General features: G+C 46.5%; 1 protein-coding gene across 1 annotated transcript; it reads right to left on the reverse strand.

The window, feature by feature from the left end:
- Nucleotides 1-13,669: 13,669 nt before the first annotated feature.
- On the reverse strand, nucleotides 13,670-239,978 carry LOC147750922 (uncharacterized). The gene is made up of 5 exons (XM_086937336.1): nucleotides 239,843-239,978; nucleotides 151,640-151,838; nucleotides 137,621-137,886; nucleotides 62,035-62,180; nucleotides 13,670-16,034 (listed from the first exon to the last, which is right to left on the reverse strand). Exons 1-5 carry the CDS (start codon nucleotides 239,910-239,912, stop codon nucleotides 14,439-14,441), a joined length of 2,277 nt encoding a protein of 758 aa, XP_086793462.1. The 5' UTR covers nucleotides 239,913-239,978; the 3' UTR covers nucleotides 13,670-14,438.
- Between the last annotated feature and the right edge of the window lie 3,815 nt (nucleotides 239,979-243,793).

Consider the following 243,793-nt stretch of genomic DNA (forward strand, 5'->3'; position numbering starts at 1 on the left):
GCTTGTGTACATCGTCCCTCATTTTGGGCCAGAAGAAGTGGGTCACCAGGCGGCTGTAGGTTTTATCTTGACCCAGGTGGCCAGCCAGGGGGACATCGTGGGCCAGGTTTAGCAGAAAGTCTCTGAAACGGAGGGGTACCACTAGCACTCGGCTGGCCCCCAACTCCGCGATTCTTTGTTCACTGTATAGCAAATCATTGTCCCAGTAGATCCAATGAGTTCCGGAGGTATCCCCTGCGCTTTGGGCGAGGGCTTGTTGGCGGAGTCCCTCGAGGGAGGGACAGGTCTTCTGTTCTTGGCGAAACTGTTCTTGCGTGGGCCCCCCCTCTTGAGGCCACTGGTCGAGGTTAGCGAGGTCTGGAGGTTGAGCTGGTTCTGGGGGGACGTCACGGTCGGTGGTTTCGGCTGGGGCGACCGGAGGCGGAGGCGCCGGCCATTCGGGTTCCTCGGGTTGGGGTTTGGCACGGGCGGCCATGGACCGGGTGGTGACGCATGCCCAGTCCGGGATGCCTAACATCCCCAGGTGTTCTCGTCGTTCTACGGCTGCCCACGGAGAGCTTTCAAGGTCATTCCCCAGGAGACAGTCTACGGGGGCATCGTCTCGGACCGTTACTTTCAACATGCCGGAGACCCCTCCCCATTCGAAAGGGACGCAGGCCATCCGACACAGACTCTCCGAGTTATCGGCTGAACGGACAGGGCGGAGAATGTTTGGTAGGAACTGTTCTGGGGTCACCAGGTGACAGCGGACGGCTGTTACACTGGCCCCGGTGTCACGGAGGGCTTCGGCCCGGCGTCCATTGATGCTCACCCATTGGCTGTACTTCTGGGTGTTAGCGGGTAGGGGGACCCGCGGGACCATGTCTTTCCCCCCTAAGCATGCTAGAGCCATGGCGGCTGGCTCCCATTCTTGATGCTCTTGCTCATATTCTTCTTGTTCCTCTGAGATCTGTTCCTCCCCCAGAGCAGCAGCGGCTACTTGGCGGGGTCTTGGGCTCTGATACTGGGGGCAGTTTGGGTCGTTTGCATAGTGGCCGACTCGTTGGCATCGATGGCACGTAACATTGGCTCGATATCCCGGTCGCGCCGGGGTGCTGCCCCGGTTGGCCGGGGGGGTGGTGCTGGTAGCGGGGGTGACCGGAGGGTTGTCTCTTCCGCGTCCTTGGCCTCCTCCTCCTCCTCGGGGACGGTGCTGACCGTTGTTGTTTCGGCTCTGTTCATAGGACCCATTTCGGCCCACTCTGGTGATTTCCCACCGGTCAGCTTCGGCTGCGAGCTGCCGGGGATCGGTCAATTTGCTGTCGAGGAGGTGCTGGCGGAGCTCAATGAAGCAATTGTTTGATAGATGCTCCCATACCATGAGATTGAAGAGTTGTTCGTAAGTTGTGACCTTGCTTCCTTTGATCCAGCCCTCGAAGGCTCGGCTAAAATAGTTTACATAGTCCACCCAAGTTGTACCCGGGATGCGGGTGCAGTCTCGGAACCTCTGACGGTACATCTCGGGTGTGAGGCCATAACGGGTGAGGAGTGCAGCTTTCATATGGTCATAGGAGGTCATCTGGTGGTCCGGGAGCTGTAGCAGGGCGTCACGGCCCTCATTGAGGAATCTCCCCCATAGACCGGCTCCCCAGTCGCTTCTATCGATCCGGTGGGCGGTCATAGCGATTTCGTAGGCCTTAAACCATTGCTGGATGTCGTCCTCTCGGAAGTATTCTCGAACGACATCCTTGGGGATGTGTACCTTTTTCTCTGTTGCCCCTGGGGTGTGGGATTGCTCGGGCACCCCTACTTCTTTATTCTGCTTGCGTAGGTCGATTTCAGCTAATTTTCGCTCGTGTTCATATGCCAATTTCTTCTCCTCGAGCTCCCTTTGTCTCTGTTTTTCCTCTCTTTCTTCTCGGAGACGCAGGTGCTCTAAGTTTATTTTTTGTTCGGCCAACTTAAGTTCAACATCCATTTTGAGGCGGGCCATTTCCAGCTCGTGTAGTCGGGTTTTTTCTCGTTCCTGGATCTCGTCTTGCGAGAGACCCGTTCTTCGCTCCTCAGGGGCTGTGGTGTTTTTTTCTATTGCGGCGATGGTTTGATCGGGGGTTCCGGCAGCCCCGGTTTCTGCCCAAGACTCTAGGGCATGCTTGAAATCGTCCTTGGTACTTAGACCGGTGGTAGCGATACCTAGTTCGATGCAGAATTGTTTTAATTCACGATGGCTGTACTCGTCCAATTTCTCCATCTGAAATTTCTCGGTGGATCCGCTTTCTTTGTTTGACATCGTGATTTCGTCGTGGGGTGAGCTACTCTCTGTACGATAATGCGGTGATTCGGATCGCGCCGCTGGCCACCAATGTTAGACGGACCGGGAGGGTCGGCCGAGGATAAGGGGAGAGGTCTCCGGGGAGAGCCGTCTCGGACGATCGTACAGACAAGTAACTTCCCCCCCACAGACGGACACCACACAAGGGTAAAGTTCAACGATACTTTATAGGCAAATCTTTAAGTACGATGGATGGTACAAGGAGGTCTGGACTCAGGGGTCCCCTCGATTCTAGTCTCTGGTTTGGGAAAAGGGTAGCGGGACAGTCTTGTTACCAAAAGATAGGAATAGCTCTCAATCCTCGAGCTCGGCGTTCTAGATGATCGGGCCGCGGCGGAGCCAGCAGGTCCCGAGATGGACGAAGGAAGCGACGGTCCGCGGCGGAGCCAGCAGGTCCCGATGAAGATGGTGGTTACAAACGGTCCGCGGCCACGCCAGCAGGTCCCGACGACGATGAAGGTTTACGAAGGTTACGAAGGTTGCGGCAGCGCCAGCAGGCAGGACGATGATGCGCAAGGCAGAACTACGGCAGCGCCAGTAGTCCGTCAAGGATGAGTTCTTCTCTGCGTCTCTCGACTCCAGGATACAACTGCCTTCCTGCTCTGGAGCTGCCCCAGTTATAGGGCTGGTGCCCTTTGATGTCCGGACCCTCGCACTTGGAGGTCGGGAGGTCCGGGATGAGGGAGTCCAGACACCCAGCAGGGGGGTGGAGCCAGCGCCCGGGGAGGCGATGGGCGAGCGGCACTTGGCGGGGGAGAGCCATCGACGCCTCTTTCTCCTATTGACTTGCCAAGTAGCCCGCTCACCTCCTGGGTGGATGGTGGTGCCGGGATGTCTGAGGCCTGGCTAGGCCCAGGGTTGAGGTCGGCCGGGGGCCAGGCGGCCTCGTGGTGGAGTGTCCAAGATGGCGCCCAGGCTGGGTGCGCGGGCCAGCAGTGGGTCGGGCCCACGAGGTCGATATGTTCAGGGGCCGGGGTCCCGGAGGGGACGGAAGACGAGCAGTGGGGGTGTGTGGCCCTTGTGTGTCCGGGCTCGGGCCTGGTCGGGCCGAGGGGGGAGCGGCCCTTGATGTGGCCTGTCCAACATTGATGATGAGTCAATATTGAAGAAGTGATGAGACCTTTTAATACATGAGGTACTATCAATATTTTTTTTAAGTAGATGTATACATGTGTACTACGAAATTGCAGTTACTCAAAGTGTAGTATCACCTTATTGAAGTAGGATGACTCATTGTTCTATAGTATGTGCTCTGGTGAGAGATAGCATCACCCGAGTAACATCTGAGCAACCCAATGGAAAAGATGAATAACTAAAACCCCCTATATTCATGCATTTTTAATATCTTTTTTGGGGGGGAAATGAGGTGAGCAGGACAACTAAAGAGTTACAGCTGACATACAACAACTGGAATCTTTGAAGCAAATGAGAGAAATGGCAAAAAAAGATAGAGAGGACTGGCTGGCCAGTAAAGGGAGCACGAAGAGATAAATGGAAGCATTCCAGACGGTATAGCATATGAAGAGAGACGGAAAACAATTAAATTAACTGGGGAGATGGCAATAAGATGGGGAGGGTGGTGAAGGGAAGAAGAATAATAGTAGGAAACAGCGCTGTCGCAGCTCACACATGTAAGTGTAATGGGGCGGTGAGGCAGGGGTGGGGGGTAGAAGCCGACATACAACTGGATAGTAAAAAGTAAGCGGTTTTATTTATTTACATTTCAGTCAGTCAGTCAAAAATACTTTATTTCGGCTGTACAGCCATAAAAGCACAATACATTTTACAATCAATAAAATAAAATAGAATGCTATACTGAAGAGGGAGATTAGGGCTAAATATTAAAAACAGCCATTCCTTGATAGACAGAGAAAGGTTACATCTTTACCGAAACTTTAACGGTCATTAGATGACTACCCAACCCCCGAGATAATGGCATGCAAGTTGTCAGTAAAACCCAGGTCTCTGACTTAAAAGTTGTGAAACTATTAAAAAGCAATATCTATACGATTTCAGAGTTGATTAGACTTCTTATTAAAAAAATAAGTTAAAAAGAAAAACATTAAAAGTTACATTCCTACATAAACAAAGTAAACACAATTAATAACATCACATTCTCTGGACGATACTATATAGAAGCAAAGGGCAGTAGAAATATCATGTAGAGGTCAGGATCAACTGTTGCCCATCTCTTTCCCCTTTAGAATTCCTCTACGTGTGCACCACATTGCAAAGAGGAATTTCAAGGTAGGGACTGCAAATAATGGTAATGTTTCGCATTTAAGTAGCCTGAAAACCTCGATATGGTTTCTGAGCCCTAGGTTTCTACATAATTGGAGAACCCACTTCAATCTAGACCTGTGGTATGCAGGACAGAAAAGCATTACATGGAGTTCTGCTTCTTTCGAAGCGGACACTCTAGTTTGGTTGCACCCTTCCATTTGTTTGTAAATGTACGTAACGGGAGTGTGCCATGCCTAAATTGTAAGAACAATTTTTTTGCCATGAATGGTTGAATATTGTCCAAGGTCATTTCCAGTTTATACTGCTGCTTGACATCCAAAAACCTTGATGTCAAGGAGCATGAGATCTTACTTCGAATTAATTGGGCAAGTTTAAATTCCTTCAGGGCTAGAACTAGGATTTTTGTGGAAGTACTGGAACAGGTCTCCTTCAGATTTAGCCACAAGTTACCACACCCCAATGAAAAACAGACACTCCTAACATAGGACAGCCATGGTAGGTTAATAGCCCCCAGTTTACACATAACATCCCTCAATTCCTCCATATAATTAATTAACTCTGGCGTACTCCAGATGCGGCGCCAGAAAAGGAGAGGTGGAGAGCAAATAAATCTGAAATGGAGCAATACCCAAATCCATCCTAAGCGGAGTTAAGGGCGTACTTTTTGGGAGACCCAACAGTTGCCTAATAAATGTGTTCTCCGTCATCAATAGGGAGTGGGATGGGTAGTGGCCTGAAAGTTCGGCACCATAAAGGGATGCTCCCCTTGCTTGGATTTCGTAGATATCAGCCGGGGGACCAATCACTTTTTGGGAACAGTTTTTATGGACTTTAAAGATACCTCCCATTGACTGCGTTAACTTCAATTTAGCCTTCATTATTTGTGCCCTCCAGTCCATTTTATCATTCAATGTGATGCCCAAATAATCGAAGATGGGCACTCTCTCTAGGGGCCTACCATCCATTTGGGGATGTGGGCAGTTGGTAGTTTTGGCATGGAAAACCATATATTTGTTTTTTTTAAACATTTGTCACCAAATTCTTTTTCCTACAGAATGCGCTAAACTCATCCAAAACACGCTGCATCCCCATAGATGATTTAGACAAAAGCAGCGTGTTGTCAGCCAACATTAAAGCTGGTATTTTCCTATTTGCTAGCCTTGGTGAGTCTATGTTCTTCACAGCTAAAAGCATATCAATTAAGCCCTTCAGGAAGAGAGAAAAGAGGGTTGGCGCTAACACACATCCCTGCCTCACCCCTTTCTCCACAGGAAAAGGGACAGTCAATTCTCCATTTTTGCCAAATCTTACTCTTGCATTAGTGCCTTCATTAAGGTGCTCTAGTAGCTAGCAAAGGTAAACAGGCATCTCCAGGTCGTGTAGGAGTTCCCATAGCTGTTCACGATGGACCATATCAAAGACGGACTTAAGGTCCACAAAAGTCAGATAAAGACTACCCGCTTCCAAGGTTACTGTTTTCCAGTAAATTAATTGAAATCTAAAGATTTGGTCTATGGTCGAAATTTTGGACCTAAATCCTGCTTGTAAAGGGGTTAGGACATTTGACTCATTCGTCCATGATTGCAGTCACCCCAAAAGAACACGAGCAAATATCTTTTGAGTGACATCAATAAGACTAATAGGCCGATAATCTAATGGGGAGCCTTTTTTAAAGATTGCAATATTCTTCGCACCATGATCGCTTTCACATTTGATTGGACAGTGAAATCCCTGATTTCAGACCCTTCTCAACATCAACCAAAATATAATCAATTATGGAGGTCTGTCCTATTTTGTTGAAAGTTGGGTTTCCCTGGCTATCTGAAGGGAATCGACCATTACAGGCCCTAAGTGAATAAGTAAGTGTGAGTGAGGTCAGCTGAAGAACAAAGGGGGGCCACCCCCTAGTTGGGTATTACAATCAGAAATTGACCAAACAGAGTCTTCTTCGATTGTGATATTGGAACTTATACCATTAAGAGGTTCGAAATGGCAATTAAAGTTCCCCCAACAACTAAGTGAGCAGAGTCAGGTAGAGTAAGTAGAAAAGAAGACGAAGAGTCTAGGGTCTGTAAGGTTTGCCCCGGTTTCACTGGGCGGGAATATACATTTATGATAGCCAAATTAGCTTGGTCCTTAAATGAGAGGAGAATACAAAGTAAATCCAATGATCCAGTATCAAGGACTTTAATTGAACACCACAGATTGTAAGCAACCCAGATACATAGACGCCCTAAGGGTCGCCCCTAAGGCCCTGCAGGGCTTGGATTGAATAAGCTGCATATCCTACCCTATATAAATGAACAGCAGACCATGTCTCTTGAAAGAGACATAGCTCATGCATGTCAATATAAGCTCCCCAGTCAGGGTGGTCCTAGCGCATGCTGATGGCGTGGATGACTGGCGCCACAGAAGGGATGCTTGGACTTAGAGTCCTTAGTCCTGCGCTGGTGGTGGCGAGGCAGCGGGAGCAGCAGGGAACCGGGGGTGAGCACAGCGGTCTCCCCGGACCGATAGGAAAATGTAAATGACAGCGTCCTGGTGTTAGCGGTGCCCAAGGAGCTCAAGCCCCACTCCCCTTATCAAGCGCCTCTTGGAGCTTGCTGATGGCGTGGATGACAGGCGCCACAGAAGGGTTGCCGGGACTTGGAGTCCTTCGTCCTGCGCTGGTGGTGGTGAGGCAGCGGGAGCAGCAGGGAACCAGAGGTGAGAGTTGCGGTCTCCCAGGACCGATAGGAAAATGTAAATGACAGCATCCTGGTGTTAACGTTACATTTCACTATCCTGTCATATGTTAACATTCCACCATCCCCCACCCTGTCCCGCCCTGCCTCAACATCCACCACACTTACCTATGCAAGCTGCCACTGGTTATGAGACTCTTTGCAAAAATGTACTGACTTTGGAAATGGTAGATTATAAATACAGGAATTTTATACTAAATGCTGCCAGCATCACCTTCTTTATTTTCAGTAGACACTGTAGTCGGTAATTGCAATTACTCCCTGATTCAGAAAAATCATTCCTGTACATATTAATGCTGGTACAATATGTCAACAAGCATTGGTAAATGCATTAGGTTTCACATATGTAATTAATAATAAGCAGCTTTTTTGTTGTAAGTTGTAGCTTGATGAGTGGTTGTACATTGTCAGTTACACAAAGTCTGTTAAAGTGTTATGAGTTGTTTATGTACAAAAAAGGCAATATATTGTGCAGTTACTAGTGGTATAGTTGCGGATAAGCAATAGCAAAATTTTAAAAATTTAAATGAGAGGGAATTAATTGAATTCATTGATGTAATAGCAATATTATGTGTTTAGAGGAGTTCTCAAAGTTTTTGGGCCCGGTATCACCAGCGGCACCATTCAAATCCAGCCCATAGTACCTGCATTTGTGACTTCCTGTTTACTAGTAAAATACAGCAATATTTGGTGCCTAGAGGACTTATGACAACTTTTGGCCTCTGTGCCACGACATCTGCTCCACCTTTCAAATCATGACCCTATTGTCTGTAAGGTAACTGCACTTGTGACTGCTTTTTTAGTAGTTGAATATAGCAATATTTGGTGTTTATAGGAGGTCTGACAACTTTTGGCCTGGGTGCAACTGCACCTGCAGAACCATTGAAATAATGGCCCTAGTGCCTGCCAGATCACTGCTATTGTGACTGCCTGTTTAGTAGTAACATTTAGCAATATTCTGGGTTTAGTGACATCTCTAAAGCTTTTGGGCTTGATGCCACTGCACTTGATGCACCATTCAAATCAAACCCCTCCTAAATGCAAGATAACTGCAATTGTGTCTGTCTGTTTAATAGTAGAATATAGCAATGTTAGGTGTTTAGAGGAGTCTGCCAACTTTTTGGGCCCGGTGTCAGCGCACCTGCTGCACCATTCGAATCATGAACCTATTGTCTGCAAGGTAACTGCACTTGTAACTGACTGTTTAGAAGTAAAATATAGCAATATTATCTGTTTTCTGGGGTGCCTGGTCCTGGTGCTACTACACCTGCTGCACCACTCAAATCACAGCCCTACTGCCTGCTGGATAACTGCACTTCTGATTGTCTTGTTTAGTTGTAAAATAAAGCAATAATCCGGGTTTAGTGGGGTGCCTAGAGCTTTTGGCCCCAGTAGTCAAATATTGCAATATTATGTATTTAGAGGAGTTCTGACAACTTTTGGGCGCCAATGCCAACTGCGCAGTTTGGCCGATATTGTCTTGAGAAGGGGTTTATAGTTCAAAGTTACAATATCATCAAACTGGCTACTAAGACATAACCAGAGATAAGTTGCTGTTTGTGTGACCCCTTATGCTAAAGGCAAGGCTTCCGATTGAAAGTTGACAATTGTCTGAGTTTTGGCTAGATTCAGCTTGTAGCCCAAAAAGGAGACGAATAACTCAGCCTCTTGCGTGATGTGTGTGATAGCTTCTCCAGTGTTGGCAGAAAAGACAGCGATATCATCAGCATATCCAGTAACCTTAAGGTCCATATTATTAAGACATACAGGGGAAATCCCTCCATTGAGCAACAAATGCCTTATAAATGGCTCAATATAGAGGGCAAACAGCAGAGGGGACAAAGGGCATCCCTGCCGTGTCCCCCGTTGAACATCAAAAATGGCAGATGTCATGCCATTCAATTTAATTCTAGCGACCAACTTCTTATACAGCTCTGTACAGAAGAGATTAACCAGGGGCACAGACAAAATTTCGTCATGGTAAGCCATAAGGCCTCCCAGGCCACTCTATCAAACGTCTTTTCTCCGTCGAGCATAACCAAGTCAATCTGTTTGTTACGTTTTCAAGCGACGTCAAAGGCAGCTATCGCAGTAGTAATATGGGCCGTTGTGTCTCTGCCAGGAACAAAGCCATGCTGTTGCTCTGATACTAGTTTACGGATGAGAGGAGTGAACGAGAAGCCAGAATCTTAGAGTAGATTTTGGCATCTGCAGTGATTAAAGATATAGGACGCAAAGAGCTTCTATCGTCAATCGGCTTCCCCTTTTTAGGAAATATCACAATATTGGTTACACTCCATGAGGGGGGAGCGTCATCCCCATTAGTAATATGAGTACTCAATTCCATATATACTGGTGCCATTAAATCAATAAAAGCATTATAAAAATTAAATTAAAGCAAGATAGCATCCTCATCAGCAGCTTTTCCAGAAGGTAGGGACTTAATAGGATCTTCAACTTCAATTAGCTCTATATCTTTCTGTAATTCATCGGCATCCAAAGAGTCAAGTCGAGGCAGACGACTCTCATGCAGATACTCATGACAGGTATGCTGACTAAATGGAGAGGCAGCAGAATATAAATTCACATAAAACAATCTAAACTGCTCCACTTTATCATATGGTTGAGTGAAAGACAGGCCGTCCTCCGCTTTAATGCTTTTAATGTTAGACCTGGCCTTTTGGTCAGCGATCAGAACAGCCAGCACCTGCCCCACTCTCTCTCCATATTCATATTGCAGGGTTTTATGCCTATGATAATTAGTAGCGGTTTTATCCAATAGCCCTCTATTGATTTTAGATTGAGCTTTTAACAGCCGAAGATTTATTGAATGAGCCCCTATATCCCTGACTGCGATTGCCCCAGTGTGTTAGCACTCTAAGTTTAAGTATTTACGCCGGTCCTGTTCTGCCACTTCTGCTGCCTGCCGATTTTGTGCTAAAATAAACTGCAGAGTCTCCCCCTAAGAAATGCTTTCATTTAGTCCCATACATTTGCAATATTAGCTGTGACAAGATTGTTATTCAGGTACACCTTTAGTTCCTCTAATATATACCTGGTATTCAGGATTGCTAAATAAGTGTCTGGGAGATGAAAAAGCCTGGGGCGCTTTTCTAACTCCAAATTGTTTCTGCAGAGTCAGCATAACTGGATTGTGGTCAGATGTAATTTTAGGGCAGACCTCCACCCGAGTATTTTCTAGCAGTGATCTCTTAATAAAGAGCATCTTGATACGGGAACTGTGTTTATGGGGGTACGAATATAATGTGTATCCTGGTAGTGTTGGACACAGTATAGTTTATTCATTTTTAAGTGCACCAAACACCAAAGTCGAGTCTGGGCATACTTTACATGTTAAAAGCAGTTCTGCAACACAGGGCTGCTTTTAAACTGACTTCAGCCCTCCGCAGTGCACACATGTAAGTGCATAAAGGGCTGCTGCCCTCTATGCTGCCATGCCTAGTATTCTAGGGACATAAAGGAAGTTTAGATCTTGCCAAACCTCCTAGTGTACCCTAGTGTATGTAGGTGTTTTCACTGTATTCTAAGTGTGTTTTTAGCATGGCACTGGCCCTGGACCTGGTTAAGCAGAGCCCAGGGAAAGTCAGAGTCATTTACCACCAGTACCAGTCAGCAACATATGTGGGTGCTCAGGGCACGAGGATGATTTTGCAACAACCAGGTCGTCCATTGGTTCCCAATTCCTACAGTTCCTCTTGGCTTTTGTTGTAACCCCTATCCGTGCAGGGACTCCTTGCACCTCTACTCCCTCCCTGTTTATCATTGCTTATCATTGGGTTAGACATTTCACCCCACTCAGCCCCAGCTTGACTGTTGTTCGTTCGGTCATTTGAGTTCTATTTGTATTTTTTCCACTTTCACACTCCGCTTCTTTCCCCAAATGTGCTTTGCTCTTTCATTTTTTGTATTAATTACCATTCCATGATTGCCATCTGCTGTCTTGGAATGGCCCGAATAAAAAACAAAAACAAAATGGCCACCGTGTCACTATGTATGTGTGTGCATTCGCTATGACAAACATGCACGCACACATCTTCACATAGGGGCAGCCATAGCATTGTGGCGCCTATATGCACATAACTGTTAATGCATGCAAACACTATACATCACGGCGATCTGGCTTTTTTTACCACCAATAATGCAAAGCATTGACTATAACCATTTTCTGCATCAGGAAAAAACTGCCAGAGCTAAAACGTGCAACCTATTGGCTTGCCATTGCTTGTTCAAAATACCTTTCAGCCTCAAGAGTGCCCCCTTGTTATCTTCATGTTTCTGGCTTCAGGTTCTGTAGGGTGCCACATCAGGATGCCGTTTAGTGCTGCTAAAGCAAAGATACAGATGATGTTTCTGAATTTGCTTTAGCAGAAATTGTGCTGCCTACAGCCCAGCCATCAACTAGGAAAATCTATATATTGGCTACAGAGAACACATCTCGGAAACACATTGCCTCTGTGAGCTTCGAGGTTAGCGGTCTACAGCTCATGCATTAACTTTCCTGAAATAATGTACGCATTGTAGATAGTGCAATTTTGAGAAAAACAAACATGCAGGGGGTCCTATCTACGTCTGCACATAATGATATGAGCCCGTGTCGTTTTATATAGTTGAGGAGGTAGGGGAGCCCACTAAGAGAATTTGAAATAAGGCCAATCTACTCTGGTCTTACAATCTCCCACACTTGAATGGGATTCGGAGTTGCCAAACTTAACAAATTCCTTTGTGGGTTTTAGAGAAAGATATGTGGTTATTGTTAAAAGCCTCAAAGTTACAGTAAACAATAGGTTAAAACGTCACATCAGTTTTTGCCTCGTGTTATTTAGAATAAACACTGTTACTTTCATGGTATCTTGTCACATGGTTAGGAAAGGTCTAGGAAGAAACACCACCATTCTACTTGTCCATCTTTCTTAAATTGCCGTCTTTCTTACACTGGGACTTTTGACATACATTTGCTTGGTGTTTGTGCAGGATAATATTCTTTGAAACTGCATTGCTTACATTTCCACTTCGTAGGCACACTATCACGACACCTGAAACATTCAGTTCATGGACAAAATTCCTTTATGCAAATGTTACTGTTAGTTGGTGTCCCCTAGGCGACAACAATATCACACTAGGATAAAAGATTGCAGCCTATCTGAGACTCTGACATGGCCACATATGTGCAGTTTATAATTTATATAGTATCACTTCCTTGTTTAGGTTAGAGGAGCACTCCACTGACACTGCGAGGTCGGTCCATGCTGGAATTCCAGATCAGAAAATTCCTGTTACCTCATAGGACAGATGCTGTCGAACTCTACACAAAGTCGGGCAGCATGCTGACACTTACCCACAGGTAAAGGGGAAATAGATTCCCTGACAGGGGTTTGGCAGATCATCCACCTTAGGCAAAACTAGGTAGACAGGGCTGGGTAGGAGAACACTATTCCACAGTACTTATATGCCCATGTATATACACAGCTCTAGCACAATGGTGGAACTGTTTATCTTTATCACTGTTCGCAAAAGGCTAATTACGCTATTCTGTGTCCTTCTATTGATTATCGCAGTGCATGTATTTTATGCAAGAATTACAATGTTGCAATGAATATTGAAATGCCTTGCTGAGTGTTTCTTGTGTACTTCTTTGGTGATGCATAAGTGACTGAGTGAAAGGGTTCTAGATCTGTTACCATGATTTTCTCAGGGGATCAGGTTTATCATGTTCTGAGGTAGCATAACCCATCTGTTAACTGATTAGGTTTAGGGGTGCACATGGTGCACTGTGAGCTAGCAGGACAACATACCAATATATCCTGAGGGTGCGCACGGAATCAATGCACAGCTTTACCGGGAAGGTACAAGACGTTTGACAGTCTGTTAAGTTAAATTGAAGAAATGTCAAACTTTATTTTCAGCTTATATGCACAAACCTGCAAAAAAGAATCCTGTAGTTAACTTAGTTGGATGAAAACCGGCTGCAAAAATCTGCATGTCATCAGACAGTAACTGGATGAACTCTTTGTTGGAAGTGCTCACTTTTAACTTGAGAATGAATGCCCCTAGATCTGAACCTGTGGCCTGCAGGTTACACACAGACCTCTGCAAGCAGTGAGTTTCCAACTGAACATCATAATGGGATTACAACTTGTAACCTACTGTGTCGATTACAGAAATGAATTTAGGAGCGCCTCTAATAGTATGTATTAATTACTGTAATTCAAGATAAACTCATATGTGTCCTGAACAAAATGACTCTTTATGCACAGTGTCTACTTTTTATTATTTGTTTTATTGTTGCTCAATATTCAGCTCTAGACTCCAACTTCCTCTATTGAATACTGATTATATCCACAACCAACTGTTCGACATTATTTGTATTATGCAATTATTATATTACATCTTATATTAAAGTAAAATCTGGAACCAATCCATTAGCCTTTACATGTCAACACCTGTTTCGTGATACATGTTGCTTTTTCAAGGCATCCAATTAATATATTTGCACACCTTCCGGAAATCAGAACTATGCTTTAAGTAAAATGTTCACAGCACATTTGATGGGTACTTTCAGATGAAATTATAACGTCTCTTTCCATTGGAAGTGAATACACATCTCTGCAGTAGTCACTCAACCTTCTGAGTTATCTTACTGAGCCACTACAGCTCGTGACTCAACCCACCGAGGTACCTTAAACAGAATTCAATTTGCCAACTCCAGGCTAAAATGTGGTTCAGGTCTGTCTCTTGCATGCCACTAATAACATATTTGTTTCTGATTAATCGAGGTTCGGGTCATATATAGGCAGGGCACGTTTTCCTGATTCAATTTATTGGCGAGCCTATTTTTCCATTTAATAGTTTTTTTTAATGAAATCATCGAAAGTAAAAATGTAAAAAGAAGCATAATACAGATGAGCAATCCTTTCATCAGTGCCAACACCATCAGCACATTACACCCAAAGGGACATCGTATAGTATAAAAAACTGCAGGACAGCCCTGATGTAGTTATTGTTCTCATAGCTACTTTGTCTGCACAGATGTACTCCAGAGACATACCAAGAGTAGCCTATCATCTTTGCAAAGTTTTGAGATTGAGGGCTTAGGGTGGACGCAGGCGGCTCTGGATTCATCATATGAGGAGGTATCGACGTTTAAAAGACATTCCTAAACGCTTGGCCGGTATGAAGTCAGGGCTGGTCGGGGGGAAAATAACCTGTTGGTCAAACAACATTGAACCTGGAGAAGGAATGTTCAAAGTAGGTGGCAGTAGATTGAGACCCAGTGGACTGTGTTGTAAAGGTTGGTATGGCCTAAAAACAAGCCCCATGTTTAATGAACTTGTGGGCTCATTCAGAAAGCCCTGCTGTGCTGTTGGAGGAAATCTGGTAGGTGGTATTGATGTAAAGGACAGCTCTGGTGGGTAGATGCTGTCCTGGGTTTGAGGCAGAAAAGGGGGCAGCATGGTCTGCTCGCTCATGAATAGTAAAGGCCCAACTCCACTGGGCTTCTGTGGGCGAGGTGGTACACTGATGATGTAGTTCAGCTTTAGGGCTGGAGAGATTTGTATTGGTGCATTTTGTCTAGCAGGAGAGGGAGGCTGAAAGGGAAAAATATGCTGTGTTATCCTGGAAGGTTTTGTTGTTTTGAATAGCTGCAGTAACACAGAGGGTATGTGAGTGGTTTGTACTGGGGGATAGTTCACTGTGAACCCCAGATTAATGGACTTGGTAGGCTTGGTCAACTTTAACAACTGTATTAAACTGAAGCCTGTAACAGCGGTTTGCTTATGAGAAGTGATCAGTGTAACATCCTCATCGGTAGAAATTATGGTTGTGGGTGGATTATTAGCAAGAAAAACCAGCTGCATTGCCTGGGAAGGCAGGTTTGATTTAGTAACTTCCACAATAGCATAGTATGTAGAGGAGAATTCCTCTTTTACTGGGGGGTGATCCTTATGTGAGTCTTCCGTGGTAGAGGAAGTAGGAGGCGTTTTGCTAGTCGACTTAGGCTTTGGGGGGGATTCCGGGGTATAAAACAATATGCCATTGGTTTCAGTAGTTTCAGGTTGCATAGTTTTTCGAAGGCTCTTGTTAATAGGAAGGTGAGTTGCGTTGTCTGTAGCAGGCATCAGGAAATCGTATTTGCTCTCGTTCCCGCCAGGCGAGATATTTGTGGCAGCCGTGCCCTCTAGTGAAGAATTAGAAGAGTTCAGAGAATAAATTGGGACAGGCTTGGGATGCTTGTGGGCGGGGGTTAGGGGCATTTCAATGACTTGGGAGGCGGTAGTGCCTACTTCCGGGACTGTTTGTCTGGTAAGGCCAGGGATTAGCAGAATTCCCTTTTGCGTGTTCTTGATAGGATACGGCTTTGGCTCTGGGGCAAGGCGCTTGGCTGGAGACAAGGTGTCTGCATCCACATATGGGATGGAGGGTTCTGGGATGGGGGGTGGTGCAAGGCGCTTGGCTGGAGACATGGTGTCTGAAAGCACATCTGGGATGGAGGGTTCTGGGAGGGGGGGTTCTGGGAGGGGGGGTTCTGTGGTTCGGGGTGCGGTGCTGTTTTCCCTCGAGATAATATTTACAATCCAGTCTTTAAAGTCCTTAGTAGAGCTGTAGACTCCCGGTTTCCATGGCTTAGTGCAACCTTTTCCCCAGCTGGTGACTCCAATCACAAAAAAGAGGCGAGTTTCCGAATCTAGGCACATGAGTGGGCCTCCGCCGTCGCCCTGCAAAGCACAAGAAGACATTTAGCAACATAAATTCCATGTGCTAGACAAGGTAGAAGGCTCAACTCCAGAGTACAAAAGCATCTTTGCAAATAGTGAGATTTACCGACAATCTGGACCCTTTAAAAGTGTGGTAGGCTTGGGTTTGGGCCAACAGCAGAGAAGCACATGCACGCCTGGCGCATGACAGACAGCCTAGCAGTATTATCACTTCATATGTAACCTCCCCTCTAGACATTCTTCCAATTCGCCATGAGGCTAATAAAACCCCGAACATGAAAAGTTACTAAGCAGGATCAGTCAGGTAGAAGTTCAGAGGCCCCACCGGAACAGATTGGCAATTTAGGAGGAGGCGGCCTTGAGCCCAGTCCGGGCCATACATGGGCAGGTGATGTCTGAAGCAAAGACCTCTAGGAGCCCCGAGACCTCTTTCTTCATAGGTTTCATGCGCCCCACGGTAACAAAGCCTCATCCAGTCTGCTTTCACACGCGCCCTCTAATGTATGCCGATAGGTAAATATATACATTTTTGGACGTGAAAGTTTTTGTGGTGAGGCTTTGGCAGGCTCCTTCCTTCCAGGGTCTCCCACTAGCCTGTCCAAGAATCCCCAAGCTGTAAATAATGTGTAACTCCCGAACAAAACCTTCATTAACTCTACTGATGCGCCTACCTGTCCCTCGCCTTTATCTCCCGCCCCCTCCCTCCTCTTAGCTCTATGGTTGAATTCCTCCCTACAAGCCGGGCATTCGGCTAAAGCTGGCTGCCCACAGTGCACTGCTGCTGTTCGATGAGATTCTATCACTCTGGAAAGACAATTTTATACACAACGCTCGTTCTAATTCCCTCATAACGGATCCTTCATTTTTTATTTCCTAGTTTCTATACTTCATCTCTCCTATTCTACCAGAGTGCTTTGAGTTGACCTAAGAAGGGCAAAACACGCTATACAAATATATAGCATACCCTATTCAGCCTCTATGTATTAAGAAGCACATTGAAGCATAGAACTAATGCCGTGCTAGACTGTTCAAATTGTTTTGTTTTAGATTCATGCACTTTTTAGTTTAAATTGCAACGTGATAGTTTCTGTTTGACTACATCCATATTTTGAATGATATTAGTTTTTCCTTTAGCGTTTCCAGAATGTACAAATTCGTCGCATTGTTCGTTAGAAATTACTCAAAATGGTTTTACAAAATTGCTAGTCCCCGGATTTATGCTACATTGAATGCTTTTTTAAGTTTGAGTTCTGTAATTCATTTATTTTGACTTCAAGAGCTTTTCATCACCTGAATCTTGGCTGATTGCCCACATTGCCTGGGGCATCCTAAGCATTTTAGGGTTCCTGGCCCAAACATATTTTGAAGGCCTTTGTTCGGAACAGCTATGAATTTATGTTCCAATTTCAGCTGAGTCATGCGCTCTTTGGCCAAGTCACTGACAGTGCACAGGCACACTCGTCCAAATTCTAATTGTGCAAACGTCTAATATTCAGGGATAGTGAGGTATGTTTTTAATATTGTAACAGCAGCAGCTCACTAATTTTACTTCAAATAATCCATGTGACACCCTTCCATTTCTTATATATGAGGTCCTTTTTTATCTTAAAGAAACTTTTTTATGGCTGTTGCATGACACATGAACACATTTCTCTGTAAAATGTCAGTAATAGACTCTCACACATCACCCACATCAAAAATAAAATAAAGGAAAACAGTATTTAAAACAATCTTTTAAGAATTATTCAAAAACGCCAGGGCAAGATTCTTTTCAAAACAGAGTTGGCTCTATCAGGGGGCCCCCTGAAAGGCTGGGGCCCGGGCCATAGTCCACTTTGCCGATGCCTTAAAACGTCTCTGCACATTGTCCAAAAAGACCCATATACCCGTAGTTTTACTTAGGCTTTTCGTAATAGCTATTCCTGGACTCCCGCTTTTACTTAGCACTCTTCCCTGCTAACCTCTCTGCGTTTCTTGTCCCTCCTTTCAGCAACAGGTTGCAGGTATTTTGCGTATGAGACAGACAGACAGACAGACAGACAGACAGACAGACAGACAGACAGATAGATAGATAGATAGATAGATAGATAGATAGATAGATAGATAGATAGATAGATAGATAGATAGATAGATAGATAGATAGATAGATAGATAGATACTTGTAATAAGGCAGATGGTATATCCGTTACGTTTGTGACAAAGTAACCCATTCACCAAACTCTAAATCAGGCCCTAAAGTCATTTTGCTTCAGAATGTGAACCGAATTTGGTGCTTACTTTGTGTCAAGTGCTATTTTGCACCTAAAAGTGATTTTTCTCTTAAATGTGTTTTCGTGCTCATAAAGGTTTCCCACACTTTTGCTGAAGGTGTAGGCAGGGTGGTTTTGCACCTCTGTGGGCTGACAATCAAATGTGATTTCATACTGATGCACAACTTATACCTGATTTGACATCTTACTAATGCACTTTTGGTTTGTGCTGAGTGAGTTTTCATCACACTAGTTCTGACGTTGGACCATTGGTAATTTTCCACCTAAATGTGATTTTGCTCCTTGAATTGTTTCCATAATTACACCTAAATGTGATTTTGAATGTTAAGTTGTTTCCATAAATCTGAGGATGATCCATTAAAAGGAATTGTGCGTTTAAATGTATTTTCTCTCTTAAAGATATTTACATAATCCCGATGATACTCCGAGCGGATAGTGCTCATCCAGTGTCAGTGATTTGGGGGATCCCTTATGGAGAAATGATAAGAAATAGGAGGAATTGTAGCAAGGATGAGGTCTTCAACATTGAACTAGATCAACTACAAAACAGGTTACAGCAGAGGGGTTACAGTCAGCAGGACTTATTGAAAGCAAGAGGAAGGGTAATGAATGTTAAAAGACAGTCTACCCTAGAACAAAAACAGAAAGATCATTCGAGGGAACGACTAGCATTTGTTACCACATATAGTGCACAGGAAGATAACATTTTTAAAGCTTTGGGAAAAAAATGGAATTTGTGAAAAGGGGTACCAGGTTTGATGCACCTCATAAAGGACAAACCTGAGGTAACCTTCAGGAGAAGTCCAACAATCAAGCAGATGGTCACGAGAAACTATTTGGACCTATTGCTATTAGGGATTCAAACTGGCTTCCGAAACCAACAAATGGATTTTATGTGTGTGGATCATGCAATATATGCATTGTAAGATTGAATAAGATTAAGGTTTTTTCTTATAACACGAAACACACATACATGATTATGGAGTTTATCAACTGTAATAGCATAGGTGTAGTTTACACTATCTTATGTGAATGCAACAAAGTGTACATTGGCAGCACGAAACTGATGCTTAACCTGAAGATACTGGAACACAAAAGAACTATCACTAATCGAGATAATAGATCACTGTTCTATCAGCATATTAGAGATAATCATAATATGCTGAACAAGATCAAGTTTCATGGTATTCAGAAGATTATCCCTAGAAAACGAGGAGGAGATTGGGAACTGAATATCAGGCAGCAGGAGGCCAGATGAATCAGCAGGTGTAGGACTGTGATGGCAGGATTGAATAGTGATACTGAGCTTCATTATTTTCTTTAATTCAAGGACTTTTATGTAATAAGGGTTTGGTGATTGTATACATATCTAACTGTAGCTGATGTTAGGTTTCAATAATCTTGATCACTAGGTGCTAGGCTTCTGAATGACATCACAATTTTTGGATGTGACACTAGCATTGGCCCAATTTGATTTTGATTTGGTGAATTTAGCCATGACTTCTGAGAATTGGAGAGTGTTTCATAGTTGTAGAATCGTTTTCTCACCTGTCATGAAGGTGAACTTGTAATACTTGCTTAAACTCCATATTATAAGATTATCTACATGCTTAATAGTGGTTTAATATATTCAAAGGAGATGATGATATGCATACCACGTGATGGTTAATGGTTACAGAAATATTTTGCTATTTGCGTCGTATAATAATGATGGAGTGCATGTCTTATTTTCCGACATGTATTTTCTTGATTCAAACATTTTTTAATACTGTGTCGAGGTCTGCACTAATATCCCTATTCCGTCCAATATTCCTCATGGCGAATGAATTACAATGCCAAGTGGAGTAATTTAACTAATGATGCTTAGATTATTTAGGAGATTAACAACATAGTTTCTACGTGGCGATTAAACAGGCGTTTATATTTGTGGTGTTATGATAGATTCAGCCCGTCAGGATATTGAGTTAAATGTAGACCGCATTACGGGCGAGAATGATATTTTGTTACATTGCCAAGGTACACACTTAGGCCCAGATGCATCAAGCTAAAATACGCTCGCAAAGGGGCAGATTCTGAGAATCTGCCCCTTTGCGACCGGTATTTTTGCATTTGGGATGCATCATCCGAAATGCAAAAATCGCAAATTAGGAAATTGCAAAATTGCGATTCCTTGCATTTGAGGAATCTCAAATTGAGAGTCCTTAAATGCAATGCATTAAAGTTTAAAAATAGGGATTTCGCTAATAGGGCTCGCAAATTACCATGAAGTTGAACTTCATGGTAATTTGCAAAAACTTTGAAAAATGCACTAAAGTGCATTTTTCAAAGTTTCATGTTGCGCACACACATGCCCTAAGGGCATGTGTGGGTGCAACATATGTGCACAGATACATTTCAGGGGTGCAACAGGGTGTCCTTTGGACACCCTTGTACCCTTGAAATAGCATTCTCAATTTGCAATTCGCTAATTGCGATTCGCAAATTGAGAATGTCTTCCCATTCATTCCTATGGGCCTCTAGGCCCATTGGAATGAATGGGGAGGTATTCTTTAATTGCGAGTCGCAATTTGCGAGTCGCAATTAAGCAATTTTAAGAAATCACTATTTTTTTTGTGATTTCTTCATGCATTGCATTTTGCTATTCCTTAATAGTGAATCGTTATTTTTCGCTATTAAGGAATAGCAAATTAGGTTCTTGATGCATCTGGGGGTTACGCTCTTTTTTCCTCTTTGTTGAAGATAATATATGGAGGAGATATTTCTTAATAACATCGGGTTCACGGAACTCGTATAGGTCTAACGCACACGAGTAGGAATCACGGCAGCGGGACAACTATTTGCACAGTTATAAACAATGATGCGGCTGGTTAATCTCTATCTAATTCTTACGGGCTTTCGGACTTTGCTACCAGCTGATTGGTCTAACAAACTATTTCTGGTTAGGAAGGAAACAGTCATTGTTGGATAGCGGACCAGAGAGGAGACTGTAGATGTGAAAATTTGAAAGCATGGTGATTGGCTAATTCAACTTGGCAGGAAGCGGAGCCTTTTACATTTGCCTGATAGGTTGAGGGCGTAGCGGACCATAAAGGGCACAACCTGGGACAGTAATTAGGCAGTAATTAGCTGAATCGTGATTGGCGGATGGGAGAATTTAATGCGACTGCGGTGAAGGCAGCGGTGCATAGTGGATTTATCATGACCTACAGTCGCCAGTCCTGGATTTTCGACTTAATACAACACGCTTGACAAGGTGAGACTTTGAGATAGGGATTGAGGTTGAAATTATTTTTGTAATCAGACACTAGGCACTTAGTTGGCTATTTTCTATATTGCAGAATTTTGAGTTTTTTGTGAAGATATCGCTATGGTACTGAAAGATAATTAGTAACAGGACGTTTTTCTGATTGGTGAGATTTTTCACTTTTTCATAAGTCTTATCATGCTGTTACTGAATCCATGTTATTCTTGGCATTAAGGTTCAGCATAGGTCCACAGAATGAGAGTGGTGGGTAAGGACTGGTATATTCCCACTGTGATATACAGGACTTCATGCAATTGAAGCAAGGAATTGCAGATTTTGATAGGGAAGGGTTCACACCCTTCTAATAACACCCCATCATTATTTGAGACCACATTTTTTACATTATTCATATTTTTCAATTTTACTTTGATAGGTGGTTTGAATAGAAAGATCCCGGTATATGGGGAGTGCGGTGATGAATAGACATCCTTTGAATTCAAGTAGGATTCAGTCAGCAGCAGATATGAGCTGTACATTTTGATGAGGTATGTTCTCATACTTATACTTTTTATTTACATGCAATCACGAAGTAGGTTCTGTGTAGGAATACGGAATGTCATGTAGAGGGTGGTGGATTCGATCTTATTTATAATTTTTAATGAACTCTTCTGTTTTTCTATTGTACATGTTAGAATGGAATATAGGCAGGATAATTGTGAGCTTGTGGCAATTTGTGCAATTAAATTTAATTGCCACTGTGGATTGTTTCAATGTATTTAAAACTTGTATATGTGTTTATCAGATTTTGTATAATCATTACTGAATTATGATTTTTTGTTGTTTTATTATTTCACAGCCCTGATGATGTCTTAGAAGGACGAAACACGTAGGCTGTTTTGAGTTGTGATTTTTCGCGGACAAGGAAGCATAGATTTGCATGGAATATTTCTTCAAATTTACTTTGGATTGGACACTTTCTCTGTTGGAAATTCTTTGAGTTTGAAAAAGATTTTGAATAAAAAAAAATCATGGACTACAGTACTGGACTGAGGAGTTTATGGTGAATTTGGCGCTCCTTCCACCCATCTTTGGGCTAGATGTAGGTGGCTAAATACCGGACGGTAAAGCCGAAATTCGGTAAAATTCGGCTTTACCGACTGGTATTTAGCCCTGTGCGATGTATGTATTACAGAATACCATTGGTAATAACAAATCGGTAAATCCAAGGGAAATAGTTACCGATTCCTTATTTACCGATCGGTGAACACCGAAACAAAAAATACTGAATCGGTAAATAAGGAATCGGTAAAAAAAAATCAGAATTACGATGTACAAAATTCGGTAATACGGAACTTTGTCCAAAATCGATATTAACGAATCGTTAGTTACCACTGATCCAGAGCAGGTGGTAATCAGGTGCAGTGCATAAAAACAGCCCCAAAATGCAACAGTATGAATACAATGGCAGCCCTCTACGTCATAGCAAGGCGACTACGTTTTGAGAGCAGCAGGAGTGAGGTTTTGGAGACGGGAAGAGTGTGTGTACAGACTGCTTGTCACACTGTTCCAAATGACTGAGCCAGAAATCCATGACAGGTACAGGCTACACCCACACACCATCCTTGACCTGATACGGGAACTGGAACCATATCTTGAGCATCAGACACCATGGGCGCATGCAATACCCACCCATGTACAGGTGCTCTGTTGTCTGCACCTCCTGGCATCAGGAAGTTACCAGGGTGTGATAGCCGCAGCAGGTGGTGTGTCACAGAGCTGCCTATCCCGTTTTTTCAACACCTTCCTGGACGCCATGATGGACATAATGCATCATTACATAAGCTTCCCCAGCTCACAGGCGGAGCTGCAGAAGACAAAGCTGGATTTCTACCAAAAGGCACAGTTCCCACACGTAATAGGCTGCATCGATGGGACCCACATACCAATCTGCCCACCAGCAGCTACAGAATACATTTACAGCAACAGCAAATCCACTCACCCCATCAACGTGCAGGTGATATGTGATGCAAACTTCATCATCACTGACATTGTTGCTAAATTCCCAGGGAGTACCCACGACTCCTACATATTCAGGAACAGTGGTATTTATACACGTCTGGCTGCTGGTGAATTCGGAGAAGGATACCTACTAGGTAAATCAATGTGATACCTTAAATTCACCAATTGGTGACACAAAATAATGGCACTTTCTTTTACATTTAGGTGACAGCGCATATGCCCTCCAGTCTTTCCTACTAACCCATCCACCCCAAGGGAGAGGAGATACAATGTGGCACATAAGAGCACACGCAACGTTGTGGAGCGCACCTTTGGACTGCTAAAAAGCAGGTTCCGTTGCCTCCACAAAAGTGGAGGTGCACGTCAGTACCCCCCATCATCTGCTGCAAAATAATAGCAGCATGTGCAATGCTACATAACCTTGCCACAAAGAAAGGAACAGCAGTGGAACTAACTGACTCTGAGGACGAGGGCGAAGACAATCCACAGCCAGAGCCCAGCACAGCTGGTGTGGAAGCATCACCGGATGGGAGACACAGACGGGCTGAGATAACTTGCAACTATTTCTGAGTGAGTAAGGAGACATAGCCAGTTACTGTATTTGTGTGATGGTGTTTAATAAGCATACCATCAAGATCAAAACCAGTGTCCATACAGACATGGGTTACATCACCCATCACGTGAGTCCCGAATCCTAGTTGGCTCTATTTCCTGCTCCCACGTGCTGCACTGCCACGTTCCTTGGCCCCACTGTCTGAACTGCCAGTATGTCCCTGGGCAGTGCTGTGGCGTTCACTGGGCCTCCTGCTCTCGGTGGGAGAGAGCGTAATGCTAATACAGCTAGTAGGCTCCTCACTGTCCCCCCCTCTGTCGTACTGGCCACCTTCTTGGTCTGCAGCAGTTCCAGTGCTGAGGTCATTGTCACCATCCCCCTAGCCACATCCATACTACAATGTGCCATCTCCTCCTGCATGGCTATTGACCGTCTGCACATGAGGGAGGTAGCAGTGGACAGCCGGTTCACTGCCTTGGAATATATGCATCAAGTCTCTGCCTCTCCCTGCAGAGCTGCCTCACAGCCGACGCCACGTCACTCATGCATTTGCGCGTTCATGTGTGATATCTCCCTATGCATTGACCGCATCACCCTCCATTGCAGGCGCTGGACCGTCAGTATGTTGCCTTCCAGCCCAGCAAACACACTGTCACCTTGCTCCGAGATTTGAGGACTGGTTGGTTTTACCCTGCGGCATCTGGAGGATGTGTGGGCGTGCTCTGAAGGTGTCTCAGACCTTTCCATGTTGCCGTCCTCAGCCACTGGTGACTGTTGGCCTTCTGTGCCCTCCTCCTCCGACACCTTCATCTGCTGGAGGGTGGCCACGGCATGCCTCCTGCCTGACTGTGGTGGTGGTGGTGTTGATTGTGGCAGTGGGGATGGAGTTGGTGGTGATGGCGGTATTGTCTGGAGCTGAGGTGATGGTGGGGATGGAGAAGTTATTGGTGGTGGTGCGGTGGTAGTGTGCCCTGCAGGCGACTGCTCCTCCTCCTGTTGTCTTCCCTCTGGCTTGGGTGCCTTCCCTCTGCTCCCCTCTGGTGCACTGCGAGATGTCTCGCCTGTAATGACAGAATGTAGATATACTCACTTATCTGGCAGCATTTTCATTGCATTAAACATTATGCCTGCCAATCACACTGACTGTCCTCTGCTTGCTAATTGCTGTCACATGCTTTTGGGTTTGCTAGACTGACTGTTCTGAACATGTGTTTCCTGAGACTTCATCTCCCACGATGCATTGCAGGGTATGTGTAAAACATGGACTGGAGTAGGAGTCCCTATGCCTCTCTGGGGATTGGGGTTGGGGAGGGGGAAGCACAGTATGCTGGGCATGCATCTTACCTTGTTTTCTGACAGCTCTGCCAAAGCTGTCAGCGTCTCCTAAGCCGCTCACAATCTCCGGCTGGAGGGTGGACTCTACCATGAGTTCCAGTGCTGTTGGTGCAGGTGCTCTGCTCCTCCCTCCACCAGTTTTGCTGGCCTGTCTCTGCCTCTCCGCCATCCTTGCCTTCGCTATCTTCCTCCGGTCATACCACCTTTTCTTAATGTCCTCAATGGAGTGCTGGGTGGCACCAATGGCATTTATTTTGCTCTGGATCCCAAGCCAGATCTGTCTCTTCTGCGACTCTGGCACACGGAGGGACTGCTTGCCAAAAAGCTTTTCATGGTCCTTGCTGACGTCTTCGATGAGGACCTCCAGCTCCTATTCACTAAACGTCATCTTCCTTTTTCTTTCTGCTCCCTCCTTCTCTCTCTCCTGGTTTGCCATTTTCCAAAGTTGGTTGTTTTTTTTTGGTGAAAATGAGAGGCTGTTTGCTCCTGGCTCCTCGGCTCAGCTACCTGTGTCACAGTCAGCTCCAGGTTCAGTGCAGCTGCCTGGGTGTGGCCACGTTCTGTTTGAGAGGTAATTGGGATGCACAGGATTGGATGATTCATCAAATTCCGAATTTTAGAATTACCAATTCGGTATTTACCGATTCGGTATTGAATTCGGTATTTACGAATCGGTATTGGGGTTTCAGATTTTTTTAAATTTACCGATACCTTCCGATTCTGTATTTTTTACCGATTATTACCGTTTTGGTAATTTTTACCGAATCTTTACGTGCATCGGAGATACCGATTCCTTAATACCGTTTACCTACATCTGGACTTTTATGCTTAGCACTCTTCCCTGCTAACTTCTCTACGTGTCTTGCCCCTTCTTTCAGCAACAGGTTGCAGGGATTTTGCGTATGAGACAGACAGATAACTGGATAGATAGATAGATAGATAGATAGATAGATAGATAGATAGATAGATAGATAGATAGATAGATAGATAGATAGATAGATAGATAGATAGATAGATAGATAGATAGATAGATAGATAGATAGATAGATAGATAGATAGACACTTGATGGTATATCCTTTACGTTTGTGACGAAGCAACGCATTCACCAAACTCTAAATCAGGCCCTAAAGTCATTTTGCTTCAGAATGTGAACCGACTTTGGTGCTTACTTTGTGTCAAGTGCTATTTAGCACCTAAAGTGATTTTTCTCTTAAATGTGTTTTCGTGCTCATAAAGGTTTCCCACACTTTTGCTGAAGGTGTAGGCAGGGTGGTTTTGCACCACTGTGGGCTGACAATCAAATGTGATTTCATACTGATGTACAACTTATATCTGATTTGACATCTTACTAATGCACTTTTGATTTGTATTTGAGTGAGTTTTAATCACACTAGTTCTGACTTTGGACCATTGGTAATTTTCCACCTAAATGTGATTTTGCTTCTTGAGTTGTTTCCATAATTACACCTAAATGTGATTTTGCTCGTTATGTTGTTTCCATAAATCTTAGGATGTTCCTTTATAAGGAATTGTGCGTCTAAATGTATTTTCTCTCTTAAAGATATTTACATAATCCCGATAATATTGCATCAAAGGTCCAACCAACTCTTCTACAGATACATAAAAACATCTGAGTCAAAAAAGTATTCAAGAAAAAAAAACTATCAAAGTAAAAAATATTTCCAAATCGACAACAACAATATTTAATTCAGCTTTTGTAAAAATAAAAATAAAAGTCTAATCTACAAAGTATCTTCTTAGACGCCATATCTGTAGAACATCTGCTGTAAGATACACTGTTTCAATAAAATAAACATAATAAAAAATGAAAATAAATAGAAGGTAAAAAGGGAACACCAAAATAACATCACGTCCATCCCTGATCTACCCTTAACAATTAATCACAACTGTATCTATGCCTAACTGCGGACTTAAAAAGACTTAGAACATGGAATACAGTAGTCTCTGAAAGCATTGATAAAAAATTTAAGCGGAACGCACTAGTCTAAAATATGCCTTTTTTAAAATAGGGATAATGTAGGTCTTCCTCTGTAGTTCATAAAAACCACAAAATATTAAAAAGTGGAGCATATTCTGTGGAGACTTGTCGCAGTCACAGAGCAACAGATGCTGACCTTCACTCTGCCCATGTGGGTAGGTGAAAAGGAGATGGAACAGGTCAAAGCGGAACCTGGGCAATATAAAACGATCTTAGGAGCTGGAAAGCCCTAAAATATATGGTTCCGTAGATTGAGCTGTTTCAATATGATAAATCTATGTATACTGGACTTTCTTAGCTCACGATCCTCCTTGTCTGCCAATTGCTGTTTTAATATGGCCTCCTTTACCCAGACCAATTTCTTCCTGCTGAATGATTCCGGGTTGCAAAACAGATCTGCTCTTCCTAGACTCCTAAAACCCTCATGAATGTAATTGAGCCAGGGAATATAATGAGCAAGGCCGAGAGCCATACAGTCCTTTAAAATCTCTATATTTAGAGAAGTCCCTTCCCTAGACACATTTTAATCCATAAGGATAAGGGGCAGAAGGACAACAGGTCAGAAAGATAGGCCATGCCCAGCTTATCCGATACAATGAAGGTGGAAGTGCCCTGGGGTGCGCTTAAGAGCTGTCTCAAAAAGTTGTTTTCAGTTATTTGCAGCTCTATGTGAGTGATGTAACCACAGATTTCACTACCATACGCCACCAATCCAATACACTTGGCCTTATAAATTTGCAAGAGTGTCCCTATCGGTCTTCTGCCCAAACGGGAGGCAAAGTTAAAAATAGCAGTATTTGCCAGTAAAAGTTCCCTTGCGTTCTGCTCTTTAATGGCCCCAAGTTCAAATTAGCATCCAAGCTAACCCCCAGATAGGGAAAAAACACCAATCTTTGGGACTGGAATGGTCCCAACCTTAAAGGTAAAGGACTTCCTAGGGCTATGTCCCACCTGCATCACATATGAGTTAGAGTTCTTAACCAACAGGTCTCGATCTTCTATAAATTGCACGTTTGCAGCACCCTCGCAGTCCGGGCCATGAGGACGGAGTCATCAGCTTACAGTAAATCTGCCAGATCGGGCCATCCCACCTGTGGGAAATCCACCCTTTTGTCCACTAGTACCTTCTCCAAGTTGTTAATATATAAGTTGAATTAAAAAAGTGGCCAATATACAGCACTGCCAGACCCCTCTCTGGATTGAAAACTACAGAGTGACCTTAAGATCTTTGGTTTAACGTACCTCCACTTTAGTGTCCATATGAAGATCTTGTAAAACGAGGATAATATCTTTGTCCATCCCCAAGGTTGACAAAGTCTCCCAAAGCTTACTTCTGTTCACTCGATTGAATGCAGAGGACAGGTCCATAAAGGCCAGATAAATGGTACCAGAGCCGGACACTGTGTACTTGTTAAGGATCATGAACAGATTCAAGCATTGATCCACTGTTGACCTCCCCGGGTGGGAACCATATCGGACATCTGCAAGGATGTTATTTTCATCTGCACAATTGGTCAGCCTGTCCAGTAAAATGCATCCAACCACCTTAACCACTGAATCCAGCATGGATATTGGCCTGCAACATTGGGTGCTATCTCTGTTACCTTTTTAAAGACTGGGACAATGGTGGTCCACAGGAACACCCTCAGAGTCTCAACCAGCACCCACAACACCTGCACTTCCAGATTCACACCGACCCCAACACCACCCTCAGAGAAACCCTCGTCTACAGACCCCCCGGACCCCGACCACAGTTCAGCGACTCCATCACTGACTTTGTCAGCACACACGCCCTCACCTCCACAGATTACATCCTCCTCGGGGACCTGAACTTCCACCTCGAGAACAACGACGACACCAACTCCACCACCCTGATCAACAACCTAGCCAACCTCGGACTCAGACAACTCGTCACTACACCCACCCACTCCGCCGGCCACGCGCTCGACCCCATCTTCTCCGCAAGCCCCCACGTCTCCTTCAACCACACCACGAACTCCACTGGACCGACCATTGCTGCATCCACTTCACCTTCCTAAAACCCACCTCACACCACCGCTCCCAACAGATACCTCGCCGCTGCTGGAGCAAAGTTACCGAAGACCAGCTAACCACCTTCCTCGCCCACCCTGTAGTGTAGTTCCAATATTCCCAATAGGCTCTACGCATTGGAATAATATCTCCTATAGATTTGACGTAGGACTTAGGTCAGTAGGTCTCTATCGAATATACTAAACTTAATTGTGAGTGCCAGCTAGCTCAGAGGTCACTCAAACTTTCTCGAATTCTCAAGAAGGGATTAGTTTCTGACAACCACATAAACATAACAACTTTGTTTTCCTAGGACTGGAAAATATCTTCAGAGTCGTAGAAACATCAGTCAATCGTGCATGCTTCGTTTCTACAGAGTTGCAGAGAAATAGTGAGTCGGCCGTTTTCAATAAAAAGGTTTATTGAACAGTCTTCTTTCTCATGCAAGAGAGATGAACTGCTACAATCGTTAGACAGAATGCAAAGTATAATGCGTACAGCGAGAATAATATTATAAAATAATACTGTAATAGCATTGTATGGTTTCTAAGCCATATAAAAATACATACATAAATAACACAGGCTGAAATACTCAACTGGTGCTTCTAAAATATGCCTACCCCAAATGTGCCTAACCTAGGTCTAGTACGAGGAAAGAAGTAAGGTCTTTAGCATAGGTTTCGTTTTTGCCAAGAATCTACCAATGGTTTCTCTAGGTTCTAATCAGCTCCATACCTTAGAATGAAGGAAGTCTGATATCTCTGTCTCGGGACTTGATTTCCCAATACCCCGCAAGGGGAGTCAGAAACACTGGAGCTGGATTTCTCAGCAGAGGAGGGCAGCTTCCTGATCAGTGTGTCAGCTGGAGAGTCGGCTTCCTTCGGCACATGCTGTAGCGAGCTGCGTCAGGCAAGTAGGTCATCGAACTGCTCCGAACCACCATGCTTTGCCATAGCAAGTGAATTATATTTATACCTTGAAGGTGTTTAGGAATGCCATGTTTGAGGTAAAGTTGGGCATATGAACGTCATGAATGAACTCCTGAGGAATAGTTGTTCATTGTAAAACTAACTGAGTTCTTGGAGGAAACAATATTCAAGCAAGGGGAAGTCCCTAAAGGCTTAAGCTGGTTTTCCATGAAATCGTTGTGATGTTTAGAGAACGGATGGAAGTAGCCATGCCTGTATTTGGGTTGCATGGGCTATGCCTAAATAAGGGCTTGATTTCTATGCTAATACAAGGGTAACGTGAATTGTACCTATATAAGGGCATAAATCTGGAAAATCCATTCGGAATCTAAAATGCCATACAACACCCACTCCACTTTCTTATGTACGACATTACTAAGTTCTAAACACGTTAAACTTATCTAAACATAATGTGTTAAAACACACCCAAAATACATAAAAATGCAATGGTACTGGTTGTACTCAAAAGTGCATTGGTGCTAAACGCATTCAAAGCAATGTTTCATTCTGAACATATATGTTGACATTTGTAAATGCTGTCTGAATGAATCATGAAAATACATTTATGAAATAGCTTGTAAATACAGAAGAAAAAGGTGCCGAAACCATTTCATGTCATATTACATACTAGCAGCCCTTCCCGACGTTGTCCGGGTATGAATTGCTGCCGGCCAGTAGTATATTGTTTTGTAGGATTTCGTTTTGATAGCATTTCTTATCTGTGACAGGCCTGTGAAATGCTCAGATTCACAGTGCAGTGCTAATGCACTTAGGAAAGCGCGGTCAGTAGTGTGTGAACTCGAGTTTCCCTACTTTATTTTTCCTTGCAATATTATATAGCGCGAACTCGACAACATGGCATGAGCACAATTTACATTACAGAAGAACACATTCATTTGTGGTAGACACGGGGAGACCAAGAGATTTTCCTTTGAATCTCAGGATGTTGAGCTGATGCCGAAATTCGAACGTAGCTCCCCAGCTCTAAAGTTCTCAATTCTAGAACTTCTGGCGGGAGGTGTGTCTAAAAGTGTATGTTGGTGCTGGCCATCAATGAGAGAGACCTGTGCATTTTTCCAATCGGTGGTGAAAAAATATGAGTATGTTGCTGGAGATGTGGGCCGCCGTGCCACCAATGTACTTACCGGGGGAGGGTAAACATCCATTATTCTGCAACTTTCTTTGCGCATACCATCACTCCGCATACTTTCATTACGAAAGTACCATGACTCCGCAATGCCATTATAACGCATGGCACTACATTTTATATGCTTTTACCACGCATACATTTACAACATAATTTGTTGTAAATGCATGAATGGTAAAAGCATGTTTTTTTTAATGTTTAGATAAGGTAAGTATGGGTATAGGGGTATAAGTTTTGGGGTACTGAGGTATATGCTTTGGGGTGTTTGGGTATTTTAAGGGTTCAGATATAGTTTTGGGTTATGGGGTATGGGGTTGTTTTGGGGTTTAGGGATAGGTATGGGTTTTGGGGTACAGGGGTATTTTTAGGGTTCAGGGCTAGGTTTGGGTTTTGGGGTATAGGGGTATTTTTAGGGTTCAGGGGTAGGTTTGGGTTTCGGGGTACAGGGGTATTTTAAGGGTTCAGGGCTATGTTTGGGTTTTGGGGTACATGGGTATTAGGGTTCAGGGGTAGGTTTGGGTTTTGGGGTACATGGTTATTTTTATGGTTCAGGGCTAGGTTTGGGTTTTGTGGTACAGGGGTATTTTTAGGGTTCAGGGGTAGGTTTGGGTTTTGGGGTGCAGGGGAATTTTAAGGGTTCAGGGCTAGATTTGGGTTTTGGGGTACAGGGGCATTTTAGGCTTCAGGGGTAGGTTTGAGTTTTGGGGTACAGGGGTATTTTTCGGGTTCAGGGCTAGGTTTGGGTTTTGGGGTACAGGGGTATTTTTAGGGTTCAAGGGTAGGTTTGGGTTTTGAGGTACAGGGGTATTTATAGGGTGCAGGGCTAGGTTTGGGTTTGGGGTTTGGGGTATTTTTAGGGATTGGTTTGGGTTTTGGGGTACAGGGTATATTTATAGGGTGAATATGGATTAGTGTTTAAGGGTGTTGGAGTATTTTAAGGAGTAAGGGTGGGTTATGATTATGGGGTGCAGGGGTATTGAAAGGGAGCAGGCTGGACACCCGGAGCTGGAATGTACAGAACCTGGGAAGAAAAAACAATGAAATATTGGGCACTATGCTCGCTTTTTTTTCCGTAATCCCGCGCCCCGCACACGTCCATGCCCACAGCACACGATATGAGACATGGCATGAAGGGCAGAACGTACCACACGCCCCCAGCGTTTGTCACGCCCCCAGCACAACGCTGACACGCCCACAAGGGACTACTTTGCTGGCACGGTTCTTTTACCTTTTAAATGTAAATGGTGGGCGTCTGCATAGCCTATGTCCTTCTGCTGCAACTTCCCTTTCCAACGCTGTATTGGGTGTTGTGATTGGTGCTGTGGTTCCTGAGATTACCCGCCTCAAAGGTTTGGTCTCTCTCTTTATTATATTAGTATAGATAATATCTTTGTATTACTATTTTGCTTATCCTCAATAAACGTACTTTTTTTTACTTAAAAAAAAGTTAAACAGAGATCCAGCACATATTACCAGTGTGCATCTGAGCATGCGTTTATTTGCAAGTGGTAGCTCATTAACGTAATATTAAGTGGCTCTGCTATTTGGAGGGAGGAGGGACTGCCGCTTTGATTCTCCTCGATCTCTCTGCCGCATTTGACACTGTCGATCATACTCTCCTGCATCACCGATTAAAAACCTTGGGTATGGATGGCATGGCACTGGCATTGCTAGCTTCCTTTTGCAGGAGAGGAGATCGACAGTGTCTCTCGATGGGTTCAATTTGGCTCCCTATCTGCTGCCATGCGGAGTTCCGCAGAGCAGCTCGCTGAGTCCCTCGTTATTCAATGTCTATGTCTCCAAACTTGCTCGTTGGTCAGTAACTTTGGTTTTATTTTAACATCTTATGCAGATGACTCGCAGATTGTGGTAGCAGCATACACAAACCAGGTCTCTCCTACTTTGCAGTTTCAAAACTGCATGGCTGCGATCAACAATTGGATGAGTAGGCATTGTCTTAAAATAAATTCAGACAAGACGGAAGTCTTGATTTTCGGGAACTTACAGCCCTCTTGGAGTAATCTTTGGTGGCCAGCGGAAATGGGTGCCCTGCCTACCCCAACGGTTAAAACTAAAAACTTGGGTGTGTTGATTGATAACAGACTGCCGTTTGCTCAACAAACGAATGCCGTTATGTCTGCTTCCCACTTCCTTATAAAGAAAATTAGGAAGGTACTACCCTATATTCTAGCGCAGACCAAGAAAGTGGTGATTACCTCCCTTATACAGTCGAAGCTGGATTACTGCAATGGGCTTTATTTGAATGCCCAGAAGCAGTGTCTGAGGAAACTCCAGGTAGTGCAGAATTTGGCGGCTCGCCTCTTGTTGGATCTGCCGCGGTATAAGTCTGTTTCAGAGGAAATTCAGAAGCTGCACTGGCTGCCAGTGGAGCAAAGAATTAAATTTAAGGCTCTGTGTGTGGCCCATAAAGCCCTGATGCACAATGGTCTGTCTTTTTTTCAGAAGCTCTTTGTGAGGTATCAGCCAACTAGACAGCTCCGCTCTACCGGGAAAAATCTGTTGGCGGTGCCTAAGATCCGGACCTTGCACTGGGGCGGGCGGAGCTTCCAGTACAGTACATCCAGATTGTGGAACTCTCTTCCACTTGAGATCAGGAAGGCTAGTTCCCTCCTGAGTTTTAGAACAAGCCTGAAAACTTGGTTGTTTCAGTGAGTGGTGTTTTGTGGGGTTACTTGCTGTCCTTAGCGCTGAGACACCATTTTGGTATTTGTGCGCTTTATAAATAGCATTATCATTATCGGATCATCATTATTTCTTGTTTTGTTATAAAATGGTGTTACTTCTCAGTTATTCATTCTTTTTTCCCATTACTTTGAATGTGTTGCTTTCCCCCATGTTATTTTCAGATATTCCCTGTATCGTCTGTCTATTTTTTATTGTTTTTTTTCAATTCTTTTTCTATCACTATTTTCTGACGTATCTGTTTTGATTAAATGGTTTACTGTGCTTCTTTTTCTTATGTTATACTTGTGTGTTTATTTCTTATGTTTGCTTTTCATTATGGGTGATATCCCTGGTGCCACCTCTTTTTCTTCCCATTTCTTTCTTTCATGGGTCCCCTTCTGGGCAGTGTGTTCTTAGCTGCAAAGTGACCCTTTTTTTCTATCACTCTTTTATTTTCACTTTTATAACCTTTTCAAAAAACAACTTCAAGAAAGCAATTTTTATCTTCAGTAATGTCACTTTTCAATTATTACATTTTTTAAGGGAAATTGTTGCAGTGTTGGGATAATACATCACCAGCAAACAACTTTGGCCCAGATTTACTACACTTATTGTGTAGTTGCACCACCTTTTTGGCACAGCCATTACGCAAAATGCTAGCCCAAATATACAAACCTTTGCAAGGGCCAAATTGTGTAACTTTGCGTGGCTTTACATAAAAAAATTAATAATAATAAAGCAACGCAGCACCGAGAGCGGAGTTGTGTTACACTGAGTCTATTATGCGTTACATGGGTGGAGCATGGGTGTTCCCATGCATACACCCATGTATTCTGATGCAAAACCAGATTTACTAAAGGCAGTAAACCAGGGTATGCGCCAAAATGGTGAGTCTAGCCGAGGCTAGCGTAATGATAAGAAATATCTTAATTAATCCTCGTTTTTTCCCTCTTTTCATGTGTGCCGAAGAAAGAGGAATATGCTTCTGAGGATTGTTTTTGTGCAGGACGGTACACCATCCTGCACAAAAAACAATTCTTCCAGTAATGGAGATACCTTTGTACGTGGAGCATGGGTGCTGACATTGGCTGTAGGCTGCTTCAAGTGTGCTTGCACTATGGAGAAAAACTGCAGGGCACAACTCAGTACATTGAGATACCTATATGGTATGGTATCAGATCTCATCATGGCCTGAATATCATCAGATTGTGGCCTCAATATTTTTTACAAAAATATTACCCCTCTGGAGTTAATAATAGTACATCTACACCCAATGGATTGATATTTGTATGTGTTGTCTGACAATATTTTTATTATGGATAGTTTGATCAAAATAAAAATATGAATTATTGTGCTCAATTTTTTTAGGGGGAAACTTCAAACCAGTATATGCCTTGAACAAACTGGATACATGCAACATTTTAAAGGGATAGACAACCATAAGGCTATCCCATGGTTGAATTATATAAAGTCTGCATTCTTAGCCTTGGGTCGTCCCAACCCTTTTACGCACCCAGAAGAGATCACTAAAGAGGACTACCAGTGGGTTGAACAAAATCTTCAAATGCAGCTATCGGCTAACTGTGAGGATATAGAGTCTCAGAAACCGTTGGTTCGGGCGTATTGCCTTATCCAGAGAGTTAGCTCTCGGGAGCCTTACCGAACATGGGTGAACAATATTTATCACCAACATCTTGCATCCAGGTTTAGGATGAATGTGTTTCTCCCACTGGTTAGTTTTCCTAAAGGATGGATGCAGGAGCGGGCCTTGCAGGTGAGAGGGGTGAGGCGGGAGATTCGACAGACGACGAGGGTAAATAAAATTTAAAAAAAGAAAAACACCTACCAGGCAAGTGGTTTTCTTTTTTTCTTTTCTTTTCTTTTTTCATCTTTTCTTTTCCCCCGTAGTTGTCTGCCAACTCCCGCCCACCCTGCCCCACCGCTCTTACCTGCACTGGCCTCTCCTGGATGAGTGGCAGGTGGCCGTTAGGCCCCTAGGGGTGTGATGGTTTCTCAGGGCAGTTGTTGGTGCATGTCGTTATGTTTTGCAGTTATTACACTTTACCACGAAAAAAGTATTTGATTGCAGTTCTGAAGGAGACTAAATTTATTCAAGTGAGACCAGCCATGCTCTTCTTTTCCATGTTGGGGAATGTTCACATATCTGAAATGTATGGGTCTCATTTTGAGCAGAGTGGTAACAATTTGAGGTGTCTGACCATAATGCTTCTGGTGTTCCTAAAGAATGTTTTTTTTTAAATGTTAATGGAATGATTACCTCATCGTCCCTCCCTCGTTTCTATTCATTATATACATGAGGCATTCCTGCCTCACCAGACATCCATACCACTTGATTCTCAATCACCGAATATAAATCCCCCTCCCACTCGATCCTCCATCTTCCTGTTTTTTCACTGTCTTACCTTATTGTAGGACAGGTGTACTACGCGCCGGCCATGTGTGGTGCTGTGGACGGTATATATTTCTTTTTTGGATTTTGGTCAATTTTGGTATGCTGGTCGAACACGGCGGGGCTGGCCCGATCGGCATGATGCCCTTTTGGCTCCGTGCCTGGGATTCGCGGTCTGCTTCTTGGCAGCCCGTCTGCTTAGTTGACAGAGTTACTGGCTTGCGTAGGCTGTGGCTGTGCTTCCGGGTCAGTGGCCAGCAAGGGAGGCTGTGGCGAATAGGGGATGTCGGGGCTGCTCTCCTGTCAGTTCCTCGCCAATATAGTAAGGGCCTCAGGTGAGGCCGTTTTTTATCCTTTTTTCATTCGCTTGTGTACCTGGAGAATTGGTTTTTTTTTGTTACCACCTTCCTTATTGGGACTGTGACATATTTCATTTGTGTCTCTAATAGTGATTGGTCCCTTGAGGTTTTGTTTTGCCTGTTTTGCCGAATGACAGTGCTAAGCCCAGGCGCAGGGCTCACGTTCGGCCAGGGGTCCAGTGGACTCCCCCTCTGGGGACTAATCAGCTTCAGAGACTGACCTGCCTTCCACCTCTAATGGGAAGTTTGTGCGTAGAAAGGAGACCCAGGACATTCTGCAGCATATCCGGAAGAATTTGGGGTTTGCGCCTTTCTCATCCTATGAGCAGCGAAAGGCATGCTCCCAGAGTATGTTTAGCCTCCAGTTTTTGCTGTGCCATTTCATGGCCAAGTCAAGACTTGATAACTGCTGAATGGCGTGACCTGGAATGCTCTTTAGTTCCACAATTTCTACAAAAGCTGTGTTCACTAAAGGAGGGGGAAGACTCTCTACCACACTCAGTTAAAGTGGACGCCATTTTGCCCACTCTGATTGGTCACACAGCGATTAATACTGAGGATTGTTCTCCTTCTGATGCTACAGACAAGAAAATTGAGGGGGCGCTTAAGAAGGCTTTCTCCATGGAGAAACTGACTTTAAAGGCTGGTATTTATTCAGCATTTACGGCTCAGTCTCCTGTTTCAGACTTTGAGAAGTTGGCCACAGCAATTCAGGAGGAGACTGATTGTTCTGAGTTGCTGGTTCAAATGAAGCAGCAGGCCAAATTGCTGGCGGACATGTCTTCGAATGTCTTGAAGTCTTTTGCCATGGCGACTGGTTCCATGGTGTTAGCTCGGTGGAATTTGTGGCTGTGTGATTGGAAGATGGACTTTGAGAAGTCTTCTCTCTCCTGAAGGTCCCGTTTGAGGGTAAATTCCTGTTTGGGGATCAATAGGGCAGCATGATTAGCAAGGCTTTCAAGGATCGTAAGCTGCTCTACCGTACAAATGGAAGGCGTTTTCTTCTTCTCATCACTTTTGGGATCCGCCTCCCTCCTCTTCTTCATTTCGTTCCTCCCGAAAGCCCTCCAAGCCATTTTCAGAGCATCGGAGGAAGTTACAGCCGAGAAAGTTGTCGTCCTTGGTGGGCGCCAAGGATCAGCTTCATTCCTTCAAGAGGAAGTCCTGACAACTATTGCAGGGATGCGTTGATTCATGTGGGTGGACGGCTTTTGTTTTTTCTGGACACCTTGAGTCGGGATGTGAGAGATCGTTGGGTTTTGAACATTGTCAGGAACGGCTATCGTATCATCTTTGTCACTCTGCCTCCCGGCTGGGGCACTATCCGTACTCCTACCCCAAGGGAAGGGTGGGCTCCTCTGGAAGATGGTCTGCCTCTTCTAGAGAAGAAGACAATTGTTCCGGGTCCTGTGGAGGAACAGGGACTGGGTTGCTCTTCGATTCTTTTTCTGGTTCAGAAGGCATCAGGTGGTTTCAGGCCAGTTCTCGGGTACCTAAAGAGAGTGAATGAGTGGGTCAGGACCATTCATTTCAAGATGATGACCTTGCAGTCCATAATTCCCTTGGTCAGTGTCGGGGTCTTTATGACATCCATAGACCATCAAGACGCTTACATCTATGTTCCCATGGCTCTAGCTCATCAGAGGTTTATGAGGTTTGCGATAGTGGACTGCCACTTTCAGTTCGATGTATTGCCATTCGATCTACATGAAGCTGCTGGCTCCGTTGGTGGTAGTGGTCCACCGTCAGGGGATCTTTCTTCATTCTTACCTTGACGATTGGTTGGTTCACGCTCCCTCAGGCCTGTTGTCTCACAGACACACAGGTGGTACTGGACGTTTTGCAGTGGCACAGTTTTCTTATTAACCCAGAAAATCCTGCTTTGTTCTGGCCCAGGACCGTCTCTTTATTGGGGCAAGGTTTTGTACCGATTTTGAAGAAGTCACATCACCCGAGGTGTGGATGTGACTTCTTGGGTCTTTTGTCCTGGCCCATCTAGGTGGTGGCTCATTGGCTCCAGGTTCAGGGGGGTCTGTCTGCAGCTGTGTGTCTGGTTCCCTGGGCTCACTTTCGTTTGCAAAAACTGATGGCTCACATCCTGGAGCATTGGTCTCCTCATTGTCTTCTCCCTTCTTCTCTGATTCCTGTCTTCCCATAGATCTGGGTGGACCAGGGTTGGTGGCTGGCAGGGATCATGTTTTAAGGGGGTGTAGGTGCGTCAGGTCAAGGGCTCTTGGTGCCAGTCTCAGAGCAGGAGGCCTTAGAATTGGAGGGAGTTGGAGACGCAAGCTTGGTTCTGAGGGCCTGCTCTCGGTTTCTGAAAGGTGCTGGTTCTTGTCAGGACAGACAACGTGACGATGGTGGCTTATGTGAACAGGTGGGGGGGGGGGCAGGTCTCCTTCTCTGGTGACGGAGGGATTGTTTAGTTGGATGGAGTCTCATCTGTTGGCAGTGTCTGCGATCCATATTCAGGGGGTCTCCGATACTCTGGTGGATGATCTCAGCAGGGCCATTCCGTAGTCAGTGAAGTTTTGCCTCTGTCAGTAGCTGTTTGTGGAGCTTATAGAGCAGTGGGTGTCCCGGTGATAGACTTTTTTGAGAGTCTTCTCAATGCCAAGGTGCCTCTGTTTGGCTCTCAGAACCTGGAGGGGCGAGCTTGGGCTGTGGACGCTCTTTCCTGTCAATGGCCACAGGGGCTTCTCTATGATTTTCCTCCCTTTCCGCTGCTTCTCAGGCTCCTTACTAAGGGTCCAGAGGTTGGGAGCGCCGGTCATTCTTGTTATCCCGGCTTGAACCCAGGTCTCTTGGTTTCCTCTTCTTGTGGCGGTGAGGAGGGAGGTGGATTGGTTGTTGCCCCTGACACCCTCTCCCTTGGTGTTCAATGTCTTACAGCGGGATATTCTATCCAGAATGTGCATGGTGGCCTGGAGTTTGGCCTTGACTCTGCAGGCTGCTAGGTGCTCCTCTACCAATAAGTCTTCCTTGTGTTACTGCCGTTCTTTCAGTAGGTAGCATCGGGGTAAGGGTTTGGACCCTACTACTTCTATCTTGTTTGATGTGATGCTGGTTCTGCAGGAGGGGTTTCTTTGGATTGAAGGTTGACTCCCTTAAACTTCAGTGGACTGCCATTAAGGCTTTTCGGAGTTCTTGGAACAATCTGTCTGATCCCAACGGTTTGATGGGGTGTCTTTTCAAGGGATTGCGTAATGTTCTTCCTTCTCCTCTGAAGCACTTCCCTTCGTGGGATCTTTCTTTAGTTTTGGGGCATTTATGGCTCCTCCATTTAAGCCCCGGGACTCCCAGGATTTGCGTTTGTTGTCCCTTAAGACTTTCTTTTTATTGGCTATTTCCTCCGCTCAACGTTTGTGTGAACTGGGCACTTTGTCTTTTAAGCATCCTTATTGTAGGGTTTTTCAAGACAGAATAATTTTGAAGCCTGCCCTTTACTTTCATCCTAAGGTTGATTCCCAATTCCATCTGGACCAGGAGTTGATTTTGCTCTCCTTTTTCGAGTCTCCTTTTGAGGATGAAATAAGGCTGCATGTTTGGATGTCAGTCGGGCTCTCCTGACCTCCTGACCCCAACACCACCCTCAGAGAAACCCTCGTCTACAGACCCCCCGGACCCCGACCACAGTTCAGCGACTCCATCACTGACTTTGTCAGCACACACGCCCTCACCTCCACAGATTACGTCCTCCTCGGGGACCTGAACTTCCACCTCGAGAACAACAACGACACCAACTCCACCACCCTGATCAACAACCTAGCCAACCTCGGACTCAGACAACTCGTCACTACACCCACCCACTCCGCCGGCCACGCGCTCGACCCCATCTTCTCCGCAAGCCCCCACGTCTCCTTCAACCACACCACAAACTCCACTGGACCGACCATTGCTGCATCCACTTCACCTTCCTAAAACCCACCTCACACCACCGCTCCCAACAGATACCTCGCCGCTGCTGGAGCAAAGTTACCGAAGACCAGCTAACCACCATCCTCGCCCACCCTGTAGTGTAGTTCCAATATTCCCAATAGGCTCTACGCATTGGAATAATATCTCCTATAGATTTGACGTAGGACTTAGGTCAGTAGGTCTCTATCGAATATACTAAACTTAATTGTGAGTGCCAGCTAGCTCAGAGGTCACTCAAACTTTCTCGAATTCTCAAGAAGGGATTAGTTTCTGACAACCACATAAACATAACAACTTTGTTTTCCTAGGACTGGAAAATATCTTCAGAGTCGTAGAAACATCAGTCAATCGTGCATGCTTCGTTTCTACAGAGTTGCAGAGAAATAGTGAGTCGGCCGTTTTCAATAAAAAGGTTTATTGAACAGTCTTCTTTGTCATGCAAGAGAGATGAACTGCTACAATCGTTAGACAGAATGCAAAGTATAATGCGTACAGCGAGAATAATATTATAAAATAATACTGTAATAGCATTGTATGGTTTCTAAGCCATATAAAAATACATACATAAATAACACAGGCTGAAATACTCAACTGGTGCTTCTAAAATATGCCTACCCCAAATGTGCCTAACCTAGGTCTAGTACGAGGAAAGAAGTAAGGTCTTTAGCATAGGTTTAGTTTTTGCCAAGAATCTACCAATGGTTTCTCTAGGTTCTAATCAGCTCCATACCTTAGAATGAAGGAAGTCTGATATCTCTGTCTCGGGACTTGATTTCCCAATACCCCGCAAGGGGAGTCAGAAACACTGGAGCTGGATTTCTCAGCAGAGGAGGGCAGCTTCCTGATCAGTGTGTCAGCTGGAGAGTCGGCTTCCTTCGGCACTTGCTGTAGCGAGCTGCGTCAGGCAAGTAGGTCATCGAACTGCTCCGAACCACCATGCTTTGCCATAGCAAGTGAATTATATTTATACCTTGAAGGTGTTTAGGAATGCCATGTTTGAGGTAAAGTTGGGCATATGAACGTCAAGAATGAACTCCTGAGGAATAGTTGTTCATTGTAAAACTAACTGAGTTCTTGGAGGAAACAATATTCAAGCAAGGGGAAGTCCCTAAAGGCTTAAGCTGGTTTTCCATGAAATCGTTGTGATGTTTAGAGAACGGATGGAAGTAGCCATGCCTGTATTTGGGTTGCATGGGCTATGCCTAAATAAGGGCTTGATTTCTATGCTAATACAAGGGTAACGTGAATTGTACCTATATAAGGGCATAAATCTGGAAAATCCATTCGGAATCTAAAATGCCATACAACACCCACTCCACTTTCTTATGTACGACATTACTAAGTTCTAAACACGTTAAACTTATCTAAACATAATGTGTTAAAACACACCCAAAATACATAAAAATGCAATGGTACTGGTTGTACTCAAAAGTGCATTGGTGCTAAACGCATTCAAAGCAATGTTTCATTCTGAACATATATGTTGACATTTGTAAATGCTGTCTGAATGAATCATGAAAATACATTTATGAAATAGCTTGTAAATACAGAAGAAAAAGGTGCCGAAACCATTTCATGTCATATTACATACTAGCAGCCCTTCCCGACGTTGTCCGGGTATGAATTGCTGCCGGCCAGTAGTATATTGTTTTGTAGGATTTCGTTTTGATAGCATTTCTTATCTGTGACAGGCCTGTGAAATGCTCAGATTCACAGTGCAGTGCTAATGCACTTAGGAAAGCGCGGTCAGTAGTGTGTGAACTCGAGTTTCCCTACTTTATTTTTCCTTGCAATATTATATAGCGCGAACTCGACAACATGGCATGAGCACAATTTACATTACAGAAGAACACATTCATTTGTGGTAGACACGGGGAGACCAAGAGATTTTCCTTTGAATCTCAGGATGTTGAGCTGATGCCGAAATTCGAACGTAGCTCCCCAGCTCTAAAGTTCTCAATTCTAGAACTTCTGGCGGGAGGTGTGTCTAAAAGTGTATGTTGGTGCTGGCCATCAATGAGAGAGACCTGTGCATTTTTCCAATCGGTGGTGAAAAAATATGAGTATGTTGCTGGAGATGTGGGCCGCCGTGCCACCAATGTACTTACCGGGGGAGGGTAAACATCCATTATTCTGCAACTTTCTTTGCGCATACCATCACTCCGCATACTTTCATTACGAAAGTACCATGACTTCGCAATGCCATTATAACGCATGGCACTACATTTTATATGCTTTTACCACGCATACATTTACAACATAATTTGTTGTAAATGCATGAATGGTAAAAGCATGTTTTTTTTAATGTTTAGATAAGGTAAGTATGGGTATAGGGGTATAAGTTTTGGGGTACTGAGGTATATGTTTTGGGGTGTTTGGGTATTTTAAGGGTTCAGATATAGTTTTGGGTTATGGGGTATGGGGTTGTTTTGGGGTTTAGGGATAGGTATGGGTTTTGGGGTACAGGGGTATTTTTAGGGTTCAGGGCTAGGTTTGGGTTTTGGGGTATAGGGGTATTTTTAGGGTTCAGGGGTAGGTTTGGGTTTCGGGGTACAGGGGTATTTTAAGGGTTCAGGGCTATGTTTCGGTTTTGGGGTACAGGGGTATTTTTAGGGTTCAGGGCTAGGTTTGGGTTTTGGGGTACATGGGTATTAGGGTTCAGGGGTAGGTTTGGGTTTTGGGGTACAGGGTTATTTTTATGGTTCAGGGCTAGGTTTGGGTTTTGTGGTACAGGGGTATTTTTAGGGTTCAGGGGTAGGTTTGGGTTTTGGGGTGCAGGGGAATTTTAAGGGTTCAGGGCTAGATTTGGGTTTTGGGGTACAGGGGCATTTTAGGCTTCAGGGGTAGGTTTGAGTTTTGGGGTACAGGGGTACAGGGGTATTTTTCGGGTTCAGGGCTAGGTTTGGGTTTTGGGGTACAGGGGTATTTTTAGGGTTCAAGGGTAGGTTTGGGTTTTGAGGTACAGGGGTATTTATAGGGTGCAGGGCTAGGTTTGGGTTTGGGGTTTGGGGTATTTTTAGGGATTGGTTTGGGTTTTGGGGTACAGGGTATATTTATAGGGTGAATATGGATTAGTGTTTAAGGGTGTTGGAGTATTTTAAGGAGTAAGGGTGGGTTATGATTATGGGGTGCAGGGGTATTGAAAGGGAGCAGGCTGGACACCCGGAGCTGGAATGTACAGAACCTGGGAAGAAAAAACAATGAAATATTGGGCACTATGCTCGCTTTTTTTCCGTAATACCGCGCCCCGCACACGTCCATGCCCACAGCACACGATATGAGACATGGCATGAAGGGCAGAACGTACCACACGCCCCCAGCGTTTGTCACGCCCCCAGCACAACGCTGACACGCCCACAAGGGACTACTTTGCTGGCACGGTTCTTTTACCTTTTAAATGTAAATGGTGGGCGTCTGCATAGCCTATGTCCTTCTGCTGCAACTTCCCTTTCCAACGCTGTATTGGGTGTTGTGATTGGTGCTGTGGTTCCTGAGATTACCCGCCTCAAAGGTTTGGTCTCTCTCTTTATTATATTAGTATAGATAATATCTTTGTATTACTATTTTGCTTATCCTCAATAAACGTACTTTTTTTTACTTAAAAAAAAGTTAAACAGAGATGCAGCACATATTACCAGTGTGCATCTGAGCATGCGTTTATTTGCAAGTGGTAGCTCATTAACGTAATATTAAGTGGCTCTGCTATTTGGAGGGAGGAGGGACTGCCGCTTTGATTCTCCTCGATCTCTCTGCCGCATTTGACACTGTCGATCATACTCTCCTGCATCACCGATTAAAAACCTTGGGTATGGATGGCATGGCACTGGCATTGCTAGCTTCCTTTTGCAGGAGAGGAGATCGACAGTGTCTCTCGATGGGTTCAATTTGGCTCCCTATCTGCTGCCATGCGGAGTTCCGCAGAGCAGCTCGCTGAGTCCCTCGTTATTCAATGTCTATGTCTACAAACTTGCTCGTTGGTCAGTTACTTTGGTTTTATTTTAACATCTTATGCAGATGACTCGCAGATTGTGGTAGCAGCATACACAAACCAGGTCTCTCCTACTTTGCAGTTTCAAAACTGCATGGCTGCGATCAACAATTGGATGAGTAGGCATTGTCTTAAAATAAATTCCGACAAGACGGAAGTCTTGATTTTCGGGAACTTACAGCCCTCTTGGAGTAATCTTTGGTGGCCAGCGGAAATGGGTGCCCTGCCTACCCCAACGGTTAAAACTAAAAACTTGGGTGTGTTGATTGATAACAGACTGCCGTTTGCTCAACAAACGAATGCCGTTATGTCTGCTTCCCACTTCCTTATAAAGAAAATTAGGAAGGTACTACCCTATATTCTAGCGCAGACCAAGAAAGTGGTGATTACCTCCCTTATACAGTCGAAGCTGGATTACTGCAATGGGCTTTATTTGAATGCCCAGAAGCAGTGTCTGAGGAAACTCCAGGTAGTGCAGAATTTGGCGGCTCGCCTCTTGTTGGATCTGCCGCGGTATAAGTCTGTTTCAGAGGAAATTCAGAAGCTGCACTGGCTGCCAGTGGAGCAAAGAATTAAATTTAAGGCTCTGTGTGTGGCCCATAAAGCCCTGATGCACAATGGTCTGTCTTTTTTTCAGAAGCTCTTTGTGAGGTATCAGCCAACTAAACAGCTCCGCTCTACCGGGAAAAATCTGCTGGCGGTGCCTAAGATCCGGACCTTGCACTGGGGCGGCGGAGCTTCCAGTACAGTACATCCAGATTGTGGAACTCTCTTCCACTTGAGATCAGGAAGGCTAGTTCCCTCCTGAGTTTTAGAACAAGCCTGAAAACTTGGTTGTTTCAGTGAGTGGTGTTTTGTGGGGTTACTTGCTGTCCTTAGCGCCGAGACACCATTTTGGTATTTGTGCGCTTTATAAATAGCATTATCATTATCGGATCATCATTATTTCTTGTTTTGTTATAAAATGGTGTTACTTCTCAGTTATTCATTCTTTTTTCCCATTACTTTGAATGTGTTGCTTTCCCCCATGTTATTTTCAGATATTCCCTGTATCGTCTGTCTATTTTTTATTGTTTTTTTTCAATTCTTTTTCTATCACTATTTTCTGACGTATCTGTTTTGATTAAATGGTTTACTGTGCTTCTTTTTCTTATGTTATACTTGTGTGTTTATTTCTTATGTTTGCTTTTCATTATGGGTGATATCCCTGGTGCCACCTCTTTTTCTTCCCATTTCTTTCTTTCATGGGTCCCCTTCTGGGCAGTGTGTTCTTAGCTGCAAAGTGACCCTTTTTTTCTATCACTCTTTTATTTTCACTTTTATAACCTTTTCAAAAAACAACTTCAAGAAAGCAATTTTTATCTTCAGTAATGTCACTTTTCAATTATTACATTTTTTAAGGGAAATTGTTGCAGTGTTGGGATAATACATCACCAGCAAACAACTTTGGCCCAGATTTACTACACTTATTGTGTAGTTGCACCACCTTTTTGGCACAGCCATTACGCAAAATGCTAGCCCAAATATACAAACCTTTGCAAGGGCCAAATTGTGTAACTTTGCGTGGCTTTACATAAAAAAATTAATAATAATAAAGCAACGCAGCACCGAGAGCGGAGTTGTGTTACACTGAGTCTATTATGCGTTACATGGGTGGAGCATGGGTGTTCCCATGCATACACCCATGTATTCTGATGCAAAACCAGATTTACTAAAGGCAGTAAACCAGGGTATGCGCCAAAATGGTGAGTCTAGCCGAGGCTAGCGTAATGATAAGAAATATCTTAATTAATCCTCGTTTTTTCCCTCTTTTCATGTGTGCCGAAGAAAGAGGAATATGCTTCTGAGGATTGTTTTTGTGCAGGACGGTACACCATCCTGCACAAAAAACAATTCTTCCAGTAATGGAGATACCTTTGTACGTGGAGCATGGGTGCTGACATTGGCTGTAGGCTGCTTCAAGTGTGCTTGCACTATGGAGAAAAACTGCAGGGCACAACTCAGTACATTGAGATACCTATATGGTATGGTATCAGATCTCATCATGGCCTGAATATCATCAGATTGTGGCCTCAATATTTTTTACAAAAATATTACCCCTCTGGAGTTAATAATAGTACATCTACACCCAATGGATTGATATTTGTATGTGTTGTCTGACAATATTTTTATTATGGATAGTTTGATCAAAATAAAAATATGAATTATTGTGCTCAATTTTTTTAGGGGGAAACTTCAAACCAGTATATGCCTTGAACAAACTGGATACATGCAACATTTTAAAGGGATAGACAACCATAAGGCTATCCCATGGTTGAATTATATAAAGTCTGCATTCTTAGCCTTGGGTCGTCCCAACCCTTTTACGCACCCAGAAGAGATCACTAAAGAGGACTACCAGTGGGTTGAACAAAATCTTCAAATGCAGCTATCGGCTAACTGTGAGGATATAGAGTCTCAGAAACCGTTGGTTCGGGCGTATTGCCTTATCCAGAGAGTTAGCTCTCGGGAGCCTTACCGAACATGGGTGAACAATATTTATCACCAACATCTTGCATCCAGGTTTAGGATGAATGTGTTTCTCCCACTGGTTAGTTTTCCTAAAGGATGGATGCAGGAGCGGGCCTTGCAGGTGAGAGGGGTGAGGCGGGAGATTCGACAGACGACGAGGGTAAATAAAATTTAAAAAAAGAAAAACACCTACCAGGCAAGTGGTTTTCTTTTTTTCTTTTCTTTTCTTTTTTCATCTTTTCTTTTCCCCCGTAGTTGTCTGCCAACTCCCGCCCACCCTGCCCCACCGCTCTTACCTGCACTGGCCTCTCCTGGATGAGTGGCAGGTGGCTGTTAGGCCCCTAGGGGTGTGATGGTTTCTCAGGGCAGTTGTTGGTGCATGTCATTATGTTTTGCAGTTATTACACTTTACCACGAAAAAAGTATTTGATTACAGTTCTGAAGGAGACTAAATTTATTCAAGTGAGACCAGCCATGCTCTTCTTTTCCATGTTGGGGAATGTTCACATATCTGAAATGTATGGGTCTCATTTTGAGCAGAGTGGTAACAATTTGAGGTGTCTGACCATAATGCTTCTGGTGTTCCTAAAGAATGTTTTTTTTTAAATGTTAATGGAATGATTACCTCATCGTCCCTCCCTCGTTTCTATTCATTATATACATGAGGCATTCCTGCCTCACCAGACATCCATACCACTTGATTCTCAATCACCGAATATAAATCCCCCTCCCACTCGATCCTCCATCTTCCTGTTTTTTCACTGTCTTACCTTATTGTAGGACAGGTGTACTACGTGCCGGCCATGTGTGGTGCTGTGGACGGTATATATTTCTTTTTTGGATTTTGGTCAATTTTGGTATGCTGGTCGAACACGGCGGGGCTGGCCCGATCGGCATGATGCCCTTTTGGCTCCGTGCCTGGGATTCGCGGTCTGCTTCTTGGCAGCCCGTCTGCTTAGTTGACAGAGTTACTGGCTTGCGTAGGCTGTGGCTGTGCTTCCGGGTCAGTGGCCAGCAAGGGAGGCTGTGGCGAATAGGGGATGTCGGGGCTGCTCTCCTGTCAGTTCCTCGCCAATATAGTAAGGGCCTCAGGTGAGGCCGTTTTTTATCCTTTTTTCATTCGCTTGTGTACCTGGAGAATTGGTTTTTTTTTGTTACCACCTTCCTTATTGGGACTGTGACATATTTCATTTGTGTCTCTAATAGTGATTGGTCCCTTGAGGTTTTGTTTTGCCTGTTTTGCCGAATGACAGTGCTAAGCCCAGGCGCAGGGCTCACGTTCGGCCAGGGGTCCAGTGGACTCCCCCTCTGGGGACTAATCAGCTTCAGAGACTGACCTGCCTTCCACCTCTAATGGGAAGTTTGTGCGTAGAAAGGAGACCCAGGACATTCTGCAGCATATCCGGAAGAATTTGGGGTTTGCGCCTTTCTCATCCTATGAGCAGCGAAAGGCATGCTCCCAGAGTATGTTTAGCCTCCAGTTTTTGCTGTGCCATTTCATGGCCAAGTCAAGACTTGATAACTGCTGAATGGCGTGACCTGGAATGCTCTTTGGTTCCACAATTTCTACAAAAGCTGTGTTCACTAAAGGAGGGGGAAGACTCTCTACCACACTCAGTTAAAGTGGACGCCATTTTGCCCACTCTGATTGGTCACACAGCGATTAATACTGAGGATTGTTCTCCTTCTGATGCTACAGACAAGAAAATTGAGGGGGCGCTTAAGAAGGCTTTCTCCATGGAGAAACTGACTTTAAAGGCTGGTATTTATTCAGCATTTACGGCTCAGTCTCCTGTTTCAGACTTTGAGAAGTTGGCCACAGCAATTCAGGAGGAGACTGATTGTTCTGAGTTGCTGGTTCAAATGAAGCAGCAGGCCAAATTGCTGGCGGACATGTCTTCGAATGTCTTGAAGTCTTTTGCCATGGCGACTGGTTCCATGGTGTTAGCTCGGTGGAATTTGTGGCTGTGTGATTGGAAGATGGACTTTTCTGAGAAGTCTTCTCTCTCCTGAAGGTCCCGTTTGAGGGTAAATTCCTGTTTGGGGATCAATAGGGCAGCATGATTAGCAAGGCTTTCAAGGATCGTAAGCTGCTCTACCGTACAAATGGAAGGCGTTTTCTTCTTCTCATCACTTTTGGGATCCGCCTCCCTCCTCTTCTTCATTTCGTTCCTCCCGAAAGCCCTCCAAGCCATTTTCAGAGCATCGGAGGAAGTTACAGCCGAGAAAGTTGTCGTCCTTGGTGGGCGCCAAGGATCAGCTTCATTCCTTCAAGAGGAAGTCCTGACAACTATTGCAGGGATGCGTTGATTCATGGGGGTGGACGGCTTTTGTTTTTTCTGGACACCTTGAGTCGGGATGTGAGAGATCGTTGGGTTTTGAACATTGTCAGGAACGGCTATCGTATCATCTTTGTCACTCTGCCTCCCGGCTGGGGCACTATCCGTACTCCTACCCCAAGGGAAGGGTGGGCTCCTCTGGAAGATGGTCTGCCTCTTCTAGAGAAGAAGACAATTGTTCCGGGTCCTGTGGAGGAACAGGGACTGGGTTGCTCTTCGATTCTTTTTCTGGTTCAGAAGGCATCAGGTGGTTTCAGGCCAGTTCTCGGGTACCTAAAGAGAGTGAATGAGTGGGTCAGGACCATTCATTTCAAGATGATGACCTTGCAGTCCATAATTCCCTTGGTCAGTGTCGGGGTCTTTATGACATCCATAGACCATCAAGACGCTTACATCTATGTTCCCATGGCTCTAGCTCATCAGAGGTTTATGAGGTTTGCGATAGTGGACTGCCACTTTCAGTTCGATGTATTGCCATTCGATCTACATGAAGCTGCTGGCTCCGTTGGTGGTAGTGGTCCACCGTCAGGGGATCTTTCTTCATTCTTACCTTGACGATTGGTTGGTTCACGCTCCCTCAGGCCTGTTGTCTCACAGACACACAGGTGGTACTGGACGTTTTGCAGTGGCACAGTTTTCTTATTAACCCAGAAAATCCTGCTTTGTTCTGGCCCAGGACCGTCTCTTTATTGGGGCAAGGTTTTGTACCGATTTTGAAGAAGTCACATCACCCGAGGTGTGGATGTGACTTCTTGGGTCTTTTGTCCTGGCCCATCTAGGTGGTGGCTCATTGGCTCCAGGTTCAGGGGGGTCTGTCTGCAGCTGTGTGTCTGGTTCCCTGGGCTCACTTTCGTTTGCAAAAACTGATGGCTCACATCCTGGAGCATTGGTCTCCTCATTGTCTTCTCCCTTCTTCTCTGATTCCTGTCTTCCCATAGATCTGGGTGGACCAGGGTTGGTGGCTGGCAGGGATCATGTTTTAAGGGGGTGTAGGTGCGTCAGGTCAAGGGCTCTTGGTGCCAGTCTCAGAGCAGGAGGCCTTAGAATTGGAGGGAGTTGGAGACGCAAGCTTGGTTCTGAGGGCCTGCTCTCGGTTTCTGAAAGGTGCTGGTTCTTGTCAGGACAGACAACGTGACGATGGTGGCTTATGTGAACAGGTGGGGGGGGGGGCAGGTCTCCTTCTCTGGTGACGGAGGGATTGTTTAGTTGGATGGAGTCTCATCTGTTGGCAGTGTCTGCGATCCATATTCAGGGGGTCTCCGATACTCTGGTGGATGATCTCAGCAGGGCCATTCCGTAGTCAGTGAAGTTTTGCCTCTGTCAGTAGCTGTTTGTGGAGCTTATAGAGCAGTGGGTGTCCCGGTGATAGACTTTTTTGAGAGTCTTCTCAATGCCAAGGTGCCTCTGTTTGGCTCTCAGAACCTGGAGGGGCGAGCTTGGGCTGTGGACGCTCTTTCCTGTCAATGGCCACAGGGGCTTCTCTATGATTTTCCTCCCTTTCCGCTGCTTCTCAGGCTCCTTACTAAGGGTCCAGAGGTTGGGAGCGCCGGTCATTCTTGTTATCCCGGCTTGAACCCAGGTCTCTTGGTTTCCTCTTCTTGTGGCGGTGAGGAGGGAGGTGGATTGGTTGTTGCCCCTGACACCCTCTCCCTTGGTGTTCAATGTCTTACAGCGGGATATTCTATCCAGAATGTGCATGGTGGCCTGGAGTTTGGCCTTGACTCTGCAGGCTGCTAGGTGCTCCTCTACCAATAAGTCTTCCTTGTGTTACTGCCGTTCTTTCAGTAGGTAGCATCGGGGTAAGGGTTTGGACCCTACTACTTCTATCTTGTTTGATGTGATGCTGGTTCTGCAGGAGGGGTTTCTTTGGATTGAAGGTTGACTCCCTTAAACTTCAGTGGACTGCCATTAAGGCTTTTCGGAGTTCTTGGAACAATCTGTCTGATCCCAACGGTTTGATGGGGTGTCTTTTCAAGGGATTGCGTAATGTTCTTCCTTCTCCTCTGAAGCACTTCCCTTCGTGGGATCTTTCTTTAGTTTTGGGGCATTTATGGCTCCTCCATTTAAGCCCCGGGACTCCCAGGATTTGCGTTTGTTGTCCCTTAAGACTTTCTTTTTATTGGCTATTTCCTCCGCTCAACGTTTGTGTGAACTGGGCACTTTGTCTTTTAAGCATCCTTATTGTAGGGTTTTTCAAGACAGAATAATTTTGAAGCCTGCCCTTTACTTTCATCCTAAGGTTGATTCCCAATTCCATCTGGACCAGGAGTTGATTTTGCTCTCCTTTTTCGAGTCTCCTTTTGAGGATGAAATAAGGCTGCATGTTTGGATGTCAGTCGGGCTCTCCTGATTATTTTGGATAGGGAGGCTTCCCTTCGGTGTTTCGATTCCCTGATTGTGAATTTTGACTCAGTGAATAAGGGGATGCGTCCTTCCACTTCTTCCTTTAATCGGTGGGTTTGGACTCTGATTTCGCTGGCCTACAAGGCTTCTGGTCAGGTTTCTCCCTTGGGGGGTTCAGGGTCGGTCCACAAGATCTATGGCTACCCATTGTGCAGAGGTCCAGGGGGTTTCCATTGCTGAGATCTGCCGGGGGGTCACCTGGGCTTCCCCTTTGACTTTTGCCTCTCATTACCGGATTGTGCAGGAAGTGGAACAGTCGTAGGTGTTTGGGTCTAAAGTATTATCCGCTATTGTGGCTTACTGGCGGTCCTTTACTTTTTGTCTGTATTATTTAATAAACATGTTTTTGTGCATTACCAATTTTGCTGTCCTGTTTGGCTTTGTACATATCATGTATATAATGAAGGGAAACGTAGGAGGGACGATGAGGTAATGCTTCAATTACTTACCGGTAATTGCATTACTCCGAGTCTTCTTCCCTTGCTTCTATTCATTACATCTCTTCCTCACTGGTAGTCCAGGCCAACCATTAATTGGTGTGGTGTCTGGTTACGTGGTGTTACAGGTGGATGGACGGAAGGGGGATTGTTATTCGGTGATAGAGAATCATGTGGTATGGGTGTCTGGTGAGGCAGGAATGCCTCATGTATATAATGAATAGAAGTGAGGGAAGAGGACTCAGAGCAATGCAATTACTGGTAAGTAATTGAAGCATTATGTGGTACCTGTAGGCAGGATGCCTCATTTCTCATTCATTTTCTATTTTAAAATTATTTTTACTGATAGTTTGATTTCCTTTTTATAACTTCTATATTATGAGTCTTATTTTTATTTTTGTATTGTTTTTATTGGTTTTTAGCATGCTTTATATATTTTATAGTAATTTACACTACTACTTTGTTGTTTGCCGGGTGCGGAGTATCGCCAGAGAACTACGGACAGCGCACCAGACCCACAACTCGCAGCACCCGCTTTGTGGGTGCCGCTTCGTTTAGCAGCGTCAGCAGGAGCGTCACCTCATCTAGGAGTGCAGGAGCCGTGGACTGTGGGGTGCTCTGTACCATCGTGTGGGCTGTGACAGGCGCGAGCAGGGACTCACTATCCCAGGAGTCCCTGCTAGACCCATACTTCCTGGTCCCGCCTTTGCTGCCAGCCCCGCCCACAGGACGCCAAGATGATTAAACCACCTTGCCCCCTCTTCTCAGTGGGACACTACTACTTTGTTGTTTGCCGGCTGCGGAGTATCGCCAGAGAACTACGGACAGCGGACCAGACCCACAACTCGCAGCACCCGCTTTGCGGGTGCCGCTTCGTTTAGCAGGGTCAGCAGGAGCGTCACCTCACCTAGGAGTGCAGGAGCCATGGACTGTGGGGCGCTCTGTACCATTGTGTAGGCTGTGACAGGCGCGAGCAGGGACTTACTATCCCAGGAGTCCCTGCTAGACCCATACTTCCTGGTCCCATCTTTGTTGCCGGCCCCGCCCACAGGACGCCGAGAGCTCTATATCTTGGACCGGGTATTCCGCTGCACGGGAGCGTCCCGGGAGAAGCCCGGGACAAGGGCGGGACCGTCCAAGGCCGTCATAGGCCGGAGGAGGCCAGGCAGGGCCACCCCCCTAACCTCTTGGTATTAATCCTAGGTTATATTTGTACCATATTAACGCCCTAAATTGTACTTTTGCTTTTTGGGGCATTGGCCCATTCTCTACAGCTTTATTCCCATGCCAATGGCAACGAGGTCAGGGAAATTCAGGAGGGTGGGGGGTGGCTGTGTTAGTGGAACGATGGATCAGTTCATCACCCGAGCATTTCCTGTGCTAGAAAAGGAAATTGCTATCACAGAACGCCGTCTTTCACTTAGCCTTCCTAACCACAAGCGTTCCTCCCTAGGGCCATTAGCTCTAGCAGTTTCCCCACCTAACGTGATAGTGCACGCAGACGGGGTATCGCCGAAGCAAACCCAAAATAACATGGGTGCCATCAGAGCAAGCTTGGATAGGCTCAATGGGCTAGTGCCACCCAGACCAGCCTTTTCCCCGCCTCCTGAAATGCCAGTGGCCCCCCCTGAAACCATTGTGCAGCCAGGCAACTTAAACTCACCTAAGGGTCACCCAGGTAATCAGCAGACAGCGGCAGCAGTGGGCTTGAGACTTCCTCCCGTTAAAGGAGAGTCACAAGCTGTAAAAAAGGGGGGGCAAACTCATTTAGCCAAAAAGTTTAAACTTAAGGCTTCCCTGGATATAGGGAATTCCCGGAGGGAGGGGAGAAAGAAAGCAATGATAATGACACCAAACCAAATTGCAGGAAGTGCCCAGCCCACGAACCCGACTCAATTAGAGCATACCAGCACAACACAGGAACGGATTGGTAGTCTCGAGCCTACTCCTGTCTTAGGCTTTCCGCCCTCGAGCCCACTTGTAGCTCAGATTGAGAAATTGGTAAAATCCCTGATTCTCCCAGTGCTGGAAAGGGTGAAGTCTGTGGCTGAGAGGCTGGATAGATTCGAGCAGGCTACTCTGGACAACTTCTTTTCTCTTAAATCCCTAATTAAATTACACGCCAAGAGTTCCCAGGCAGTACATGAGCAGAGTAGAAACCTGGAGACGGGCCAGGACATAGCTATGTTGCGGGCGCCAGTAATCCCTGATGCAACTCTGCCAGCTAAGACAGGGATGCCAGGTGCAGTTTTAGCCGGACCCTCCACCAGCGTACAGGCAGTTATCCCCAAGTTGTCTAATGCGGGAGGGCAACATCCAGCTAGCCCCTCCCATAGTGTAACGAAGAAAACCACTCACCAGAGGACACCAAGGCAGAATAACATCCCTAAACGAGTCGCCGAGGATAGTAATAACTGCATTCCTGTGGTGAATTCCCATCGAACCCTCCCAAAATCTAATGGTGCCTTAAGACTTCCAACGATTGATCTCCCGCCAGCTTGTCGGCCTTATGTTGTGGTGCTAATTGGAGTCCCGCGGCTGAAGGGAGACCAATCGGAATCTCATCAGGAGTTTAAAAACAAAACCGTGCACTGGCTAAGGGAGAATAGACCGCTACCAAGTGGGTTGGATGGTCAGATTCTCCATGTCAGAAGGATGGGGTGGGTGGGCAACAGGTACAAGGACTGTCAGGGGGACTGTATTGTTGTGAATTTTAAAGATGTCAGGGTTGTACAGTTTATCTGCAACTGGCAGGTTGAGGGTGGTCGGCCAGGTATGGGTACAGTTGATGTAAGTTACTTCTATGTCAATCTTGTAGGACAACAGAATGTCTCCTACCAGCCCCGGGGTAGAGAACAGAATACCTTTTTTCCCAGTAGCTAGGTTTCCTATCGGGATTACCCTTTAAGCATAGGCTTTGGAAGCTTTGGGAGGGGCTGTGGCTATTGACGCGGTGCCTATAACCACGACATGTGCATATCCTTGAGCCTATTATCCGCACCCAAGTCTAGTCAGCCGGGTGAGGTTAGTGCACTCTCTGGCCCCTTGCCTAGCCCCTGTAGTGGGTTTAACCCTACACCCCCTAGTTCTGGGCTGAAGATACCTCATGCCATTTGCTCCATGCAAACTGGCAAAGGGATGGTTACAGGTGAGGGAATCCTGGAAGTGTCTCCACAGCGAGCTGGTACCTTGATGGACAAGCTCGTTGTGGAACCAGCTGTGACGGATCCAGTTCTTAGAATTCTCAGCTGGAACATTGCAGGTATTTCCCGGAATCTGGCCTTACCCGACTGGAATACCCAGGTGGAGGCTTACTCTATCTGTATCTTCCAAGAGACCTGGAGCAGGGAGCCTTGTTACAAGGTTGGTTACAGTACGTATTACGTACCAGCAGTTTCCTCAGCCTCTGGGAAAGGTCGCCCCTCAGATGGTCTTCTTATATGGGTTGATATATCGTTGGGCAGAGTGCAACGTATTAAAAATTACTGTCAGGGGGCCACAGAGAGGGCTAACTTTAGACATCTTTAACATCTATGGCAGGGGTACTAAGGGGGGATCTTTGTCCCCCACGGTTTCAATTCTTGAGGGCTTATTCAGACAGTGTCCTACTAGCTCGTATGTCCTTGTTGCGGGGGACTTTAACTGCACCTATGAACCCTTTGCCTTGGACGACATTCTGAACATTGCCAATGAGGACTCTAGAAGAGGAATTACCCCCTTAGCAATCGATCCGATAAGGAGGTGGTCCCAACAGGCTATGCAGTTGAATTCTCTGTCCCTTGAATTCGGGCTGAGGGCGGCAAATGGTAGAACTACTTCGGACACAAAGGGGACCTACACTTTTAACAGGGTGAATCGTACCTCTAGGATAGATTACATCCTACTCGATCTTAAGCTATGGAGATTCATGCATGACATGGAAGTCTTGCCCTCAATAGACAGTGACCATAACCCGTTATCCCTGGCCTTATACCATCTGTGGCCAGGGGTGTCCGGCTTGACCTTGCCCACTAAAACAGTAACCATTAGGGAAGTTCGTCCCTCAAATTGTGGGAGACGGCCAAAATGGTGTAGGGTTGCATTAGACAAGGGGAAACTCCAAGCCATAGGGCCACTCCTGGGGACGGCACAGGCTAGATTGCAATCTCCCTCCTTGACAAAAAACGACGTGACAGCTCTTTTTTGTGAGACTGTCATAAAATTGGGAAATCTATTTGTAGTCCCAACTAGGGATCCTACTGTGGCGGAGAGCAAAAGAAGTAAGAATCCTCCGGGCTGGTTTACCAAAAAAGGCAGGGGGAAGAAATCTGCGCTAATAGCTGCTGTTAAAAGCAAATCCCCGGTCAAGACTAGGGTAGCAAGGAAAGATTATAAACAGACTATCAATGAGGCAAAGAAAGAATGGGAAGACCGGTTTTGGTCTGACCTAAAGGTAGCTAGTGCTGGGAGAGATTCCAGAGGGTTCTGGAATTTAGTGAGGACCAGGGATAGGCCAGATAACACCCTCATTACGTGTAACATCCCGGGTCAACGCTGGTTTAACCACTTTTCTTCCCTATACACTATAACCATGGAAGATAGCCAGGTGCAGCCCTTGTCACATTCTACCTCAATCGACCGACCAGGGGAATTACCAGGGCACCCTTTTACGCTAAAGGAAGTTGAGAACGTTATAAGATCCTTGGTGCCTCTTAAAGCAGCTGGGCCGGATGGGATCCCGGGTGACTTGCTATGCGCAAACCCGATTGAGTGGGGGCGAATAATTGCATCATTACTTAATGCTGTTACCATGATGCGCCAGGGGGGCGGAGCCGGGCCGGCGACCAAGATGGCCGCACGGGGTCCCGGCTCCGCCGATCTTCTCCCCTCACTGCCTGATCTACTTGCCTGTCCCGTGCGAGAACGGAGCTTCCGCGCGTCGGAGGGGACGCCGAGGTGAGGCGTCCGACTCCGGTGAAATTCTGCGCTCCGGGGACGAAGATGTGCTCCTCTGCTCAGGGCGGCCCGCCCGATGCCGGCGACCGGGACCTCGCGTTGCACTGCACCCAGCCGCCAGTTCAATAACAGCGGCCACACGGACCTGTGAGACGCCGGTCTCCCGTCATGGAGCCCAAAATACCCCTCGACACCGCCGGAGCCCTCTACAGGTGCGATGCACAGTCCCTCTGTGCGGATTGCTTCTCCCCCCCCTCACCCCCACCCCAGCGCATCTTGTCGGCAGCCGGACTTTGGGAACTGCTCCCTGTTTACCTGGAGGTACATCGCATGCCTGCATATTGAACTGCTATTTAAGCTCCAGCTCACTGGTGCCAGCGGGGGCACGATGTTAATGTGTCCTTTTTCGGGCTGGGGGGGCCCGTAAGCAATACCCAGTGGTGGGGGAGAATGGCATCCTGTGCTACTTCATTGCTGGGGCACCGGCGATTCGCAATCCTCAATCTGGCGGGGGCCGGAGACTCTTAAGCCTACCTGTACCGCGCCGTGGTGATGCTTCCTGGGACAGTGGCGACTTGATGGATTATAGCTTGTGGCGGCGGCCGGGTGTATTGGATGCTGAGGGATGGCGACTGTATATCCCCAAGGGGCCGAAGAACTACGTTCTGGTAATGGCGGGAGGATGTTCTGACTACCTTTGAACCAACGCTTAATTGTAAGCCGCCACCAGCTTTGCCCGTCACTTTCTGTGAGATAAATGTTACTGCTCTCTGCGGAGGGGCTGCGGCCGGATATGGATGTGGCTTAATGGTGGCGGCATTGCGGACTTGCTCCCTTGGGAGACTCCTTGGTGGCTCGCAGCTGATCGACTACAGGATAATAGACCCCATGGATGACGGTTGGTGGTGGCTGGCGGACCGCTTTGTGTGACTTTGAAGAGGTTTTGGTTTCTCCTGGACTGACTTGGGTGCTCCAGTTTGTGCTTTCTGACCCGGCCCGGCATCCTGGGACGGGTGTGATCTGTACCATTGATCCTGGTGGCCCGTGGGAGTCGAGTGCGCTCAGGGCGCCATTGTTGCTACTGGGGGTGAACTATACCCTCCTGTGGGACTTGAAATGCGTAGCGATCGATAATATCCTGTTTAAGTGGGTGCTCCCAATGTTACGTCTTTACTCTCTGATCAATTGAAACGTTGTGTGAAGGTGGGGGGGAGGTCGGGGTTCCCGTACCGGGAGTCTCCCTCATATTTCCTTCCCTATCGTGGGCTCTTGGTTATTTTTCTTTTCCTCTTCCTTCTTATCTTTGGTGTGTTATTCCCTTTCTCCTTATTTCTCTTATTCTCTTGTCTATATTTCGGGTTCATACTGGGCGACAGGCACGCTGCTAGGGGGGTAGGCCGTAGCCACATGCAGGGGTGCAGGGTGGGGGGATGGGGGAGGGGTGTTGTTGTTTTCCTTTTTCTTCTTTGTCTCTATGGCTTCCTTATTTTTGTTGCTTCTGGCTGACTTTACTTTCTCCCCTTTCTTCCTCTTATTTGGGATCTCTGTGGAGATAGTCCTCCGCACGCTCGTCTTATTTCGACCAATAAGGGGGATTTTGATTGCCTTGCCACCGCGGTCGGGAACTGGTTGGTGGGCGAACTGCTTGCATTTTGAGTATCCTGGTATTGAGTTGGAACATTTACGTCCCACCAACAGTAATCCTGGACTATGATCATCCTGCCTCTCGAATTTCCCTTGACTTGTTTTGTCTTAAGTGTAATGCCACAGATCCTGCCCTTTTTCTTTATTTTTAAAACGAAACCTTCTTTAATCCTGTTACTTTCTGGTAAGATTGCTCTCCTGGGTTACAACCGAGCATTTGCGGAGCGGAGCCTCGCACTGCCATGGACTAATTGCTTTGTCTTGTTTGAACCCGTTCCGATGGCTGATTATGATGTTCTGCATTGTTTTGACTGTAACTGATTTAATTACTAATAAAGGCTTTCCAAAAATTTTAAAAAACAATGATGCGCCAGTCCCAGATTCATGTAAAGGGGCGGAGGTCGTCCCTATCTTTAAGAAGGGGTGTTGGAACGACCCCGCCAACTATCGCCCGATAAGTCTTATTGACTGCTCACAGAAGGTCGCAGGGGAAGTGGTTTTGGGGAGGGTGCTTCAGTGGGTGGATGAAAACAACATCTTATCCGACTACCAAGCCGGATTTAGATCAGGTACAGGGACCATTGAGCAGGCCTTTAGATTGATGCTCCTTTATTGGAAGGTGGTGGTGCTGGGCAAAGGCAGTCTTTATTTAGCATTCATAGACTTAAAGACGGCCTTTGACCTAGTACCCCGGGAGGGGTTGTGGGGGGTACTGACTGAAATGGGGTTGTCCCTGTATATTCTGTCCCTGTTGGTGAGGTTACATTCTGACAATTACACCCAGGTGCGGTGGTGCACGCAGGGGCAAAAAACCGACAGGATTCCAGTGAATAGGGGTGTCCGCCAGGGATGTGTGCTTGCTCCCACTCTATTCTCTCTCTATGTGAATGGGGTGGTTGACCACCTCCTAAAAATTCCATCTGATGCACCTTCCCTGGCGGGCAAGCGTATACCAACTCTCCTATTCGCTGATGACACCCTCCTCATTTCCAAATCCCCTGTGGGCTTGCAGAGTCTCCTGGATAGTTTTCAGGCCTTTTGTACTCAAAGGGGTCTAATAATTAATACAGACAAAACTAAGTTTTTGGTGTTGAACCCATCCAAACGATTAGGTCGCCCTCTGTCATTAAACTCTGTCCCTCTAGAGAGGGTTTCGGAATTTGACTATTTAGGCATTCGCCTCACTGATTCCATGCAGTGGAACGCGCACATTCAAAAAATGCTTATCAGCCACAAGAGAATAGTAGGGACTCTCCTTAAAGAGCAGCGCTCTTCTACAACCAAACCAATCGCCCCGTTTGTTGAAATCTATAAAGCTAGAGGGGTGAGTGCGGCTCTGTACGAGGGCGGAACTCTGGGGCACATGCAATACGGTGCTGTTAGCCAGATCCGAGAATACATTTCCGAAGGATGTTATGGCTCTCCCAATGAGTACTCCTTCCTTACCGTTGCTTTTAGATATAGGGTGTCGCTCGATTAAAGATCAGGCCCAAATTCGCCCATTGCTCCTTTGGGCACAGCTGTGGCGAGTCCCTGAATTGGCCTCTTACAAAGAAGGTCTTTTGGAGGTAATGTCAATGCATGGTTGGCCACAAATTAAGTGGTTAAAAGATGTTACATTTTTACTATGTGAGTTGGGCCTCGGAGACGCTTGGGAATCTAGAACTGCTCCCCCGAAGGCCACTCTTAAGAAATTGTATTGGAATTGGATAACTAGTAGTAATAACTCTAATTCGATGCAAGGTAGAACCACTACTGAGTTCCTGAGGATTAAGGACATGGCCGTCTATGAACCATACCTTGACATCATTGCCAATCCAACTGACCGGGCGCTGTACTTTAAATTTAGAGTTGGAACCCTTCCAGTAAGTGAATTGACTGCGCGTTGGAAGGCTTCGCTTCAGACCTCACCTTACTGTCCAGTTTGCACAACACGAGTTGAGTCTGTTGCCCACCTGATGTTCGAATGCCCGGCATATGAAGTGCCAAGACATTGTTGGTTGAAACCAATCTACTGTGAATTAGGCACTCAACACCATATTGTGGCCCTACGTATTCTGAAGTCGGATACCCGGACTGTTTTTATGTGGTGTATCTAAATTTTTAGGACGGGAATGGTCCGTCCGAACTAAAAGGCTTTTGTTATCTATTTAAATGGCTGTTTTTAAATCGATTTTTAATGTCTGTTTTTACTGAGCATTAATGTTTTAATAGGGTATTGTAAAAAACGTATTTTTAATTGTGTTGTAAATTGTTATAAGATATGTTTTTATCGAATAAAGCCTTCAATCAATCAATCAGTAATTTATTTAACTGAATAAAGAAAAATAAATCGTATTATTATTGATAGTTTAACATGCAACCAATTATTTTGGAGATATCAATTTACTGTGTTTATTGACCTGATTCAAGTGAGCAGCAGCGCACACATACAATATCAGAAAAAGAAAAATAAGAATTATTATGTACAGATTCTTTTTCCAGGAACCTTCACATCAGTGTTTGCCTTGCAAATACTGGATGCATGAAACATTTCGATCTCTGAGTAGACCTCCAATAAGTAAAAAAAACACATTAAAACTAGCATCACCGGCAAGCAAGGCATGCAAGCAAAATATACCCCTGTGAGCCAAGCCAAAATTCCTTTACTCTCCTATATACCCTCTGCTGTCAGCAGTCCTCGTTTAATTCAATGGCTGGCTATGCTCATTCCTGTAGGGCTTACAATGACACCCGCCTCATTTTAACAAAGGACCCCGTAGCTTTAAAATAATGAATTAATCAGGTTAGTGAAGACACCTTACTTGGCAGATAGGAATGTGACCTTTTTCATTGCCAGCGCACATCTGATGTCTCCCGAGGCGGCCATTGTACCAGGTGGCACTGTTGCAGGTATCATATGGGATGAGGTCTACGAGCGCTTCCTCCAAAGCGTCAGGTTTATTGTGCACTGAAATAAGGATCAACATAGAAGAAAGATTAATGTCCAAACATTAAGGAACCCAAACTGGAAATCACTTCCCAAGTAGGACGGGCTGTAAACTAATTGTCACCATGCAAGGCAGCTAATAAGTATTGCAGGTAACCACGTCCTCTGGGCTTGGCCTGGGCAGGGTGCCATCAGATCATATCGAAAGGGATTTCAGCTGTTTGATTGATCTGGGCAAAGGGTGATCCAATCATTACTTATGTAGCAATTACAATTTGTGCTGCATTAATGTAACATTATAATCTGTCATTATCACTGCATAATCGGCATCCTCGTTTAATCATGAAGCGAATAAAAGGAATATGTGATGTTACAACGCCACATATTACCACGCAGTAGGTAACAACGCGGTTGTTACAACGACCGTGTTGTTACCACGCATGGCTTTACAATGCAAGTCGTTTCTACGACTTGCGCTAGATGGAGCGCTGGATTTAGGAATAGTATAAATTACTATTCCAACTGCAGTTAACGCAACAGCAGGGAATGTGTTGAATTTATAATCCAACACATTCCCTGGTGCTGCACGCCACCTAGCACAAGTCGTAGAAATGACTTGCGTTGTAATGCCACGCGTGGTAACAACGTGGTCGTTGTAACGACAGCGTTATTACCTACCTGTGGGGTAACAACAGCGTTGTAAATGCTGTTTCCAGTATAAAAGTGTTCATTATGTGCAAAGCTGACTTTGTGAAGTGAAGGGCTGCATGTAGCACCTACATTTGTGGCGCTGGGGGTGTGGTGTGAAGTAAGATGCCATATGAACCTGGGAGTACCGGGTTGGCGTGTAACGAATGAAAGGCTCAGGGTGAAAATGTGTGGAAAATGGGGATTCTCCAAGCTTAGGGGGTCATTAGGATGATGGGCGGACTTTGTCCGCCCACCATCCTGTCGGTATGCGGGACCGCCCACCATAAGAGTGGGGGTCCCGGGGTGGTATTAGTATGTGCCTGCCACAGTGGCGGGCAGATCCTGCATGTAAAGCATTGTGGCGGGTGGTGCTCTCAGCACCGCCTGCCACAATGCTTAAAAAACACTTTTACATTTGCATAATCAAAGCGGCAGGCACCGCGTGGTGCCTGCCGCTTTGATTATGCAATTGCAGGGGGGGACCACAGGGCCCCCAGAGTGAAGCCTGCCTGCCTTTCCATGGCGGCATTGCCACCACGGAAAGGCATTGCCTAAAGCACATCATAATATGGCTGGCAGCGTCTGATAGACACCGCCACCATATTATTCCTTTTCCACCCCGGCCACAAGGCGACCGGGGCGGAAAAGTGGCGGGCAGTGTTTTACTCCGCTGCGGTCCCCCCGCCATTGTAATATGGCGGGGGGAAGTCAGGGAAGGATGTCGGGCGGATTGCCCCGCCAGGCTGGCGGTGGCTACCGCCAGCCTGGCGGGGCAATCCGCCCGACATCCTAATGGGCACCTTAGTGTAATGAGAATCAAGATTTCATTAAAGACGCAGAGGCTAAAATTATGCATAACATTTTTTATTGTCACTCCTGCAGCACCTTTAAAGACTTCACAACACCAAAACACTAGAACTAGAAACCACAAGTCCATAAATATTCCTTCCACCAAACATTCTTCCTCTTTTAATGCGGTGAACTGGATCTTCTTTTGAATGCTCTTTTTCTAAACATCCTCAAAACAAAACGCCTTCCTTCGTTCTGCAGAGAAACAAAACCAATAAACATCAATCGGATCCTTTATGCTCATCAAAACTTTTTCTTTTTTTTAATATTCAAATAACAACCATTATTAAAACAAAATATTATCATATGTAACTAAACCACAACCTAATCTCTCCACTCCTACCCAAGTTGGGCTGTGGAAGGTGTGATAATGTTAGCCTCCGCGTCTTTAATCAAATCTTTATTCTCATTACACTAAGCTTGGAGAATCGCAATTTTATTACAAGACCGGAGGCTACCACTTTGAATATTCAAAGCCTCTTAACACAACATTTGAAACATGCCTCATGGGTCTTAAATAATGTTTCGCAAAAGAACCTTCATTCGCCCAATCTGCCGCTTTTAATATTTCCTCTACGCGACCACCTGATAAATACATCTTACTCACCATTGCACCATGCAGTTAATGAGACTTGAACCTTTCCTCATCAAGCCCACACTCTCTCATCACATTCTTGACCCATCTAGAAATTGGAGCAGTGCTTACAGCACAAAAGGGTTTTACATATGAAATCAGAAGCTGACTATCTCCATCCCTCCTATTCTCCAATACCGTTCTCAAACTCCTGTACAATTCACTACACATAACTTCTTCTACTCGCCAACAAAAGGATAAAAAACAGATGTGGACTTTGTCCTCGTCCTTTTAAAAATCTCAAAAAATACTCCATTTGGTCCCACTATTTTCTTACTTACCTCCAACGCCTTGACATCCGATACCCTTTCACATGAAAATAGACATAACAAACATGCTAATTTCCCAGATAGTCTTTTAAAGTCCAACTATCTATTTGTTGGCCATTGCAAAAACAGGGATAACATAGAATTTAAATCCCATAACACACTATAATGAGCCTTAGGCGGTCTCCTTATCCTCCTACTATTTAGAACCCTATACACCATTACATTCCTTCCTACGGACCTGCCATCTACCTGTAAATGCCCTGCTGATATCGCAGATCTATAACAATTGAGGGTACAGTATTCCGGGCCTTCATGAAATTTCTCTGTGAAAAAATTAACCACATCCACTACAGGAGCCTCCACTGGATTCAGACTCCTTGCAATGCACCAACTAGACCATATCCTCCAAATTCCTTTGTATCTATTCCTGGTTCTAGGAGCCCATGACTCCTCCAGTAATTCTGCAGCCCCTTCCAAAAGTCCTTTGACTCTGAAAGGTCTCCTGACACTCTCCAAGCAAGAAGGTTCAAAACCCCGCTTGAAACCAAAGGATGCTCTCCCTCCTCTGCATTTCTTAGGAGACCAATTCTGGCAGGCATCAACAAGGGCTCTGCACATGCTAGTTCCATTACCGATGGAAACCAAACCTGAGACACCCAAAATGGTGTCACCAGAACTATCTGGCTCCTCTCCTGTCTCAATTTCAACAATTCCCTCTGAATCGTCACCGAAGGAGAAAAGGCATAGCCCTTCCTCTCTTTCCACACCTGTTGGAAAGCATCCACTGCTGTTGCCATGAGGTCCACTCTCCAACTGAAGTACTCTTCCAATTGAAACGTTAGACGACTTGCAAAGAGGGCCACCTCTAAGCGACCCCAAACACCATTCATCTTGCCAAAACATTTCCTGTCCAACTTCCAGTCACTGAGGTCCTTCTAATTCCTTGAACTTCAATCTGCATTCACATTCAAATCTTCTGGTAAATATTCCGCATTCACCCCTACCTTGTGCTCTAGGCAAAAATTACAAAAATCCTTCGCTAGTTCTGCTAAATTACGGGAATCTGTCCCCCCCAACTTGTTTATATGTCACTGCAGACACATTGTTCATCAGCATCAAAACTGTATGTCCCTTTATTCTCTCCATAAAACTTTGCAAAGCATATAAACCTGCAGTCAATTCCAGGCAATATATACGATCTAGCTTCTCTTCTCTTGTTCAAGCACCACCTGTTTCCAAACTTCCCAAACATGCAGCCCAGCCAGGCAACTTTTACCTGACTCCATCACGAAATCAGGTGTTGCACCAAATAAAGCTCTGCCATTCCATACCTCCATGTTGTCTAATCACCAACAACGGTCCTTCCTTGCCTCAGTATCCCAAGCTACTCTGTCTCCATATCATATTCCCCTTCTTAATTCTTTTCCTTTCAATCTGTGTAATGCATGATAATAGAGCAGTCCTGAAATAATTGCTTGGACTGAAGATGACAACAGATCTATAATCCTTGCCAACTCCCTTAATGTAACCAAGTCTTTTTTCAAAATATGCTGAATTTCCCCTTTTATCATCATCATCTTCCTTCCAGGCAGACTTAAGTGGCAATCCATTGTATCCACTTGAAATCCTAAGAACTCCAAACTGAGTAGGCTCCATACAAGATTTCTCACTGTTCAAAAAGAAACCCAATTTCTCCAGCTTCTGCACTACTTCCTGCATACTGCAAATATCTTTAACTCTCTCTTGCCTTGGTAATTGTAAAGTATGTATCCTTGAGATCCAATTTTACAATCCAATATTTCTCTATCAACAAATCCATTAGACCATGGATTCCCTCCATTTTGAAGTGACAAAACACTAAGAATTTGTTTAGCTCTCTGAGATTCATGACAGGTAGCTACCTTTTGTACCTGTTTTCCACCAAAAAACAAATTGTTTACAAAAAACCTTTCTGATTCCTCCACTTCTACAATTGCATTTTTTCCAATTAGAGAAACAATGTCTTTGTCTACTATAGCCTCTTGTCATAAAGACATCTTTATCTCTCTTTGTTTCCTTTCCTGAAATGGACAACTCACAAACTATATTACATAATCCTGAACCGTATCCAAGACCCAAGGGTCCCCTGTAATTTTCTTCCATTCCTTCTAGACAAATCTCAATTGTCCTCCTACTCCTTTCTGGAACAACCAAAAATAATCCCCATACTCACTTGTCCTCCATTATTGAGTACTCCTGTCCTCTCGAATATCTCCTACTTTGTCTTCCTGCCCTTCCTCTACTGGGATCAAATTCTGTACCTTGCTGATATCCTCTGCCTCTGTATGCCACCCATACTGTGAGTTATATTGTGTTCCATAATGGGACCTCTGCCTTCTACGGTCAGTAAAGGTACAATCCTACAGGCCCTTCCAAAAACTTCAAACACTTTCCTCATGTTTCCCTAAGCCTTATCTAAAGCTGTAAAAGTACTGACATATTTTCCTATCCCTTTCACAAAACCTTCTCCAAACAGCAAACCTTTTGTATCATCACTTGCTTCCTTCTGTGCCATATCCCGGAACTTTGGATTTATTTTCAATAAAATACCCTTCCTCCTCTCCTGCAACAACCCTGCATTTGCATTACCTAAGAGGACTAAAGTCCTTTGACTCCATCCTCTTAACAATTCAAAACCTACACTCTCCTCATTTGCATAAGCATCAACTGCCATGTCTATAATACTTCATAGTGGCCCCAGTGGCCCCATTACATCCAGACGTTTATCCTTGCATATTTTTAAGGATCTTTCTAGACCATTCCTCTGATCTCTCCCCAATCTAAACAAAATAACTTATCAGATCCACGTCCAAATTAGGTGTTGCACACACCTTCTCCACAATCCTAGGTCTTGAGCACTCTGCCCTCATCAGTCTACACATTTCTCTGTCTAATGGCTTATTAATCCATGTCTTTATAAACTTTGCCACATGATCCATAGGCCACCATTCTCTGTTCCTAGGATGCTTAATATTCATTGGACTAAACATATCTCCCAAAACGATCCTCAATGCTCTCATTCGACTCATCTACTTCCAAAATCCTCAAACTCCTCATATCCGTCATCCTCCTGTAATTCTAAATTATACTCATCTATACTTCCAATATTTTTTCCAGACATCGAATTGTGGATTTCATTCTCAAAATCCTCATCCTCTAGTGTGCTGCCAAGGACATCCCTTACTTGTGTGCCACTAAGGACACCTAATCTTTTTGTGCAGCCAAGGACACCTTTCTTCAAGGTTGCCTTACCTCCAACCCTTAAATTATGTGTCATATCAACTTCCTCAATATGTCTGTTTTTCTTTGTTGCTTTTTCCCAACGTTAGTACTCATTCCTTCTCCTTTAGACAATGAGAAGAATGCCTCACCTGTCTCAACTTTTTTCCTCTTTCTATTTTTAATATAATCTTCCGTTGTCTCTCCTTTCTCTTTATTCACCCTACTACGTGTAATCTCTAAATCAGAATTCATATCTCTCTCCATCTTTCTTTTAAACACAAAAATATATTGATTCCTCTAAATTCTCAACAAATCGCTTCTAAAACTCTTCTCTTTTCTCCCCCAAAAAACCTACATTCACTACTTAAATATCTCTTCTTCTTCCTCTAATAGCCTCCTCACATGCAAAATGATGCTCGAATGCTAAGCGCAACCCAAAATGGTCCGCCTTGCTCCCAAGCGAGACTACGCCACGTTAATATGTGCCCCGCGCGACCGCTCAGAGTGACTGCGAGGATGAACAGACACTTTTGCTCTACGAACTTCTCCCTTAAACATTGCGTGCATGAAATACGACATGACATGGCGTCTGCAACAAGACGCTCTCGCTTTATGACATGATGCGTTTGAAAAAACGGCATCCATGAGCACTGCACACACAGGGCAGCCGGAAATTAAACGTTACCGCATTTTTTAAAATGCCCATGTTTACTGGCTCATTTCCCAGTATAGGGTTAGAATACAACGATAAATCTCTCTTCTCGCTTCCGTTTAAATAAAATTACATGCCTCACATTTAAATTACAATTAACTTCCTTTTCTTTTTTTTTAATCTTACATCTAAGAACTCCTTACAACACTCAAACTTGAGCATGCTTCCAAACATTAGAAGCCAGCTCCACACGACAACTCATTCAAATGAACTCTACACTCTTTTCAAAACACTCTCACATAAATTTTAAAATGTATGACTAGTCTGAACAGGAGCAGCATTTAAAAGAGGAAGACTGTTTGGTGGAAGGAATATTTATAGACATGTGTGTTCCAGTTCTAGTGTTTTGGTGTATTGTGAAGTCTTTAAAGGTGTTGCAGGTGTGGCAATAAAAGAAGTTATGCATAATGGTAGCCTCCGGTCTCGTAATGAAATCAGCCACACTAAACCAAGTACAATCGTTGGACGTTTCAATGAATGAATAAATGAATGAATAGTTATCGCTGCAGTGAAGGAACTAAGGCAGATTTCAGGATCAGCAGTGAAGAAGGGTGATTGCAAATAGAGAACCAAAATGAAAGAGTGGGAAACCATCAAATACAAACTGGAACGATTTTAATGAAAACCAGGAACCCAAAGAGACACCAGAATACATTAGTAGCCATAGCACGGCGTGACAATGATGATGTGCAGATAGGAATCATAAAAGACTTGTCAGAGCTAGTCGCTAACAGTGCTGAATGTGTGCCAGTGGTTGCCGATGCTTGGCACCAACACCTATGTATTAACAGTGTACACATTTAGGAGATATTAGGGATGTCAGTCTATTTTTAAAGGAGGGCCTGAGCAGAGTGTTTTACAATAGAATATAAAATTAAAAATAATAATACAAGGGTGCCTGAGGCATTCTTATAGCTTTGAGCAACCTGGCACAGTCAAAATTGTAACATCTGTAGGAGTGTAATGGTCTGGAAGTAGCTCAATTCCGGAATTTGGCAGCGCTGGTTTTAGCGTGCTTTTTTTTTGGTTTCATGCAGCTGGAAGGCAGAGCATATGGATATTGCATGCCGCAGTATCCTCCCGAGAAATATCATGGGTGCTGGCACTTATGTTACACAAGTTAGGCATTGGTCTCTTAATAACATTTTGATGGTATTGATTGAAAGTGGACAAAATGATCTGATGCTACCGATGACCAAAAGCATAAACAGAAAATATTGATGAACATAGATGTGTTTATGTCGAGGGGGGCCTACTACTAAATATTAAGCTCAAGGAGGGGGTGTGGCTTAGCGGGCGATGATGGCGGTCGCAGCTTCCTAGAGCTCCCGCCGGCCCGATCGAAATCCGTTTATTTATCCTGGCCCCAGGACCCATACTGCTGACCAACTGGGTGGCGAGTGTGTTCGACAGTGCCGAGAGCCTTCCGGTGCGGGCGGCCGCGCCCCTGGGCTGTGTGGTGCGGCGGAATTGCCGGTGGCGTCCAGCGGCCTAGTGGAGGACGGTGAAGCCGGGGCCTCGATTTTGGCGCTGCTGACCAGAGGGACCTTTTGTGCGGGTCGGCCGTGCCGCGGCTTCCCCGGGGCCTGTAGTCTCCTGAGACCAGCGGAGCGCCGGGTGAACCCCGGGCTGCAGCACCGACTACAGGGGAGGCGAGTGGAGCACGGAGACCCCCCCTGGGGAGAGCAGCGGCCTACATCGTTGCCGAGCAGCAGGGGCCTCGAGTTTGGCGACGCCGGGCTGGTGCCGGACTCTGACGACTGCGGTCCAACAGTGGGCATTGGGAGGCTGAGATCCGGAGAAGTGGCCCTACCTGAAGGATTGTGCATGATGAACCTACATTTCTTGGTGAGGAGGACAGGTGGGTAACCGAGTGGAATGGCGTGAACTGTGCCTGTGCCTGGCGCGGCCCTGAGGCAGCATACAAACATTTGGTGGTTTTCCTGCGGCCGGTGCTGCCAGTTGTGGAACTGAGGAGTGTGCCCGCAGCACCGGACGAACTGGGGCGGAGTGGCCGGCGGCGGGTGGGCCGCGGGACGGCGGAGCCACGAGGTCGCCGGTGCAGGGACCAGTCTGCTACTGATTTGTGATATCTGCTCCGAGTTTGACCTGGGAACCAGCCCAGTGCTAGCGATAGCAGTGTTGAAGACGTTTGCAACTAGGTGTGGTGGAACCGTTGGGCAGACTTGCACTGGACGTTCTTGGAGGTCCGGGAATTTGCATTGGTGCGTACACCCGCTGCGTAGTAGCCCCCGGGTCAGACCGCAGCCATGACCAGGGGTGGCGGCGGTCCCCCCAAACAAGGACCCATTGATAAATTTACCGGGCCCAGTGGAGGGTCGGGGGCCTCCGGTGGAGGTCCTGGAGCGGGGCCGGACAATGCGGCACTCATGGCGGCGATCACCCAGTCCCGGGACATGCTGGACGACAAGATCGGGGCTGTGGGTGCGGATGTGACTCTGCTACGTCAGGACCTACGGAATGCAGTGGCACGGATTACAGAAACGGAATCTAGGATTTCGGTGGTGGAAGACGACGTCAAGACTCTGAAGCAGAAAATGGCAGCGATGGAGCATTCTCAAAAAGGCCTCGCTGAAGGGCGCGCACGCAGAAATAACCTTCGCTTCGTAGGCTTTCCGGAGAGGTGCAAGAAAGGAAACATGAACAATTTCTGACCCAATGGTTGGAGAGCTGGTTGCCCTCTGGGGTTCTCTCCAATTGCTTTGTAATCAAGCGGGCGCACCGAGCTCTGACACAGAGGCCGCCGGAGGGCAAGCGACCCAGGCCGGTGATCGCTAGACTTTTGAACTACCATGATCGTGACACTCTTCTGCGGGAAGCACGAACCAGGGACTCTATAACATATGAGAATCAAAAGATCATGATATTTCCCGACTACACCAAACTTGTACAGCAACAGCGTCACTCCTTCATAGCAGCTAAGGCCAAACTGCGGGGCCTTAAGATTCAGTATTCCCTACTGTATCCTGCCCGCCTGCGGGTGATTTATCAGTCACAGACACATTTCTTCGACACACCCGAAGACGTCTTTAAATGGACTGACGAAACAGTGAGGATCAGGCCACATGCCCAGCCGGGCCTGGATCCGGGTGGCTCGAGGAGTTCATCGCAGGATCGGAGGGACCCGCCTAGCCGAGGCGGACGGAACCGGAGGTCCAGATCGCGGAAGAGATCTGCATCCACCAGTGAGACATGAGATAGTGGAACTATGGACTCTGATCAATCTGGAACAAACCGATGAAGACCTGGAAAGGACTGCTCTGGTCTGTGGATGCTGTGGACTTCGGCTGACGAGGGGCGCACGGCCGGGCCCCACCGGTCAGATGTACTGACATTGCCTATGCTACCAGTTCCTAATAGTGCCTTATACATGTATGGTATGGTGGACTGGGGTTCGGGAGGCTACTTCTTAGGGGCCACTGACCTCCTGTTAAATGGGGAGTTGTCTGGGGGGGGGGTGATTTCACAGTTTTTGTGGGTGTTGGGATCCATTGGTATGGTTGGCCTTGGGTCCTTGGTTGTGGGCCTGAGGTCACCTATGCCGCGACAGGTACTTCAGAGTTCTATGAGGTATAGGGTTGGGGGGTTTGGGGCGCAGGGGGGGGGGGGAAGGGGGAGTGTTGGGGTTGCATTTGGTTGCGGTAGGTTGGGGAGTTGGGGTTGGCGTGGGGGGGGACTGGAGTTGGAGGGGGGGACTGCACGTGATCTGCTTTGACACTCTAATAACGGTGCTAAGCGTGTGGGTGTGGCGCAGAGGGCCCATTTGGTTGGTTCCACTGGACTATGGCTGATGTTCCTAGAGAGCTCCCTAGTGAGTCCATATGTGTGATAACCTGGAATGTCAGGGGAATGCTCGACAAGATCAAACGGGGGGCAGTTCTACGATGGGGGAAGAGGGAGGCGGCGGATGTACTCTTGCTGCATGAAACACACATGATGGGTTCCAAGGTGCTTAGCTTACAGAGGTTTGGGTACCAGCAAGTCTTCCATGCAGGGTTCTCTAGAGGATCCAGGGGGGTGGCTATTTTGGTGCATCGCAGGTTGGCCTATGTTCATGAGAAGCAGTGGGCAGACACACAGGGTCGCTACATCTTTATCAAAGGAATGGTGGGGGTTGAGCCAGTAGTGTTTGGTAGTGTCTACGCCCCTCCGCCCCTGCAGTGGGCCTCGTTGGAGAAGTTGTTCACGGTATGGGAGGATATCCCGGAGTCTTTGGCAGTAGTTGGGGCGATTGGAATGAGGTGATGGAGGTGTGTATGGATCGCCAAAGACTGCAGGAGACTCAACCTGCTGCCTCTCCGACCCGGTTGAATGCTATGGTGGAAGGGATGGGCTGGGTGGATGTGTGGCGCCATATGCATCCCAAGGTGCGTGGGTGGGTACACGTATGTTTCTGCAGTGCATGGCTCCTTCTCGAGGCTAGATTATGTGTTTGTGCCCAGTGTCCACTTGAGTAGAGTGCGGGAGGCCGAGATCTTACCAAGAGGGCTGTCGGACCACTCTCCAGTGGCAGTCAGGGTCGAGCTACTTAAGCAGCGACAGCCGTTCCGGTGGAGGATGTCCTCGTGGCACCTTCAGCAGCCTAGCTATGTCCAACATTTGAGGGGAGCGATCTCCCAATACTGGCAGGAAAACCTAGGGGATGATATTGACGCTGTTGTGGTGTGGGAGGCGATGAAACCCACTATACGGGGCGTGGACATTGCGTGGTGTGCGGCGGCCGGGCGGCGACGCCGGGAGACAATTGTGGAGGCAGCTGCTCTAGTGGAATCCCTGGAACAACGGGCCGGGAAGGGGATGACGAAATTGCGGTGCGGTTGCTCCTGCAGGCACAACAGTCTTATGCATCTATACTGCTCGATGAGGCTAGACAGGCGTGGCTGGCCACGCGGAGCAGAATATACCAGTGGGGGGACAAGTCCTGTACCATGCTTCCTAGGCTCTGCCAATGTGCGTTCCAACCGGTTGCTCTGCCGGGCCTCACTGCGGAGGATGGGGTAGTGATTACGGACCCAGCTGAGCTGGCGGCGAAATTTGCTAGATACTTCACGGCGCAATATGCTCCGAGAGATTGTCTGTCGGCGGACGAAGTAGCTAAATTTATTGACGACTTGCCCCCGAAAGCGATCTCCGAAGAGACCAGAAAGGCTCTTGACGTTCCCCTTACGGCGGAGGAGCTGGGCGATGCTTTGGTACTGCTCAACACCGGGAAAGCACCTGGGCCAAGTGGCTTCCCGAGCGAATTTTATAAAAAGTTTCAGCTCCAAATTACCGAAGAGCACTAGAGGAGGCGCGAGCGCAGGGTAGATTGCCACCTGACTGGCGTCATGCCGAAGTGGTGGTCTTTCAGAAGCCGGGCAGACCCCCGGAAAGCCCTGCCTCGTACCGCCCAATATCCTTGCTAAATATAGAGGCTAAGATTCTGGCTAAGGCCCTAGCGAACCGACTACTTCCGTACGTGACAGATCTAGTCCACCCAGACCAGGCCGGCTTTATGCCTCGTAGGGCGACGAGGCACAATATCCGGCGAGCAACAGTGGCGGTTGATGCAATGGGGGCTACGGGGGAACAAACGGCTTTGCTGCTAGCAGATATAGATAAAGCGTTTGATTCAGTGAGCTGGTTGTACCTATTTGCGCTCCTGCCTCGTCTAAACCTGGGCCCGGTGTTCCTTTCATACATTAAACTTCTCTATACCGACATTACAGCTTCGGTGCGCGTCGCTGGGGCGGTCTCTGACAAGTTTCTGATTGGTCGGGGGACCCGACAGGGATGCCCACTGTCCCCATACTTATTTGCCCTAGCGATGGAGCCGCTGGCCTCTTGGGTGCGTATAGATGCCCAGATGCGGGGCTTTGTGTGGAGTGGGAACCTCACGGACAGAATTGCATTATATGCAGACGACGTCCTATTCTTTCTGACGGTGTATTCACTCTCTGGGTGTTAGGAGGCGGTGTCGTGGAAGACCTCTGGGCGTCGGGATTGCAGGTTGCGACCGGAGGCTTGAAGTATTTAGGGGTATTTCTCTCGGAGTCAGTGGATATCGCTTGGGAGCGTAATATAGTACCAGTTTGGGAGAGGATCCAAGCGGACGTGAAAACATGGTCTCGGATGCCCCTTACAATCTTTGGTAGGTCCGCAATATTCAAAATGGTTGCGCTCCCACGCCTCCTATACCAACTGCAAAGCTATCCCCACTTGATCAGTCCCCGGTGGTTTCAACAGGTTAACTCGGTCTTGAGCCGATTCTTATGGGCCGGGGGGCGGTCAGGGAGGCGCTGCGGACATGTTTCCTGTCCACATACTGTGGTGGTCTTGCCACATCGGACTTATTGTCCTATTATCAAGCCTCCCAATTATTGGTACTTAATGAGTGGTGGTATGGCGACAGAGGCGACCCGGCGTATGCCCTGGAACGCTCGCTGATGGGGGACAACGCACTACACATGATCCTGTACTCCGCTAAGCTGCGGCGGACACTACCGTGTGTCACAAGAGTTGTTTTTGTGGTGTGGCGACAAGCACTACGTCGCATGGGCTGGTGGGGTAAACTGACGGCAGAGACCCCGCTGTGGAACAACGGGTTGCTCCCCGAATTGGCCTCCCTTGCCGGGTTTGATAGCTGGGACGCAATTGGGATCTCGTCATTGGGTCATGTACTGACCGGGGTCACACTCAAATCGTTCCAGGAGCTCAGCACTGAGTTCCATATGCCACGGACCCAGTTTTTTCGATACCTACAGCTTCAGCATGCGCTCGCGCCCAGCATCGCTGACTTAGAGTCGCTCCCGGAATTTAGCCCAATAGAAGCTAAGGTCTTTATGGGGGACCTTGGTGATAAGAAAGTCTCTCAAATTTATCAGACACTGGTCACTCACTGTTCGTCCACCCTACTTCCCCTCAGGGAGACCTGGGAGGCAGATGTTGGTCCCCTTGATGAGGATGATTGGAGAGAAGCCCTGGAGTCCCTGCGAGGGACTGCTATTGCGATGCGGCTTAGGCTCATTCAATTTAAGTATCTGCACAGAGCCTATTATACCCGCGAGCGGCTGTGGAAGGCGGGATTGATTGGTTCCCCGGAGTGTTTGCGCTGTGGGGCTGCAACGGTTACGCTGCTACACACTGTATGGTCGTGTGCTAGATTGACTGGTTTTTGGAGGGGCGTATGGAGTTGTCTGTCGGAGGTACTGGGCTGGGATCTTCCCCGCACACCTTGGCTAGGGTTGCTTCATGTACTGGAGGATGTCGGTGGGAATATATATAAACGCCACCTATTGTTATTGGGTCTGGTAGTGGCCAAAAGGGACCTAGCCCGTGCATGGAAGGGAGTACGAGCCCCCCCCCTGTGCGCATGGAAGGCTGGATTGGATTACTTCATGGGGTTGAAACGCCCGGTGTTTGAAGCGAGAGGATGCCACCGTAAACACTTTAAGATTTGGAAGCGGTGGGCGGATTATAGGGGGTTGGAACTGGATCCCCCAGTGGAACATGAGGAAGAACTGTAGGAGGAAGATGTCGCATGGGCCTAAGAACTGTGTCATGCCTAACGCACTACGACCAAACTGTGCAATATTTGCTACTCTCATGTGCAGGGGGTTAGGGAGGGATAAGGGGTGGGTAGCGGGGTAGTTTGGGGCGAGGGGGGTCGGGTGGCGGGGGAGGGGAGGGGGATTTTTGTTTGTTTTTATTCTTAGACCTGCTTCTCCTTTCATTGATTGAATCGAACACTGGTGATGTAAATGTGTCATGATGCTTGGTGGTGATCTCCTGACTGTGGGGAGCCACGTGTCTTATGCTGCTTAATCACTTAATAAAATTTGAAGTGAAAATATTAAGCTCAAGAAAATCGCCATAGAAGAACATTATGGACAGAATATCAAAAGGTAAGTGCACACAGGAAAGTATAGATTTACTATCCCTAACCGTGCATTCACGTGCCTCGAAAATATACATATCACAATGGTACATGTATGTGGAGTCAGGTATAGAAACTGTATATTTACTTACCTTTCAACATTTTGGATTCAATATTTTGTCCTCGATATTTGCATGCCTTGATATTCTGGTTTCAATATTCATGGTAAACACTGGTAGAGGGAAACTTGAACTATGATATGGATATTGGTAATATGCAGAAACAAAGAAAACTATAACTACCAAAACGAACATGTTACTTACCTTCGGGAATGATCTAACTGTAAGAGACATATATTAGTTATAGATTCCTTACCTTAGAATTATCCCGAGGCGTCAGACTGTATCTGGAGATTTTTTCTTAAGCAGTACCCCTGATTGTCAGTAGGTGGCGTAAGTCGTCTGCGTCGTTGGCGTTGTGTTCGCCGGAATGACATCGCAGTGTCAAATTAGATGACACCCCATGTGCGCTGACGTCAGTTCTTTACACGACATTCCACTCCGAAAGCGCAGAGCCATGCAAAACACTGAACACTGGTGCACAAAACTAGGGCCCTGAAAGGGAGTCCCTTACTCTAGAAGTCAGTTCGCAGAAACGGGAGGATCGGTGGGGCGGTAAGGAATCTATACCCAATATATGTCACTTACAGATATATCGTTACCGAAGGTAAGTAACTTGTTTATTTGAAAGAGACTGTTAGTTATATATTCCTTACCTTAGAATAGATACCCCAGCAATACCAACCCCGGAGGTGGATCTGTGAACCAAGTTCACATCAGAAAGTCCTGGAGAACTGAACAGCCAAAGAAGCCATCTCTCCGGCCTTGGCTATCCAGGCAGTAGTGTTTTGTGAACGCGTGCAGAGATGCCCACGTGGCTGCCTGGCAGATGTCATTGAGGGGAACTCCACATCCCAAAGCAGTAGTAGCTGCCGTCTACCTTTTGGAATGGGCACGCAGCCCTATCGGAGGCTCCTTTTTGCCAAGAAATAACAGATTTTAATGCAAAGGACAACCCATCGAGAAATGGTCCGTTTTTGCATAGCCCAACCTTTCTTGGCGCCCACATAGCCAACAAAGAGTTGACCATCCACCCAGAATTGTTTTGTACGATCCAGATAAAATGATAATGTACGTTTTGGATCCAGATGCTGGAGTTTCTCTTCCTCCTTGGAAGGATATGGGGGCGGGAAGAAGGTGGGCAAAGTGATGGTATGTCCTATGTAGAAAGAGGTAGCCACTTTGGGAAGAAAAGAAGGTCTAGCTCGAAGGACAACCTTGTACGGATGAACAGCAAGGAACGGGGGCTTAGAAGAAAGAGCCTGAAGCTCACTCACCCTGTGAGCAGATGTGATGGAAACCAAAAAAGCAGTCTTTAAGGTCAAAAGTCTTAAGAGAACAATTATGTAGTGGCTCTAAATGAGCACACATGACCAGATTTTAGCCACGCTGGGGCATTATGAAAGAAATGGGAGGAAAGAAGTGAGTAATGCCCTTAAGAAATCTATTTAAAATAGGGGACTTGAAAAGAGAAGGCTGATCAGGAAGGCAAAGAAACGCCGAAATGGCCGAAAGATAGCCTTTGAGGGTGCCCAGAGCATGGGGCAGCGTGCACGCCGATTAGTAACGAATGAGCGGAACACCCTCACAATATAACGGAGGACCACCCTTAGTATTTTATTGTGCCTTCAAATAAAGTTACACACAAGGGCCTACAACCACAGGGGCCGGCCGCTAGTCAAAGTAGAAGCAATCATTATATACCACAGCTCTTTCGCCGACATCCCTGAGGCCCGGCAGCGATTCAGGATAAGATTAATAGCAACACAGGATAGAATCATAATGAAATATTATTTTGTTTTTTACAAAAGAAAGAGAAATAAAGAAAAGAGAAAAAAAAAGAAAAACAAGTCTCAAGGCATGGAACATTGTACATGGAATTGTGCTCGTACGGGAGGGACCTCCAAGTGCACAGTGGTGTGGACTGATAGTTAGTGGAGGGGGTCAGGGGGGCCAGCGGGGAAGCCAAGAATAGGAACAAAATGTAAACAAGACATAGAATGTCGGATCAGGGGGAGAGGGAGATGTCCAGATTGTCATCAAACGGGGGTGTACATACGTTCCCATGGTAGGCATTCCACTGGCTCCAGACCGTAGTCCTCGCCCCAGGTCTGCCTCTAGCCAAATACATAGTATTTTCTCTAAACATACACCAATCCATGTTTTCCTTCCATACTGACACAGTGGGCGGCCGCCGGGAACCCCACAACTGTGCAATGTCTCTCTTGGCAATCATGTTCCCAAGGGTCGCCCACCGGGTCTGAGCGAAACTATAATCATTCGGTCCCACACATTCAACAGGCATCGCCGGGCTTCAGGTAACAGCGCGACTCCAGTGACACTCTCCATCACTGCATGCACACGATTCCAAAATGCGGCCACCTCCAGGCACTCCCAAATAATATGGAGGAAGGTACCAATCACTCCAAAACCACGCTTACATAGCCCATCAGCAGAATAACCCATAGAAACCAGACGAGGACCGGTGACATACACACGGTGGAGAATTTTAAGTTGGACGAGGCAGAGACGTGCGGGAATAGCCACATCCTTAGGTGAAGATAATGCAGACTGCCAGTCTTCATCGTCCAGTTCCAGCCCATCACCAGTCCAGACTTCTGAGGCGTACAAGGAGATCTGCCCGCTTATTGATCAATTTCTTGTATATTAATGAAATCGTACTATCAGGCATATAACCATCAAGCACACGATCTTCCAGCGGGGAGGACTCAGGGATATTGACACCAGCAGGAAAGACCGAGGTTAAGGCATGGCGAACCTGTGCATATCTGGGAAACTCCCTGTCGCTCAACTCATATTCCTTCTGCAAAGTTTCAAAAGTCTTAACTGCACCCTTGGCCCAGAGGTCGCCCACCCTACTAATACCAATCATATCCCATTTCTCAAAACCTTTCGTTGTCCAGAGGCATCCCAATCTCTCAGACGCATACAAAGGAGTCGCGCGTGTCAGTCGATCCTTCCAACCCAAGGCCACATTCGCATCACACCAGACTCGTACAGCAATCTTAGTGGGACCTGTTAAATTTCTCCCTGCCACCTTAGAGTAGAGCGCCCTGTTATAATTCCCACCAGGCAACTGATGCTTATCCATCTCAAATGCAGCATTTGGGCTGGGTGCATATGTTGCGTGGTTAATCGCACTCAACTGAGAGGCCCAATAATACCGCCTGATGTCTGGGAGCGCCATGCTCCCGTCATACCAGGGGAGGGTTAGCTTAGCGAGGGCGATTCTCGCACGCCCGTCCCAGACAAGCCGCCTCTGCAAGCTCTCCACCTCCCGGAAATAGCCCGCGGGTATAATATCGAATGAATTCTGGAGCGCGTACAGAAAACGTGGCAGGGACATCATTTTAAAGAGTGTGGCGCGACCGAGCGGCGACAATGGTAATCTACGCCAGCGAACGACGTCGAGTTTCAGCCTCTGGAGAGGGGGAAGCAAATTGCGTTCATACCGAACGATGGGGTCTAATGACATAACAATCCCCAAATATTTGAATCCCGTCTGCGAGACTTGGATGGGAAATCTACGAGGCAAGGGGAGAGACCACCCAAAATTACGTAGACACAGGATTTAGTCCAATTAATGACTAGACCTGAGTTCTTGCCAAACGAAGTGAGAACATCGAACAAAACATTAAGCGATTTTCGGGTGGAGGTAAGGTATAACAGGATATCGTCAGCGTAAAGCGAGATCCGATCTTCAAAATCTGGAGTCCACTGTATGCCTTTTGTCGAAGGCTCCCACCGGAGCCAAGCAGCCAGAGACTCTAAGGCAAGCGCAAAAAGTAGGGGGGACAACGGGCAGCCCTGTCTCGTACCCCTGCCAAGAGTAAAAGAATAAGATACTCGGCCATTAACGACCACCTGAGCCAGCGGTTCCTCGTATAGAAGTTTCACCCACCCGATAAACTCGGAACCAAAACCAAATTTCGCAAGGGCGGCCCAGAGATACGGCCATTCTATAGTGTCAAAGGCCATTGTGGCGTCCAAAGAAGCCAAGATGGCCGGTTCATGAATAGACTCCGCCCTCGCGAGGATGCCATGCAAACTCCGCAAGTTGAGTGCAGTGTTACGATGCGGGATAAAACCAGATTGATCTGGGTGGATCAGGTCACCAATCACCGTGATCAGCCGAGTAGCCAACACTTTAGCCAGGATTTTAGGTTTGGCGTTCAACAGTGAGATGGGCCTGTATGAAGCGCAGCGATCCCGAGGTTTCCCCTCCTTAGGAATTACCACAATCGTAGCCAAACGCTGATCACAAGGGAGAGAGCCAAGGTCTCGCGACTCAAGGAACATATCTCAGAGATACGGTGCCACTTTATCAGGGCGCAATTTGTATAGTTCGATGGGCAGACCGTTGGGGCCCATGGCCTTGCCAGAGCGAACGGAGTGAATGGCGATTGCAATCTCATCCGCCGACAGTGGAGCATCCATTAGGTCTTGGTCAGCCTCTGATAGGCGCAGCAGTGCAATATCGTGTAGCAACAAATGAGAGTCTTCCTCAGGTCTATCAGAGACCGGCGAATACACTGTACGAAAATAGTCCACAAAACACCCCACTATCTCACTCGGATCAGTCACACACACTCCATTCAGTTTCTGAATCACGGGGACCACCCGATTCGCCCTTTCCTTCTTATCAAGCCACGCAATCAATTTACCCGCCTTGTCCCCAACATCATACAATCTGCCCTGCTGCTCCCTGTGCATTATTTTGGCAGCATCCGTAACCAGGGATTTGTAGTCCAGTTGTTTCAGACCAAGGGCGTGGAGTTTGGTATGAGTAACGCCTGATTCCAAGTCACTCTCCAGCTCGACTATTTCAGTCTCGAGACGGACAATTTCCTGATTTTTAGTTTTCTAGCAATTAGGGATAGAGCCTGCCCACGAATGACCGTCTTGAAGGCTTCCCATAGTGACACAGATGAGGACACAGACCCTTCGTTTTCAAGAAAATATTGATCCAGGGACTTTACCAAACCAGCACGGGGGTTGGGATTACGTAAATACCAGGGGTTTATGGGAGCGACTCGTCCTGCACCACACTCTCTAGTGTCCATACAGAGCCACAATGAGGAATGGTCTGAAATGCCCCGGGCAAGGTGTCTGATCTCCCTGACAGAAGGGGACTACGACGCCGGCATCAGAACATAATCAAGTCTGGAAAGACTCCCATGGGCCCCAGAATGAAAAGTGTATTGTATCTGGTCTGGATGCATCAACCTCCAGCAGTCCACCAGACCAAAAGTCTCTGAAAACCCACTCAGCCATGATTGAGACTTGGTAAGATCTCTGGGGGGGTGGCGATCTATATTGCCAGAAACAACAGAATTAAAGTCCCCACCCATAACCAGGGTACCATCAGGGAGTCCCAGCACGACTCGCCCAATATCTGAGAAAGTGGAGGTCTGTAGACCCAGTGGAACATACACAGTGATCAGCGAAACATCCTACCCTCCCATCTACCAGTGAGGGCAGCGTAGCGCCCCCTGTCGTCGAGGATTACGTCGTCAATCTCCAAGGGGAGAGAGGACCGAACAAGAATGCCAACGCCCCTAGAACCAGTGGTGAACCCAGAATGTGCAACGAGAGGGTACCTCCACCTGTTCATGGCGTGACACGTGTTCCCCACCAGATGTGTCTCCTGTAAAAGAACGACATCGGGGGACAGGCAACGCAAAAATTATAGCACCACTCCCCGTTTTATTCTATAACCCAACCCGTTGACATTCCAAGATATTAGCCTCAACCCACTACCCCCCATCCCAGCAAGAAATGTGGAACCCACCCCACAAGGAACACAATAACCGGATCATAGAAAAGAACAATACGTTGCCTTGAGAAAAGATAACAAACCCCAAAACACTCCCCCAACTTGAACCCGTTACAACACCCCCCACCCTGCACCACTGCATTAGACTAAAAAGCCACCCCAACTTGCAGTGTGCCTGTCGCCCTAACATTACACTAATCTACAAAAAGAACCCTGGAGGAGGAAAGAGTCTTGCCATCCCCGCCACCCTCGGGTGTACAACAATGAAATATAACAATAGTAGGACAATCAAACCCAGCTGTGAAAAGTCAAGTATTCGGAAAACGGGAACCACATCGTCACTTCTGTTCTGGCTCGCCACCCTCGGCGCCACCAGGGTGCTCAGTTCGATCATTCCGGGAAGGCAGAGAATCCAGCCAGTCACTCACACTCTCTGGACGATCGAAGAAAAACGTTCGGTCCTCGTACTCAACACGGAGTCTGGTAGGAAACAACATAGCATATTTCAGGCCCAAGTCTCGGAGTCTTCGTTTCACACCCTGAAAGCCCATCCTTTGCCTCTGAACAAGCTGAGTGAAGTCCGGGTAAAAGCTTACTGTAGTGTTCTCGAATTTTACTGGGCCGCTCACCCTCGAGGCCCGCAGGATAGCATCCCGGTCTCTGAAATGAAAGAGCTTGGCAATGATTGGCCTCGGAGGGGCGCCCGGCCTCGGTTTTCCACGGGCACACGGTGGGCACGTCCCACGGCAAAGAATTTGCTCAGTCCTGTACGGGCAAGGTGGTTCAGAACGAGGTCCTCCACCAGGAGGTCCATTGAAGGATTTTCAGGGCTTTCAGGGACACCAATGACGCGGATGTTGTTGCGTCTTCCCCTATTATCAAAATCCTCCAGTCGATGAGACATGAGGTCGTTGGATGATTTAAGGTTGCCGAGTTCCGTTTGAAGTTCCGACACATCAGCCGTAAGGCTAGAAGTCTTTAAATCCAGTGATTTCACTTTCTCGTTGGTTTTAGACAAGTCAGCTCTGATCAAGGTGACATTGATGGCAACCGTGTCGATTTTATGAGCTATAGCTTCATATTGCTGGCTGATGGTAGCCTTCATATTGGCAATGGCGCTCAAGACATCTTGGAGAGACAGTTCGGTCGGCACAGCCAGGTCTTCCTTGGCGTCCTCCGGAGTGCGGCTGGCGCAACCGGGGGATCCTTTAGATTGGGTATAACGATCCATATTATTAGTTTGAATCGGTCCCTCGCGGATAGGCGCCTTGGTCTTCCGCTTCTCGTTATCGGCCCTGGTAGCCATACTGGAAAATGCGCCCGGGAGGGGCGCGTGAGACCTGGTGAGAATGACCGCTCGCAGGCAAGTCATCAAAAGTCTACAAGAGTAGGCTCGCGTGGCCGAGGTGACAACACAGTTCGATACAGAAGCGTTGAGAGTCGAAGGCACACAATGATGAGGCAGAGCCAGGCCGGAACTCCGACAGAACGGAACAGTTCTGCGATCTGACAGTACCAGGACCCAAAAGCGAAACTGAAAGTTGATGCAGGACTACTGGAGGAAGACCCCTCAACCGTTGTTGTTCAACTTCATCCCGACGTGCCAGCTTGCCAAGCCCCCGGCCTCATCGAAAGGTGGCCTCAAAAGTTCGGACCAACGTAACTGCGGTTCCCAGAGTCCAAATCAAATTCTTCAAAGAGCAAAGGTATCAGCTGAGGTTCATCTTCAGTAACCCATCTGAAAAATCAGGATAGCGTCAGGATATTTTGCAAAGAGCGGCGAGGGTCCCGGGAGCCCTGTGCTCATGCGGCCATCTCGGTTGCTCGCGTAGCTCCTCCTCCCACCCTTAGTATTTTTGTTGCATGGACTGCGTGATTGAGGCCCATTGGCGCATTTAGTGATGGAAGCCAGTGTGGAACAAGAAACAAGCCAGCACATATTCCCCAGCCCTGTGGCACTAAGTTGGACATGTCCTTCTGCTCTGCACGGACCGCGCCTGTCGAGCGTGCTGCCGGAGGTGAATTGGGTGATCAGTAGCGCTGCCGGACAGTGTCCTGTCCGGGCGCTTTCCCCATCCCACGGTATTGCGTACCTGCCTGCCATGACTACTGAAGAACACTGAGGAGCTACAGGATTGGGAACCGATCTGGAGCGCAGCACCTGCTCCTTCCTCAGCCGTCACTCCTTTGATTGCTGCACACTCAGAGTTACAGCTACACTGCTAGTGGTTGCAATGGGGAAAAAGGCAATAAACAGGCAAAAACAACTTTTGAAAAACACAAGATCAGACAACTGGACAGAGAAATGTCGATACAGACGATTGTACCGGAGACACAGCTAGACCCAGAGCAAGAAGACGACAAAGACCATGCTAAGGTAAATGAAGGTCAGAATGAAGGAGATTGGCTCTAAGTTAGATTTACTTGCGGTGTGAATGGATCAAGTAGCACACAAAGTAGAGAAACACGAGAGCAGGCTTGACACACTGGAGGCCAGGGTATCCGACAATGATGACCGGCAGGTGGAAACTCATGAACATAGTCTTCGAATGGACAAAGTGCTTGATGTAATAAAGGCGCGCAATGAAGATCTAGAAGCTCGTTCTAGAAGGAACAATGTTCGTATCACGGGCGTTCCAGAGTCCACAAATATACCTAATATGTAGAAATAGGTTGAAGGCCTCCTGCAAAACCTATTTGGACCTGACCTGTCAGCCATGTTCTTGGTGGAGCGTGCCCATCGAACTCTTGGGCCCAAGCCCCCTCCAGGCACCTCGCCGCGACCGATCTTGGCTCGGGTATTAAATTACAGAGATAGAGATACGGTTTAACGCCTGGCCCGAGAGCGCGGAGAATTGCAATACCAGAATAACGCCACAGCTCTCTATCCAGGTTTTACCTAGGCGGTTCAAGCAGCACGACGTGAGTTTATCCCTGCCAAGAAATTGTTGCAAAAAAACTGAACTACCTATGCAATGCTCTATCCCACCAAACTTCGTGTGCAGGCTGGAGGTAACCCCCTGGTTTTTACTGAAGCAAGTGCCGCTCTGAAGTTTGCCAAACAACACACAAGGAAACAGTATGACAAGGGCCGCAAGAAGGACACCTCATCACTGGTCAGCTAAGTGAAAATGACTAACTACTACGCGCTCAGTCTAGGTCTAAATGACACTTTGCACCGCGACAGGGGCAGTTTGCCAGAAACCTCACGCCCCCACTGGGATGATTCCCTCGGCCCCATACTATGTGGGCTTCTGTTTAATCAGGGGTGGTCTACTTTGGTAACACAACCCGTTTGGGGGGGTTGGTGTGGGTGGGGGGTGGGTTGGGAACGTTCTTGTTTTGTATTGTTCATTGCAATGCACAACATGTCCTTCGCTGATTAATATCCACATGTGGGGTACAACATAGGATTCAGGTTCTGGCATCACACTCCAGGTGGGTCATTGGGAATGTATGTGGCTTAAACGATCCTCCTAAATCATGACTGGTGCAGTCTTGCCTCAATAGACATACAGCAGATGTGCGGCTCCTACAGGAGACTCATCTGCGAGCACTGCCTGTTCCAGATTAAAATCCAATAGATGGAGTGAAGTGCATACGCCCTGTTATTCTAACTACTCCAGAGGGGTGGTGACACTAATAAGACTGGGAGTTCCCTGACAAACAAGTGTTAGAAAAGGAAGAGAGAGACCCCCTTTTACCAACCAGGGGAGTAGAGTACTATTAGCAAGTAGATATAAAGTTATCCCTCGGCGGAAAATTAGTTTAAATCATGAGATTTAGCTACAGTATGAGATATCACACAATATTAACCCATACAGTGAAAACTTGCCTAATTTAAAATATAATCAGTCCAAGTCTAAATTAAAATATTTCAATAGTATTTGTATTAAAAAAACTGAATGTTGTTGTAGTGTTTGCAGTTAAAAACATATATTATCCTAAGGTGCACAATTCATAACACAATTCTTAATAACGTACAAATATTTCCTACTCAAATGTTCTTATCACAAAATGCATAAAACAAAATTTACATAGCCCGAGTAAGCGAAACACATCGGTCAAAAGTAGAAACTAATAAACACACCTTTTCTTAAACACGAAACAATTGAAACAGAGAGACAGAAAAATACACAATTCAATTTGTCATTCAACGACACATCAGGGTCAGATTATTTTTCAAAATCAATCCTAGTAGCACATTTCCTTAGCTTATCTTAACAAATTGATTAATGCCCCTAAGATTGTGTCAAACAATGGCGTTGACGCGTTTTGATGGCTTCAGCTTATTGTTCCATCTTTTTCAAGACAAGAATGTGTCTCTCTTCTTTGGCACTGGTTGGTTGCCTGCTGATATTACTCCTTACAACAATGTATTGCTGTCTTGGCACTCCGTTTTCATTGGGCATGCTCTTCGTGTTTATTTTTGCAAATCTTATAAAGAAGAAACAGCCTTGGTTTTTATTAATTCTTGTTTCTTGGCTTCTTTTTTCTTAGGATTTTCGTTTAATTTTAGGAACCCCTTCTGGTTTTATCTTAAAAACAATCGTTTTTTGTGCATTTTACAGTGCCTTCATTTCGTTATTCAATACTTTTCCAATAGTCTACTACCTTTGTTATTTCTAATCTTTTCCGAACTCGCTCGTCCCTCGTGTGATGTTTAAAAATATGGGCTTCCTTTGGCTGCTCTGAAATCACAGACTTTTCTCCTCCGTGGTGTTTGATTCCACTGAGTTATCCCTTGGGGTATTAGGAGTGTGCTTGGTCCGGTTCTTCTCAGAGAGGCATGCAGTGCGTCTTCCTCGGGTTCCTACTGAGCCAGAGGAAGCCCATATTTTTTAACAGCACACGAGGGACGAGCGAGTTCAAAATCACGCAGGCTACCGGAAATGCTACTACTCATGGCTAAGAGACAGGTGGCTCTGCACTGGGGGGCTGTCTCACCACTGACAGCGAGAGAGTGGGTCAGGACATACTGCCAGGCACTACTGGCGTGCTACTGGGAACTCTTGCCGATGAGATCTCGACTGAGAGATATATAGGAACCATTTGTAAACTGGCTCAGTTCTGCAGCTGCAGTTGACCCTTGATGCAACTGTTATTAGAATGTATATGCAGATTTATGCTGTGGAAATTATTGCAATCTCACAGTGATGTAATAGTAACGCTTTTATGTTAAGACTTGCATGGCTAGGGATTTAGGGCCACATGCATCAACCTATTTAGGAAGTGCAAACGGTGCGAATCGGTAAATTCGGCCGTTTGCGCTTCCTAAATACGTTTTTGGGATGCATGAAACATTTTTTAAAAAATCGCTTTTTTTGCATTTCCTAAAAATGAGAATGCATTTAAGGAATCGCATTTGTGCGATTCCTTAAATGCAATGCATCATTTTTAAAAAAAATGTGAATTTTGAAATCGGAAGTGCAAATTAACACGAGGTTGACCCTCGTGTTAATTTGCGAAATTGTTTCAAAAAGCACAAAAATGCATTTTGAAAAGTGTCATGTTACAGGCACACATGTCCTTAGGACATGTGTGTGTGAAACATGCACTTTAAAATACATTACAGGGGTGCAGGGGGGGGTCCTTTGGACCCCTCTCTGCACCCTTGCAATGCATCAACAAATTGCGATTTCCTAAAAAAAGAAATGCAAAACGCCATTGATTCCTATGGGCCTCTAGGCCCATAGGAATCAATGTAATGCCATTCCTTAATTGCGATTCGCAATTAAGGAATCGCAAATTCCGAAATTTAAGAAATCCTAAAAAATGTTAGGATTTCTTGATGCATAGGATTTTGCAATTCCTAAATAGCGATTCCTTAATTTTCGCTATTTAGGAAATGCAAAATCCTAGATTGATGCATGTGGCCGTTAGTAGCATTTGTTTAGCACTAATTTGTTCCAGGAGATGTGATGGCATGTTTCGATTATGCTTTCATACATTTGTACCCTGAGCGGGCCTGCTGACCCGCCAGCAAGTATTGCACTGCAATTTATGTCATTGTTGTTCTTTTATGAGAAATGCCAATAAAGAATTAAAAAAGAAAAGGCTGCCCAGAGCAGAGCCCTGCTGGGGCAAAGAAAGAATGAAGAGGGGAACCTCTGAAAAAGTGGCAGAACAGGGATTTACAGCCTTTGCTGTGCTCCATTCCACAAATTTGTTCCATCTACAGGCGCATACCGTTTTAGTGGAGGGCCCCCTGGCTGCCAAGATGACATTACAGACTTCGGGAGATAGGTCGAAAGCTGTCAACTGTCGCCGCTCAATCTCCACGCTAGTAGGTGGAGGCTGGACAGGTTTGGGTGGAGGACCGTCTTCTCTATCTGCGGCAGAAGATCCTCCCGAAGAGGCAGTCTGATAGGAGGTTTGATGGCCATGTTCAAGAGCTCTGGATACCAGACTCTTTGTGCCCAATCTAGAGCCACAAGAATTACTTTGGCCTGGTCGCGCTTGATCTTCTACTGCACTCTAGGGAGAAGTATTATAGGCGAAAAAGGCGTATAGAAGACCGCAATTCCTGTCGCGACGAACAGCGTCGCCGAGCGAGTGCAGCCTTGGAAATTCCAACGCACCGAACTGCTGACATTGCGTGTTCTCTTCGGTGGCAAAGAGATCTAACCCAGGTTATCCCTACTGCTGAAAGAGACCTTGCACCACCTCCGAGTAAAGTCGCCATTCGTGATCCATCATGCTCCAGCAGATGAGTTTGTGTGCCCTGGAGTTCGGTGAACCTGCCAGGTGTTGAACCACCAGGGTCATGCCCTGATGTTCCAGCCATGTCCAGAGATGAAGGGCCTCTTGACATAGGGACCACGACCCTACCCCGTCCTATTTGTTGCAGTACCACATGGCGTTGGTGTTGTCTGTGGAGAGCAACCTTCAGGTTAAGCCTTGGAGGAATGTAAAGCAGCTTGTTTACCAGTCTATAATCTTGGGAATGACCAAATGAAAGGAGAAGCACACCAGTTATATATATAAAATATATGTATTTATTCTAAACACACCCCACTAATCTCTGTATGAGGCTAGAGGCAAAGTACATATGGTATTTATATACCTGGTGTGGTTCTCCTTTCATTGGGTCATTCACGAGATTATAGACTGGTAAAACAAGCAGCTTTACATTCCTCCAAGACTTAGCCTGAAGGCTGCTCTTCATAGCTACCACTAGGATAGCTTTTACTAAAGGTTGTCTTTAAGCTATCATCAATAATCGTCGTATGGACTGGTGCAAGGTGCCCACTAGAATAGTGGACAGCATATGCCAGGACAACTTCTCACATTGGTGTGCAGCGTGTGGGATTCCAGCTTGTTATCGTTTTACCCAGTAATCTCAAGAATTTGACTAACTGAAAACCACTAAAGGTACCCTGAGATACATATAATACAAGCTTAAAATACAGTAAGTTCTACTGTACTTAGAGTTGTATATCAAGGGCTTAGCACACCATTTCTACAACTCAAGACAGTTTAGTAGGCCCCACTAGAGTAGGTAGGTGACACCATAGAATTAAGGGCATTGTGTACTATGAGGAAATTGAAGACAGGCAAAAGTGCCAACAAACAACGCCTCAAGGAGGTACTACTGTTAGATGATCTTAGAAAGGCTTCAGAGCCTGAAAGGTCAGGCAGTGGGGATGGGGCAGTAGAGGAGGCAGAGCCCAGTGGTACAAGCCATCAGGACTCAGACTCCGATGCTGGCCAGGAAGGTGACAATGACCTTGACCTGGATCATGCAGCTCCTACTGGAGATGAGGAGGAAGGCCATGGTGGCCCTATCTTTGTCCCCCAGGAAGGGTTGGAGGTACACCTAGAACGCCCAGATCTCCTTATGTAAAGTATGACCATGCTGGTGTATCTATAGGGACCTCTAACTCTTCTCATATGAGGGAATCCTCCCAGGAGAATAGAGAAAGACAGATGAGGCTTGAAGAAGCCCAGCTGAGAATCAGAAGACAGCAAGTAGCCTTAGAACGGGATTCCCTGGAGATTGAAAAAGCTAGAAAAAAGATGGGACAGAGTCCCATGGTGGCAGCAACTTCCCTAGTGGTAGAGAAAGATCTCATGACCATAGGAATTTTAACAAGATTGTCCCTCCCTATCAGAGTGGGTATGACATCCACAAATGGATAACTGCACTGGAAAGGGTCTCTTAAAGTATAGAAGGTACCCCAGGAGCGGTTGGAAGCTATTGTGTGGCTCTCCTTTGCAGACAAAGGAAGAGGCAACCTCCTCACTGTTAAAGAGGATGTTGATGATTATACAGTCCTGAAGAGTGTTCTGATTGAAGGGTTTGGCCTAACCACTGAGCAATACAGGATAAAGTTCAGAGATACCCAAAAGGCTCAGACTCAGGACTGGGTTGACTTTGATGATTGTGCTACTAAGGCTCTGGAGGGCTGGTTACTTGGCAGTAAGGTGTGTGATTATACAGGATTGTAATTAGTCCTGGTCAGTACGGTCGCTCCTCCTGCCGCGTGGCCACCCCGAGTGTGCCCGTTCTCCTCCCGCTGCCGCCGCCGCCGGTTCTCTCGTGTGCCCTGTAACCTGCTAACTGTAAGCTGTCCCTGACTGTCCCTGTGCCTGCTTGTTGTCCCTGACTGTCCCTGTGCCTGCCTGTTCTCGTGCCTATCTTTCCGCCGTTTTTCCCGCTCTCTAGTGTGTGCCCTGTCCCTTTGCCCTTGCCCATCGCTGTCCCCTGGCCCACCCCGCTCCCGGCCACTGCTCCCCCGCGGCCCCACCCCCGCTCCCTCCAACATCCTCGCACGCTCCCCCCACTCGCCACCCCGCTCCCGCCTCCCAGCTGCTCCTCCCTCCCACAAAGGTACTTAAGGGGAGGCCCACGGGGCAAGGAGCTGTGACCTACCTGACCTGTCCTGGTCAGTACGGTCGCTCCTCTTGCCGCGTGGCCATCCCGAGTGTGCCCGTTCTCCTACCGCTGCCGCCGCCGCCGATTCTCTCGTGTGCCCTATAACGTGCTAACTGTAAGCTGTCCCTGGCTGTCCCTGTGCCTGCTTGTTGTCCCTGACTGTCCCTGTGCCTGCCTGTTCTCGTGCCTATCTTTCCGCCGTTTTTCCCGCTCTCTAGTGTGTGCCCTGTCCCTTCGCCCTTGCCCATCGCTGTCCCCTGGCCCACCCCGCTCCCTGCCGCTGCTCCCCCGCGGCCCCACCCCCGCTCCCTCCAGCATCCTCTCTCGCTCGCCCCCACTCGCCACCCCGGTCCCGCCTCCCGCCTCCCAGCTGCTCCTCCTTTGCCCCGCCCCCCACTACGCCATTTATGGCAGAGTCCACGCGTACGCGCAGCATTGACGCTCAGCGGGCACGCCGATTGTGCGCCGAAGGCGCGCCAAAGGTAAGCCCGTCTGCGCCCGTCCGTGCCTGGACCGCGCCCAGTGCCAGGACCCCTGGCCCCCACCGCTGCAAGACGACACGACAGACCTACGACGCCGCCGCCCTCAATGCACTCAATGCCGGCCGGAACCCCGCCTGCTGCCGGGCCGCCCCGAAACGCATTCACGGACCCTTCACCTGCAGAACCTGCAAGTTCACCTGCCTCCAAAGCTGCACCGCACCCGCCAAGCCAAGCACCAGCAGCAACCTCAAGTGCATCCTGCTCAACACCCGCTCCATCCACAGACACGCCGTGGAACTCTGGAACCTCCTCGACACAACATCACCAGACATCGCCTTCCTCACGGAAACCTGGATGAACGTCTCCTCAGCCCCCGACATCGCCATCGCCATCCCGGACGTGTACAAGATCATCAGGAGGGACCGTGTCAACCAGACCGGAGGAGGCATCGCCATCGTCCACAAGAACACCATCCGCATCACGACCGACTCCAACGACACCTTCGTCGCCGCCGAACACCTCCACTTCCAGATTCACACCGACCCAAAGACGACCCTTAGAGGCACCCTCATCTACAGACCCCCGGGACCACGCACACAATTCAGCGAAGACATCACGGACTTCATCAGCCCACACGCCCTCCCCTCCGCCAACTACATCCTCCTAGGGGACCTCAACTTCCACCTGGAGAACACCAAGGACCGCAACACCGCCGCACTGCTGGACAACCTCGCCAACCTCAGACTCAAGCAACTGGTCAACACCCCCACCCACTACGCCGGCCACACGCTTGATCCAGTCTTCTCATCCAGCAAGCACATCACCTTCAGACACTCCACCGAACTCCACTGGACCGACCACAGCTGCGTCCACTTCAGCTTCAGAAAAACCACAACCCACCACCACCCGCAACAGGTACCTCACAGAAGTTGGAGCAAGATCACTGCCGACCAGCTCACCACCTCCCTCAGCCAGAACCCACCCGCCAGCACAACGGACCCAAACGAAGCAGCCCGCAACTTCACGCAGTGGCTGACCGCCTGCGCCGACGACCTCACACCACTGAAGAACCATCCCAGCAGACCCAGACGCAAGAAGGCCTCCTGGTTCACCGACGAACTCAAGGACTCCAAGAAGACCTGCCGCACCCTCGAGAAAGCCTGGCTCCTTGACCAGACCAATGACAACATGACCGCCCTCAAACACGCCACCCGCAAGCACCACCAGCTCATCCGCACCACCAAGAAGAAATCACTGAAGGAACGACTTGACAACAACGCCCACGACAGCAAGGAACTCTTCACCATCGTCAAGGAGTTCTCCAACCCCAGCACCGGCAACAACGACATCACTCCCTCACAAGATCTCTGCGACTCTCTCGCCTCGTTCTTCCACCTCAAGATTGCCGACATCCACAACAGTTTCGGCGCACCATCCACGCACCCAAACGTTGAACCAACCCCCCCACTGCCACCCTCCGCACCTGGACCACGGTGACCACCGAAGACACAGCCCGCACAATGAACACCATCCACTCCGGATCTCCGACCGACCCCTGCCCCCACCACGTCTTCAACAAGGCTCTCTCCACATTCACACCCCAACTCCGGGACGTCATCAACACCTCCATCAACACCCCCACCTTCCCGGAGAGCTGGAAGCATGCCGAGCTCAGCGCCCTACTGAAGAAACCAACAGCGGACCCCACCGACCTCAAAAACTTCCGCCCCAGCTCGCTCCTCCCTTTTCCTGCCAAAGTCATCGAGAAGATCGTCAACAGACAGCTTGCCGCCTTCCTCGAGACAAACGGATCCCTCGACCCCTCGCAGTCCGGTTTCAGAGCCAACCACAGCACCGAGACCTCCCTCATCGCAGCCACCAACGACATCCGAGCCCTGCTCGACAATAGGGAAACAGCAGCACTCATCCTCCTGGACCTCTCTGCAGCGTTGGACACTGTCTGCCACCGCACCCTAGTTCATCGCCTCAGCAACATCGGCATCCAAGAGAAGGCACTGGAGTGGATCATCTTGTTCCTTGCCGGTAGAACACAGAGTCCGCCTCCCCCCGTTTCAATCCGAGGCCACCAAAGTCATCTGCGGCGTTCCGCAAGGATCATCCCTCAGCCCCACCCTCTTCAACGTCTACATGAGACCTCTTGCTGCCATCGCACGCCAACACAACCTCAACATCATCTCCTACGCCGACGACACCCAGCTGATCCTCTCCCTCACCAGAGACCCCGACACCGCTAGAACCAGCCTGCACGAAGGGATGAAAGACGTCGCCGAGTGGATGAAGAACAGCCGCCTGAAACTGAACTCAGACAAGACGGAAGTCCTCATCCTGGGACCATCGCCCTCCGCCTGGGACGACTCCTGGTGGCCCCCAGCCCTGGGCACCGCTCCCAAGCCAACAGACCACGCACGCAACCTCGGCTTCATCCTGGACTCCTCCCTCTCGATGACCAGACAAGTCAACGCCGTCTCCTCATCATGCTTCCACACCCTACGCATGCTTCGCAAGGTCTTCCGATGGATCCCGACCGAAACCAGGAAGACGGTCACCCAGGCCCTCGTCACCAGCCAACTGGACAACGGAAACACCCTCTACGCCGGAACCACAGCCAAGCTACAGAAAAAACTCCAACGCATCCAGAACGCCTCCGCCCGACTCATCCTGGACATCCCCCGACGCAGCCACATCTCCGGCCACCTGAGGAACCTGCACTGGCTCCCTGTCAACAAGAGGATCACGTTCAGGCTCCTCACCCACGCACTCAAGTCTCTCCACGACCTGGGCCCCAAGAACCTCAACGACCGCCTTACCTTCTACACGCCCACCCGCCAGCTACGGTCCACTAGCCTCGCCTTCGCCGCCATACCACGCATCCGAAGAGCCACCGCTGGAGGCAGATCCTTCTCCTACCTGGCAGCCAAGACATGGAACTCCCTCCCCATCCACCTTCGGCTGACCCAGGAACATCTCACCGCTTCAGGAGACAACTCAAGACCTGGCTGTTCGAGCAGTAGCGGACCCCTTCCCCCAAGCGCCTTGAGACCCTTCCGGGTGAGTAGTGCGCTATACAAGTGTTATGATTGATTGATTGATTGATCCTCAATAATTGTTTAAATCAGCTGTTGCATCAGCACCTGGTAGACTCTGATCTGACCTTTCCTCAAGAATTAGGAAAGAAGGCAGACAAATGGGTCAGAACCAGGGTGAAGCACAAGGTTCAGAATCAAGGTGGTGACCAGCAGAAGCATGATTCTAATAAGGGTGGGGAAAAGGGAAAAGACCAGAAGTCTTCTCAAGGTCCCCAAAAATTTGCATTTGGTGGGGAATCCCAATCATCACAAAAAGAAAGGCCAAAAGAAACCATAAAGTGAAATCTGTAAAAAGAACATACACTGGACTAGTGATTGTACTAGACCTAACTACAGCCACCATTGCCCCTAAGGCAACTGTTCCCCCTAGTTCAGCGCCATGTGGTGGTACTCAGAATAAGGGTGTAGTAGGGTTAACCCTGGGTTCTGAGATGGACTCTGGCCTAATCGGAGTTCCAACTCAGGGTGTACTGATCTGTGATGGAGGCATGGATATGTCCCCCTTTGTGAGTCCCAGTAACTTGGGCAAGTACAGACAGCAGCCTTTAATAAATGCAAAAGAGGCTCTGGCCTACAGGGACTCAGGGACAAGTGTCACAATGGTGATGTCAAGATCAGTGTGAGCTGCGCCTGCCTTACGAGTACGGGACTACAACTCCCATGATGCTTGGAGGGGAGGAAGTACTTCTGGCGAAGTCGTGCTCCAACTGATGTGGTAATTCAGACTGTTGTTTTGCATGCGGCTGGCGAGCAAGGATAGCGTCCGCCGAGTGCTGCCTTCCTGTTCCCGATGTGGACTCTCTTTCAGGGTTTGAGTGTTATCCTCCCGATTCAGTGATGAGATGGATCGGTAAGGTAAAAAACCTTATTCTGTAAAGCAGAGCGCGGTGAACCACGCGTTGCCGTATTCTTCTAGTGTTTTCCCTGATTGAGAGTCTGTGAAGCGGAGCGCGGTGGTGTGAAGAGCCACGCGATGCCATATTCTTCCTGTTCGTTCCTCAAGTTGGGCACTATTGAAGAGGAGCGCGGTGGTGGTGTTCATCAACACGCTTACCGTGCTCTTTCTGTCTCTCCCCTGATTTTGAGTGAGAAGCGGAGCGCTGTGGTAAGATACTACACGTTGCCGTGTTCTCTCTTTTCTTTGGATACTCAAGCATCACCCTTGCAAATCACTTTGGTTGGGGTTTGAACCTTACGAGGCCCCTGCCCTCGCCTTTCTCTAAAAAGGAATTTGAACGTTTAGAGGTGCCTTCTCTAGGGTCTGAATCATCCAGATGTCTCGGAGGATGAACTCTCTGAGAAGGTAAGAAAACGATTTTTTGATCTTCCTTGATATTGGGAAAGAGCGTGGCGGGATTCCTGCTGGGTATAGTAATCTTCCCTCAAATATGGATAAACAGTCTCAATATTAAATGCTCCGAGACATCTGGAGATTCAGACCCTAGAGAAGGCACCGTAAGGTTCAAACCCCAACTGCAAGCATGTGACATGAGAACCCGCAGCAAGAACTATTACAAATCGTAAAAGATTAATTAATCTTTCCTCTAAAAAACTTACCATTCATGAACAATCGGTCCTTGAACTTGGGATTAAATTTGTTCCCAGCACTAATACAGACATAGTCAACTTAAAAATAGAGGCCCAAGATCTATTAAGAAAAATCAGATTAAAAGCATTCTTCCACAATAAGGAAAACAATAAGATACCTGAGCCTTCTAATCTATCAAATAAGTCGACTTTCACTCCAACATCACAAATGGTCCCTAAACAAATTCTGGCGTTCGAGCAGGCCGTTCTTTCCTCACTCACGCAGTTAGGCAGACAGAAAAACTTCTCCAAAAGAAACATCACAAAAGACCAACAGACCGCACTCAAACAACTAAGTAAAGATACATCAATAGTGGTGAAGCCGGCCGACAAAGGGGGTGCCCTGGTGGTATGGCAGAAAGAGAAATATGTAGAGGAAGCTAACAGCCAAATTGGTAATACTGAATGGTATAGGAAGCTAACAGAAGATCCCACCAATAAGATACAAAATGAGATACAAATCAAATTAAAGGAAAGACTTGATGAGGGCATACTAGGCCCAAAGGAATTTGATTACCTAAACAAGAAAAATCCACGAGTTCCAGTAATCTATTTCCTACCAAAGGTTCCTAAAAACCTACAGAACCCACCCGGAAGACCAATAGTCTCCGGGTGTGAGTCTATTCTAGAGCCAATTGCCAAGTACGTGGACATATTCTTAAAACCATTCATGAGTGAAGTCAAGTCGTATATTAAAGATACGGCGGACTTCATCAACAAAATTGAAAACCTACCATTTAACGACAACAACGAGCTGATGGTGGCATTTGACGTTAACTCGTTATACACCCAAATCCCCTAAGAAGAGGGACTAGAAGCCATCGAGTTCTTCTTAGACACAAGGCCCAAACCCCAAAGAGTCCCGACCAAATTCATAATCGAGTTGGCCAGCCTAGCACTCAAACGGATTTTTTTTAGATTCATGGACACCTTCTACATGCAGGTGAAGGGGACCGCCATGGGGTGTCCTTATGCCCCCGAGATGGCGGTCCTCTTCATGGCCCTGTATGAGGAACGATTCATTTATCAAAACAATCCGTATTGCGAACACATCGTAAGATGGTATCGCTATACTGATGACGTCTGGTGCCAGTGGAAAGGTACGAAGACACAATTGACTGAATTCCACCAGTGGTTAAACAATAGGCATCCAGACATAAAGTTCAGTATGACTTATAGTGATTCACGACTAACATTTCTTGATGTCGAGGTCTTCCATCAGAATAATGAATTGATAACCACTTTACACCGAAAACACACAGACGCCATTCTCCACTACCGGAGTTTCCACCCACAAAGCCTCAAGGAAAATCTACCCTACAGTCAGCTGTTGCGGATTAGACGCAACTGCTCTAGAAAAGAGGATTACTTGATACATGCTGAGACGTTGTGCGAACAACTAAAAGAAAGAGGGTACCGCAAGAAAATATTAAAACACGCCACCAAGCGTGCATGGTTAACACCTCGAGAAGATTTGCTAACTAAGAAAGACAAGAAACCACTAGAACAACTGGCTGGTGTGCGTCTCAACTTATGGGCCGCTTACCAATAAATTCAAATCTGTAGTCTTAAAAAATTGGCATCTGTTATCTAATCTCGAAATTCCCTTTGCTAAACCTATGTTCGCCCTGACAAAGAATAAGAACATAGGTCAACAAATAATTAGAGCAGACTTGGGTACCTGCAAAGTCAAAAGTGATTTACGCACCCTATGGAACTTAAATCCGGTGAAAGGCCACCACAAATGTGGAACCTGCATATCGTGCGCCAGCACTATTGAAGGCACAACTTTTGAACACAACACCATCAAGTGGACCCACAATGAATTTACAAATTGTAAAAGCAAGAACATTGTTTATGTAATAGTTTGTCCATGTGACAAACTTTACATTGGGAAAACTAATCAGCAAGTTACTCAAAGATGGCCCAACACCGTTCGAGAATCAAACAAAAAGTGCTGACCGCACCCATGGTACAGCATTTTATTGATCTTAAGCATACAGAGAAAGATCTAAAATGGTCCGTACTGTCAGGGATAAAGGCTCCCCCATGTGGGGGCAATGTGGAGACATTACTGTTAAGAAGAGAAGCGTATCTGATCGCAAAATATGACTGCGTGAGTGTAGGCTTGAACTAATATGGAGAATGCTGAAATTGTTTAAATGGGTCGGATGTAATACGACCACTGATAAAAAATGCCCCTAAGAATTTGAAATGCGAATTGCAAATAACCTGCACTTTTGGAATTAATTCCTGGACTACATGTCCCATAACCACCTGTGCATATGTCCCAGCATAAACTTAGCCACGTGATCACCAACAAACACTCATTCGAGCAGATACCTGACTAGACGTAAGCAGCGACACGGAAACATCGCAGGTAAACCAGAAATCTGTCAGAGAATATCGAGAGCCGCGCGTGATAAATAATTTTTTCTAAAACGCGCATTATCCTTTAAACTTCGCAGCGCACGCGGGAACCAACACACAAACAAAAGAGGCGGTGACCCACTCAAAAAGATGACGTCCAGTTAACACACAGGAAGCCCGAAGTAAGTAAAAGAGAATCACGAATATGTTTTGATGAAAACATTCGGAGCCTTTAACTGAAACCGTTCTGTTTGAACGTTACAGCACCCGGTGACCGTGTGGGTAACAACAAACAAACAATAGAGGTGGCGCCCCCTTCTAAACAATGGCGTCCTGTTAAATACACCAAAAGCCCGAAGTAAGTAAAGGTGAATTATAAAAAGTTTCCGACGATAACATTCAGAGCCTTTTAACTGACCCCGCTCTATTTGAATGTTACAGCACCCGGTGAGCTTCTCGACACTAAACCTGCATTAAATTTAGCCTAGAGGACAAGCGGTGGCAGAAACGACAGTCATTTAAAATGTAAGTTATACCGAGTTGAATATTCCGGGCAATTAAAACAACTAGTAACACAGTGTCCCCACTGAAAAAGAGATACATCCATTGTGTTTCACTTTGCAGATCAAAACAAAAACGCCAGTCAAGAGTCTCAAACAAACACAGTAGACTCGTTCATACAGCACAAGAAGGTAAAAAATAAATGCTAAACAACCCTCTTGTAAGTGACATTATATGTGAAGGTCCCATATTAAAGTATGTCCTCCCCTTACTTCAATACAGGTACCCAACTAATAAGCCCTGAAGAAAAGTCTGATAAATAAATCACGGACTTGGAAACGCGTCAGCTTTTGGACATTCGTAAAAACGAATGCTTTTTCGCAAAAGGCTTGTCGAAAATTTCCATGAGTGTAATGGCATAAAAAATGTACATTAGGTTTAAAGCCTTTGCGTGACCAGGTTTAAACTAAAAACGAAATTTCTATCCACAAACCTGGCATAATCATTTAGTAGGGTACAACTTTGAAGTCAGAAAAACTTGTTTGTGATAAATGTATTGTATAATAGTGAAACGTATTTATTCATAATTTTTTGTTGTATTGTAAAAAGTGTTATAGTAAATGTAAATATATGTTCTGTGTACGGCAACGAACAAACCTCAGACATTTTTAAAAATTTCCTCAAAAAAAGTGTTGAAATTTGTACTACTTGAAAAAATTAAGTAAAAACATCCAAGGATTAACTACCTTAGGGTGTGATTCTGCTTAAAAAAAGTACAGGCAGAACAAAACAGTGACCGGGTTCTTCTTGTTTTATAACATTGTTTATATAATTGTCTTTATGTTGTTTCAGATTGTTTTCCCTGCTGTCTCCTTCCCTTTCCTTTCCCTCGCTTGATGGTTCGAACACCCTGTGTTTCCACTTCAGGGTGTTGGTGACATCAGGAGGTGGACCCCTATTAGCGACAACTGGATCCTGCAGAGCATACCTGACAGGTGGCACAAGACCTTGTGGTTCCTGAGCAGATCATACTTGGTAAACTTTACCAAGTGACCAATGCTAAGGTTGCCCTATTATTCTTGCAAAAGGCCAATGATCCCTTTAAGTTTTTTTGTATTATGAATGTTATTAAGGTTGCTTCAAGGCTGAGAAACACAAGAGGGTTGTACTGATTGAATTTCTTGTTAATCATTTTAAATTCAACTCTGTAGTGGGCATGTGATGTTTATGAATTGTATTTTTATTGTCCCTTTTAAATGTATAGATATGAACTTTTATGATGTTTTTAAATACCGAATAAGGGACTATTGAATTGAATTGAATTGACCAATGCTAGCAATGTCAGGACTGACCATGCACTGGCAGTTGTTAATTTCTCCTGGGGAGGGGTAACTGGCCTCAAAAAAGTTGTGGTAAGTGCAGACCTCCCTGTTGAATGCTTGCTTGGCAATGATTTAGAGACTTCAGCCTGGTCTGAAGTGGATGCAGAAATGTTAGGTATCCCTGCACATGTGTTTGCTGTGACTAGGTCACAGGCCAAAATGTCAAAAGTGGAACAGGCCCTGGATTCTGGAAGAATGGACCAGGTGCCTTCCAAGAAAAGGAGCAGTAGGGTTAAGGCAGTGCCTTCCCCCCTGACTCAGAGTACAGATCAGTCTCTTGAGGGAGATGATTTTAGTCCTGAAGAAGGAACTGTCCCAGTGGAGCTCGCGCCTGATCAGGTTGAGTTCTTGGGGACAGGGGGGCCTACCAGGGCAGATCTGAGTCAGGCGCAGCTGAGCAGCCCTTCTCTTGAACCCCTCAGACAGCAGGCTGCTGCTGAGGCTGGTGGAAATGTTAGTGGAATCCATAAGATTTATTGGGATGATGGACTCCTGTACTCAAAGAGTAGAGACCCCAAGCCTGGTGGAGCCAGGAGGTTGGTCATACCTTTGAAGCTCAGGGGCTTCCTATTGACACTAGCCCATGATATTCCCTTAGCAAGTCACCTGGGCCAAAACAAGACTTGGGACAGACTTGCCCCTCACGTTCATTGGCCCCACATGTGTGAAGACACTGAAGAGTTTTGTCGCTCCTGTGTGAACTGTAAAGCCAGTAGTAAGGAAGGTGGTACAACAAAGGCCCCCCTGATACCACTACCTGTGGTGGGGGTTCCCTTTGAAAGAGTGGGGATTGATATAGTTGGTCCCATGGATCCTCAGAAAACTTCTGGGCACAGATTTAAAATGGTGGTGGTGGACCATGCCTCTAGGTACCCAAAAGCCATTCCCCTTAGGACCACTACAGACATGTGGTGGCAAGGGCCCTCTTGGGAGTGTTCTCAAGGGTGGGTTTTCCTTCTGAGGAGGTTGTTTCAGACAGAGGTGCAAACTTTATGTCTAGTTACTTGACTGCAATGTGGAAGGAGTGTGTAGTGAATTGCAAATTCACCACACCCTATCACCCACAATGCAATGGTTTAGTTGAAAGGTTCAACAAAACCTTAAAGGGTATGATCACAGGTTTCCCAGAAAAGCTTAGGCTGAGATGGGACATCCTACTGCCCCGCCTTTTGTTTGCATACAGGGAGGTCCCTCAGAAGGGGGTTTGTTACAACCCTTTTAAACTTCTGTTTGGGCATCCTGTAAGAGGTCCATTGTGTCTGGTGAAGGAGGGATGGGAGTTACCTCTCAACACCCCCTAAACAGGATATAGTGGACTCTGTACTTGGTCTCCATTCCAGGATGGCTGAGTATATGAAAAAGGGAACCAAAAACCTTGAGGCTAGCCAGGAATTGTCAGGAATTACCAGCCAGGACAGAAGGTACTGGTGTTGTAGCCTGTGGCCGCAGCCGCCCTCCAGGACAAGTGGAATGGCCCCATAAAATTGTTGAACAGAAGGGAGAGGCTACCTATTTGGAAGACCTTGGAACTCCCAGCACCCACCATAGGGTGCTTCATGTCAACAGTCTGAAACCTTATGTTGACAGGGCAGACATGGGCTTGCTCATGGCTACTGATGAGGGACAGGAGAAAGAGAGTGATCCACTCCCTGTCAGTTGATGGTATAGCCTTGGCAGGCAGCCTCACTGCTCAGCAACAAGCTGATTGTAGACAGGTGCTCAATCAGTATTGGAACATGTTCTCACTGACTCCAAGTCAGACTATCTGGTGCACTCATGAAGTGGACACTGGGGACAGTCTGCCTGTTAAAAATAGGATTTACAGGCAACCAGAACATGTCAGGGACTGTATCAGGACTGAAGTCCAGAAGATATTGGAATTGGGAGTTATTGAACCCTCAGATAGCCCTTGGGCTAGTCCAGTAGTCTTAGTGCCAAAACCTCACACCCAGGGTGGTAAGAGAAAGAGATGAGGTTTTGTGTAGACTACAGGGGTCTCAATGCAGTCACTAGGACTTATGCCTATCCAATCCCAAGAGCAGCTTATAGACACATTGGCCTCAGACAAATTTCTAAGCACATTTGATCTACGGGCAGATCAGGTTAGCTGATGATCCAAAGACCAAGACAGTAATTTCTACCCCTAGTGGGCACTACCAGTTTGTGGTGATGCCCTTTGGTTTGACAAATGCACCTGCCACGTTTTCAAAGGTTGGTGAATAAAGTCCTAACAGGCCTGGAAGACTATAGTGCAGCATATCTAGATGATATTGCTGTCTTTAGCTCCACCTGGGAGGATCACCAGGTCCACCTGAGAAATGTTTTGGAGGCCCTGCGGAAAGCAGGCCTAACTATCAAGGTTACTAAGTGCTAGATAGGGCAGAGTCAGGTTGTGTACCTGGGCCACCTTGTAGGTGGAGGCCAGGTTCAAACATTACAGAGCAAAATCCAGACCATCATAATCAGGGTTGCTCCAACAACCCAGACTCAGGTCAGAGCTTTCTTGGGCCTGACTGGGTACTACGGAAGATTTGTCAAGGGGTATGGATCCATTGTGACACCACTGAATGACTTAACTTCCAAGAGAATGCCAAAGAATGTTCAGTGGACAGTTAGCTGTCAAAAGGCATTTGATGACCTGAAGCAGGCCATGTGCACTGCACACATTCTGCAAAGCCCTAACTACTCCAAAGAATTCATTGTTTAAACAGATGCATCTGAGTTGGAGGTAGGGGCAGTGCTGTCACAATTGAACTTTGAAGGTCAGGACCAGCCAGTAGCTTTTATTAGCAGGAGGCTGACCCCTAGAAATGTTGGTCAGTTATTGAGAGGGAGACCTTTGCTGCGGTTTGGGCTCTGAAGAAGCTGAGGCCATACGTGTTTGGCTTTCACTTCACTGTTCAGACTGACCATAAGCCCCCCTTGTGGCTAAAACAGGTGAAGGGTGAAAACCCAAACTTTTGAGGTGGTCCATTTCCCTACAGGGGGGGGGACTATACAGTGGAACATAGAGTAACCATGCCAATGCAGATGGACTCTCCAGATATTTCCACTTAGAACAAGAAGGCTCAACTGGTCAAGGTTAGTTTAATGTCCCTGCGTTGGGGGGGGGGGGGTGTAGGAGACTAGGATCTGCTTACTATGGATACCCCCACTATTTGCTGGCGTCCACTGTTTTTCGACTTTAGTGTGGCTGGGGGGGGGGGGGCTGCTATGCAGGACCCCAGCCTGGCTGCTTCCTCCCTAAATTGATTCCATGTACAATAGGTACACTCCAGTTTTATTACTGGGGTACCCTCGTGGGTCCCTAGTTTATGGTACCCTAGATACTAAGGGCATAGGTACCCCAGAGGCCTACCAGGGGCTGAAACATGTATTATGCCACCCCTGGGAAGCCTTCCAAAATGACACCACAGGACTGCTACTGCAGCCTGGGTAAGGTGGTGCATGCACCCCTTACTAAGATGTAGGTTACCTATATCTATCTTAAATCACTGCACATATAAACCTGTCACTCCTATGGCAGGCCTTATCAATCCTGAAGACAGAGTGGTTGGTTTGTGTGAGAGGGTGTCCATGCATGAGCTGGGCCCCTCTGCAGCTTTCGGAGCCTATTCTCTGAGGCTGTTCTGTGATGCAGCCATACCATATCCTATTAAGTGCATTATGACCTCGCTGTAAATGCTAAGTTTGGAATGGCTGCATGGAAACATGTCGTGTTTGGTGTCAAACACTTTGGAATCCTACCCCTCGCCTGTCCTTCTAGAGGGAGAGACATATACACACCGGTCTACCCTGTAATAGTTTAAAAGAGCCCTGGCATCACAAAATAGATGCTGCAGACACAAGTCTGGCCTCCTGCTGTTGAACGAAACTCCAGCAGCGGAGGCCTGGACAATACGTTTCCTGTCACAGGCCTTTGTGCATTGGGGCTGGGTGGGTGCACTCTGAAAGTGCTTTGAAGTCTGCACTGGGGGCACTTTTGGTGTCCCTGTGCATAGCCCAGTTCAAACCAGTTGCAGGGGCTACCAGCCCCTGCTCTGGCGCGAAATTGGACAAAGGAAATGGGTGTAACCACCCCTTTCCAGACCCTCCCATACGTGGGACCCCAGAGTATGTCCAACCCCTTTCTTAGGTATAAGTAACGAAACCCTGGCTACAGGGCCTTATATTACACCTGGACCAAACTCTGAAACTGAATCCTGGAACTTCGATGCTCTACTAGAGACTAGAGGACGGAAGAATCTCCCTTGGGGTCAAGAAGTGCCTCCCCTGCTTGGCAGGCACCAACGAAGCATCTTGCAGGTCTGCATTTCCGACACTCCCGCCGAACTCCGAAGTATTTACAACACAGGAAGATGATTTTCAGACTTCTCAGAAGCTGACACGAGTCCCGTGCAATGCTGAGACCCGCAGCCATCACAAGTGACGTGGAACTGGAACCCCAGGACACCGTGCACATTTGCTAGTGCATTGACTTCCCGAAATCCCTTGAAGTTGTGCTTTGAGTTACTTGTAGCCCAAGCCCCAAGCACCATCTGCACCGAAGATTGTGGGCCTACACTCCACGAGTGTTCTGTGAGCCTAATTCTTGCATTTCCGCTCGAGGCTTCTTCGCCATCACTGGTCCGTTGACTGGTGGGTCCCCACAAAGGCAACTCTGATTTTCCTTGGGCTTTCCTGGTTGCTCCAGACGTGCCCTGGCTCTCCACCGCGTGGTGAGTCCCTCGGACCTTGCTGGTCCACGTCGAAGCATTTCTTTGATTCCTGCAGGGGTTGCTGTTGCCAAGGCTTGTTGGGTCCAATCCAGGCACCGACACCGCAGCACTCAACATCCTTTGTGGGACAGCTCGATTCCAGATCCTGTTTGTCGTGGACGCCTCCTGGCTCTCGTTGCTGAAGAGTCAAGCTGCACCTCTTTCACCTGAAATCACCCAACATTGGTGGGCATTCGACTATTGTGCCCCTGGTCACTGGCAAGTGACCCAGACTCTGTTCCCTCTGCTTTCAGGTTCTTCTCATCTTCGATCCAGGCTTGGATTACACCGGACACTTTCCGCTTCGACGGCAGCAACACTTTGCAGCAGATCACCAATGAAAAGGACGACAATTCCCGACACCAGAAGACACCTATGCACCCGGCTTCACTGGGTGAGGTAACTCGAGCACTCAGGTGCTCCCATGGGTGTTGGCCCTAGAACCCCTTAAGTCTAAAGGGGTTTGCTCAAAGTGCTCTCCTAAGTGTCCTCCCAACTGCAACTTTCCCCATAGAAGTTAATAGTGATCCGCAGCTGTGTTTAGACACTGCACGCGTCCCCTGTGTCACTACCTTGGGTGGTTCCTTGTGGTCACAGCACTTCTACAGGCTCTAGGCCTTGTGCCTAGTCAAGTCGTGATTCTTTTTTTTTTTTTTTTTAAAACCTTTATTATATCGTTCAACACAAGATACACAAGTAACCCTGCAGCGGCAGGGCCGGTACCACATGCATGTAACATGGATCAGTAATGCCAATCACACAGCTCTTCAGCCGACAACCCATGGGTCAGGCAGCGGTAAAGGACAGACGATATATCGGAAACATTTCGAATCAAGGATATGAGTAAGGTTTCATTTTATATTCAACCCCCCCCAGAACGAGATAAAGAAGAAGATACAGGATAGCCGGAGCTACACATTCGGAAGTATAAAATATGCGGGTAGGTGGTAAAAGCAGTTGTGGATCAAAATAGGCCAACAGTAGAAACGCAAGCGCCAGTAAGGTCACTAAGGGTAAAGAACTAAACTACCTATCTATCATCACAGCCACCCACTCCATACCCCGCCCACTCATATACGTCAGGATGAAACCGAAAGTTATCGCGACCGGACCCTGCGAGAAAAAGAAAAAGAAAAGGGGCCATAGAACACAACAAAGGCAAAATAACAAACCCCCCTCACCCCCCACCCTGCTGCCCCGCAATGGTTACAGCCTACCCCACTAGCAGCGCGCCTGTCGCCCAGAGGAATACCCGAAAGAGAGAAGAGAAGAAAAAAGGGGCCATAGAACAAAACAAAGGCAAAATAACAAACCCCCCCACCACCCTGCACCCCTGCAATGGCTACGGCCTAACCCACTAGCAGCGTGCCTGTCGCCCGGAAGCATTCCTAAAACAAGGCAGCTTACGGTAACCAAAATCTTATCAGAGACCATAAATACCGTCGACCTATTAGGGATAAAAATCACTATGAACAACTCCTGTTTTACTATCCTAACAGTGTATTGCCCACGCCAAAGTACCTCAATGTTCAACGATCTCTTTTTTCCTATAATATCTGACTTATGCACACGTTACAAAAACATCCTGGTAACTGGTGACTTCAATGTCCACTGGGATAAAAGTGATCAAGATCCGCTAGTCCAGAAATTACAGACTACTATGACCGCTCTTGGACTAGTACAACTTGTGGAAGCTCCAACCCACATAAAAGGCCATACTTTAGACCTTATCTGGTCTTCCATGCCAAAGGCGGTCATTACAAGCATTACACCCTGTATCTGGTCGGATCACCACCTAATCCTGTACGACATACCGCTAAACAATTCCCAGACTAAACTCCCTTTAAAAACTAAAAAAGTGCGCCAATGGAAAAAAGTGAATTCCGATACCCTGGCCAAAATTCTGCCCAAATACAAACAGAATTCCATAATCTCCCTAGATGATACTGACCTTGATTTAAAGTATGATGCCATAACAACTACCCTCAGGCAATCAATCGATGAGTTAGCCCCCGAAAAGGTACAAAAAGTAAAGGGTGCAGGGAAAGGAGCCCCTTGGTTCACCTAAAGTCTACGTGAACAAAAAAGAAAGCTCCGCTATCTCGAAAGATGTTGGAGGAAATCAAAAAAGGATATCGATAGGGAATCATATAGAACATCGTTTCAAATATATAAAAAGCTTATTGTTTCAGCTAAGAAGGATTACTACGAGACGCGCATAAACAACGCTACAAACATCCAGAGAGAAACCTTCCAAATCCTGAAAGAGCTAAGTAAGAAGGAGGAAAAGATAGACATATCGATCGACTGTGATACCTTTCAAGGATACTTCCTTGAAAAAGTAGCGACCATCTTGTCGGATATTAAGAAGAACAATCCAGTCTCACACACCGAACAACTGCCTCCTTTAAATCCCTCAACACCCATCTTTACCAGATTCCCCGAAATCGACCCTACCACCCTGAGACAACTTGTAGCATCCACCAAGTCAGGCTCCCCCGCCGACCCGTGCCCACCCGATATCCTCCGACTAGCAGTTCCGATCCTAGAGGATCAGATCTTAGACCTCTTAAACACCTCACTAGCTACTGGATCATTACCAACCTCCTTTAAAGAAGCACGCGTCAGACCCCTGATAAAAAAAGCCTGGGGCAGATCCATCCAGCCTGAAGAACTACAGGCCTATCTCCCAGTTGCCATTTCTGTCAAAAGTTCTAGAACAGCATGTGCTAAAATCCCTGTCTTCCCTCCTGGAATCTCACCATCTTCTCCAGGAGCGGCAAGCTGACTTTCGTGCCCACCATAGCACAGAACTAGTAATGCTGTCTGTACTAGACGAGCTTAGATGCATGGCTGACAGTAAAAAGCCAAGCGCCCTGATATTACTAGATCTTTCAGCGGCGTTTGATACTGTCAGCCATGCACTGCTCCTGGGCAGATTGGCTGGGTTCGGGATAGGAGAGCAAGCCCTCAAATGGTTAACAGCCTTTTTATCCGGGAGGACGCAGAGAATCCAGGTAGCAGATCAGGTCTCCGATGCGGGTGCCTTAGCCTGTGGAGTCCCGCAGGGCTCTGCGCTCTCTCTACTCCTATTTAATCTTTACTTACAGCCATTGATAAAGTCCCTGGCAAACATGAACTGTAAAGTTTTTAACTATGCCGATGATACTCAGCTGCTGCTGAGTATCGACAACACACCTTCGGCTCAGTCCATGGCCCAAGACATATTACGTTTTACAGTAAACTGGATGTCGTCCAATTTATTGAAAATCAACCCAGATAAAACGGAGGTTCTCGTAGTTTCAACCTCGACCTTCCCCTGGAATGATTTGTTTTGGCCACAAGAACTTGGACCTACTCCAAAACCGTGCCCTAGCGTTAAGAGCCTCGGTATGAAAATTGATCAGGAACTCTCGATGGCTAACCAAGTGTCCGCTGTAGTTGGTTCTTGTACCAATCTAATCAGGCAACTGCGTAAGCTCGTCCCCATACTCTCAAGGAATATGCTTCGAACCATTGTCTCAGCCACAATAGTGTCTAGAATCAACTACGGCAATGCGTTATACCTTGGCCTCCCAAAAAACGTATCCAACCGTCTTCAGGTCATTCTGAATGACGCAGCGCGCTTGATATTTGGAGTGCCAAGGCGGACTCATGCCTCCCCTTTGCTCTATAGGCTACATTGGTTGCCTATAGTACAAAGAGTCGAATTCAAGAGTATGTGCATCTGCCACAAAGCAATCCACGGACAGGCGCCAGCCTATATAAAAGAGAGGCTTGAAATATACGAACCTAAGCGCGCCCTGCAATCGTCCGGCTCTTTTTTGCTATCCTGCCCACGCTTTAAGCTGGCAACAAAAGGAGGCAGATCCTTTTCAGTTCAGGCCCCGATCATCTGGAATAAGCTACTGGAGGCACTTGGCAGAGAGTCCAACCTTCTCCACTTCAGGAAGTCCTTGAAGACTCTACTCTTCAAAGACGCATTTGCTTCCTAGTAGACGGTTACTAGCCTCAGACTCTCTTATATACTCATCCTGTTTCTTGTTGCTGTACTTGGTTAGTAGCGCTTTGAGACCTGTCGGTGAGCTGGCGCGATACAAAACCCAGTTGCAAATTACAATTTACAAGGAAGCAGCGGAGGAGGAAAAAAAAAAACACACGCTCCCGGACTCCCCTCCCCCCCACCAGATGCGGTATCAAATTCAAAAGAAAGGGCAGCAAAATACACAAACAATCTGGGGAAGTACCAAACATACCACCCGACTCCCGCAGTTCACAGGTCACAATCCAAGCAACCGATTACATTATTGTCCCGTGTCCTGAAAAGCCCCACCAATCAACCCTGGCCAGTACGAGTGTTCACTGGAGCAATTGTAACCCAGGCCACAGCAGCGATAAGAGTGGTAAAGCTATCATGGAAATTCAAGTCAGTACGAGCAAGCCAATTAAAGGATAAAAGTTCACAGTCTACACAAAGCAAGCTAGGAAAAGCGTGGCAGGATGATAAAACTCTCCAATAGTCACAGGTGATCTTGTTGAGGCAGTGAAGGTTGTCCATAGTGATGTTCATCGAGATAGGGCTCAAGCAGGGAACGCTAGCAATGTTCACGGGCGCGCGATCTGTATTATAGGAATCCGCAGCGCCAAAGAAGTCGGGCTCCTGCACAGGGACCTCGAAGTTGGATATACGATGTTCCGTTGGTAGCACCGCTGGCTGCGATGATGGCAAAAAGCCACTGTCCGGTCTCCGACAAAGATCTTCCATCGTTTCCGAAAGTGCCCGGTAGTTGACGATGATCTGTGAGTGGAGCGCTCTAATGGCCGCCATTACGGCGTGCAGCGGTGGCGTGTCTTTTGTTCCCTGCATCTCCTCTCGCAAGCAACAGATCAGGATGCCGACCCCCGGAGGCCGACTTTTCCGGGGTAGCAGACTAATCTGGAGCGGACACCAACAACAGGCGCTCTCACCTCACAATGTTACTCCTTCGCCACTGATCAGGGCTCCCGTCCGCACCCCCACGGCAAGCTTACTGTGTCTCCAGGCGTCGGATACGGGGCCAGCAAACAATATGACACGCCGTAGCGTGTGTGTTGCAGGCAGGATACTAAGTCGCCGTCAAAAACCGGGAAGATTATATCTCCGTTCGGGAGACCGGACAAAGCCCAAGGTTCCAGCCGATGTTGTTCAACTCCAGCCCGGATGGGTTGGAAATCGAGGCCCCGGCTTCAGCTCCGGGGTAGGCCAAGGATGAAAAACGGCATATCTCTGTCACCGATAAAAAGTTCGGGATTGAGCCTTCAGAGTCAGCTACTCCTCACATATACGGGAGTCCTGTGTGAAATCAGGATGACTTGCAGGATATACGAGCTGCTGGCGGAGGTCGGCGGAGCCGGGAGCTTAAGTGGCCATCTTGCTTGCTAGCATAGCTCCTCCCAAGTCGTGATTCTTACACCACTTTCTAATATATGGTTTGGTACGCCCCAAGGGCTCAAAGTATATTGTGTTAATTTACTGTGTGCTATTGAGCTTACTGTAAGTACTTTTGCCTCTAGCCTCATAAAGAGACTAGTGGAGTGTGTTTAGAATAAATACATATATTTTATATATATACCTGGTGTGGTTCTCCTTTCATTTGGTCATTTACGAGATTATAGACTGGTAAAACAAGCTGCTTTACATTCCTCAAAGACTTAGCCTGAAGGCTGCTCTCCATACCTAACACTAGGATAGCTTTCACTAAAGGTTGTCTTTAAGCTATCATCAATAATGGTAGTTTGGACTGGTGCAAGGTGCCCTCTCTCTCTGTCTCCTTCCCTCTCTCTCTGTCTCCTTGGACTCCCTCCCTCTGTTTCCCTCTGCCTCTCTCTGTCTCCCTCCCTCTGTCTCCCTCTCTCTGTCTTCCTCTCTCTCTGTCTCCCTCTCTCTCTGTCTCCCTCTCTCTGTCTTCCTCTGTTTCCCTCTCTCACTGACTCCCTCCCTTTCCCTGTCTGTCTGTCTCTGTCTGTCTCCCTCTGCCTGTCGCCCTCTGTTTCCCTCTGCCTCCGTCCCTCTGTCTTCCTTCCTCTATCTCCCTTTTTTCTCTTCCTCTGTCTCCCTCTGTCTGTCTCCCTCTCTGTCTCCCTCTCTCTCTCTGTCTCCCTCGCTCTGTCTCCCTCTGTGTTCCTCTGTCTCCCTCCCTGTCTCCCTCCCTCTGTTTCCCCCCCTCTGTCTCCCTCCCTGTCTCTCTCCCTGTCTCCCTCCCTCTGTCTCCCTCTCTCTCTCTGTGTTCCTCCCACTGTCGTCCTATGTCACCTCACCCCAGCTTCCCAGGCACAGACACAGCCGCACCCGAGTACTTCACAGGTCCTTAAAAGACCATTTACTTGTTAATGAGGCTTTGTTGTGAGTCGCCGGGCCCCCAAAAAGCAGAGTGTCTTGGAGTCCGCGCTGCTGAGACGGTTTTTGCTGACACTCTTAAAAAAAAAATTAAACACAGGTACAATGTCCGCAAGGTCTGCGGGCCGCCAAGGAAGGCTTGCCAGGCCGCCAAGGAAGAGGAACCATCCTTTACTACGCAACTTTTACCACAGAGTGCCTTTACATCGCAACTTTTACAACGCAAACCATTACAACGCATTGCGCTGGGGGACGCTCTAGGATAGGGAATAGATTTAATTTACTGTTGAACACCTTCCCTACTATCCACGGGGACTGGAGTTGGAATAGTAAATTAAACTATTGACTATCCAGCACCCCTCAACACTATGCGTTGTAAAGGCATGCGTTGTAAAACTTGCGATGTAAAAGCATGCGCGGTAAAAGCAAGTGTTGTGATGTCATACATCCCCAAGGAAGGCTTGCCGGGCCGCCAAGGAAGGCTTGCTGGGCCGCGGGCGGCCCTTGGGCCGTAATATGAGTACCTGTGCTCTAGCAGGAACATTATCACAAGAGTTATCTTGACACTTTTATTGCTGCCTGAAAACTGAACGCACAAGTAACTCTGCAGCAGGTGTTTTTAAATCATAAGGTATTGCTAAACACAGCACCCCCCTCCACCCCCAACCCCCCCCGCGCGGGTCAGCGGCCAGAGACCATTCGCTCTGCCCTAAAGCTGGCCCTGACTCAACGAGAAGACATTGAGCTGATAATGAAACCGAGAATGTGAGAGGTGTGGCATCAATGTAGTAGGTTGTAAGGTTGTTGACCACAGTTATATGGGACAGCTTGGAAATGAGGAAGTTAAATTAACGTTGAGCACAAAGAGGAAAGGTTCATCAGTCCTGGGTGAATAACCGTGTCAGTGCTCGTATCTAGTTTGCATCACTTCCAGTCACTGGATAAATCATGTTGAGCTCACATGCTTTATATTAATAACAATACCACTAATAATTTGAGGGCTAGGGGCAGTTAGGTAAAATTTCCCAATGTTTGGAAAATGTGAATAAAAATAAAAGCTTAATAAACATTGCTTTCATGAAACCAGATGTCATATAAATAAATTGGATAAACAACAAAAAACGAAATCTCTAAAAATCCAAGAAAAAAAATTAATTCTCTCCTAACAACACAACAGCGGACTAAAACCGAACTGGCAAGAAAAACAAAACATTATTAGCAAGTCATCCAAGATATCTCTTCTGCTACATGCCCGGCCATTACGCTCAACTCAAAAAGTTGCCTGGAGGCTCCCATAAAGGCCACCGCTAAGTGCTCCGACTTGTACCTGCAGATATAAAGAAGCATCAGGCACTTCCTCCCCAGATCATACCTACAATATCTTCTCCAAGCCATGGTCAATACAAGAACATAGAGTATGTCACTGCACACTGACCTCCCCAGGGCCCAGCTCGCACAACTGAAACCACCTCATTGCTGGGAGATATAGATTTAACCACATCATCTTTACTCTGACTACTTTAAACTGGCAACCACTGAAGCCTTTCGTACTTTCAAGGCTGCTTCCATTACTGATAATCATCTACATGAATGCAGCCACCCCTACATACCTGGTGACCAAACTGTGTCTGGAAGGAATAAGTACATGAGAGGCAAAGTCTCAGCATGCCTCAACCTCCCTAGGTTCAAGAAAACATGCACAAGGAAGCAAGAATTGTCCAGTTATGTAATGCTTTGAATAACTCAGTCACTGGAAAGCTTGTCTGTGATGTTCATACAAAACAAAACAAGAACTCTTTAAATTGGCTTCTTGTACAAAACTGCTCGTATGCCTTGTGTCCTAGAGATGGAAAGCCACACTTGGACTACACTGTATGTTATTTTAAGTGAGCAAACCAGGGGGTTCTAGTTTAGAGATATATCAAAATTTAAATAAATTAAATTGGGGATCTTTTAATGTTCAAAGTATGATAAAGTCGACCCCTCAATTCGGTCTAGTAGTAGCAATGGAAATCTGGACGGATTCATCTGCCATTTTCAACTGAGAGTATGAAAAAGGGGTTTACCCAGAACAAGTCACTGGGACCTGGGTCATAACGATACTAAGAGGGAAGGGGTCCCAGTGAGAATTAGATAATTCTATAAAAATTAAATCAAATCAGGAAACACTTAATAAGTCTACAATGTTTTATTCACATTATAGACCAAACCAGGATATAGTATCCAACATTACTAATTTGAAAAGGTTGAATAGTGCCCCTGAAAGTGAGGAGGAAGTGATAAAGTGAGGGTAGTGCAGGTAAGGAGTAGTGACAGTAAAATCAGATATGTATCTGATACATTTGAAATTCAATTATAAATGTACAAAGCGGTCATTGATCCAAACGCATTATTTCATCAAGCACATGCCCAACAATAATACATTGTATGTAACAATAGTGGATAGGGGGCTGGAGCAAGGAAGAGAGTTGTCGACGTTTCGACCCCTAGACAATGCAGGAATCAGTGGAACCCTTGCGGCGGGGTCTTTATCAGGACAATGGGGGGACTAGCAACCTATTTAATCGGTGCACTCTGTCATATAATCACATTGAAAACCTCGGCGAGAAGACCATGACGTCAATTGGTTTGTAAATACTGGCGTAAGGGCAAGATTCGAAAGCTGGCCCGGGGACGCTGGGCACTGGAAATCACACGAGTTAGCGAATTTTATTAATCACGTAAAGTTCGTCTCCATAGAGTCACGAAGCTCCGTGTAAATTGGGAGTCGTCCGCGATGTAAAGTATAACCGGCGTCACGGCATTTTCAACTGAGAGACATAGATTCTCCGAGGCCCTTTGAAATGTCTGGTCTTTACTAATTATGACCAAAAGACAGTTGTGATAAACAGAAATCTTCACTTCAAAATGTTGAACAATTAATTTAGAAGGGAAATTATAGGAGAAATATTCGAAAGCATAATAGCATGTATAAAGCTCATAAGGAATTTATACTTTTGAAAAATTGCTAGAAGAAATTCCATGAGTCTAGAAGAGAATTCCTGATAGAATTCCATTTGAATGCCATGATCTCCCAAGGCTTTATTGCCTCCTAATAACTCTGTTACATCCATGAGTAATAAAAGTGAGCCTGAATACAGAATTCAGCCCCAAATGCTGGGCTGCTCTGCCTCAGATGCCAATAAAGAGAGAGTCAATGTGGAAGGGGAGACAACCATTACAACGCGGAATTAACAACGCGATACCTTTACGACGTGGTCATCACAACGCAAGTCATTGCAACGACTTGCGCTGGATGGCACTATATACTAAGGAATAGTATTATTTACTATTCCAACACCTTCCCTACTGTTACGTGAGCTGGAGTTGGAATAGTAAATTATACTATTCCTAAATCCAGAGCCTCTAGCGCAAGTCATTGTAACAACTTGTGTTGTGAGGACCGCGTCGTAAAGGTATCGCGGTGTAAAGACTGCGTTGTAATGACATACATCCATGTGGAAGGTTCCAGAGGCAGAGAGGGATCAAGGTCTGCAGTCTATATCCCTTGTTGGTGGGGAAAATGAATGGCGATTTCAGGCCTTTATTGAATCTATAAACTTTGAACAAGTACTTGGCTCATCGCCTGATAAAAATTACACACTTCAATCTATTATCTCTTTAATTCATCCAGGAAATGCTTTGCTTTTCTTGGACATGAAGTATGCATATGTCCATTTATTAATTTGCCAAGATCATCAAAAGTTTAAAAGATTTATGATATAGGATCAGCATTACCAACTGCAGGTATTTCATTTTGGTTTAAGGTTAGCGCTTTTTAAAATGTATTTTTTACAAAAGTGCTGGAATGTTTGGCTTCAGTTTTAGATGTTAAAGGAGTTAGGGCGTATCCATATTTAAATTACTGGTGATTGCAGTTCCTTCTTTCTCAAAGACTTAGAAGGATTCAGAGCTCGTAGACAGAACACTTCAGAAGAATGGTTTTCTTATCAACATAGAGGAGTCTCACCTCTTGTTTACAAGAGCATGTTTTCAAACATTACTAGAGATAGTGTCGCTTTCTCAGGAGAGAACTGTAAGAATACAGTGATTGTTAAGGTTGATTTTGAAGAGAATGTCAGGTCCAATGAGAGACTGATCATTCCTTCAGGTTCTGATGGCATCAAAGTTTTTCCATCTTAAGTTCCTGGTAACTGTTCTGGACTGATGATCTCCAGCACAGCAACAATGAATTATGATGTTCAATTGAGAGCATCCATTTCACTTAGCGAATCTCTACCTTGGTGGTTGAGCGAAAACTATTTGATGAGGTGTGTATCCTTCAACCCACAAATGGCATTAGCTCTGACAATTGATGCCAGCTTAGTGATTTGGGAACAATACTGGATCAGTGGTCTGCTCAGCACAAATAATCTTCCAGCAGAGTCCTTCAGTCCTCCACATGAGGGAGCTGTCGGCTATTCCGAGATCGATGATAGTGTTTTCATAACAGCTAAATGATGGTGAGAACAGGCAATCAGATGGTTAAAGCATATATAAATCAACAGGGAATAACAAGATTTTACACACTAAATCGTGTGGCATAATAGATTTTCAAATGGACAAGGAGCCATATTTCTCTGTTGCCGTTTATCTTCCAGGGAAGAATGGGCCAGCTCAGACAAATCGCTCCCTTATCTGCCCTATATCACCTCTCTTGCAGTGTTTTGCACAATATTTGCAAAAGATGGGAACTCCAAATAATTCTTTTCAACACGCCTGGGGAGTGAATGCTTATTCTCTCCGTTGGCTCGAGTTCTCCTATATCCTTTTCTAACAATTCCAATCATAGCACTAAGTTTAAAAAAAGTACAGAGCAAGAAGGCACAGATTTGGCCCAGGAGAGTATCTCTCTGCTTCTTCTTTACCTGGAGGGAGAGCCATGTTGAGGACTACCAATAATTCCATCTCTTTCAGTTCCCGAGTCTGCTTCTCACAACTTTCCATCTGCTTTAACTAGGGGAGGAGACTCGTTTAGGCATCTGGCGTATTCTAGGGAGGTTACCATTATAAGTGCAGCAGGATAAGCAATCATTCCCACTGAAGTCTTATGTAAACCATTGGCAAACTTTTTCTTTTTGGTGTGCCTTGTACCCTTTAACAGTGCTACCTTTAGGATTTTTGAGATTCTGAGAGAGTTGTTTAATTGGATTTGAATGTGTCTATTCTAAGGGTGAAAGGGGCTGCCCTGAGAGCTTCATATCCCCAGTGCATGATCTTTCCAACATTATTTTAGCCATCAGACTATTACATAGTCTTACTCAACCAAAATCCTATGATTCACTCTAACACGCCTCCTTGGTATAGAGTTGTGTAAATAAAATATGATAGAAACACTTTGTGGTTCCTGAGGGACTCCGTAGACCTATGACGTAAGCGTTGGAGGTTAATGAAGTGAATGCAGGTTCAAAACGTGGCGTTCCTGCTTACACGTGTATAACTATTCTCCGCGTGTGGGGTGGTCACTGGCGAATACCTGGCTGGGAAAGATGCTACAACTGGCGATGAGTAGGGAATAGGTAACTCATAGATCAACAGAGCTCTCCCAGAGAGTTTTCCGTGGTCCAGCAAACTGCTTGTGCATGCCACATGTGCCACAGTCGAAGCACAGACTTGAAGCTGGCACCTGTGGAGTCTCAGCTCAATGCCAGCCTGTGTAAAGCTTGTGCAAACAAAGAAAGCATAATTGAGAATCTACACATCGGTGGCTTAGAAATTGAATGAAAAGGCTGCAAACAGAGCTACCGCACTACTATGTAAATTAATGCTAGTTTGGTTGATAATGCTAAAGGCGGATGCTACTATGTCTTGAAATATTGTGACAGTCCAGAGCAAGTTAAACTGTAATCTGATGTGCTATGAAGCAGAGATGAACCGGGTGGTTACAAAGAGACCTTTACTGCAAAGCCAATTGTATATCATAACGTTATCTGCTTATCTGCAGTTGTGCAGAAACCTCAGAACAAATCATTGGGCACAGGCCTTTAGGATACTAAAATACGACACCAGTATGCCCATTGCGTATTCAGTTTTTCGTTTTCTATTTTCCATGTGGTGTGTACGTCGAGTTATTTTAAATCTAGGGCTTACCTAACTTGATCATTTCATTCTATCCCTGTGATTGGTCTTTTCTTCAATTATATCTGCAATATTTTAACGTCACAAGTGTGTACCTTTTTAATTATTTGCTATAATGGAGAGGTGTGGTGCAGCGGCCAGGGCAACTGACTGCGGAGCACAGGGCTCACGGTTCAATCCCCGGCTCCGGCAGCAGCTCAGCACCGTGTGACTCTGGGCAATAGCTCACTTAATTTTCACAACGGCCCTCAGCGCCTTGAGACCCGTAAGGGTGAAGTTTGCGCTTTACAAATATGGATTTTATTTATTTATATTTTACATTTCTACTTTTTATTTGATTTTATAAATAATATAGTAATACACATGCACTTTATCAATTATGAAAGCCTTACTGGGAAAATTAAATGAATGAATTGTGCTGTATCTTTTATCTGTGCTTTTAAGGCCTCAATGGCCGAAATAAAGAATTCTTTGACTTTGACTTTGCTTATCAAATTGTTCAAATACAAAAAGACTTGTCTACTTAATGAAACAGCTAAATAAAGTCATCAGACTACACCACCTACTGTGGAGTGGTCCCAGATAGGGCCAGGGTTGTGTATGTGAAGCTGTGCCTAAAAGAAGTTCCCGCCACCAAAATCTGCCAATTGGTGGCTCCAAACAACATCTCCATTAAAATAGAGAGCTCAAATGTAGAGCGGGGGCAAGACTAAAGTTCCTCTAACCATCAAGGTTGAACCTGAAGCCAGCACGTCATAAGGTTCTAGAGACGGTTTGCATGAGCAAGTTCACCAAGAAGCGTTACACAGACCACTGTTGTCCACCAATGGTTATAAAACAGCCATCATCATTTAAAACTGTCAAAAAAGACAATGTTGGCAATAGTTGGACAGCTTGGATAGAGACTTTTTTCTAAAAAGATATGTTTATTTGCATTTAAAGCTACTATCTGGACAGCACGGCCTCATTGAGGGTATCTCGTTCGGCGGGGATACGCTTAAGGTCAGTCTGTTTGCTGACGATATTCTGCTTTCCCTGATGTCCCCGATGCAGTTCCTCTGGGCGCTCTTTGTGGAGCTTCACACCTTCGCTCTGGCCTCGGGCTTCAAGGTCAATGTAGAGAAATCGGAGGCCCTGAACATCTCCCTGCCACCTGACGTGTTGGCGGAGGCCAAGGCCGAGTTCGACCTACAGTGGTCTACCTCCCTCATTTCCTATCTAGGGGTCCTGTTGGCTCCAACGGTACGAGCTACAGCAGAAGCCAATTACACAAGGCTCAGCACGCGCCTTAATGGAGAACTCCGACGATGGAAACACCTCACACTCTCCTGGCTGGGCCGCATTGCGGCTACCAAAATGACTTTGCTGCCACACATTCTTTACGTTTTTCAAACTCTCCCCCTACGCCCGCCGGCGGGGTGGCTCCACAAAACGCAATCTGACCTAGCGCGGTATATCTGGAATGGCCGGCGCCCGCGCTTTATGCACTTGATTGCTACACTCCCCCCCCCCCCACACATGGTGGAGTAGGCATACCCAACCTCACTCAATACTTCCAAGCCGCCCAGCTGCGCACACTGGTAGAATGGCACCAACTGGAATCCAGTAAACACTGGCTCTTCCAGGACCAGGCGGTAGCAGGCCGGCTGCTGCAGGGTGTCCCATTTTTACCGCGTCGCCATAGGCCGCCCCATCTCTACGCGTCACAGATCACGAGCACGGTCCTGGGCACTTGGGACACAGTGGCGATACGGCGGGGCTTCACCTCATTCCCCTCCCCGATGACACCGATCTTCAGCAATCCAGACTTTTCCCCGGGCCTTGACCCTCAGGCGTTTGCGATTTGGAGGACGACGCCCTGCAGAGATGTGGGTCACATGTTTGACCTTAACGGTATTCTTCGATTTCATAAGGTGAAGGAGGATTACGGCATACCGGAATCCGACCGCCTGCCATATCTACAGGTCCGTCACTGGGTTCTTCATCCGTCCATTAAACCCGGCGCACAGCGACACCTCACACCGTACGAAAAATGGCTGTTGACACGTACCTCCGATAAAAAGCTGCTCTCAGACCTGTATCAACACTTACTACTCACCAACATTCACTCCTACAATGCAGGGAGGGTCAGGTGGGAGAGAGACCTTGGGAGGGCACTTACTCACAAGGAATGGGAAGGCATATATCACAGAGCCCGCCACTCAGCCTACCACATGGGCCTTACTGAAACGCTGAAAAAAGTGGCCACATATTGGTATCACACACCTGAACGCCTACACCCCTGGGACTCCTGAGTCCCTGATCGCTGCTGGAGGAGATGCGGGGAGCTCGGTACCCTAGAACACCTACTCTGGAGCTGCGAACGTCTGCAACCTTACTGGACCGCAATCCTCGACTTAATAGATATGCACCTAGACACTCAACTTCCCAGATTCCCTGTCTATGTGCTGCTTGGCCTCCCTAACGCCTTGATGTACCCCCTGAGGGGAGACTCATAGCGATCGCACTGGGAGCAGCGATACAGAACATTGTGGCACACTGGAGGCATGTTCAACCTCCTCAGCAACTTGGGTGGTTACATAGGCTCTGGATGGAACTAGGGATGGAGAATCTATCACTGGCAAAGGCCGGGAGGGGAGAAGACTTTGAGGAACTTTGGCGGCTGTTCCTGACCCTACTCACTGGGGAGTTCAGGGAGCTGAGCTGTCCCTGATACCTACGGCTGCTGCGCTTGGCGGATACCCCACTCACAGATACTAAAACACAATCTCGTAGGCCAAGAGCTCGGAGGCGCGCAAACCCCAGGAAACGCTTCAAAGTGGTGTCAGTCTCCTGCAGCTCTTTTACTCATTGGACAAGGAGGGGGGTGGGATGGGCGGGGTTGGTGGGGGGAATTGTTTGGGTTGTCATTGTTCTGCTTAACGGCATACTGCATTCAAAGGTGGCTCCTGAACCCTTACAACAAGGCCGGCCCAGTTGGGTTGTAGGCGACTTGCTGTGTGTTCCACCAAATGAACTGGGCTCATCGCAGACCTTCTTACTTGCTTGGATTATCATGGGTGGGTCCGTGCCACTTCAAGCACAAGCCACTGCACCTTTTGTGATGGCTTTTCTTGCAATAAAAAGATTTAATACTAAAGCTACTATCTGGTACATTACATTGTAATTTGTTGTCCATCAGTAGCACATTTTCAACGTTCAGGCTACAATTGGCCTCATACTACTCACATTTGCCAAGCATTGGGTGAGGAATGTTACAGCATTTAGTAACATAGGCATATATATCTCTGAGTCAGGTAATATATAGTGTATATCTTATAAATGACGACCCCAGGCCCTGCGGCCAGATTGCTTTGATGTGTTAGCTAAGGGGTACTCAGTGTGTCCATGTAATATATGTTTCAAACTAAAGGGTGGAACTGGGAGGAAATAATAACTTAAACAAAATATGGAACTAAAAAATCCATATTTGTTACTATTTGTGACTCATCTCCCACAACTTTCGACCCCTTAAAAACATGTCTGCGGAATATTGCGAAGTGGATGGATCTCAATTTTTTGAGACTCAATGCCGGGAAGACCGAGGTTCTGTTTTTCAATCAACCATCTCCTCTTGCCTCTAATCTCTGGAGGCCGGAAGACCTGAGTCTTGCTCCTTCCCCCAAGGACTCGGTAAGAAATCTGGGGGTCAGATGGGATAATCGTCTGTCCTTTGCCAACCAAGTCCACACAGTCTCTGCTGCCTGCTTTTCCAAAATTAAAATGATAAAAAAATTCATTAACTATATGCAAAGCAACATTAGAAAAACTGTAGTCCAGGCCCTAATAACATCGCACTTGGACTATGCCAACGGACTCTATCTGGGAATGACAGCAGGTCTGTGCCACAGAGTTCAGATAGTTCAAAATGCCGCAGCCCGTTTGGTCTGCGGCCTTTCTCTTAGACAGCACATCTCTCCATACTTGAGGAAACTACACTGGCTGTCCATCCCTAAAAGAATTGAGTTCAAAGCCATGATTCTGGCTTTTCGGACTTCTAAAGGCTTAGGACCAGCCTAACTTACTTCTAGTCTTCGCCCATATAGTCATGCTAGAGCTCTTCGCTTTAATGCCAAACAGTTATTTGTTACTCCCAGATTCAAAAAAGCCGATCCGGAGGCAAAACCTTTCAAGTTTGTGCCACTAATCACTGGAATAAACTTCCACTTTCCCTCCGTTTTATTCAGTCAGAATCTGAATTCCGTAGATCCCTCAAAACTTTACTTTTCTGCTAGTATTCTCTCTTCTGTACCCACAGCTATCTGATCATTAGCGCTGGGACACCCCCTTGGGGTAGATGCGCGCTTTATAAAAGACACAAATAACTAAATAAATAAATATGTTGGTGGGGGGCCGGACTGGCATCCAGTGTCTATAGAAGTGTGCGCTTATGCGACTGCACGAACCAACAGCAGAGAGGTAACTTAGGACGTGTTAACAGTTCCCCGCCTGGCTAGGCCCAGGGTGAGGGCCACAATCATTAGGGTCTCTACCATGTATGAGATTAGCAGGGGCTTCATCCATACAAATGTGGGGTGGCCAGTGTCCGTCTCAAGGGTATCAACATACCTGCACCGTCATCTTCCCCTACATGTCAGTTTGAGTCAGGTGTCTCAGGATACCTTCCTCCCCATTATCAGTATCTTTCAGTTCTGTGTCTGAGTTTGTCCCAGGGCGTCACCAATTATTCAAAAGTTAATGCCATAATTCCACCAATGGGACCCTGCATAGTCCCTGGGCACCTTTCCTTCTAAGGACCTGTCCCTCCGCCCAGATCATGACATCTCTCGCCCAGGCCTCAAGGATTGGCCCCCTGTCAGACTTACATGCCATTGCTATCCTACATTGCGCAAGGGCCAAGGCCAGGTCAAGAAACCTTGAGCCCACTCTCCGTGCCTTGGGTCGTCGGAAGCTCCCCAGGAAGCAAAACTGTATCGTGCAGGGAAGAGTGCATTCCAGTGTGGTCTGAAGTCTTGCATTACTGCAGCCCAGAATGTTTGGAGCATGTAACATCCCCAGGTCATGTGACAGAAGTCCTCGTCAAGTAACTGATAGCATGGACAACTCCTGTGCTCGCCCCCAAATATGATCTGTAATCTATGCGGTGTGAGGTACATCATATGTAAATGGTTAAATTGTATGTATTTCAGCCTAGTGTTACATGAGACTTTCTTGGGGCTTTTCAGTACCCTCTCTCAATCTTTGTCTGGAATGTCATGCCCTAGAATAGTTACCTATATAGCTTTCAGTGTCAACAGTGGTCTCCTCCCCATCTCATTCAATGCTTGTTAGAGCCATGTAACTAAGTGGTGCGCAGAGTCAATCAAAAGAAGATGCTGGAGGACTGTGTGCGTTGGTGGTTCTTCCCGTCCCGTGGCCCACAGGTCCCTTAACGTCCACTCTAAAGCTCCATATGTTAGAAATTGACCCCCAGGTAAAGCATGAGCTTCAGCCAGTTCCTAAAGGGGACAAGAATTCCCTGCAGGAAGCAGTCCCCCACCTTCTCAAGCCCAGCCTCCGTCTTTTCTGAGAGTTGGGCAGCAGTGAAACTCGTGACCGGGTCCCGATGGTGGAGGCCCACCATTGGTGATGGTGCATATAAAGGAACTTGTGTATGGGTTTGCAAAAGGCAGCAATGCCAGCACTGCAGAGCTACAAATAGCAGCACACCAGGGTGCGACATGGCTGCTTCCAGACTCAGCAGCATCTCAACAGCAGTCCCCATTACTGGGCCAACCCCACAAGGTCCAAAAGATGTGTACGAGACCCTTCCAGCCATTTAGCCACCCATTGCAGTTGTGCAGCCAGATAGTATAGGTGAGGTCTGGCACTCCCAGTCCCCAGTGTCGGGTAGGTGCTGCATGATCTCCCGGGACACCCTATGATGGCCGCCATCTCAGATTAGGTCGGGGAGAATTGTATCCAGCAATCAGAACCATATTGCAGGTATCTTAACTGGTGGGCTCATAAAAAAACACAGTAGAGGGGGAGAATCACCATCTTGGCAAGCAACACCCATGCCATAAGTGGAAGGTGCAATGAACTCCAAAAGATCACACAGGTCCAAAGGGACTGGAGTGTCTCACCCAAGTTCCCCGCTTGTACGTCCTCCAGGTCATTATACATCCTCACTCCCAGATATTTAAAGGATGGGGAGGGGACAAGACAAAGCCTGGCAGTAAATCCAGATGTGGAGCGGGTATAGGTGGAGGGATAAGGTCCCCCCTATGCAGGGGAATATACAGGTCTTAGTTTGGTTAACCGTCAAGCCTAATAGGTTACTGGAGTCCTCCAGGAGTTGAGAATTACTTCGTAGTCCCGCTGCACCACCATGTAAATATAAGAGGAGATCATCAGGATACAGGGAAATTATGTGTTCATGACTGTCTATCACCAACTCAGAACCCCTGCATTCCGTCCGAAACAGTTCCCCCAAATGTTCTATGGCCCAGACAAAAAGGAGCGGGGACATTGGGCAGCCCTATCTAGCACCCCGAAACACGCCGTACGTAGCAGAAAAGGTGCAACTGGTCTTCACCTGGGCCATTGGATATGTATAAAGAAGGGACACACATTTGGCCCAGTTCTTCCCCAGTCCCATTCTATGCATAACCCCCATGAGAAAGACCCATCTAATAGATTCAAAGGCCTTCTCAAGGTTTATTGACATGAGAAACTCTACCCGATCTGCCTGCACCTCAGGGTGGTAGAGAATGTGAAAGTGTCTTCGCAGGTTGAGTGATGTACTACGAATGGGGATGAAACCGTTCTGGTCTCTATGTACCAGAGTCTGCATGTGAGGGAGCAGTCTAGTCACTAATATTTTGCTAAGGATTTTAAAATCCATGTTCAGCATAGACAGGGGGCAGAATGCTTTCTGGGGCGCGCCAACCTCATCCTTCTTTGGCAGGGGTATTACGGAAGCAGTCCCCATGGACTCCGGTAGTTCCCCCAACCGGAAGGAGTCAGTAGAAAGTGTGACCATCTTGGGGGCCAGTGAGTTCACAAAGGCGGAGTAAAACTCCATCGGGAGTCCATCAGGGCCCGGAGTCTTGCCCGTAGCCATGTCTTTTATGGCTGCACGTATTTCTTGAATCGCCATAGGGTCCCCAGCTCCGCCCCAACCACAGAAGGTAGCAATGGAAGGGTGATACGGTCTAAGAATCTATCCCATAGCTCCAGCCTGCAAAATAATGACTCATAGTACCTGCGGAACTCGTCATTGATTTCTCGCAGTGTGCATATATGCGTCCCGGTAAGGGAAGTGAGGTGGGTGATAGGTGTGCCCCGAGTGTCTGGGCAGATCAGCCAGGTCAACAGTCTACTGGACTTACCCTTCTCTGAATTTTCCCTAGCCATGTTGTTTTTATATTCGTGACACCTCAGATGCTCCAGGGTAACGTTGTATTTTTCTTTTGGATCTATCAGTTTATGTTTGACATCTGGATCTATCCCAAGGGCGCCCTCCATTGTATAAAGCTTGGTATTTAGGGTGGTCAGTTCAGCATGTAGTTCCTTAGTGACCCCCACCAAGTGGCTCATGCAATGCCCATGAATCACCACCTTAAATGTCCCCCACTCAATCAAAGAAGAGGATGCCGTGCCCGATTGTGTTCAAAGTAGTGAGTAATGTGGATGTGGAGGGATTCCCTGTAACTGGTGTCTCCTAGTGTCACTGGCTGGAGTTGCCACGTCGGGATAATAGATGTGTTATCAAGGGGCTTAAAAACCAGCAGGAAGGGGCAGTGGTCAGAAAGGGTACACCTGAGGTATTCAGTGAAGGTGGCATAGCCATTCAGCCATTCACAGGAAAGGCACATGTCAAGCCTGGAATGTAGCGTGTGAATAGGTGAGAAGTAGGAGTAGTTGTACGCATGACCATGTTAGGTGCGTCAAAGATCAGACAGTCCCCAATGCTGCATCCAGTCTCTGAAGCCAGCCATTACTTTATGAGCAGTGGCTCCCAACAAGGTGGGGCGAGGGGAGGGGAAGGGGAAGAACGGTCCAGGCTAAATCTTATGCAGTAGTGATCACGACTGCAGTATAGGCAATGACGGTCACCCAACATGAGCACACTGTCTCATAGCCTAGTTCTCCCCTCCCACTCCCCCAGCAGAGACTAACAAAAAGAATAACAAAACATTCCCCAACATGTAACTTCCCCTCCACCAGGGCAGATCAGCAATGGCTGTCCATCCAAACACTTCAAACCCTTGAAACAACACCATTAGCAAAGTTCCACCAGACTTGAAAAGGGCGTCCAGTGATAGGGATAGGCAACTGCAATCGAGACCTGTTCTGGACATAAATGTAGCTCAAGAGAGATGGAGGGGCCCCAACACCATTCCACAGTAGTCTGATGCACAATCTTTGCACTGTAATAACCGCTGCCTGATCCATCTCTGGTATACTCTACATACCTACCACAAGGAGCCCCCACATTTGTGCAAGTGGGCAGTTTACAGATCGAAGATATCCCCACTACCAATGTATCAGTTCTCCAGTGTCTGCCCCTAGTCCATTGGTGCAATCTCCCTTTGGTCACGTTTTCTCCAGGCACTTCCCAGTCAGGCACCAATGAGTACCCACAGAGAGTGGATCATCAAGGGCTCCATACATAAACCCCCCCTTTAGCTGGCTATTCTCTGGGTCGCTTAGCAGAGACCCAATCCAGGTTGCCTGTATTCAGTTGCACAGTCTGTCTGCAAATTAAACCAGCTCTTCAATTGATTGAGGAGTCACCACAGTGGAACCTTCACCATCCACAAGTGAGCTCTCAGGTTCTGAATCTGTGGCCTTCCCCCTTGAGTGTGATTCACTGCTGGATTCTGGCCCTGCCTGAGAAGAAATGACTGCAGCTGCCTGAATCGCCTCCGTCCGTTCCTGCTCCTTCTGTTCTTTTGTGGGTTTCTGCAGTGGGCTTCTGCTCCTGGGGCCCCAGGCACGCCTCCTGCATTTGGGCAGATAGTCCTGGAGTCTCCTAGACCTGGCTTCCCAGGGCGTTACTGATTTGCAGGATTCCAGCCAATCCCATACTTCTAAAGGTTCCTCATAGAAGTGTGCGGTGCCATCTAACATGATTTTCAATTTGGCCCAGAACATAAGAAAGTATTGTATACCCTCCTCTCTTAGTGCCTTTTTCACTTCTGTATATATTGCCCTCTTGGACTCTTGGACTCACAGTTAGTTTATAATCAGGGAATAGAGTGACCTTTCCATTCCCAACCTCATAGGGGCCTGGATCACTGACATAATATCAAGGGACATAATATCGACTAGCAAAAGTATCGGCGAAAAAATATCGACAGACAGAATATTGACTTTGTATCTACAAACAGGTAAGTACAAAAATATCGAGTAAAAAATATCGTTTACAAAAATATAGTTTGTAAAAATATCGACTTTATTAAAAACAATGTTAAATTAAATTAATATTACAAATTACTAAACTATACTTAAAAATACTTAAATTATCTTATAATAATTAAATAATTATTGAAAGTTATAAAAAAAATTTACAATCATATTTGTTAAAACATATATATATAGTAACATAATATAATTAAAAAATATCCAATATTATTACCGTAGGATAGCAGAAGTGTAAACATTACTATTCCCACTCCAGAGAGTGCAACAGTAGATAAGGCGTTGGATAGCGTAGAGGTAAAAATTACTATTCCCCTCCAGAGAGTGCAATAGTAGGGAAAGCGTTGGATAGCGTAGGGGTAGAAATTAATATTCCCACTCGAGAGACTGCAACAGTAGAGAAAGGGTTGAATAGCGTAGGGGTAAAAATCACTATTCCCACTCAGAGAGTGCAACAGTAGAGAAAGGGTTGGATAGCGTAGGGGTAAAAATTACTATTCCCACTCCAGAGAGTGCAACAGTAGGGAAAGCGTTGGATAGCGTAGGGGTAAAAATTACTATTCCCACTCCAGAGAGTGAAACAGTAGAGAAAGCGTTGGATAGCGTAGGGGTAAAAATTACTATTCCCACTCCAAAGAGTGCAACAGTAGGGAAAGCGTTGGATAGCGTAGGGGTAAAAATTACCCACTCCAGAAAGTGCAACAGTAGGTAAGGCGTTGGATAGCCTGAGAGGCAATGACTGCAGCCGCCTGAATCGCCTCCGTCTGTTCCTGCTCCATCTGTTCTTTTGTGGGTTTCTGCAGTGGGCTTCTGCTCCTGGGGCCCCAGGCACGCCTCCTGCATTTGGGCAGATAGTCCTAGAGTCTCCTAGACCTGGCTTCCCAGGGCGTTACAGATATGCAGGATTCCTGCCAGTCCCATACTTCCCAAAGTTCCTCATAGAAGTGTGCGGTGTCATCTAACATGATTTTCAACTTGGCCCAGAACATAAGAAAGTATTGTATACCCTCCTCTCTTAGTGCCTTTTTCACTTCTGTATATATTGCCCTCTTGGACTCACAGCTAGTTTATAATCAGGGAATAGAGTGACCTTTCCTTTCCCAACCTCATAGGGGCCTGGATCACTGACATAATATCAAGGGACATAATATCGACTAGCAAAAATATTGGCGAAAAAATATCGACAGACAGAATATCGACTTTGTATCTACAAACAGGTAAGTACAAAAATATCGAGTAAAAATATCGTTTACAAAAATATAGTTTGTGAAAATATCGACTTTATTAAAAACAATGTTAAGTTAAATTAATATTAAAAATTACTAAACTATACTTAAATTATCTCATAATAATTAAATAATTATTTAAAGTTATAAAAACATTTACAATCATATTTGTTAAAACATATATAGTAACATAATATAATTAAAAAATATCCAATATTATTACCGTAGGATAGCGGAAGTGTAAACATTACTATTCCCACTCCAGAGAGTGCAACAGTAGATAAGGTGTTGGATAGCGTAGAGGTAAAAATCACTATTCCCACTCCAGAGAGTGCAATAGTAGGGAAAGCATTGGATAGCGTAGGGGTAGAAATTAATATTCCCACTCGAGAGACTGCAACAGTAGAGAAAGGGTTGGATAGGGTAGGGGTAAAAATCACTATTCTCACTCAGAGAGTGCAACAGTAGAGAAAGGGTTGGATAGCGTAGGGGTAAAAATTACTATTCCCACTCCAGAGAGTGAAACAGTAGAAAAAGAGTTAGATAGCGTAGGGGTAAAAATTACTATTCCCACTCCAAAGACTGCAACAGTAGGGAAAGAAAAGGATAGCGTAGGGGTAAAAATTACTATTCCCACTCCAGAAAGTGCAGCAGTAGGTAACGCGATGGATAGCGTAGAGGTAAAAATTACTATTCCCACTCCAGAGAGTGCAACAGTAGGGAAAGGGTTGGATAGCGTAGGGGTAAAAATTACTATTCCCACTCCAGAGAGTGCAACAGTAGGGAAAGGGTTGGATAGCGTAGGGAAAAAATAACTATTCCCACTCCAGAGAGTGCAACAGTAGATAAGGTGTTGGATAGCGTAAAGGTAAATATGACTATTCCCACTCCAGAGAGTCCAATAGTAGGGAAAGCGTTGGATAGCGTAGGGGTACAAATTAATATTCCCACTCGAGAGAGAGTGCAACAGTAGAGAAAGGGTTGGATAGCATAGGGGTAAAAATCACTATTCCCACTCCAGAGAGTGCAACAGTAGAGAAAGGGTTGGATAGCATAGGGGTAAAAATTACTATTCCAACTCCAGAGAGTGCAACAGTAGGGAAAGCGTTGGATAGCGTAGGGGTAAAAATTACTATTCCCACTCCAGAGAGTGAAACAGTAGGGAAAGCGTTGGATAGCGTAGGGGTAAAAATTACTATTCCCAATCCAAAGAGTGCAACAGTAGGGAAAGCTTTGGATAGGGTAGGGGTAAAAATTACTATTCCCACTCCAGAAAGTGCAACAGTAGGTAAGGCGTTGGATAGCGTAGGGGTAAAAATTACTATTCCCACTCCAGAGAGTGCAACAGTAAGGAAAGCGTTGGATAGCGTAGGGGTAAAAATTACTATTCCCACTCCAAAGAGTGCAACAGTAGGGAAAGCGTTGGATAGCTTAGGGGTACAAAATCCTATTCCCACTCCAGAAAGTGCAACAGTAGGTAAGGCGTTGGATAGCGTAGAGGTAAAAATTACTATTCCCACTCCAGAGAGTGCAACAGTAGGGAAAGGGTTGGATAGCGTAGGGGTAAAAATTACTATTCCCACTCCAGAGAGTGCAACAGTAGGGAAAGCATTGGATAGTGTAAGGGTAAAAATTACTATTCCCACTCCAGAGAGTGCAACAGTAGGAAAAGCGTTGGATAGCGTAGGGGTAAAAATTACAATTCCCACTCCAGTGAGTGCAACAGTAGGGAACGTAGATACTTCATATATTATTTAAAAATATATATATATATTAATATCTATAAAAAATTAATTAAAAGTTATTACCAATGTAATATAATATAATAATTAATTACAAATACTAATTTAATTTAATCATTACAATTAGTTATCTATTAATACCAATTAATTACAAATTAACAAATAATTAATTAGTAATTAAAAAGTTACTTAACAATTAAAATCCAATAAATACCAATAAAAAGTTAACATATGTAATTAGTTATAATTAAATTATTTCCCACCCTATTCCCCTATAAACCCACAACCCACTACAGAAAATAAATTAGTAAAATTAACATAATTATCAATTAATCAATTTAATAAAATTAATTCTCAATTAAAATGTAATTTATTACCAAATAACAATTATTTAACAAATAATTATAAATAAATAACTACATAAATTAACATATTTAATTAATTATAATTAAATTACTTCCCACCCTATTCCCCAATAAACATACAACCCGCTACAGAAATTAAATTAGTTCAATTAACATAATTATCAATTAATCAATTAAATAAAATTTATTGGCAATTAAAATTCAATTAATTACAAAATAAAAATTAATTAACAATTAATTATAAACAAATACCAATAAATAAATTTACATATTTAATTAATTATAATTAAATTACTTCCCACCCTATTCCCCTATAAACCCACAACCCGCTACAGAAATAAATTACGCAAAATTTAAATAACATTAAATTCATTAATTAAATTACATTATAACATAAATAAACACTTTTAACACATAAAATACACTATAAAAAATTCGATATTATTAAATGTTCGATATTTTTATTAACCTACATTATGTACTTCGATATTTTGACTATCTATATTTTAAAATTCGATATTACATTACTTACCTTCAAAACGATATTTTTGATGTCTATATTCTGTCCATTCGATATTCTGTCCAGCCTATATTTTGCACTCGATATTATGTCCATTCGATATTTTGTAGTCGATATTTTGTCTGTTTACCAGGGGCCTTTCTTCCAGGCATTCTGTGGAGGAAGTGGAGGCTTTTGGCCACTACTGGACAGGGTGGCCTACCTGGAGCCGGAGGTTTTGCCAGGACTCTACAGTGCAAAGAAGGGAGTCAGCAGGTTCGGCACAACTACGGTCTTTAACGAGTCTTCTAGGGAAGACCACCATGTTGCTTCCCTTTGTTCCCTCCGGGAGTCCCACCACGCAGACATTGCTCATCATATTACAACCCTCTGCGTCTCCAGCACAATGCCCCAGGATGTGTACCTTGCCTGTCTGTATTGCAACCCTGCTGGGCCAGGTCAGAATGCACAGGCCGTAGATCTTCAGGTCCCGATTCCATCTCTGTTACCTTGTACGACAATTTATTATGATCCGCTTGTAGCAATCCCAGCCCCACTGAGACCGGGCTGATTTCTTGTTGCAGTGTGTTTTTGGTATTTGCTGTGGCTGCAAGGATCCTGTAGAATTGTAGTTGCATAGGGGGTGGTATAGTGTCTGATCCTTCACTTCCTCCATCCACCATCATCGAATGGTCTGGGGCACCCACCTGGGTGCTTGGTTGACGGGCTTTTAACTTTCCCATAATCTTCTGAGACGTGGAAAGTATAGGCAGTTGAGAGGACATATAGTGCTTGGGGTAGAATACACACTTATCAGACTTCATGCCTCATCAGGGGCCACACAGGAGTGTAGGCTATCCTCCACTAGCACCATGTGGCAGCAGGTGTTGCCCTCTGCAATGTGCCGTAGGGCGACATACGTTTGAATGCAGTTATGCCAGCACTGAGGTCAGGAAACACGCCGTGTGCTGGTTTCTTTCTAGTACAGGCGAAGGCAACCCATGTCCTGGAAGTACACAGCACCCAGGAGCAATCTGGCGCAATACACCCCTTCGCCAGCCGCAGCAACCTCAGGGACTATCCCTTACCCACCGTTGGCGAGCAGACACAACTCTAAAGTCCTTGAACGCCCAGTGCTGTGCTTCCACTTCCCTGATGGGGTCCTTGCATGTGACCAAGTCCTGCTTCAGAATTGGCTATATCCCCCAGTGTCTTGGTCTGCTTCCCGCCATCTCCGCAATCAGGAATATCTCCCAGTGGGTCTTACAGAGGTTCGCTCTGCCCAAACATGCATCCTCTGTCCAGCCGTATCAGCCCCTTGCAGCTGAGACGATGTCGCTCCCTTTTATATTCCACCAGGCAGCAACAGTCAGTCCCCTGGAGGAGTTGCAGGGCAGCCAATTCAGGGTATGCCCTTAGACACATCGCTTCACATAAATCTGACCAGTGCTCTGCTGTCTGCTAAGTCTCTGGCTGGGCGCCGTCGCTCAAACAAACCGTCACAGATCACAGAATGACACGCCTGTTTCATTAGGCCCCTTTGTGCCGTCCCAATGTAGGATCTCAGGAGGCCCGCAGCGTGTCATAGCCTCAGGGGAAGACGGGCCCACCACAGGTAGGAATGGGCCTCAACTCTTGCTCATAAGGGGAGCCCTTCTATTGCAGGGCCACATTGGCACCGCTCAGCCACCGGGTGGGTCCGAAGGCAGCTCCCACTCCAGTGCGCTGCGCGTAGTCTCTCACTCCGCTCTGCCGGCTCGTCTCAGCCTCATCCGGCATTCTGCGGGTCCAGCCGGGGCTGCTCACAGGTACTGGTCCCCCGTGTCTCCCTCTCACCTCCTGCCTTCACCAAGTCAACTCCACCTGTAGGGACAATGCCCTGTCCCTTTAGGCCTCTCCGTTCCCAAGCCACACCTGTTGCCGCTCATGGGGGCTCACCTGGGTTCCAGCAGCTCAAACCACCTCCCAAGGGAAGCCTGGTTGGTTGTTTAGTGCAGAGCTAATTTTTGGGGGTCATACAGGGCCCCTCAGGCCTCAGTTCAGCAGGATAATTGCTTGGGGAAGCGTGGAGAGTCGATCGTGCGTCTACATGTTAAGTGGGTTGACCACGTCCCCCTGGCTCGGATGGAGACTTTTGAGGATTTAATAGACGCAATCGAGCAAACAGATGACAAAAGGATTATCAAGTATATGAAGAACATGACTGGTGAAGGGGTAAAAGAGGCCATAAAAAAGTTATCACAGGATGGTGAAGTGACATACAATCACATCAAAGCATCCTTGAATGTCAAGTTCAATCCAGTGCCAAATATAGATTATGAATGATACTTCATCAGAAGGCCAGAGAGTAGGTGACACCATCGATTTTTTTGTTGAGAGACTGGCTCTCTCCATAAAGCACTGTACGTGTAATGAATTAAACCACAAGGAATATAGACACCTTAAGAGTGATCGATGGATGTCTGTCAGACAACAAATGCAGAAGGAAACTCTGAGCTTAGAGCAAGTCCACACGGCTGCCCGCGGTGAAGAGCGTGCTAATCAACAAGTGGCTGACATGGAGGCTGGAGGAGCCCAGAGTGCATCAGACCTGAACATGAGAAGTAAGCCAAAATATAAAGCTGTGGGATACAAAGTGAAATCTCCAAAGAAAAATAAAATGTGGTTCAGATGAGAATTGTCATTTCTACACGACGGTAGCTGTCCTGCCATAGGACAGATTTGCAACGGCTGTGGCAAAGCAAACCATTTTGTGACAGTGTGCAAGGCAAAGGGAAAAGTAAGTGCGTCACAGTGTGAAGACAAAATGGCTGAAAGAATTGCATTAACCACCGTCGACCTGCTGCCACAAGGTCAATCAGTCACACCAGCTGAGGTAAATCGACACCCAACAACGTTGATGGTCATCAAAATCATCGTCAAAGCGTTCTTAAGTGTTGTTTTCAAGTGAAAGTTACAATGATAACTGTGCAATGGCGATGTTTACTTCAGAGAGGCATGCACATGTGGGACAAGCTGAATGTGAAAAAAACACAGACGAAAGAAAGAACTACATGAAAGATCACCAAAGACCTACAAACACTGTCTGAAGATTATCCTCAAGATAACTGGGTATTCAATACCTTTTATTATTGATAGCGTTGATTAACATTATGTCTGGTGAGATATATATTGCATTTTCTGCATTACCACACATACGCAATCAAATACTAAAGTATATAAATGGGCTGCGTCTATACCTTTAAAAAGTCAGGGTTCTTTTGTGGCTATAATATAACACAAGAAATCAGTGGTGAAAGCGCCTATTCGTGAACTTCAAGGTACGGCTTCAAGTGCCTGTCTGCTCAGTTTCAACACCGCTGCTGATATGGGACTAATATCAGTGAACTACAATGTGAATGCTCATCACGAAATAGTAAGTCAATTTACTTCATTATGCTCTTATGTTTTTCCGCCTGTAGACGCACTTTGGATGAGAGAGTTCTGGACTTAACAGGTAGAGTATTTACTCCAGACGGCGTTTCCATTACCATTACTGACAGAATAACGCTGTATAGAGTATAATGCACTTCCCGCTAATGTTGAATTTTGTGTGGTTCAATGTTTGATGGCTTAAAAAGAATGTACTCGTACTTTGCGACATGAAGGTTCTACACATGTGTTGAATGCTTTGCAAAAGCCTTTTAAGCCTGTTTCATCTACCGCAATTGTTAGATGGTTGAAATGAATTAAGGCAGAAGCTGGTATTGAGACGTAGGTCTTTGGAGCTCACTCTTTTCAAGGTGCAGTGGCCTCTAAATCCTTTATGTTGAAATCTACCAATCAAGATATTTTGAAATTGGCTGACTGGTCTTCTGAATCTATTTTTAAACAGTTTTACTATAATCCTGTGGGCCATATTACATTTGTGCTTTTTGATAAGCATTAAACTAGCAATAATCGGAGTCTCCAGTCCAGAAACAGAATAAAAAATTTGCCAGCATACAAGCCAAGAATGTTCAATTCTATCAAGGACACGGAGGTGAAGATTATCCCGCCCAATATGTCAGTCATTATATGAGTGTTATGACTTGCTGACCCACCCATATGTATAATTTGTGTTACATGGAATTTACGGGTCTTATTTTATTTCTAGGTTTGGTTCAGAAAACGAAGTGATCATGTTCCAGTAATCATGTTGTTGGTGACACTTTCATGTTCAGGTTACCGGATAAGCTGTTGCTCTCATGTTGGATGGCTGCTGGAGTTGGCCCTACAGGCGATGTTGGTTATTATCGAGTTTGATTTGATGGACTGTTCAGAGCAAAGAATGAGGCTATTAAGATGGCCATGGCTACTCCTATATGGACTGCTGGTGGTTGTGAGCAGAGTATCATGGGCAATGTAGTTTGTGTAATGTTAAAACGTTTTTCATTGGCTGCTGTGTTTTTGCAGTAAAATAAAGAGAAGCAATAATCCTCGCTTCCATGTCCTTAATAGAATAGAAAAATATTGGCACGAATGCTAACACATTTTTTATTCAGGCCACGATTGGTACCTCTTTACCTCTCTGCCGGACTGGGAGAAGGGCGGCTGCCTGACCAATCTGCTGGACAGGTAGAAGGGCGGCCATCAGATTGCTGACCCCTCGGCTGGACTGGAAGAAGGGCGGACATCAGACTGCTGGCCCCTCTACTGGACTGTTAGAATTAGCGGCCATCAGACTGCCTGAAACTCTGCTGGACTGGTAGAATGGCAACCATCAGACTGCCTGACTCCTCTGCGGGACTGGTAGCAGGGCGGGCATCAGACTGCCTGACCAATCTGCTGGACAGGTAGAAGGGCGGCCATCAGATTGCTGACCCCTCTGCTGGCCTGGTAGAATTAGCAGCCATCAGACTGCCTGAAACTCTGCTGGACTGGTAGAATGGCAACCATCAGACTGCCTGACTCCTCTGCCTGACTCCTCTGCCTGACCAATCTGCTGGACAGGTAGAAGGGCGGCCATCAGTCTGCCTGACCCCTCTACTGGACTGTTAGAATTAGCAGCCATCAGACTGCCTGACCCCTGTGCTGGACAGGTAGAAGGGCGGCCATCAGATTGCTGACCCTTCTGCTGGAATGGTAGAAGTGCGGCCATTAGACTGCCTGAGCCCTCTGCAGAACTGGTGGCAAGGCAGCCATCAGACTGCCTGACCACTATGCGGGACCGGAAGAATGGCAGCCATCAGACTGCCTGACCGATCTGAGGAACTGGTAGAAGGGCGGCCATCAGACTGCCTGTACCCTCTGCTGGACTGGTAAAAGGGTTGCCATCAGACTGCCTGGCCCCTCTGCGGTACTGGTAGAAAGGCAGCCATCAGACTGCCTGACCCCTCTGCTGCACGAGCACCCTGGTTTAGGAGAGCTAGAGAGCTCCTTCGGCATCCAGTGCCATCCTGATCGGGCAAATCCAGTGGGACAGAAACCGAGCGTGGAATAAATTTATGTCAATCCGGTAGACTAGAATTCCTGAATGTGTAGAATCAATGCAGTACGCATTCCAACAAAATACATCTCTAAACAGGGTGGGATAGTAACTCATAGTATGTAGGGGTGGCTGTCCAAGTTGGCCTTTCAGTCATGCACCCTCACAGTCTAACGCAACAAAATAGGTTTTGGTGCATTTTCCTTAATAAGCTCCTCTCTTACGGAAGTAGAAAAACAACCTTTGCATATTTTCATGCACCAATCAAGAATCCTGTTCTCAAGGAGGACACCTGCCAAATGAGGGACACGAAGGGGTTCCGTCCACACATGCATTCATTGCATCTGTAAATGTAATATTTGAAATGGCATGTTCTAGCTTTTTACCACTACCGTAGACATTAGATACCTATTATTTTGAGTCAATTTGTTATCATGCACTTATTCTGTTTGCAACTATTGTGACTACAACTCATTTGTACAGTTAAACACATTTGTCACCCCAAAGACTCGTACAATTTAAGAGTGTCAAGCCCTGTGCTGCGTTTCAGGATATCTTAGAACTAAAAGTACAACTACAAGTGAAGCAAAATAGAACAATTATGTTCAAAAACTTCACTGGCTGTGTAAAACAGAAAAACTCGAGCAAACATGTCAGAGTAGACCACAAGACAGGATGTAAACATATTTAAACGACTTCCCTGCACATACGAAAATAAACATTCTGAACATTGGGTCTAGGGGGAGGAAGGGGGAGGAAAGGGAAGAAAGGAAGGATAAGCATATCACACGTTTGCCACAAGCAAAAGCAGGATATTTTGGGATTGAAGATATCTGCCACCTCTCTTCTAATACTTCCTCGCAGCTTCTTGTGGGGGGAATCTGGATTAGACAGGCCTTCTGATCTATACGTACACAAAGGTTTGAAATGCAACTCTTTAGAGACGTTTACAGTTCATTAGTAAATAAATACCAGTGTAATAAAGTTTACAAAAGAGGTGCATGGTCTCACCAGATGATTTCATGACGCCCCATCCGCTGACAATGCAGTGCGTCATGGCGTACACGTCCACGTTGCCCTTTGGAATGCAGCCGGGCTGGACGAAGGGACTGACTTTCACAGGGACCTTCAGCCTGACGAGTGCGATGTCGTTTGTGTCGGCGCTCTTGTCATAATCCTCGTGTATGATGATTTGCGCTGGCAGGCGCACCGAAACTTCCGTGCCCAGTGTTGAAAGGTGATAAGCGCCAAGTACGAACCTCCAATGGTACATTTGTCTGCAAGAGATTGAACGGACAGGTTGCTGCCATCTATCGCCTGTACGATGTAAACACAGGCCTATGCCCAGATGGTTGGTTCACCAGCATGGGTCATAAGGTCTGGACTGTATCTAGGCAGGGACATGGAACAAACAGGGGCGGCTCTAGGCTCATGGTGGCCCTGGGCAGGGAGCTTAGGTAGGGGGCCCCGGAAGAGGGGGTCCGGGTGGGGCGGAGCCTCCCCCGGAGCTCAGGAAGGTGTTTGGAAGTGGAACAGAGCCGGAGGCCGCCAAATCCCTGCAGGGGCCACCACACACATATGTATCCATCCTCAGAGTATTATTATATTAAGGATACGTATTGGTGTGGTGGCCCCTGGGGTTTGGTGGCCCTGTGCAGGTGCACAGCTTGCACATGCCTAAGGCCGGCCCTGGAACAAAGGACAGGGCACTGGGGGACAAAGACAGGACCAGCACACATAAAGGGTTCATGGGACAGAAGCAGAGTCTAGGCATGGCAGAAGTACAGCAAGGAGAACTCATAGACTTACTTCCCAGTCCGCTCCAGTCATGCACTGACCATATCAGTGACGCAATTGGCATGGATGGGTTATTTCTACATGCTAAAAGTCATGGGCCAAAAATTAATGCATCACAGGAAGATCGAAGGGGCTGTATAAAGACACTGCAACCCTTTCTTTCAAACCGTGATTTGTTCAGTCAGTTGCAAAAGATAATCTGGTGTATCTATTTCTTGGGTAAGTAATATTATTATTAAAAGTCGATACCTTCCCCCGAAGATATGAGAGATTAGCAGAGGGCCTGTATCCTTAGTCCTAGGCATAAGGGGGCTGTTGCATGAATAATAAGCTGGGGGGGAGTTGAGGGTGGGCGGACAAGGGCGGAGGGGTTTCTTGTACAACTGGACACTTCTTTGACTACACTATTCTCCTGATTCACCGCCTATGAAAATGTTTGCGTGCTATATTATTGATCATTTGCTCTAGTGATTGTCTCTGGTGCTCAGAGAATTACGTAATGTATTTCTGTCATGCAACTAATAAAATCTGTTTTCAAAAAAATAATAAGCCAGGGGTGTAGGACCTGCATGGAGTGCAGATATGTCTGTACTCGTGGGATGAAGTGTCCACAAACAAGTAGAAAACCACAGAAAGGAAACATGTGTTGGACAGATGTATATGAACGTATTAAAGCTTACACCCAAAGGGCATCAGGGCATACTGTGAAATGGTGTATAAACTATTAAACGTCAGTTAACGTTAAACACAAGTTTTTCAGTCTCCTCTCGGTTCCAATGGTGTGGAAATCTGATATCTAGGGTAACTCTGGCCTCCCGGAGAACAAAACAAATGGTGTCTAGACCCGTTTGTGCATGCAAAAATCCCCTTGGCCATGTACAAACCCTATTTTGCGTCTCGCAAAAATTTGCAACTCGCAAAATAGTGTTTTGCGACTCGCTATTAGGAAGGGGAGTTCCCTTCCTAATAGCGACCCCAAATGTCATGTATGACTGTTTTTCAACCGCAATTGCGGTCCCAAAACAGTCACAGTTTACCACCCTTCACAGAAGGGTGATAAACCACTCGCAAATGGGAAGGGGTCCCCTTCCCCTTTCTGACTGGCTCTAAAAATATTTTTTAAGGGCAGGCATTGGTCCCAGAAACATAGGTCTAAAATTGTAGAGGCTATGTGGATGTGCAGTGGGAATTGTTAATAAGGGCACTGTCATGGCCTGCTTCCAGCTTGAAAGGATCCAACAAGAAAGGATGGCGGCACTACACTTGGTGGTATTAAGAGGACAGACAGTGTAAGCAGATGAAAAGAACTAAGTACCTAGTTGTATCCCTAATAACCAGAGCAAAGCAAGAAAGAAGATTGTCTGTGATGTATCATTAGACATAATTATCATCCAAACCACATTAGGTTGAAGAAAAGTTACAACACTTTTTTTTAGTTTCCTCTTAGAAGACAATTGTGATTAGTGAAAACCTAAATAAACTCACGCAATCCTGCAGAGGTGCCAATCAAATCATTTTCCCATGACCATAGATAGGTCAACATCACAAAGTTCAAAACAGGTATAGTGTGATATTACATATTGTGGTAACTATGGAAAAGATCTCACACAATAAATTAGCTTACAGATATAAGATCTATTGAATAGAGGGTCTGCCACTGGTAACATATGCAACGATGAAGGATGTATCTGAAAACTAGGTTTCCAGTGGTTCTGTCTGGAGTCAGAGGAAAGGAGTGGAAACTGACAAGAGGTTAGCAGTGGCATTAACAAAAGATGTAGAGGTAAAAGTTGCTGTATTTACAGCGAGAACATGTTATCTTAACAACAACAAAAAGCATGAGCAGGTTGATTTGAAAGAAATTCCCAGTGAGACGGGTGGTGGTGTAAAAAATCACCTAGTAGATGGAGGGCAATATGTATCTCTTGCTAGAGGCAGCCATCTTGAATAAGGAAAGAGCAATTAGAGAAGCATGCACTGTTTTTTTTTTTAAATTCAGAAGCAATTAACAGGAAGGGCAATAATAGGTATTGCTCTTAATCCTCTTCCTATATCTCAGCTTAGTATGATCTTCCTCAATGTGACTGCTGTTGTCCTCCCCATTTTCTCACACAATTCATTTCTTTAATAGTTTAAAAATTGAATCATGAAGTCGAGGTGGTGAAGGTGTAAATTACATTCTATGTGGAATAGTCAGGTTTGTGACTGGCTCTTTATTTTTTACCTTTTTCCCAAACTTTACAAATCTCTTGAAAATTCCAGGAGTAGACAAATATTTTTAAGAATTGTTCTTTTTTTCGTATAAAAGAGAATCCATTGAAATGTGAAATAGACTAAATGGCCAGCCCTGTCACACAAGCTAGATCCTAGTGCTGCTGCATGTCCCTTTCCTCTATCCCACTATCAGACATGAAGATAATTTAAAAGCACTAATACATTTCTTGCAAGATTGCTTGGCCTAAAATAGGTGGCGCAGTGAGATGATGCTAAAGAGGATACAAATGATATTGTATAACAGATATTCAATGGCAATCACCATTTGCAAGAAAAAGCAGTAGTAAGGTGCTCATATCTTGCTCTACATATGCAAATCCCATGATAGGGAATTGAACATTGATGGTACCATGGAATGTGAACTTTGAATATTGGTCTACACATGTCATAGTTTCACCAACATTTGTAATTGATGATATGGGACATTGTCAAAGAGAACTGGAAAGTCACATAGAAGTATTAAATCATAATGGAACGGACCTGAAAATAACTTGGACCTGAGACAGATGCAGAATAGAGTTTCTAGGTATTGCGATTGTGATTGAAAACAATGAACTACACATTAAACCTTTTGGATAGGAAACATCAACAAACGTCCTTATAAAAGCAAACAGCAATCATCTGAGAAATTTTGAGAGCTAGACTAAAATGTTCATAAGATGATTAAACCAATCAGGCCAGAAGTCTTAAGGGATCAAACGGACATACATATATGACATTCAGAGTTCACTCTGGGGTCTTCCTCCACAAATATCTGCATTCTTTTTGGGCAGACAGAGGTGAAGGGGAAATACAAAGTGGCCTGCTGGGAGTACAATACAAAAGAATGTCCTAGATGGACCGCTTGCAAGTACAAACACTTGTGTTCATTTTGCGGAACCCAAGGGCAGCCTGTAGCAACGTCTTTCAAGAAACCAGGATGGCCAAAGAAGCAGCTACCACCCAAAGAACATTAACCACCCTATGCTCAAAGCCTTGTCTTTCATACGTCTGCACATACTGGCACACTTGCTAGGAAAATATAAACATAGTCACAATGCATTATCGACTTCTCAATGGTTTCAGGGACAGCTTCCTGATCCCCTCAAAAGCCTTACCCTCTCATGTGCCGCGGTGCAATCAATAATCTGTTTTAAATCAGCCAGAGATAGCCAGGGAGATGATTCTCAAAAGAAGCACATGCTGGTAGAGTAGCCGGCCCCTGTTACTCCAACATTAGATGGCTTGGTCTGTTCACCACTAGGGTTGGTGCACAAGAAAGAATCGGGCAAATTCTGCCTGATGCACAACCTGTCCTTCCCTCCCGGTACATCCGTGAATGATGGCTTGCCACAGGACTTGTGCATAGTCCGTTACACCTCTTTTAATGCAGCGATAAGTAGGCTTCAAAAGCAGGGACATAGAGCTTTGATAGCTAAAACTGACATAGTAGTGGCATTCTGCCTCTTACCAGTTCACTCGGAAGATACCCGCTTTCTGGGTTTCACTTTTAAGGGTCAGTACTATGTGGATCTGTGCATGCACATAGGTTGCGTCATTGCTAATGCTCATTTTGAAGCCTTTAGTAACTTTATGGAGTTGGCGGTGAGGGACTTGGTGACATCTGATGACAGTGCACTATTTAGATGATTTTTTGTTTATGGGCCCCAAGCTTCCCTAGCTTGCGGGCATGCTCTCCAGGGATTTTGTGATTTGATAAAAGCTTTCGGGGGGTGCTCTGGCAGATGACAAAACTAAAGAGCTTGCAACCTCACTGCCATTTCTCAGTATTGAAATAGACTCAGTGGCAGAGGTTTGCAGGTTACAGAGGATAAGGTTTCTGGTTTTCGGGCATCCTTTGAGGTGTGCCTGGCTGCACAGCAGGTCACGCTTTATCAAATGCAGCTTTTAGTAGGGCAACTGGACTTTGCACTTCAGGTCCCCCCCATTTGGGCGAGTATTCTCCAAAAACATATCTATAGCAATGTTGGGCCTACTTGCCAAGCACCACCATACAAGACTGTCTCACGAGGTCAGGGAGGATATGGCTATTTGGAAAGAATTTCTGTAGTATTTCAATGGCACGCTCTTGTGGCGCCAGCAGGTGCAGTCCAATTATGACTTGGACCCTTACATAGATGCTGTGGGGAGCTTGGGTTTTGGGTCAATTTTTGGTGTATGCAACACTAGCTTGCAGAATGAGTGGCATCTGGTATCAGTAGAAATTTTAATTTCCCTGAGCTGTCCCCAATTGTGGTAGCATTGCATATCTGGAGGGCTGCTTCTGGCTAAAAGGAGAATAATACTTTGGTCAGATGCATTGTCGCAGTCGCGGCCATCAACAACTAAAGTGCAAAATGCTCCATTGTTCTGAGATTACCCAAGACTATATATAATCTATAGATGTTTGACTTGCAACATAGATTTCACTACCAGGCATTTGCCAGGGGTAAAAAACAGAATGGCTGACGCCTTATCCTTGGCAGAATTCAGAGTGCTACGGCCGGATGCAGACAAGGTGATGACGGCATTCCCACTGGACTTGTGAAAGCTGGGTACCCCATTGTCCCAAACTTGATCGTAGCATCTCTCGCACCAAGTAGTGAGCGTGCATACGAGACTGCATGATGAGCTTATGCTGCCAAGTTCAAATTAGTTGTTGGGGAATGTGCGCTGGTCAGGAGGCAGTTATCAGCTACTACCATCTTCTTAGGCTTGAGGGGTGTGGTGGACCCAACAAAGGACCTTAGGGTTAGAAGAAATGCAAGCGCATTGTCCCAGTTGTGTAGGATGTCAGGAGACCGATTGATGTGTCTAGGCTGTTGCATGTCATTGGAATACTCCCAAATGTATGCGCTTCGCAATATGAAACCTTGCTTTTTAGGCTGGCTTACTCCCTTGCATTTGTTGGGGCCTTCAAGATATCTGAACTGATAGCAGTACAGTTTCACTTTATGCAGATAAGTGAGCGCGCACTGTCCTGCTTAGCCCACTTCACAACCCACTCCTTCTGAATCACGGCTACAACCACAGTGGCGGTATTAGGCTTGCCTCTCGTAGCCATTAATGGGATAAACAGGAGGAAGTCTACATACTTCGAGCGTAATGCCCGCTTTTTGGTGCGAGGGAACAGGTCCTGGTGTCCACAATGCTTGTCGTCTCCTCTCCCTTCCTTCTACTGCTCTGACCTTGGTGCAACAACTTATGGTCTGGTAATAAGGATTTTTCCTAATTTTCTCCTTGCAGCCTCCATTTGAATGCTGGTGAACGTCTGCTGGTGCGGCCATTCATTTATTCGTAGAGCAGGTGAGCAGTTCCATGAATTCGGGATGGAGAGTGCACAGTTGTTGGCGGGGGTGAAACATCAATGGGTAGGCACTGGTGGGCTGTGGTTGGAGCAACTCCTTGGGCACCTGAAGAAGGCGCTGGATTCTGTGGTAATCGATCATCCGAAAGTCTTGGTCATATATGCAGGAGGTAATGACATGTCCTCCTCAGGAGGCCAATGGTTCAGGAATTGCTTTTTGCGTCCCACTTAAAAGTAAAGCGTAGGCTCCCAGTAACAGCAATATTCCGGTCAGAAGGCCACCCGTATTCAGTGTGACCAATCTGCTCGCCTCTTGGAGCTATGAATGAATCAGTCAAGAAGTTGGACCACTCTGTGCAGAAGGAAGCTGTTCCATAGTGATGGGATGCACCTATCGCATAGGGGCGAAGAGGTCTTCATCCAAACAATCATAGAGACAATATCCAAGGAATTGCAGATGTGACTGGGGGGAGAGTGAGTTTACTAGTGACCTCATTGCCCTGTGGTGGAAATGTGGGCAGAAAATAATGGGAATATAAAAAAAAGAAAGGACTATAGGATGGTTTTATCCTCTTGACGGGTTATTTATCTTGGTGAGCACAGGGCTGGCTGGAGGTGAGACTGACCTGCTGGTGATCCTGGACCTTTCCTCCCTACCCTTGGTTGCCTGGAGTTGCTTATGTATGTGGGATTTGCCTGGAGGGTGGTCAGGCTATAGGTACCCCGGCAGGGACGCTGCATGATCCCGTTTTCTGGTGATGTGTGTTCTGTATCAAACAGTGCGTATTTTCCATCCCCCACCTAGTCAGATGTGACTGTGAATGCTTGTATAAATGGATATTGACTACATTATTAACCCCAGAACCCTGGAGGGAATGTAAATTGTCCCTGCGGGGAATGTAAATAGAAAGAATTGGCTGGCGACAATGCATCTTTAAGCGTTTATCACTGGACTTAGGAATCCTGGCTGAAATGTATTTGGTTCATATATTTCCAGACTCTTGCGGTTCAATATGTGTGTTACCTTCCTTCCTTGCTTGCTTCTCATGTCTAACTTCTGTGTAACTGCCTTTCATCCCTTGAAGGATTTTTGTGTGCTCAAATGGCTACGTCCTGGTAGAAAAGCACACTTGAGTATGGCTCATTTGTCACAGGGAAGGGACGCTTGTATATGAGTGAAGGTCAGCAATTTCAATATTACGAGTGCACTAGGGGCTGTCTTACCCTGAAATTAGGAGAGGGTTGCCATTATTAGCTCCATGAGCAGGAGCAGAAGATGGTGGGTCACAGGTGGCATTTTTCCTGCAAGGGGTTGACGTCATCCAGAGGCACAGAGGCAGCGGGCTTAAAAGCGCCAGGGGTGCCGCTTTTTTTCCTTGACCACCTGGTTGGGAGCACCTCCAGGGGCCTTGGATCTACGGCAGGTTCCACATCTGACGAGAACACCTACCCACCCACACCTAGAACATAAATCAGTGGAAAAGTGAGCAGAAAATAACAAGGCTACCGAAAAAATAGGACAATTTGCTAGTTTTGTCCCCTTGACGGATGGGGTAATGATGGGGTAATGATCTAGGGGGTACAGGGATGGCTTTAATAACAAGGTACCCCTGAAGAAGGGACACTCAGCCTAAAAATGCATTGGGGCGAAATTGACTGGTACACCACAAAAAGAGACTCCACACAAGGTTATATAAAAATATCCCTTGTATTGTACATAAAACACTTTAGATCACAATCACATAAATCACAGTGCCAGTAGGCACTTGTCATGACCTTACACAGATCATAAAATCACTTTGCCAAACATGCATTTGTCATAACATCACACAGTAGTGCAATCAAGTAAACACTCAAAGGTTGCACAGGTTACAAAACCATTGTGATAACATTATCACTGGGCACATCATATCCTCCCAATATCATCATGACCACATAGGGTGCAGTATCTCAGCACTTCTGCTCCACTTTGCATGGTCACTCCCACCTAACACATAGCGCACCGGCCTCAGTTGTGCCTTTTATGGGAATTAGGGTAGTCTGTTGTGCTGAGACAGCACTCTTGCCAGTTTTAAGTATGAACCCTCTGCGCGCCCCCTACGTATGCACCAACCCAGGTAGGGGGCACCCATATACTACCAAATACGCCGGGAGACCCCGTTTTCCAGTGGAACAAGGGGTTAGCAGGGACAGCTGCTAGCCAACCCAGTCACACAAAAAATTGCCCTGATATTAAATTCACCAGGGGACCGGGCGGCACAATGGGACTGGATGGCCCACTGGGATCGACAAAAATGTGGGACTGCTATTGTGCATTCAGGAGCTCCCACCACTCACCAGGACTGATAGCGTTGCAGCACGTCCGGAGCCCTTCTGGGCAGCGCAGACTGCTGGATCAATGGCCAAGGGGTCGACCTTCCCTTCCACCTCAGTGTTGGGCTAACTCCAAGCCTGAGCACTAATGGCCCCTCCAGACTCTGAAGGGAACATCCCTGGCTGGCTTGCTTGGGACCAAAGTCTCAGCTGGGGCTGATCTCTCTCTGGCCTTCCTCAGAGAAGAGGGATCTGAATGAGAGGTCCCGCAAACCGTTATCCTGACACAGCCCTTAGTCGAGTAGACCACAGCACCACGCACAGAGCCCAGCACAAGAGCTTCCTCACAGCTTCCTTCGGGAAAGGGGGGCCCAGTGGGGGGTATTCACGTTGGCCATCTCCCGGAACAACCTCTTTTCAGGCGGGAGGCAGAAGATTTGGAGCCCGCGAGGCTCCAGTTTCCTCCGACGGTTTGGCCCACCTCCATCTAGCGTCAGCATTGCTTCAGCAAAGCAGAAGAACTCCTGGCTGGGGGTTTCTCACTGCTCTGCGCATTGCTGCTTGGTAGCCTGGGGCCAAGTAGCAGAGCCCCAGCTTCAGATTACCACCAAAAAGATGTGGGAACACAGAAGGCAGAGGGAGAGTGCTCCTTCCACTTCAGCTCTCCCCTCTCATGTTTCTGTCGCTCAGTCACCGCAAGGAAAGTGTACCGTTGTAAGCACTGCAGGGCATCAAAAAGTGCTTCTCATGCAATTTCTCCAAACACAAAGGGAGAAAATACTTCCTGCAGGTCAACAAATCGCTCAACACGCACTCTGGTTGCATGGAACTGGGGCAGGCACCAGCACTCCTCATGTGCTTGGCCTCCTGGGACAACACTGACAGAACCAACAACAGAGCGCAGGCAGGCCAGCACAAGGGTTTCTGTAGCAAGAGTTGCAGTCCTTCTCTATGCCTAGCAGGCAGCAGGCCAGTACTCCAAGCGATCAAGTCCAATGGCGGTACCTCCTGGCAATCCTTTGGCTAAGTTTACTCTGTAGAGCCAGCAGCATCTGGTTACAAGTCCACGCAGTGTCTCCCATCATGGGGTCACAACCCCTCTGCGTATAGTCCAAAAGTTTTTGTTCTGGGGCCACTTCAAACAGGTTTCTGAAGTGCACAATACCCCCATTTTATCACAAGCCCTAGCTCCAGACACACTACAGCGGGGCGGAGACAGCATTGTGAAAGTCAGGCACAGCCCTATTCAGGTACAACTCTAAATGCAGACCAGGCCTATTCAGGTGCAAGGGAAACTCCTCCCACCACCCTAAATGTAGCAACGGTCAATTCAGACCAGCGCTTAGTCACCGAGGAAAGGTAGAACACACCTCAACCCATCTTTGGACAGTCTAGAGTGAATGCACATCCCCTTCGCCTGTCAGTCTAAATCAGACGTTGAATACACAACCAGGCAGGGCACAAAAAGTCATAAGCACAGAGAAATGCCCACTTCTAAAAGTGGCATTTCTAAAATAGTAATAACAAATCCGCTTTAACCAATAAACCAAATATAACACTACTATTCCAAACATACCAAACATGGCCATGCTACCCCTTTCATATCAGAAATTATCACGGAAACATATATCAGGGAATCCTCAATCCAAACTTAAGAGAGGGCAGCCTCACAGCAGGGAGAGACCAAATAGGCTGTTTTGCACTATCAGGACATGCCACACAGTAAAGGCAGCATCCTATCTTTTACCTACACAGCACCCTGCCCATAGTGCTACCCAGGACCTACCTTAGGGGTGACCTATATGTAGTAAAAGGAGAGCTTCAGACATTGCAAACGCTTTAAATGCCAAGTCACTGTAACAGTAAACTATGCAGGCAGGCCCTGCAGAGGCAGAGGACTGAAACCGGTTTGAGAGGCTACTTCCGTGGGTGGCGCTAGCAGCGCTGCAGGCGCACTAGTAGTATTTAATTTACAGGCCCTGGGTATATGAGATACCACTGTACAAGGGACTTATAGGTAAATTAAATATGCCAAATGGGTGTAGACCAATCTTACCAAGTTTACAGGAGAGCATATGCACTTTTTGAACTGATTAGCAGTGGTAAAGTGCCCAGAGTCATGAACCTACAAAAACAGGTCAGAAAAAATAAAGGAGTAAAGCAAAACGTTTGGGGATAACCCTGCAAATAGGGCCAGTTCCAACAGGCATTGATGCAGTTGCCTTCTCCTCATCATCATCAGCAATGAGTCACTCAAGCTGTTGGCAGGCTGCTGAGTGCCATGGGTATACACGCTCTATTAAATCTTGATGCACCTCACTCATGAACTGCACAGCAACAACAAGGGGGCACATCCTCACAGCACAGGTCACCCCTGGCTAACTCTCTTGGGTCCTCAGCTTTCTCTGGCTGTTCGTCATACCAGTTAACACACTAGGCTTCTCCTCCTGGACAGTCTTTCCTCCTGTAGGCCCAGGCATACTCCTCCCCTCTCTAAGTAGACAGGCAGGCTACTGGCTCTTTAAGCATACTCTCAGCTACTCCAAAAGCAAGTGTTGAATTCAGGTGATGTCTCGTCACCTCTGAGAGATTGGCTGTCAGACAGACTCCAGCCCTGACTGCACAGCAGCTCTACCTTTCTTGGTCAAGAAGAATTTGGGACAGTAACAAATCAGTATGGTTTGGAGCTCCTTTTTATACACATTTTTTAGAAAGGGGATGTGAAAACACTATCTAAATCTCCCAAAATGGTGGGGTTTGGCTCACTTTCAGATGTCATTTACAAGCTGCTTTCCAGACACAGCGTTTTTACAAAAGGATGGCTTGCATAGCAGACTGCAATGTGGTTGGCTCCAAGTAGGGGTACCCAAAGCATGGGCACGATGAAGAGTGGGTTCTCTGCACCTAGCTGTCATCAGCCTTCCTAAAGCAGTAAGAACAGGCAGACAAAATGGCAGGTACAGCCTAGAAACTTCTGCACCTTAAACAACAGAAACTGCAGCCCTACCCCTCACACCTACCATTTACCAAATAGCAGTGCTCAAGAAGAACTAATCAGTTCTTTGCTAAGGACCTAATGAGTTTTCTAACGGCAGCCCCATCTCCATTCACTTCAGTGTCCGGTTCTCCACCATCCAGGCACAGGAATACAGGCAATACACATCTGATGTCTGGGGAAGCCTTCCTGATCCTACGTCTTCTGCCATTAAACCAGGGGTATCCAAAATGGACCCCACTGGTCCCAGTACTCAGACTCACATGTCACAGAGACCAAACATAAAATTGACAGAAAGGCACTGCCCACACATGCATTTGACATGTACATGCTATGTTAGTGCAAGGATCTGGGTTTCATGTAATAGCAGAACTTTATACTTCAGTGTAGAGCGCACTCTCACTGACACAGGAAAAAAGTCTGGTTGCACTATACAGTCAAAAACACTGTGCACTGTAACAACTACTTTATGCGTTACATCCAGGCGATGGGCAATAGTCAACTGCTTACTATGAGGGCACATTTGCTGCGCTCCTCCAAATCACAGAGCAGGTCTAAGATCTTGCATTACCAATAAGGCCTAAGCCTCTGAGCACATGCTATATTAGCATGACACCAAGACAAAAATAAAAGTCAGGATGCCTATTTCTCTTGCAGTCAGGCAATCAAGGTAGCGTTATATGGCTGTTTACTATGTAGGGGAGATTTCAATTCCAACAGTAACTATTCACAAACATCAGTATTTCCACGTTTTCATGGTCTGTTTTACTATTTACTATTTCCACCTTGGATGCAGTGAGAGAATTACATCTGTCAAGAAAATGAGTAAGTAGTTATCCAAGGTGAGAATGGGGAGGAAACACCCCTAAAACTTGGAGGGGATGAAGGAAAAGATTTTGCTCCCCAGGGAACATATTTGCCCCACAGAGAAAAAAAAACATAGGAAGTGCAAATTCACTTTCGTAGGGCATTTACTCATGAACGAACTACACTTGCTACATGTAAACATGTGAAAACTCTTTTACATGGGAATAACTTGGAATTTGCAAAGAAGTCCAGAACTACTTCTGGAAATCTGCAATAGTAGCATCTTCATATAAGGATTCCTGTAATTTATAGTGATTTACAAAACAATCAGAGATTTAATCCAAACCTAGGCATAACACTTTGAAAGAAATGTTCAGATTTTCCTTTGTGAATGAGGGTTCTTGTGTCCTGACTTAACAATCTTTTGCAAAATATTTAGTACCGTATCTCAAGACTATTGTGGGTTTTAGATTTTAAAAATGGGTTTAAGAGCAGTTCTCTTCTAGTGGTGATATAATGCTTTGAGGAAGTTCGATACAATAACCATATCCAATCAAACTGCAAACTGTGGGATTACCTTCCAGTGGGTCTTTACTCAAATCAAGAAAAATATCAAAGCTCTTTTGGGGCAAAATGAGTTAAATCTTTGAAAGCGAATCACTTGCTTGTTCACGTCTGAAGTATCACTGTATTGACTGCTTCCACCTACTTGTCTTGTAATAGCCTGACAGTAGAACCTCTTGGGCAAGTATGCTATATTGTCTGTAAAGATCACATTCCAAGGAATGTACACAAACTCATTGAATGGGATTTCTGTTGGAGGTACCAGAGACTTCCCTCTAAGAGATGTTATTGAATGATTAATGAATGGCTGGGCAAATAACTAAAAGCCAGCAAGAAGCAGAGACTTCCTTACTAGAAGAAGGGGTTATTTGGGATAATAGTAGTGACTGTCACACTGACAAGAGATTTCCTCACTAAGAAATAGTACTGGATTACTGTGTTGACCACTTGTGTCACGCAACCCAAATACAAAGAGATTACTCAATATGAATATAGTGGGCACACCCAAACAGGAAACAACCACGTCCTCACTAAGGCATTATATGGGTTGACAGGAGTGACCAAACTGCAGCTGGGGAGGGGGGTTACTACATGACTCCATATCAACAGGACACAACTTGCTCCAGTCCTAAGCATTCTTTTTACAAAACCTTATTTTCAGGCATGCTCAACTGAACTGAACAAATTATACAACTCTCAACATAGTGTTAATTGAAAGCCCAGGACTAGGAAAGGGTGTGTTGGAGAAATGTAGTCATCTGGTAATCCTATTAGATGCCAAGTTCTTGTACAAAGAGAATATATGGTACAACTGTAACGATTAAATCCCACCATGGACAAAGAGTTCCCTAGTAGGACATTATGAAAGATGACCAAACCCCACCAAAGGTCAGAATATTCAGAGAAGCTCTTCCTTACTGAGTAATAATTCTGGAGTCGCTGTTGTGACTAGATCCCAATAAAGACCAGAAACTTTAGAGGAGCTCTTCCTTACTGTTCTTCGCCTTTGAAGCAGTGGGCGGCTGTCAGGACCCAGTCTTTGTTCAGGAGAGATCCCCCGCACAGATGATAAAACTCATCCCTTGTGGGTGCCTGGATACTCACTAACCAAGGCCAGGAGCCCGGACTTGAATCCCTTCCCCCCTCAAAATAGGGGCTGTATTCTTCCTCTGCCATTGGACGCTGGCCGCAGCCTGTGGGATTAAAGAAAGTGATAGATCAGCCTCCAGAGATAGGAAAAGAATAGTAATATGGTGAATGACTCAGGTATGCTAATTACAGGTGAATGTATGACTTTAACACCATAAACAGGGACCGTTCTTCACCATTTCAATACCTTAGTCCCTGATCCTAGAGGTTTATTGTCATTCTCTATTTTTCACTTAGTAGAGCAAAGATGACTTAGCAAGAAACATGTTCCTATTCAAGATCCCTTATGCATGCCCCAGGGATCCTCATATTCGACACTGTGGATACTACTATTGAAATATTGTCAGACATTTAATTTGCAAAATATACTACATTCATTGTTAAAGTGCTGCAAAAGTTCCAGAATATGTTGGATGAATTCCATCTGTATTGGAAGAGGAAGACCCAGGCAACAAACCTTGCTAAAATACAGTTCATAATGATTAACTCAAGTAGAGTTTTAAAGTACAAATTTATGTTAAATCAAGAGTGTTAATGTTGATTTTGCTAAGTTTTGGGGATTCTGACCATTAAGGATAGACAAATAACTTCAGAATCCTGTACCAACCTTTTAAAACTCGTTTTTACTAATTTTAATAGATTAACCAAGGCTCATTTCACATATTGTCACAACTGCCGTTCAGCGAGGGAGACCAAAAAGTCATTTCATTATTCATTGTCTCATTCAAGTCATATGATTCAGTCAGCCGGTGGACCAATATGGAGGTGGGCTCCTACTCAGTTTGATCCAGCTTGCCTTATAATTTCAATTCTCATAACTGATCTACATTAGTTATTTGTTTCCAACATAAAAAGTGTGCATTCATCATTGTTTGTTTTTCTAAAGTGTTGCCTCCGAGTGTCCTACACGGGTCTCAATACTAGAGAGGACTACGTTTTCCTCCTAAACTATAGAGGCGAGCTAGGTTCTCACTTTGATCTAAGCACTCCTTGGCTGGAATGTAAGGACCAGATTTACAAGGCCTTGCATTGCCCTTGTGTCACGCAAGGCGAGGCAATGCATTGCAACCCCTTAAATTGGATTTACTAAGCCATAATACGCCCTCTTGTGTGACAATGCATGGTTTTTAAATCCAAGGTAATGTAAGGAAGTGCATTTTATTTCTTCAAGAAACATGGAGCATGGAACTAACCGAAATCGATAGCTTTGAAGACTCATAAACAAGCCCTCAAGAATTTAGGTCCTGGTAGGGCTATGAGCGGCTGGCCACATCAGTAGAGTTAAACCTGATAATAACTAGTCAAAAAATTGAGTCTAACACACTGCAAGCAATTCATGCAGAAACATAGTCCAAGAATGCTCCTCTCATTAAAAATTTTAATCAACGTATACATCAATCCTAGATATAGTAAGATAAAAGCTCATACTAAAGAGTTAGAAGGCTGACTAAAAACTTTACTTCTTGACTACCTAGAGGACAAGCATCTATTCACAGGAGATTTTAACTCAAATCTAATGCAAACATACTAAGAAACGGAGGTGGTTGATTGGCAAAATGAGGTCTGGGGCATTTACTCAGCAGTTTATGATCCACAAAAGCATGCCTACCAAGGAAAAAAGCTGCTGATAACATAAGAGGCTATGGGCCTAGGGCCCCTATAATGGGAGATATTCATATGATACTCCCACAAAATCGACTCACTTCTCTGCATCCAAGAATACTATCATCGACTACACATTTGTTAGTTTAAATACAGTGACCCTGATCCCCAGAGTACAACCATTTTTTTAAAAAAACGCCCGCCTGGATTATCAATCTATTTTATGTGACATTACCTACGGACAACTTGAGGATGCTTAGATGGGCAGAGGCACCCAAGTGCTCTCAGCCAAAGCAGAACTGGCTATTGCTGGTTGGCTAAGGCTGACGCCAAAGCTAGGCAGAAACCCCCATTCTAGTCAGGGCAAGGGAGTCACACGCCAAGATAACCCCTGCTCACCCCCTTGGTAGCTTGGCACGAGCAGACAGGCTTATCCCGGAGGCAATGTGTAAAGCATTTGCGCCAGCACACAACAGCAACAACATCCTAAGCACACCACAAAAGGAACTCCACACAAGGTTATATAAAAATAACTTCTGTATTGTAAAAACACATCAGATAGAAGTCACACATGTACATTGTGCCAACTGGCACGGGCAATATTCACAAGGGATTATTTACACCAGGACAGGGCCACATGGGCCACTGTCAGAATCAACACTTTTAGAAATAGAACTTCTAGAACATAGAATAAGTATAGCACAAAATAACAGTTATAAATCACAACCAGTAACTACTGGTAACAGGTACGTACCACCTACTCATCCCTAACCACCGTAGGAGAATGTCACGCATGGAACCAAGACCTCACTAGGACCACCTGTACTGGAAAGAACAACCACCTAAGTATCACAATACAATTAGGGGTATAAGCAAGAACACATTACACATGATGCATCACAACATTCAGAGGTGTAGGGAAGGAAAACACATGATGCATAAAACATACATTCAGCGGTGTAATAACAAGGCACATGATGCATCAAAAACACATTCAGAGGTGCAGGGAAGGAAACACACATGATGCATAAACCAACACATTCAATAGCACAAAAACACATGATGCCTAAAAACATTCAGAGGTGTAAGATCAAGGTGCGTAATCATATTAAATGCATTACATTTCCTAGCACCACATCACATTGCGCAAAACTCACATTAGCCACTACCTGTGGCAGTCCCTAGGCCAACTGGCCTTTCTAGGGCTAGGACGCCCTGTGTCCCAATGTCAGGGGCCGAAACGTGGCAGCTGCCCACTAATTGCTGAGCAGCTGTGAATCAATAATGATGGGGCCACGTGGGAGCCACACAGGCTCTGAACAATTGGTCGGCCCTGAGCCTCTCTGGGCTCCAAGCAAAGAAATGCGGCCACAAGCCTCTCTGGGCTCCTAATCCAGTGTGGCACTCAAGAACCTCTCTGGGCTCGAACTACTGATGCCCCCTGAGCCCTTGTGGGCTCTCTACAAACATCTTGCAGGCAGGAGGGGGCGGGCACTGGCAATGTGCCCCGACGCCCCCTCTAACCAAAAATGGCCCCCGGAGCCTTCTCAGGGCTCTACAACAATTTGCGGGCAGGGAGCCTCTCGGGTTCTCAGGAACAAATGGGGCCTCGCGGGGGCCTCTCAGCGCCCCCTGCAAGGACTCGGCACCACTGGAGAGGGGGCGGGCACCGGCAATGTGCCCCGAAGCCCCCCCTCCTTCCGCACACACTCACCGGCTCCCTAGCGGTCTGTGTCTCTCTCTCCTCGGCGGCGCCGTGGCGGGGCTCTCCCTCCTCATGGGAGCCCCGCCTTCACAAAGCACCCGCTTTGCCGTTCACCTGGTCCCCCATCTCAGGACCGGGGCTTCATGTCGAGCCCTCGAGGTTCCGGGCAGCGGGTCTCTTCTGGGCAGCCACGACTCTTCCTCACTCGGGGCTCCCTCAGCACACGGTAGCCCCGCTACAGCCCATACTTCCGCTTCTCCTCCTCCTGCCTTCGGGCCCGGGCCGGCAGTATCTCCGGTCTCCTTCTGCACACGGGAGACCGGAAGGGCAGATCTGCGCCAATCGGAGCGCGGCTCTCCAAACGAGCCTCTCGTGACGCGGCAACTTCTTCCCGGGGCCCGCCAATCAGAGCCCGGCTCTCCGGGACCAGCCACCAACAGCGGCCCAATCACCTCGCGGCCTCACAGGGCGAGCCTCCCAGGCCCACCAATGGCAAAGCGGCGCCTCCGGTTCTCCGTCCACGGCTCCGGGCGGGGGACAGCGATTCCTCTGGCGCCTAAGGAGGGGTGGGCACCCTCGGTGCATAAAACAAATGCCGAAGCGAGGTGGGCACTCGCCAAATAATTAAATAAATATGGGCAAAGTCGCAGGGTAGGCACCTGCCAATCCTCACGCAAAATGCGTGACGGCGACACGCTCGCACTACTGCAAAAAGCGCTCTCAAGGGCTATTAGACCAAATAAAGCGCTCACCCAGCGCTATAAGCAATAAAGCAGCCCCCATGAGTGAAGGGGGCAGGAGAGCCAGGCCAAGGGGTCCCCAAAAGTCCTGGAGGAGTAAAAGTGGAGCAAAACAGCTCCCTGCAAAGAAGAGTCCTCCAGCATCCATCAGGAATCCAGGGGCTGGGCAGGGCTCAGGGAGGCAAGCCTTCCCCTGAGCCCAAGCAGCAGCACGCCCCTGGCAGGATTCAAGTCCAAAAACGAGAACATTTTTAGAGTGTCACAGCACCCTTTTTATACCCATAATCCTTTGTCTAAAGGGTGCAGGCAGTGTGAGAACCAGATAGAACTGGTTATAGGGAATTCCTTTCACTGGCCAGGCTAGGGACATCAGACGCACCCCATGGGGTGGAGCCAGCATTGTGCTGGGAAAACCCAGCCTCATTCAGGACCCTCAAACCAGACGGTCAATCCACAAGCAGGCCCATGCTCACTCCTCCCCTCACATCAGCATGCTAAACACTCCATTCACCACCAGGGCAGACCCTCCAAGACTCTTGGAGCCAGGCTCACCAACCAGCCTCAGCCAATCACACGCCAGACACAAATTACACAAATATTCCAGCTTCTAGAAGTGGCACTTCTACACTAGACACAATCATGCCGCATAAACCATTGTGCAGCATTCAATCTCACGAGTTTGTACATACCAAACTCGACCCTGCACTCCCCACACATCAGGAACTACCATGGGCATACATATTCCCCATTCATTCCTATGGGAGGGCAGGTCACTCACCACACATACACAGAGAGCTCAAGCACTTTACACCGTACCACAGTGAAAAAGTGCGCAGAGGCCTAAAATCACCAAGACCAGGTCGCAGAAACAGGCTAGGAAAAAGCAAAAAGTCTCGGGGTGAACCTGCCAAAAGGGCCGGGTCCAACAATACTCCCACAAAATCGACTCACTTCTCTGCATCCAAGAATACTATCATCGACTACACATTTGTTAGTTTAAATACAGTGTCTCTTATCAATTTTTAAATTGAACCAAAGGTCTGACAGTGACCCTAATCCCCAGAGTACAACCATTTTTAACCAAACCGCCCTCCTGGATTATCAATCTATTTTATGTGACATTGCCTACAGACAACTTGAGGATGCTTAGATGGGCAGAGGCACCCAAGTGCTCTCAGCCAAAGCAGAACAACTTCCGATTAACTTGGCTGTGTCACCATCGTCACCAGAGTCACATTCCACTTGGATTTGGGAAGAATACCTCAAGCAGATTTACTAGGCACTTAGCGTGGGGACAGCAACCTCAAAGAAAAGTCTGTCCATTTACAGTGATCTTCTAAATGGATGCTTTAACAAAGACCTTCAAAAAAAGAAAAAGCTCTTTCGGAGGGACTTTTTGCTGCATTTGTTTCATGCCACTAGAACGGGGAAGAGCAAAGAATTCTGGTCTTTATTTGCTCGCACAGGAAGAGAAGCTGAGTCATTGAGGTTCAAAATATATTGGAAAGCAAACGGGTTCCATTTTTACAGACCCTTTACAATACAAATATCCCCTACGATCTCCTTCAATCCTTTAAATTGGTCTTTGCCATTGATAAAGCAATTTCTAAACAGCAAGCATTGATAATGTGGGTAAATGACAAACAGGTGATCTCTATCATTTCTAAAGGGAGAAAAATGGGATCCCCAAGCCCCAATGGGCTACCTGCTATCCCATATAAGTCTAACCTGTCTTTTTGGGTACGGTGGTTACATTTGTTGTTTAAAGAATGTATTTACTTCCAACTGATTCCTGAATCCTGGCGTGTGCCAATTCGGCAACCGGTCTTCAAAAAAGGTGACACTTCAGATCCCTCAAATTATCCGCAAATAGCTTAAATAGTATCTAATAGTAGCAAAGTATTTTGCAAAGTCTATTTTACAATAGATGGAGGACAGGAGTACCAGTTTATATCTGATTCCCCTGTACCAAACTAGGATCTGTTGTAGGATGCTAACGGATCAAAATATGCTGGCTTTATCAATAGTGATGTCAAAGAGATTAACAAAAACGCAATTATATATAAATCGTATTGATTTTCAGGTTTGACAGAATTTCAAGAGCCCAGCTATGGCTTAAATTTACCAAATATCTATTCCCATTGCACATTCTGAAAGTAATCTAGCTCCTATATTCAAATACATGTCTCTGCATTAAGATTGGTGATTGTGGGGCAATCTAAAAGAAAATCCCAACACTTAATGGGCTCAAACAACGTTGTGCTTTCGGCCCAATTCTTTTCAAACTGTTTATGTCAGATTTGGCATGTGATCCTACAAGCGTTGGCACCCCAAAAATAGGCCAATTACATTTGACCATTAAGCAGTATGCAGATGACATGATGTAGATGAATAAAACTCTTAAGGGCTTGCAACACCTAGGGTCTTACTGTAAAGCAAATGACCTGGAATTCAACTTAGACAAACAACAATTATGATAGTGGGACTGCAAAACCCAAGGAAAAATGGTGAGTGGTTCTTAAACCCCAGGAAGGTTGAACTCGTCAACTCTTTCAAATACTTGGGCATCGTTTTTGATAGCTGTGGAATATTTAACAATCACAAAGCATGCTTACAACCAAAAGCTATCGCCTTGACTACTGTTTTTAAAATTTCATATGCGAATCTGCAGGGCTCATCATTTGAACCGTTGCTGAAAGTCATCCAAGATCTGCTGGTGGCTGTGCTAATCTATGCCATTGTTTTACTTCTAGCCGGATTGGCATTATGTTTAAACACTCTGATAGCAAACGCTTATAGGAAAAATGTCTTCCTTCTATCCTACTTGCCGATAAGGCTTGAGTTTGGGCTTCATAGCCTACTAAAGGTACGGAAACTGTCCTTTATTAAATTACTGCATAAAAAAAATACATTAAGGAAAAATTAGAAGGAAATTGAAGAATATATTGGACTGCTTGGGCTCAGTTGATATCTGGCACAAGAAGTTAGGTAGTCAGAGAGGTTTCACCTACTATAGTTACAAATATGGTTACCACTTTCTTATAGACTACTTTTTTCAGATAAATCAATGACACAAATGGGTCAGGCAATAACTCACCTCCCTGCAACAATATCCGACCACTCAGCTGTTATACTTAGCTTAGAGTTCCCAGTCTTTAAACCTAAAACTAGGTGGACACTAAATACAGCTGTTCTAGATGAGTGAATTATTGAAGAGCTAACTTGGGAAACCAGGGATTCTTTGACTACAATATCGGAACAGCTGGTCAAGTAGCCGTCTGGGTATGCATATAAGGCATATATAAGCGGGTGTGCTGCCAAGATCTCATACAGTGTTAATTTAAAAATGGAAGACAATGTTAAATAGCTTACTAGGAGTATTGCCTGGAAAGAAAGTGAATTACAGATTGCTGCAATAGAGCTCTGAGCTAGCCCCATGCTGAGAGTGGAGTTAGAGAACTTCAATATTATCTCAAGATTTAAATGGAAAGCTAGTAAGATGAAGAACTTTGAGTTTGGGGAGAAAAGTGGAGGATTTCTGGACTAGAAGACCAACGTAGACCAAATTAGGAACCATATCAATTTACTAATAGAGCAAGGTATGGTAAAGAGCTTATCTTAACAAAGGAAATAAAGAATAAAATGGTGAATAACCGCGGAGGGGTATACATTGAGGAAATGGATACAGACCTTATTGATATTAAAAATTGGTACAGGGATAAAAAGCTACTATCCCTTACGGAGGTGCAAACCACAGCTCTTCAGACAGAAATCACAGAGGAGGAAATCATACACCAGATTAAAAGCTTAAAGAACAGCAAGGATGCGACTACAGATGGCATTCCAGGGGAGCTTTATAAGTGAAGAATGTAGAATTTATACCAGTCTGGAAGATCCTATTTAATTCAATCTATTTGGAGAATGAAGGGATTTCTCCTTCCTGGTATGAGGACATATTAGTAATGATCCTGAAACTTAGTAAAGTTACAAAAAAGTCAGACTCTTACAGATGCATTTCATTGCGAAACTATAACTATACAATCTTCACAGGAATCATAGCAAAGAAATTAGCAAGCTTTATTAATTTGGTTGCACATATGGATCAGAAGGGCTTCATACCCGGAAGACAACTTCATGAATGAACCCATCTATTAATAGGAGGTATAGATATGGCGGAAACTGTTAATGTATCCTTAACAATAGCAACTTTTGACACTGCTAAGGCTAATAATATGATAAACTGCCTTTATCTATGGGAGGTCTTAGAGACTTTTGGTATTAGAAATAATGTCATAAAATTAATACAATCTTTATATAAGGCACCTAGGGTAAGAATACTGGACAATGGCAAACTAATACCATCATTCTCAATATCTAGAAGAACCAGGCAGGGGTGTCCTTTGTCACTGTTGGACTTGGCCATTTTTGCAGGGTCATCCATAAACGTTTTGCCTTTTTCCTAGCCTTTTTTTCTGACATGGAGTTGGTGGTTTTAGGACTCTGGGCACTTTGGCACTGCTGGCCAGTGTAAAGTGTGTGTGCTCTCTGTGATAAATATGGTAAAATTGGTCTACACCAGTTTGGCCTATTTAATTTACCTGTCAGTCCCTTGTAAAGTGGTATCTCATATACCCAGGGCTGGTAAATTAAATGCTACTGGTGGCCTTGCAGCGCTGATTGTGCCACCCACCCAAGTAGCCTTTCAAACTTATCCCAGGCCTCCCCTATTGCAGGACCTGTGCGCGCAGTGTTACTGCCGCTGTGACCTGGCACCTAAAGTGTGTGCCAATTTCCATGACACCCCTTTTACTACATGTCAGTCACCCCTAAGGTAGGCCCTAGCCAGTTCTACGGGCAGGGTACATTGTAGGTAAAATATAGGACATGTACCTTAAGTGTGTGACATGTCGTGGTAGTGACAAACAGACATGGTTTCTCACTACTGTGGGGCTGCCTTCCCATTGGAATGCTATGGGGATTCCTTGATAAGTGTTTCAGCAGTAATTCCTGATATGAGGGGAGCAGAGTGGTCAAGTTTGGTATATTTGGAATAGTAATAATAAATGCTGCTCAATGGTGTGCGCAGATATATTATAACTATTTTAGAAATGGCCCTTTTAGAAGTTGGCATTTCTCTGTGCTATGTGTCTGCCTGCCTGATGTGAATTGCATGTCTGGCTTTTGAGTTACAGGGGCTGGTGAGATGTGTGTGGCTCCAGGAGGGGCAGGGTGAGTTAGCACTAGGCTGAATGGGACATCTACATTTGGAGTAGTGGGAGGAGTAGTCCCATGACTCTGAATAGGATTGTGCCTGCCCTGTACAATGCTAGCTCGGCACCCTGTGGTGTGTATGATTAAAGAGCCCCACGTGACAAAGGGGAAGAGGAGCCTGTAAACAAAGTTCCCTCTGAACCAGTTTTTGCTGGTTCTCCCAAGCCCTGTGCCACTGCAGACAAAGGCATGTCTAATTTAAATATAGAGGCTGTGACCCCATGATTTGGTGTTGTTCCTGAACTTGCGGGGGCTTGCTGCACCTGGGGCCCGGGAGGAACCGCCACGAGGGTTTGACTCCCTGCTGGAGAGCCCTGTGTGCTGGCCTCCCTGGGCCCAGCTTTGCCCCCTTAAACTTTCAGGACTTCCAAGGACTGTGAGCCCATGGCGCATTCTGAGCGCTGGATTTGAATTGCTAAGAGAAGAGGAGCATGTGGGCATTGCAGCGCGCCGCTGAAGGGAACCAGGCATGTGGGGTTCCCCTAACCTGCTGATTTGTGAGCGGGAGCCCACCCCGCATTTTGCGCTTGCGGGCAGGTGTCCACCCTGCTTATGCACTCATTTGTGGCAGTGGGTGACCACCTCACATTTTTGCCAATCAGGGCGGGTGCCCACCCCGCATGTGGTGTTTTTATTTCATTACAGCGGTTGCCCTCCCTGCAAACTGCCGCCGCTGAGAAGTAGCCGCCGCCAAGAGGAGCAGCAACCTGGAAGCCAGGTGCCTGCTGCCTGACTCGGGCGGGGCCAATAGCAGGAGGCGGCCGAGGCTGCCAATCCTAGCGTTGCCGAAGGCCGCCAATTGTAGCGCGGCTGAAGGTCGCAGTTCGGAAATAGGTGCAGGCCTAAGCGCAGCTCCCATGAGCTGGTGGGAGCCCCACGTGTAGCAGAAGCCAGGCGGGAGCGCACCCCGCACTGTCGATGTGCAGAAAAGTCCCGAGGGCTTTCCCTGCCCCGCAGCCTTCTTCCTGACCGGCCACAGGAATGAGGAGGAGCCTCCCTGCAGACCCGGTGAAGAGCAGAATCTCCCTGAGCAGCGTCAGAGGAGCCTGGAGAGCCCCGTGAGTGGGGCTCTAGTTCATACAGTGTTGGCTCCTTTTCGAGGCACATTTCCGGTGCCTGGAGCCGGCCAGATTTCCTTATGGGGTAAGCTTTTGTTTGAAAGTCCCGGTGTGGGACTTAAAAAGGCACGGAGGTGCCCGGGCTCAGCGAGAGCACGGGCAGCTGCACTGTGGGGCGATCTGTGGTTTAGAGTCCCAGTGGGGGCTCACAGGGCACAGTGAGTGCCAGCCCTGCTTTGTGCATTCCCACAGCTGCCCTGCGAGACGTGGGCAGCTGCAATGATCGGGCCCGATTATTTTAGAGTCCCAGTGTGGGCTCCAGGGGTACAGTGGCGTCAGGACTGAGTTCTTTGTCCCAGCTGCACCACACCGGAGTGGGCAGCGGCAACGTTGCACATTATTGTTTAGAGGATCCCGGTGGGGACCCAGAGGGCACAGTGAGTGCCAGGATCCACATTTCTGCCCGCACAGCTGCACAGCAATTAGCGGCAGCTGACACCTTTAGACCTGCGCAATTGCACAATTTTGGGATTCTGCTGCATTGCAGCCAGCCCTGACATTTTGGGACAGAGGGCATTCAAGCCCCTGCGAAAGACTAGTTGGCCTGGGGTCAGTTCTAGGTTGGTAGGGCGCAAGGCCCTAATGTGATTGCGTAATGTGATTTATGCTTGTGATGCCTATGACATAATGTGTTTATGTTTAGGATGTTTATGCATAGTTTGTTTATGCTGGTGAAGCCTAGTGCGTAATGTGTTTATGCTAATGAGGTTTGGGCCTAATGTGATTTATTGCCTAATGTCATGCTATGATATTTTAGGATGGTTTCTAATGCTGATGTGATCATGCTTAGGTCATTATAGTACCAGTAGTTACTGGTTGTGCTTTAGATTTACTTACCAGATCTGATGGTACTGACCGTGGCCTGATTGGCCTGGTCCTGTATATAATCCCCTGTGAATATTGCCTCGTACCAGTTGGAACATTGTATAGGTGTGATTATGATTCTAATTTGTTTATGATAATACAAAGGCTATTTTTGATATAACATTGTGTGGAGTTTCTTTGTAGTGTGCCTAGTGTGTTACTGCTGTGTGTATGTGTTACGCAATGCTTTACACATTGCCTCTAGGATAAGCCTGACTGCTCGTGCCAAGCTACCAAGGGGGTGAGCAGGGGTTATCTTTGGAGTGTAAATTCCTTGCCCTGACTAGAGTGGTGGTTTCTGCCTGGCTTTGGCGCAAGCCCTAGCCAACCAGAAATCCCATTTCTAACAGTCACCAATTCTGTTTGACCTATATATAGAACTTCTTGCCATTCGGTTAGATCAGAACATGGTCCCATTCCAAGCTCCCGGTTTCCCAATCAAAATAGCTTTATATGCAGATGATATTATTGGTTAGTCATCAAACCTAGAACTTTGTATTCCAAGAGATGAGCAGCATATTGAGGAGTTTGGAGGAATCTCAAGGTATTTAATAAGTAAGGAAAAGGAAGAGGTAATGTCCTAGGCAACCACCAAATATATACAGATTTGTAACAAACAAATCAGGTATTTCGGTATAGTAATAAAACAAAACTTGGATGACCTCCCTGGCAAGAACTTAGACATGGCTCTGAAGGTTATTGAGACAGAGTTAGCAAAGCGGGGTAACCTCTCATTAAATATCTACGGGAGAGTAAATCTTGTTAGGATGATGATCCTCCGAACACTGACCTACTTTTTCAATAATATCGCATTAACATTCCAGAAGGATCACATTGAAAATATACGAGTAAGTGTTAGCACCTTTACTTGGTCATCTAAGAGTGTCAGGATATACAGGAAGACACTTAGAAATTTCTTAAAAATGGGGGTTGTAGATTTACCTGGTTTTCAAGGTCATTGTTGGGCATTTCAGTTCAAGAACATTCTGATGCTAGTAAATCACAGAGATAGATCTCAGACAGGTCAAATATATAGGGTTTTGCTGGTGCAATAGGGACAGGAAAAGTTCCTTTATAAGTTTGAGGACCCAACATTTTTCAAACAAGTACAGTTGAAGATCCTCCCTGCAGCACTTAAGTTAGGGTTCCTCATGAGAACTTTCTTTGCACTGCTTTATTATACTGACGTTTCTCCTATCTGGGATTCTCCGGGGCTCCGGGATGGCTTCAGGATAGATTGAGCAGACCACTGAGGAATACTGGCTTAATGACTTGGGGAGATAGGAGGCATGGTAGGAACCACATGGATTGGCAAACACTCTTGGTCCTAACCAATGAAATACTGTCAAAATTAAAATATTTCCAGCTAAATTCATGGTGGTTATCACAGAAATTCTCACAGATTAGACATTGGGACCATGATGACTTTATGAGAGTTAGCACAAAGCTTAAGAAAGAAGTCAATATATGATATTGGGACATTATTAAAGCAGGAGATAAGAAGCTTGGAGAACTATATTGAATACAAGAAAAGCATTGCTGAGCTTGTAAATGAAGACTAATGGCAAGTATCTGTAAGCTTACTTTATTCAACAGTTAAGCCTGCGTCTTTAAAAAGGAACCAGTTCTTCACACTCCACGGGGGGGCTTATTGGCAGCCTCAAAGATTGACCAAGTTCAGTCAAGCTCTCCCGAGGTGTGTGAGATGTACCTTCCTAATAGGTAGTTGTTATCCATTTGTTTCCTGATTGTTCTGAGTTGACATCTTTCTAGAGAGGAGTAAGTAACATCTTAAAATAAATAATTGTACTCGAAGTCAAGGTAAACCATTCTTTAATCCATTTTGGTATCGATCCATCACTAGACAAAATCACTAATAACCAAAAGAGTTTGATTTTTTATCTTATTGTCCAAGCAAGGAGAGAAATATGCAAAAACTGGATTTTGCAATTGGCCCAGCACCTGGAAGGCTGGATTAAGTCAGCGAATTATGTTACTCAAATGGATTTAGCCTAGGAGAATAATATTGCAGACAAAATATGGAACCAGTATGTAACTTAGCAAGGTGAATATGAAGGCCTGATGATTACACCATAGTGCTGTTGAAAAAGCAATGGGCTATTATTGATTGCCACAAAGGAGTCAGCAACTGCATCGAGCCAACGTTTACTCTGGGAAAGAGATTAAGCTATAGGAGGGGAAAGCTGATTGTGAAATGAGGACTAAAAAGAACATGGAAATTTCAACTAGCTCTCAGCCTAATGTGAATCAATTGCTACAGTTTCTGAAAGATTCAATAAACCAGCTAGAGCTCCAAGACCATTGCAGGCCTCGGTAAATCATAATCTTTTTGAGAAAGTGTCTACTTCATGGAAAACAAGCATTGGCATAGCCAATAGGTCTCGCTTTTGGGACCTTATAAGTGTTTAGCCATGCAACAGTTGATGTTGGTGCACCAAGGGTATTGTGCTGCATACCTAAATACTTATAAGTTCCCAATAGCGAGACCTATTGGCTATGCCAGTGCTTTGCAGGGGTGGTTGATTGTGTAGGCAGGGCCTAACACTACGAAGGTTGCTGATTTTACAACTGATGCCTGGGTTGACAGTTAGCACCAATTCATCTCAAGAATGGAACAAAATCAAGGTTGGTGAATTATTCGAAATTCTCACATTCCCGTGGCAGGAAGGAACATTGAATATTAATTGTAGGCATACATTTGTGCCAAAACAGAAGCTGGAATGAAGAAAAAAAACGACAACAGATTTAAAGTGGCCCTTATACATGTCAAACTCGTTCAGAGCACAGTATGTGCTGAAATGTGACCATGTACAAAGGGATGTGTTCCAGCAGCCGCAATGGATGTCACCTGATAACAGACCGTCAGACCTTTCAATAAAATCCCAAACTCTAGACTGTGAAAGGCAAAGCCAGTATGAAAAGCAGCCGCTGGCTACTATGGCAACATAAAGGCTGGATGCTCCACTGCATGTATTTGAAAGCCTTGTGATAGGAAACATATCAGACTTTGCTCTTTTGTGGCGGCGAGCGCTGGCTCTCAGGCTGTGCAGGTGCTTTTTAAAAGCTGCATTTTGTTCAGCACAACGTGAAAGAAAGATTCATTAATGCGATGTATTTACATGGCCTGTGCCCGATTGGAGGGAAATTCGGGTAACTCAGATAACAAGCATTTGCATAGCCTAAAAAGTGTCACTCATAGTCGTTCAAATGTCACTTATAATTACATTGAAAATATGAAAATTTCACACCTAGCAATATAAAACATTGGCAGCTCACAGCACATCTGGCACCACACGTCTCAGGACCACTCAAAGAATGTTAGCTTAGACACACCGTGCCCTCCAGCGCCTTTTCAGAAACACTCTGCTCGGGTCAGCTGTGGTGAGGGAGGGGGAGGGAGTTGAAGCGTGACCAGGCTCAAAGTGAAAAGAGGCGCTCTGTGGTGAGGGAGGGGGAGGGAGTTGAAGCGCAACCGGCCTGAAAGTGAAAATTCATGCGATCTTGCAGTGAGGGAGAGGGATATTTGTGCCAAAACAGAAACTGGAATGAAGTAAAAAAACGACAATAGATTTAAAGTGGATTTTAAAAATGTCAAACTCGTTCAGAGCACAGTATGTGCTGAAATGTGACCACGTACAAAGGGATGTCACCTGAAAACAGACCGTCAGATCTTTCAATAAAATCCCAAACTCTAGGTTGTGAAAGGCAAAGCCAGTATGAAAAGCAGCCACTGGCTACTATGGCAACATATAGGCTGGACGTTCCACTGCATGTATTTGAAAGCCTCGTGAGAAGAAACATATCAAACATATCTTTGTTGCTCTTTTGTGGCGCTCAGCGCTGGCTCTCAGTCTTACTCAGATAACAAGTTACCCTGGTCAAAGACGCGCTCTGTGGTGAGGGAGGAGGAGGGAGTTGAAGCGCGGGCGGGCTGAAAGTGAAAATAAACGCGATCTTGCAGTGAGGGAGGGGGGTGGAGTTGGAGCGCGGCCGGGCTGAAAGTGAAAAGACGCGCAAAAGAAGTGGGCACCTCAAGTGCGTGAAAAGAAGCCCGGGAGTTGTGTGCGCAGGCACACCGTGAAAGTGATCGCGATTGGATTCACGCGATAACGCCACATGGCAGCTGTGCACGTCGAGCGCGCTTGTGCGCGTGGCAGCAAGCTGAATGCCGGCAAGGTAGCACTTTTAAAACCCAGCTACTAAATGTCTTCGCCAGGGCAGCGCAATCGCTGGCTCAGGGGAACTCTAAAAAAGCATTGCTCATTGAGGATAAAACTACCTTTACCTCACATTCTCATGCCTGGTTTGTGATCAATTCGTATAAACTACTTTGTCCTCAGCAATATCTTAGCCAACTGTTTTCACGTCTTTAAAAAGACAGACAGAAGATTTGTTTTTTTCCCTTCAATTGCTGTTTTCCATAAGAGCAAGCACTCACAGTGTAGTCAGGTACTTTTTGCGACTACCATTACGAGTCAGCCTGGCACATCCTCTGCATGTGTCCGGAATTTAACGAGATTTGTCTGTTAATATCATCATTTAACTCTCTGCACTTAAGATCCAGTGGGCAGGCCATGTTAAAAATCATGGAGTGTGCTAACATTCATCTCACATGTTGGTTCATTACTTTTTTATTACACTTGAGAAGCGCAAAAGCAATTAGAGAGTAGATAATTTTTTAATAATGGAAATTTTATGGGAACTATTGTACATTGTTTCAAATATTTGGCCTTTGATTACTCAAGGTCTATTGCAGTGCCTGACTTTATTTGCTTATTTTAGTATACGCCCTGATGTTATGACATTGCCTTATGCTGCTCAAATGACAATTCAAATCAAGTTGAAACCTGAATTCTGTGGGAGTCACAGTTAAAAAATACACCTTTTTTTAAACTTTTGCATCATACAGCATGTTTGGGTAACTAATACTTTTCCAATATAGTACAAATAGAATTTTGATTCAGATCCAATAATACATACAGTACTTCACAACATATTTCACAATAATGGGGCAGTGTCCCACATGGAGTTTGATCCCAGAAACTGTCACCAATCTCACAGTAAACCTTACCTTGCCCCCCCCCTCTCTATTTGTTATTGTCAAAAGCCCCTGAACTCCCCCAAATCTTCTCCCACTTCTTGGGGCAGCCCCATCCTTGGTATATTACATGTTCCGCCTTTTGACACCAGTCCAAGTCTAGCTCCCATTCCAGTTTAAAATTTTTGTTCCATACTTTTCAGTCATTTTATTATTTTAGTGTGCGTCTATGGGGCAAAATGTGCCTCACTTTTAATTGACCAGACTTCCTCCTAAAGTCTTCCCCTGCTTTTCTAAAGCGAGATCCTCAAATTACTTGAATAACTTTGCACCTCCACTTTGAAAATTTAGTTGTGGAAGTCATATATGCCAGCACATTTCCATAGAGAATGCTGTTTGATTTTATCATACTAATGTTTCTTGTACGATGGGGCCAAAACCGTCTTGTGTTTCTTTCACTAACCTTCAGCTGCAGCCCCTCCGTTATGGCGGAGGAACGTAGCATCCCTGCCAGCACAAATGCAAAACTTGTAAAATAAAATAATAATAACACAGGTTTATTATAATTTTTATTTTGTATTATTACTTGATTGGGCCGAATCGGGGGGGGGGGGGGGGTATTGTGATGACAGCATAGGAGGAGTGGTGGGTATTGTTGCATGTTGGTTTGGCCGGCAGTCCTAGGTCGGCCAAACCGGCATGTGCACTGAGATGTCTCTAATCCGAGCTGCTTTGCTCAGTTGGAGACAGCAGGCACCGATTCCCAGTCCCCGTGGAAGTGCAAATCCAGGCCGTTCAAGCAAATCCCGGCGCTTGCTTATGCTGCCAGCAGCATGAGAGCAACGTCTGGATTGGCTGTAGAGGTGTCTGGGATCCTCAGCCTGTGCTGCAGAAGAGCGCAGATGCAGCGGGCGGCATGTTAAGTCTTTCATTTTTAGGTCTCGTAGAGAGACCTAATGCCGTCCATCCACAAAGCTGACTTTTACGATCCGGATTTGGCCTCAGGCATTAACCCCAGCGCGACTTCTCCTCCCCCCTAATTACATCCCTGCTGTTTACTGTCTTGCCCGAGCCTTCCAGCAGCATTTCTCCTCCCCTTACCATTTGCTCCTGCCTCCGAGAGCTTCAAAGGGATCTGCTTCACACTTCACGGCCGCCGTGACTCACATTTCTCCTTCCTTCGTGCCCAGCCCCCCTCCCAGCGCTGCCTTGTTTCAAAGGGTGACTGGTCACCTTTCAGTTGGTTATTACTAGAATATGTAGGTAAACAGGTAAGAATGAGGTGAAACATCTTCCCAGATATTGTTAACATGTGTACAAACAACTAAATAATTAAGTGACATTATCACAAATTATGCGGTATTATCCACGCATTTTCTTGCCGCATAATTTATTCAACTCTGCTGCACAACTTGGTCCCTTCCTTCCGTATAACTCAAGTGGCCCAGCACTAGTTTATAGAGTTTCTTAACACATAAATCTGCACGAGACTAGCTGACATATGATCTGCATTTGTAGATTTAAGACTGCACACGGAGGGAGGGGGGGGGAACCTTTTTGGGCATAGATAGATATGAAAAAGTGACCCATTTTCTCGGTATGTGCCTGCTCTTACTAAATGTATATTAGTGGAGTTTTCTTGCAGTGTGCAGAATTCACAAGCCTAGGGTCAGGATCACTGTGCATATGTGCACTGCAGTGTCCTACCTTTCTGCACAGCAGTTATGTCTGTGTCATTCTAGAATCACAAGTGTAGAAAATTTAGGCAAGGCCAGTAAACTGTTTGCAAACCTGCACAGTGTAAGAAGATGGTGGGTGTTTTGGTTGCACGCACTGTTCACGAGTCTGGCACCCACAGTCAACAGTTACAAACGAGGAATCCTTTGCATTCTTGACTTGTATTTCTGCTAGTGTGAATCTATTGCAGGCTTGGCTGCCTTTCTGCTAGCGTGAGTCACCTGCCAGTTTTGCGCTCAGTTTCACACTTTCTCCATGTGTGAGCCAGGTCCGAACACTGAAAAGGTGTTGGAAATCCGGCCTAAAGACTGTAGGTGATTCCCCACTGGCTAGTGGCTATCGGGGGGATCTTGTCTCGATTATTTTGTTTTCTTTGTCTAGAGTGGGGTATTAATTTTATTTGATAAAAGTGTCAAGTCAATGTCATGCTCATCACTTGTGCACATCCAATACTTGTTTGAGTTTGTGACCCATCCCCCCACTCCCTTTGGCGCCCTTTCTGTCTCCCACCCCTTTTAAGCTTGTTGCACCCTGCCATTCCCCCCCCCCCCAGCCCAAACCCAGTACAATTTCCCGGAGACAACACCCAATGATGTCCTCTGCATCCGTAGCTCTGTTATTGTCCTACAGTCTCAGCAAGGTGAACTGTCTCACTTGCACTCTGCTGGGAGCCCTTCGTGGCCCACTAGTTCTGTATCGCACAAACTACGCCTAATTCCTGCATTATGCCCTTTGGTGCTGGTCCAGCCACGAGTGCCATCCACCCGATATGTTTTTGTCAAGCCTGCAATATCTCTTCGTAATTGTCCCCTTTGCATAGACGACCGCCCGCACCACACCACCTTTTGTCCCCTAACCAGACCTCCCTCCGAAACAGAGCCCCCAACCCTTGAACGCCCCCGGCAGACCGATGCGCATCTCCCCACACCTCTCCTGCAAACCTGCCTCCCTCAATCAATCAATCAATCAATCAATCAAAGACATTTATAGAGCGCACTACTTACCTGGAGGGTCTCAAGGCGCTTGGGGGGGGTGGGGGGGAGGGGGTGCTGCTACTGCTCGAACAGCCAGGTCTTGAGCTTCTTCCTGAAGGAGAGGTGGTCTTGGGTCAGGCGCAGGTCGGTCGGGAGGGAGTTCCAGGTCTTGGCGGCCAGGTAGGAGAAGGACCTTCCTCCTGTTGTCGTTCTTCAGATGCGGGGGACGGCGTCGAGGGCGTGACTGGCTGATCGGAGATGGCGTTTGGGAGCGTAGAAGTTGATGCGGTTGTTGAGGTAGCTCGGGCCTTGATCGTGTAGGGCTTTGTGTGCGTGGGTGAGGAGACGGAAGGTGAATCTTTTGTTGACGGGGAGCCAATGCAGGTCTCTCAGATGTCCGGAGATGTGGCTGTGTCGTGGGATGTCGAGGATGAGTCTGGCTGAGGTGTTCTGGATCCGCTGGAGTCTCTTCTGGAGCTTGGCGGTGGTTCCGGCGTAGAGGGCGTTGCCGTAGTCCAGTCGGCTGGTGACGAGGGCCTGGGTGACCGTCTTCCTGGTCTCGGTGGGGATCCACCGGAAGATCTTCCGTAACATGCGCAGGATGTTGAAGCACGACGAGGAGACGGCGTTGACTTGTCTGGTCATGGAGAGGGAGGAGTCCAGGATGACGCCCAGGTTCCGTGCGTGGTCTGTCGGTTTGGGTGCGGTGCCCAGGGCGGGGGGCCACCAGGAGTCGTCCCAGGCGGAGGGCGAGGAGCCCAGGATGAGGACCTCCGTCTTGTCTGAGTTCAGTTTCAAGCGGCTGGTCGTCATCCACTCGGCTACATGTTTCATCCCTTCGTGAAGATCGGCTCAGGCGGCGGCGGGGTCGTTGGTCAGGGAGAGGATCAGCTGGGTGTCGTCGGCGTAGGAGATGATGTTGAGGTTGTGCTGGCGTGCGATGGCCGCGAGGGGGCTCATGTAGACGTTGAAGAGGGTGGGGCTCAGCGAGGATCCTTGAGGGACGCCGCAGATGACTTCGGTGGCCTCTGACTTGTACGGTGGTAGTCGACTCTCTGTGTTCTTCCGTCGAGGAAGGAGATGATCCACTCCAGTGCCCTCTCCTGGATTCCGACGTTGCTGAGGCGCTGCACTAGGGTGCGGTGGCAGACAGTGTCGAAGGCCGCGGAGAGGTCTAGGAGGATGAGGGCCGCTGTTTCTCCGTTGTCCATCAGGGCTCGGATGTCATCGGTGGCCGCGATGAGGGCGGTCTCGGTGCTGTGGTTGGCTCGGAAGCCAGACTGTGAGGGGTCGAGGGATCCGTTCGTCTCGAGGAAGGCGGCCAGCTCCTTGTTGACGGTCTTCTCGATGACTTTGTCTGGAAACGGGACTTTGGCTCCCTCCGTGTCCAGCATGCCCAACTTAAAAGCAACTTCACCCCTCCCCCCCTTATTGTCCTTGAGTCGCCCCCGCGCCCCGCAGCCAGCCTTCCTCCAGAATCAATCACCCCCCCCCGCCAGCTCCCACTTGTGGTCAGTTGTCCTTTGCTTCTTAGCTAATGGTGTGGCAGCATGGGGTGAAAGGGAGACAGACAAGAAAGGGGGCCGATGGGGGTGATAAAACCATTCTTGCAGCCCTGGGGCCATGTTTCTTTCACTTATCTAGCAGGAAACCGAGCTCCACCGCGACCGCCCCCGCACTGCCCCCACTCCCCCCCCCCTCAGTTGCACGAAGCGTTAGTCGCACGATTAGGAGCCAGCACACCGCACAATCCTCGCCTCCAACATGCTGCAAAAGGACAGCCCACTTGCATCCAGCACCTTACACCCAGGACCTTACACCCAGGTGTCACAAGCTTCCCCACTCCCGATCCCGAGAAAGCCCCCCCGTCCAACGGCCGCTCATGCTCCCCCTCATTGACCACAATGCAACCTCCTCATGACAAGCCTTCACGTGTGTCCCCATCCCCAAATTTCACACCCTGCCTCCCTGTATTTGCCCTCATCCCCCTGCCGTTGTTCACGTTGCCCAGAGTGAGCACCCTGGCAACCCTGCCACATTCTGACGCGCTCCACTGTCCCGCAAGACGCCGCCTTCTCCTGCCACTCATTAATAAGCCTCTGTCACCTTCCATTGCGAGACCTTTCCGCCCCCCTGGCATCCTGGCGACCCCGGGGGTGGAGCACCATGTGCAGCTCCGTGATGACCAGACCACTCTTGGACCCTAATTTCCGGCCCCGCGCAAGCTAACCAAGGACGCCAGCAGCTCCCACTATCCTCTGCAGCCAGTGCCTGACCAACTTCCCCTTTTCCTTCGGCCTCTGCCCTGTTTAGCGCTTGCTATGCCACCCACTCAGTTAACCTTACCCGTGGCATGTACTCCCCGCCGCCCGCTGCCCTGCCCCCCCACCATCCACTCTCTGGAGAGTGTAATTACTAGTGCGGAGGAATTTAAAACCTGGTGCCCTGCATTGTGCTGCACATAGCCCAAAACAATTGTCATTTACATTGAAAAAAGTATAACTTTCACTCTGCTCGGATGTAGGGACATTCAAAGATAGCATGCTTTTCATCTATTAATCCTCCGGACGATTGTGAAGGCGATGCATTGCGCCTCGTCCCTTTTCATCTTTCAGTCCATGAGTGTGGATTGTAATTTAAAAACCGTCCCCACCCACGTACGGGTTAATCATCACGTGTGTCTTGCTTCTTCTGGGGTGGAAATCGGGTTGCCATCTCCACAGCATGTTTTTTTCAGTGCCAGTAATAAAAAACCCACACGTTTTCCCATAAAAGAAGGGGAGAAGCGGATATACGGTTATCTTGGGTGCGCTGATTATACTAGAGCGATGGGTTATGTTACCCGAAGGTGTCAGAGCGCTTCATAATAGGAACAGTAATGATACATGAGAACAGTACAAGTGAACACATTACAAAAGCAAACGTTACATTACATGAGGCAAAAGTGACACAACCACGTTTCTCCGAAGCGAGGCAGAAATGCCTCGGAGAAAGCAGGGTCATTTTTAGGTCGAGCTATTACATACCGCAGGGATTAATAGCTCGAACATATAGTAGTTGAAACAAACTCTTGACCAAGCGAGGATTGTCCCCAATGCATGTGAGGTAATCAAGCGTGAGGCTTCGTCAGCGTGCGCTTGGCCTCACTTCTCACTCACACACCCTCCTTCATTCCCCCTCGCTTGATCCCCTGCTCCCCTGCCCCCCCCACCCGACTTGAAAGGAAACCTCGCACACCAAGCTTAGCACACCAACATTTGTCTTTATCTACTCCCGATATGCTCGTTCCCTCCCCTCCCCCCGCTTTTTGATCTACTTGTTTGTATGGCATGCCAACTATGCTAGCCTGCCCTCTTCAAGGCTGCACCCTAGAAGATTACGTGACGCTCGAGCAATCTGCTGAGAAACGGCATTAAGATTTTTTTTGCTCTTTTATCTACTTGTTTTAAACGTCTTCTCGTCTATGAAAAATTACAGAATGACCCTTATCTAGTTTACCTTATGTGGGGGCTCATGAGTTACTTCTGGTTTTTGTGGAAGTTTTGTCTCGTTGCATTATCTGATTATCGTTGTCACAGAAAAGTAACACAGAGAAGCATTCCAATGTGCAGCACAGTAGTATCGGAACAGAAACGTTCATTGTTACATAAGCCAGCTGCAGTACTGTAAGGTCCCGTCTGAAACCAGAGCAGTCTCAGTAAAGACACAACACAATGTTCAGCAGGCCAGTAGCTGTACAGAAACAGCCCCCTGGTATGTCGTACAAACGGTACTAAAATATCCCTTTCAGTACAGACACAACACATTGTTACTTACAGCAGATCCGCAGCAGTACAGGAACATTCCATTCTAACTGAAAACCAGCCATAACGCTGCCACATCACATTGTTATATTATACTAAAACAAAATACCATACCTTTCCATTGTTACATCAGACCAGTAAACGCACAGAAACACCCCATTCGGACAGCACACCAGTCACAGTAAATGCCTTCTTCCCGCTGCTGCTATTTTCTTTCCGATGCTTGTAGAATTGCATCGGCTTTGGTAAAACCGGTAGCGGTGGGTGGCCATTTCGTATTTCATTCTGTGTACTTCGAAAATGGCAAACTTGTTGTGTGTAGACTCAAAATGGGAGCCAACTTGTAAAGGTATAACAATATGTATGCAAAATAAGTTTGTTATACCATTCCCAAAGGCAACCACTTTGTATCTAGATGCAACATGGCAGCCATCTTGACATGTTACTTTGTATACTTATTTTTATACCATTCCAAGTTGTGAGTCTTATTGTGTTTACTGTATAGATGCAGTGTGGTGACCTTGTTGAAAGTATATCAAATAGCATTTTCAAGATGGCCATACAGCACAACTGGCTTTGTTAGTGTTTGCTTCACAATTCTACAAGCGTTGGTAAAGCTAGTACCAAAAAAAAGCAAGTAATCTGAATGTATGGCCGATTGGCTTTGCCAATGCTTGTTCTTCTCATGTTGGTCCCTCAAAGGAGAACAGCTTCTGTAACATTATTTATATTGGGTTACCTTATCCTACCTGTGCTTACGTTTAGAAAATTGTATTTTAGGTCTCTCCTGAGACGGCGCATTTGCAGTTGCTTATGAGACATTTTGTTAGCATACATGGGTCTTACAACCCGCCCATTGCTCACTAATGGTTGACTGCATCATCACTCTCATTTCCACAATCACTACATACATCACCACTACGTCCACCACCACCATGTCGACCACCACCACGTCCACCACCACGTCCACCACCCACCACCATGTCCACCACCACTACCACCACCACCACCACATCCACCACCACCACATCCACCACCACCATGTTCATGCCCACCACCACCACGTCCACCACCACCACGTCCACCACCACCACATCCACCACCACTACGTCCACCACCACCACGTCCACCACCACCACGTCCACCACCATCACATCCACAACCACATCCACCACCACTGCGTCCACCACCACCATGTCCACCACCATGTCCACCACCACCATGTCCACCACCACCACGTCCACCACCACGTCCAACACCTCGTCCACCACCACATCCACCACCCATCACCACCACCATGACCACCACCACTACCACCACCACCACATCCACCACCACCACATCCACCTCCACCATGTCCACGACCACCACCAAGACGTCCACCACCACCACATCCACCACCACTACGTCCACATCCACCACCACTGCGTCCACCACCACCACGTCTACCAATACATCCACCACCCATCACCACCACCACCATGTCCACCACCACTACCACCACCACATCCACCACCACCATGTCCACCACCACCACCAAGACGTCCACCACCACCAAGACGTCCACCACCACCACATCCACCACCACCACATCCACCACCACTACATCCACCACCACTACATCCACCACCACCACGTCCACCACCACGTCCACCACCACCACTTCCACCACCACCACATCCACCACCACCACGTCCACCACCACCATGTCCACCACCACCATGTCCACCACCACCACATCCACCACCACTGCGTCCACCACCACCGCGTCCACCACGTCCATGTCCACCACCAACACCACCACATCCACCACCACACCCACCACCACCACAATCACCACCTCCACCACCACCACAATCACCACCTCCAGCACCACCACCTCCGCCGCCACCACCACCACATCCACCACCACCACATCCACCACCACTACATCCACCACCACTACGTCCACCACCACCACGTCCACCACCACCATGTCCACCACCGCCACCACCACTTCCACCACCACCACACCCACCTCCACCACCATCACTACCACCACCACCACCAAATCCACCACCATGTCCACGACCACCACCACCACCACATCCACCACCACTACGTCCACCACCACCATGTCCACCACCACTGCGTCCATCACCAGCATGTCCACCACCACCACGTCCACCACCACACCCACCTCCACCACTACCACGTCCACCACCACACCCACATCCACCATCAGCATGTCCACCATGTCCACCACCACCATGTCCACCACCACCACGTCCATCACCACCATGTCCACAACCACCACATCCACCACAATGTCCACCACCACCATGTCCAGCACCACCATGTCCACCACCACCACCCCAGCCACCACAACATCCACCAGAAGGCCACTACCACATCCACCACCACCACCATGCCTACCTCCACCACCACCACATCCACTACCACCACCACGTGAACCAGCAAGTCCACCACCAAGTCCACCACTACATCCACCACGTGCACCACATCCACCACCACCACCACATCCACCACTACATCCACCACCACCACGTCCACCACCACCACATCCACCACCACCACCACCACGTCCACCACCATATCCACCACCACAGCGTCCACCACCAACACCATGTCCACCACCAACACCATGTCCACCACCAACACCACCACATCCACCACCACACCCACCACCACCTCCACCACCACCATGTCCACCACCACCACGACCACGTCCACAATCACCTCCTCCACCACCACCACCTCCACCACCACCACATCCACCACCACTACATCCACCACCACCATGTCCACCACCACTACGTCCACCACCACCATGTCCACCACCACCACGTCACCCACAACCATGTCCACCACAACTACCACCACTACCACATCCACCACCACCACATCCACCACCACTACATCAGCCACCACTACGTCCATCAACACCATGTCCACCACCATGTCCACCACCACCACACCCACCTCTACTACCACCACACCCACCACCACCACACCCACCATCACCACCCCATCCACCACCACCGCGTCCACCACCACCACGTCCACCACCAACACCACCACATCCACCCCCACACCCACCACCACCACGTCCACCACCACCACATCCACGACTACCACCATGTCCACCACAACTACCACCACCACCACATCCAACACCACACCCACCACCACCACATCCACCACCACCACATCCACCACCACATCTACCACCACCACATTCACCACTACCACGTCCACCACCACCATGTCCACCACCATGTCCACCACCACCATGTCCACCACTACCTCCTCCACCACCACAGCCACCACCACCATGTCCATCACGTCCACCACCACCACATCCACCACCACCACCACCACCACGTCCACAATCATCACCTCCACAACCACCTCCACCACCACCACCACCTCCACCACCACATCCACCACATCCACCACCACTACGTCCACCGCCACCACGTCCACCACCACACCCACCTCCACACCACCACATCCACCACCACCAACAACCACATCCACCATCACCACATCTACCTCCACCACCACCACATCCACTACCACCACCACATCCACCACCACATCCAACACTACATCCACCACCACCACATCCACCACCACGACGTCCACCACTACCACGTCCACCACCATCACGTCCACCACCACCACTTCCACCACCACCACGTCCACCACATCCATCACCACTGTCTACCACCACCACGTCCACCACCACCACGTCCACCACTACCACGTCCACCACTACCACGTCCACCACCACCATGTCCACCACGGCCACCACCACGTCCACCATGAGGCCACCTCACTCTATCTATCTATCACCCTCACTCTATCTATCGCCCTCACTCTATCTATCTGTCGACCTCACTCTATCTATCTGTCGCCCTCGCTCTATCTATCGCCCTCACTCTATCTATCTGTCACCCTCACTCTATCTATCGCCCTCATTCTATCTGTCTATCTATCTATCTATCTATCTATCTATCTATCTATCTATCTATCTATCTATCTATCTATCTTTCAATCTATCTATCTATCTATCTCCCTCACTCCATCTATCTATCGCTCTCACTCTATCTATCTATCTATCTATCTATCTATCTATCTATCTATCTATCTATCTATCTATCTATCTATCTATCTATCTATCTATCTATCTATCTATCTATCTTTCAATCTATCTATCTATCTATCTCCCTCACTCCATCTATCTATCGCCCTCACTCTATCTATCTATCTATCTATCTATCGCCCTCACTCTATCTATCGCCCTCACTCTATCGATCTATTGCCCTCACTCTATCTATCTATTGCCCTCACTATATCTATTGCCCTCACTCTATCTATCTATTGCCCTCACTATATCTATCGCCCTCACTCTATCGCACCCACTCTATCTAATGCCATCACTCTATCTATCTATCTATCTATCTATCTATCTATCTATCTATCTATCTATCTATCTATCTATCTATCTATCTATCTATCTATCTATCTATCTATCTAGCGATCGCCCTGACTCTATCTGTCTATTTATCTATCGCCCTCACTCTATCTATCTTTCGCCCTCCCTCAATCTATCTATCGCCCTCCCTCAATCTATCTATCGCCCTCCCTCTATCTATCGCCCTCCCTCTATCTATTGCCCTCCCTCCCTCTATCTGTCGCCCTCCCTCCCTCTATCGCCCTCACTCTATCTATCTATCTATCTATCTATCGATCTAGCGCATCCCCACAGCATCACTCAGGGACACCACAGCATCACTCGTCGCCACCACAACATCACTCAGCACCTCCAAAGCATCAATCTGTGCAACCGTTCAACAACAACTGGTTCAAAAATGTTCTCTCAGTGTTTCAAGCTTTATTACAAATGTCACAAAAAGATGTTAATATTTCACTTCTGTTCTTGGATTTTCGTCACAATTAAATACACCGAACATAATCTTCACAAAAGTTATTTTCAAAAGTTTAACCTATTGCCATTATAAATTACAATAGCTTTTATTTAAGTATTCATTATTAAAAAATGTTTAAAGCCATTGTTATTTGTAATATCAATACATCTAAGTCACGTAAATACAACACATATTGCATTACAAATGCTATAGGAGTCACATTTGCGAAAGTTAAAACTATTGGCATTGTAAATGACAAATCTAGTAATTTCACTATTTTCAAAACCAACACAAATAAAAAATTGGTCATTTACAATACCAATAGCTCAAACTTTCATAATGCGAGACCGATTGCATTGCAAATGCTTCTTTGCTTGTGTGCTGTTGTGGTATGTCCCCAAGCTGCCCACGCTGCCCTGCCCTGTCACTTTTCCCTGTCACCAGCCGCTCCTGCTAACATTATAAATGCACTTTCTCTTTCTCCTAAGCCCTTCTGCTGCTTGTCTATTGTTAGCTTGATCTTGAGATTAGTTGAATAAATTTGCACACGCACTTTGAGAATTTAGTTGTGGAAGTTATACTCATAGAGTTTGCTAAATTTGGGCTTTTATTCATCACAACAATTTTCTAATGCACTTTCTTTATTTTTGTTGTGGAAGTTACACATGTCAGCTTAATTACACATAGGAGCCTGCCAGATTTGGATCTGTACTCGTGAAAATAATATTCTAATGCAAGTTACTCATACTTTCAGTACACTTGTTATTATTCCTAACTGATTTTAATAATTCACATGTTTGAGTTTTATTGCTTATCGTAAGGTTTTTAAGATGCATGAATGAGTTTTCTTGTCTTTTTGATCTCACTGCTCCTTGTAAGATTTTAACGGAATCAAACAATGCATACTTTATAATTCAAGACCAGACCCCCAAACGCTTTCTATTCTTTTGCCCTCTCCTATTTTCATAAAGTATGAACTGGCTTAAACCCTTATTGAATAAATATGGCTTAAGTAGTCTTGACTATTCCGTCCATATATAACCATCTCATGCCCTTCCCTTGTGCAATCTCTCAACAATTAGTTGGCACCTGGAGAATTTACAAAGATATGATGCCCAAATCCTTAAGATGGCCATGAAGTAACAGCCAACGAGAAATAACGTTTATTCGGAACTTACTTGTTGACTTTTAAAACCTAGACATCCGGATCCAAAAACAGAAAAGAGGTACGGTAGTTTTACTTTTCATATATCATCTGTTTGAATTTATTGCATTTTTACTTGAGTCAGAATGTTAAAATATCCAATTATTGCACAATAATTAGGGCTCAATTCATTTTTAATTCAGGCGATCAAACTATGGTCTGCATTTCTAGAATGCGCCATTGGGCCCGAGAGAGAGGTAGTCAGTCATGTTTGGCATTTATCCTTCTGTCCAGAGCATATACTAATAAGCATTGAAAATGCAATAGGTCTCACATTTGTTTGAGTTAGAGCTATTGGCATTCTACATGGCAATGTTTTTATGTATGTGTTATGGAATGTATGTATGTGGTGTGTACTGGAATTATGTGTGTTGGATTAGATTAGTTAGTTGTCCAATGACAGTAAATTTGTGGTATTGAGTGTTGTGGAATTATGTGTAGTGGGATTGCGTGTTATGGAGTGTAATTATGTGGAATGGTATTTTTTGTGTTGTGGAGTGGTATGTAGTGGAGTTTAATAATATGGTGTGCTGTTAAATTTGTGGCTTGATGTGGAATTGTGTGGCGTGGATTAGACGTATGTAGTGTGTAATTGTGTTGTGGAGCTGTATTAAGTGGTTTGGTGTTGAATTATGTGGTGTGGATTGCAAAATGTGTGGAATCGAATTGTGTGGTGTGGAATTGTGTGGATACATTTACCTGTTTGGAGATGATAAAGAAGAAATAGGTAGGAGTTAAGCTCTAGTTCTGTGTGTTTGGCTGTTAAAAAAATAAAGAGAGTTAAAGCTATTGGCATTGAAAATGTAAATGCTTATTACCTATATGTTATGGATTGGAGTGGATGTATGTATTATGTAGTGGAATTATGTGTGCAGGTTTGGAATGTAGTTGTGGCATTGTGTGGCATAGAATTGTGTGGTATTAGAGTAGATTTGTGAAGTGGAATTGAGTAGTATGGTGTGCATTTCTATTATGTGGATATTAATTATGTTTTTGAGTGTATTTGAATTATGTGGAGTGTGATTGTGTGTAATGGAGTGTAATTAGGATGAATGGCATTTTGTGTTGAGGAGTGCTATCTAATGGAGTTTAGTTATATGGTATGCTGTTGTGTTTTATGGTATGATGTTCAATTATGTGTTGTACATTTTATATATGTGGTGTGTAGTAGACTTGTGTTGTGGGGTGGAATTTCGTTTATTAACCCGTTTCCTGCTTCGAACGTTCAGCGCCAGTGCTGAACTTTCGAACAAACGGGTGCGGCCGCGTCGGCCGTGTGCAGCACCAGGGAGGTAGCTTGCGCGACGTCCAACGGCCGACGGCAGCAGCGAACTGGTTAGTGGTGTGGAATGGATTTCTGTGAAGTTGAATAGTGTGGCATGGAATCGTTTGGTATAGAGTGAAATTATTTTGAGTGGAATTATGTGGCATGGCGTGAAGTGTTTTTATGTAGATTGTTATGTAGTATAGAGTGGGTTTATGTGGGTTGTATTTATATGGTATTGAGAAGTGTGCAATTAGGTGTAGTAGAATTATGTGGTGTTAAGTGGTATTATGTGGATTGTAATTATGTTGTGTGGTTGTATGAATTTGTGTTGTATTGAGTGGTGTTATGTGGAGTGGCACTGAGTAGAGTGGTGTGGCTTTGAGTGGAGTGGCGTAAAGTGGAGTGCAGTTGTGTAGTACTGTGTGGAGCGCAGTTGGTTGGAGGGGTGTTGCATAGAGCAGAGTAAATCAATCAATCAGGGAATTGTGAGGTGAACTACTCACCCATGAGGGTCTCAAGGCGCTGGGGGAGGGGGTTGCAGCTCCAAGTCGGCCGAAGAGCCAGGTCTTGAGGCTCTTCCTGAAAGCGTGCAGAGTGGGGGAGTGTCTGATGTTGATCACAAGCTTGTTCTAGGTTTTTGCCTCGATGTAGGAGAAGACTCTTCCACCCGCTCTGGCTCTGCGGATGCACAGGGGTTCGGCGAGGTCGGTGGAGTGTAGGTTTCTCTTAGGTACGTGGAAGGAGAATCTTTTGTTGAGGTATTTGGGTCCAGTCTTGTGGAGGTATTTGTAGGTGTGAGTGAGTAGCTTAAAGGTTAGCCTCTTCTCGACGGGACGCCAGTGGAGGTCTTGCAGTTGTTGGGTGATGTGTTCATGGCATGGAATGCCGAGGACGAGTTTGGCCGCGGTGTTCTGGATGGTCTGGAGTTTGCGGAGCAGGGATCTGTTGATTCCAGAATAGAGGACGTTTCCGTAGACTAGTCTGCTAGTTAGGAGTGCGTGGGTGACGGTCTTTCTGGATTAAGGGGGATCCATTTGAAGGTCTTCTGAAGGATGAGGAGGGTGTTGAAGCAGGTGGAGGTGACGGCATTATCTGTCGGTCATGGTGAGGGTGGAGTTGAGTATGATGCGGAGGTTCCATGCATGGTCCGTGGGAGTGGGGGGGTTGCCGAGGGCGGTGGGCCACCAGGTGTTGTCCCATGCAGAGGAGGTGGGCCAGAGGACGAGAACTTCTGTCTTCTCCGAGTTGAGCTTCAGACAGCTGCTGCTCATCCAGGATGCAACGTCTTTTATTCTTTCCTGGAAACTGAGTCTGGTGGTGTCAAGTTCCTTTGTGAGGGAGAGGATGAGTTGGATGTCATCAGCTTAGGATACTATGCTGAGTCCATGCTGTCTGACGATGGCGGCGAGGGGGGCCATGTACATGTTGAAGAGCATGGGGCTTAGCAACGATCCTTGGGGTTCACCGCAGTTAATCTCTGTGGGTTCGGAGAGGAAGGGCAGGAGTCTGATTCTTTGGGTTCTGCCGGTGAAGAAGGAGAGGAGCCAGTTGAGGGCAGTTCCCTGTATGCCAGCATTGTGGAGTCTTGCGGTGAGAGTGCAGTGGGAGATGGTTTTGAAGGCTGCGGAGAGGTCTAGTAGGATGAGGGCTGCATGTGACCTTGGTCGAGGATGGTGCAGATGTCGTTTGTGGTGGCGAGGAGGGCAATCTCGGTGGTGTGGTTACGGTGGAATCTCCTCCTGTATGATGCTGAAGAGTTCCTTTGGGTTGCTGGTGGTGGCTAGGATTTTGCTCTGCATGAAAGTCCTTTTGATGGATCTGATGAGCTGGTGGTATTCTTTGATGGCGTTCTTTTAGGTGATCCAGTACTGTGTGGAGAGGAGTGGGGTTGCATGGAGTGGTGTTATGTAAAGTGGAGTGGTATTACAAGAAGTGGAATTGTGTGGGTGGCGCTGCATTGTTTGACGCTGTGTGGAGTGGTGTGGTACAGAGTGGAGTGCAGTTGTGTAGAGTGGGACGGAACTGCATATAGTGGAGGGTAGTTGTGTGAAGTGGCATCGTGTGAAGTGGCATAGAGTGATGCTGCGTTGAGTGGCATAGAGTGAAGTGGCATAGAGTAGTGTGGCATAGAGTAGAGTGGCGTTGCAAGGATTGGTTTTGTAGTGAGTGGTGTTGCGTGTGGTGGTATTGCGTAGAGCTAAGTTGTATGGAGTGGTGTAGCATAGAGTGGAGTGCCGTTTTGTAGAGTGGAGTGAGTTTGTCTTGGGCTGTAGTTGCATGCAGTGCAGTGGTGTGGAGTGCAGTGGGTGGAGTGTCGTGGAGTTGATTAAAGCTAAGTGGCGTGAAGCAGAGTGGCTTGAAGTAAAGCAGAGTGGCGTGGAGTAAAGTAGAGTGCTGTGGGGTTAAGCAGAGTGTTATTGAGTGGAGTAAAGCATAGTAAAGCAGAGTGGCATTAGTAAAGCGGAATGGTGTTGAATGAAGTGGAGTAAAGTAGAGTAGAGAGGAGTGGAGTAAAGCGAAGTGGAGCAGAGTGGAGTGGAGTAAAAGTGATTGGAGCAGAGTAAGCCGATTGGCGTAAAGTAAAGCAGCGGTGTGGAGTAAAGTTGAGTGGCATGGAGTAAAGCAGCTAGGCATGGAGTGAAGCAGAGTGGAGTAAAGCGGAGTTGTATTGAGCAGAGTGGAGTAAAGTAGAGTTGTGTGGAGGAAAGCAGAGTGATGTGGAGTAAAGTAAAGTTGCTTGGAGTAAAGCTGAGGGGGGATTGAGTGGAGTGAAATGGCATGGAGTAAAGAAGATTGGTTTGAGTAAAGGAGAGTGGTATACAGTAAAGGAGAGTGGCATGGAGTAAAGCAGAATGGTGTGGTGTGAAGCAGAGTGGTGTGGAGTGAAGCAGGGTGGAGTGGCGTAAAGTGAAGTTGAGTGGAATAAAGCAGAGTGGTGAGGAGTAAAGCAGAGTGGTATTGAGTGGAGTTGAGTAATCAGAGTGGGGTGGAGTAAAGCTGCGTAGAGTTGTGTGGAGTACAGTAAAGCAGAATGGAGTGGAGTAAAGCTGAGTGGTGTGGAGTAATGCTGAGTGGTGTGGAGTAAAGCTGAGAGGTGTGGAGTAGAGTGGAGTAAAGCAGAGTTGAGTGCAGTGCAGTGGAGGAAAGCAGGTGTAGGGGAGTAAAGTAAAGTGGATTAATGTAGAGTTGCACTGAGTGGAGTGGGGTAAAGGAGAGTGTTGTGGACTAAAGCAGAGAGGCATCGCGGGGAGTGGCGTGGAGTGAAGCAGAGTAGATTGGAGTGGAGTAAAGCAGAGTGGAATGGATTGGAGTAAAGCAGTGTGGTGTGTAGTAAAGCGGAGTGGTGTTGAGTGGAGTGGAGTAGAGTGGAGTGGAGTAAAGCTGAGTGGGGTGCCGTGGTGTACATGTGGGTGTTGTGTATTAAAGTAGAGTTGAGTGGAGGAAAGTAATGCGGAGTAAAGCAGAATGGCATGGAATAAAGCAGAATGTTGTTGTTCGCAGTGGAGTGTAGTAAAGCAGAGTGGATTGGAGTAAAGCTGAGTAGAGTGGAGTAAAGTTCTTGTGAGGAGAGTAAAGCTGAGTGGTGTGTAGAAAAGTTGAGTGGTGTGGAGAAATAGATGGAGGAAGTGAGGGCAAAGAGAAAGTGTTAATAATTATGTGCTTTGGTGCGCACTGGAAGGCTCTGGCTCAAAGTAAGTAGAGTTTAAATCCTCAAATTCTTTACCTATATTAGGGAGAGATTAGGAGAGGAGTATAGAAGGAGAAAAAGGTAAGAACATAAAAGTGTGAGGGGGTAAGAGCAGAAGAGAAAGGGAGCCGGTGAGATAGGTAAAAGAATGTGCTGGAAAGAAGGATCGGAATAGGAGATGCAAAGGCCATTGTGGAGAGGATGAGATGTAAGGAAGAAATGTGCCGAATCTGGATTTGGGGATGAAAATGCAGTTTTGTCCTGGCCTAATAGTATGTGTTATTAGGCAAATATGTTTTTTCCTTGTGTGTAAGTAAAAATATTATGGTTTTAACCCCTTGCCCGCTGGCCGAATCTTTGGCTGTGCAGGCAAAATAAAGAGTGGGCGGGGTTCGGAAGGTCCCCGACCGTCCTCCGCACAAGCCCACCATGACGCTGGGGGCTATCCACAGCACGCAAGGGGTTAAGTGGTGCTATTTAACCAGGGAAACCAAATTGGCCACAACTTATAATTCCTACCCTGGGCCTTGGTGTACATAATGATTGGAAAGCCAAAATTATGTAACTGCATGTTAATTACATACACCACATTGAAAAGCAATATAGTAGAACATAAATCATAATTATAAAACAGATGAAGAAAAGTGTGAGATACAGTTAATTTCACTATAACATGTGTTGTAGGGAGAGGAGGGTATAAGAGAGGGAGGGGTAAAACAGATGAGAAGGGAAGAAGAGGAGGAGGAAGGGAAAAGTAGAGGCAGTGTTGTAAAATGGGCAAGAGGCAGACGAAATAGGGGAGTTATTATGAGAGAAGTGGTAGAGAGAGAGAAGAAATGAAAGGTAAGAAAAGAGAAGTGTGAGGTACATTTAATTTTATTGTAACATTAGTCCTAGCTAGGGAGGGGAGTGTATGAGAGAGGAACGGGGTAAAACAGATGAGAAGGGAAGAGGAGGAGAATGGGAGATGGGCCGAAAGTGTGGAGAGAGTGGGTGAGAGGAAGAAAAATAGATGGAGTGAGAGAGAGAGTGGGGAGATATTAGGAAAGGAATGGAAGAGTGAAGGAGAAAATAAATGGGAAAAGAATACCTGGCTGAAATCGAGCAGTAGTTTAAATGATAAAATTGTTTAAATATGTAAGTGTGTGCACAGTTACACCCAGTATGCGTCTGTTACACAGAACAGCCAAAGAGTAGGTGTTAATAATAAAGTGCTATGGTGCGCACCAAAGGACCCTGGCTCAAAGTAAGCAGTAGTTTAAATGCTCAAATTGTTTAAACATGTTAGGGAGAGATTAGAAGAGAAGTGGAGGAGAGAAGGAATGAAAGGCATGAAAAGAAAAGTGTGAGCTACAGTTCATTTCACTGTAACATGTGTCCTAGCTAAGGAGAGGATTGTATGGGAGAGAGGGGAGTAAAACAGATGTGAAGGGAAGAGGAGCGGAATGGAGAAGGAGCGAAAGTGCGCATAGTTTAAATTTGTGTTTGGTTGCAATATACACACGTTACAAACACTGCAGTGTTTATTTTATGTTTATGTTAGGTTAGGTTAGGCTGATTTATAAAGTGCAGCAGCTGCCCCAGAAAAGAGGCGTCCGGGCGCTAAGAGCAATAAAAGGCAACTAATATCAGAGAGTCCTTCAAAACAAGCAGAAAGAGAGGCCCGAGAAACTACCACACCTAGAGGGCTGGGAAAAGATGACTTTTCAGGGCCTTCCTGAATGTCAGGTAGTTGTCTATACTCTGGATGTAGACAGGAAGAGCATTCCACAGCTTAGCTGCTAGAATGCGAAAAGAGCGTCCACCAGCGGGCACTCCTAACCCGGGGAACAGCTGCAAGGTGTTGACTTGCTGAACGAAAGTGACGGGAGGGGGCGTAGGCGGAGAGCAGGTCAGCCAGAATGCCAGTAGCCAGGGAGTTCAGGATCCTTAACGCCAAACAGAGAGACTTAAACTCCACCCGTTTTGCCACTGGCACCCAGTGAAGCTGACAAATGGCAGTGGAGGTGGAGCAGCGGCGAGGCAGGCCTAGAAGAGTTCTGGCGGCCACATTTTGGACTCTGTAGTCTCACAATATCCATCTTGTTGGCCCCCAAATATAGCGAGCTGGCATAGTCCAGTCTCGACAGCACGGATGCCTGGACAATCATCTGTCGGATGGAAGGGTCGAAAAACCCAGGAGGGGTTTAAGCCTGCGCAGGATGCCAAAGCATGTCGCAGCTACCTTCTTAGTCGGGGTTTGAAAACTCAAGGCCAAGTCCACCCAGACCCCAAGGGTCTTCAACACCTGTTTAAGGGTGGGTGCGGGGCCCAAGGTGGTGGGCCACCACTGTTCACTCCACAGCTCCCGGTCTTTCCCAAACAGCAAGACCTCATACTTGCTGGCATTGATCTGGAGACAGTGGGCCGTCATCCACCCTGTGATGTCCGCTAGACCACTCCGGAATTTTGCTGCGTCATTCAAACATTCATTGGAGAGGGCGACAACTAGTTGTGTGTCATCGGCATATGACACTATAGTCAACCCTCTCCTCTTGGCTACCTCAAGTAGGGGCTGAACATACAGGTTGAAAAGCGTTGGACTCAACGCCGAGCTCTGCGGTACTCCCTCTTTGATAGGATGGGATCTGGAGGCGAAGGGAAAGCTGACACCTGAAAGGACCTCTCCAAAAGAAAGGAGATAAACCAATCCAGGGCGCGGCCCATTATGCCAGCCTCCTTCAACCTCTGTATCAAAATCTGGTGAGAGACCGTATCAAATGCGGCACTAAGATGTGTGGTGTTTTAAGTGAGACACATATAGTCCGATATGTGAATCTTATTTTAAATTGGGAAATGTCGTTGTTGAATCAGGTTGTTTTGCACAGAAAGCAAATACCGTAAATAAAATATATAAATTTTATTACAGTTGTTACAATGCTCTGTGTGGTCTGTTGGTGTTTTGCCTGCAAAAGTACACTCAACCCCGAGGTGTGGCTCACTGGTTAGAGGCGGCAGACCCGAGTGCAGAGAACGGCCCGGGACCAGGGTTCGATTCCCGACGCGGCAGGGTCTTGGACCAGGATCAGCGGACTGATAATTCTCGCATCGGTGCCTACTCCGACCAGGGAGCACACTCGGCAACTCTGGGCATTAGCTTGCCTCATCTCCACAACGGCCCCACACAAACGCCGGGGATGCCTGGTTTCACCTTGGAGACCCCCAGGAGGGACTATCTCACAGGGAAAGCCAGGACGGGTTCCCCAGCGGTCTATAGCGCTACGAGGCCTCCGGGTAGCAGTGCGCTTTATAAGACACAACAATTTACAATTTACAATTTACGATTTGATAAGGAAGTGTAATTAGTCAAAGCACGTGGCTAAAAGTACATAATGATTTAACGACATCTTAAAATGGTAAATAGAATTTTTTTTAAAGTACATAATGATTAGCTTTAGGATGCTAATTCCTACGTAATAAAAGATGGTGACACGGAAAAGGATGAAAGGCCTGCCTAGGAGCTTGTAAAACAAATTCCTTGAGGGCCCGTATCGGGTGTGGCTGTAGCTGTCTGATTAAGCCGCTGTTGACCAGATGGCGATGCTAATACCAATGAAAGTTTTTGGAAGAGGAAGATACTTTAAAGGAGTATTTACAAAAACAAAACAAATAATACCATTGATGACCTGTGTGCTTTATTTAGGTCCCGGAAGGCAGATATGAAATGATGCGATAATATTTTTAAAAAGTAGTGGTGCTACACTGAGTCACATCCACCAACAACGTCTGCATCATGAAACTGAAAATAAAATAATTTAAAAAACAGAAATATTGCAACTGCATGTAAGCAGTGGCATAGCAAGGTCAGGTGGTACTGGGTGAGGAAAATGTTTTGTCTCCCCCACCACCCGGGGGATTTGTGAGAGTTAGAGCTATTGGCATTGTAAATAAAATGGTCTATTACCCAAGTGTTTTGAAGTGGAGTGGAGTGAATGTATGTGGTGTGAAGTGGAAGTGTGTGTGTTGTATTGGAATTGTTACTTTTGGAATTGTGTGGTATGGATTTGTGTTTTGGAATTATGTGGCATGGTGCGCAATTGAATTATGTGGATAGTAATTATGTGGTAAATAGTGTACTGGAATTATGTGGAGTGTGATTGTGTGTGATGGAGTGTAATCATGTGGATTGGTATTTTGTGTTGTGCAGTGGTGTGAACTGGAGTTTAATTATGTAGTGCGGTTGAATTTAGTGGCATGATGTGGAAATCTGTGGTGTAGATTGGATGTATTTGGTGTGTTGTGTAATTGTGTTGTTGTGTTGAATTATGTGGTTTGTTGTTGAATTATGTGGTGTGGAATTGAAATGTGTAGAGTTGAGCTGTAGCACTGCCTAGAGTACTCAGAATGAGGAACTACCACTTGGACCAGATAAGCAGCTGCAGCACTGTCTCGAGGACTTAGAATGAGGAATTACCAATGGAACCAGAGAAGAAGCTGAATGGAAGCAGCTAGCAGCACCGCCTAGAGGCTTTATAATTAGGAATTACCACTGGGAACAGAGACACACCTGCAGCACAGTATAGAGGACTTAGAATGAGGAATTACCAATGAGACCAGAGAAGCAGCTGCCTAGAGGAATTAAAATGTGGGAATTACCTGCAGGACCAGAGATTCAGCTGCAGCACTGTGTAGAGGATTTAGAATGAGGAATTATCGATTGACTCAATTTAAATGTCCGCACTCCATCTGTTTTACATAGAATAGGTATGAAAGATGAACTTGAGGACGTGTTTGAGGAGAGAGACTCCTTCGGAGCTGTACAACCCTATGCTTTCATTGGATACCAAGGAGAAGGAGGAGAGCTGAGAAGGGCGTGAGAGAGGGATGGAGGAAGTAGGAAGTAGGTGCTGCAAAGCGCTTTGTTGTTTAAGTACCAGGCAAAAAAAGAAAAAGTGCTCTTGCTGCTATTTTTGATGTGCGGAATTGGGTTAAAGTTACAGAGTGCTCTCCGCGTGGCCCCCTCCTCCCCCCAATAAAATCCAGACACATACTGATTTCCAGAATAAAAATAACGTGTGGTTTGTACAGCACAGGTAGGTACAATAGGTCTTGCATTTGTGAGAGTTAGAGCTATTGACATTGTAAATGTGAATGCTTTTTACCTATGTATTTTGTTTTGGAGTCGAGTGGATTTATGTGGTGTGACTTGCGACTTACATTGGAATTGTTCATTGTGGGTGTGTGTGGTAGAACTCTGTGGTGTGGGGTAGATTTGTGTAGTGGAATAATGGTGCATGGTGGATAGATAGGGGTGAGAGCTGCTCAGAATAAATATCCCATATTATGATTTGTAGACACCAATTTATAGTGATGTTAAGATATGCTGACGTTAAGATACACTAAGTAAGGTATGCCACTATCAAGATAGGATGAGTCAAAATATGCTAATGTCAACATACACTGTCATTAAGATATATTGATTTTATTTTACATCAACATTACAATATGGTGTTGTTAAAGCCTGAAAAGGTTGTACTGCTGGTTTACAAATGCACTACACATAACTAGATGCCTGTGTGTGCCTGCTTGTGTGTGAGTGTGTTTAGTTACACAGTTGATATGTTATTTAAATGTATATTATATGGCAAATATAGTGTATGCATGTTACTTGTTTTAATATTTATTAGGTACCTATCTGTATTTGCATGTTATGCATGACGGACAGATGTAGAGGATTGTTGGAAGGATAGTGCCTGGGTGGCCCTATTCAGGATGTTGGGTGTTTGAAGGACAGTGGGAGGTGGATGGACAGAGGTGTTTGTTGGAAGGCTAATGGGTGGGTGGACGGATGGGCAGAGGTGTGTTCTGAAAGGATAGAGGGTGGGTGGATGGATGGATGAGTGGGTGAATGGTTGGATAATAAAGACTGCATATTGCAACATAAAGTGTGTGTGTGTGTCTGTGTGTCTTAATATATACATCATTGGCAAAGTGAGATCCATTTTGACAATGTTTTGTTGCTAGCTCCAACACCTCGCTGAAAACTTATGATTACCCCACACACCATAAGTGAATGTGTTGATTTTACAATTTATTTGCTGCTTCTTTGAGCAGGCGATGCTGGTATTGTGCCTTTCCCACATGTTTTGCTGCCTACCATCTATTGTCCTTCTTATTTCAAAGAGTACTGGTGCATTTACACACAAGTTGCTTGTCAGTGTTTTTTAAATGGCAAGAATTGATCTAGGCTTTCCAGCTGAGGAAAGTGGTTATTGTTGGCACCAGACACTGGACTTAAATGCACGTTTTTTAGATGGCTGGGAGAATAAAGGGTTTGTGATATGGGGGGCGATTACCGGACAGAGGTGGTGGGGTTACACACTTCTGAAGGACGGAACAGTAGTCACAGCACCAGAGAAATTTCTTGAGAACCTAATATATATGACAAACTGACAGGGCTGGGGCAACCAGTTGCTTATATGTGTTTGTTATTGTGCATAAAATAAATCCAGAAAAAGAAAAGTTACATACAAAGCTAATTCCATAAAACTGCTAATATAAATATGAGTGGATGGAAGTGAGCAGAGATTTAGTGTGGGCAGCAGATGGTAGTAGAGACGCTTAGAAAGACAGCAGCACGAGACCGGGAAAAGGAAGCAGCAAAGGGGAGAGTAAAATAAAAAAAAAAGATAAGGCACCTGAGATACTGGTGTAATGTGTTTTATTTATTTTTTTAAATCATATTATTGCCAAAACTGCTAACTTTGGAACTGGGGAACTAGGTAAAATTATTGGCGTCGGTTCAACATCCTAAGATTCTTGGAAAATTACAATCTCTCTGTGCCTAAAAAAACAGAATGTGTTCTTAACGTAATATGGCTGGTTGGTGCTCGTATAAAGCGCTCCACTACCTTGAGGTCGAGTTGGTGCTATGTAAAACTGCAAAAAAGCAAATATTTCAGATAAACTCATCCATTTTAAATAATACTTGTTGGGCCAGGAAGGGGAAGGTTCTTTCCAGGGAAACTGGTGGCATGGACAGGCAGAGAGAGTCGCATGGCATGGGAGTGGAAAGGTTTGTATTAGATAGACAGTGGTTCCCAAACTTTTGACTCCTGAGGATCCCCATTGAGTCACCACTGGAAGCCGGGGACCCCCAAGCAATTGGTATGAGTTAAATTTTAAAATTAAAACAGTAATTCGAAAAAAATACACACGTGTGCACACAAAACAAATACTCAAAGTACTAAGGATTTTGGGGCCAGATGTACGACCATTTAATTTAGCGCCTCGCAATTGGCGACACATTGCGAGTGGCAAATTGCGAGTCGCTAAATGACGTGTACAACAGTGTGTTTAACGCTGTTTGGGATTCCCAATGTGGTCGCAAATTGCGAGCTTCATTAATATTAATGAGCCTCTCACAATTTTCAAGCCCATTGGGAATGCCAGCCCTCCCAGGGATGGTGGCCTGCTGGGCTCTGCAGGCCACCATGTCTCGGACTGCTTTTAAATAAAGCAGTTAAAAAAAAATGCAGCCTGTTTACCATGCATTTAAAAAAAAGAGAGAAAATGAAACTTTTTCGTTTCATTTTCTAAGGGCAGGCAGAGGTCCCTGGGACTACTGCCTGCCCTTAAAAAATAATTTTGCATGCATTTGCAAAGGGGAAGGTGTCCCCAGGGGACCCCTTCCCATTTGCGAATGCATTACCATCTACTTGAAGCAGGAGGTAATTGCGACTGGTTTGCGACCGCAAAACATTTGTACATGGTTTTGAGACTCCCTATTTGAAAGGGAATGCCCCTTCCAAATAGCAAGTTGCAAAACCTATTTAGCGAGTCACAAACAAATTGCGACTCGCGAAATAGGCTATGCACATGGCTCAATAGGTTTTTGCATGCATAAACGGGTTTGCGATCCCGTTCACGCATATAAAAACAGATCGTACATCTGGCGCTTTGTATTTTATATTGAAGTAATAGCCCCTCTGTCACATGTATTTCATTTGTTTTATAGCATCTCTCCTACAATTGTAGGATGTCAGAGCACTTTACATCACACACATATAGAGACATTGAATCATACATGTAAATCAGTGTGTATATAAAATGTTTAAAGAGTGCCCGGTCTGGAAAAGCACAAACTTAGGATTCAGAACATAACAAAGTGGCTAACACTGACTTTAGCATTAAAAATGTATTTTCACCCAAATACATCTTTTTAGCAGCATCAAGATAATGAATACCCGGGAAAAAATATAAGTTACTAACTGGTACCATGCAGTTTGCAAGCAGCTCTTTGATGACAGTTTATAGGTCCCTCTGCTAGATTACGATTGTCACTTATGAGTACACAGTAACAAAATGATCTCTGTGACAAAAGCAGTATCCACAAAGTTATGCACATAAAATACTGCTTTTTAAGATGCATGATACACGTTCTTTGCAGTAGGCACATTAACCCTCTGTGCTACATTAGTTCAATCAAAGCTGCAACTGAACAAAACTCTCCTCAGCTCCAGTAGGTACATTAATCACTGGCATTCTCTTGACACTTTTATTGTTGCTGGAAAGCTGCTAATTGTACAAGAAATGTTTCTGTGCTTTTAAAACTGTTGCCTACGGACCCCCTAGGAATGTGTCACGGACCCCTGGGGGTCCGCAGACCACAGTTTGGGAAACACTGAGATAGAGGGTTTGAATAGGTGAAAAGATGCGTGGGCGGACACTTGGGTAGGAGGTTAAGGTGGAAGGATGGATTTACTCACTGATTAAATGGTATAGCTTATGGGGAGATGGATATAAGAATAGATAGGTGTGCGTGGATGAATGATGGCTCGGTGAGTGAATGGATTTTTAGATGGGTTTGTAGGTTGACAGGCAAGTGAAGCGATTAAACATTGGGTGGAATGGATGAGTAGCTGATAGATTTATTCACAAATATTTTGGTGGACAAGTGAATGGATAGATTCATAGATTGATAAATAGATGGCAAGTCGGATGGAGAAATGAAAAGATAGGTGGTAGAATGGATGGAATACACATTGATTTATTAAACACAGGATGTACAGACGAACAGGTGAACAGATCGATTCATACAGGTATAAGCAGGCGGATAGATAAAAACATAGGTGAGCAAGTCAGAAGATTGAATGGTTGAATAGTTAGATACTGTCAAAAAAGGAGAGGGTGGGACCTGGAACTAATCATTGGTCCAGTGCCCGTGCTCCAAACAAACCAAGAGCTCAACACAAAAGGGGGAACACTGTTCCAAGGTGGTTGATGCAAGTCGTCACTATCTCACAGCAGGAAAAGAAAGATAGAAGCGGGGTGGGCTCCCACTATAGGCGATGGAATTGCGTGGTGGGCACCCGCGAATTAAAGAGAGAAAAGGATGGCTTGAGCACGGGGTGGGCCCCCGCTCTTCCCAGCAATGAGGGGAATCCCTACGTCGGGATTCCCTCTAAGATCACTGCAGCAGCGTGCAGCGTGCCGCCAGCTCCTCACTCTGGGGCCGATTCACAGAACTAGTCTGAGACAAAATCGTAACTTACTACTTTGGTATTTACAGAAGGCATTTAGTAGTAGTGAAGGTAGTATTTTGTCTTAGGTTAGTATTTCTTTTTAAGTTAGGATTTTATCTTAAGTTTGGATTTTGTCTTGACAAAACTTAAGACAAAATCCTAATTTAAGATAAAATACTAATTTAAGACAAAATACTAATTTAAGACAAAATACTAACTTTACTACTACTAAATGCCTTCTGTGAATACCAAAAGTAGTAAGTTTAGGATTTTGTCTCAGATTAGTTATGTGAATCGGCCCCTCACTTCTGGGGAAAATGAAGATATAACGCTCACAGGGAGCAAGATTTCACAGCTCCTCAACAAAAGTCCTGAAGGTTCTGGACAAAGACCAAGCCCACGCAAAATGTTTCTCTAGGTCCAGGGGCACAGCTGGGCCCAGAGAGGCCAGCACACAGGGCCCTCCAGCAGGGAGGTAAGCCACCATGCCAGTTACTCCTGGGCCCCAGCAGCAGCACGCCCCCAAGTCATGTACAGCACCCTGATGGGGTCACATCAGGCAGACACATATCACACAGAAATGCCAACTTCTAAAAGTGACATTTCTAAAATAGTTATAATAAATCTGTGCACACCATTACGTAGCATTTACTATCACTATTCCAAACATACCAAACTTGATCACGCTACGCCTCTCATATCAGGGATTACCACTGAAACACTTATCAGGGAATCCCCAATGCATTCCTATGGGAAAGCGGCCCCACAGGAGTGAGAAACCAAAATGGCTGTTTGTCACTACCAGCCCAAGTCACACACTTAAGGTACATGTCCTATCTTTTACCTTCAATGCACCCTGCCCATAGGGCTAGCTAGGGTCTACCTTAGGGGTGACTGACATGAAGTAAAAGGGGGGTCACGGACATGGCACACACTTTAGGTGCCACGTCACAGCTGCAGTAACACTGCGTGCACAGGCCCTGCAGTGGCAGAGGCCTGGGATAGGTTTGAAAGGCTACTTTGGTGGGTGGCACGATAAGCGCTGCAAGCCACCAGTAGCATTTCATTTATCAGCCCTGGGTATCTGAGATACCACTTTACAAGGGACTGACAGGTAAACTAAATAGGCCAAACAGGTGTAGACTAATCTTACCATCTTTAACATAGAGAGCGCCCGCACTGTACACTGGACACCAGTGCTAAAGTGCCCAGAGTCCTAAACCACCAACACCATGTCCGAACAAGCATTTGCAATGCAATAGGTCTCGCATTAGGAAAGTTTGAGCTATTGGTATTGTAAATGACAAATATTTTATTTATGTGTTGGTTTTGAAAATAGCTAAATTAATAGCTTTGTCATTTACAATGCCCATAGTTTTAACTTTCGCAAACGTGACACCTATAGCATTTGTAATGCAATATGTGTTGTATTTACATGACTTAGATGTATTAATATTACAAATAACAATGGCTTTTATTTTTTTAATAATTAATACTTAAAAGTTATTGTAATTTATAATGGCAATAGCTTAAACTTTTGTAAATAACTTTTGGGAAGATTATGTTCATTGTATTTTATTGTGATGCAAATCCAAGAACAGCAGTGAAATATCAACATCTTTTTGTGACATTTGTAATAAAGTTTGAAACATTGAGAGAACATATTAGAACCAGTTGTTGTTGAATGGTTGCACAGAGTGATGCTGTGGCGTTCAGTGGTGCTGAGTGATGCTGTGGCCTTCAGTGGTGCTGAGTGATGCTGTGGCCTTCAGTGGTGCTGAGTGATGCTGTGGCCTTCAGTGGTGCTGAAGGATGCTGTGGCATTCAGTGGTGCTGAGCGATGCTGTGGCATTCAGTGGTGCTGTGGCGTAGAATGGTGCTGAGTGATGCTGTGGCAATGAGTGATGTTGTGGCATTGAGTGATGCTGTGGCGTTGAGTAATGGTGTGACGTTGAGTAATGCTGTGACGTTGAGTGATGCTGTGGCATTGAGGGATGCTGTGCGCTGAGTGGTGCTGTGGCGTTGAGGGGTGCTGTGGCATTCAGTGGTCCTGAGTGATTCTGTGGCGCTGAGTGATGCTGTGGCATTGAGTGATGCTGTGGCGTTGAGTGGTGCTGTGGTGTTGAGTGGTGCTGTGGTGTTGAGTGGTGCTGTGGCGTTGAGGGGTGCTGTGGCATTGAGTGGTGCCAAGTGATGATGAGGTGCTGTGTTGGTAGTCAGTTGATGCAGCACTGGTGCTATGCTAGTGCTGCGCTGGTGCTAAGGTGGTGCTGTGCTGGGTCTGAACAATGTTGAGGTGGTGTGGTAGTACTCCGATGCAGCTGATTGACGCTCATGTGGGGTTGCAGTAGTGCAGCTGAAGTGGTGCTGCGCTTATGCTGATATGGTGCTGAGGTAGTGCTGCACTGATGTAATTGTGCTTGGGTGGTCCTCAGGTGGCGCTAAAGTGGTGCTGTCCTGCTGAGTGATACTGAGGTGGCGCTGTGCTGGGGTGATGCTGCGCTGAGGTGGTGGTGTTGTAGTTGCGGTGGTGCTCGGGTGCTTCTGAGTGAAGCTCAGGTGGTGCTGCAGTAGTCCTGCTTTGGTGGCGATGAGTTACACTAACTGGTGCTGCAGTGGTGCTGTGTGCTGTGGTGGTGCTTCGATAGTGTTGTACAGATGCTGAGGTGGTGCTAAAGTGGTGCAGTGCTGGTGCTGAGTGATCTTGGGGTGGTGCCGAGTCATGCTGAGGTGGTGGTGCTGTACTGGTCTATGTCATTTCTTTTCTGAAATTCCATCTGCTTACAGTTTCTTAAACCCTCTCAATAGGATAAAGTGCAAAATGTAGGCAACGAAAACGATTACATTAACACACACATAAATCAGCGTAAACACAACAGCACCATCATTAATTTAGAGTAAATCCAATTTTACAACGTAAAATAACTACGGAGGAGCGGAGCAAAGACAAAGACCTGAAACAAAAACCAGTCTTTTTAACCCTTAGACACATTGAGAAGTTCTTGGCTTAAAGTCAACAGCACTATAACGTTCTGTGTGGTGCAACTGAAAGAGTATTGAACAACAGCCTATGAAAACATACAAATTCGGACTATTGAGATCTGGCTACATTGATCTGCTTATCATGGAGTGTATGCATAACACTGAGCTGGCTGGAAAGGTTAGTCTGCCTCAGCTCTCGCATTCTGTTTATCTACCACAAAGCAGATTTATGAGGAAGGTAGTAAACAGCAAGTAACTTAGCCCACCGGCATGAGCTGAGCAGCAGCTGTGTGCGGAGAAGGGGACAGACATCTGGCACAAACCTATGTCAGCTTCAGATATCCCAGTAAATCTATTACATTAGATCTTTCAGGTTTCGAGTATGGTGAACAAAACGCTTACCTTCACTGCGGTACTTCATGATATGAATAGGAAGGCCTGTTTTTTTTTTTTTTTATCTTTCCCCCCCAAAGTGGGATTTTCTTGATCTCGTGCTGTCTTAGATTAGGCTGGGGCAGTCGTGGCACTGATTATATTTAAAATGTTAACTGCGGGCGTGGGGCCTCCTGGAGCGGCCATCATATTTAGGGTTGAATTGAGGAGCATCGCTGTTATAAAGGGAAGAGTTCGAATGTGCGCAAACAGCTGTTCAAAACAGTGAATCAGTACAGACAGAAAAGTAGTGAAGGAAACACAGAGAAATAAACAAACAAGCAATGATAAAAGTAACTCGGCCCGTCGCCAGCGTCAAGAACGACCCAGGGGAAGGAGGGAGAAATGTGAGCAATTAGCCACAGAATTGCAAGGAATTTTAACAAGCACGCATCTGGTTCTGGCAGCCACACAATTCGTTCTGGTGTTGTGGACTGCTAATCAGCTGCTGTAGGGGAGGAGGGAAGGGGGGCAAGTTGGAGCCTGGCACAAGTAGCTGGAAGAGGCTTTTGCCGGTGAAGACGTGTAAGGAGCATCACATGGGCAAGCTGTTTAATGAAACTAGAAAGCACAGTGCGAGCTGTGTTTAAAGAGAAGCTGAAGTGAATGTGAAAGCGATGACACGGCAGGGTGGTGAGATGTGCTCTGTGGTGGGGGAGGGGGAGGGGCAGTTGTGAGATTCGCCATGACGAAAGGCAGGAAAAGCAAGGCAGATGGTAGATGGCCGCGCGTGCACCGCACGTGCATTCAAGCTTGCATGGTCAGCGACTGGCTGCCGCCCCCTCCCTATGACCACACCAACCCCCGGACACATGTACATGAGACATGGTTATCTTTGGAAGGCGGGAGGTCGCAAGACCCCCCGGCCGTATTTATTAAGATATAAAATTAATACATTTTATTGCATGGAAATCAATGTATACAAAAATCAGCAGGATATTAGATACAATATTGTTAACAAGTTTGAGCGACTATCCTTAACAGAAACTCTAATACAGATTGTTTCCTAACCGAATCTAACATCCTCATCTCGATTTTTGTATACTACATTTCTGGCCATATGGCAAGGTCGCTAACCGGTGTCAGGTCCTACTAGCTGCGCCTCACCTAGAGATGTGCGCATGCGCAGCCGGGCCTGGTAATTACCCGGTCCACGCCGTGAACTCCATTTAATCACTAAAGTAGGGCCCTTACTCTGCGCCATCCGGTGACGTCATGAGTATGCGCGTCCTACTAGCTGCGCCTCACCTAGAGATGTGCGCATGCGCAGCTGGGCCTGGTAATTACCGAGCGCGGGGCACGACACGGTGTGGGGGAGCGTCCAGGGAACAAGAGGGTCTCCTGGGCGCTCCCTGCTTCTTTATCAGCTAGGGACCCGGTGGGGGGTGGCTACGCCCCCCACCTAGCCCTCTCCTGCGGCCCGCCCCCCCGACCCGGATGTCCTACAATGCCATCCGGGTCAGGGAGGGCGCCAACCAATCGGTGGTGGGGCGCGCCCGAGAGGACACGCCCCACCACCGAGAGGCACGGAGGAGGGGGCGGTTGCCGCACCGCCATGCGGGCGGGGGGGCCGAGAGCCCCCCCTTTTCATTTACCTCTGTTTGAGACAAAGCATCACATTTTCTAGTGTCCTCTTTGTAATTCGCATTACTGATAAAAGAAGAAGTATGGACTGAGTCATGCTGTGACATTGCCTTCGTTTCTTTTTTCTCCTCTGAGGTTTCATAATGTGGGGCTTTTGTTAGCGGTAAGAAGGCTTCTTCCAAGCCTGGTGGATTCTGGGAGTTGTAGATAGTTCATTTCAGCTGAAACAAATTGGCATCTTAAAACAATGCTTTGTACGAGTTGGGAACGTAAAGTTGTCCAGTGACCTTTGTTACAAAGTGCCCTCATTTGGCCGCCCAGACTTAGATTGTATCAAGTACATAAATTGCATAAAAAGTAAAGAAATAGATAAACAATTGTTTCCTATTTCTTTACCTGCTGAAAGTTGCCGCTTGCCATTTCATTTAATTACTTTTGTTACAATTGCGTTAACGGCACGGGTGCCGCGATTGCATCAAAAGTAAAGAAATTGAAAAACATTTTGTTTTCCAATTTCTTTACTTTTAATGCAATTGCGGCACTGGCACGGGTGCCGCTGTTCTGAGAATCATTGTATCCCCGTGAGTGGCTGCCCCCCCTACGTCACGGGCGGAGAAGGGCAGAGAGCGGCCGCGGGGTCCTTGTGCCAACATCGTTCAGAGCCTCGAGCCGCCAGCAGCCCGAGGCGGTGTACGAGGCTGGAACACTTCAAAATCAATTTTATTTAATGCCAATTAAATCTCCGTCTATCTGATGGAGATTTGATTACAGAAGGAAAGGGAGAGGGGTGTGAGAAGAAGTCCGAGTGACGCCGATCAGATGGACATAGCAAGGAACGGCTAAAGAATTGAGGACACTTACTGGGGATACGCTGAGAGCTGTCAGAAATGTATTGTGTTAAACATGTACATTTTTAATACATATGTACCAGCTTTAATGCGGGCAATACCGGCCTGCAGGTGGGGTGTACGGAGACGGGCTGTGTATAGAGGTCGGCACAAGGACCCCGCGGGCGCTTTCTGCCCGAGACGCGAGCCATGTTCAAATAGAGCATGCGCAATGGTGATGTCACGGAATGATGGTGGGCGTGGTACCACGTCATCAGCGGTAATATGCGCATGCATGCGCATGCGCAAAACAGGGGGGGGGCACTGCCTCACGGGGGCAGCGGATTATGGAACACCGCAATTGTAACAAAAGTAATGCAAGCTCTAATGGATATGGCGAGTGGCCGCTTCAAGCATATAAAGTAATAGGAAACAAGGGACTTTTGAAACGTGTGAGGCAGGGGAGGAGAAACAAACAAACGAAGAAATAAATGTCTTTCTCTGTGCTTGTTCAAGATTAGTTTTGGTACTATGAGGCTGGCAAATATGGGTCAAATTGAGCTTTTGGCTGCTTTTAGCTGCACACGTTTAGATAATTTAAAAATATAATTCAATCTCGTTTTTCAACTCAAAAGGGTGTACGTAACCTGGTAGAAGTATGGTAAGGATAGATCTAGCTAATCCCTCGCCAGCTTACACAGGGACTTGAAAAATGCTCTGAATGCTTCTGGAAGGTTGGACAGCATCATCACTTAAACGTTGATGCGAGGCACAGACTGGGGGGAGCAGGAGGCGGGGGCGGGGAGCGAGCGAGTGGGAGGGAAGGAGCATGGTGGTGTGCGAGGCGGATGGGGGTGGAGGGGACGGGGGAGCAGGGGAGCGAGTGAGTGGGAGGGAACCAGCATATAGGGTGTGAGTGTGGCCAAGCGCGCGCTGGCGAACCGTCACGCTTCAATAGATCACATGCATTAGGAGGAATCCACTTAGTCAAAGAGTTTGTTTCAACTACTATACTCTCGTCTATTTATCCCTGCGGGATAGAATAGTTAAGACCTAAAAAGCAGCCCACTCAAAAGCAGAAACTGGGCACCGGGCCCCTCGGGCAATGCCCGAGTGCCCTCGTTACCTATCCGACGCTGTTTGGGAGGGGTCCCCTGACTGTCCCCTTAGGGATAAGAAATTATCTGCGGAGTCTGAAATACTGCAACCGGTTAGTCCTCATTTCCTTCCTTTATTTCACAGGCAGTTTTCTGCTGCTCTTAGCTGTGCTCCCACAGATCTTACATTCGAGATGGGTCCGAAATTGCTGGTACCGGCCCCTTCGAAATTAAGAGGCACTCATAATGCGGCCCATAATGATTTGTCTCGAAGAGTGAAAGCATTCATTTAATCAGCTTTGGGATCCAGCAACCACAACCCTTAGACTCGAAGGCTGAAGCTGACTGACATTTTCGAACTTTAACCATATTAAAAGAAATCAATTGAGGGATGAGAATCCATGCCTCATGCTCTTGAAAGAAAATGGAAGATATCCGTGGCTTGCTGCCCCATAACATAAGTCATAAGTCATAAGTCATAAGATTTGTATAGCGCACTACATACCCAGAGGGTTTCAAGGCGCTTAGGAAGGGAAGGAGGATTATTTGTCAAATATCCACGTTTTAAGCTGCTTTCTGAACGCTAGGTGATTCTGGGTGAGGCGAAGGTAAGCGGGGAGTGAGTTCCATGTTTTGGCAGCCAGGAATGAGAAGGATCTGCCTCCCATGGTGGTCTTGTTGATGCGAGGTACAGTGGCGAGGGCTTGGCTGGAAGAGCGAAGTTGGCGGGAGGGGGTGTAGAAGGACAGTCGGGAGTTGAGGCAATCTGGTCCGATGTCGTAGAGTGATTTGTGTGCGTGGGTGAGCAGTCGGAAAGTGATCCTCTTATTGACGGGTAGCCAGTGGAGGTCTTTAAGGTGACCAGAGATGTGTTCGTTGCGTGGGATGTCTAATATAAGCCTGGCTGAGGCGTTTTGGATTCGTTGTAGTTTCTTCTGGAGTTTAGCGGTGGTACCTGCGTAGAGGGTGTTTCCGTAGTCCAGTCGGCTCGTGACTAGAGCGTGGGTGACTGTTTTTCTTGTTTCGGAGGGGATCCAGCGAAATGTTTTTCTGAGCATGCGAAGAATGTTAAAGCAGGAAGAGGATACGGCGCTGACTTGTCTGTTCATTGAGAGTGAAGAATCCAGGATGACGCCAAGGTTCCGTGCGTGGTCTGTCGGGATGGGTGCTTTTCCGAGGGCTTCCGGCCACCAGGAGTCGTCCCATGCAGAGGGGGATGTACCTAAGATGAGGACTTCTGTTTTGTCTGAGTTCAGTTTCAGACGGCTTTGTTTCATCCATTCGGCGACTTCTTTCATTCCTTCGTGTAAGTTGGTTTTGGCGTTGCTGGGGTCCTTGGTGAGAGAAAGGATCAGTTGGGTGTCATCCGCGTAAGAGATGATGTTGAGGTTGTGTTGGCGGGCGATGGCCGCGAGGGGGCTCATGTATACGTTGAAGAGGGTGGGACTGAGTGAGGATCCTTGAGGTACACCGCAGATGACTTCAGTGGCCTCTGACTTGAATGGTGGGAGGCGGACTCTCTGGGTTCTTCCGGTGAGGAACGAGGTGATCCAATCCAGTGCTTTTCCTTGGATTCCGATGTTACTGAGGCGTTGTAGAAGGGTGCTGTGGCAGACTGTGTCGAAGGCTCCAGAAAGGTCGAGGAGGATGAGGGCGACTGTGTCTCCATTGTCCAGTAGAGTTCGAATGTCGTCTGTTGCTGCGATGAGGGCGGTCTCAGTGCTGTGTTTGGCTCGGAAGCCAGATTGTGAGGGGTCGAGTGATTTGTTGGCTTCGAGGAAGGCGGCGAGCTGGTTGTTGACGGCTTTCTCGATGACTTTGGCCGGGAACGGAAGAAGCGAGATGGGGCGGTAGTTTTTGAGTTCGGTGGGGTCTGCTGTTGGTTTTTTCAGAAGGGCGGTGAGTTCAGCGTGTTTCCAGTCTTCTGGGAAGGTAGCGGAGTTGAAGGAGCAGTTGATGACGTCTCGGAGGTGCGGAGCTATAACGGAGTCTGCTTTGTTGAAGATGTGGTGAGGGCATGGGTCTGTGGGGGATCCTGAGTGGATGGAATTCATCAGGCGGATGGTGTCCTCAGTGGAGATTGGGTTCCAGGCGTTAAGGGTGTTTACGGGGGGAAGATGGTCAGCAGATGGTAGGGTGGGTTGGTTTCCGGATTTGTTGTCAAAGCTGTTGTGGATGTCAGCAATCTTGTTGTGGAAAAAAGAGGCTAGGGAGTCGCAGAGGGTTTGAGAGGGGGTGATGTCGTTGGAGTTGGCTGAGGGGTTGGAAAATTCCTTGACGATGTTGAAAAGTTCCTTGCTGTTGTGGGTGTTGTTGTCAAGTCGGTCCTTGAATGCTGTTTTCTTGGCTTTTCGGATTAGTTGGTGGTGAGTACGGGTGGCGCTTTTGAAGGTGTCCTTGTTGCTGGCGGATGGGTCTTTTTTCCAGGCCTTTTCAAGGGAGCGGCACAGTTTCTTGGACTTCTTGAGATCATCGTTGAACCATGAGGCCTTCTTGTTTCCAAGTTTGTGTTGCCGTTTTTTCAGTGGTGCTAAGGTGTTAGCGGTGTTGGATAGCCAAAGGGTGAGGTTGGGGGCGGCTTCGTTGGCGTTAGAAGAGAGGGCTGGGGAGGTTAGAAGGAGCGATGTGGAGATCTGATCCGTGGTGATTTTGTTCCAGTTTCTTTGTAGAGTTGGTTGGAGGTGGATGATGGGTTTTGGCTTGTTGTAGGTGAAGTGAACGCAGCTGTGGTCAGTCCAGAGGAGATCCGTAGTGTGGCTGAAGGAGACATGGTTGCTGGAGGTGAGGATGGGGTCAAGTGTGTGACCTGCGATGTGGGTGGGGGAAGTGACCAGTTGTTTAAGTCCGAGGTTGGCGAGGTTGTCTAAGAGGGTGGCGGTGTTGCGGTCGTTGATCTTTTCAAGGTGGAAGTTGAGGTCTCCCAGAAGGATGTATTCTTTGGAGGGGAGCGCGTGTGGGGTGATGAAATCTGTGATGTCTTCACTGAATTTTTGCGCGGGGTCCTGGTGGTCTGTAGAGGAGGGTGCCTCTAAGAGTTGTCTTGGGGTCGATGTGGATCTGGAAGTGGAGGTGTTCGGAGTTAGCGAGGTTGGCGTCGGAGCTGGTGGAAATGCGGATGGATTTCTTATGGACGATAGCGATTCCTCCTCCTGTATGGTCGGTGCGGTCCTTGCGTGTGATCTTATAGTCCTCAGGGATAGCGATGGCGATGTCAGGGGCGGAGGAAGCGTTCATCCATGTTTCCGTTAGGAAGGCGACGTCTGGAGAGATGGTGTCTAGTAGATTCCATAGGTCAATGGCGTGTCTGTGGACCGAGCGGGTGTTGAGGAGGATGCATTGTAGGTGGTTGGGGTCGGGGGTATGTGGTGTGGTCGTGGCGGTGATGTTGTCGGTGCCGCTAAATTTGCAGGAGGAGCAGGAGAACGGGCCATGGGTGCGTCCGGGAGCGGCTTGGACGCAGTAGGGGGCGCGACCTGGATTAAGGGCTAGGAGGGTGGCGGCATCGTAGGTAACGCGGGGGGGCTGGGCAGCGCGAGGGGCAGGGGGTATGGCGCTGGGCGCGGTCCAGGCGCGGACGGGCGTAGACGGGCTTACCTTTGGCGCACCTTCGGCGCGGATTGGGCGCGGTCGCTGCGCGTGAACGCTGCGCGCGGGAACTACTGTCATATATGGATAGTGGAGGGGGAGGGGCGAGGGCGTCTCAGCTGGGAGGCGGGGCGGGCACACGAGGACGACAACAAACACGGAAAATGGAGGTGGGGGGAGGAGCAGAGCGGAGCGCTTGTGGGGAAACGCGCAATACAGTTTAAAAGAGCAAAATCGGTTACACAATGCAAAACGAGTCAAGCGGCAAGCAGGGCTGACTGCAGGAAGCAATTTCTGAGGCAGTGAATAGAGTAAGAGGAGCAACGATACCACGGGTCACCAGCGAGGCAGGGGAGCGACCACTCCGCTCGAGAGCAAAGTGAGTCACAGCGCGATTAAGGTAGCGGAGCTCTGTATGTGCTTAGTGGGAGGGCGTCTCAGCTGGGAGGCGGGGCGGGCACACGAGGACGACAACAAACACGGAAAATGGAGGCGGGGGGAGGAGCAGAGCGGAGCGCTTGTGGGGAAACGCGCAATACAGTTTAAAAGAGCAAAATCGGTTACACAATGCAAAACGAGTCAAGCGGCAAGCAGGGCTGACTGCAGGAAGCAATTTCTGAGGCAGTGAATAGAGTAAGAGGAGCAACGATACCACGGGTCACCAGCGAGGCAGGGGAGCGACCACTCCGCTCGAGAGCAAAGTGAGTCACAGCGCGATTAAGGTAGCGGAGCTCTGTATGTGCTTAGTGGGAGGGCGTCTCAGCTGGGAGGCGGGGCGGGCACACGAGGACGACAACAAACACGGAAAATGGAGGCGGGGGGAGGAGCAGAGCGGAGCGCTTGTGGGGAAACGCGCAATACAGTTTAAAAGAGCAAAATCGGTTACACAATGCAAAACGAATCAAGCGGCAAGCAGGGCTGACTGCAGGAAGCAATTTCTGAGGCAGTGAATAGAGTAAGAGGAGCAACGATACCACGGGTCACCAGCGAGGCAGGGGAGCGACCACTCCGCTCGAGAGCAAAGTGAGTCACAGCGCGATTAAGGTAGCGGAGCTCTGTATGTGCTTAGTGGGAGGGCGTCTCAGCTGGGAGGCGGGGCGGGCACACGAGGACGACAACAAACACGGAAAATGGAGGCGGGGGGAGGAGCAGAGCGGAGCGCTTGTGGGGAAACGCGCAATACAGTTTAAAAGAGCAAAATCGGTTACACAATGCAAAACGAGTCAAGCGGCAAGCAGGGCTGACTGCAGGAAGCAATTTCTGAGGCAGTGAATAGAGTAAGAGGAGCAACGATACCACGGGTCACCAGCGAGGCAGGGGAGCGACCACTCCGCTCGAGAGCAAAGTGAGTCACAGCACGATTAAGGTAGCGGAGCTCTGTATGTGCTTAGTGGGAGGGCGTCTCAGCTGGGAGGCGGGGCGGGCACACGAGGACGACAACAAACACGGAAAATGGCGGCGGGGGGAGGAGCAGAGCGGAGCGCTTGTGGGGAAACGCGCAATACAGTTTAAAAGAGCAAAATCGGTTACACAATGCAAAACGAGTCAAGCGGCAAGCAGGGCTGACTGCAGGAAGCAATTTCTGAGGCAGTGAATAGAGTAAGAGGAGCAACGATACCACGGGTCACCAGCGAGGCAGGGGAGCGACCACTCCGCTCGAGAGCAAAGTGATAGTGGATAGTGGAGGGGGAGGGGCGAGGGCGTCTCAGCTGGGAGGCGGGGCGGGCACACGAGGACGACAACAAACACGGAAAATGGAGGCGGGGGGAGGAGCAGAGCGGTTCTGTTTGTCGAAAGCATAATGGGTGATGGATGTTGTGACAGAATGTACACTGCGCCGTCTGTCAACTTTGCCATATTAATTTATTAAACTTGAGAATTCTTTCTAGTAAAGGCCCAGAGAGTGGGAAGATATACTGACGAATTCCCCATAACTATTACTTTAGAAGACGTCATACAGTGTCCTAAATCTTTTTCTGGTGCCTTATGAATTACTCCATCTGTTCCTTTGAACATGAGCATTTAAGTCAATGGCCCCAGGAATAATTCGGGAACCAGGAATGGCTGTACTCAAAGGTTTTGCAATTTGATGTTTGAAACAGATTAAACTCTGAGAAATGTATTTCGCTGTAATGCATAAAATGGTACTGATATCTCCTTAGGAGTCAGTTTGCTCTTCTTCGGGCTGTATTCTGTCTCGACACCAATACCCCTGTCCATCCGCTTGTGTTTGTGTACGGCCTCATCTGTTGTATTGTTTGCTATTTCACATCCCTGTTTGTATGTTTACCTGACTGTTCTGACAACACAAGTGTGTCCATGTGTTAGCGTTTGCTTCTGTAATTGGGTGTTTATCAGTAGTAATTTTTTATCTGTGTTTGTCACCACTTCGCCTTAGATGCTGAAGAGAGCATGCATAGGGGACGTTGTGCTCACCCACATTTTGTGTGCCTGAGATAATGTGTACATAAACAGCATAGTCCAAATAACTGACTAACATGTCCACCACTCAAATTACTTTAATATTTCACTATACTAATTCAACACTAATCCTTTATGGGTTGCGGAGTAGCGTGCTACTCGCCGAAAAAGCGCTTTGACGCCTCGTCAGGGGTAGTAAGCGCTATATAAATGCAATTACAATACAATACATCACGTCTTACTTCTCTATTTTGCTGGTAAAAAAATAAATCAAACTCTTGGTTTTAAGCAGCTTAGCTAACAAATTAAGATGTTATCGTCGTTACATAGTGATACAGTTCATTTTACACAAGCTTACCCTGGCCTTTTTGCTACATAAAGCACAACCTCATACTGGAGATATCATCTTAATGATTCCATTGATAGAGTTATTCAGTTTACAAATCCCACTTGTGAGGCTGCGCGCTCTTTTCATTCTTGTCTTTCCTTTAAATTCCTACAAATGATGACTTGCGAGAGAGTGGGATAAGCAAGACAGGAGGACTGCTAAAGTTACCCCAGCACATATTGCCTGATTACTGGAGTCGCCTGATTTAAATAAAATATTCAAGAGTAAGTAAGACACTGCATCAAGGCACGCTAAAATAAGGTTTTTCTCACTACATGAAAAGGTCTGCCCTCTTGCCAATTGTCTATGCCCTCTGAGGCTGGAGAAGACACAAGCGTCGGACCGCTATAAACTCAATTTTACGTGTACTCTGCTAAGAACGTAACTTTTTATTTTTATTTTTTTGCATATTTTACATGGCGCGAACTCGACCCGAAGGTATTGGAGCGCTTTACATGAGCACCGTATTTACATTACACATTCAGGCATGAAGGAGATCAAGTGATTTGCCCAGAATCACAGGATGTGGACGCGACCTCGAGTCTCGAACCCTGGTTTCCAGCACCAGAGTCGGCAGTTTAAGCCAACGGACCATATCCTCTCCTCTCCTAATTTACATTAGTAAAAGTATCAGCAATATAAGCAAATAATGCTTAATTATGAGGTAGAAAACAGGTGCAAATGTGAATATCCAGACTCTATCGGGTAGGCGAGTAAAGATTCCTTGGTTCGCACCGAGGTCCCTACTACATGTGTCCGTTGATGTGAATGTTGCCTTAAACTGAATTTATAATTGGTGTGGCAGGTCCTTTTATTATATTAATGTAAACACTTGTTTGTAACACAATGCCATGTTGAAAATCAAGCTGTTGGGAAAAAATATATATTTCTGGTTGATTCGTACTCTCCCCGTGCCAAGAACCCTTGCCCTGTTTTCCAATAACGGCTGGAAGATGCGTCCGTGCGTGGCAGTAAACAGGCCCTCCCTCACGCCTCTCCCCTTGACGCTCGAGTCATCTTGGCATGTAGGGGGCATGGGTTTCAGTATGGCGTTTGAGGGGTCATGCGAGGCCTGGAGGCAGCATACACACCAGTCCATGAGGAAGAGCCTCGCCAGAGCCCTCACATCTAATAACGCTCAAGCAACTTTCAGCGTTGTGATTACAAGCACTCAGGCTCCCCTGATCAACTTCAACGCTGCAATGAAGGATTGTGATTGGTCTGTGCACCGTGGTTCGGCACTGAGATGGAAACAGGGGGCCTGGACATTTTCTCCATGCAGGCCTTTAATGAAGTCTGTATGGTAAACATTCATAGTGCGCATGACTGTTTGGCTGGCCGTATAGGCCAAACCACTCCTCCTCAGACCTGCTCTGAGAGCAGATCAGCCACGCTGGCAAAGCAGCACAGACACTGTGTTGTTATCATTTTATGTTTTCTTTATTTACACTGCTTAAAATCAGTGGGCTGATGCTCCTCCGCCTTAGTGGAGGAGCTGTCACTGACCAAATCACAAACAGGCACTTTCCTGAACTGACATCTACCTTGCAGCCAAATTTGGTGTCATTCCGTTCAGCTGTTCGGTCTGTAGCCGTGTATCATCTTTCCTATGGAAAGTAACACAGTGAAAACACATTTTGGGGGGCTCTCCTCTCTTTTCTCTGCCCCGCCTCCCCCCTCTGCTTGAAGGAGCACCACGAAACGTTCAAGACAGCAGCTAAAGTGAGTGGCAAATTAGCTTTAAGAATTTTGGGAGGATTCATCAAAGGATGCTAGAGTTACTGGTAAATGAAAAAACCCTCTTCCTATGGAAACTACATCCTAATTCTAACTACCTACTGGCTTAGGTAATATTGGTCTAGGTAAGAAGGTCAGGTGACATTGGAAGTGCCAAGCCACTTTTAAACTCCATGTAGGATAATGACTGCCATCCTCCCAATTTTGCTGATACCAGAGAAAAACAACATTCATTTTCTAATTGTCTAAGACACTTTAATAGCATTCCAATGTCATGTGTATGCCCATCAAAGTTCAAAATTAGCCAGCAGGATAAATAAACAATATAATTTCAGCTGTATGGAGGGTAAGTATTTTTTTTGCGGAAGCACACACCTTGTGCCCTATCAAAACATGTACTCCTGACTTCCAATGTGTGGGCGGAGCCATAGCCCCTCACTAGGGATGGCTACATAAATTGTCTGAAAGCTGCACAGTCAAGCCAAACCATATAAAGAGTGTGTCCTTATGTAACGTAACTGGTGCTCATGTCAAACTTCCAATAAGGTTTGCGGAGGGGGAAGGGGGCGCAGAGACTTTTTCAACTTAAGTTAAATCAGGGCAAATTTAGGGGACGTTGTGAATTTGCAGGGTGGGTAATTAATATAAGCCAATGGAATGTAACTATATTTTTCGAGTATGGTAAAGTTCTGACTGGAGAACGCTAAATTATACCACTTTAGGTACTGGGCCTGTTGAAATTGCGAAGGGGCCACACGCAGTTATGATGGGGGTGAGTGAGCAGGTGTGACAAAAATAGGTCTTTATTGATTGTTAACTAGCATACGTCACTGTTTAAAGGCTAATGCCTTGCAGTCCTCGTTCCAAAGACATTTAAATGAGTGTTTGATAAACCTCTTGACGTACCTTCTTCAGAGCAGAAAAACATCCGAGCGTTGCAACTTTGTAAAAAGGTGGGGTGGTGCACGCTTGCAGCTGGGGGTGCCCAGCCTGCAAAACAGGCGACATGCTTGCTGCCCGGGAGGTCGGAGGCTCCCCGGGCAGGCCTGTGGGCGACGGGGCTGCGGCGTGTCGTGCGTTCGCGCAGGTGCGAGGCTCCTGCCCTCATGTGCAGCCCCTGAGCCCTGATCAAGGGCCGCAGAGCACTGACATGGCCCACAGCATCCAACCGCCACCTTGCAGCGGGGAATGAAGAAGTACTTCGGGCAGAAGTCCCTCAACGTGGTGACCATGGACGACTTCCTCGGCTCTCTGAAGCTGTACCGCAAGCTGACCGCCAAGGACGCCTCATGCCTCTTCCGGGCCGTCTCCGAACAGGTGAGAGCCCGCGCCATGGCCTTGCAACGCTTGGGGGGGCGGCATGCATGCAGGGGGCGTGCGCAGAACCAGTGCATTATATAACACGGTGTTCGGGAAAAAGTACCCGTTGTGATGCTCCTTTTAAATTATATTGCCCCACTGTCGACGAAAAACTCAAAATTTTATTTCCCGAAATGCGTTTTCAATTATGGCCTACTTTTTTTTTTCTCTATAGAAGGTATAAAACTTTTGAGTGCTGAGGTTTCGGGGAGAGGGTCAATTTTAAATATATAGATATTGGTTTAAGTTCCTAATGCACTTTTTTGGGTGGGGCATTTTTTTGGGTGGTGGGGTAATAGTAAATTTGCAGTGACTTCTGTGAGGGAGGAGGTCCTTCCGTGAGGTCTTCTTGCAGTTAAGTGAAACTGAACTAAAAATAACATGGTATTGCGTAGACGGTGCTTGCAGCTGAAAAGTAATTTTGTTTTTTAAACAGTTTCACATAAACATTATTGTATGGAAGCGACGTCGTGCTGGCAGTGTTCACACCTCAGTATTTTATAAAAACTCTTTTGAGTGCGGAGGTTTCGGGGAGAGTGCCAATTTTAAATATATAGATATTGGTTTTAGTTTGTTCCTAATGTACTTTTTTGGGGGGCGGGTGGATTCGTTAATTTGCAGCAACTGCTGTGAGGGAGGAGGTCCTTCCGCGAGGTCTTTTTGCTGTAAAACGAAAGTGAAACTGAACAACATCGTATTGCGTAGACTGTGTTTGCAGCTGAAAAGTAATTTGGTTTCAAAACTCTTTATCACAAACATTATTGTATGGAAGGGACGTCGTGCTGGCAGTGTTTACACCTCTCAATATTTTATAAAACTCTTTTGAGTGCTGAGGTTTCGTTGAGAGGGCCAATTTTAAATATATAGATATTGGTTTTACTTTGTTCTTAATGTACTTTTTGGGGGGGATTCCGCAACGTCTTTTTGCAGTAAAACGAAAGTGAACCAGACCAGTAAAAATAACATTATTGCGTAGACACTACTGAAAAGTAATTCGTTTTTAAACTCCTAATCACAAACATTATTGTGTGGACGAGGCGTCGTGCTGGCAGTGTTCACACCGCTCAATTATTTTTAAAGAAAAAAAACACTATAAGCTGGCACTTGTGAGTGCGCCTTCTCTCAAAGACTAAACTCTACTTTTGAATTGGCACTTGCCGCGGCCCCAACTCCCACTAACAAGCGTGTCCCGAAAAGAAAAAAAAACAGTGAACAACTTGTGCGCGCGTTAATTATAGTTGAGTGCTCCTCTCTGGAAGACGTGTTGCGCGTGCTCAACTATAATTAACGCGCGCACAAGCTGTTCACTGTTTCTGTGAAGCGCGTTCACAGACCGGAGTCTGCTCGTGCTCCGGTCTGTACCACTTGGAAGGCAACAGAACCACAATAGGTCTCGCTGGCGACATGCGTCGCCAAGTGCGAGACCTAAAAAAGGCTAGGAGATAGGCAAAAACTTTAGGGATGACCCTGCAAAAACGGGCCAAGTCCAACACAACCCCCTTCCAGCCAAAACGCAGGGTAGACCAGTCACCACCTTGATGGGCTTCCCTGCCTTGGGCGATAGAACATGGACTCGGGTCCGCAACTGCAGGGACACCCTCCAGTTCTACTCCACTCTGAACCCTCGTGGTTCCCTCTGTCAAAAGCTCTAAGGACCAACTAGGCTACCCCACTGGTACTCCTTAGCTGTCCCTGGCCAGGACCAGGCCCTAGGCCACCAAGATGTCACTGGTTCTTGCCAATCCACAGAGTGGGGGGGGGGGTAGCCCCTGGCACAGAGTAACCATTCTCCACTCTTCCTCTCATCAGTGCAGTTCCAAACTGCCTGGGATCAGAGAACTCACACTCCAACAGGTATTGGCGCAACCGTGGAAAACAGTTACTGAACACGTGTTCTCTGTCACACAGATTGAACAGCCCTTCAAAATCATTTGCCGTGCTAACCATCACCCAATTGTCCAGTGCATCACAACATTCATCCACAAACTCCCCCAAAGACTGGTGAGACAGTTCCTTACTGCCCCTGAATCTCAACCTGTCCCCCTCTTACTGGGAACCAGGTACCATACTCTGGGAACTGGGAATGGGACTTCTTGCACTGGACTCCATATTGCTGCCACCACTGTATCCACCCTTACTGGTGAATCCAGACAACTCAAACTACACTCAGGAGATAACCTACACTTAAGAGCTAGCTTTTCCTCCTCCACGCTCCCTTTCTTCCCTCCTATCCACCCACTCCTCTGGGGACGGGGAAAGGCAATGGACCTAGCAAGGGACTCCCTTTCTATGGAATGCTCTCCACCTACTGGTGTCCCTGCCCTGTCATATTCTCTCTTCTGCCACCAAAATAAAAGTGCAGAAACACCATCTTGAGGAGAAAACCAAATCAGGAAAAATAATCCCCAAACACCTGATTATCTAAATGCAGAGTTTGTTGTGCAACCAGTTGTTGCCGTGGTACTGCGCAAACGCAAGCCTTATCCCATCGCTGCCACCAATGTTAGAAATGGGATTACTGGTTGACCAAGGCTTGCGCCAAAGCCAGGCAGAAACCACCACTCTAGTCAGGGCAAGGGAGTTACAGGCAGAATATATCCCCTGCTCACCCACTTGGTAGCTTGCCACAAGCAGCTAGGCTTATCCCAGAGGCAATGTGTAAAGCGTTTGTGAACAACATACACCCAGCAGCAACAAACTAGGCACACCATAAAAGAAACTCCACACAAGGTTATATAAAAAATAGCCTTTGTATTATCATAAACACATTAGAAACAAAAGCACACAATTGCACTGTGCCAACTGGCACAGGCAATATTCACAAGGGATTATATACACATGACAAGGCCAATTGGGCCACCATCAGAAAGGGTAAGTAAGTAAAAAACCGAACCAGTAATTACTGGTACAATAATGAACTAAGCATTATCCTATTAGCATAAGACACTGTCCTAAGCATAAATACATTATGCACTAGGACCTCTGCAGCCCAAACACATTAGGCAATACTCATGGTGCATAAATCACATTTGTCCTAGGCATCACATAAATGACATGGGGCAATAAATCACATTAGGCCCCAAACATCATTAGCGTTAACATGTTATGCATAACATCTTAAGCATCAATACATCACACATTAGGGATCACATTATGGCCTTGGGCCTACCACATAAAAGGGACCTCCACGCCAACTAGCCTTCTCTAGGGCTCAAATGCCCTATGTCCAGAAATGTCAGGGCTCTACAGGACTGTCTACTGGCCCTCTAGCTGCCAATGCAGCAAACCAACAAGTGCGCAATGCCCTGGGGCTTGGGGGAGTGTACCTCACCCCCCTCCTCATCACCAAAATGCCCCCAAACTTTGCAGGTGCCCACGACCGCGGACATAATGGGCACTGGCGCTCCTGGTCTTGAGTGCCCCCACTAGGACTCTTCAAACCTATATGCGCAATGTTACAGCTGCTCACTGTCAGGCGGGGCAGCTGTGGCAGAAATGTAGGCGAGACCTGCACCACTGTGCCTCAGGAGCGACCAAGGGGGAGGGCATCGACAATCTGCCCCGACACACAACTCCACCGAGCTTCCAACTCGGCCCCTCTGGAGTCCCCCACTGGGACCCTTAAAACCGAACGTGCCCTAACATTGGAGTGGCCCGCTCTCCTGCGGGACCACCCAGGCATCCACAATAGGCAACATAAAGACCCACTCACCAGGGCGGCTCAGGGACTCCTCTCCTCTGCTCCAGGACTCCTTCCTGCAGATACCAGTGAGACGGTGGCACAGGACTCCTTCTCCTCGCGTTATTGGTGTCAAGCAGGCGGTGTAGGCTCCCGCCTGGATTTCTTCTTTTGGGCCAGTGAAGCAAAATGCGGGGCTCTCCCTTCACCACTGGAGCCCCGCTGATCAGCTGCAGGCCTTCTCCTGCCTTCCAGTGGCTTTCCTGCTGGACCGGGAGCAAAGGGGGGGGTGCGGAAAAGGAGCCTGCGATGCTCTCGTGCTTCCCAGCAGGCTCCACCCACAGTCAGGCGGACGCGACTGACTTCCTGGTCAGACTTCCTTAACTGTGTTGGGGGCAGGATACGACAATGTGTCTTGGCCCCCACCACTCTGCCGCAACTTTGCGTGCCGCTTCAGGCACTCAACACACTTCGGAGAGCCCCCTCGTTCTCGCAATCAGCACTGCGGCGCTCTCACCATGCACGGGAGCCCCGCTTGGCCATGCTACCACTTCCTGCCTCGGCCCTGCCCACGACAGACAACTGGCCTGCCTTCCGAGTCGCCGCGGGCAGTGCAGCAGCATCTTTGTGGATCCTCTGTGTTCGCGGGGGCGGCCTCGCGCAGGGGGGCACAAACCGTCAGAGGGGGTAGGGGGGGGCACAAACCGTCAGGGTGGGTTCCCACTTCAGTTTTTAAAGGTATAAATTGGGGTGGACTCCCGGTATAGGCGATGGAAATGCGGGGTGGGCACCCACAAATTAAAGAGAGAAAAGGGTGGCATAAAGGCGGGGTGGGCACCCGCTCGTCCCAGCAATGAGGGGGAATCCCCACGGTGGGGTTCCCTCTATGATCACGACGGCAGCGTGCTGCACGCCGCCAGCTCCTTACTCTCTTCTGGGGAAAATCAAGATCTAGCGCTCACAGGACGCAAGATGTCACAGCTCCTCAACAAAAGCCCTGAAGGTCCTGGATAAAGAACAAGCCCACACAAAATGTTCCTCTAGGTCCAGGGCACAGCTGGGCCCAGGGAGGCCAGCACACAGGGCCCTGCAGCAGGGCAGTAAGCCCCAATGGCGGTTCCTCCTGGGCCCCAGCAGCAGTACGCCCCCAAGTCAGGTAAGGCACCCTCATGGGGTCACGGCCTCTATATTTATACTAAGGATTTCTTTGTCAGCAGTGCAGGGCATGGGGGAACCAGATGCAACTGGTTCAGGGGGATTTGGAACCCTTTGTTTTCCAAGCTCCTCTTCCCCTTTGTTAGGTGGGGGCTCGTCATCAGATACACCACAAGGGGGCGGAGCCTGCATTCACTAGGGCAGGCACTATCCTATTCAGGGACCAGGGACTTCTCCTCCCACTACTCAAAATGTAGATGTCCCATTCAGCCTAGCGCTGACTCACCCTGCCCCTCCTGGAGCCACACACACCTCCCAGCCCCAAAAAAAGCCAGACATGCAATTCACATCAGGTAGGCAGACACATAGCACACAGAAATGCCAACTTCTAAAAGTGGCATTTCTAAAATAGTTATAATAAATCTGCGCACACCATTGCGTAGCATTTACTATCACTATTCCAAACATACCAAACTTGACCTCGCTGCGCCTCTTATATCAGGGATTACCACTGAAACACTTATCAGGGAATCCCCAATGCATTCCTATGGGAGGACAGCCCCACAGTAGTGAGAAACTAAAATGGCTGTTTGTCACTACCAGGACAAGTCACACACTTAAGGTACATGTCCTATCTTTTACCTACAATGCACCCTGCCCATAGGGCTAGCTAGGGCCTATCTTAGGGGTGACTGACATGTAGTAAAAGGGGGGCCACGGACATGGCACACACTTTAGGTGCCACGTCACAGCGGCAGTAACACGCGCACAGGCCCCGTAGTGGCAGAGGTCTGGGATAGGTTTGAAAGGCTACTTTGGTGGGTGGCACAATCAGCGCTGCAAGCCCACCAGTAGCATTTAATTTACCAGCCCTGGGTATCTGGGATATCACTTTACAGGGGCCTGACAGGTAAACTAAAGAGGCCAAACAGGTGTAGACCAATCTTACCATCTTTAACATAGAGAGCGCACGCACTTTACACTTGACAGCAGTGCTAAAGTACCCAGAGTCCTAAAACCACCAACACCATGTCCAAAAAAAAGGCTAGGAGAAAGGCAAAAAGTTTAGGGATGACCCTGCAAAAAGGGCCAAGTCCAACACCCACCTTGCTACAAGATTAAAACGCAAATAAAATACGGGGTGATGAACCATATAGTGTGGGATCAATTAGAATTACTGTCCTGATTTATAGTATGTCACTTAGTATTTTCTCACTTCTAGCGTTGTTTGGATTTTGAGTCACTTACAAACTCCTATATAGACATTTCTGCCATTGCACCCAAGCAGTGTCACAAAGACTGGATGTTAGAATAATCCCACAGGACTAGCGAAGGCGCTTGGCAGTAGTTACAAAATGTGTGTTTACTAATATCTTGCTTTCGAAAGCATCACTAAGGTACAGCTGGATTCTTTACTTTGGCCTTGGAATTGCACTTTAAAAGCCAAATAAGTAAGTTATGCCTATTCAAAATAAATTCAGAGAGCTGTTTTTTTCTAGGCATCAGTATAATCACTGCTGCGTACATTTTTCACTCAGATGAATCGTAATGTTTTTTCTTCCTCTACAAGGAACAGGTCAGAGTGTTTTTGTTTTCGATTTAACAATGGGTTTAACTGCCATTAAAACAAAGGCTGGATGTTAGAAAAGTATCGGGGGAGCAGCGAAGGCACTTGGTAGTAGTTCAACAATGTTACGGAAGCTAGAAATAAACATGCGTAACATTTAAATATGAAATGTCTCATGCAAATAATATTTACCATTGCTACAAATCTCCTAAACAAACGAAATAACTAAGCGAAAAGGAAAAAAAGTTTGCCACTGCAATGCTATAACACTACGTGGAGGAAGAAGACTGTACTTGGCCGGTGTTCTCGGAGAGGGTCATTAATAAAAGAGGCAAGACAAATGCATGCCGTAAACCAATAAATAAAAGAATGATCAAATGACAATGCGGCCAGCAAATAGAAAGAACGGAGGTAAAAAAATGAAAAAACTTCAAGCCCACAGACTCATTACAGCAGGTCTTGAAAAGACAGCGCATGCGCTGTCTAGCTCGACCTAAAACCGAAAACAGCTCAGCGCTCCTGAAATGGTAGCAGCGCTGATGCAACAATAATTAACAAGAAGGGCTGGGGAGGCAGCTGTAACACAACAAGAAAGAAAAGAGTCCCCCCAGAGTCCCCCCAGAGAACAGATAAAGAACCATAGAGGAAAGAGACAGTACTGAGCTTCTGCTCTGTGGGAGGAACAAAAGAGAGAAAGGCGAAATAAAGAGGCTGGACTGACCACTAGCAAGCACGGATTTTCAAAGTACATTGACATAGACAAATGAAAAGCAATAGCAAAAAAGGGGATGGACTTGATGCACACAGACTGATTACAGCAGGTCTCAAAGAGACAGCTGCGCTGTCTAGCTCGACCTAAAAATGGTGTTCAATATCATATATTTTCCTCTTCTGCTCTGTGTTATTTGTATGAACTGATTATATTTTATTTGTATTGATATTTATGATCAATATTCGTGGCATTTTGATAATAAAAATGTACCCTTTAATTCCAGAACTTTTAAATTGGTAATTATTGTGAAACGGTATTAAAGTACACATTTTTAAGAACTGATCTCATACATTTGATCTCAATTTACTACAGTGCTCTATTTCTTCACTCCTTACCCTCTGCAGGACCCACCTCCTCTCCTTGTGTAAGAATACGTGTCATTGGTTGCCAAGTTACTACTATTATATAGTGAAATTCTAAACATGTGCCCAGTGGCTTTTTAGTCCCGGATGCGCCCTATAGTATATTGACGGCTACAGCTCTTTACAACCAGCTCTAGCAGTAGCACCCCCTGTGGCCAGTTCATGAGTAAATGCTGATAGTGCCCTCCTACCAATGTGTCGTACTAGGAACAAAATCAAATCAAGAGATCTTGTAATGAGAATTAAACAAATGTAGCACCAGGGGTGCGTGTGATGCCAATGTCATGTTCTTGATGTGTTATTATGAAAGTTATTTCTATTATCAGTGCTCTTTGACATCTGTAAGATATTATGCCCTAGTTGGTGAGATATCTAGCATCTCTTTTAAAGGCCTCTATATACGTGTTACTTAAGAAACATTCTCAGCACCAAATAACTTTCATGCATGTCAGTGTCAGACCAGTAAACTGCCCCTTGGGTCCTAGGGTATCTGCCCTAGTTGCCCCTTAGAGGTAGGTATGTACTGAAGCGAATAGGAGGCCCGCTTCAGGATGGAGAGTCTGCTCTGTTTGCTGCCTCGTGCATTCTGCTTGCTGAAGGGCCTTTATTCATCTGGGCAGGAGCAGCAGAGTTCATGCGCTGCAACTGGCGACCGGGATGGGATTACATGCCCGTGGAATCTAATTTTCCCCTGAGAGTTTGCAACGGTACGGCAAACTGCTTGTGCGTGCCATATGTGCCCTGAATCAAGGCAAAGCAGTCTGCGACCAGCACACATGGAGTTAAAGCTGTGCTCCAGCCCATACACTGCAGCAGAAGCAATCAAACGCCCCACAGAGGAGCATATTTCAAAACGCCCACCAATAGCGCTGGTGAGGCTGTGGGCAGAGACACTTCACCTCGAACGTAAAGCAACTATTCAGACAAAGCAAGAAAATAACAACAATGCCAACAAGGTACACGAAACAGAGAGTATACTCACAGTCAGGGGCGACTGAAACACTCTGACACACATGCTTCTGCACGCGACTGATGCTTGCAGAAATTGTTGGAGCCACCCTGCACAGCAAAATCAGTTAAACAACACGTGTTAGCACAATGGTGTCAGAAGAGAGCTTGAAATACAATGCAGCAGTGTTCTTCAAGCCACCACCGCCATTCGACAAATCCAAGAAACAGTACATTTGTGCCAGGTAGACTGCATGGATTGAAACATTCATGACTACATAGCTGCGTTAGAGAAAGATGATTAGAAAATCATCAAATATTTAAAAAACTTGCAGGTGATGGAGTGAAAGAAGCACTAAACAAAATTTCACAGACTGATGGAACATCGTACCTAAAGGTGAAAGAAGCGCTAGAAGCCATGTTCGATTCTAAGCCGAATGTTGATTATAAAAGGTATATCTTTAACAAAGCACCACAACAGACCTGTGAAACAATGGATGAGTTTGTTGAGACTTAACACACTTATTAAACAATGCAAGTTCTCTGACTTTACTAATAAGGAAGCCATGTGCCAGAAAGTCATCAATGGCTGTCTTTCAGATTCTTTTAGAAGGCACAAGTTGAGAGAGAAAATACTGATGGCTACGAGAGTTGAGGAATGAGCAGAATGACAAGTTGCTGACATGGAAGCAGGGACATCGCACAATGAATCAGCGTTGACAATGAAAAGCAAGCACAAACTACTTGCACATCAGTTAATGTTGTAAAGAAGACAAAACTGTGCTTCCAATGTGGATTTTTATTTCACCATGAAGGCAAATGACCAGCCATAGTACAAATCTGTAAGGGTTGTGGGAAAGACAACCACTTCATAAGTGTATGTCAAACTAAGGAAACATCAAGTGCGTCATGACGGAAAGAAAAGATGGACACGAGAATGTACCAGAAGCACTCTTGACACGCCCACAAAGTCAAAAAGCAACATCAGCTACAACAAGTAGAGACCAAGCAAAAGCAATTGTCATCAAGTTCATCGTACAAATGCTCTTCAACATCGCTATCGAGTACCAGCGAAAAAGATGCATGCTGATGATGTTCGCAAAAGACGGTGTGCACATGTGGGGTTAGCAGCCTGTGAAGAAGACTTATGTACAAACAAAATTCACCAAACAATGCGCCAAACTTCTTTCGGACACTGTCCCAGAATTACATTGAAGGTGGACGGTAGACTCACTTTATAATTGCAAGAAGCTGTTGAAAAGAGTTGGCAACAATTTTGACACATGACATCATTGAACGTTCCAGAGTCTCTACGCCATGGTTTGCACCCATAGCAGTGGTACCAAAAAAGGACAGTACTGGAGCTGTGTGCATGTGCTGATAAGCATGAGCCAAACTGAGCCATTGAGAGGTAGAGACACCCTGATCCCCATATAGCAGATATGATCATGCAACTGACTTGAGCTAAAGTCTTTTCCCATCTTGACCTAAACAAAGGGTACCACCAACTCAAGAGAACTGCAGATATATACCACATTTATAACTCATGTTGGTTTGTTCAGATTCAAGAGACTGGATTTTGGAGTATCTTCGGCTGCTGAGATAGTTCAGGATGTTTTCCACAGAATAATCCAACCTGTTACACATGCTTTCAATTACAGTGACGACATACTGGTCTTGGGGAGAACCCAGAAAGAACTCGACAAAGCCCTCTCTCAAGTGTGCCATTCACTTGCTGCTGCAGGTCACATTTTGAACGCAGCAAAATGTGAAATTCACAAAAACAAACTTACGTTTTTTGGACACATATTCTCAGAAGGGGGAATGACTCCAGATCAAAATTAGGTGCAAGAACTGTCATCCACTTGCACCCCTACTAGATGTTACAATGCTGCAAACCTTTCTAGGCATGGCCAGTTAATGCTCAAGTTACATTCATAACTTTGCCACAGTAAGTGCCCCATTAAGAGACTTGACAGAGGAAAATCTTCCTTTTCAGTGACCCACTGAATGCGATCAAAGTATAAAGAAATAAAACATGCAATTGAGAATGCAACAGAAATGGCCTACTTCAACCTGAAGCTACACACCGAAGTTATTGTAGATGCAAGCCCGGTGGGGCTGCATGTAATCCTTGCTCAACACAACGGACATCAGAATGATCAGAGATACATAGTGGCCTTTGCCAGTCAAAGCCTGTCTGACACAGAACGTGCCTACTCTCAAATGGAGGAGGACTACTTGGCTATGGTGTGGGCCGGAAAACATTTTCATGTATTCCTCTATGGGAAACGATTCACTGTCATCATAGACCACCAGACATTGCTCAGTGTTTTTGGAAACCCCGAAGGCTGAGATGCCCCCTCACATCGAAAGTTGGGGGTGGAAGCTGCATGTGTCTGACAATGAGATTGTGCACAAACCAGGGAAGGATCAGAAACCAGCGGATTACTTTTCACGAGTGCCACTACACCCCCTAGTTTGACCTCTTGGATAACAGAAGAATATCTAAATTTCATTGTGAGGTCCAGCACACTAGCAGCCCTGCCTGTGGAGCAAATCATTGCTGCAGCCAACACAGACAAAGACATGACTATCATAAAAGAACTTATTGAGACACAATCATGGAGACGATGCTCACAGACTCTGGCGATGATACTGAATTCCAAAAGTTCAAAAACGAACAGGATGAGTTAGCAGTTACACAAGAAGGCATAATACTGAGAGGCTTGAGAATCATCATACCTGAGAGCCTCAGGAAACAGGTCCTCGAGTTCGCCCATGAGGGACACTGTGGCATTGTAGCCACCAAGAGAGCATTGACTGACAGAACATGGTTCCCTCGACTAGATGAGCGAGAAGAAAAGAAATTAAAAGCATGCCACATCTGCAACTGCCTGTCCCCCAAGGTGAGGCAGCACCCTGTGACCATGTCTGACCTTCCTGCCCATGCTTGGGAGAGAGTTGCAGTTGACGTCTTCAGACCAACACTGGATTGACAGAATTTCATGGCAGTCATAGATGAATATTCATGTTTTCCTTCGGTGAAAAGACGATCTTTGACAACTCATGATAAGGTCATAGAAAGGCTTGATGACATCTTTGCAACTTGGGGTATACCAGAGATCCTAAAATCCGATAATGGGCCACCGTTCAACAGCAAAGGGTTCAAAGAGTTTCTTTTATGACTCAATGTCAAACACCAAAGAAGGACACCCCTCTGGCCCCAAGCCACTGGTGTGGTCGAAAGATTTATGGCCACCTTTAAGAGGTTAATTCAGAGAACATCCATGGAAGAGATCGACTTGAACCAATCTATGTGCCGGCCCTCTGAGCTTATCAATCAACTCCTCAATCCACAAGGTGTGAGGGCCCAGCTACTTTGTTGTTTGGGAGAGCCATCAGAACAAAACTACCTCAATGGACATCAGATCAATCAGTAAATACTAACAAACTTCATAACACCAATGCTACTCATTAGAGTCAAAGGAAAGCCTATGCTGATCAGCGCCGCCATGCCCAGGAAACAGTCTTTGATTGCTGCAGTGGGCAGTTTAACCTCCTAAACTATTCCGCCCAGTGCTTATTGACCACCTATAGAATGCAATCGGATCATCTACTCTTGTTGAAAAAGCCAGGCTTTAAGCTTCTTCTTAAACAATGAAGTAGCATCCACGGAGAGTAGCTCAGGAGGCAGTTTGTTCCATACAGCTGGCCCAAGATAAGAGAAGGTCTGTCCTCCGGTTCTGATGCGGTGAATTTTAGGGATCCTCACCAGAAAGGTATTAGCTGACAGCAGGTTTCTAGCGGGGACATATAAATTGATTCTGGTCCTAAGCTAGCCTGCACCTGTATGATGATGTGCCTTATGGACCAGACCAAGTGTTTTGAAGAGAATTCTCTTCCTTATAGGGAGCCAGTGAAGGGCACCCAGGTGCAGGGACACGTGTGTTCTCGGAGGCAGGTTAAGTAGGATACAGGCCGCCATATTCTGGACCACCCGAACTACTGAGCAGGTAGTAAGGAAGTTCCCAATATAGGACACTTCCATAGTCCAACATATAGGTTATAAGTGCCTGGACACCTGCCGTTTTTGCAGGAAATTAAAAGGAAATGCAAAACCTTTTTTAGTAAAATCAGAAATCCGAAACATGTACCAACCACTGACTTGATTTGTGTTTGGAAGGATTGTTGAGTTATTGAATTTGACTCCCATGTTAACTGTTTCCTCCTGAGGGCCTGGGCGTAGGGTGTTTTTAGGCCAAAAGACGTTACATGTTTCAGGAGATTTGTCACCGAAGAATACTATTTAGGTTTTGTCTGCATTGCGTTTTAGTTGGCTGGTGTACCTTACCCCTTTAGCCCAGCTGGCAGAAGCCTTGGGGGCAAAAGTGATTTCATAAGCAGATTATACTCAGTTGTTGTTCAATTGTGGGAGGGGAGACGAGATTGCAGAAGAGCCATCAAAACCTGCCTTATAGCAGTTTTTCACTAGATGACAACCCATCAACTAAAACGCAATGCAGACAAAACCAAAATACTATTCTTCGGTCACAAATCTCCAGAAACATGTCAGGTCTTTTGGCCTAAAAACACCCTACGCCCAGGCCCTCAGGGGGAAACAGTTAACTTGGGAGTCAAATTCAATAACTCAACAATCCTTCCAAACACAAATCAAGTCAGTGGTTGGTACATGTTTCGGATTTCTGCTTATACTAAAAAAGTTGATCCTACGAAGGGGCAGGAAGATGTCATCTTCCCTTACCTTCTGTATCTAGCAAGATCTGGTCTTAAGTATGCTTCTATCAGGGTGCATTTATCTGCCATTACGGCGTACAGGAAGTCGCCTAGTCAGCCCTCCTTTTCCCAGATGAAGGTGGTCAAGTACTTCGTACAGGGTTTAAAGAAAGTGTATCCCACTGTTCGAAACCCTTCTCCTCCGAGGGAGTTAAACCTGGTGTTATCAAAGTTGATGGGCCCTCCTTTTGAACCAATCCACAGAGCTTCCTTGCAGCATTTGTCTTGGAAGGCCGCTTTTCTGGTAGCAATTACATCAGCGCGCAGAGTAAGCGAGATCCAGGCATTGTGTACCAATGAGCCTTAAACTGTGTTCCACCATAACAGATTAGTCTTAAGGGCGCATCCTTCTTTTCTCCCTGAGGTGGTGTCTGATTTTCACATCAATCAGTCTATTTCCCTGCCATCTTTCTTCCCTGATCCAGCGACCCCAGCTGAGCGGTTGTTTCATTCCATAGACCTTAAGAGGGTGCTTAAGTTCTACTTACAAAGTACCAAGGAAATAAGGAAGACAGATCAACTGTTTGTTAATTATGGCGCCATGAGAACAGGCTTCCCAGCCGCTAAGAGATCCATTTCGAGATGGATTGTTTCATGCATTACCTTAGCTTACCAGCTGGCAAAAAGACCCTTACCTTTACCTCCCAAGGCACATTCCACCAGGGGGAAAGCGGCCACTTTTGCTTTCTTGCATGACGTCCCTATGTCAGAAATTTGCAAGGCCGCAACCTGGAAATCAGTTCATACTTTAACCAGGCACTGCGGCCTAGAATCTGATTCCAGGGCTGATGCTCAAGTAGGCCAGGCCTCCTTGAGAAATCTGTTCAGATAGTGGTTTCCTCTATCCTAGCTTGGTTTTTACTAGGCTTACTGATCAAGTTTTCTGTGTTCTCCTTTGCCCGCAGGGAGATGAGGTGAGGCTCGCTATTCTATTCTAATGCTTATGACTATTGATGAGGATCCCCTGGAAGAGAAGGCTTAGTTACTTACCTGTAATCCTAGTTCTCTTCCAGGGGTATCCTCATCAAAGTCATAAGCAACCCTCCCGCCTCCCCGGGCAAAGGACTATTTTAATTTGGAGATTGTTAACCTCCTTGTTCAATGGTTTTTTCAGTCTCCGCAAAGAACGGCTGACCTAACTGTCACTCCTGAGGCATGATGCTGAAGCTGGGGGTCATGAGTGCCTTAAAGGCACGTTGTCAGTTTATTGCTATACAGCTACAGGTTAGTCTTACAGTCTTTTTAGACTGTGTATTTGCAATGCAGCCTGGGAGCTTTCTATGCTTTCAGTGTTCTATGAGAATTTCTACTGCTTTCTAAGCATTAAAACAGTTTCTAAACAAACTTTGTTGTTGTTTCTCATGTTTCTAATGCATGTTATTCATGTATGGTGGAAATTCTTTACAGCATGATTCAGCTCTGGTGTTTATTAGACTGCAATTGCTTATTTTTTATATATATATATATATGTATATATATATATATATGGTTATATATATGTGGGGCACATATAATATAGTGTTTCCGGGGTCCCGTGCATGGGTGGGAATATTCTAATCCTTATGATTTTGATGAGGATACCCCTGGAAGAGAACTAGGATTACAGGTAAGTAACTGATCCATATTGGCCTATAGTTGGACTGCTAACTGGGGTCCGCAGAGGTTTTTTTTTTAATAGGGGCAGAGTTTTTTCCTGCTTCCATGAAACAGGAAATTGTGCATTAAAAAGATATTTACAAGCCTGAGTAATGCACAGGAGAGGTAGAATATAGGTGGCGAAACACATGCTTATGCCCCATATTTAGTGAATCATGCACTGCTTCTGCCCATTCTGTAACTGTTTTGCATGTTAGTGATGGGTGGGGAGTAATGTATCACTATACAACAACCACACCAATTGCCAGAATTAATGTTGGGAAGAGGCAGTAAGTTGGGAGCAGTTCACCATGTAAGGAAGACTGTCCTATGCAGGGCTACAGGGGATAGAGCAGTACAGGATTCAACAAGCAGCACAAGGGTCAGAGGGTCAGAAGGGGCAGAGAGCAGCAGTGGGTCGAGGGTCTTTGGGGCAGAAATGTGCATGGTACAGAGTGGGCACAGAGAAGCACAGGTCCAGGAGGGGTACAGAACAGTGCATGGCCCAGAGAGGGGACTAACAATGCATTCTCCGAAGGTGGCGGAGAGAGGAGCATGGCCCATGGACATAGAGCAGCTCAGAATCCGCAGGAGAGGAGTCGAAGAGCAGCACAGGGTTCAGTGGGCAGTTAGCAGGGCTGGGTCCAAAGGGTATTGAGCAACCGAGGTGGAGGAGAAAAGAGAACAGTAGAGGGCACAGGAAGCAGTGCAGGGTCCACAGGGAGCGTAGGGGCATGTAGGGGGCAGGAAGCAGCGGAGTGTCCAGGGGTGGGGAGCAAATCTGGGCATAGGGGGTGTGGAGATGCAAGGAGTTCACGGGGTGAGGAGCAGTACAGGGCTAGAAGAAGCTTACTGGGAAAGATGCCGCACAGGAACCAATAGGAGAAGAAACACAAGGTTTAAGTGGGGGTGCAAGGGGCATGGTGTGTCCAGGAATGGGGAGCCTGCCTTCATAAAGAGTCGACTGACTAGTTTGCAGCACTACCACATTCCCTTCCTTCCAGAGCAGGTGGCATAGGCAGTAGTGGTGCACCTTTCTCCTCTGGATAGAAGGGATACAGCTCAAGGAGGAACTGTGAAAGATTTCCTTCCTCACAGAACAGGTACAGGTCTATCTGTTACAGCAGCCCCGAGCTTCCCTCTCTGCAGTACAGGGACAAGGTACAGCAGCAGCAGGGTCCCAAACTTGAGGTTAGGTGGAAATGGACCAGGCGGTAAAGAATGGGATGCAGAGTGACACACCAGGACACCATGCAGCAGTGGGTGCAGGATCACATAGATGGCCCTACTCCAGCTGAGCAGTCTCACAGTTCTGGATTATGCACACTAGTGGCCTTTCATGCAATACAGTGCAGCATTGTGTGAAAGGAAGAGAGCAAAAATGAGTCATATCTACTAAGAAATGGTGCACTTCAGGTAGTCTACGCAAACAGCAGGCACCCTTGCACCATGGTGCAAGGGTGCCTGCGTTACAAGGAGCATTGTTTTTGTGCAAGAATTGATACCTTTCTGCGCAAAAGAATCCCTAGACGCATATTCTTATTTTTATGTGTGTGGCACAAAATATTTTGCTCCTAATTACGCCATCTTCTGGGAAGCATAGTAATTGTGTGAAATCCATGGGTGGATGCACAGGAATGCGCATGCACCATCCATGCAACGCCCCCAGAATTAAATATAAAACGCTGTGCTAGGTTACATTTCTTTACAAAGCCAATCAAGGCAGCACAAATCGCCCCTTGCGTGGCTTTGTGAATATCTACTAGCATTTTTCCTTGTTCCTGCAACACAAAAGTGCTACAACAATGACGCAAAATGTTATTAAATCCAGCTATTATTAAATCACTGACTCTCTGAAGCAGCATAGCTGGGATCTGACCCATGGCATAAGAACGGAGGTCTATATGCACAGGCTGTGGCACTCATAGTGTTGACAGTTGGTGACCTGGCCCTTGTGGCAGAGCTGGATGGTGTTTGAGAGTTTGGCTAGACTCACCCGATGTTTGCAGGTTTAGATTATTAGAACTCCACTGGCTCTGCACTGGCACCGGTCTGCAAAGGGAGACCCTGTAGCTTTTGTTACTTTCTTAAACTACAACACTGCCAATGGAACTGTTACATTTTATCTCCAGTCTTCCTAGGAAAATCTTCAATAGGACAAATGCCCAACCTGCATGTAAATATAACCCCAAAACAGGAGTAACAGGCTAGTCATGTGGAGCGCTTGCGAACACAATGAGAGGAGGACCTCGGTAAACAAATACCTGAGAAAGACTCGGACAAAATCCTAGAACGCACCCCGAAAGTGTCACGGAGTGCGCGCTTCAAATTAATTAACTACTATGTGCTGCATAGAGCATATTTAAGGCCGGTTCGCATTAGTAGGTACTTTGGAGTGGACTCAGCAGTCTGCCCCAGATTCGGAGAAAGAGAGGCGCACATACTCCATATGTTCTGGAGCTGCCCAATATTGCAAACATTCTGGGGGAGCTTTGACATATCATAAGCGTCCTGATTGACAAAGAAATTCCACAGAACCCAGAACACTTCCTCCTAGGGTGGTTCCCTCACACAGCTAGAAACAGGGTGACAGGAAAGTTTCAGGACCTTACCTATATATTAGCTAAGCGGGATATAGCCAGGAACTGGAAGGCGCCGGGAGGGCCGAGACTCACTACCAGGAGGAAAGAGTTCAAAAGATGGGAGGGGGTGGAAGGGAGACTGCTACTCCGAGAGGCCAGCGAGGGAATAGGTACGATAGAGAAAGCCAGGGCATGGGAGGCTCTTGTGGGGGAACTAGTGGCAGCAGACGCAGACGCACACAGCAAAGGGAACACGCCGAGGGTGGCAACACCGGACCCGGGTGACGGGCACGAGGAGCAACAAGCCCCACGCACCTGAGAGAAACAGCGGGCCATTAGCTGCTTATTGGGGCCCTAGAGCCCAGCAACCTCTTCACACACTTTTCCACATTTCACTCATTAGCAAGCAACTCAAGGGGGGAGGGGGATAATTATGTTGGGAAAGGGTTATAGATAAAGGCACATCGGAGACTGAACCAGGATATGTACTATTGTATGCACTGTCAATGTATAAGTGTCAATAAAATATGGTTAAAAAAACAAAAAACAGGGCAGTCATGTGGACGTTATAGAGGTACATGGCTACAAATATTGAGTTTCAAAGTCATTGACCTCACTTGGTTTCAACTCCTTACCTCCCGTGGAAACAAACTGCATGTTGCAGGGTGACTCATAGTTTGTGGTAGGTGGAAACACACTGCACGGATCTGTGATGGATCCAGCTAGTAACTGCACTGCACTAGGGTCTACCTTTAGGGAGTAGTCATCCCTCCAAATAGCCACCAGTCCTACTGTTCAGGTTAACTACATCAGTACACCCTCTAGGCTACACGTTTCTAAAACCACACTACTGTTCCAATACGCTCAGTTTTTTTTCTCCTTCTTTTCATGGATTCTACGACATAGGTCACAGGAACCCAAAAAAGGATTAAGGGGTCCTCGATCACATTAGTTGATGTACGAACAGGCCATCGTGGCTCTGTTACATTACGTGATCATTGTAGGGCTCCTGACAAATGCTAGGGATTATGTATGAAAGAGGCAAGATACAGGTTATTGTCTTGTGTGATTATTACTCTGTATCCCGAACAGCTTTTTTATAGACCCCCACCCCGCCGTGGTGTTCATGCCTCTATACAGTGATCCTAAACCTACACAAAGGAATCATTAAAATTGTATCCTAATGAGTTCATTCAACTTTATTGATACCCCTGGTAAAAAAATAATAATAATGTATGAATGGTCATAATCTAGCGTGGTCCTCAGATCTACATGATTCAGCGCAGTTTAATGCCCTTAACGACTCAAGCATCTTCTTCAGGACCTTATCCTACTGCATGTGCCCATACTTTCTTAGTTTAGGAGGTCACTGTAGCATTCCCTCTTTTATTAGCATCCAGCTGGCTGTTGCTTTGAGGTACTGATGATGGCTCGTTGAGATATGGCTCAGTCGTACAGGCCCAATGAGCCAATATTTAGGAACTCCCCCGTAAATTCAACTGGGATAAACTGAGTTGTCTACCGCTGTGTTAATGGATCTCTTCAAGCTCACGTCAATCACCAATAGGAGGTAACGTTACTTTTTAGTGAATGACAGTCAATATATAGTGAACTAATCTAAATCCATCCTTAAAATCCTACCTCTCAGTTATGTGGAATAGTCCATCTTTTAATGGACTTCAATACAGTGCCCTTCTACATCAAAACATAAAAAATGTAATTTAATTTTTTTAGGCAAATAATGAAATACTACAATAATTCCCAACACAATCTGAACAGAATGAGCCATTTTCATTATGACGAATTCAAAGAGAATCAATATGTATTTATTACTGCATATAACAACATGCACTGGGGTAAAATCAGAAGGTTTATGTTTTAAAGTAAATCAATGAAAACTGATATCCCATTAAGTGAGCTGTAATTCCACGCGAAATTAAGCTCACATTTGGACACCTTAAAACAAGAGAGACACATTTAGGGGTGGTGCGTTCCGTTGAAAAGAAATTCAATTCGAGTTTGCAGCAGTGTTGGGTTAGGAGAAAAGAAGGCAACGTGGCTGGGAGACAGTAGAAAAGAGTGAATGAGAAAAATGGGAGGAGAGAAAGATGTGAAAAAGGGATAGAGAATGAAATCATTTGAGAATAAAGGCTTAGAATTAATGTATTATGCAGGCACTAGATATGTTGCAAAAAATGAACAAAAATAAGTAACGAGTACAAAAGTAAAGTGAATATTGAAAATGTACGATTCAGCATTCATTAGACGGCTGTGGAAATGTAAATGTAAATGTGGCGTATTTGTATAGCGCGAACAGTGACCCGGAGGCATCCCGGCGCTTGTACTCCTACCACAAGGGAACCCCTCCTGGCTTTTCCTTGTGGGGTGTCCACTCCTGGGCATCCCATAGTGAAACCAGGCATCCCTTGTGTATCAGGGGGCCTTTGTGGAGACTAAGCAAGCTATTGCCCAGAGTTGCAGCGTGGGACCCATGCTTAGAATCGGCACTGAGGCGAGAATATCCGGTCAGAGGAATTTAAGCCTGAAAGCCGCCAAGGCGGGAATCGAACCCTGGTCCCTGGCCAGCGTTCTGCATCAAGGTCTGCCGCTCTAAGCATTGAGCCACACTTCTACATGCAACTCAAAAGTCTTATTTAAAATGTGCATTTCTCGTGTTCTTGGTGGCTTTCACTGTGTCCCTGGGCCATTTACGTGCTTCACGTTAGGATTCTTGCTTGTGCGACACCATTAGTGCACCTGGAGGATTATCGCTGCTTTCTGTGGTCTCCTATGAGTAACCTGGGAGGTTCCTGCTATGCCCCGAAATAGTATGTTTTCGAATCGTGAGGCATACCTCTGTTTTCAGGGGCCTGGGCCTGTAAACTTTGAAACCTGAGAGATAGTGTTTCTGTCTAATCCCAAATTTGGTATGTTTAATTATTGCAGGTGTCCCCATATTGTACCTTGGAGATGTGGTCCTGCGTTTGTTACGCTGCTGTCAAGTAGCAGCATTCTTTGACAGTGTGTGCATTACTCACATGAGCTACGATGTTGGTCCGCCTCATAAGGATAAATGTGCCACAGGTACTCACAACTCGTTTAGGAGATTCATTGGGGCGAATTTCAACCACGGAAGTTGGCGATGGGGAAGCATCAGGCAGCAGCCTGAAACATCTTCAAATGGTGAAGATTTGCAACACTCCTAGCAAGTGATAATGGGGGGGGGGGGCGCACTGGTACCATTCCTGGATCTCAGGGTATTAAGAGCTTGGAAGTGCACCCTTCAGACATGATCATCAGAGGTAAAACGGATCAGTGAAAGGAATACATATAATGCAGACATCAAAAGACCCAACCTTTTATCCTACAGAGATTAATGAAGTGATCACCATCGAGTTGGGTAATAGTGATATTTGTATCCAAGAGAATCATCTTTCCCCAGACCACCCCAAGGCACCCAAAGAGCTCAGATAAATGCTGTCCATTGAGATTTAAGGGGTTGATACAGCTTAATTTCACTCAAATCCCTCATAAAGAAATTGAATCCCTGAATTCCTTCAACTCAGAACCCACAGAGATCAGCTGCGGAGTCCCTCAGGGATCCTGCCTGAGCCCCACCCTCTTCATCATCTACATGGCACCGCTTGCAGACATCGTCAGAAGCCATGAACTCAACATAGTCTTCCTCACAGACAAACCTACATCCGCCAAGAACAACTTCCATGACGGGGTGAAGGAAGTGGCCACCTGGATGAAGAACATCTGCCTCAAGCTCAACTCAGACAAGATGGAAGTTTTCATCCTGGGACCCTCCCCCTCTACCTGGGATGACTCTTGGTGGCCTGCAGCACTCTGAACCCCCTCCCCCCCACGGACTACGCACAAAACCTTGACATCCTCCTGGACTCCATGCTCTCAATGGACTTCCCAATCAATGCCATTTTATCCTGGTTTCACACACCCTGCTTCCTTTGTAAGATCTTTAAGTTGATCCCCACCGAGTCCAGGAAAATGGTCACCCATGTTCTCATCAGCAACAGATTTGACTACGGTAACGCTCTCTACACCAGCACCACCCAGAAACTAAAACAAAACTGAAGACCGTCCGGAATGCCTTCGCTAGACTCATCCTGAACATCCTACGTCGCAACTGCATCACCTTTTGGCCACCTGAGAGACTTTTACTGGCTACCTGTCAAGCTTCTCACGCATGCCTACAAAGCCCCCCAGAACACCACACATGCATTCCCAACCAGTGCCTCTCCTCCTACACTCCCACCAGACCTCACCGATCCGGCCAACTGGCCACCATCCCATTGATCCGCAAGACCTCGGCTGCAGAAAGATCCTTCTGCTACCTCACTGCGAAGACCTGGACCTCCCTGCCTCTGCACCGCAGGCAATCACCATCACTGCCGCAATTCAGGAAGGACCTCAAGACATGGCTCTTCGATTGAACTGCAGACCCTCTCCCTCCCAGTGCCTTGAGACCCTCACGGGTGAGTAGTCGCTCTTTTTAAGATCACTGATTGATTGATTGATTGATTGAACAAAATTGCAATATTGAGATAGAGATCTAGAGAAACACTGGATCTGAAATGTTCCCAATGTTTGGAGTAGGCTACTTCGGTGGAAGCAACCTGAAACTGCTTTTCTGCATGCTCAGAAAGCTTGTTAGTGACCTCTTCAACAGCAAATGTTAATGACCTGAAGTAAAATCCCCTTAAAATAGCGTGCCGCTGCTGCAGATCTTACCAAAGATTGGGACACGTATTGTTACCGTAAAATTTCCCCATCCAGTAAGATTAAACCATTCAACATATTACCCTTACCTGTGCCACGTATAACTGAATATCACCCCCATGCTGGTTTTGACTTCAGGACTTGGGTCATTTAGGCAACGCGACCCATGGGTTGTTAAGTACCCATAACTGAATGCTGTTGCATGTGCAAGGCTATCATCACGGATGCCTGTTTTTTTGTTGTTGTTTCTAGTCAAGAAACTGGGTGCCCTTATAGGGACCTAAGCTGACAGTCTTATTTCAGAGGGTCACCAAGTAACTTCATGTGTTCAGTTACGAGTTATGTTGTGCAGCATGGCATTGTAGAAAGGGGGTTATATGTTGGTGTAGCTGAATGTAAAATGCTGAGGTGCTTTAGTGAATTAACTCCTACCACAGCATGGCCTTGTTAATTTTGTGATACAAAAGGGATGAGCAAATCAAACACTCACCCCCAGTCAACTGATCTGGGTTTAATCCATCACCATTCTTTAGCTCACTCAGCCACCCCAGTTCAGACATGGCCATATGCAAATAAGCCTGACCCTGTGCCTCATGGAAACAGTCCAGCCCGAACTGCCAAGTCATGTCTTCCATGGACCGGAAACAAGCATCCTGGGACCGGTTTCGGATTCATAATCCTTGTTAATTTTGTGGCAAGCTGGGAGAGCCTCTCTGCTGTAAGTCTGGTGGTCCTAGCCTAGGGTCAGTGTATTAATGTTCCTTTGCAGAAACATGTGTTGTCGGCCACGTATACTAGCCGTCTTCTCTTCTGAGAGTTCAATCACAGCCATCAGAGAAGGCGCTACACACTAGCAGAATCACTCTACCCCCCAGTCAAACTTAAAAGCTCTAGTGGAAAATCACTACAAGCAGGCATCCCTACCTTCATGCAGTAGAAGTAGGCAACACAGATCTACTTTGGCAAAACCTATAGGTCTGTCATGATTTTAAAATATGAATAAACAAAGCACTTGCTCCAAAAAAATATTTGGAAGTGGCCATGCCTTTTTGATGTTAGTGTGTGAAATAGGGAACAGCAGGATTGGTCTACTGTTCTAAATGGGTTGCACTGCATAAAGGGGAGTCAGTGTTGCTGGCGAACACTTTATTTTTAGTAAGGTCCCATGATTTTTACAGATAGGTTCAGGGGAATAAAATAAAAAACTCGAGGGGTAGGCTAAACTGCTGCTGGTGAGCTAATGCTTTATTGATCATTGTTAGAAAAGGGATCCCTGGCTGGCCAGGGCTTGCGCCAAAGTCTCTCAGAGACCACCACTCCTAAGTCAGGGCAAGGGAGTTACACGCCAAGATAACCCCTGCTCACCCTCTAGGTAACGTGGCGCGAGTAGCAAGGCTAAACTTGGAGGCGATGTGAGTTAAGTATTTGCGCACGCACCCCAGCAACAACACCCAAGGCCCACCACAAAGGAAACTCCACACAAGGTTATATATAAAAATAGCCTTTGTATTATACCAAAACACATTAGATAAAAACACACACTTTACAATGTGCCAACAGGCACGGGCAGAATTTACAGGGGATATGTACAAGACAGGGCCACCTGGACCTCTGTCAGGAATCAGCACTTTTAGAACTTAGAGTACAAATCACTGTAGCACAAAATAGAACATAAAGCATACAACCAGTAACCACTGGTAACCGGTAAGTACCACCTACGCAATCCTAACCACCTTAGGAACAGGTCACGCAGGGAACCAGGACCTCACTAGCACCACCTGTACTAGCAAGAACAACCACCTAAGTATCACAATACCTGTAGGGGTATAGGCACATAACACATGATGCATAACATACATTCAGAGGTGCAGGGAAGGAAACACATGATGTATCAACAACACATTCAGAGGTGTAAGAACAAGGCACATGACGCATAAAAACACATTCAGAGGTGCAGCAAAAGAACAATTGCGCCAAATTCACATAAGTCACCTCCTGTGACTGTCCCTAGGCCAACTGGCCTTGTTGGGGCTAGGATGCCCTGTGTCCAAAGTCAGGCGGCCTAAACGTGGCAGCTGCCCACGAAGTTCTGGGCAGCTGAAAGAACAATGATGGGCCAACGCTGGAGACTCGTGGGCTCAAGAACCAAACAGAATGTCACCTGACGTTGGACTCGTAATCAACAAATGCCCCCAAGAGCCTCGTGGGCTCTAAACAAACACTGTGGCACTCCAGAGCCTCCCGTGGGCTCTAAACAACTAATTGCCCCCGTTGAGCCTCTCAGGGCTCTGAACAAATGCGGCACTTAAGAGCCTCTCAGGGCTCGAACCAAATACTGCCCCCGTTGGTGGAGTCCCCCCTTGGGGGACTCTGAATTCAAAAGGGGCCCCAAGAGCCTCTGTGGCTCTACACACCTGTCCTCGTGCTGGAGGGGAGGGGCGGGCACCGGCAATGTGCCCCGACACCCTCCTCTTTCAGACTGGACCCCGGACCCCACTCACCGGGCCGTCGGCTTCCTCTTGGCTTCCTCCTCTGCCGGCTCCTCTCCTGGGCGGCGGTAGGGGAAGCCTTCTCTCCTGGGCTGCGGGGCTCTCTTCCCAACACGGGAGCCTTGCGGCCGGACTCCTCTTTCGTTTTCTGGCTCCTGCGCTGTGCTCCGTGGCTCTCCCTTGCTCTCGGGAGCCCCGGGGGAGGGACGCCGGCTGCGGGGCGGGACTTCCAGTCGGCCGCGCTTGGATTGGCCGGCCGGCCAACCACTTCCGGGTCGTCATGGGCAGCGCGGTGGCCCGTTCCAGGCACTCGTAGGCGGGGGATAAGCAGCAAATGCCGGGTGGGCACCTGCTCTTTTAAAAGGACAATAAATCGAGGTGGGCACTCGATCTTAGGGCGGCAAAGTCCCTGGCAGGGTGGGCACCTGCCAGGGGACTTTAAAATCGGCAATAAGCGGCAAATAAGCGGGGTGGGCTCCCGCGCCGCAAATGGGAAAAAAGGGGGATCCCCACGCCGGGGAATCCTTCGAGGGCGGCAATTAAGCAGCTAAATGCCGGGTGGGCACCGGCAGAGAAATACAGCGCTCCCAAGCGCTATAATAGCAAATAAAGTGCTTCCAGGCGCTTAGAGGCCCACAAGTACAGCAAAAGTCCTCCAAGAATTACAGCAGGCAGGGGGGCAAGGCTTGGCCCAGAGCCAGCTCACTGGGTCTCCAGGCAGGGAGACAATCCAAGTGGCGGTCCTCCTGGCCCCAGCAGCAGCAGCAGCCCCCTCAGGCAGGATCCTGGCAGAGAACATTTTGTTAGGGGACACAGCCCCTTCTTATACTCTAAATTCCTTTGTCTGTAGGTGCAGGGTGGGGGAGAAACCGGTCGCAGCTGGTTTTGGAGCACCCTTGATGGCTCAATCACCCTTTTCATTCACTGGCAGGACTAGGGTCATCAGTCGCACCACAGGGGGCGGAGCCAGCATTGTGTGGGGAAAACCCAGCCTCATTCAGGACACAGGTGCACTCCTCCCCAGCCATCAGCATGATAATCTCCACACTCACCACCGGGCAGACCCATCATGACTCATGTAGCCTGGCATCCCAGCCAGCTCCAGCCTATCACACGCCAGCACCCTCACAGCACACACACACAGCCATGTCTAGAAGTGGCACTTCCCCACTAGACACATACACGCCGCACATACCATTGCGCAGCATTCACTCTCACGAGTTTGCACATACCAAACTCGAGCATGCACACCTCTAGCATCAAGAACTACCAGGGACAAAGACATTCCCCATGCATTCCTATGGGAGGGCAGGCCAACCCATAGGCACTGAGAGTGTGCACGCACTTTCCACTGGGACACAGTGAAAGTGCGCAGAAACCAAAAATCACTACCACTGGGTCACAAACACAAAGCAAAAAGTTTAGGGGTGAACCTACCAGAAGGGCCAAATCCAACAATCATCTTTTCTAACGAGTACATTTATGTTTAATGGCTACTTGGAGCCAAAACCCACAAAGCATCTGAATAGGAGTATTTATTGCACACCTGCAGGGACTGCATAATCAAACATTTGTGGAAAGGGCACTTTAAAATCAGTATTCAATAGCCAATCCTCTGCCCCATCGTGCCTGTAGGAGGTTCACAATCCCAAAGTAACTTACCTGTACCTGCTATTGTCACTGTGCCCATCTCAACTAAAAATATTATAAAGTCAAATACTTTCTGTCGCACTGGCCAACAATTTTAGCCACGATTGCCTGTAATAACGTCTTTTAGAGCGCGCCAACCAATTCTTCGCACCTTCAGATTGGCTGTCGTCTTTGTCTTGCACCAGTGGTGTAACGAAACTTAGGGGTGCCCCTATCCTTAGAATACCACTAATGTCCCCCCAACTAAATTAACCGAGCAACAGAATGGTACACTGAAAACCAGCATGTCTATTACTGAATGGATGTTTACAATCTCATTGTTTCGCTCACATATCATCAACTGAAAAGCAACCCTTAGGAAAAGAATCTAAATGGCGTGCCCACTCCCCTCCTAAAAACATGAGAATTGGGAAATATGTTCGCTTTTCCAACACCATGTTCATTAGAAATTGGTTTGTAAACCTAAGGTTTTACAGGCTGTCCTGAAAGGGAGGTTCCCGGAGTAGTCCAATACTTCAGATACCAAATAGATCATGCTTGCTTTTGTAATTAATTCTCTGAGGCAAACATGAGGATGTTTTTTGCAAACATGAGGATGACCATCACCAGACATGGTCTCCAGCATTTCCAGAGTGTGCATTATTTTCTTGTGTATTTTCCAACTTTGCTATGATATTGATATTGAAGTAGCTACTTCCTTCGAGCACAACCTAGAGCTCTGCATTCCCCTACATACTCACCCAGCCATTTCATTTCGCTTTCCCCTTTAGCTCCTTGTAGTATTCTCACATGATGTTTCATTACCTATGTTTCTTCACTTTAGCTGCTCAGCCTGTGTGTGTCTACTCTGTATGGAATGTTGGTGAGTGGACCTTCACTAGAATGCCTGGGTGACTGGATGAAGTGTGACAGTTGGTCTGAGAGGCTGAGCAGCTAGCAGGCTGCTCCTGGTGGGGCTGTGAGTTAGCTGTGATTTACCACCTACAGGACTTGTTAACCAACCTATGAATAAACCTACTTGGTTTACATCATACCAGCGTAGCTTGGTTACCACACTCCTCTGCTGACCTGACTGGAGCGGTGGCTTAATAGTAGCACAGCAGTGTCCCATTGTTTGCCTGATTTTAGTGCCTCAAAAACGACCTAATAAAGCACTATCTTCACACACGTTGTTTTTTCTTACCGTTTTGCATCCCTAAATTGCATGTTATTGCTACTGCTTTTTTTTTTACCACCTTCTTTCTAAAGGCCATCTCCTTTCTCTTATTCTTCTGCATGCCTCCTCTCCCTAAACACAATTTACTGTCACATTCATGTGCACCTTAATCTCTAATAATGTATTTTTATGCAAAGTGCCCATATGTCTTGTACAAGATCATACCCTCTCCACTTCTGAAACAAGCGCTCCTGCAACCTAACAATACATAACGGCCTCTAGCTATTTTATCAATCCCAACAGACATGTGTATGTGAAATACCCCGGCCCCCGCCCTCATTGATCACAAAGAAATCCAATTAATGTAATCACCCATGAAACTGGAGTGAATGCTTTCAAGCGGATTTTATTACTGCTCCCCATTCGCTTACAGTTACCTGCAAGACTTATTTGCACCACCAATGCACACTAGCACTTCTCTTTATTTAAACAAGTGTATGTACCCGGTTCCATTACACTCCAAGAGTCGAGACCCGGTGGAACTGAACACTTTCCTGAAAGAGCGCTTTTGAAACAAGGTTGGGGAGGAGCAGCGCGTGTAAGACGTAACAATGGAATTAGAGGTTACTCACTATGTTCACCGGTTGTCTCCATAACCCAAAGAGTCGCTGTTAGTACATTCAGAAGGAGATGCCAGCTCATCTCCCGCTAAGCCATTGAAGCTCCGACTCATGGTTCAAGTGCTCTGCTCCAGGAGGCAGGCCCCGATCTCTGTGACCTCATCCCCGCCAGTTCTGGAGCTCCTTCACAGCCCTGGACGCTGTATCCCAGCAACGACCGATAGTGACATCATCATTCAACCATATCAAGAGTGGAAGGCTCTCTTCCTCCACAGCCGTCTTTGCCTACTGCTGCTTTAACTTACAGAGGAAGCCTATATGTACTGCAGTGCTTTGGCCACTGCCCCTTTTTTGCTCACATTGGGAGCCTGTGTACACTGCAGTGCTTTGCCCACTGCACCTTTTTCTCGCAGAGGGAGCCTGTGTGTACTGCAGTGCTTTGCCCACTGCCCCTTTTTCTCGTAGAGGGAGCCAGTGTGCACTGCAGTGCTTTGTCTGCGGCCCCTTTTGCTCCCCGATGGAGCCTGTGGGCACTGCAGTGCTTTGTCTGCGGCCCCTTTTGCTCCCAGAGGGCGTCTGTGTACACTGCAGTGCTTTGTCTGCGGCCCCTTTTGCTCCCAGAGGGAGCCTGTGTACACTGCAGTGCTTTGTCTTCGGCCCCTTTTGCTCCCAGAGAGAGCCTGTGTGCCCTGTAGTGCTTTGCCTACTGCCCCCTTCACTCACAGAGGCAGCCTGTGTGCACTGCAGTGCTATGCCTACTGCCCACTTTACTCACAGAGGCAGCCTGTGTGCACTGCAGTGCTTTGCCTACTGCCTCTTTTACTCACAGAAGCAGCCTGTATGTACTGTGGTGTTGCTTTTGGCAATAATGCTGCTCGCAGTGTCTTAGACGCAGAGCACTAGAGCTGCTTAATGTTGAAGCAAGGGTTTAATTTTCCTATCGATCCAGTGCATGTTCTACTAGTGCGTAGGATAACAACAGAGCTAAAGCGGCCTTTGTTAGCTGCTACTACACACTTTAATGTGGGAAGTAATTCAAGGTTGTCTGATGAATAATCATAAGATAACATAGACTGCATAGTGCCACCATTGGCACAACACCCCACCCACAAAAACACATAGCATGCACGCTAGATAAATAAATACACAACACAGCTTTTGTTTGGGTAAATATTGCTGCAGGTTTATTCCATACAAAAGTATGCAATATGGTGGGTTATCTTACAGGCGATCCAAGGGCAAGCAGCTGTAGCCAGACTGTGCTGCCTGCCCGTCTGATCTGCCAAGCTGCACTGGAGAGAAACCAATCTGTGCTACACCTTATGGGGTAATCCTCTTTCCGGATCACGTGACACATTGGTCCCTTATTACTCCCACCCCCTTTCAGAGCGTAGCAAGGCAAGCCCCCGGTTGTTCAGGCCCACAACCGCCTGAAGGACTAAAGGGACGCCAACGCTGTTTTCCAGGAACCTGCCATGAGGCTCCTGGGATTTGGCTCTGGCACCCCTATTGTGCCCTGCAGAGGTACCCTTCTGTACCCATTAGCTTCCAGATCGCCCTGTAACTCCGCCTGCAACAAAAAGAAAACGTTACAACATTCCATGCATCTTGCTCATCACCCCCACGCCGGGTACGCGGTAGGGTGGGAGACGGCATGTCCGGCACAACAGAGGATGACAGGATGGCGGGGGAAGACCTATATACCTTCCCCCAATCCTTGGTGTGCCAGAAGTGACGCGCCTAGTGCGCCACAGACAAGGAGGGGAGGACTCCTCCCAGAGTCCCCGAATTAGAGAGGGGGGTGGGTTGGTGCCCTGATGGGAATAGAGGGCTGCCCTCTTGAATGGCCCCCTGCTTGGGCCGCGGGCAGCCACATAGTGTTACCATTGGCAACACACCCCACCCACAAAAACACATAGCATGCACGCTAGATAAATAAATACACGACACAACATTTGTTTGGATAAGTATTGCTGCAGGTTTATTCCATACAAAAGTATGCAATATGATGGGTTATCTTACAGGCAATCCAAGGGCAGGCAGCTGTTACCCGACTGTGCTGCCTGCCTGCCTGATGAGCCAAGCAGCACTGGGGAGAACTCGATCAGTGCTTCACCGTATGGGAGATCCTCTTTCTGGATCACGGGACACATTGGTCCCTTATTACTCATGCCCATTTCAGTGCAGAGCTTAGCAAGGCAAGCCCCCAGTTGTCCAGGCCCACAGCCACCTGAAGGACTAACGAGTCGCCAACACCGTTTTCCAGGAACCTGCCATGAGGCTCCTGGGATTTGGCTCTGGCACCCCTATTGTGCCCTGCAGAGGTACCCTTCTGTACCCATTTGCTTCCAGATAGCCCTTTAACTCTGTCACAGCTCTGGAGGCAGCCTCCGTCACAGCCAGAGCCCCCCACCAAAACAGCTATACTCTTACCTGCAGCCTCTCATCTCTAGAGCCTCTTGCAAATCTAGAAGCAAGAGATCCATCCCTACTGGTGATAAATAAACCCCATCTTTATCAAAGTGTCCTTTCACCATAGCTTGAATCATCTCATGTCTGATGAAACCCAGACCCCTCTGATCCGTGAACTTACGCATTGAACTATTAACCCTCTTCCGGGAATGTTCAACGGCGTCCTCTGACTTCGCCCCGTGCCACACTCTGCAGGGAATTGTCTCAGACCACTAGAGCTCACATTGCCCTATGTATTTACTGATCACCCCCGAGTCAGCCTTCATGGATTGTAAGAGTGACCTCCTCCCATGGCAATCAGGTTGTTGCCCCCAGGTATATCACTAAGAAATTGGGGGGGGACCCCCCCTTGGACCAGTCTCTGTTCCAATCTGTTAATGAGGCCGCTCCATCTCATTCCGGGGAAACCCATCCAAACAAACTGCGTTTGTGAAAATCCCCGTGTCCAATTCCGGCGCGCAGCCCACTGTGCCACCCTTGCGACGAGCGACCCGGGGTTACCGGTCCACCTAGGGTAGCCTGGCACAAAGTGGTAAGGCCTAACTCCAAGTCAATTTGTCGCGCTTGCGTCACACTCAATACAGTAACACAGCGTACCTCCACTTAAAAATGAAAATGACACCACACCATCTTTAGAAAAAGTAGAAAAGCTTTATCTTTCCTTTAAATTTGGTTTTCAATTACATCAGCAATATTGTCTCATCACATTAAAATTCCTGTCTCATGAAACACAAGTTATTGCAACAATTCATATCATGTTAGTGAACCTTACTCATTTACCTCACTAACAGCAAGTTAAAATGTACTTCATTTCAGGCCAACCTTCATCTCAGCTTTAGGGACTATTAAGAAGGCCTAGAGGCAAATTAACAGGACATCTCATTACCCTAGTCCAACGCCTCGACAACACCGACATCCAAGAGAAGGCACTGAAGTGGATCATCTCATTCCTCGCCGGAAGAGCAAAGAGAGACCGCTTCCCCCCGTTTCGATCTTAGGCCACCGAAGTCATCTGTGGAGTTCCGCAAGGATCATCACTCAGCCCCACCCTCTTCAACATCTACATGAGACCTCTAGCCGCCATCGCACGCCAACACAACCTCAACATCATCTCCTACGCCGACGACACCCTGCTGATCCTCCCTCTCACCAGAGACACCAACACCGCCAGAACCAGCCTACATGAAGGGATGAAAGACGTCGCTGAGTGGATGAAGAACAGTCGCCTGAAACTGAACTCAGACAAGACGGAAGTCCTCATCCTGGGACCATCACCCTCCGCCTGGAACGATTCCTGGTGGCCCCCAGCCCTGGGCACCGCCCCCAAGCCAACAGACCACGCACGCAACCCGGGCTTTGTTGGACAGGCCACGTGAAGGGCTTGCTTCCTCCCCGCATGACAGGGCCCGAGCCCGGCCCTCTAGGTGTTACCAACAGAAGCCACCCGCACCCCGTCTCCTACGGGACTCCTGCCCCCGGACATCTCTGCAT

This window comes from Lissotriton vulgaris, chromosome 1_1 (genome assembly GCF_964263255.1).
Source record: "Lissotriton vulgaris chromosome 1_1, aLisVul1.2, whole genome shotgun sequence".
In the NCBI taxonomy this organism is placed as follows: domain Eukaryota; kingdom Metazoa; phylum Chordata; class Amphibia; order Caudata; family Salamandridae; genus Lissotriton; species Lissotriton vulgaris.

What these genes read in the sequence shown, in the direction of transcription:
- LOC147750922 (XM_086937336.1), bottom strand. Translation starts at nt 239,912, where the DNA reads ATGAGCTGGCATCTCCTTCTGAATGTACTAACAGCGACTCTTTGGGTT. An exon ending in TGCTTCAAAGGCGAAGAACA is followed by an intron (nt 137,887 to 151,639) that starts GTAAGGAAGAGC and finishes AATCTCTTGCAG; the next exon opens with ACAAATGTACCATTGGAGGT. An exon ending in GTCACATTCCTATCTGCCAA is followed by an intron (nt 16,035 to 62,034) that starts GTAAGGTGTCTT and finishes TGTGCTTTGCAG; the next exon opens with GGCGACGGCGGAGGCCCACT.